Here is a 245,840-nt window from a genome sequence, read left to right as displayed (position 1 = left end):
GGCCACAGGAGCTGCCGCGTGGGGTGTGGAGGACAGCAAGCTGGCGTGTGAACCATTTAGGGAGTAGGAGGTTTATCATGGCCATGGACCCCGAGTCAGAAGGACCTCCGATATTACTGAGACCGGTGTATGTGTCGGAAAGATGCTCGGGGGGCATCTTTTTTTAGGATTTGAAGGTGAAGTAGATATGAGAAGTGCTGGTGTAAGCATCAGGAAGCAAGTTTATTTGCTGAAAGGCCTCTCGGAGACTTGAACTTGCTACTATTCTGTGTGCTGCTCCAAGAGGGAGACACAGAGAGCCCCATTTCCCAAGGGTATTTGACCGCAGAATCCTTCTTAAGGGACATTTATTAACACATCCCAGATGCAGTGTTCTTAGGAATGTCCTTTGAGAAATGTCAACCAAGCCCATCTTTATCTACAGAAGAGGAAATGGAAACTCAGAAGGGAAAGTGACTGGTACAAAGTCCCCACAGTTGCCCTAGTGACAGAACCCAGGTCTCCCATCTCTTTTCAGGCTCTGCATCTAGCATATTCTCCTGACATTTTCCCGGTATGCCAGGCACAGCTCCTGCCCTGTTCATGGAGCTACCTTTGAATGTTGGTGGCCAACTCACAGATGGCTGATTTTCTTGTGGGGTTGCCAGCTCCCCTCGTGGCACTGAGTTCATTCATTCATTCATTCCTCCAACTAGTATGTTTGGACCTCTTCCGATGTGATTTGTGATTTCTACGCTTGCCTCAGAGCAGAGATAATACTCCGTGAACTGTGGACAGTAAATTAATGGAGATGGAGCGCAAGGGTCAGATACGAGAGATATTAACGATTTTCATCAGGAGAGCAATATGATTAAGGATAGATTACAATTTTGACATGTATGACGCAATGCAGGGCATTCTGGCTGAGATCCTTTCAGGCAATGATATTTACCACAAGTAAACGTTAGGCCTCTATTCTCTGGATCTTTTCTTTAAAATAATACATCTGTTAAAAACAATCAACTCTAGAGAACTGTATAAAAAATATCCGATAATCGCAGCTCCCAGAGACAAACTCTGTTAAAACTGTGTATATCGTGTCCTATCTTTTTCTGTGCATAAACAGACGTGGCCTTTTCATTTTTAAGAAAACAGCATCGTCATTTCCGTGCCATTCTGCAAATGGCCTTTTTCACTCCCTGTGTCACGACTATCTTTCCACACTCATAGTTAGAGACAGTCATTTGCTGCTGAGGGTTCCACTGTGGCTGTCTGCTAATTAGCCCACCCTCTGTTGAATGGCATTTGTCTCCAAGTTTTTGTAACTACAGAGAAGCTACACTGAATATCCTTGTACATATCACTGTGGCCTTGTGTGAGAACATCCCAAGTGACATTCTTCTAAGTGGCATTGCTGGGCCCAAAGACATGCATTTCAAAAATACTGGTAGGCGCTGCCCTCTGTGAAAGCAGTCTCAATGTCCCCTCCCTTGAGCTGTGTGTTGAGGTGCCGTTTACCTCACTTGATGGGACACCCCCCCCAGAGCTTTTCCCTTCTGCCTCAACCCACTCTAAGTCTATCTTGTTTCTTTTTACCTCCTGTATCCAGGCAGACACCTCCCCCAGAGTTGGGTCAACTGTTTTGACTTAAGTCTTGTGTTTCTTTTTAAAGCTTTCACTCCATAAATTCTGTGGTATTTCCTCCATGTTGCCTGTGTTTAAAAGCGGCTTGTGCACATGTCTAAGTGGTGCTTTCCCCCTCGGCCGAAGGTTCCCAGCTGGCCACGCTAAGCCGCCTGATGTCTCTGATGAGGTTTGAGGCACCCGGGCGCGTTCTCTCTGCCATGCAGGACCCCGAGTGAAAGGACAAAGGGGCTTACTCAGCACCGTGCAAGTCCAAAGAATGTTTACATATCACCTCATTTCAGCATCAGAGCAAGCCTGGAAAGTAGGTGAGCAGGGCTGTTCACTCCTGGGTTCTAAGCAGAAGAAACTGGAGCTCAGAGATGTTACAAGACTGTCCGAACTCGTACATTTAGTATATTCTAGAGGCCAGGCTCAAGCCCCAGTCTTCTGGCTTTCAACCCACTGTTTTTTCCACTAAATCTAAAGTCACATCCTGGTTTAAATAATCATAGTTCATCAAGCCAGCCCCCAGTTGTGATATAGTTTGTTCTTATGTTCACCTCGTGGGGTGCAGGATTACTGCAGTTAAGGAAGAGAGAGGGATGGTGTGTGTCTGTGGGCGGCATTATCTCCTTGCAGAAGATACTTGGGTCCCTTTTGGAAGGCTGAAAACCTCAGCTGGCCCCAAGTCAGCCCAATCTCTTCAACACCGTCCACGATTTTAGGGACACTGTCCAATTTCTGAGAACATGGAGTCAGATCAGGAGGGCTCATCCACTCCTTCAGTCAACAAACAATTATTGAACAACTACTGGGCACCAGGAATACAATCCCAATATATTAAGACCTGGGTCTTACCACCAAGGAACTCAGCTTCTAGACTAGGGAAGCAGACATGTGAATACCTAAATGCCATTAGTGTTAGAAGTACTGTGACCCAAATATGTACAGGGCACAGAATGGGCAAGAGTAGGAGGAAGGAGATTGGTAAAAGGTTTGAACAAATACTACCTGAGCTTATACTGGAAAGATGACTTCACCCAGCAGAGGAGGGTAGGCAGGTGTGCTGGGCAAAGGGAGCACAGTTAATGCTTGCTCAAAGGCGTCAGAAACTTGGGGTGAGTGGGGAGGACGGCGAGATGCTCAGAAGCCAGGTCATGTAAGGTTTACATTTTATTGTGGGGTCAGTGGGAAGCCAGAGTAGGATGTAGAATTGAACAGCAACATTGTTAGATTTGCTTTTAGAACTATCCCTCAGGAGGCAGATGATGGGTTACACGTGAGATGGGAACACCAGCGAAGAGGCCACTGGTCATCCAGTAAGAGATGATGGCCTGAATAAAGCAGTAAACCTGGACATGGGGACGAGAGGACGGGGAAGGCATGATCAGCAGTATTGGGTCACGGACTGAGTGTGGGGGTGAAAGAGAGTTGTTGAGAACAACTTGCCAGTTTTTGGCTCCATGGATCGAGTCCACATGGTGCCATATACAACAATCAGGACCTGGAAAAGGAACAATGGAGGGAAATTAGTGTGGCTTTAGTGGTGAGCAAGCTGAACTCGAGGCCCCAGGTGGTCACACAGGTAAAGGTGCTCAGGAGGCAACCTGGAGAGATCAGGAGAGAAATCTGAAGTAGAGAAGTAGTTTTAGTTTCGAGAGCCATCTGCGTATGGATGGAGCAAAGCCATAAGGATAAAATGGGCCACAGAGAACAGTGAGTGCTGAGAAGTGGGCCATGCAGGGGAGAAGCAAAGAGGACCCTGAAGAAACTGAGGAGGGGTGACGTGAGAGAGTACACAGGAAAACCATCAGAGGGACCCTATTTTAGTGCTTACAGGTGTAACATTTTGTTTTCAAACGAACTGGGTTCAAATCCAGCCACTGCAACTCTCTAGCTTGGATGGTCTGGTCTTAAGAAGCAGTTTAACTTCTCTGTGCCTCAGTTTGTCACCTGGAAAGTGGGGATACTTGAACATACTTCGCAGGGTTGTTGTGAAGAAAACAAGGTGCCTGTGTGGCATGCTTAGCAGAGCCCTGACGTGTAGTAAGCACTGTGGTCTGTGATTGTTTCTCATGAACTCCAGAGGAGGACAGTTGTAAGAGGCAGGAAATGCCCAGGGTGTCGAAATTTACAGAAAGGCCAAGTGAAGTGGTTACTGAAGCATCTTTGGCTTTGGCAATTAGGTCATTTCCGCCCTCCCCAGAATAGGGTATGGAGAGTCAGAACTAGAGAAAAGGAAGTTTGGAAAGGACTGATTCAACCTTCTCTGTCCATCTCTTTGGGCCCATGGTAGAGACATGGGAGAAGACAGAGATTGGGACCAGCTGAAATAGAATTTCCAGGTGGCACTATTTGTGGGACCCATGTGAAACGAGACCGTCTCCTGTGTGAACAGACCTATGGGAGACGGCAGCCATCTGTGTGTCCCCCTGCCCCTCCCCTGCCACTGTGATAATGCAGAACTATCTCTTCTCTTCAAAGTTGCTATGGAGACGTGGATGGGTTTGTAAACAGTTACAAGGTCTATGTCGCATCTTTATTTGGTATTGGTTGTGAGGGCAGGGACCATATTTTATATGTCATGGTACAGCCACACCACCTGTCACATTGCAATCTTATATACTCGCTTGGCTTTCATTATTAATAACGTCCACAGGCTGATCACTCCCCAATCTATTCTCTCCAGCCCTGTTGGCATTCTGGAGTTCAGAGTAACATGTCCAGCTGCCCACTGGACTTGTTCTCACCAATAGCCCACAATGCTGCAGACTCGAAATGTCTAAAACTAGACTCATCATCGCATCCTCCTTTCCCCGTGAACCTCATTGATCTCACCCCATGTTCCCCATCTCCGTAAATGGTACCTCCTTCCACTTGGATCCCAAGTCAGAAAGTTGGGCTCCTTCGTGGTTCTTCCTTCTCTCCCAGCCCCCCACTGCCACCTCCAGTTCAGCACCAAGCCCTATTGGTTCTGCCTACTAAGTCTCTCATTCTGGCCACTTCTCCCTTTATCCACTCATTCTCTCATTCATTCCACTTCATTTCATTGGCTCAATAAATGTATTGGCATCTACTCAATGTTAGATACTATTCTAGGTAATGGGAATATATTGGGGCAGCAAACAAGCTAGATTTCTCATAGAGCTTGTATCTAGAGAGATCCACCCAAATCGCCGCTCTGTGGCAGCTCGTTAGATTGAAACAGGCCCCTGAATACCTCCCTGTCTCTCACTCACTGTTAACATGTATTTGTTGAGGGTTGTGCTTGGTGGCTGCCCTGTGCTGGCTGAGCCTGAAGAATGCAGAGAAGACCAGCATGGCTGGGAGGCATTGAGCAAGGGGGGGGGGTGTAAGAATGGATAACGCAGGAGGATCAGTAAGGGTCAGAACACCTGAGACCCAGTGGACCCTGTGAAAAATGTACCATTTCCTTCCAAAAGGATGGGAAGCCACTGAAGACAGAAAAGGCTTCAGGAGGGGAGTGACATGACATAGCGAGGCCAACTCTATCTATCACCCCTGGTGTCATTATTACAGTGAGTACGGAGCTCATTAAATGATAGTCTAATATCTGGACATGAACACTGTCCAGGTGCCCCAGTCACACAGTGGGGGTGCCGGGCTGCCGTTCAGACCTTGGCTGGCTGTTCCATCGGAAGGCGGGAGATGGCTTGTCGACGACAGGCGGCTCTTGATATAGCTAATGAGGCATGGCCCATCCCATGTCCTTCCCATTTCAGCGCCTCTGTCCATTTATGTCACTCACGATCTCAGCTTGTCAGATGTTAGCACTTTCAAAATTGTCATGCAGTCTCTCCTGGCACACCTCATGGCTGAATGTGGCTACATGTTGATCATTAGGCGGAGTTCTGCTTGTGAACTGGACAGTCAGCAGATGGCTTGACTGCCTTCAGGCATGTCTTGGAGCTTCCAGGCAAGCGCGGGCCTCGAACAGCCCTTTTTCACCCCCTAGTCCCGGGGTGGGGCCGAGACTGTGGAGACTGACTGCATGCCCAGAAAACAGAATTCGGAGTCCACAGAGTTTGGCAGAAGAGTGCAGTAGTATACCAGGCAAGTAAGCACCCCTCAGTCCTGAGACAGAGTAAAGAGGGCCCTGTGACATGTCCCTGGGGCCCGTAATGGGCAATCCCAAAGCAGAAGATAACCAGAAGTTGCAGCAGCAAGACATTCATACGTGAGCGGGTTGTAGGATCCCGGTCTGTAGCCAGCAATATAGAAATAAGAATTGAGTCCTGGGGGAAGAGCAGATAGAATAAATGTTCTAACAAGGAGCCGCCACATCTCAGGGGCTTGACGCTATGGAAGTATGTTTCTCACTCGCCTACCAGTCCACATGTTCCGTGGGCAGCCTGCCACACAGCGCTTCGGGAACACAGGCTCCTTTAGTGTTGTGACCCCACCATCACCTAACTCTCAGTTACCTCTGCTGGATCCCCTGGGCAAATGGGGAAAAGGAAAAATGCGATGGAGGTTTTTACAGGTCAGGCCTGGAAGTGATATAAACACTTCCACCTTTATTTCCATGGCCAGAATTCAGACACTGGCTGCACCTACCTGAAAGGAGGCTGGGAAATGGAGTGGGCCCCGGAGGAAAAAGAAAGAAGTTGTTTTTCTTGGGAAACTTGTTTAGTTTCTGGGAAACACATAGCATTCCTCCCACAGGTAGGTCCCATCCTGGATATGTTCCCAATCTAACGACTCCTGCATAAACAACAAGCGACTAGATCAGGGGCAACTGAAGCCCCCTGTCCCCAAAAGCCAAAGCCCCAGAGTTAGTTCAGGGATCAGGGAGAGAGAGGAGCTAGCCTTTACGATGATGGAGTGCTGACATCTGACCCAGTTTCCCCAACTCTCTCCCAGAGGCTGAGCCTACATCCCATAGCCCCAGCTGCCAGCAGGGGTTCTGCCCCAAGGTCACCAGCAGGATCCTGCCCACAGCTCCATGAAGCCATTGGAGCCACCCACGTATGACGCTCATCTAGACCCAACTAGATGAGACTAGTCCACCCAACCAGATTCTCTCAGATTGTAGTGCGGCTTGAATCAAGCGTCCGTTCTCCACCACCCAGTGGACAACGGGAATCAGAAATATTTGCTCTAACAAAATCAGCCTTGTACCTTGAACATTTTGTCAAGCCCCTGTCTTTCGTGGTCCTAGCTCCCTCCCCATCTTCATTGGTCCTGAGGTCTTTGAGTTAAATAGTACCATACCGAGATCCCACAGCGAGTATGTAGGAAGGTCCCGGCCTGCCTGTACCTGTGCCCACCTGAGTTACACAACTCTGTGTCAACCTTTAACTTCACCCTCTCCCAACAGGCCAGATTCCTTTCTGTGCATTTTCAGGACTCAGACTAGATGTCACCTCTTCAAGGAAGGCTCCACGACCACCCGTGATGATAAATTGTACCTCTGTGTCCTGCCATAGCGCCCCAAGCTTTCTCCATTGTCATTGCCTGATTAATTGGATGTCTACATCCTAGATGTAAGCTTTTTAAGAACACAAACTGTGTCTGATTCAACAGCATATCTCCAGTGGCTAGGAGAAAGTCTGCCTGTCACTCAGTAGGTGTTCATGTAATGTTTGTTGAATGAATGAATGCACTTCTGCCTGTGTTTCAGGTAGCAGCCACCAGATGGCAGTAGTGCTCTTTGGGTTAGGAAGGTAGGTCGCAATGCGCTTTCTGCAAGACACTTGAAAGAAACTGCGATCTGTTCCTATAATCCAAGCATTTGATTAATCTCCTAAAAAATATATCAATTTATTGAAATAACCAGAATATCATTCCTCAAACTAGATCTTCTCAGAAAAGTATAACAAATGAAATATTGTAAAGAAAGGAAGAGATAAGAGGAAACCGTCGAGTCCTACGGGTCATTCTCCACGTGGTCTCAATAGGGTACCATTTACCTCCAAGACCTGAGAGTATCCATTCGGATTCCAGGCATTTACAGTTTCTGAAGCTGCCCCAGCCTGACACCCCTGTGGCTGCCTGTACCTGGTCCGAGTTCACTGGCTCTAATTTTACCTGCCTATCTTATCAGGGTTTTTCCAGTAGACCAGTTTGGCTGGAGTAGAGGGTTCATAAATAAGGCTAGTGAGAGATAAGGTAGGAGCAATAAAGACGGGCCGGCGGGAGGCGGCCTCTGGACCCCAGAGTGTGTGGACTTCCTCTGACACACAGCAGAGTCCTGGCAAAGATGCTTGTGGCACACACACGTGAACATGCGTGTGCAAGCAGGCACGTGTGTGCGTGAGTGAAAGGGAAGTGGAATGGGTAGTGAGGGACAGATACCAAATGGTGCTGAAAAGGAGACCCGCTGGAAGATTTCTGCAGCAATGTAGGAGGTAGGGCTGGGGCATGAGACAAGTGGAGGACAAGGACGGTGGACATCTGGGTGGCTTCAGGTGATGCTCCTATAGGTAGGGCAACTGGAGGACCTGAGGACCGATCGGAAGACGAGGGAGAGAAGAGAGCCTAGAAAGGAGGTCCACCGCTGGGCTAAATCCTGACTTTGTGCCAATTAGAAAACGGCACCTTGCCCAGGTCACTTTACTTCCACCTGTTGGAAAACTGTCTTGTCTACACAGTTCCTAGGTGATTAGTGCCCCTGGGGTTATTCCATGCCCACCCTAATCCACAGCAGCCCTGGGAGGAAGACGGCAAGGTAGCAAGTCCAGGTGAGGGGGACAGGGAGGGTAACCCTGAGGGGACTGGGGAAGATGGCGGGAGAACTGTCGTTGAGAGAAGCAGCATCCCAAGTTTCATATATCTCTAATGCAGCGGTTCTCAGGCATTCGTGGGCATCAGACACACACGGGAGGGCTTGTTTTTGCTGGGCCCCACTGTCTGCATTTCTGAATTGGTCGTTGTGGGCCTGAGGGTCTGCATTTCTACCAAATTCCCAATGAGGCTCATGCTGCTGGTCCAGGACCACTTTTCTCTCTGAGAACGACAACGGATACTTCTCAACCCCACCTGTGCATTCCAAGCACCGCAGGAGATTTTTTTAAATGCTAAAGTCACAGCCCTTCCCAAACCATCTGAATCAGAATCCAGGTGAAAGAATTTCTTGGAGGGGTTTCCTTCCACCTACTCGTTAGATTCAAAGACACCTCAGGTTAGATCTGCTCTGTGTGAGTTGCAGCGTATCAGCAATTTCTCTGGTTTCTGTTCATGAATTTCCCCCCTTTTGTCTCCCACAATCGCCCCTTTCCCCCCAAAGAGGCCCCAGCTCCCCCCTCTTTCCCTGAGAGATGTTCCAAACTGGCCAGAAGTGTCCAGTCCTGCCTCAGGGTTAATGGAAATTATTTCACATTTGGTTCCTTCGCCGTAAACCCTCATCACTTGGCTTTTTCTAGCTCTGATTCCAGAACTGTCTATTCTGCATTTCCTGTAGGTGAGGCATGCTGCTGTCTGTAGACCCCTCCCCTTCCTCCCTTCTCCAAGGTGACCTCCCGCCACAGCCCTGGCCTCACCTCTACACTCACAGACTGGCAACCCAACTATTTTGAGCCATTGTGTCTTACTTCCCAATAGGATTATTTGAGCTTCTGCAGGAATGGAGAGAAGCATGTCCTCTCTCACAATATGGTAGTGAAAAGATGAGGTAACATAAGGTGTGTGGGGGATAGAAGTAAATATGGGCCTGAAATCCCACATAATTACATAATGGAGAGGTGTTGCCAAGGTAAATTAATAAGAAACTGTTGGGTGATGTTTACCAACAGAATCATTTTGGGGTATGTTAGTCCCTGCTTTTGCTTTCTTGAATGAGCCATGAATTAAAATACACTAGGTCCCCCTCTTATCCACGATTTCGCTCTCTGCATTTTCAGTTACCTGAGGTCAACCGTGGTCCAAAAATAGTAAATGGAAAATTCCAGAAATAAACAATTCATACGTTTTAAATTGCACACTGTTCTGAGTAGCATGATGAAATCTTAGGCCGCCCTGCTCTGTCCTGCCGGGATGTGAATCATCCCTTTGTCCAGTGTTTCCACGCTGTATAAACTGCCCCCACCCATTAGTCACTTAGCTGTCTTGGTTATCAGATCGATTGTCACAGTACCGTGGTGCTTGCGCTCAAGTCACCCTGATTTTACTTAGTAACGGCCACAAAGAGCAAGAGTAGGGAAGCTGGCAACTCGGGTCTGCCAAAGAGACGCCATAACGTGCACCATTTAAGTGAAAAGGCATGTACTCGTATGTAACATATTCACACACACACACACACACAGACACAGAGGGTGCCAAAAAAAATGTATGCACATTTTAAGAAAGGAAAAAACTGTATTAAAATTACACTGATGGTAACCACTTTAAGCACCTCTTGTAATTGCGGAAGTCAAATGTGACTTGTATTCATCTTTTGTTATCGGCATATATTGAGTAGTACAATTTTAATACAGTTTTTTCCTTTCTTAAAATGTGTACACCAAAAAAAAAAATGTGTACACCTTTTTTTGGCACCGTGTGTGTGTGTGTGTGTGTGTGTGTGTGTGTGTAGTCTGGTACTCTCCATGGTTTCAGACATCCACTGGGGGCCTTGGAATGTGTCCCCCGCGAAGAAGAGGGGAATTACTGTACCCTGTTTCCCCGAAAATAAGACCTAGCCAGACAATCAACTCTAATGCGTCTTTTGGAGCAAAAATTAATATAAGATCTGTTCTTATTTTATATATAATATAAGACCCGGTCTTATATAACATAATATAATATGATATATAATATAAAACCGGGTCTTATATTAATTTTTGCTCCAAACGACACATTAGAGCTGATTGAACGACTAGGTCTTATTTTTGGGGAAACGGGGTAATACATCTCAAAAGTGGTGACATCGTCATGGAAGTGACCAAATTATTCTGTCTCCTCTGTTAGGCTATCTAGAAACTAGGAAAATTGCCAAGGTAATGCCAGGGAGTTACATGGGGGCTCCTCTGCCCACTGGCTGCTTTGCTGAATATCTCGCTGTCTGTCTCTCTGCCTGTCTCTCCCATGTCTGTCTTATCTTTCCATCTGTCCCACTCCCTATGCTCTTCTTACAGCACTGGGAGAGCAAGGCCAGGGTTCTCATCTCAAACTCACATTCTCAATGTCTGCCTTAAATTTGCATTCTCTTACATCAAAGGCCCTGGATGGCAGAATTGACATCCAAATCACATTCACTGTCAGTACCAGGTAGGCCCCTCTCCTCCCAACAGGTCTTGTCAATGGGCCGAGCCAGTTTGGGTTTGCGACAGGACTGGGGCTCATAGCCTGGTTGGAGGAGCCAGCACACAGTGTCACCCATTTAGGAAGTACTCTGGAATAGCAGCAGTTAAGTGACAGGCTCAGGGACAGGGGCTAGAAAAGGAGGATGGATAAGTGCCCTGTGCTCAGGGAGCTCGCCACTCTGTGACTCAGGACAGCAGATCCAGTCAAGACGATAGGATGAGAGTCTGGTGAGAACTCAAGGTCCGTGTCAAGAATTGATGTCTTTGGAAAAGTCTGGAAAATCACAGTCTTTGGAAAACCAAGCAGAGACTCCAGACACCTAAGTCAAAACTGGTCTCTGCTTCAATCCCTCCAATTCTGGGACGCTCACTTCCTCATAAAGCAGCCCTTCTCTTGCTGCACAGTTCCAGAACCTGCGTCAGATTTCCCCAAGGCCGCATTTTCCCAGGCCCTCGGCTCCCACATCTGTCCTTTCATCTGAGAGTGACAACCACCCTGTGATGTAGGCAGGGCCGCAGAGTGCCCACTTAGCCAAGCAGAGACACTCCGGCTCAGCCAGTTTCAGTGAACCTTGGCAAAGACGAGACTAGAACTCAGCCCACTCAATGCCTGGCCTGACGGTGTTTTCATCAAACAGCTCTGCTGTCATGTTGAGAGCAGTCCAGAGTCCAGCTTTCTGAGTCTGAAATGTACCAACCAGCTAACTTTCCCAGAAAACCTGGGTGAAAAGCTGAGGGTTGGAACCGTGTGTGTGCCCCAGACCTCCCACCATCGTGAGGAACGAGACAATCGCCCAGCCCATGGGCTGAGTTGATGTAGAATTGAGCTGAGGATCAAAGGGAAGGAAGCCTGCCCTTCACAACCCTGGGTGGAGATACGGCTTTGGAGGTGATTTCTTTGTAATTCGACGGTTTTTCTGTCCTGAAGGGATGACACCATGTTGTCCTGCTTTATCCAAGAGAGACACATGCAAAGGCTGGTGAAGCACAGTCACACAAATAGTCCAGAAGAAGCACCCATCCAAAGGAGGCTGGGCACAGAGATGAAAACCAGGTCCAGACCAGCGGATGGGCTTCACTTATGTAGAGACTTCACTTATGTAGAGTAGAGAGGAGGGAGGACCTGGGAGGGGGCCCATTCTGCCTTCACCTCATTCAGCCGGGCTGGCTTGGAGACTGGGTCCCAAGTGTCGTAAGTCTAATTTAGACCTGCTTTGGGAAGCAGAGAACAGTATACATTCTTTGTCATCACTGAACCTCGTATTTGTTAATATTCAACACAGTTACAAAGAAGATCTGGAAAATGCATCGTCTTAAGTTCTAGGGTTCCTGATACAGGTAAGGTGGCTTCAGTTACGCAATTAGAGGAAAATGGTTATGTGGGATTCAGGGACCCAATCCAGGGCCTGACGATAGTTTGGGTGGCCGTAGTCCATAAGTCTGTGATCAGTGCTACTATTCAAAAGAAACAGGATATAGAATAACTAAATATTTGGACAAACCTAAGGAATGCTAGACTTATTCTTCCATCTCAAAGACTTTCCTGGAAACTGTAAACAGGCCAGAGGGCAACACATTTTCCTCGGGTCCTTCACCAGAGGCATGTTTTCTTGGCCAGTGGGTATAGCCAGTCCTTCGGAGGTGATATGGAATCACTTACACATGAAGGGAATGTGACTGCCTTCCAAGGTGGGGGGAACTCAAACTTTTCCCAGAAGGACATCATTGACCGAACGCTGGGAGGTTTCTGGATCTCTGAAGATTTGAAGGACTGGATATGAAAGGTCCATGCCTTCCCGGGACGTTCTTTTCCACTTGTTGTCCTCAAACAAATTGGCACTTCCTCCAAAGATGAACTAAGTGACCTGTCTGATTCTTTGCAGCCATTCAACGCACTATGGATGGCGTAGAATTAACTGTCCGTTTTTCATGAGAAATTGATCTGATACCAGCATTGATCATGCAGAAACATTGGGGCTCTCTGTCCTTTCCCCCTCAAATGGGGATGGCATGTGGATAAATGATACATTCTACTTCCAACCCTTCTCTTGTCCTGCCTACTTAATTTGAAACCAGTCTCTAAGAAGGGTGCTGTCTTTATTTAGACCTAATCCACAAAATGCAGTACAGGGCAGAAGGTGTGCTTTTGCCTGTACGCATGGAGAAAGCAAAGGAAATTTACTTCCTGATGTTTGTCTGAACTTCCTAAAATCTAGAATGACATGTATTACTATTGTAACGGGGGGAAAAGTTCTGGAAAATCTTCTGGTTTGGGCTGCAGGCATCTGATACAAGGATAAATATACATGAAGATGTTTGTTCCCTCCATCTCAGTCTCCCTGAGATGCTCACCCCAACAATGTAGGGTTAATATCATGTCCCTGTGCTTGTGCATTTTCGCTCAGTAGGAATTCAGCCTTGGCCACAACCTGTGGAACATTTCAGCCTCATTATCTTTGCTGCAGAAAGAGCTTCCATCTAGCCTTTTATGGCAAGCTGGGAAAAGAGAGCTCTTTTAACATCATCTACACTGCTGCTTTTCAAGGATGGCGATAAGCAATAAACATAAGATATTGAATTTCCACCTGTGGGAGACTGTTCTGTGGCATGTATTCTAGTTGTGCCAAGGCCAGCACTTGAGAGCCTTGACTTTGGATGCTAGAAACCCTTGAGCCCGAGATTTATGACTGTTCCCATGTCTCAACCACCTGCTCTAGGCATGTTCCTGAAATTTATGAAATGTAATTGTTCTAAAGGGTACAGGCCAGGAAGTGCAGGGTTGAAATATTCCACCTGGCCAGAGACACTGTCATGTGGACTAATTTAAGGCCCTCTTCATTTTAAGTAGCGTATTTCTCATTCACGACAGAGTACTTTCCACGTGATCTGAAGTGGTATGCATAAAGCAGTCAGATCCTGCTCAGAAAATATCCCTCACCAAAAGTCATTTGCTATTTCCATTTTTCGGGTTAATTACTGCTGTAGCTCTTGTCTGAGTGAAAAAGTTCTTTTCCTTTTTTTTCTTCTTTCCCTTCTATTTTTCTCTTCACAATTAGCCCGTAGACCATGTCTAGATTTTTTTTTTTCTTTCTGAGAAGTAACTTCCACAGTGTCCCTTTCAAGAGCCCCAATCAGGCCAGGGAATAATTTCTAGTTCAGAATCATCAAGAAGAGACAAAATCAATCCTCCTGAGATGTTGAACTTTTCACAGACAGGAAAAGAAGAATATGTTCTCACCATTCTGTCCTTCTCCAGTGGGGATAATTTAGCGTTCAGATTAATTGTGAGACACAATTCTCTTCTGAAACATCTTCTGAGAACAGTTCACCGCTCTCACCCATACCACACCTTTGATCATGAATCTTAGACCCTTGGGAAACATCTGTTCACCACAGATGTGACCCATCATCCAGTGTGACAAAGAGTGACTGTGTGTGCAGAGTATATAGAGATTTGTCCCCACACAGGCAAGAAATAATGTTTCCCCTGTAAACAGACATTTTTAAGAAATCTCAATATCTTTCTGGTTGAATCCAGTCAAAAATAAGGTATTTCAAATTCTGCTTACTCAACTGAGGATTAAATTACAGTGACCTCAGTCTTTTGATTTTGCTTTTCAGACCCATATGTGGTGTGTAGAGAGAATCTTAAAGACACCCAACTTTTCTTTAGGGAGAGAGTAAAATCGGCATAGGTTTCAGAATCACATAATTCCCATGAAAAATGGACCCAAGCTAACGGGCATAGTTTGAGTCTGTGCAATAGTGTTAGCTCTCACTCTGTTATGGTTTGCTTTTAAATATTTATTTGTGAAATATAAATCTTGCTAAGATTGGAGCCTATTCCAGAGAGGTGACTACTGCACTTTCTGTAGCTTAATGGAACTATTGCATCTTCTTGGAAAACAGAAAGATTCAGTTATATAAATATATTATCCTAGTGAAGATAAATATATTCATCCTTGGGAAGTAAAACATAACAATTCCAGAGAATTCACTGCTGCCACTTCTCAGTGAGACTGGAGCTGCATTCTGCAGATGGGTGGTAAGTTAGGCGACTTGAGATAACATTCTACGTGGTTAATCAGCTCCCAAAAATATGAGTGACTCTAAAAATGCTGAGGAATTAGAGTCTATGTCATTATCATGGCAGGCGTTCGGTTGAAAAACAAAACATAGACACAGACAATAGTTTAGTGGTTACCAGAGGGTAAGGGGGGTGGGGGGAGGGAGATGAGGGTAAGGGGGATCAAATATACGGTGATGGAAGGAGAACTGACTCTGGGTGGTGAGCACACAAGGGGATTTATAGATGATGTAATACAGAATTGTACACCTGAGATCTATGCAATTTTACTAACAATTGTCACCCCAATAAATTAAAAAAATATATCATCAGTACTGTCAGTATATTTACGGATTCTTTTCCCGTCGATCCATCCCATGGCCAAGACAACACTTGTTACATAAGAGATGTAAGCGCTATTCTGTTCAGTACAACTGGTAACACTTCCTGGTGGACTGTTTGGATTGTCTGCCAGTCAAAATGATGATTGAGAATACTAGTTTTCTTCCAGTGAAAAAGACTAGGTCTGAGCGTAGAAGGCTGAAGGATGTCAAATGTACCACTTCTTTAAATGATCACTTTCCCACAAGGGATGAATTTGTATCCTATTGGCTATTAGCAGGAGCCATGACAGTCATGGGCAGGGGGATCCCACGTCTGGGGTCTAGTTGGGGAGCACAACCCCTCCTACCTAGAATACATGTGCGTGAACTATTCATACCTGCAAATGCTCTACTCCACTTGGTCAGTGCATCCGATCCACAAGCATTGTTTTCATCGGGACCTGGAACACGGTTCCATCACGCAGCCGTCATCCCTCCCCAGAGTGAATGGGAAGGGAGATGGATGAAGAAAGATCCGAAAGAAAAGGCATCATCGCTTCTTCAAACCATAATTTATTGAGTGACTACTATGTACCAGGCACTGGGTTTACAAAGATGAATGAGACACAGCCTCTGTCCTCAAGAAGCTCATGGAACAGGAGGGAGACAGGTGCATAAATAGATAATTGCAACTTGGGAAGAGCAACGATGGAGACATTCCCAGCTGAGCAGAGCAGGCTCTTAAAGGAAGAATAAGCATTGGCCAGATATTGGTGGAAAGGAAGGATCACTGGGAAAGAGATCAGGAGTGTCATGGACCTGGCTCGAACGGGCTCACAAACACCAATCCTTAAATGTTCATGAATCTTGCAAGATGGCTGTTCAACATGGTCATTATTAAAAATTTAATTATGTATGTTTGCAATTCAATAAATTATATTAAAACAAAGATAACAAATATTAAAAATGTATCACTCCCTAATCATGATACTACATTTTACCATTACCCTTGAGGGGTTTTTAGGTCTATTGTATCTATATGATGGAAATATTGTCTAATAGTGGCTACTGCCCATCTCTTCCCAGCTCCACGTGCAATGATGTCATGTTTGTTTGAAACTGGCCATGATAGGAATATTTACTCCAGTGGGCAAACAGACAAAACAGAAGTAAACAAAGAAAATAATTGCAAATTGTGATACAGGGATTTGGAGGAAATAAACATGGTAATAGGAATAATGGTGGGAAGTGGGAATGCCAGTACTTAGGGAGGTCCAGAAGGTCTTTTCTGAAGATGTCATATTGAAGCCAAGACCGCAGAGGTAAGGAGGAGCCTGCTGTTTAAGAGGTACCAAGGAGGATGGTCAGTACTTGCCATGGGCAGAGGACCTGATTGAGGTGGAGAAGGGGCTGCAGGATGAGTGTGGTAGATGAAGTGAGGTCTGGGGGAAGGAGGCAGGGAGGAAGTCATGCCGGACCTTGGAGCCAACACAACAAGGATTTTGGATTTTTATGCTAAGAGCACTGAGAAGCCACTGGAGGGATGGCATGCCCTGATTTGCATTTTTTAAAGATTACGTCCAGGCCACTGTGTGGAGAATGAATTGAGGGTCAAAGCGGAGCAGGGGGGAGAATGAGGCAGTTGTTACAGGAGCTTCAGAGGCGGCACTGGCCCAAACTAAGGTGGTAACTATGGAGATAAAAATTGGGGTGTGGGGGTGGGCAAAGGTGCTGGGTGGGGTGAAATCTACAGGCCTTGTTGATGGATGGTTGAAGGAAGAGGGAGGAGGATGGGATGATCCACAGGTCCCTGGCTTGGAAGGTGGATGTGGGAGCTCCCCGCTGGAGAAGGAGATGTAGTTAGAGGGTGACAGGAAATTAGACGATGGGTCAGGTGGTGCAGGCTAGGCTGGCTGCCAGGGAAACCTGGAGATGTCCATGCCTCCGAGACTGATCCAAAAGAAGAAGAAAGTTGTTCTAGGACGTGTGTGCCAGCTGAATAGAAGGAATGGAGAGGGAGGCCAGTAAATGAGGACATTGCCTTAATTCAGGGCAGTGAGAATGGTGAGGAGCTCAAGATATTTTGCAGAAAGAAATGGGCAGCCCATGGAGATAAAGAAGGGAGAATCAAAGGTGAGATGAGAAATGAATAATGCCAGTGTCTGCGAAGAGGACAGGTGGAGGTCTGAAGCTATGTCTGATAACGTTTTAAAATAGTGACAGGGCTTCCAGACAATAAACATAGAGTCAGAATAAAGATCTGAGGTCTAGACTGCTTGCCAGATGACCCACATCCTAGGCAACTGAGAGTGATTCTGTCTTTCACCCATGAATTCCCAGTCTTCCCAAAATCAGAATACAGCAACATACACTTAGCCTTTAAACTGCTTTCCCTAGTCAGACCACGCTCAACATAACTCATCGCTCTTTGGAAATTCACAACTTTCCTTTAGGTTCTTGTCATGCTTCAGGGTCACCACGAGGAACATAAATTATCATTGGTATAAAACAACCTTATCTGAAACAGAACTACCATGGTTGGGAGCCTTGATGTGTGAAAGGTACAAAGACTGATCTCCTGGCTGGAAGGTTTCTGGTTGCACACTTCTTGAAATTTACACAGATTTTTTTTTTTTCCAGTGATAGCGCAACTAACATCTGCCTTTGCTTTCCCCACGTTATCTTGGAAGCCATATGGTAGGCAGCTAATAATGTGGTTTGCAGAACAATGTACCTGGCTTCCCCTGATCAAAGCACAGTGAACACGTGGCTCCACCAGTCAGTCTCCCTCTCCTGTCCCTCCTCGGCTTCCCTGCTGACAGTCTCCTTCCCCCCCTCCATTGGCTTCCACTTCTTGTCTTCCTCCCCTTTAATGCTGTCTTCTCTTCCTGCTTCACCAACTTCTTTCTTTCCCTGCTGGCCTGTCTTCTTTCTCAGTTTGCCTGCTTCATCCATCTTCTCCCTTCCAGAGCTCATAGATTCACAACAGCACGTGCTTGAATATCATTGTCTGAGCAAGGACTGCCCTCCCTGACTTCTGTCTGTTAAAGGCAAAATTCTTGTCATCTAAGCTTCATGGCTGCCTGGATTCCAGATAAACTAAGATTTATTGTGTGTGTGCAATGGTGACCCCCCCCCCAGGCTACACACTCTGAATACATGTCATGAGTGTTGCAAAGAGAAGGGTTGAGGCAAGCAGTCACTTTGTTTTAACCGGAAGACATTATTTTTATAATTATTGAAGGAAGAAATAAATGAACTCCAATGAATACTTCACACGGCCAGATCAGTGGTCAAGGTCAAAGGAGTCACTCAGAGGGCAGCATAGCACTTTGTAGGAGGTTTAAATACTGTATCCTCACTTGTGAGTGTACACAAGGGTTCCGAGCAACCCACATGCTACCTGGGGGCCTTCAGTTGTTGACCCTTTTCTTTTTTTTTAAAGATTTTATTGGGGAAGGAGAACAGGACTTTATTGGGGAACAGTGTGTACTTCCAGGCCTTTTTTCCAAGTCAAGTTGTTGTCCTTTCAATCTTAGTTGTGGAGCCTGCCATTCAGCTTCAAGTTGTCCTTTCAGTCTTAGTTGTGGAGGGCGCAGCTCAGCTCCAGGTCCAGTTGCCATTTTCTAGTTGCAGGACGCGCAGCCCACCATCCCTTAAGGGAGTCGAACGAGCAACCTTGTGGTTCAGAGCCTGTGCTCCAACCAACTGAGCCATTCGGGAGGCAGCTCAGCTCAAGGTGCCGTGTTCAATCTTAGTTGCAGGGGGTGGAGCCCATCATCCCTTGCAGGACTCGAGGAGTTGAACCGGCTACTTTGTGGTTGAGAGCCTACTGGCCCATGTGGGAATCGAACCGGCAACCTTCGGAGTTAGGAGCATGGAGCTCTAATCACCTGAGCCAGCAGGTCGGCCCTTCATATTTTTTTTTTCTTTTTTTTCAGAGTAGTTTTTGAGTAGTTTTAGTAGTTTAGGTATACAGAAAAAGGAGCAAAAAATAAATATAGTTCCCATATACTTATTCCCACTCCCCTAGTTTTCTCTATTATTGACATCTTACACTTATGTGGTACATTAGTTACAACTGAACCAATATTGATACATTATTATTAACTAAAGTCCATAGTTGACACCAGGGTTCCCTCTTTGTGTTGTACATTCATTCTATGGGTTTTGACAAATATATAATGACGTGTGTCCACCATTGTGGTATCAAACAGCGTAGTTTCACCACCCTAAAAATCCCCTGTGCTCTACCTGTCCCACCTCCTTCCCCTGAATCACTGGAAATCTCTGACCTTTTTAATTCTCTATAGCCTTGCCTATTCTAAATTGGAATCATACAGCATGTAGCCTTTCCAGACTTGCTTCTTTCATTTAGCAAGACACATTTAAGGTTCCTCCATATCTCTTTGTGGTTTGATAGCTCACTGATTTTTATCACTGAATGATATCCCATTGTATGGATGTACCACAGTTTATTTATTTTTTAAAAAAATTAAATACCTACCATGTGCTCCAAATTCTACCCAGTTCTATGAGGGCTACTCCCAAAATTCTAAAATAGCTTTATTTTCAAGGTTAGTCTAATTATGGAAGTGAGACATATGTTAGACAGAATGATATAAAAGGATATTATAAAGCATTGAAGTATATAGTTTGCACAAAATAAATGTGATCTAGAAAAGTGATGTTTTCAGGGAAACATACATCCCCTGAAATTAGACACATATTTTTGTATATGTGTCCAGGGTCCAAGGCATTCATCAGATTCTTGAGGGGATGTGTTACACCTCCCCCCCAATATTACGAACCACTGTAGAGATGAGGAGAGGTGGCATTTCTAACTGGAAAAGAGCTGATGAAGGTAGTGAAGCTTGATCTGAAGACCAAAGGATGGTGGTAGGACCTGTTAGGTGCAGCAAAGAGCAAACAGCAAGAGAAGAGGTAGGAAAGTTAGGTGGTGGTGTGAAATAGGGAGGAAGAACAGATTTAATCTGAATTGGGGAAGGGAAGAGAAGTAAGGCGGGCCAAGAAAGGGAAGTCCTTCAAAGTCAAGGAGATATTTAATTTGGGTTTAAAACCTACAAAATGTCATCTTCACCCCAAATGAAAAGTGTCTCATGCCAGCTGTTGGTTGGCATACACACACACACACACACACACACACACACACACGCACACACACGCGTGCGCACGCACGCATGATTTACAGAAATAATACTGCCCCTTGGTTTAAGAAATACAGCTTTTTGTTTATCTTTTGCCACTCTTGTGTGGAACAATTCCCCTGCAAAGAGGCTTTAGATTAGGAAGTCAAGATAAAACCATGAATCCTGATCAGGAAAGAGAAGAAAGGGCAGAGGGGAAAGGAGGCATGGCTACCTTCTGTGAAGTCAGGTTGATCTCAAGACTCGGCCCTGAAAAGCTTTGCTCATTTTTACCTCTGCTGCATGCATGACAAAATGCTCTGCAAACTGTAGAACACTTTGTAAATGTTCTCGTTATTATGCTGTCCCATCTCCTGTGAAATATGTTGCCTTTTCTTCTCTGCTTTTCTAAATCAAATTCTTCCCTAAATGTCTGGCTCAAAATTTAAGCTTTCCTTGACTATTTCTGAAGACTGTGATCTTTCCATTCCCTAAAAGTCAATAGAATTTATAATAAGAATCTTTCACTTAGCTAGTATCACATACCGTCCTTCTATTATTTGTGTGTTCATTTTTTTTCTGGGTCTCTATTTTATCTTTTGCTACAAGATTGTGAGACAGGTGTTCACTGAATTGTACCATGCATGGAACCAGTGTCTGGCACATAGTAGGTGTTCAATAAATACTTTAAAAATGTACTGATGACTAATAGGATTCCTGCAGGGATGTTTTATGCTATTTTTCTTCCTCACAAAGTTGTAGTGAATGCCATTCAGATAACTATGTAATAGGTAACCATTTAATTGTATATCTAGAAACTAGTGATCTGATCTGAACATCTTACCTTTTTAGCCATGAATTAGGCAGGCTGCAAACAACCCAATGATGCTTCTTTGTGTAGGTCAGATAATGTTGAACGAAGCTTTCCTATCACTCTTCTTTTCCTTTATTATATTGCTTTGTTTCCTATTGATATTCTCTTTTCTGGGCCTCAAATGATACTAAAGGATGTTTACAACTTAAAAAGTGCATTTTCCAAGGCATCTCTTTTGGAGGAAAGGAGTGAAAGTAATCCCCTTTCACCTTCCTCCTTCCTCCTTTGCAGCAGCGTTGACTTAGTAGCCGCAGCCCTTGGTAAGAGCAAATTCATTTTCCTATGACCAGCTAAACAGACAAGGCTTCTGATCTCTGTCATTGCCCCAGAGCCCTGGTGACTGAAGGGAACTGGTAACCAACCACTCACCCAACTCACTTCATGGAATTCCTAAAGAATAACCACCTATACTCCGTTGATCACTGTTTTGCTTGTTTGTTCTTATTGTCAATAAGATATGCAGATTCTGGGCCCAGTTCTAGAGTAAATTTTACTTCAAAGACAGGGTCTTCAACCACTGAGACCTGCCGAAAGAATATAGACAAGAGAGGGGTGATAACACAGGTAACTCAGCAAGCGGATTATAGGTGAGGCTCATTGACTTTCAGCCTCAGGGATTTATCTCTGAAGAATCTTGTGAAGCCAGAGGGCGGGCCAGGTCTCAGCCTTGTGGTTTTGGTGACTTGATTTTATCAGTTTACCTATGAGTTTTCAGGATCTGATGAGTTGATCCATTCTAACCAAACAACAGACTAGTTCCCCTCCCCCAACTCCACCTCACCCCCACCAAAATCAGAATACCAATGTATTAATTTAGAGTGAGAGATATATATCCTTCTAAGGCCCAAATATTTACGTCTAGGACGCTTACCTTCTGATATGCATGAAACTGATAAATTACATTTCTAAGGAAGAGACAGCTTTCAAAGCATGGAATTAGTGTCTTGGGACTCACTCTCTTTGGAGAATAGCGTAGCTTGATACCCACACAAGCCCTCCACTGCTTTAGAAAATATCTTCCTGGGAGAAAGAATATTATGGTGGAGACATACAGACCCATTCTTCCACTTTGCTCCCTTTTTCCTAAATTTTATAAGGACTGCCTCCCATTTTCATGTGTCATTATAAAACGCTTCTTTGTTTCAATACTTAAAAGTCATACTTAAAAATTAGTTTAATTCCAAAGTATGGGATCATTGCAAGAAATGAACAAACACTCCAAAGATTTATAAAGGAAAAGTTCATAAACTCACGTCTCTGCCGTGGTCTCCATTCCCAGCCCTTGTAGAGTAACAGATGTGGAGAGACGCCATGCAGCCTTCTGCCCCTCTCACCAGGATCATCCAATGGATTGCAGCACAGTTGGGGATTTTCAGGTTTCTTTTACAAATACGGGATTATATGACACACCTTATTCTTCTCACATAGTGCCTCAGGGACCCTCCTCCTGGTGAATGGATAGAATTCAAGTTCCGTACCTTTCATAGCTGCCTCATACTCCAGGGTATGAGTGGATGTGCCTACCTAAGTCCCTTCTAGCCTTTGGCCACCACCACCAACAAAGCGTTAAACATTTCTGTGCATATTTTGTTAGATATTGATATTTTTGTTTCTATAAACTAGATTTCCCAAAGTGGGTCAGTGCCTTTCTAAAAGAAATGGTAGTTCCAGGTCTATAAGCTGGGTTTTTGTTTGTTTGTTATGAATTACAAGGAATTTCTTTGACCATTTCTTAATGACACAAAGATAAGGACCTTATGTTTATCAGAAAAATATATCCCCCATTCACCAAAAGGGACTGTTAAACCCATGGGGTGTAGATTGTTTTAAACCTCCAGCCACGGTGGGAGAAAGTCCCTGATTTGAGCATTGCACCCTTTCAACAGCATTTGAGAACGTGTGAGCTGGCCTAGCCCAGTGGGCACTTAATAAATATTCGTAAAGTGTTCAATACACGAAGGTCATCTGGTTCGAGTTTCTCATTTCACAGATGGGGAAATTGAAGTCCAGAGGGTTAAATGAGGCACAATTAGGGGGGAAAGGAGGAAAAAGCCTGAGCACTCTAAGTTGCAAAGAGATTTGGGAGCTTGGACTAGGGAGGGGAGGCAGCTGCCATGTATAGAGGCTACACACAGCGAGGGAGACGTGAGAAGATTTACACAGTTTGCCTGTGCCTTAAGAAGATGATTCTTCCTTGAAACTTTCTCGAGTGACTGCAGCTAGGATTTAAATTTAATTTTCTTATTTTAATTCTTTCTTGAGGCTGAAGCTATGTGTCTTTGACCCCGTGCAGGAACGGGACTATTGGCAGCACAGCCTTGCACAGCAGCTGGAAACTAAGGGCTCCCAGGTCCCCCACACAGCTGAGGGAAGCCTGGGTCCCTGAATCACTGTGTGGAAGGCCGCCTGATAAACACCCTCTCTGGGCTGTTTTAAGAGTGAGACCTCAGTTTCCACTGTTAGGCCACTGTTACCTCTTATCTGTTACAGCAGCTTGTGTTACTTCACTGAGGCACGGGCTTCCACTGTATTCGTGTTTCTGTTTTTTTTTAAATAAATAACCAGACATAAAACCCAGAACCTGTATCAACCAATAGAGTGGTCATTGTTACACATCCTCTTAAAATCCACTAATTAATGCAAATTTAACATGGAGTTCTAAGCCACCTACTTTATCCATGAAAATGAATACATAAGAGCAAGAAAAATAAAATGGTCTGACATTAAAATTTTTCCTTACTGCCATGTAACTTAATTTAGGTTGATTGCAGGGCAAACTTGATTTCCTTTCTCCAAGAGTTTCAGGAATCATTTTTCTTTTTGAGCACTGTCCTTTTTATCCATTGTTCTTGCTTAATCACTCACATGCTACTGGGTTTATTGTCTTGACAGGAGTGGAAACTTTCTAAATAGTTATTTCAGTTTTTCTGGCTTTAAAGTTAGGATAAAGGATGAATAGAAAACAGTTGGGGGAGTGGAGGAAAGGAGGATTCCAGGAAATTAGCAGGACTTGCATTGTTCTAGTTCTTCAAAGTCATCACAATCCTGTTAATAGTAATCGTAGTAAGAGTAGGAGAGGTTTGAAAGTTTCATTCAAACATGACACCCGGAGAATCCTCTTGGTCCCGACTTGCATTTGAAAATAAAGCTAAGAAGTTGTAGCTAAGACAAATTATTTAGTAAGCCTCAGCACTTGGGGTCGCAGTTTGGGATAGAATGATGGCCACTTGGTCACAGGTAGGTGGGATACAAGGATATTATTGTAGAGAGATGTGTGTACGTTGTGGTGAACAGGAAACGATGGAACATATGAACGGATGACTTGGGCATGTTATCCATGTGCCTAACTAATCATGGGGCCCAGACTGCGAAGCAGCAGTTAGGGCTCAGTATGGGTTGATGGAGAAATTGACCTGGAACTATTAATACATGTACAGACCTAAAAATACTCTCGAAAAAAATACAGGATACAGGGAGTTGAGACCGTCATGAAAAGATGCTCAAATGCTAGCCCCTGAGCCAGACATTTCACTAATAAGGATACTAAGCATATTCAAAGTGTAGGCATTTCTACAAAGTATTATAAAACAAAAAGGTGAATATGTATGTCTGGTGGGGCGCTAAACCAGGTGGAAATGACACACCATCACACCAAGGAGGCCTAATGCAGCGCATAGGTGGGTGTCACAGACACAGAACTGGAGGAAGGCGTTATATCCTGCTTTCGATAACAATCTGTAAAATGGTCACTTACCCCGCCTCAAACCCTTACAGCTTTTGTTTCCCAGTCTTTCCATTTCTCATCCTCTGCCTACTTGGACTCCTGCTCAAAAATGCTCAGTGCTTCTCTGTTGCTTACAGAAATAGGGTCACACACCTCTGCTTGGCACCAAAGGCCTTCCCCTATCCAGGCCCACCTAACTGTCTAAACATCCTTCGTATTCACTATCGCCTAACACCTGTCCCCGTTGGGACGGGGCCATCTCCGTGCAGTGCACCTTTCATTCTCAGCTCTGAGCCTCTCCTCTTCCTTCCAGCTTCCCTTCATGTGTCCAATGCTCCGTTCTCTGGATTCTAAGATCACCACACAGGTCGGGCTCCTGGCTCCCAAAAGGACAGGGTGGCTTCCTGAGTGCAGGCGCCCAGGGCTCTGTGTGTGGCTTCATGCTCTGCTGTCACTGTCTTGAAACGCTTAACAATTTCTGAACAAGGGGCCCCACAGTTTCATTTTGCACTGAGCTCCACAAATTATGTCTCCAGGCCTGTGGGTGGGAACTATTTGTGTGGGCAACTGCAACATAGGGCCCTGTGTTTTTATTTAATTAAAACAGAGATAAAGCTTTAACATACCTAGGGCACTTTATGTGTGCAAAGCAACTTCGCACACATCACCTCACCCAAACCATACAGCCGACCTGGGGAGTGAGGGTGCTGAATCCCAGCAGCAGTTGGGGTCTTTAGTCATTTTTGAATCCATTTAAAGCGTGGTCTGGTCTCCTTTTTAATTTTTGTTCATATTTTCTAGCTCCTCATGCTCTTTAATGTTTATAATAATAAAAGGTATTAAGAAACTGTGGTACATTTATAAAATGGAGTATTACGCAGCCATAAAGAAAAAAGAAATCTTACCATTTGCAGCAACAGGGATGGATCTAGAGAACATTATGTTAAGCAAAATAAGTCAGAAAGAGAAAGACAAGTACCATATGATCTCACTTATATGCGGAACCTAAAGAAAAGAATAAGTGAATGAACTAATCAGAAATAGTTTTGGGGACAAAGAGGAAAAACTGAGGGTTATTAGATGGGTGGGGGAGGTGGGGATAAGGGGAAAGGTGAGGAGATTAGAAAACAGTCGGTAACCACAAAATGGCCTCAGGGTTCTTGAAAAATAATTTGGGGAATGTAATCAATAATGTTGTAAAGATTTTGTAGGGTATCTGATGGACACGTGTCCCATTAGGGAGACCACCTCAGGGAAGATGTAGATGCCTGATCACTGCACTGTACACCTGAAGCTGAACAATAATGAATGCCAACTATAATTTTATATATATAATGTGACGGCTCGGTGCGATGTCGGAGGGATAGTGGATGGGGGGGTGGGGGATGGGGGTCCACAGTGTGAGGGATATAAATGATGAATGTCTAAATATTACCTTGTCTGTGCACCTGAAACTAATAATAAATAAATAAATAAATAAATAAATAAATAAATAAATAAATAAATAATAACCCCCCCCCCTCCAAAAAAAATAATAATAGGTTAGAGTAGCCTAAATGTTCACTGAACAGGTGTGGCTAAACTCCCCCTATATTCGTTTTCTTTGAGCTACTAAACCCATGTACCACATGCTGAGTGTGTTAAACACCAGAAATTTATTGTCTCACAGTTCTGGAGTCTTGAAGTCTGAAATCTTGGTGTCTGCAGGGCTGCGTTCCCTCTGAAACCAGGAGAGGAATCCTTTCTTGCCTCTTGCTAGCTTCTGGTGGTTTCGGGCAATTTGTGGTGTTCCTTGGTGTATAGATACATCTCTCCAATTCTGTCTTCACACACTCATCCTCTTATAAGTACACCAGTTAGACTGGATTAGGACCCACCCTCTTCCAGTGTGACCTCATCTTAATTTAACTAATTCCATCTGCAATGGCCCACTTTCCAAATAAGGTCCCATGCCGAGGTTCTGGGGATTAGGACTTCAGTATATTTGCAGTTGGCAGGGAGGACACAATTTAATCCGTAACACACCCCCTGTCCTTCACACTATTAGTCATTAAGTCCTATAGATTCCAACTCTGGAATGTCTCTTGAAACTAGTCATTTCTCCTAACCTTTGACATCCCCATGATCCAGGTCTGGTTCATCCTTTGCCTCGTAATCTTGTAGCCCTCTGATCTATTCCCACTCCGCAGTCAATAAGGGCTTCTAAACCCTCTGTGTGGTCTTGTCACTCCTAACTTCCCGTTATCTCTGGACAACCCCATCTCTGATGAGCTTTATAAGGCCTTGCATGACTTGGCCCCACTTACCCCTCTGACCTCCTCCATTGCCACCTTCCCCGTCACTCTTTCTCTTGCTAGCCTCCTACTCATCCCGTATGTTCCAGGCAGACTGAATTTCCCCCAGTGAAGGGCCGTGATCTCTTGTTCTCCAGACCTCCATGCTGCCAGGAGCACCCCCCTTTCCTCCTCATCCTTCAGGTTTGGCTTACACGTCACTTCTTTCAGGATGTCTCCCATCCCATGTGCCCCTGTGTCTGAGCAAAGTTAGCACTAAGAGGGCGTCCACAGAACTTTCTTCTCCACTGTCTACCAAAGAGAACCCTGAAATCACCAGCCTTGAAATGAGTGCCCTGCCCCTCCCTTTAACCCCAAAAGGGAGGTGAGTTTAAGTCAGTCCACACAATGAAATGTTGGGGTGCTTGGGAAAAGGAAATAAAGTCGGGCGTGGAATGAAGAGAGATCTAATAATTCTTGTCATGCATGATGACCTTAAATTCCCCTCAGTGTTGTTCCAGAAATGCCAAAAACCAATGGAATTTACTTGAAATTACTTGGAGCTCCTGGACTGTCCTGACTATGGCAGTGCTCTGAGATCGAATTTCATGGGATTGCAAGAGTTACCCTCCTGTAACACTTGCCCTTTGTCCATCACAACCGTTGTCACACCATATCATTGTGTTTCGTCGTCTCTCTCCCCTCTAGACCACAAGTGTCTAGCACAGGGCCACGCACTAAGCCCTCTTATGACCGGCTAAATGATGTAAAAGAAGCCAAGTCACAGAGAAGTTAAGAGATTTGCCCTTGGTCAGATGGAAAGGATGATGGAGAGGCAGACATTGAACCTTGGGTTGACTTTTAGGCCATGTCCTTCGCCACTGCTCAGTGTGAGTGACGAGCTAGGAGCTCCAGGTCTGTCTTGTCACAATTGTATTGTCAGTACCTACTTGTTGAATGAGAGAGAAACAAAAAGAGGTAATAAAAGAGAAAGGAATGAAGAGAAATTGTTAAGGTCAAAGAAAGAGGATAGAAAACAGAGAGGGAAGAAAGAAAAAAGAGAGAAGACATGAGAACTCCTTGCCACCCTGCCTAGATTCAGATGCTGCTGCATTCTGTTCTCATTCATGCGACCAGTATTCATAGAAATGCCCAAAACTGTGCTAGACGTTCAGATCACATCAGTGAACAAAATAAACTAAGACTCCTGACTTTGTGGAACTTACATTTTAGTGAGGAAAATCAGACAGTAAAAAATGAACTGAAAAGATAAGTATTAATAAATAACATATGATGTGAGAAGATGATCAATTCTATGCGAAAGTAGCACAGTAGGATAAGGGCAAGGATTCTTATGCTGGATGCCCAGGTCCAGAAGGGGTTCGTGGATAGAATTTGGGGGTCTGTGAACTTGGATAGGGAAATTTCTGTGAACTTTCATTAACTTTAAATCTTCAAATCTGACTGTAGGCAACCAACCTACAGGAGTAATCGCAGTACCTGTGATTCCGTTACCAGTGAAAGTCACAGATATTTTTATATCATGTTGCCAGTTGTTACAGGTATCCTGAACTATTGTTTATACTCGTCGCTACCTTGTTGCGATTGGGCCTGCAGTTACAGTTTGTTACTTAATGTATCAAGGAAGACACATATATTTGGCAACTGTATCTCTGTATAAATAGTTTCTTTTGTAACATTGTACATTTTGGAAACATTATTCTGTGAAGTGGTCCCCAGGCTCCACAAGACTGCTAAAGAGTTCATGGAACAAAAAAAGTTAAGAACACTGGATAAGGGAATGGGGGGGTGCAGTGGAGGACAGTTTGGGTGGACGGACGAGTTGCAAGACAGTCACACACCACCTGACGTTTCAATCTACGACAGTCGGCCCATAAGATTATAATGGAGCTGAAAAATTCCTGTCACTTAGCTGTCATACGTCATAGTGCAATGCATTACTTATTACTTACATGTTTGTGGTGATGCTGGGGTAAACAAACTTATTGCACCACCAATCATATAAAAGTATAGCACATGCAATTATATACAGTACATAATACTTGATGGTGATAATAAACAACTATGGTAATGTATTTACTATACTATTTATCGTTATTTAAGAGTGTACTGTTTCTACTTCTAACAAAAAAGTTTGCTATAAAACAGTATGCCGAGTATGCCGGCAGCAGCGTCATACATCTCGTGTTTACTGCATCTCTTGATTAAATCATTTTCTCTTGTGCTTGATTTAATCTCGTGTTGTTTTATACAGTAACATGATGTACAGGCTTGCAGCCTAGGAGCGGGCGGCTTTGCCATGGGTGGGCAGCGGGCAGCAGGCTATACCATCCAGGTGTGTAAGTACAATCTACGATGGGCATTAATTGCCTCGTGATACATCTCAGAATGTATCCCGATGGTTACTGGAGTGGGCAGCATTGATCTCATGCTGAATGCCCATTTGAACCTGTTTCTAGCACACGCTCTCCGCGGCCACCCCCCAAAGCTCAGACTCAGATGCCTAGTGAGGCCATCTTGTTGTTTACCAGCCTGTTTCACTGGTGAAAGAACTCTGACGCCTCCCTGCCACTCCTCTCAGTGGCTATTTTACACAGGATTTAACATTCAGAAGTTCCGAATCAACAAAATAATGTGGGAAGAACACAGGGAAATTCAAGGCTATTTTTAAAATCTTCCTTTCTGTATTTGTTTTGTCTTCTAGTTAAATGTCCAACTCAACCAGACAAACTAGCTCTAATCAGCCAGGCAGTATATAGTCTTCTAAAGAAAAGATAAGCAAATCAGCAGTCTCTGAATGCTGATTAAGTGTATCACCTAGGGCAAATAGAATGAGCTGAAGATACTGCCCTGTTTCAAAAGAAATTCTTTAAAAATTCAAATTCATCTCACACATACAGTGAACATCCTCAGAATTCTGTGACAAAAGAGCCTTTGTTTTTCAAAAATGACACTTTGAGGCTGTTGAAATATTTTAAGAAGATCTCCACATGGATTATGATAAAATACTATCTGAAAAAATCACAAAATTGAATTCTTCCTTGTGTTAATTAAGATGCTGTTGGCGCTGAGTAGTGGGATACCCAGCCAAAGGTGGCTTAAGACCTGGCTGCCCTCACTCAACAAGAAGCCTGACGTCGGTGCTTCCGAGGTTCCTTCGTTTCCAGAATGTCAGGACTCTCGGTTGGCCCCTCTAGCCCTAGAGAAAACCATACAGCTTCTCCCATCATTGAGCCTCCCTCTTCCCCGTTCATCCTTAAACCTCTTAGCTTCTCACACCAGTGGGTGTTCCATACCAGAACCTGATGAAATTCTCGGTTATAACTATATCTCCGAGAGAGTACATTTAAAATGCAGATTCCCAGGAGCCATCCCCAGAGACTCCTGAGTCAGTGGGTTTGGGGTTCTGCCTGAGGAATCGGCATCTTTAGGAGGCCTCTGTGGGGTTTGGACACAGGTGACCCAAGGGCCACAGTTTGGGAAGTACCACCATGTAACCTCTCCCTGTGTGATCTTGCAACTCCTTTGGATGAGCCACGCATTGTATACTGATGATTCAAAAGCATGTCTGAGCTCCAGCCCTCTACACCCACTTGGCAACTGGGCGTCTCTACCTGAATATCTCATAGGAACCTTAAATTCAACAGGTTCAAAATGGAGCTCACTTGCTCCCCACACCTGGTACATATAGAACAGAGTATAAATTCTTTGGCTTAGCATACAAGACCCTGCCTGTATCTCTAGCCTCATTGCTGACCACTGCCTGTCCCTTATTCTTGGTGTTTAGCAATATGGTGGTGTCTTACAGATACGCCTTTCTCCTTGCCGTCTCCTCCTGCCAGAATTCATGCTGCTGGGCACAAACGTGCCGTCTTCTTCATCCCATAAACACACTCCTTGCCGTTTGTGCCTCTGGGCTAGCTTTCGACCATGTGTACATATCCTTCTGTTGCTGCACTCATCATATTGTATTGCGCTCTTTACCTCGTGATTTTGAACTGGATGCTTGAAAGTAGGGGCTGTGGCTGATTCCTTTTTGTACTCTCAGCTCCTGCTGTAGAATCTAACCCATAATAAGCAGTCACTGCACATTTGATGGATTGAATTTCTTGGTGAAAGAAAAAGAAAGAGAGAAGGAATGACCAGGAGTGCTGAAGGGAAATTTAAATAGTGCATCTTTATGAAGTCGAGGGAGGGAACTGATTCAAGAAGGGATGAAGGGATTAACAGTCTCTAACTAGTGTTTGTTTAGAGGTCAAGCAGGGGAGGGGCTGAAAAGGGCACTGGATTTGGCACGGAAAAGTTCATTGGCAGCGCGAGAGCAGTCAGTCCTAACAGTGCTCTGCCATGACGTTCAACCTTGCTCTAAGGGTTGCCACAGAGGGGCAAGCTCTTTCATGCTGGTGGGAGGAAACTTAGAGACACAAACTGTGCACAGCCCACTGGTTAATCACTGAGCTCGGCTTAACTTGGTTTAACAGGACTCTCGGGCTTTGAAAAGAGCTCTCCTGGGTCTACCTTCCTTTCTGCATCTACTCTCTGTGCCATTTCTGCCTAGTTTGTCCACGTTCAGCCTGGACAACATGTCAGGCAAAGCAAGCGATTACCCATCTCCCCTCATCACATTAATTTCTCTGCTGGGCTGGTTTGCTTTTCAAGAGAAAATGTGTCCTAATCTGCCATTCCTGCCACCTCCAACAACATTGCCCTGTCTTCAGTACACCTACATTACAGCTTCTTTCACACTCAGAGGGCGATGGCATTTTAATTTTTTAAAAAATTTGTTGCCGTGATTGCTTTCTGCTGAATGCCATTCTGGTCTCTCTTTGCCATTTCTGTATCCCTGTTCAGATGTGGGATCATTTTTCTTCTAGGAGCAGAAACAGAAACTGAATGATGTTTTCCCATTCCCCTGATTTTGCCAGTGTAATCTCTCCAAGACTGCCGCTTCCACAATCAGATTCCCTGCACCCTGCCAAGCTCTCTCTACCCTCTGCCCTTGAAACCGATTGTTCCCTCATTTGAATGCAATGTGTTCTCTTTCACATGCTCTGTCAGTGTAACACCCTATCCTGGCAGCTTTTATGTAAGGGGTCCTGTAGTTATTGAATACCAGTCTATTAAAAACAATGTATCTTTTAAGCTGTTCCAAGGTTTAAAGCAGAAATATGAAGTAATTTCTTAGGAATAACTAAAACAATATAGGTGTATATTATGACTTGTTAGGAAACAAGCATAAAAAAGAGGAAAGGACAGAGAGGAGAAATAATGTGGAAGAGATAGAAAGCTACAGAGTAAAAGAAAATGAGACAGATACATTGTCAAAAAGAGAAAAACAGATACATGGATGGAGAGACCAAAAGAGAGATGTGATCTGGAAAGGCATATCCTGAAAAGTGAGCTGCGTCCTCTGAGACACGTCCTCCAAAGACAAAAACCACAGGCCCCAACACGGAAATAAGGACCAGGCAGGATAATGAGAGCAATACACACCAAGTCCGATGAGATACGAGCTGCCCAGACATGGTACTGTGAACCCCCTGAGAAGAATTACAAGACATGCACACCTGAATATGTCCACCCCAAGGAAATCTCTCCATCGTGTGGCCTTGAAGACATCATGGTGTTGTGCATTTTTACAACTATAGGCATAAATGAAGACCCTCTGTTGCTTGTCCTGTAAGCAAAATGAACGTGAAACGAGGTCAAAACTCCTCTATGTTGGCTCTGCCAACCACTGAGAAAGATGTTACTTGTGCCATTTTGTAGAAAGGCATATTAAGAAGAGGTCACAGGCGTAGAAGACTACTAAATCCTTCCTAGCTCTTTTGCCTTTGTTATTGTTTTTCACAACATGTTGAAGTTAAATGTTTTTTGGCAATCTAGAGTCCCATTTGGGCAAAAAATCAGGTTTATTAAATGAGTTGATATTTGTAAACTTCTTAGAACACTAATGTGTGCTAATGTGTTTATTAAATAACTAAGGCACAATGCGTACTATCTCTAGCCAAATGGGATCGCTCCTGGACCCATCTCATTGGCTCACCCCTGGGGTGACTTCAGTTCTGCTCTCTACCTGGAATATTCTCTAGTGCCCTCTTCTGGCGCCTCCCTAACCCTCCTCACACTCTTCCCATCTCCCCCTACCAAACACTACACATTCTTTGCGGGCTGAATTTCAGAACCCTACATTTCCCCCATCATCAGTGTCACCAAAATCACGGATGTAACTCTTGTTGCTCGATCCAGTGGATTCCTCTCCACTTGCATCTGAAGTGACCTCTCCTGAGCCCTGCTGACCATGCCTCTCTCTGCGGTCTTTGCCCGAGGATGTTCAGGTACCATTCTGTCCAGGTTGTCCACCTCCTTCCCCATCCTCTCCTCCACAAGGAGTCCTTTTTCCTCCTCCCATCTTTTAAATGCTGGTGCTCCCTGGACTCTGTCTGAGATTCTCTCCCCTTCCTGCTCTCACAGTGGCATTTCACTGTTAGGTTTACGTCCTGTTCCCACTTGACTACAGTCCCTAGAGGGAAGGGAGATGGGCATACTCAGTCTGCCAATTCATGAAAAACCAACAACTCCGAATTCATTTAAGTAACATTTTCCATCTATATGATGCCAAGTATGAGAGCTCAACCAAATGTTTTTTACTGCAGTGGTGCATTGCGTAGGTATAGCTTTCGTCACGGTGTAGTGAAGAAGAGACGGAGAGCTTATCTGTCTGGCTCCATCCAGTTCTCCTTTCGTGGGACTCATTTCCATGCTCAAGATGGTTCTTTTCCTGTGGGAAGGAGAACTACTCTTGAGATGTTTTCAGTTCACACATGTGATCGTTCGTCATTTTCATTCACCTTCTGTGGGGGAATGTATTAGTTTGCTAGGGCTGCCATAATATAGTATCCCAGACTGTGGTTTGAACAACCAAAATTTATTTTCTCACAATTCTGGAAGCCAGAAGTCTGAGATCAAAGTGTTGGCAGGTTTGGTTTTTTCTGAGGCCTTCCCCCTTCTCCTGCAAATACCTGCCTTCTCCCTGTCTTCACATGGTCTTTTTTCTATGTGTCTCTGTGTTCTGATTCTGTTCTTATTAGGAGAGATGCTGGATTAGCCCCAGCTCCATGACCTCACTGGAACTTAATTACCTCTTTACAGAACTTACCACCAAATACAGTCACATTCTGAGGTACTGGGGGTTAGGATTTTAATGTGAATTTTGGGGGACAGAGGTATTCCAGAGAGTGAGGCTGTCTAGAATTACTCATGGCTAGACAGCAAGTGGGACAAAGTGGGAGATAGTTACTAAATACTAATCAGTGTAAACCCTGAGCTGAGCGCTATTTAGACAAGTATGCCATGGCCTACGCCCCCAATTGCTGTCAATCCCGTTGTGGAGACAGGGTATCTGTATAGATGAGGAGAGTCAGCCGTCTAGGGTGGGTTGTGCCATGGACAGCAGAGCAGGAACTGCTCTGTAAGCCCAGAGGAAGAAGAGAGAAAAACCAGCTGGCTAGATCACGGAGAGGTCTTAATAATGACAACAACCACCTTCTATTAAACCTCTCCTATCTGCTAGCACTCTACACAAACTCTTAGCTCTATTCTAATCCCACATCAGGTGCTCGGGGGCGGGGGGGACTATAAGGAGATAACTTGATATAAGGAAATAACTTACATCAAGTTCTTAGTGGTGCACTTGACACAAGTGAGCATGTGCTAAATCGCAGCTATCATTCATTCAACAAATATTTGTGCCAGGTGTGTGCTCATTGCTGGGGATATGACGTCAAGCAAGATCAACGTGGTTTCTGCCCTCACTGAGTGTATAGTGTAGAAATGCATTCTCCAATACGGTAACCGTGAGCCACACGTGGCTATTAAAAGTAATTTAAATGAAAGATTTTAGGTCCTCAGTCACAGTAAGCCACATTTCATGTGCTCAACAGCCGCAAATCATTACATTTCCATCATGGGAGAAAGTTCTGGCATGCACTGGAACAAGGAAGAGAGGTAATACCTGTATGGTAAAGGTCATGGTAGAGACTTATAGGTGCAATGGAAGAACATTATTTTATTATTATTATTATTATTATTATTATTATTATTATTATTATCACTATCTTATTACAATCGAGATGCAGAAATGGAAGGTCTGAGAGGTTAAGCAATTGGACCAAATTCACACAGCTACTAAGCAGAAGAGCTGGGATCTGAGTGCAGGTCTGTCTTAACCTCATGCTACCTCAGGCTATTTTGTGGAGGAAGTGAGTCAGGCACAGGTAGAATCTGGTGAAAGAGAAAAGATGGAGAAGGTACCCTCCGTGGGAAAGTGGCAGTTTGGGCAAAGACACAGAAGCACAGAGGGCAAAGCTGGTGAAGAACCGTGAGAAAACCAGTCTGACGGGAGAGGCAGTGACTCGCTGAACTTAAGTGCTTGGAAAGGTAAGTCAGGGCCGGTCTGCCTTGATTGTCCCAAAGAGTGAGGAAGCTCAGACCTGTGTGCACAGGTTGGGTCCCCGAGGGATGTGAGCAGGACCCTGGCATGGGCAGAATTGTGTGTTATAAAGGTTGTAGTGCTGAGGTGAACAGGGCTGAGACCAGTAAAGGATGACAAGGAGGGCAGGAAAGGAAGGGATGAATGCATGAGGTGAAGCAAAGAACACCAGAGTGGGAGCCAAGAGCTGTGACCCTAAGATTCAATACTGTGTAACACTGGGCAACAGACTTCATTTCTTTGATTCTAAAAGGCTGGCTCAGCTGATCTCTGAGGCCCATTTTAGCAGTGGCATCTAGAAACCTGTAAATGTGAATGACAGACTGACATGCAGTAGGAGGTGTAGCACTGAATGTGGGGGTGAGGAGGAAGGCAGAGTCAAAGGTCATCCTGACATGAAGGGGGAGTGGTGCACCACTAACAAAATGAGCAAAATGTATGAAAGGGTGTATCTTCTGGGGAGCAGGATCATGAGGTATGGAGGTTGGGAATGATAAGTGGCAGTGGAGATATAATGGGTTTGTTTAAAGAAAGTTGTGCGATATTAGAGATTTTACACCCCCAAACAGAGTTAAACTTTTTTTCAATCCTTGACTTTCGGTATTAGGAAATACAATGTACATCATGGTACAGTACAGTTGTCCAGTACATATAACTGAAACAAAAGGTTTATGAAACATAGTGTCGGTTACTAAGTGCAAGGGCTTCTAATGTTTTCTATTCTGTTACATTTCAGTTTTTAAGCTGATTGCCATCCCCTGACTTTATTTTATTTTTTTTATGATGAATTAATGTGTCACGACCCACAGTTTTCAAAACACTGCCTAGGAGGAGACTCCAGCCTTCTTAAGTTGCAGGCGATGGCAGGGATTCCAGGAGGGGGCTGCAGAAGTGAATCTGGAGAGGCTCCGGGCTGAGGAGAATTTGGAGGTTTAGTTGAAGCCCTGATCGGAGAGAGGGTGGAGAGGAGCAGAGGCCTGGGACCGAGTCGGCGGGAACCACCCGTCCTGGTGATGGAAGAGGAGCCCCTGCAGACACTGTGGGCGTGAGGACAGCGTGGGAATCAGGTTCTCACCGTAATTCAGCGACCACCGGGTGCTGCATTTCCCAAGTGTGCGCGGAATGCCTTGTGCATCTCTGACCTGATACGGATGTCCAGCTCCTCGACTCACTCATCCTCCCTCCGAGGACGGCGTGCACCCGCCCACTCCTTCACCCATTCTTCCCACCCCGCCGTCAGGGATCGCCAAGCAGGTGCGACTGGGGGAGACACGCTGCCGCCGGTGCCCCCTTGTAAGTCTGTTCCCCCTCCCCCCCGAGCACGCGCGCACACGCACAAAGTTATGGTTGCTGCCTCTGCGGACCGGCTCTCCTTTGCTTATCAGAATTGATCTGGGCGCACCCCTTGCCCTCCCTCGCCTCCCTCGCTCCCTTTAACATCGACTCCCAGGCCCCGCCCCGCCGCAGGCCCCGCCCCGCCGCAGGCCCCGCCCCGCCGCAGGCCCCGCCCTCCCCGGCCAGCCCCGCCCCCCGCCGGCCCGCCGCTCTGCCCTCGGCTCGGCCTTCTCCGCCTCGCATCCGTGCCATCGGCGCTCGATTGCGCGCGGACTCCGCTCTCCGCGGCTCCCTCGCTCGCGCGCGCCCGGCCCGCCGCTCCCCGCCCCCCGGCCCCCGCCCCCCGCCCCTCCTCCCGGCTCCTCCCGCCCCTCCTCCGCCTCCCGTGCAACTTTTGCCGAAGCCCCCACACACAGCCATGCTGAGCTGAGCTGCGGCCGGGGACTGGCCGCGCGCTGCCCGCCCCGGCTCCCGCCCCACCGCGGACCCGCTCGGGGGCCGCGGCCGCTCGGCCCCTCGGCCTCGGCCGCTGCGCCCGCCCGGCCGCCCCGGAGCCCCCGCGCAGGGCCCGGGCCGCGGCGGCGGCGGCGCCCGGCCCCCTCCTCCGGCGCCGGCCAAGTGAGGCGGTGATGCGGGCGCTGGCGGCCCCGGCTGCGCCGAGAGCGGAGACACAGGCTCAAGATGGCAGATTCCGACTGAGGCTGGGGGGGCCGAGCTCGCGCGCCGCGTTCCCTTCTCCGTTGCCATGAATCGCGGACACCCCGGCCCCGATGGCCCCCGTGTACGAAGGTAAGGGTGCCCGGCCCGCGGCCCCGCGCGCCCCGCGCCCCGCGGCCCCCGCAGCTTTGTTCTGCGCGCGGCCCCTCGCGGGGCAGCCCCCGGCCCGCAGCCCCCGGGCGCCCGGCCCCCGCGCCCCCCCCCCGGCGCCCCCCCTCCGCCGCCCCCTCGCCCGCCCGGAAAACACCCGGGATCCGGAATTTCACAGGATCTTGTTTCCAGGGTGGAGAAGGGGGTGGGGGTGGAGGGGGGGCTGCCGCCCGGAGGGCGCACTCGGGGCGGGGGCGCCTGGGGGAAGCCCGACCGTGACGGTGCCGCTGTGCTTTGGTGACAAATAAAGGTGATGCGGCTCGGCGCGTGCTCACCCCCACCCCGGCGGAGCTTACCTTCAGGATTACCTCCCTTCCACTCCGTGCTCACCGCTCCCACCCCACGCTCCTTTATTCCTCGCGAGCCCCTGGTTTCGGGGGGCTGTGGAAGCGGAACGCGCGGGGCCAGGTGGGGAGCGAGGGGACGGAGGAAAAGTCCATTTCAGACCCGGGCAGAACAATGAAATAGGCGGAAATCTCCCCGCATCAGCGGGTGCGAGGCAACACGTACTTTGGGTTTTCCAGGCGAGGAGGTGGCCAAGGCGTTTTCCTGGGTCGGTTCGGGCAAACCTGCGTGGCGCCCCTTCACCTGGCGTGGGGTCGTCCTTTTTTTTTTTCTTCTTTTTTTTTTCTGATTTGACTGTCTTGAGGAAGAAAGAAAAGAACGTGAGGCAAAAGCACTACGTTTCTCTTGCACTCCCTCTCCCTCTTTCGTTTCTCTCGAGTCAGTTCTGTCAGCTTCCAGCCAGAAATCCAACCAGAATCAACTAAGTTTTTTACACTTCGGGGTTTTTTTTTGTGTGTGTGTGTGTGTGTGGTTTTTTTTTTTTTTTTTTTTTTTTTGGTGCGTGTGTGTATGTCTGTGTGCTTGTAGTAGGAGGGATGTTAAACCTAAGTGTGCCTAATTTTTCAGTCATTGCATCGTGAAAATGTTTTTCTCATGAAATCATTGGAATAGCAGCCTTTACATACTTTTAGCGTCAGTCCATCTGGCTCTCTTTCGGTTTTGTTCAGAGAGTCTGTGGATGAAATAGCAAATGAGAGAGAGGGGGAAAGGGTTTGTGTGGAGCAGAGAGGAGGGGCGAGGAAAGATGTTAATCCTTCTATAAACCCGGAGAGCAGTGGTGGCGAGTGAAACAGGGAACGCATTAATAGTTTTATCTCTGTTGTAAGAGGCAGATTAAAAAAAAAAAAAAAACTTATCTGAAAAGAAAATCTGTTATTAGTTCCAGGGCTCCAAATGAATTAGGTTTCTGGGTGGAATAAAGTTACCAGTCAGGCCTTGGATAACGAGGCTGTAAATAACCTATGGACTGTAAATATTTTTTTTCAGACTCTCTTGGAAACAAAGGGGCTGTTTAGAAGGCAACAGAGAGATGTTATTCCAGGGGCTTTCCTCTTTGATTCTGAAGAACACAAGGTCCATTTAACCATTCGACAAAAACAAAACGAAATTTCTGATCACTCCACCATGCAGAATAGAACGAGCCCGTGGCTCTGTGAACATGCGAGGAGAACCCATGATGGGCATTCATTGTTCGCCTGTGTCTATGGGGGGGGGGCTACAGTCAGTGCTCCCACTGTCTATGGAGTGTTAAAATGAAACAATTTTCTCTTTATTAAGTACCTCCTTGAGACTCCCTCTGCTGGACACTCCGGGTGCACGTTAGAGAAGGAACTTGGCATTGAATTCAGAACTATAGTAACCGGCTGCTTTCCCTTTCACAAGGGGCTGGGTATGCGGGTTGGGATGTATTTTGTCAACTTTGTAGAAAGCCATCTCGGGAACTGCGCTGGTCCTCTCCTGTTCCTTTCATTCTAAATCCACGTGGAATGTAAGCCATACCCCTGAGGCGAAGACTGGGCACTCCTGTTCTTACCACAGTGTTCTTTCAGGGCTTTACACCGGATAAAGGACTGCGGGTGTGTAAGGTGTCATGGTTGAAGTATAATCAGGGATCTCAGAGGTCTCAGGAGCACTGTTTTTATTTGCAAGCCTCCCGCCCTGTCCCAGGTGACCTTCCTGGTCCCCTCCTTGAAGCCTGGCTATCACTCTATCTCGTCTCTGTGCTCTCTTAATCATTCCTATATGCTTTGTACCCTTGGAGTCTGCAGAGTTTCTCTGCGCATCTCTATAATTCTTTGCCTAGTCTGACTCCTCTCCCCTCCTCAACCAGTTCAGCATCACCCTGCACTAGCCCAGGCCTGGGCCTTACTGGAAGAGACTGTTGGTCGTGCTCGAGAATAGACAGGTGACCTCTATAATCAAGGATTGTATTGCTGGGACCTCCATTCACTTACTGTGGTGAGTGCTTTTGAGACTCCAGTGACCTCCTTTTTCCCTCCTTGGTGACACCCTCTGGATTCAGTAGACCTGATTTTTACCATATCCCAATCAGAGCACGTGCATTCCCTGTGTGTGTCCTGAAGGAGCAGGGCTTCTCCTGTGGAATTCTCCAAGAAGAGTGATTTCTTATAGTTTCTGAGTTACTAAAAAAAATCAAACATGGGGTTCTTCTTAGGAGACATCTGAGAGGTGAGGCATTTCATCCGAAATTCAAGAGTGTACTCATTTGTTTAAATGGGGTGGAGTTGCCTCAGGTGGGGATATTGGGTGAAGGCCTGAATGCATTAGGGGAGCATTCTGAACTGCCAGATATTTAGGGAGAAATGCTGTCTTTGCAACAGGGTATGTTTGATAATACGAATTAATGGGTAGCAAAGTGTAGTCAGTCTACCACAATATGTTTCTAAGGATAGGTTTATAAATACCACATTCGTTTTCAGTGGCTTGATACTGTTTAAGTTAAACTTCTTTAATAAGGTTTATTTTCTTTAGAAGGTTAAACATTCGCCTTTCGATTGTTGTTTACCCCATCAACTTGCTCAGCAAGGCTTTTTTTCAATATGTAGTGCAAAGGGCAACCACAGAGTTCTCTATTGCCACGGGTTCTGAATGAGAGGATCCTAAATTCCAAGTTAATTATGTTCTGCGTTACCTGAGATGAGCCATGGACTTACACAGTCAGATTTCCCAAAACTGCAGAGCCCAAATCTATCATCAGATGGGCTTGAATATACCTACCAAGATACCTACCTACCAAGATGTGGATTCTGAATCATCTTCCATGAAAAGAATTTGATGACACATGTTCCAAAATATCTTTTCCTGTGTTTATGTTTTATATTTTTAAAATGAGTAAGTATAAATATTGTTTTCAGTCTCACCACATTTGAGCAGTGAATCAAGCCTCGTTAATTTTATCCTCAATTCCAGATAGTGTGGGTACAATACTTGAATCAGAGAAACCTGTGTTTGAATCTGGCTGTATGACTTTGGGCATGTTACTTAACTTCTCTGAGCTTTTTCTTTTTAAGCCTTATTGGATTATGTAAGGACTCGGCTAGAAACCAGTATATGTAAAGTGCCTGGCTATAGTAGGCATTTTCTCAGTGCGTGTTAAATCTATCTTTTGAGCTGCTTGCAGGCGTGATGACTCCAGGGAAAGAATAACCCACAAATAGTTTAGAAAACCAATAATAGCAACATTTCAATTATTAATCTCCTGCTATTCCTTTTCCAGTTTGGGCACCAGCAACAATAAACCCCCTCTGGCCACAGAAGAAAGAGCATTTTTTGACCCCCTCTGTGACCTTTCCAGAGTCTTGATTCCCACTGAGCTGCTGCTGATTTCAGGTAGAGAATTTCTCTTCTGTAGTGGCACATTCTATACCACTTTAAAAATGAGGAAACAAACTGTTAGAACAGAGTTTCAGAAGCTGCAGCTGTGCCTCTGGGAAAGTATCCCAAAGAATGAAAGCTACAACCTTTGCCCTAAACCAGGATCTACTATCTCAGATGGTAGACCTGGAAAGGGAGCACCCAGGGCTGGCTCCCCGAGGGTGTCCTTGGGGAGGCCCCCAGCTGCCCGTGAGCTCATCATGCACTAAACATAATCTTCCTACAAAAGAAATTTGGTGCTTTATGCAAATCACAGCTGCTCATATTCTTCATATTTCATTTGGTCTGTTTTTTCATTTCTCCCTTCCTCCCATAGAAACCAATCTTGGGGAACCACCTTTGAGGTTTAGATGGAACAAAGTAGTGATGATCAAGAGGGTATTGCCAGTGCTTTGTGGTAGTCTTAAGATGACAATTCAGTCACTTCAGGTTGCTATCAAAGGCAGGATTCAGAATACTGCCAGCAGACTTTATATAACCATGCCAGAGTGTGCGCTTGAAAGGCCCGAGCTCATAGTAGTCCATTTCACGTGGCAGTACTTTATAGGGGAGAAAAAGGAAAGGGAAGTTGAAAACCTGGAGTATAGGAAGGTCTTTAGGTTTCATCTAAAAGAAAATGAGGCGCCTGCCGTTTGTCGTGATGATTGTGACGCAGACCCCCCCCTCAGTTTGCGCGACACTCTACCCACATGAACTCACTTCTCCTAACAGACCCACAAGGTAGGCACTGTCCAGAGAGGGCACATCCTTAGTGTGTTCATTTAACAGCCATTTATACATTTATGTCGGTCCCTGTCCTGGAGGAGTTCAGGGGGGATGGGAAGTGAAAGTCAAAACTAAACATGTACTCGCCAGCCCGCTGTGTGGCTCAAGATGGAAGGCTGTTTTTGTGTGCACGTATTATGTGCCAGCTCTTAATTTTTACACGCTAATGTTTCTTAAGGTGTAAAGGGAAGATCCCATTTCTTTGTTTTCTCTTGAAATATTTTCTTGGCATCAAAAAGTATTTCTGATTATAGAAAATAGCTACTACAAATTTCCTTAGAAATTTCCTTAGAAATTACCACCTAATTTGCAGAAGATTCCGTCTTCCTCTTTCATGACTTAGATTGTATGCCCTTGTCAATGCACATACATTTCTGATTTGCACATGGTGCTTGGAAACTTGGGTTTTGGTATTTAGCATTACAGGCTGTTTTGCGAATGGATCCTTGCATCATATGTGTCTGTTGGAAGATTAATTCCTGGTTTTGCTGCCTGACTGAGATCTTGAACTCCAGTAGTTTTGTGGCACTCGTTGGCAGGGATGTAGATTGGGTGGTCCTTCAGCGGATCAGTCAGGGTAGGGAGTTGAAGAAGAAAACCCAGCTCTGCCTGCCTCTTGGGAGCATGGAGCCCAGAGCAGGAGAGGACCTTGGGAGAAATATAGTTCACCCTCCTGCCTTCAGGAAGGCAACTTGAAATTGTCAGTTTATCAAAAAAAGTTTTTTTCCAGGGAAAGGCCACACTAGGAATTCCCTCAGTGACCAATTCCAGTATTCTATTAGCCTGATTGTCAAGAAATTCCTGGGCCGGCTGGAACCTCTCCTGCTGTCATTCAAACCTGTTTTCTTTTACTCGGTTCCTTTCTCTAAAACCTTTCATATACTTGAAGATAATAACTGGGTCTCTGTTGCTTATTCCTCACAGAGCCTGTTCTGTGTCCTCCCTCCTCTGAACTCTCTCTGGTTTCTCCACATTAAAAACAAATGGTGGTGATCAAAACTGAATCCAGTTCTTTAATAATGGTCTCATTAGTACAGCTCCTACAAGAAAAACGACTTCAGGGTTGTTGCCTCATTGTGAACCCCTGGAGGGCAAGAACCAACTCTGATTCATCTTTGTATCCCCCACAGCAGCTGTGCAGTTCCTTAAACTAGTAAGCACTTCATAAATATTTGTTGCATTGACTCCTCCTTTTAATATATCTAAGTAATAACTGACATTATACGAGCCCTGGGTTGATGGCTCTTGGTTACCTTGCTTTTACCTCCATTCTGAGTAGTTTTCTTGTTTTCACGTCTCGGTTGCCCTCACCCCAACAGTGCCACCTTCTGCTCGACTCTTTGAATCTAGTCTTCGTCACTTTGAATTTCACCCCTCTACTTCCAGCTCTCTTAGAACCTTGTTTAATTTTCTCCTGCACATCCAACAAACAAAATGCAGAGGACATAAACATAAAAAAGTTGAACTACTCTTGAAAGAAGAGGTGAGAGCACACAGAACAATCTTGATGATTCAGTGTAACCTTAGTTCATCCAGGTTTAGAAAGGACAGTTTGTCAAAATCTTTACAGATTCTGAGTCAGCTAAAGCCATACCTGTTTTACCAGGTTCTCTGCAGCGAGTGAGCTAGGTGTCATGAGAGTGGTTGTCAGTAGACTTGCAGTGGGAATTCCTCCCTCTCTTTGGTCTAAAGCCGATGGAAAAGGCAAAAGACATGATGGACAAAGCCATTCAGCTTGTGATTCTCTAAAGGCTGACTTTGCCATTAGAAAGTAAGCTGGTGAAATAGTTACCAATGGAACAAAAAGGAGCAAGCCTCTAAAATTGCAAAATAGTTTTGTGGGTTTTCAGCCACTCATTTCCAAACACGGCATTGAACAGATTTGTATTGTTTGGGAAAGTAGTCCGTTTTAGCAATTCTTTTGCTCTATAGGATCTGATTAATTAAATGCCACTGTGTTTAAGCAGAATGAAGATTGACTCCCCCTTGCATGTGCTAATGCTGTAGACTTTATAAACCCTTCGTTGTCACAATAAGAATTCAGTCTGATATATGGGTGGATAAGGGCATTTTCCCCAGTTCGCGCTGTCCCTCCTCAGTGAAGGATTGCTACAGAACCTGCCGGAACATTGGGTACAAAAAAGCACTTTTGATTCATGCAGTTACAGATTGCATCCTGATGAAATAAAGTTTGTTCCTCTATTTTTACCGTTTTCCTCCCTATCAATCAATATTACCTCATTGATTCAACCTATGGAATTGTTATTCACAATGTAAAATGATTTTTCCAAGGGCTTATCATAAGAAAAGTGATCCATCATCCAGTTCAACATGGAACTTCTCATTTCATAGCACTAAAGAGGCCCATTCGAATGGTATGTGTTCCCGGAATCCTGTCGAAAGTCACATGGTAAGGAAATTTGGAAAGCTCTGGCTCGTTGCTGGTAGTGGAAGTGTGTTCTTTTTTGATTTTATTTTTTTCTCTAATGAGGAACTTGTAGGCTCTGACAGAAGCCAGCCTGTAAACTCTTGAAATTGTGCAGAAAAGCAGTAAGTTCCACCGTCCTGATTTCTGTGTAACTGTACCTATTCACCAGACTCCAGGCTGATAGCAGGAGCTTCTGCAGGGGAATACATTTCAGGGGAACTCATAATGGGGGGTGGGGTGGGGAGAGAGAGAACACGTGCACTTGGCGTTACCCCTGAACCACTTCCGTCTCCAGCTCCAGCGTGATTACTGCTATTCATTAAGCGTGACGTGCGCCATCAGGAAGAGGTTAATCGATATTCATTATGTTCTGTTAACGGAGACGGGGAGGGTCTCTAATGTATTAGAGAAATGTTTCCATTAGAAAATGGTTAAAATAAAGAAACTCTTTCATTGGATTACACCATGACTTACTCTGAAAAGGATTTAAGGCTGCTTTAAAGGGTTCCATTTCTGGAGAAGGGGGAGTTTATGTAGATCAGTTTTGTGGAGCCGCTGATTTCCAAGGCTGTCGGATAAATGGGGGTCTTCCTATATGAAGAGGCCACAGAACCAGTTAGAGCTCTTGTTCTGGCTTAATAAGGTGAATAAGCAGAGTGTATAACGGAATTTATTTGGAGTGGGAAGCACGAAGTAGAGGAGCAGATGAGAACGGAGTGTTTGAGATCAGTTGTTAAAAGGTTTAGAAGGGGTTCTAATTCAAGAGACATTTTATGGTGTGCAGGGAGAAGGGGACTGATATAATCCACGTGATACTTGAACAAGGTAATTGTTCCTGGCCTGGACATACTGGAAGGAATGAGGCAGCCAGGGGTGAGCCATGCTGGGAGGCCGTGTGGTGTGGTGGGAGGTGTGAGCACCGTGGCGATGGGGTCACACAGGAGAACACATGGAGAGCACTTAGCACGCCTGACCCAGGGCTTCAATACATGTGTGTTCCTTTTCGCTCCCCTCCCCACACCTCGTGGATTTAGGATCAGGAAAGGTTGCTGGTGTTAGCAATACCATGATATTCTGCTTTTCTAAAGAATTTCTTCTTTTTATAGGCTTTCTCACATTCCACATTGGGATCACACTCTCTCAGGATCTTACTGAGCCACAGTATAACCCAAGTGGGGTCCTCACACATTAGTATTAACCTTTGGGAACCCAGAGCAGTGAGGGGGCTGCCCCAGTGCCGCCAGGAGAGTTGGGGGGAGGCAGAGCCGGGCCTCTGGCCCCCGAGAGTGCGCATGAAGCCCAGAGCACGCATAGGGCTTCCCTGGGCTGCGTTACCAGAGGGAGCTGCGGGGGTGATGGTTCCCACAGGCCGTCAGAGCCAGCAGGCTTTTTCCCCAGACCCAGGAGGGAGCTACTGGTGGTGGTTCTCCTGGGTCCCCTTGCAGTCCACCGTGCCTTACCGAGCCCAGCGAGAGGGTGGAAGTCCCCCTTTCCCAAGAAAAACAAGGCCGCATGCTCTCAGCTCCAGTGTCTAAAGAGTCTTCTGTCAGGAAGTTGTCCCTTATGTTTCCCTGAGAAAGTTCGCAGCTTGTCACCACGAGCTACTTATTAATAACAAAAATCACAGAACAGAGACCAGTACAATCGTAATGAATCTCACAGAATCTCAGAGCACCTTGTAGTCAAGTTTGGTTTTTTAAAACAACTGACTTCCCAAGGAACATATTAGAGTCATTTTTTTTTTCCCATTGACATGACCAAAACTAGAGACCCATCTCTGTTTTCACGCGTGACATTCTGGCCCCACATTGGATCCTGTTACCGAGCTCTCTGTCCTGTGTTGTTCCTGACCTGCCTTGGAAGATTCCCATCCAGAATGGTAACCTAACCCATCAAAGTGTTTGAACACGCAAACTTGCCTTGACATTGGTGAATCCTGGGACGACAGTGCCAACCAAAGCTCCCAGCCTACGAAGCACCAGTTCTCTCTCTGCCCCTGGTCTGTGTGTCCATACTAAACTACCTCCACCTCCCCTTGGACCTAGGGGTGCGTCCTGGCCACCTGCTGAGGTGTCTCCACGTGTGTAGCCACAAGCCCTGGAGAAGGACTGGAAGTAGGCATGAGGCCTTTTGGACAGGGATTCCCAGGGACCCAGAGCATGGTCTGGGAGTGGGCACACCTCGTAACCCTGGGACTTCTCTTGCCTTGAAGAGGGGTGTGGCTGGCACCTTGAAAGTATGGGGTCCAGGGTGGTGCCCCTGTTGCCCTGTTCGAAGGGCAGTGCTGATAAGATAAAGGGACTTGTTGCTGTAAAACCTTGGGCAACAAAGGCAGCTTGAAATGTTTCCTATTTATATAAGCCATGGCTGGTGGTTGCTTCACTGGATACTCTGCCCCTTTCTTTTTCCCTCCTCAGCCTTGATCTGACACTTAGGGCTGCTCCATGAAGCATAATTGGTGAAACTGACCCCTTTCCTGTTGCTTCCTTGGGAAAGGTCAATAACCAGTATGTTCCTTCCACAGTGAAACTGAACAGAGAGCCTAGTAAATTGGACAGCTTTCCTGTTTGTCTGTTTCAGCCACTGACAAAGGTGACCTCTCCTACTACTGCCCTTCATTGATGTCTTCTCACCTCTGCTTCTACCTGCTTATTATTATTATTATTATGTCCCACTTGTCTACCACAGCCAGATTCCTCTCCCTACCTATTTATTTGGTTTTGTATATCGTGGCTGGACATCTGCCTTGTTATTCTTGTGAGAGGGTCTAAGCGGGGAGGTACACGGAGTTCTCTCTTGGGTATTTTTGTGTAGGGAACTGTTTTGGAGAAGTGGTTCTCCAACTTTGGCGATCAAAAGTCACCTGGAGGGCTTGTTAAAACAGATCACTGGGCCCGCCTTCAGAGTTTCTGTTTCAGTAGGTCTGGGGTGGGGCTCGAGAATTTGCATTTCTAATTGAGAACCCCTGTTTTGGAGGATTGCATTCAGAATGAAAAAATGAAATATTTAAAATCAGATTTTAAAAATTAAATGTATTGGGGGTGACATTGGTTAATAAAATTAGATAGGTTTTGTTTTGATTAAAACTTTCCTTGGATCTGTAAGAGTCGGAGACCTGGCTTGAGCATTATTTGCAGTTCAGCTGCCTTGTGTGGCCATGACGTCTGGAAGCCATAGGACACTGTGCAGATCCAGCCTCCAGCCTTCCTGCCTCTGGTGCCAGGAGACACGAGGCCCCGTAAGTGTGGGAGCTGCATTCTCTCATTCTTCCAGAGACACTCCATCTGTGGTTCATCCAGTTTGGCCCTGGGGTCCCAGAATAGAAGGGGCAGATATCATGCAATAATAATATATTATTATTAACTAACAGAAAGAGCTCTACGATTTTCTCTTTACAAAAGAGGCGATTGAGGCTTAGAGGTATTAAATAATATGTCTAAGGTCTCATCAGCAGTAACTGGTAGAGCCAGGGCTTGAGCCCCACACCATGCCAAAGCATGCCCTTGTCTTGACTGGCAGGCTGCCCTGCTCCTCACAGGAGTGAGTGGTCCATGCAACACAGAGCAGTTGGGATCGTGGTTGGGGAAGGGGCAACCACGGTGGGGCTGGTGGTGCTCGAGTGTTACGGTCACTTTTCCCAAGGCTCTGCTGTCCCATTTGCCTCCTCTTCATCGAACAGGGTCACAGGAGAGTGGGTGTAAAGCACTTGGCCCAGAGGCTGGCACATAGGAGGGGTACAGTAAAGGGCAGCCAAGCCACGAGCCCCCTTTGAGCAGCAAAACATAAAATATCTGCGAGTACTGTCGCTGAGACCTCTAAGATAGAGGTGTTATGAAAAGATGTTCGTGACAGCTAATAATTCTCAAGCCCTAGGTATTGGCAGTTCTGTTCCACGGTTTCATGTACGTTCATTGAATCCTGTAGTAAAGCTCTGAGGTAGGTTCTGCTACCGTTGTGTTTTACTGAAGCACGGGAAGGTTCTGCAGCCTGAAAGTGGCCAGAATTGAGACTGACCCCAGGCAGCCTGGATTCAGAGCTTGTACCTGGCGGGTTTGTACCCCTGCCCGCCAGGTTATAGCTGTAAAGTGGAGAGTTTTCCCAAGCCCTTCCTAGATAAGGGAGTGCAGTTTGTAAATGTGTTCTTCTCCAAATGTAAGTCTTCTTTGTTTCGATCAAAATCTGAATAAATGTTTCAAAATTTGAGAAACTTCTTTCTGTTGGTTTTCTTGAAAGATGAGGTGGGCAGAGAGAGTCGTCAGGTGTGAAAGATGAAGAGTAGTGAAGGGCCTGGCTCTCTCATGTGTTAAACCTTAAAGCTTCCAATGGGCACAAACGTGGACAGACCCATCAGTGGGGCAGCATAGGTGAGCCAGGCTCACGGCCCTGTGATCTGAGCACTTAGTGGGTGGTGAGGGAGGTGCCACAGAGCAGTGGGAAGTGGAGGGCCGATTGAACAAATAGGGATGGGGCCATGGGATAGCAGTGTGAAACACCTCACTGGGTCTTATCACTTCACATCACTGTACCAACAAAAATTGTGTGTGATTAAAATGTTACAGCCAACAGAAGCCTGTTGGGCACGTGCAGTACGCCAGAGGCTGCTCTAGGTGTTGGGTGGACAGCAGTGAACCAAACAGGAAAACCCCTCAGCTGAAGCAGTGCGCATTTTAGTAGATAAAGGTAAAGCACCCATTTTTTTGTTGTTTTTTAAAGCTTGAAATAAATAGAGGTGGGTATTAAATGTCTGGAGGGGTTGCAATTTCTAAGCTTAGAATCTGTAGAAGAAATCACAGAGGAAAATATCAATAGTTTCTCGGTGTAACATTTCCAAATGTTAAGGTTATTTCTGGTTTTCCTCTCATGAATTATTTCTCATTGTTATTCAATGTAACATTAAGGGGTGTCCGAATTTTAGGATAAGTTCTCCAAAGTAGAATTACTAGGTCAGGGGGTGTGAACGTTGATTGGGTTCTAGATGGATACCACCAGATGACATTCCTCCCCAAAGTATTTCTATATTCAACAAATCAAAGCACCGAGATAAAGGTTTAAATTCACCCACCTGTTAACTCAGGAAGGAACAGAGTTCCTCACTGCTCTTAGGGGTTCCTGGGCCCTCTCTTCTTACAGGACACGTCATTTCAAAGAAAGGCTTTTAACACCATCTCTATATGTCAGTGACTGCCAGAGTTATTTTTTTACTTAGACTTCTTTTTTGAGCTCATAAAGCCATCAATCTACGTGACATCTCTGTTTGGAGATCTCCCGGGCATCTCAAGCTTAACGTACAAAGAGAAAAGTCTTGTTTGACCCTCTGAACTCTGTACCTTCTAGAATTCTTGATTTCCATAAAGGGCATATTCTTTCACCTACCAGTTCACATCAGAAACCAGAGTCCTCCTTGACTTTGTTTTATTTCACATTAAATCCACCCCCAAATTTTATCGATTTTTGCCTCCTAAATGTAACCATTCTTGGTTTTCGCTGAGGTTCGGGTCTATAAAGTCGCCCACACTGAATTAGCGAATGTAAACCATTGCTCTTAGATTAGCTTCCTGTGAGCCTTTGGCCATAGTTTCGCCAACTGGTCAATATGTAACTTTGTATTGTGTGTGCTTCTGTTTAAAGACACCTTACTTAATATGTCGGTGATTTATTAACATTGAACTCACGGCCTATCCCACTAAGCTTCTCTACTATGACACTATTTCTCTGTTGGGCCTATCACAGCCTTTTTGTGCTTGGAAACACCAGACGGCGCATCAGCACGGTGCTTGGGGGGTCATTTTTTAACCCTCAACAAGAAACACAAATGTGAAAAATGGGGTACTTAAACAGACTGTGGAAAGCACACTTGACTTACAGGGTAGGAGCTGACACAGGAAGACCGAGCACAACCCTGTTTGACCTCAGCTGGGAACGTGTGCGTCAGGCAGCCTAAATTCTGCGCTGCGGCTTGTGCAGGCCAGGGCGGGCCTGAAAGCGCTCTCTGAGTACTGATTTTGAGGTTACAAATACATTTTCAGGGCGTCTGAATTCATAACAACGGAATCCGTGAATAACGCAGATCGACTGGAGATGGTGAACGGGTCTGTCTGTCTGTCTCTCTCGACCACCCTCTGGTCCAGTGGTCAGCAAACCCAATATGTCAAGGGCCAGATAGTTACGCTGGGCTCTGGGGCCAAAGGACTCTTGCAGTGACTCAGCTCTGCAGTTGTGGTGAAAGCAGCTGCAGATACATAAGTGAGTAGGCGGGTCTGTGTTCCAGTAAAACTTAATTTACAAAAACGGGTTGGGCTGGCTTCACCCTCAGGTTGTAGTTGAGACGCTCGGAGCCTAGTCGAACCCACCCTAAGGTCTCCTCTGGACTGCCTTCCTGACCTGTCCCCCCCATCTGTTCCTGAGCCTCCAGCCGATTTCCGTGGTGATTCTAAGTGCAAATTAGATCTGATCTCTCCCACTTCAGATGTCCAACTGCTCCCCATCACACTTCCAATAAAGCCCCCAGTCCAGAAGGTCATGGATGCAGCAGGGTCTCTGCTTCCGTCTCCAGTCACATTCCAGGCCGGCCTTCTTGCCCATCCTGGCCTCTTCCATGGCCGTGACTGTTCCCAGCTGTTTCCTGCCTCGTTGCCTTTACACTCTCTCTGCCTGGCTAACGGTTACTCACTCTAGTCATAACTGAAATGTCGCTTCCTCCAGCGTATAAATTAGACACCCCTCTTCTGAGCACCCTGTTTGCCTTCATAACACTAGAACTGTCAGGTACCATTTATTAGGGTGCATTTGTTTTCCACCTGTCTCCCCCATTAGACCACAAACTCTGATGATGGGAGTATGTCTGTATTCTCTACCAGTGTTGCCTTCAGACACATTGTAGACACTTCCTACGACTTGTTAAATCAGCAAATGATTGTGCAATATAGTTTCATTTATACAGATTTTTGTATGAAGCTACAATAGAGAAACCTGAAAAAGTCACCCATTTAGAGCATATAGTAGTATATCTTCTAAAGAGAGATGGTTAAAGAGAAAAGACATCCCGATAAGAGAGTTTGTAAACAGCTGAGAATGTATCTTTATTGTCAAAGTTGTCTGCCAATAACTCTATCTAGTCTGGTGTTTTCTCCCTGCACCTTGAGTGCTCTGTTAAATCCCGTTAGTCTGCCTTTTCTCTCCTACAGATTTTTTGAACATTGATGGTAATGTTTTCACGCAGGGAAGTGGGGTAAAGTGTGCTTAGGAGGTATTTTGGTACGTTTAAAAATTGGCATTAATTTCTTCTCTCACCGTCACCCCACTCTTCTGAGCCTTAACTAGTACTTTATTAGTTTTTGTCTACAGCACTGGCATAGTCTGGGGGAGAAATCTTTGATTTGTCAGAATTATTTTGGCAATTAAGTCCAAATCAGAGATCATTCCCAAGTTATTCCAAGAATCCTGCATGCTATAGATGGAAAGACCACGTATCATCTTTTAGGAAACATTGTTTCCTAGGTGGCCTTTTGTAGATTAGCAGTGGTAACATTTAAAGTCTTAACTTAAAAATGAATTGTTATAGAAACACTACTTGTGCGTTATAAAGTTAGAAAATAAAGGCCACACACACACACACACACACTCATACTTTTTTCTCTCCAGAGATTACCACTGTTACGCCTCACAGGCATTTTTCTATGCATCTATATGTACACATACTTTTTTTTTTTTTAACCAAAATGATACGTTACTGTTCTGCAATCTGCATTTTCCAATGAACAATTTCCAACTTTGTATTTCACTAGAGTTCATTTCCTTTAATAATTCCTTGTCCATATTTGGCCCCCAAATGTCCTTTGAAGCCAGTTTGTTCAAATTAGTATCTAATTGAGGACGATGAACTGCATCTGGTGGTAACTTCCGTTTAGTCTCAGCCTGGCACAGCCTCTCACTGAAGAAATGGGCCAGCTGCCGGTACAAATCCTCACCTTCTGGCTGTGTGCTGAGCCTCCGTCTCATCCCCTGGGTTTCCTGTAGGTGTCTACAGGCTTGACAGATTCAAGTTCTTCATTTTTGGCTAGAATATCCCAGAGGCGATTGTGTACACTTCACTTACCTCTCAGTGACTCACTGTTACCGAAGCTGAAATTTACCCCCTGGATTAGGGTTGTGGCAGCCTGGACGAGCCTTCCATCATCGCCCAGTTCCATCTTCCCCCTTGAGACCAAAAAGTGACCTGTGTGGTGTAACATGGCATATAGACCGTTTGCTGAATGATTTTAGCATTGAATATTAATTCTTGCCTGAACTCATACGTTCATTAGGTTTTGTGAAATGGTGTTTTTTCAATCATTAATCTTTTTGTTACAACTTCAGGCAGTGAGAGCCCTTTAGCTAGCTCCTTGCACAAGACCCCCCTATTCTTGAAAAGCTTTCTTGCTAATGGTGCAAGATGCCCCAGGCTCATCTCGGACTTGTCAGTGGAATTAGAGACTGTACCCTAGGCATTAGGGTGGTCATTGCAGCAGAAGTGACTTGTTTCTAGGCAATTTCAGTGGGCAAAGCTAGAAAATACATATCGTTAAAAATTAAGCGTTCAGATTGACATCTTCAATTTCGTTTTAATTTCCCTGTGCTTTCACTTAGTTTCATCAGTTTTGTCATTATAACTCCTTTCTCTTCTACAGAAAAATCTTTATTTTTTCTTTAACCTGTAAATATAAGAATAAAGTTTCAAAATACCAGCATGTATATTATTACAAATATGGAAAGTACAGAGAAAGTATAACACTTCTTTATTATTTTTGTCTTGTCCTTAGAATGCATCCGGCTAAGGATATGTAATTAAAACCTGGGTTCTAACGTCCCTAAAAATGCTTTTGTGGAGTCACTGTCACCCGTTTGACATATGGTTAGGTTTGAATCTTTCAGTTTCTTTCCAGTTTAAGAAACTAGCTTTTTGGAGATAGGTAATGCATTTACATGACTGAAAGTTCAAAACTATGTCAATGTTAAATCTAGATGGGAATTTGTTAAATTCTCTCTACATTTCTTTGTTTTAAAGTTAAAATAATTAAATTTAATATAGAAAGACATACACAATGAAGTCTTGCCCTTTTTACTTTGTTCCCTCATGATAATCATTTTTATTTGTATCTTGCTTAACCCTTTGAGTCTTTCATTTTGCTGATTCAAATTGTGTGTGTGTGTGTATGCACATACTCTTATTCTCCTTTACTTACACAAATGGTAACATACCATATCTGATTCTACATCTTAACTTTTTCTCTCATCAATATGTTCTAGAGCTCTTTTCAAATTAGTTCACAGAGGTTATCTTCAGTCTTTCTTATGGCCACAAAGTACTCCATTTTGTTGACATATAGTTTATGAAACATTAACATAATCTTGGATTATATCCAATCCTCTGCTATTTAGGAACAATCTTTAATGGATAACCTCATATACATGTCATTTCCTACTCATGCAGGTGCACCTATGGGGTAGGATTCTATAGGTAGGATTGTATGGTCAAAGGGTGAGTACATCTGTAATTTTTTAAAGGTATTGACAAATGCCTCCTGTTAGGAAGTGTACCGTACTTGACTCACACAAGCTGTCTGTAAATGTGCGAGTTTCCTTAGAGCATTGCCCTCAGAATCTATTGTCAAACTTTCAGCTTTTTGCTGGTAGGTGAGAAATGGTATTTTGATGTATGTAGTTTTAATATATATGTTTTTTATTATGTTTTATTATAAGTTCATTTGTTTAAATGTCCTTTTATATTTATTTTTATGTGAACTTTATTTTGAACTTTATACATCTTCCAACTATGCTATGGGTCTTTTCTTTGTTTCTAAGAGCTCTTTATATATTGTCTTCAATAGGAGTTGCAAATATTTTTTCCCAGTCAGTTGCGTATGTTTTGATTCACTTATGGTGGGTTGTTTTCCCCCCTTTGAAAATCTTTAATTTTCTGTAATCAAATTTGTTTTTGTTTATGGCGTCTATATTTTGAGTCAGAGTTAGAAAGACATTTCCTATTTAAGTTCCTTCTGGTACTTTTATAATTTCATTTTTTTCCATTTATATCTTGGTTCATTTGGTGTTTACACTAAAGTATGTTCTGAGGTTTGTTCTGAGGTTCAAAGCCAATTTTACATGTTTCAAATTCTCAATTGTCTCTACCCCATTTATGAAAAGGTTTGTATTTTTCCAGCAGTGTTGTAATGTCTACTTTGTCATATATTAAATTCCTATAGGCTTGAGAGTCTATTTTTGGACTCTCTATATTTTTCCATTGGTCAGTCTGTTGTTAATTACTGAAGTTTATATTATCTTTTAATATCTTAAAGGACTAACTCTCCCTCATTACTCTTCCTTTTCATAGTTTTCTTGGCTATTCTTTGTTTGTTTTTCCATATGAACTTTGGAATCAGCATGTCTATTTCAGAAAATACCTGTTCGTATTTCCATTGGGATCACATTAAATTTATAAATTACTTATGGAGAATTAAAATCTTTATGTGGTTGAGTCTTCTTATCTAAGATCATGTTTTCTTTCCAAGTTTTCTTTTTATAATGTTTAAAGTTTTCTGTATATAGTTACACATATCTTAAGTTTATGCTTATAAAGTCTTTCATTGTCTTCTATTGGTTGTGGTGATTTCCATATGTATTTTAAAATAACTGTTAAAAATAACAGTGTTATTGAGATATAATTCGCCTATTTAAAGTGTACAGTTCAGTGGTTTACAGGATATTTACAGAATTATGCAGTCAGCACGAATCTCTAATTTTATAACATTTTCATCACCCCAAAAAGAAACTCTGTACCTATTAGTAGTCTTTACCCAGTCCCACCCTTCCCACAGTCCCTGGAAACCACTATTTTTTTTTTTAATTCTGGAATTTAATATAAATAGAACCATACAAAACGTTCTTTTGTACGTGTCTCCTTTTACTTAGCACGGTGTTTCCAAGGTGTATCCATGAGCAGTTGTCTTTTTTATCATGGCCATCCTTGTGGATGTGAAGTGGTATCTCGCTGTGGCTTCGATTCACTGACTTCTAAGCGTATTTAGTTTCCTTTTGCCACCCACACTAGTGAGATATCATGCATGAGGGTAAGGAGTGGGCTTTTGATTCTAAATCCCCAGTGCCTACCATGGTTTCTGCAAATATTTGGTATTCAGTAAATGGTTAATGAATAAATGGTTGGATCTATTATATTTCTAGGCCACCTCTACTTTTTAAAGTTAAAATGTGGTTTAGTACACATAAATTAATTTTTATTTTACCCTAGGCAAAATAACATAATTAGAGGGTGTTTCCCCCTCCTCTGGGAAATTCATGTGTTAATCCAACAGCGCAATAAAAGCATTTCGTATGCTACATGGTATGCGGTGACCAGCATTACTTTTTCTTACATTAGAATGAATGAGAGTTGCTGGTACATGTGTCTAAGAGACACGTTATCTTTTCAGGAGGATGATTTTATTAAACCCTAGATTGTATTACTATTGAGACTACTTGGTAACATATATAAGATAGAGATGAAAAATGAGGTAAAGGTGTTCTCGGCCTGGGAATGGGAATTTTGAATGAGATTGACCAGCTCATGCATATGTAAGAAGTCCTAAGTTTACCAAGGGCTGTGTTCCAAAATTTCTTTTTAATATGGTTGAGTGGACATGGATCACATTTAACAAAAGGGAAAAAAAAGTGGTATCAGGTAAGATTAGGGCCTCAAGCTAGCGTTAAAGAATATTTAAGACAGCATAACTGTTGCATGTGGGAGAGCAAAGGGGTACATGGGAAATCTCTGTACCTTCTGCTCAATTTTGTGTGAACCTAAAACTGCTTTAAAAAATGAAGTCTAATGAAAAATTTTTAAAGAGAGCATAGCTGAAATAAATATATTTTATAGGAAAAGGGAAATAATTACATGCCAAAAAATAATACTGCATAAGAAATGATTATTTCTCTTTAAAGCCAGTGTATGAAAGAAGAAATTTCAATTTTAGAAATAGGTGAGATATGTGTGTGTGTGTGTTTGCAGGAGACTTTTGGGCACTGTCCAAGTATTTAGAGGCTGACAGTACTGGATTTCTATATTGCCACTATTTTGTCTAAAATATGTGACTTTTAACATGATTCTTAGCCTTCTGTTACGATGCACTTTTGGGGTCGGGGTAGGAGAAAGAGTGAGAGAGATTGATTTGTTCACTGATTCACTCCTTCATTGGCTGATGGAAACAGATTGATTTCTCTGAAGTGTCTGGCCTGGAGAGATGGGGGAAGGGAGAGCACGATTCAAAGAATATGTATTGGCTGTGAGGAAATATTTGTCTGAAAGGAATTAATTAAGAATTAAACTGTGTGAAATAGAAGCACTATCTGAAGGGCAGGTGGATAGAAAAAGGTAGCTGTGGATCCATCTTGAAGCAATGATTTGTCGGCCACAGGGAACCGAATTAATCAGACTGTAGAGGAAGAACGTGAAGCAATCTCCACAGCAAGGGGCAGTACCGGGAAACGCGATTCCCCTCGCCCTGGAGGGATTCAAGATGAGCACCTTTTGATGGGACTGCTGGAGAGGAGGATCCAGATGGATGGTTGGCCAAGCTGACCTTTACAGTTCCTTCTGAGAGAGAAGGGAATAGGCCTGGTCCCACAGGATGCGTCTGAAGTCCGTGGTCCCAGCTCTGTTCCTCATCACCTGTACAAAGCCGTCCTGATACACCCAAGTCTGTTCTCCGTCAATGCAAAATGAAGCTTCAGTTGGGTGTTTCCTTGACCCAGAGCTAGATGACAATGTTCATCGAGCATCCACCATTTGTGCTCCTTGTGTTATGGGAGACTTAGATAAAATCACTATTGTTCTTAACTGGTCCTGAAGTTAAAGGACAAGGGCCCGATGGACGTACCATATCTCCTTTTTCTAGCCCTTCAGTTCAGGCCTGTATGGGCAGCGTTTCTCCCACTTTCTGTGAGTGTCTCTCAGGGAGAAGTGGACTCCGAGAGAACCAGGATTCGATCCTAAGCTGGAGCAGACAGCGGCCTGGGGCTGTGAGCGGTTCATCCTTTCCCCCTCGTCTTTCTACGTCTGCCTCCGAGCTGGTGCCTCTTTGAAGTCAGGTTGAAGCCCAACAGGCAGGGCCGCTGCCCTCCTGTTCCTTGGTTGTTCGGTGCAACCTTTAGTCTAGGAAAAGTGCCAGTGTTCATTTCCAAGAATCATATCTCCCTAAATGGGGCAATTTGCTTTAAATGCCTTCCCACCTGGCGCCTTCCCCATCTCACTATTGGTATAATTAAAGGAACAGGCTCACCTTTTCAACTGCTTGTACTGTGCTCGATCAGGGTGGGTTGTTGGGGGCCGTGCTGGGGTGTGTGTCGCACACACGCACGAATCCCACCCCTCAGCCCACTTCATTTTCAGAAGTGTGAAGAGTCATAGGTATGCATAAGCCTTCTGCGTTTTCCCTATTGTGCTCCACCTAAAAAGAATTCTTTATTTTTTTAAAGCAGGCTGGTTACCATGATGCACAGGGCTTTTTGGGTCTTGCTGGAGAAAATTGCATGCTGAACCGAGAGATAGTCTTCTTTCTGCATGATCCCCAGATGGACTTTGCTTTATCACTCCTGACATTGCTGTCTTTCTCCACTGATTCCCCCCCTTTCTCCTCTTGCACCCCCAGTCTCAGGTGAGTGCCATGGTGTTCTCCATTCACACAGTCTGGGCTGGTCAGCAAACAGTGTGACATGCGGGGCTGGTCAGCAGAGTGTCTGCCGTGGTGGCTCATCCTCTGATTTCCAGGTCAGCTGACACGCCAGCCCCATTCAATTGAGCTCCTTTGGAACCTGGGTTTTTATTACGACCCGCCACTCGGCTTAAACCAGCGGCTTCTCTAAGGGCACGTCTGTGACCGCTGCTACCCTCTGTTTCATGAAGGCAGCTGCTGTTTCTGAGCACTTGACTCTCAGAAGTCAGTGTTTCTGGATCAGTCGAGACCCACTGTGTGTGTGTAAAGCCCTGCGCTAGCTGGTTGAGCAGAAAAGAGAACAGAAGAGAAAACTGGAGCCCTTGAAGGAGGGTCAGGAGAACCTTGGCACAGACGCCCCCCTGTGCTCTCCGGAGCACAGACAGGGAACCCCTCCTGTGGGATGTGCACTTGCAGTTGGTTTCCTGGCACTGGGGACAAGCCCGTGTTCCTGTCTGCGTCATTTGTCACCCAGGTCCCCTTTGTGATGAAATCTGACCTGCAAAAGTTTAGCCTACAATGGTGGCGTTAGGCTCATGTTGGAAGTTCAGGAACTTTCGGCCTGGAAAGTCTGAGGAAAGCCCCTCGCATTTCAGCAGAGCAGTTGCGGCTGGTTCCCCACATGCTTGGCAGAGTTTATTGTGTTTGTGTGTTTTTGTGCTGTAAGGAAATACAGCTCAGTGAGAACTAGGATTTGCTTTACAGAAGATGACTTTGGAGAATCAGGTCCTCAAAAGCAAAAGAAACCTAAAGGTATGAGTCCTGAGAGAATTTTGGGTGTAGTGGTCCTAACCCCAATAAGTTAACTTTGGGTGCTTTCAGCATTTAAGAAGCAAAGTGGACGTGATCGGGTGCAGAAGGAAGAGAGGTGAGAGTGGAAGTGAGTGAATCACATGCAGACACCTGGAGAAATGAGGTGTAAGGCAGACTTCACACACCGGGGAGGGCATGCAGACTCTGGCAGTTGAGGGGTTACTAGAACCTGAAAGAACATCATTTCATTTTGTCGTGTACAGAATTGATTGGAGAGTAAAGAGCTCTGATGCATTACATTTTAGGTGTCTCTGGAACATCTGTGTAAGTGTCCTCAGGATGCAAGGCAGCGGGCTCAGAGTAGGAAATGACTGACAGCGGGCAGTGGGAGCAGGAGCCGGCAAGGGAGGGACTCAGCCACCGCTTGCTTTTCCATCCCTGTTCAGCCAAAGGAAGATGTGTTTGTGTGGGAGGGGGTGGCGGGGTGAGTGGGCTGAGAACATTTAAAATAGTTTCTGAGCCTGTGCAGATATGCCCATGTGGGTCTGGTGCCTCTAAGAGAAAAAGGCAGAAAAGGCAACATTGTTGGTGATTTGAGAACAGTTGCAATTCAATGTGGAAACAGTTTTACCTGGTCCAGAGATTATACAAAGTATACTTTTGAATGGACTTAGTAAACTCCTGCTTCCCTCCCTCCCTCCCTTCTTCTCTTCTGTGTTCTTTTGCAGAAGAGCAGGAGCTGTTGTATATAGTGGTAGAAAACTTGGTAGTTAATAGAGTTTCTAATCGCGTTTATCAGAGATGAACATTTTAGCCCTCCTATGGTTCAGGAGAGAATCTGGATAGCTGCATTTTTGAAGAATGTTTTCGGGAGTGTTTTAGTTATGGCATCTACCTCTTCCAGCCCTTTGTTATTTCTCATTTCTTCTTCTCTCTCTCTAAGTGTGCAGTTCAGTGCCTAGCACTTAGTAGTGGTAAAAATTAGTATGTGTGGTTGGCCCAACAGAAACCCATGTTTATCCATCCATCCATCCATCCATCCACCCGTCTGTCCAAACCATTCATCAAACAAGGAAATCTTCAGTGAAGACCCCTAGCTGTTCTCCTCTCCTTTTGGACAGAACTGGTAACATGCCCAGCTCAGATCAGTTACTCCCAGGCACAGGAAGTGATTGGATTAGGCTAATCAGAATTGGTTCCTGACTCACGTGGGGGAAGGTGGGAGCTTGGAGGAGGTGTTGGGGTGACTTCTGAACCAAATCGGGGTTCTGCCAGAGGAGAAAGCAGGAAGGGCTGTTAGGAAGGCAGCTTGTATTGTCTGCTTCAACATGTTGATTTTTTACATTTTACCCTGTATCATTTTTTAAAACACTACAGTGTTCTCTAAATGTGGCTATATTTACTGTGGTAACTATCTTAATTGAGTTGTAGTCAATTAATTATTTATACCTCACCTTATTCTACAAAATATTTGTTTTACAGTATAAATACACGTAATAACCAATACACTACAAAAAGAATTTAACAACAGGACCATGAAAATACAAATAAATGTAGAAGTTCAAAGCCAGGAGGAGAAGAGGCACGGACAGTGAGGCCCCTCCACTACCTTAGTCTCTGAGCTTCATAGTATCAAAGAGAAGAGGACAAAGTGGTCGCTTCAGTAATTCTTGCTGCCAGAGCTGGAGGGCATACCAAGTCCTCAAAAGAAGCAGAGTTTTAGTTCTTTAGTTCTTAATTCTGCATGTGAACTTTTACTGAGGAAGAACTGAGTGGTATTGCGAATGAGTTGCTGACCATCCCCAGGGCAAATGTAAACGGGGTTCCTACGCCCCTTTTCACAGCAGTCCTCCCTGGAACCTCAAGGCAGGACCTCTGAATATGATTCAGCAAATGCAATTCTGCACGGCTGAAATAACAAATCTCAGGACTTAACCTACTACTAGTAAGGTTTGATGTAGCGCTAGAACCCCGAATACCAGTACTGCTGATCTCCTTTTCCATCAGTCTTTCTAACCATTATTTCTTTGGACTGGTGCGTGCGTGCGTGCGTGCGTGTGTGTGTGTGTGCGTGTGTGTGTGTGTGTGTGTTCACACACCCCCTCATATCCTTGTGCCATACTATAGGTCTAGCAGAGACAGTTGGCGGTTCCGTTGCCCACTGCGCAGTGTTCTCGTATTCTAGCCCACTGACCGAGGTGCTAGGAACTGACCTGGTATGGTTGACATCGTCTGGAGAAATTAAGGGCTCTATTTGAAACACTCACAGAGGAGAGTTCTATTTCTGTAAATAGGATAATTGGGTGGAAAACTGTGCTAATATCTGTCTTTATTTAACCACTCCCAGGGACGAAGCCTCACTGTTCAAACCACGAGGCCATAACCAAGAAACCACCATTTACCCAGAGACAGTGTCATCTATATGCAGGCTAAGCAATGAGAAAGAGTGGGGGAGATGACAGCAGCCTATTCGGGTCCACATTGCTGTCCCCAGTGTGTGGGTGGAGGTGGGACAGCCACAGGGAAGAAGGGAGAGGGGTCAGTGCAGGAACCTCAGCTACCAGGAGTGTTATGTAGGGAGAGGGTATGGAAGCGAGTTTGTGGGAGCGTCAGACGAGATCGGTGTGTCCTCCCAAGTGGTATTTATCCTAAATGACTTTTTTTTTTTTTTTTTATCCTAAATGACTTTTGGTGGTCTTCCATCTTTGTGCAGATTGGAAGACTGGTTAATGGCAGTCCGGCGTGGATTATTAGAGTGCAATAGCAGAGGAACGAACATTTATAGAGCTCCTACTGTGTCGTGTCAGGAAATGGTGACGAGTGTGGCTTTGCGCTCAGACAGACCTAGTTCTAGGCTCTCAGCCCAAGTTTCCTCACTGAGAAAATGGGGATAACGAGGGTCCCTTACCCCACACGCTCCCTGTGGGGTGTCGTGAACACAGTGTCAGTAAATGTTAGTTATTAGAATGATGCTGATGAATAGGTCTTTTCAGAACATGTGAGGTGGATCTCACGCTTCCCATTTTACAGATAGGTAAGCTGAGGCTTAAGGAGGTTCATTACCTTGTCTAAGATCTTTCATCTCGTTAACATCAAAGCTGGAGTTCCAGCCAGGTTTTCTAGCGCTGGAGTCTGTGGGCTTCTCTCTGTTCCGTGCTGCCTGAACTTGTAGATGACTCTCTAGTGTCTTGTAAGTCAGGGGTGTGGGCCATGGCACCCTTCTGGGTGCACTGTGCTGGGGGGAGACTTTCTGTTCGATGAGCTCGGGCAGTGACCTGTATGATGATGTGCCCAAGCACTCTGTGAAGGAGACTTTCCGTTTGGGTTTGCCGCACCACAGGGAGCCGAGGCCGTCGACTGGGCACACCCCGTGGAGGGACTTCCCAGGCTGCATACTGTGAGCGTGCCAGTCGTGACAGTGTTCCTTTTGCACTTCCTTCAATGCCCATCCAGCTTTGAGTTTTGGTTTTTGCACCTTGTTGAATCTAGTACAGAGGGCTTGACTTGGCTTGATGTATAATGGAAATAGCCTTCTGTGGAATGAGCTTCTGCCTGGGGTCTCCTGCTCCCACACAGCTGAGTAGCCGGTGGCTTCTTACACATCTTCTCCTGTTCATTGAATATGGAGGACAGATTGTGTGCCCGGATGAGTGCTTCTACTTGGAGGCTTTGAGGGCTGTAATGGGGTGAATGGTGACCCCCATACACACACCCGCCAGACTCATGTTGAAGTCCTAACCCCAGGTACCTCAGAATGTGACCTTATTTGGATACACAGTTAAAATGAGTTCAGACTGGAATGGGAGGACCCTAGCCCTGTATGAGTGGTGTCCTTGAGGGGGAGATTTGGACACAGACGTACACACAGGGAGAACCTCATGTGGACATGAAGGCAGAGATCGGGCAATGCATCTACCATCCAGGGAACACCAAAGATGGCCAGAAAGCACCAGAAGCCAAGGAGAGGGGCCTGGGGCAGATTCTCCCTCAGAACCTCCAGAAGGAACCAACCCTGCCAACACCTTGACCTTGGACTTCCAGCCTCCATAGCTGTGAGACATACATTTCTGTTGAAGTCACCCAGTTTCTGGCTCTGTCACAGCAGCCCCAGCAAACTAATACAAGGCTCCTGGAGAAACAGTGACTTACGAACTCTCGAAGAGAAGTAAGAACCACTGAGAAGCCTTGGTGCAAGTTCCCCCTGGAGCGTGGGAGTTGGGTGTAAGGCCGAGGCCTCAGGAAGTAGAGGAGAGAAGCGGCAGATCCACTTCTGCAGAGCTTGTTTGTGGTGTCAGGGGGACATTGCTCTGAGGTCGTGACCTTTACCTCACTGTCTTTCTTAGGGAAAGCAGTTTGTCCTTTAGGGCGGGACATCTGTTCTGCAAGACCACTAGGTGACTTTTTTTTTTTCCAATTAGCTGTTTACAAATGTAAATTTCTCTATGGAGAACAGTTTTGTCTAACAGAACCTTTGGTACTGATCCTAATGTTGTACACGTCTCAGAGCCCAAATTATCTTAGACTCTTTGAACTCAGTAGAGAGATGGGACAAATGAGCGAACGTGAGGAGGAAGTGGGGAAGCTGGGTCTGTGAGTCCAGGTGGAGTGAGAAGTTCACACTCAGGTCGTGTGTGCTGGCTGCGGTGTGCCCTTGGGTGGGGGTTGGGGGCTGCCTTCCCAAGGTCAGGAAGGCAGGGACGCCCAGACTAGGCCGCCTTCTCTGAAGGCAAGAGGGTCAGTCACCCAGGTGTGTTTTCTCTCAGCTTTGTTGTGTGCAGAAGTCTGGTACATGCTACTAGAGCTCAGCACCCCCACACCCCACCCCTGTTCCCGCCCCCTGCACTGACAGTGTGGCCAGAGGACGCTGTTTTGGAGACAGAGCACGTGGGATTTTCAGAATCTAAGATGCACCAACAGCCGGGCACTGTTAGCTGCGGTTTCACACGGGAAAAGAGCAGTTCCCTGTGAATGTTGTGGCCAGCCCAGGACAGATGACCGTTGTCATTGTATCACCGCTGGCTTTGACTTGGTGCCCAGTACAGTTTAGAATTTGCTTCTTTTTCCCACTCTGCTTAGTTATCATTTTAATTTCACAGAGAAGTTCAGTGGTTCATCAAATCTTATGATTTTTCTAAACCCTGAGACAAACGAGGGGTGTTATGCAGAGACGCTTTATGTCAGAAGGGTGCCTGCCCCTCCATGCTCCCTTCACTCTGCAGACTGGACTCTACCCAGTGTGGGCTGTCGTGGAAGGAAGGGGCGGTAAACTCATGGGTGTTTAGCAGCAGGTCCTGGGTCCCGGAGGGCAGGGGTTTCACACTGAGAGGAGCTTCGGGTGAGAACAGAGGTGGACGGAGCCCTGCTTGTCAGCCTTCATTCAGCACATCTGGTAGCTTGTGCAGTGCAGGGCCTTGCACTCAGGGCCTGGGGGACGTCGATAAGCAGTGCTAACTAACAGTAACTAACGCTCATAGAGGTAGTATTGCAGTGCATTAACCCACTGAAGCACAAGCTTCCCGTTCTCCAAGAACTTGGAAACCCACTGCAGATGAGATGAAGGAAAGCAACAAAGATGACAAGTGACGCAAGGTAATATGTGATGAGCACCATGAAAGAGGCACAGAGAGAAAACCCTGAGGCCCCTAACAACCAGTGGTGCCCTATCCGATCTGGTCTTTGAAGGGTGGCCTTGATTTGGACGGGCAGCCAGAGAGTCGGAGGGTGCTCCAGGCATGGGGACAGTGGGTATCTAACTCGGTATGACGGAATAAGTTACAGGTCACAGGTTTTTCCATTTGACTGTAATTATTTGACTGTAGTAGCCATCAGCAGATGGGGAGTTCAGAGGGACTGCACTGAAATAATTAATAATTTGCCGAGGCAGTCAGTCGCCCAGTGTCAGCGCGCCTTCCGTTCCAGCAGAATACACGCAAAGAGCAGCTCGCAGCCCCATCTGCTCTGCTCTTCCTGGCTCGGACTTTTACTTAGTGACCTCTCTGCGACCCGTTCATATGACCTATTCATCCATCTCCTCTTTTCCCCTTTTTCCGTGTTTAAATAGCCTTGGCTGCTACTTGCAGTGAAGGGCTTAACTAGTAGCGGGTAGGCTTGACCTCTTGGTTCAGTAAACATGGAGTCTAGGGCAGCACTCGTGGTGAGCACACACAGGAAGAGGTGGACTCCAGCCCTCCAGCAGACGAGGAGTTAGAGCCAGCAGGCCCCAGCCCCTGCGCCGGGTGGGCAGAGGGGGAAAGGGTGTGCCAGGTCAGCAGGGCCACGGGGACCTTGTGGGACCATGTGGGAAAAAGGGAAAGGAGGAGTAGGTTTGTGGGGTGCAGAGCAGGGTAGTGACCTTGACTTGGGACATTTTAAGTTTGAGATAGGACATCCCAGAGGAGACATCCGGTGGGCATTTAAAAGACCCCGATGAAGAGTACTCATAGTTAGAGCGGGAATTCATTTGGCTTCAGGGTTCCTTCCCTTCCCTGAGCAAGCAGTTCCCCATGGAGCCCCTTCTGATGAGGGGGGAGGAAAGAGTCTTCAGTCCCCCCAGCCTTTATCCTCACACTCGATTGCTAAATCCAGAACTCCCTGTTTCTGCTAAGTAGTTCAAAAGCTCTGAGGGCTCCTTGGAACAGTCGCACCCTGGTGGGACTTTTCAGAGCACTCCTGGGGTTGGGAGAGAAATTTCCGGGTAACCGCAGAGTAACGTGAGCTATAACCAGCTGGAGTGATCTTCCAGCTGGATCTGGATGTGAGGCTGACATGTTGGAAGGCTGGTGGGTACCTGTTGACCTGAATGCCCCAACTGGCTGCACTCCATCTGCCTTTTGATTCCTTCCTAATCGCAGGGAACAGCACGCCCGCTCGTCTTCTTTAAAACGACAGGGTGAGCGTTCCCTCCAGCCTCGCCGCGTTGCTTGGACAGGTCAGTTGACTGCCTTGAAGCTCTACTTATTCATCTGTAAATTAAGGGATTTGGCGCGATGCCCTTTAACACGACTTCCAACATCAGCATTTTATGTCAATCAGTGACTCTTTGTCCGGGGAGTGCTATTTTTTCCATAGGAACAATTCTGCAGTTGCTAGTGAGCTTATCATCTTGGTGAGAAGCAGCCAGGTGAGGTGGGCAGAACCCGGCCTTTGGAATCAGCAACCCGAGCTGAAATCCTCTCTCTGGGACGTGGCTTCACTGTGCGACTCTTGGCAATTATCTCTTCCTCGCCAACCCTGAAGAACTTTCACCGGTAAAGGGGTGATGATGATCTATGCATTTCAGATTCATTGGGTGATCGTATGTATCAAACATCTACCCACCATTGTGTCTTGTTTTTTAAGACTACGTTGTTGAGATATAACTCACACACCATGAAGTTCACCCTTTCGAAGTGTACAACTCATTTGGGTTTCAGTATGTTCTCAGAGTTGTGCGTCGGTTACTGCTGTATGATTCCAGACCATTTTCCTCACCCCATAAAGAAATCCCATCCTCATTAGCAGTTAGTCCTCATCCTCCCCTCCCCTCAGTCCCTGGAAACCATTAATCTACTTCCTGTCTCTATGGATTTGCCTGTCCTGGCCATTTCATATAAATAAAGTCATGTGGTCTTTTGTGTCTTAGCATAGCGTAATGTTTTCACAATTCATGTTGTAGCATGTATCAGCACTTTGTTTCTCTCTATTGCCAAGTAATATTCCATTGTATCGATGTACCTACCACTTCTTGTGTATCCTTTAATCTCTTCACGGACATTTGGGTTGTTTCCACTTTCTGGTTGTTTTGAATAATGTGATAAACTTTTTTTTTTTTTTTTTGCCAGACAGTAGTTTTATTGGATAATATTTTACAAAATATGCTCTCTCTTCAGAGACATATACAAGTATTGTCTAAATTACAAAATGTGATAAACATTTGTGGGCAAGTTTTTGTGTGGACCTGTGTTTTCAGTTCTCTTGGTATCTCATCCAGGTTTTTGTTTGTTTGTTTGTTTGTTTTTAAGGTTTGATTGGGGAAGGGGAACAGGACTTTATTGGGAAACAGTTTGTGCTTCCAGGACTTTTCCAAGTCGAGTTGTCCTTTCAGTCTTAGTTGTGGAGGGCGCAGCTCAGCTCCAGGTCCAGTTGCCGTTTCTAGCTGCAGGGGGCGCAGCCCACCATCCCTTGGGGAGTCAAACCGGCAACCTTGTGGTTGAGAGGACGCGGTCCAACCAACTGAGCCATCCGGGAGCTCAGTGGCAGCTCAACTCAAGGTGCCATGTTCAAGCTTAGTTGGAGGGGGCAGAGCCCACCATCCCTTGCGGGACTTGAGGAATCCAACTGGCAACCCTGTGGTTGAGAGCCCACTGGCCCATGTGGGAATCGAACCGGCAGCCTTCGGAGTTAGGAGCACGGAGCTCTAACCACCTGAGCCACCGGGCCGGCCCCTCATTCAGGTTTTGATTTGCATTTCTCTAATGCCTAATGATGAGCATTTTTCATGAGCCTTTTTGGCATTTGTATATCTCCTTTGGAGAAATGTCTATTCAAATTCTTTGCTCACTTTAAAAATTGGGTTATTTGTCTTTTTATCATTGAGTTGTAAGAGTTCTTAATATATTCTGAATATTGTGGCCTGGCTTTGACATAGGCATGCAATCAGCGTTAGTTCCCCTTCCCAGGTTTCTCACAGAAGTGTGTCACCTTTGAGGGGGCCTCTAGATGCTGACTCCCCAGTATCCTGGACCGCAAGCCCTTACATCTTGTCCAGACCTCTTCTTAGGACAGAGGCCTGAGCCGTTGTGATCCTGGAGCCCACAGCAGGGGAGGAAGAGCTGTGGTTTGGAAGGGAGATCTGGCAGAATCTTTGGGGCAGTGGCCATTTCTAAGTCTTGTTTTTTCTGGAGGGAGGACTTTAGGGTTAATTGTACAGCTTGTTTGTTTTTTTCTTTCCTGCCTCTACACCAGGATGTCCTCCATCCTGTGCTGCGGGCTTCTGGGTGTTGGGGCTGAAGACACTAGCTTCTTTCTAGGGTGCCACTGCCAAGATGAGTGAGATATGTTCCAAGAGTGACCTGGCCATTTTAAGTCACATATAAAAATGCCCTGAGGAAAACCACGGGTCTGTTTTAAAGAGAAGAAAGTTTTACGGGAAACCCTCAAAGCTCCTTAGAAGACCTAGAAATTATTCTCTGTTCTGAGAACGGTGCTCAGTGTCCCCAAGATCCATTCCTTACGTTGCTGCCCCTTTGTCTTTGCAGCTGTCATCCTCTTTCTCCATCCCTGCCACCTGGCGTGTGTAACCTCTCAGGGCTCAGCAGGGTCTCCCCCACCTCCCAGAAGCCTCTCAGGATCTCTGTAGTGAGGGCCTCTTCCTCCCAGGGAAAAGGTGCCCACGGACAAGTGAAGGCCTGGGCAGTCCAGCCTGGACCGCCCCACCAGGGAGCCATCTCCATGCGTTTGTGAAAGAGCCGAGCCACAGGTCTGCCCTAAGACACGGCCTTTCCTTAGATGTGAGTTTGAAGGGTTGTGGACAGATGCTGTTGATTCCTGCTCTGAAGTCAGTCAAAGCAGTTTAAAATCTCTAATGCCCAGGGAAATTTGCTTTGGAGGACAAAGCCTGTCCAGTTGCCTCTGCATGATGCTTACTTATTCTAAAAGGGCAGCAGGCACCGCTCAGTGTTCTAATCCCATAGGAGTGGCTGTCCGGAGTGGAGCTCTCTCCATGTTCTGCTTCGAACATTCGGACCTGCCTCTCTCTGGCTGCCATCTTCTTGATTTCATACATGAGCAATGGGTTCCCTTGGGCTGTGAGGGAGTGGTGGTTTCCCAGTGCTTTGAAGGTGCTGAATACAGAACCAGCCATTAGAGGCCTTCTCTCTCCTCGGCAGAGATCCGTCCTCACCTCACCAATCCATTGCCCCATCTTTAAAACGTGCTTGTGTAGCTTTGGGATTGGTACCTCTGCCTGGGAGATTAGTCTGGTGCCCAAACACGAAGCTCAGACATTTGTTCAGTGCCCGCTTGGAAGGGCCACATGCCTGATCCTGAATCACCAGTTGCGTCGGCGGTGGCCTGGCTGCTTTCCTGGGCTTCCGTCCATGCGTGCTCCTGTCTCAGCCCTATCTCTGGAAGATGTCAGGACTCGCAGGTGACAGGCCCCCCAAGACCAGTCTCTCTGACACCTTCCCGTCTGATTGCTTTCTGGGTTTCTCCTGGCCCTCACCCTCTGCCGGTTTCTCAGCAGGCATGCTGAGGAGCCCAATCTGTGGGCAGCAGTAAACGACTGCCCTTGGCGCTTTGACCAGGAGCGCAAGCAGCTTTGCCGTGGTGAGGGGACAGTTGGAGAGAGTGCCAGCCTGCACCCTGTCCAGCTGCACTGCGCACAGAGGGCCTCTTCATCTGGCCCCAGTGTGCGCTGTGCCAGACCTTGTCTGCCAGGCCAGGTGCTGGCTCGTTCTGCAGGCAGGGACAAGGCTAAGCACGCTGCTGGCACCGAGCGAGTCACAGCTTCTCTAATTTATTTACCTCGTCTCAAACAAACCCTGACTTCTGCTTCGAATGTAGACTGTGGTGTTTCACAGAATGACAGAAGGGCAGTCGTTTCTCCAGAATTGTCTTCTGTGGGCTGTAACTGGGACCCCATAATGGCATGACTCTTGGGGACTTCAGGAGGCCACTTTAGAAAACAGTGCGACAGTTCCTCAAAGGGTTAAACCTGGAGTTACCACATGAACCCAGCAGTTCCAATCCTAGGTCTGCACCCAACAGAAATGCAAACATTTGTGCACAAATGCATGGCAGCATTGTTCACGACAGCCAAAAAGTAGAAGCTATGCTAATGCCCATCAGCTGATGAAAGGATAAACTCATGTGCTCTGTACGTTCCATGGAATATTATTCAGCCATAAAAAGGAATGAAATGCTGACACATGCTCCAACATGGATGAACTTTGAAAAAATTATGTTAAGGGAAAGAAACCAGACACAAAGGGCCACATATTGTATGATACCATCTATATGAAATGTCCAGAATAGGCCAATCCATGGAAACAGAAAGTAGATTATTGATTGCCAGGGACCAGGGGAGGGAGAATGAATGGGGAGTGACTGCTAAGGGGTGTGGGATTTCTGTTCAGAGGGATGAATGCCTTTTGTGATGGTGATCACACAACTCTGAATATACCGTGTTTCCCCGAAAGTAAGAAAGTAAGACCGAGCCGGACAGTCAGCTCTAATACGTCTTTTGGAGCAAAAATTAATGTAAGACCCGGTCTTATATGTAAGACCGGGTCTTATAGTAAAAATAACACCAGGTCTTATATTAATTTTTGCTCCAAAAGACGCATTAGAGCTGACTGTCCGGCTAGGTCTTACTTTCGGGGAAACAGTATATGTCAATAAAGCTGTGATCTAAAAAGCTGCCCTGAGGTCGCCATTGCAGTCACCTCCTTTGTGGACCTGTACAGGCTCTAGGGGTCAGTGAAAAGAGGTGGGAAGGCCCCTTGTGAGAGAGAAGCTGTGAAACTGCCACAGGAGAGAAGCACCAAGTGGGGGGCGGGAGGGGTTTGGACAAGCAACGCTTTGGGGACACATGGCATGTTCTGTGGAATCCAGGGTGTTTGTTCAAATTTTTGGAATGCCTTGAACTTCCTAGTTCCAACCCCCTACCTGCATATAAGTTCTAGGAGGACCCTGTTAGATTTCATTGATTAGCAAATATTCATCCACATACATTTAGAAAACATTTTATATACAAATAAGTTTAAACTTACTGAAAGTTTGCAGAAATGAAAATAATACAAAGAATAGCTTCAGGTAATAGCTACATGCAGTGTCAGAGGGAAGTAGGTTGGGGGAGGTGATTTATCACTGTGTGAGGGGTGTAAATGTCTATTACATTGTTTTGTACACCTGAAACTGAAAACAAAAACAGAAAACCAGGCAAACAAAACAAAAGCGTAGCTCCAGACCTTTCACCCAGATTCATGGATTAGCATTTGACTCTCTTTGCTTTCTCATTTGCATGCACGAGCCCAATGCTCTGTTTGACTCTTTGCCCTCACACGTGTACATACCTATACGTGTGTATATATAAGTGCTGCTTTTTCTGAGTGGCTTGCAGGTCAGTTATAAACGCCATGGCCTTTGACTTCTGCACCATCCAATACAGCAGCCAGTAGCCACAAGGGGCCATTTAAATTAAAGTTCCCTAAAATGTAAATGTCAGTGCCTCAGTCACACCAACCCCATTTTCAAGCGCTCTGTAGCCACCTGTGCGTAGTGGCTGCTGCGCTGGACAGAAGAGGTTACAGCGCCTTTCTTTCCAGTGTGCCCGGAGTTCTCGGGACAGCTCGCTTGACCTCTGAATACTTCACTGTGTTTCCTGAGAATGGGGTCCTCTGCTCCACCCCACAGTACAGTTACTCATGTTAGAGACTCTCACACTGAAACAGTCCTTTTTATCTAACCCACAGTTCACACGCCAGTGTTGTCAGTCGACCCAGTAATGTTCTCAGTGCTTCTGGAACTGAGTCTTGTTTGTGGCCCAAATCAGCCTGGCTTGTGCCCAGGGAAGCGTCTGGACTCCACACTGCTAAGCGTTGCGGGTGTTCCTTTAGGACGGCTGTGCTTTGCACAGATCCAGGTCCTTTCTCTGACTCGTGTGCTGGCAGCTCGCTGCTCAGGAGTGTCCACACATCTGTCACTAGTCGAATAGCTCAAGGTGTGGCTCCCCCTCCTGCACTGACGTGGTCTCTGAGCAAGTGTGGCTGTGCTCTTAAATCAACAGGGAAGATTTCCTGGGAGAAAAAGAAACCGCCTCCCCAGCAACCGCACTGTTTTTCTTTGTTGTGATAACTTCTCCAGATTTTAGCCTCAGCTGAAACAAGGCTTATCTTGTTCCTCATTGGTTTCTGTTTTATGGCTGCGTTGTGGTCCCGGAGCTCTGAATCACCTCCTGTGGCCCAGGACAAGGGCACAGAGCAGCTTCCTGCCCTGGTTGTGTCTGGGGGCCAGATCTGCCTGGCCCTGGGCCGCCTGTCTCTCATTCCAGGTGCTACCGACCCTGCCCATCCTCAGCTCACTTTCTTCTAGTCCAGGGGAAACACAGACTCCTGGCAATTTTCAACCAGGCTTTGAATGAAGAGGGATGGTTGGTGGTGGGTGAGGAAACTACTGGTGTTAGAGCTTATCCTCCAGGGGTTCCTGGGGGGATTAATGGGATTTTATGGCATGAGTAAGTATGGAAAACAGATTCCTGACTTCACTTCCATGGAGCCACCCCCTCCCCCCTCCCAATAATTCATAGCATTTTATGGGAGTAAAAACCAGGAAACAAGAAATCAACAGGCGTATTCTTTTACCTTCCTTATATTTCCATTTGCCCCTTAGAATGTATTCTCACACTTTCTCCCACCTTTTGTTTTGACTTGGCATTTCTCGGAATAGAAAAATATTTAGCAAGGTGAGCCACGGAGCCTCGGTGGAAATCCTATATGAGCCACAGCGTTTGCGCCAAGAAAGAAAGGGGAAATGGATTCATGCAGAGAGAGTGGAAATGGAGCTGATAGCTTCATTTTCTGCTTAACTAAAAAAGAATGAAAAGGGCTTGGCTGGCAGGGTCAAGGCCACCAGGAGAGCCGCTGAGAGCTCTGTGTACAGGACAGGCAGTGAGGTTCGCCCTTCACCACCTCTCGAGAACTGCTGTAGAGATGCCTTTCAGTGCTGGGTCCGCTCGGCTCATTTGGAGGAGTACATTGAGGTATCTGATGCTGGTGACAGAACCTGAGTGCGTGCACTGTATCCCGCCCTCAGAACAGCATCAATAGGGATGTTCTCTGTGAACATCTCATGTGTAACAAGAGGTACCCTCATTGGCTAAATTGCTTTGATTGACGCTGTGCTTCTGTAAGGGTCGTCACGTGTTTTAACAGGTTGTAGGTCTCTGTCTCTCCCGGACCGCCCCCCCAAGGATGAAAGTTTTATATCCCAGCTTCTGCTCGTCGCAAGTCTGCAAACTCAGAACCAGCCTGAGGGCTGATTGAGTTTCAGATCAACTCTGGCCACGGTGCCTTCTGCGTTCCACTTCCTCAGTTCCCTCGGGGAAGCTCTGTGGCCTCTGATCCCGGGCGTGTCCGAGCTCTTTCCAGCGGCACTTCCACGCCCCTGGGATCACCTTGTTCAGAGGGCCCAGTGCCGACTGGGTCTGGCCGTGAACACCAGGCATGCCTCCCTCTGTTGCTCCCAGTCAGTGAGGCCACTGAAAAGGACCAGGCGCTAAAGGCCCTTTACTTCAGACTCCAGGTGGTTTTTCCAGATTCCGTTGCCACTCCCTCAGCAGCCCGCCCTCAGCCTCAGTCAGGTGCCTCTATTTTTCCTTGCTTCCCTTTAGGTGGATTTGGTCCCATTTTATCTTAAATTGTTTTATTTTGATATTGTATCTGCAAACTACTCCAGGTCCTATGGAAAGCAGATGTCGTATAAACCTTACGTAAAATGGGTCCAATGTTGTTCCCTAACCCTGATGTGTGTCCCTCGGCCTCTGTGCCTCAGTTTATCCCCTCCTTCCTCTTGGGGTGCTCTCTCTGTGCCCCCTCCTCCCTCTGAACCGTGCAACATACAGTCAGTGAAGGTTACTTACAACTACCTTATGTGCTCTGTAATCTTTTCTCCTATCACCCACCTCGTCGTGTTGGTCTCTTGAAAAGCAAACAGTGCTGTTTTTCATGGTGCCCATAGCCTTCCCACGACGGTCCGGTGGCATGTGAACATAGTAGGGGCTCAGCACATATCCCGGAAGCTCACCAGGGCCTGGCAGATCTGGACATTTGACTTGATAAATTTATCAGGAATCGTTAGGTTCAGAAGGACTGATTGATTCATAACTAACCTTATAGAAACCGACTGACCACTCCGAATAGTTTAAGGAGGGACCATCCTAGCATTCCAGGGAGGTTAGGCCCGCGTATACAAGGGCATTTCTCCTTAGTCAGAAGTTCCTCTCTGGAATCCCAGTAAGAGATCAGAGATTGAGCACAGAATTTGAGCAAAAGGCATTACGTGCTTTTCAGGATACCTGTAAATTATGCCAACATTTTCTGCTCTAGGGGTTGTTCCTTCTAAAGAACCTGAAGCAGGTGTCTAGAGTGAACTTCCCTCTTAACGACGAAAAATCTCCCACTCTTGTTTGTATATGTGCTGCCGAAGCGAGCACCACACTCTGGTTAAGACAACTGTAACCTCATCCCTGTTTATTTTGGTATGTTCGGCATTCTATAGTGCCCAAGTTGGTAGTTCTTATTAATCACATTTTAGATGGACCATTTTTTAGTCACACATAAGAGGGCATCTTAAATCCTGGTTTTGTCATTTTGAGGATTCCTTCTTTTAGGATCTGCAGATCTCTATTTATAAATTAGTACAACATAACACCCCTACTAGGGGAATGACCAGTGCTGTGCCTCAGTTCTAGGAGTCTCAGTCTAAAACCCCGTATGAGCAAGGAGTCCAGAACAGTGTTTGTTCGGTCGTTAATATTAGTGGTACCCTGGGTGTGTGAGCCGTGCTGTTTTTAAACCCATTGCTGACTTCAGTGATAAACAGGGTACAGAATGTGCCAGGCTTATAAGCTTACCCTGAGTAATACCCATGGTTATGATGATGTCAGAACTTGAATATTCTTTACCAAGAACATAGCCATTACATCATGCAACTGGGGGGCAGGGTGTGAAACGCTTATTTTCCCAGAGAAAACAGCATCACAGGGCATAAGCCGATTCTCCCATTAGGGTCCTCACGCCTGAATTCAGCAGTGCCAAACCCCTCTGGTCAGTTTGAAGAGCAGCTTCCCATTTTAAAGTCACCAGAAAGTCATTTGTCTCAAAGTTTCCAAACCAAATGAGTGGCATTTGTGATGGATGATCCTATACCTTCCACTTGTTAAGGGAAGTTATTGGCGGCGATTAGTGTGGGCACACTTGAAATCACGAACAGCTGTGAGGATCAGAGCTATTCCATCACTTGTCACATTGATATGGTGAAGCATTTTCACAGGGCCCAGAAGGGATGCCTGACTATGGAAGACAGGGATTGAACTGTTTAGAATTTTAAAAGGCATCTCTGGTTTTGATAGGTGACCATCAAAATGCAGTTACACTCGGCCTCATTCATTCAGACTCATTCGGGATCTCAGTCCTAAGGGACGTGACAGTGCGAGTTAGGGTGGGTTAGGTTACACTGCAGCAACAAACAGCCCCCCGTACCTGAGGGATTTACGGCAACCAAGGCGGGTTTCACATCCACACTCCCTGTCCGCCGTGGGGCAGCTGGGCTCTCTGCTCCTTGTTATGCTCATGTAGTCCCAGGCTAAGGAGCCTCTGCCTCCCTCCACCTCCCTCATCGCTGTTTCCCACAGCAACGGGAAGAGGGAGGACCAAATACTGTGTTTCCCCGAAAATAAGACCTCGCCGGACCATCAGCTCTAATGCGTCTTTTGGAGCAAAAATTAATATAAGACCAGGTATTTTATATTATATTATATTATATTATATTATATTATATTATATTATATTATATTATATTATATTATATTACATTATATTACATTACACCTGGTATTTATTATGTTATGTTATATTTATTACATTATATTATATTATATTACCCGGTCTTATATGAGACCAGGTCTTATATTAATTTTTGCTCCAAAAGACGATGAGCTGATGGTCCGGCTAGGTCTTATTTTCAGGGAAACACAGTACACAAATTGCACACTGGCTCTGAAAAGCTTCTGCCCAGAAATGACACTTCCCACTCACTTTTTACTGGCTGAGTTTTTCAGAGGGCCAAGACTAGCCCTTAAGTTACTTGGCTTGGGTTACCTAAGTCATAGCAGGGGTTTTCAAAGTGAAGGGCTCAGGACAATTTATTGGGATACAGAAGAGAATATTAGAATATGTACATTTTATCTCATGCTTTAAAATTTTCTGTTTTTGTGTTTTTAGCAAACATAGTAGGAAGGAAAACATACATAATTTATTAAAAATAAACATAGCATGTATTAGGAGGGTTCAGTTTGTTTTGGTGGTTTTTTTCTGATGAAGAATTCAGTCAAAAAAGTTTAGATCATATATCATAGACACAAATCTGCAGTGAGCATGTTGTACATAGAAACTGGGTCCCAATTATGACCAAGGGTAGTCCTTTTGGTTAAAATGGCACATGGAAAAAGAAATGTTTTTTATGCTTAAGTAGGTAAAATGTAGTCTGTATCTGAGTCTTCTGCAGCCCTTCAAGTTTCCCAGGCAGCCTCTTCAGAATTGTTGGAAGTGGCTTTCTTCCTGACCAAACCTGCCTTTCCTTGAAGGAATAGCATTGAGATAAGTAACAAACAAGCTTTTGTCCCGTTTCATTGTTTTCCGGTTTCCTTTGTCCAATCATTCAGAAATGGCGTGCTGAATCCCATGTATGTGCCAGGCCGACTTAGCATCACGCTTCGTGCCATGAGCATGAGCTTCCATCTCAGACAGCCGGTGTGTCGGCCACATGACATGTTAGATAGGCCTCGCTGAGCTAGCTGGCCTGGTCTCATCGTTCACTGAACATTTATTTAGGGCTTACTCCATGCCAGGCACCGTTTCAAGTGCTTTGTAAATACTAACTCATTTCATCCTCACCGCGACCCTATGAGATACTATTACTGTCTCCATTTTATAGATGAGGAAACTGAGGTACAGGGAGGCCATGTAACTTGCTGAGACCATGCAACCAGCCAGGGACGGCGCCCGCATCCGTAACATAGTTGCTGGGAACTCAGGAACTATGAGTTCAATCTGAAATGGACCCTTGGAACTCAGACTGTCCGTGTCACCGGATGCCTTCCTATGTGTTAGAAAGCAGGACACATGAGAACCATCTGATGTTTTAGCTGTGCCCCCCGAGTGGGCACTTCCCCTCCACCGAGTGTGAGGGGCCCACCACTGAGGAGTCCTTGGGTAATAATCACACCAGAACTGGTTTGATGACAGACTCACAGCACAAAAATTTGTCCTTACAACAGATCATTGAACGCACTTTAATATACACCGCTTAGAATAGACTGTGGGTTGCACTGCCAAGGGATCCTGTTGCCACCTGATTCTCACACCCACACACAAATACCTGCTGAAATACCGTAAATAAGACTGTGTTGCATTTGTGTTGTGCTTTATAGTTTACAAAGCGCTCACAGTGGTGCTTTATTATCCTGAGTGTGCTCCCGATACAATTCCACTTGAGTCTGTTTTCTCACTTTTATTTCTTTTTCCTTTTCTTCTTCCTCTCCCTTACTCCCTCCCAGCATTCCTGCCTGCCTTTCCCCCAGTTCCTCCAGCTTTTCTTCCTTTGTGCCTTCCCACCCTTCCTTCTTCCCTTCGCCCTGTGGGGGTGGCGCTTCCTGTGCCTTTCCCAAGGTGACCTCTAATTAAGTTTCATCAGATGTCAGTTAAAGGCAAGTGAGAGTAATGAAAAAATTCTCTGGGGACCAAAGGAGCTGTAATGTAGAGTTACTGTCGTAAACAGCAGTTGCCATTTAAATCAAGAAAGGATATATGACTGTGCTTTCAGAGGAGGATGGAATGAGTCCTGCATTTGAAGAGAACCCAGGGGACAGGGTTCTGTGCACTTGATGTCCCAGGCATCGCTGGGCCTGCATGACATTTCTCCAAGTTTTCTTTGCAGGCAGGGAACAGCCTAGGGGAGAAATGCTGAACTACGTAAACATGAGTACAGGAGGCAGTGAACAGGTGTTGCACTGACAGCAGCTGGCAGGCCGGGTCCTTTGTCCTGCTTTCTTTGTATCTCACAGCAAAAAGTTTCCTTATAGAAAGGGCAGGTCTGAGGAAATGCCATCCTGGGACTCCTTAACCTTAACTGTTGGCGCAGCTACTGAGCATAGACTCAACTTTCAGATGCCTGCCTTAGAAACTTTGTTGTGTTGCAGTCATATGTCGGTCATGATGAACTAATATATTTGCATAAAGAAAGGCGGTGTTGGCACCATAGCAGGAAGGGAGCTGAGCCATGGGAGTAAGGCTGAGGATGCGGCTATGGCTTTTCAACCAAGAGGCTGCAAGGCAGGCTAGACTCTAAGGGCAGTCAGCCAGCGTGACTCCACAATTGTTAGAAATACTGCAGCACAGCCTGAGCACAAACGTGTTTTTTCAATGAAATACATCCTGAATTATATTACAGAGTGTACTAGTTTCCCAGGACTACTGTAACAGTGTACCACAAACTGGGTGGCTTAAAACCACAGAAATGTATTCTCTCGTAGTTCTGGAGGCCGGAAGTCCAAAACCAAATTGGCCACGGTCCCACTGACACTTCAGTAGAATCCTTCACTGCCTCTTCTTAGCTTCTGGGGGCTCCTGGCACTTGTTGGTGTCCCTTTGCTTCCAGCTGCATCACTTCAATCTCTGCCTGTGTCGTTATGTGTCTGTGTCTTTTCTCCCCTTATAAGGACACTGCTCATCTTAGATTAAGACTCACCTTAACTGCCTCATCTTATCTTGATAACATCTGCAAAGACCTGATTTTCAAATAAAGTCACATTCACAGGTACTGGCAGGTACTGGGGGTCAGGACTCCAACGTGTGAGTATCTTGAAGGGACACATCGTAATAGAATTTACACAGAGTAATAGAATATCATAAAGTAGTAGAATTTACACTGTTTGGGTATAAAAGAGAGTTGGCAGTGGCACAATAATAAGAACACCAAAAAGTGAAAGAGTGTACTAGGTTTCTGAGTGTGCAAGACATTTCCGAAGGAGAAACTTGAGTAAGCTCAACAAGATGAATCAGTGTGGGCTGGGCTGGGGATGGGGAAGGGTTAAGTAAAACACATATTTTCATTTTAGCAATGTAGTTCCAGGCATTTGTGAATAGCTAATTCTTTTCTGCAGAAAAGAGAAAAAAGGCCTACCAGACTTTTTATCATGATTTAGACTTTACAAATCATTTCCAAAGGATGGAAAAATTCATTCAGAGGCTTGGAGCATTCAATCTGAACATTGGCCGACACACACCTACCTCCCGAGTACCTGCCCAGCTCCACCTTACTACTTTCTGTGGGTGCTCAGTAATGATTTTGAAACAATACTGAGTGGAGGGGAATTGGTATGCCAATAATAGGGGGTGGTGGAAAGATTCAGGGGACAATGCTTGTATAAAAATTTGTGACTCAAACACCTGAAAATTAACACTGTTGAAACTTTAACCACCTTCTTTAGAACATTTGAGGGACAAAGTGAATGGCTTTCTAGATCTTTGAAAACTGTGTATTTTAAATGGAGTTCTCTGGCTTGAGATGAGAAGTGTAGCTACTTTTACAGTTTTGGGGTGTTTGCCTTACCATCTACCAAGTTTGTTTGAAAGGTTATCTTCTTGAGATCCTCAGTTAGCAGGAAAATGCCAAGTTGAAAAACATAACAGTCTCTACAGTCTTTGGACTAAAAGGACAATGTGGGTAACAGAAGAGAATTAGAATGAGAAGAGAGACCTGAGCCCCTTTATTAACCCCAAAGGGGACCTGAGGAACAAAACCTCCTAACCCTTACCCACCCTGTGCCAGCCCACAGCTCATCTGTCTTTTGATCTTCCTCATGTTCTACTTGAGAAATGTTTGACACACTCAGAATCGGAAATATGCCACTGAAATATGCCACTGTCAGTTCTCTTTTATACCAAAGTGACAATTACTCCTTGATATATATTAGATACATTCTTGCATGGCCTTTCCAGAAGCACTGTAACATAAACTTATGCAGAATTCAATTTAAAATAATCATTTTGCTTTTGGTTGTTTCCATCTTTGACTCATTGAAATGCTCCCATAGGTCCCATAAGGTAAGATATAGGGAAAACACAAAATGAAATGTCTTATCTCCAAGGAGGGAAAAACAGAATTCTTTGGAATGTCATGACTATCTATCCTGAGAAAATTACACTTTAGTAAATGCTTTTGGTTTCCTGAAACTTGTTTTAATGGGTTGAACTGTGTCCCTAAAAAACTTATATATAAAATTCCTAAGCCCCAGAATGTGACTTTATTTGGAGGTATGGTCTTTACAGAGGCAATCCAGTTCCAGTGAGGTGGTTAGGGTGGGTCCTAATTCAATATGGTTGGTGTCCTTATACAAAGGGGAAATTTAGACACAGACACACATAGAGGCAAGATGATGTGAAGAGACGCAGGGAGCAGATGGTCACCTACAAACCACAGAGAAGCCTGGAATGGACCCTTTCTTCATAGTCCTCAGAAGGAACCTGCTGGCACCTAGATTTTGGACTTCCAGCCTCCAGAACTGCAAGACAACACATTTCCGTTGTTCAAGCTGCCCAATCTGTAGTTTTGTGCCACCTTTGCAAACTAATACACTTATGTTTAGAAAGTGTTTTTTTTTTTAGTAATTAAGATTCTTAATTAATGCAATTGTTGTTTTAAAAAGGAGTCTTTGAGTCATTTTGTTTTCATTGGTTCCACCAATTTCCTGCAGAAAAGAAATCGAAAAGCGTGTGTGTGGTATCAGCACCATTCTCTCATTCACCAGAATTATATGGGGGTGGTAATTTTCAGAATGCATCTGAACACTTGGTAACATGGCCTCTAGATAATCAATTTATGGACTATGTGTCCTTACTCACTGCGATGAAAGGCTGGCTCATCCATAGAGATTTATGGCTTAGTCCAAGACAGTATGGCCGAATCAGAAAGGTGAATTAAAGAGAGGCTTGAAGCTGTTATGGGTGAGGTTAGCCACTTTCAGGAGAAGTAAATCTGAACATGGAGAAGGGCTGATTTCGACAAATAACGAGCCAGTCGGTAGGGACTATGTGGAGAATTTGCAAATGGTAGGAAAAGGAAGTTTTCTCAATTGAAGAAATATAGCGTATGGTAGCATTTGCCGATTCAAGGAAGAAGACATAAAAGATTTTGAAAGTCCTAAGAGAATCCCATTTGTTGGAAAAGCAAGGGGCATAACGTGATACATTTGTTTCTCTTCCCCAGAGCACCCCTTCTTTCTCTTATCCTGATCCTCTGGGAAAGGGGGGCTAGTGCCTTATTCCCAGCCATGCCCAATAGCTCTTTCTCTGTTGTCATTCTCCTGGGTCAATCCCTTAATTGCGTTTATTATCATTTTATCCTTGACTTTTCCCTGTGACTCATACTGTCCTTCTGATACTATTTGACAATGTCTGTGTCTCCAAGGATTACTTTATTTGCCATCTGCTCTACTTTCTACACCATTTCTCCTGGGAAACAGATAACCCATATGGATTCCACTTTCATCTAGGAGTTGATGACAGCCCTTAGGTCAACATCTTCAGCCATGACCTCTCGCCCATTCTCCTGTCCTGGTTTTCTTCCATTTTGGTACATATAGAACATTTCCTCCATGTTGTTAGTAATGCCTAAAATGAAATCTATCCAAAATAGAGCTCTTCCAGCTGGACAGCTGGACTCTGCTCTCACAATCGGCAACTCCATTCCTCTCTGTTTCTGGGATGTGAACCTTTGATTTCTGTCTCACCCCTACCCCACCTTTTTTTGGGGGGGTCCATCTGTCCTGCTCATCTTTGTTTAGCAGTATTTTTGGCTCCATCCTTTGTCTTTGGCCTTATGCACGAACTGGTGCAGGGTCACCTTGCCCTCTTCCCCCACTGATTAATCCTGTGCAAGCTTAGCCCATCCTATTGATTTTCATTCTCTTTTCAACACGGTTTATCTTCATTCAAGATTCAACTTAGCAAGTGGGAACTAGATGCTGATTGTCAATGACCAGCAGCTCCTGACACTGTAACTGTGATAAATCAAGCAATTCCTTGCATCAGTTTTTACTATGAATAGTTGAACACTGAATATTTCAACTTGGATATCCTGCCAGTGCTTATAGTTCAACTTACTAAAAAACCTGCTCTGTGATCACGTGCCCCCTGACATGAACAAGACATCAATACCACTTCCCGTCATCCCTATCACCATCCTTGGAAGCCCACCCCTTTTCGTCCCCCAGACGTATTTGATTCCTCTCTTGCCTTCACCCCTGCATCCCATCTGTCAGCGTGTCTTGCCTTTTCTTCTCTGCAAAGTCTTATGTTTCTGCTGCTTCCTTTCTATTTCCTCAGGCAGTTCCTTAGTCCAGACCCTCCTTACCTCACCCCTGCACTGCTGTGACAGCCCATGTCATCTTACTCAAGACCAGTCTGTCCACTGTGCCACTATGCCTCAGATAAGTGAAGTTTACCTCTTTAAGGGGGAACATTTATTTTATTTGAACAATTTTAAATGGTTATATGTCTCAAATGTCATCATAACCAGAGGATACAGAAATGATAGCTGACAGGATCATTGTTGGTAGGTGTCCATTGTTTTACTAAGTGGTGTATAGTCGGCGATGCCCCATACTTTAGATCTGCTTCTTCTCACATATCAACTTTCATTTTCCCTTGGCTGTTACTGTACCCGTCTCCCTGTTTGGTGCTTCTAGTCTAAGAACCTAAAGAGTGAAGAAGAAGAATGGTTAACAGCATGGATTTGGGAGTCAGGCAGACCTTAGTTCAAATCCCAGCCCTGCTAGTAGTAACAAAGTGACCTTGGACAAACTATGTTATCTCCCAAAACTGCATTTGTTCGTCTGTAAAACAGGGAAAATGCACGTCTCCCTACAGTTGTGGGTTGTTAGCACCTGGAGTCTTACCACAGAGAGCAAACTCAGTAATGACAGTCCGTCTACAACTTGTTCATTGCATGTTAAATGACAGTCAGTAAGATCGAGTGAAGCTAAAAGAGTAAAGCGAGTGGCTTTGGTGGTAGAGCTTCACACCAGCTTTTATGAGTAATTTAATAATACAGCTAAAAGATTGAAGTTATCAAAAGATGACAGTTCTGGATAAGTAGGCTGTTGGTGCCCAGTGTAGAGTAGTGGTTAATTACTGCTGTAGCATTTGTGGTTGCATTACTACTACCTAAATGCTCCTAATTTGTCCCCAAGCAAAGGCTTAGGTTCCTGAGGGCAGAGGCCATCGTGGTGGCTGTTCACCCTCCACTTGCTTACACCCGGTTAGCAGGGTCGGGAACATTGTCCTTCTGCCTTTCCAATGATACCCAATCTTTCTAATCGCAGCTCAAGTCTTAGCTCCTCTGTGAACCCTTGCCTAACCACAACCATAGTGATTCCTGCCTCCCAAATCCTCTCGTGTTGACTTTGGCAACTTGCTTCTGTTGCCTAGAATTGCTGGTTGTCTCTTTATTTGCAATGAACTTGGCAATCCCATGAGATTTTAAGCTCTTTCAAGGCAGTGTGATGTCTTAGATGTCTTTGCATTTCCTTTGGCGCCCAACCCGTCTTTTATATCGAGGACAATACAATCAGCAGTATTGTTATCATCATTATTGACAAACGAATTCTGCAAAGCTTATAGTTGATCCTAAACTGTGCCCTGGTGGGATATGCTAGACGTTTAACACTACGCAACTAGTGGATGAACAGACTTGGACTGAAAATGGTATAAGAGACCCATAGACATTTAGTGCACACTATTTTGGAAGTGTATCGTTTAGAAATGGGGTGAATCTGAACTTATCCTTTTACTTCTTGTGAAATATAAACTTGACATGCAAGATGAGTATCATTCAAATTTTGTGAATATTGTTTTGCGTGTCAATGAAGATTTTTTTCTAGTACCTTTCAATCCCCAGGGGCATCAAATTATCATGTGATATAGGATAATCAAGGGTTATACAGATTTACCCTTTTCTAGCTGTTTTAAAATGTCCATTCAGATGCATATTTCTAACAATCATAGTTTTTGACATTTCTTTGGACATATTCTATAATTTTATTGTATTTTATGTGTATAACGTGACATATAACACAGGAGGCATTCCGTTAGGTTTGGGAGTTAATCCCTCCTTTGAGTTTTTGATTATAAAGAAAAAGATCTGTAGTATTTATCAAATACTGATTATTCAGCAGAAGTGTGTGTCCACAGGAGTTCAGGAAGTGGGAAAGTAGGTACCTCTTTAAGGTGTTGTTGATTATGTTCCTTTTAATGATGGATTCCGACTGGTAATTTATTTCATGTCTGCCAAAGCCAAATTAAATGTTATACACTGATAAAAATGGTGCCACTATTTTATTTATAATTCCTTCTCTCAAGCTTTGGTAGAATTCAATGAAATCGAATTTCAGGGTTTTTTTTGTGTTTTTTTCTTAAACCATAGTTGAACCCTCACTCATCCCTGTGGTTTCACCAGAGTCTGATCTTCCAGTAGATAATTTTGGGGTGGTGAAATAGAAAGGAAATGTACTCAGATATGAAGCAACTTTTCAGTTCATCTAATTGTGAAATACAAAATTATGAAGAAACTAAGTAAGTAAGTGGGGGAATAAAAGAGCTAAATGAGCCAATCCTTTAACAAATGACATTTTAAAAAATCTTGTAAGACCTCAGGAAAATCATGAAAATTTTTAGCTCTTCTTCTCTGTCCTTCTCCTTCTCCTCCTCCTCCACCTCTTTCTCCTTCTACTTCTTCTCCCTCTTCTTCTTCTTCTTCATGGAAAACAATGATCCTCAACCCAAAGGAATGAATTTCTCACTAAACCATTAAGACAAAGAAGCACATAGAATTACTCAGGATTGAACTTCTAGGTGAGAATCTGTTGTGTTTTTTTCACATATCATAGGAGCCTAAATAAACCCATCATTTGACTTTCTAGACTTCAAGCTAGGACCCTTGTGAGAATGAAAGTGGAGAGGGTACTCTTACTAATTGAACTGGCTTACCCAGGTAATTCTGGAGTGTCCCAAAGTCAGACGTACGCTTACTCTGTCCATAAAACATGCGGCCCCGAGCCTGCGATGTACCAGATGCTCCAGATGTTAAAATCTGGAGAATCATGAGACTCCTGAGGAATTGGGTTTGAAATCAAGTGTGACAGCATCACATGGACATCAGTGGCATCCATGATAAAGGGTAGGAGACAAATGTTTTTAAAATAGTATTTTGAAATGCAGACTTACTTGCACATTTTTTTTTAAATGCAAAATATGCATGGAATAAAGTAGCCAAAAGAGGTCCGGATGCCTTCATCACCTTTAGTATATATGCTATCAAAATGCACCCTAAAGTAACTGGGGAGCCGGGATTTGTTGGGGGCATGAAAGAGGCAGTCTTTTCTCTTTGTGGTAGTAAGAAATGACTTCTTACAAATAATGGACTTTAATTCTACTAACTAAAAGATATATTTTAGTGTCGATTTTATAAGAGCTATTTTTCATTTGCCGTATGCTAGGAGGAATATATTACATACGGTTATATAAGTTGTTTTAAATTTTAAGAAATTTGTTTTTAAATGCTTTTTACTGATCATTTTTATAACAACTTGTATTGGTATCATTAAAAAGCACATAAGGCCCCAATGTGTATCTCATATCCAGTGTTTATGATTTTGACCTGCTTCTGAGCCAGAGCTGCGTGGTAATAAGGATACCTATTGCCTTTTAGAAGCTTTAGCTCTAGATCTTGGTCACTTGCTATGCTGTCATGAGTGAAAACATGGACATCTTGTCAGGTGTTAACCTTGGCAGGCTGCTTAAGCTTTTGTGGAATGGTCTAGGTCGAATGACCGCTCTAGGAAGCAGGTGTGATTATGGCAGGTTTATTCTGCTCAGTGATTTCCTGGGTCCCTCACACCACTCGCTCCCCATGGGCTCAAAACCCACCGTCACAGTCGGAGTGTAGAGCTTCCCCGTCTCCCAACAGAGGAAGAGCAAAACCCACTTTGTCTTTCAAGAGCCAAATTGGAAGGGCAGAGATGACTTACGAAACAGTTGAGATTTTGCCACAGGATCAAATGTGAAATGTCCATTTAGCCCCTATCTTTTCTGAAAAGAAAATGGACAAAGAAGGAGGGACATAGTCCTTGAAGAGAACAGAGATCAATACAAAAAGAGATGAGAGTGGAAAACATATTCTCCCTTTCCTCGTCCCCAGCCTTAGGGATCTGAATAAATAGGATGTAAAAGGCGTGGAGCTAAACTGATCAGAGAATTTGTTCCAGAAAAATACTCTCAAGGAGAAATATTTGGAAATAAGTTTGGGTGTTGCCGTAAGATTATTTTAAGATTAAACTGCACAACCACCAGCAGTGTTAACTCCTTATGAGATATTTTAGAGATTTTAAAATGGTAATAGTATTAATTTATGATTATTAACATTAAAGACTTTCTTTATCTATATTTTCTTTGAGCATTTTGCTTCCCAGAGCAAAATGGCCTCTGCTACAGAATAAAGGCTGTATTTGCAAACTTCCACTTATAAGTAAGTTCTGAGATTTAATATACAGCATGGTGACTATAATTACCAATACTGTACTATATACTTGAAAGTGGCTAAAAGAGTAGATCTTAAGTGTTCTTACCACACACACAAAAGGTAACTATGAGATGTGATGGACGTGTTGACTCACCTTATTGCAGTAATCATTTCATAATATATACGTGTATCAAATTATCGCATTGTACACCTTCAGCTTACACAATGTTACATGTCAATTATCTCTCAATAAAGCTGAGGAAAAAATAAGGCTGTATTGGAAATTGTATCTAGTTCTTAGAATGGTAGCTGGTAACCTTATACAAGAGCAGCAGTGCCCACACCACGCCAGGCCAGAGTCTGAGGCAACTGGCGTGGTGAAGGGCATTTCTAGTCATGCAGGTCCCCTCTGATCCTGGGCATCTGTGACCAGAGGTAGCCAACGATGATTTCCACAATTTGATGACTCTTGGCTGTCTTCCCAATAAGTCATAAGCCATCCTCTTCCCCTCTGTAAAATTCCACTTCTGCAACCCTGGCCTTTCCACCAAAAATTTTTTTGAAACAGTGAAAACAGAGCCACATCTCTTTTATGTAACATCAGCATATTTCTTCCACTGCCAGCCCTGACCTGATGCCTCCCCCACCCCAAGTACTTGAGGATTGAGGAGTAAGGGGCAAGCTAGATACCAAAGGAAGACGGAAATGCTTCCTCGCTTTGCCTCTTCAGTGGATAAGTTACTGAAGATAATCCGGTGGCTGAATATGGGCAAATTAGAGGGATTGTATACAACATGTAGAACACTAAGGATATTCAATACTGATAAATATAGAAAAACCATTTTCTGTGTTATTATAGAATTAGTAGGAAGTTGACTTGAACAAAAAGAGCAGTAGGAAGAAACAGGGAAAGTACAGATTCTGAATAAGCAAGCCAAAATAGTCTTGTCAGGCAGAAGGACGTATGTAGAAGCATAGTTCTGTTACACAGGTAGATGCTGGAGGTTAGGATTCAAACAAGGAAGGAAGCCTCTGTCTGCTCTGTGGGTTCAGGCTCAAGATGGGATTCACAACAGGTATTGGGAAGTCAGCATGACCAGGCTGAAGTACAGACAGAGCATGAATGCTGACCCCAGGACAGGAGCTGCCAAGCCTGTGCCTTGGAGTTGTTTTCTTTTTTTTTTTTTTTTTTTTTTAAGTCTTAGTTTGGATAGAAAAGTATTGGCAGGTAGTTCTTTACTTTCCAGAGTGAAGCCAGGTTCCATAAGTGTCCTGTGACTAGTAGTTGCTCTAAAGCCAGAGAACTAAGCCATCCCGGAGGCCTGGCCACTTAGAGTGCTTTATTCCATCAACTGAGTGCCTACCATGTATAATAAACTTGGTTTATTATAAAGTATAATAAGAAGTATAAGGTATAAACTACAGTTCTTGCCCCAGGAATATAGCCTAGTTATGGAAACATGACCTAAATGTGTAAAAAGTTAAATAGCACAAAATATAAGTGATTCAGTTCAACAAGATAAAAGATTTTGCAAGGCAGAAATGCAATTTCTGGCCAAATGGAGGGTAAATATGGAAGCGCCATAGGAACAGAGTGTTGGAAGCTGCCACTGTGGGTTGGAGGTCTGGGAAGGAAAAGGATGCGGATTGTCTTATCTTTGGATAAGTTGAGAAAAATGGTGAAGGCATGGCAGATGGAGGACTGGTGTAAGAATGTGGACGTAGCAAGTATAAGAGATGGTCGAAAAACAGTGAGTAGAACAGCTTAATTAGAGTTGAGGGTTGAGGAAGGATAATAGTTGCAGATGAAGCCAACGGTAGTTGAAATAAAATGTGATGGTTCTAAGTTAGAGTCTTCAACCTTATCTTCTAGACGCTAAGAAGTCATTGACAGTTTTTGGACAGAGGAGTGACATGCTTAGAAATATTTTAGGAAGGTTAATCGGGTGACTGAATATGGGCAAATTAGAGGAAGAAAGGGTGCTCGGGTAGACCAGATGTTTGCGTTTGCTTTAGTCCCGCTAGAAAGTGATAACTAATTTAACTATAGAAATGGCAGCAAGAACAGAAATAAAGAGATGAATATAAGAGATATTTTGAAGAGAGATTAATAAGATTTAGCACCTTCTTGTCCATGGAGGCAAAGAGGAATCATCAAAGGTAAATCCAGAGTTTTGGAACCAAGTGACTAGAAGAATATTTTATGAACAGAAATGCGAACGTTAGGATGGACGCGTCAGATGGCTAAATTTTTAGGAAAAGATACAGAGTTAAGCTTTGGAGATAGTCTTTGATGTAGCTGGAGGCAGAAATATATTACAGGAAGGTGCAAGGGAGAGCCTAGCCTATGATAAACCTGTGGGAATCGCCTGCATGGAGATGACAGCTTAAACTGTTTGAATGGATGATATCTTCGAGAGAGAACAGAGTCAAACGTTGGAAATGCCAACATTTTAAAGGAGGAAGAGGAAAAGTAACCACCAGGGCACAAAGTGTGCAGTCAGACCCTGGAGGAGGAGGTTACAGATTCACAGAAGCACAGATAAGAACATCAAGACGGAAGTTGTGGTCAGCAGTATCAGATGCTGCAGAGAAGTCAAGGAGTATAGGGGCTGAAAAAAGGCTATTGGATTAGGCAATTAGGAAGTCATTTACCTTTAAGAACAGTCTTCTAGTATGTGTGTGTACATGTGAGGGGCGATGGATGAATGTGTGCGCCTTGCAGAAAGGGGAGCGTAAACCATGGATTACAGGTGAGAAGAAAGAAAGAGTTAAAGGAGGAGAATATAGTTGTTACTCCTCTTGCCTTCCAAGTTGGGAGTGTGTGTGTGTACACATGCGTGAATCAGAAGACAAAGATTAAGTCATTGATTTGTTTGGCAAAACTTTACGAAGTACCTGCTAAGGAGTTAGGTCTAATTCACAGGGAGAAATTGAAAGCTGTAAGAGAAAGAGAGGAGAGTGGAGGGAACGGGGTTCAAGAGAAAATGGAGAGGATGAATCATGAGAACGGGGAACTTTTAGTATTGGAAAAGAGACCCCTCTTTCTCTGTGACCGGAGAGAAGGAAGAAAGGATGGAGGATGGATGTAGATTCAGGAATGTTTTGAAATAAAGAGAAGAAAGATGGAAGGCGAGGCTACTAACCTCAGGCGTCTGGACAAAGTGGAAGGTGGGTGGCCTGCTGAGAGAGGACGGACTGGGGTGACCAGGAAAATGTCCGATGACCACCGTAGATCATGCTAGGGGGTCAGAGAGGTACAAACACTCGGGAGGGTGGCTAAACACCAACGGTGCTGGATGGAAACCCCACTTGCCTCGTGCCTCTAAGAAATGTTTCTGTATTGCAGCTTAGAAGATGGACGGTGTCGGTTTCTACTTTCACCTTTAAGAAATTATTCTTCCCCATTGTCTTATTATTTTTCCTTCGTACATTTTCTATGAATTTTTGTTCTCTGGATCACCATAATTATAAACTGGACAACTATTCCAGAGTTATGCTCTCATAGATTTCTGAGATTATCTAAATGGTGGGTGAAATGGATGAAATCATAGTACTTTCTAGACAAATTTATTGACATATGAACTTAGAAGAAAAAATGAGTGACTAGAGCCCATGAATTGTGCTACCCACTCCCCTGCCCCCCAAAAAGCTGATAGAATGTTTTAGACTATGTAAATGAAAACATCAGACCAACTGCTGATCTTCTCTGCCCTGCAGAATTCATTTAAGATGACTGAGATCCAGAAGTAATTATACTTCATCCAAAAGCTATCAGATCGTGAGTGGCTCCGTGGTTGGACCTTATGTGGGAAGATGTTTCTTCAAACAGTGAACTAGACAGTGAGGGTGTGTGACCAGGGGTAGCTGACCATGTAGGACATACATAGCAGTCACATAGCGGTTAACTGGGCCACCTGGTACAGTCTTCAGTTTTAGTAGGATTGCAACCCAGTGAGAACTGAGGAAAAATTTGTTTCTATCACCAAAATACGTGTAAAAAAACAAGTAACGAACAAAGTCCTGACGTTCGAATTCTGTGTCTCGGTCCTGATTGTATTCCTGGCTCTGCTCTACAATCTCTCGCCCTCTTAACAGTGGCAGGTAGGACACGGGAACTACGTGGCCTCACAAACTGAGTGACCGGAATGTGCTTCTGGGTGGAATAGATCCACTTTTCCAACCTTGCTTTGAAGTGGAAGGAAAATACTCTGTAGGATCCAAGCCACCAGTCAGAACGGGAATGCATGTGTTGAGTTTATTCATGCCACGGTGACCACAGGATTTATTTTTCCCTTTCTTTGTCTTGTAGGTATGGCCTCACATGTGCAAGTTTTCTCCCCTCACACCCTTCAATCAAGTGCCTTCTGTAGTGTGAAGAAACTGAAAGTAGAGCCGAGTTCCAACTGGGACATGACTGGGTACGGCTCCCACAGCAAAGTGTATAGCCAGAGCAAGAACGTACCACCTTGTCAGCCAGCCACCACAACCGTTAGCACCTCCTTGCCCATCCCGAACCCAAGCCTACCTTACGAGCAGACCATCATCTTCCCAGGAAGCACCGGGCACATAGTCGTAACATCAGCAAGCAGCACTTCTGCCACTGGGCAGGTCCTCGGTGGACCCCATAACCTAATGCGTCGAAGCACTGTGAGCCTTCTTGATACCTACCAAAAATGTGGACTCAAGCGGAAGAGTGAGGAGATTGAGAACACAAGCAGCGTGCAGATCATCGAAGAGCATCCACCCATGATTCAGAACAATGCCAGTGGGGCCACTGTAGCCACCGCCACTACATCAACTGCCACCTCCAAAAACAGTGGCTCCAACAGTGAGGGCGATTACCAGCTAGTCCAGCATGAGGTGCTGTGCTCCATGACCAACACGTATGAAGTGTTAGAGTTCTTGGGCCGAGGGACGTTTGGGCAAGTGGTCAAGTGCTGGAAACGGGGCACCAACGAGATCGTGGCCATCAAGATCCTGAAGAACCACCCGTCCTATGCCCGGCAAGGTCAGATCGAGGTGAGCATTCTGGCGCGCCTGAGCACCGAGAGTGCCGACGACTACAACTTCGTCCGGGCCTACGAGTGCTTCCAGCACAAGAATCACACGTGCTTGGTCTTTGAGATGCTGGAGCAGAACCTCTATGACTTCCTGAAGCAGAACAAGTTCAGCCCCTTGCCCCTCAAGTACATCCGCCCAGTCCTGCAGCAGGTAGCCACAGCCCTGATGAAACTCAAGAGCCTGGGTCTGATCCATGCCGACCTCAAACCGGAAAACATCATGCTGGTGGATCCATCTAGACAACCGTACAGAGTAAAGGTCATCGACTTCGGTTCGGCCAGTCACGTGTCCAAGGCGGTGTGTTCCACCTACTTGCAGTCCAGATACTACAGGTAAGACCGACCGATCGCACCAGGACAGGAGACGCTGAGTGCCCAGTGGCATTCGCAGCAAATGTGCAGTGTCCGTCCCTGTTGAAGCTGCTAAAATTCTGCGCCGGCAGTTGCTGCCCTTGAGTGATCCTAATTTAGTTGGGAAGTTAGGACGTGTGCACGTGGCAATGATGGTTAGAAGCCATGTCAGAATGGAGCCAAGTAAGATTCTTGGCGTAGATTTCAGAGTTGCAAGGGCCTCGTGGGAACGGGGGGGAAGCAAAGAACAGAGGCAAAGCAGGAGTTGGGTCCTCCTGGATGGTAGGATCCAGACATGGGTGGAAGAGAGGGGGCAACGTGCAGTATTGACGTTGCTCCAGCAGAAATGCAAGACTCGCAGAGGAGACAAGGGCACCCAGCTGGCCAGAACAGAGAATCTGTGGGTGGTGCGAGCTGTGATTGCAAGGACAGGTTGGGACCAGGTGGTCGGGGTCTTCAATACCAGACTAAGGGGTCGCAACTGTATCCTTAAACATGGAGCAAGCACTGAGGCACTTGAACACAAAGTGCCAGGATGAAAGATGCTCTGAGAAGATGGCATTTACAGCCTGTGGAGAAGGGATCAGAGAGCAGAGTCTAGCCGAGGGCCCGTCGGCGTGCTCTGTGCTGAGAGAATGCCAGGTCTGGGGGCCGGATGCTGGGCAGGTGATGGGCATGGGAAGTTCAAAGCTTTCCTTCCTCCACTCGTTCAGCAGGATGTATTTCACTTCCAACGTGAGCCAGGCCCAGTGCTGCTGCCAGAATATAGCCCCAACAGCAGACGGAAGGCCCTCGCCGTCCGGGAGCCTCTAGCATGCTGCTTCCCACCCTGGCTACACGTGGAAATCACCTGGGGGCTTTGAAAACTCACCTCCCTTGGCTCTCAGTCCCCACAAACTGAATCACCATCTCAAGGGGAGGAGGGGAGAGGCCGCCTAGGTGTTTTTAACAGCTTTTTCTGAGAACCAGTGCTCTGGTGGGGCCCAGCTGAGAGCACTGGCTTTGGAGGCAGGAAAACCTGGGTTTGACCCTGCTCCCCATACTCGCTAAGCTGAGCAGCTTGGGCTTGTTGCCTGATTTCTCTCCACCTCCATTTCCTCACCCGTAAACTGGGAAAGTCGGGTCACCGGCAGCCTGTGGGGTTGTTGGGGTGCTGGCATGCTGTGACACAGCTTAAGTGCTTTGCTCTGTGCCCTGCACAGGGCAGGCACACTGACGGAGTGGATAGAATGGGAAGCAAGAGAGTCCGTTCTGCGCAGACAGCGATGGGCTGTGTTTGAGGTGATGTTGAACAGTCCAGTGAAAATGGAAGTTGGCAAGAAATGAAACCAAACTCTCATGAGAAGATGGGGCTAATGACACATGTAAGAGGCTGACATGTAGGCAGTAAGACCAGAACTGCAGTATGCCTGACACAGCGGTCGTGGCTATGCTCTCTCCATACCTCCTTCCAGGCCCCGGAGGAAAGGCTGGGAAATGTGCTAGAGCTGGGTGGGCACAGCTGGCCCGACCCCCGGACCGCTACAACCAGCTCCCCTTGTTTACTGACTCCTCACCCTGGGGCCCGGCCTGGCCCCAGACAGGACTTCAGAGGTCTCCTCCCACCCCAGCTCTCAACCTGTGGCCTTGGTAGACAACCTACAAGACGTGACCCCCAAAGGCCTCTCTCACCTTCCTCGTCCTAATCCTGACCCACTGGTCTCTGGCCTCTCCACCTGTGCTGTTCTCTCCCTGCGTTGGCCCACCCTCTCTTTGGGAGGCATTTCCTAAAGAGCTACAGCTGCTCTGTCCTAGGCTCTTGCATCCGCTCTTCCCCAGCCAGTCCTTTCGCTCTAAGTTCAGGTGCCCCTGTGGGTCCGAGGAGGAGCCTCCTGATTGCTCACGCCCCCCATGCACTCGTTTCTTAAGCGTTTGTGGTCTGCTGCCATCCCTGTGCTCCAGGAGTTTCTGGGGGAGGGGTGGAAGAAGGGGAATGGGCGGTGGGAGAACAGCACAGGTTCTCCTTAGAAAGTGTCTGAAAGCCCTCTCTGGGGCGTCATCACAGGTCACCAGCCTGTTGGAGGGGTAGCCAGTGCCTACTCTCCGCTGCTATTGTCACCTTCTATTTAGGTGCTCTGATTGAGCATGGCAAAGACTGCTTTGTCCTAGGTCTTGGGTGAATTTAGGGTGAACTGCAGCAAAGGTGGTCTGGTCAGACTTTTATAATTTAGTTATCCTGAATTGTTTCATGAACAGATACCGGCATTATTCAAGTTACTAAAAATTGAGCGTGGTGCCTTGTCAAATGGCTTTTTAAAACTCCGTTTAAAAGGCAATGTCTACTTAGAGAAAACTTGATGAGTCAAGTGGACTTCGGGATTCTTAAGCGCTCTCATCTTCTCACCGCCTACCTCTGACACACCCCACTCCTGCCCCAACAGACGGACTCTCTAGTTTTACTTTGCTTTCAGCTCTGTCCTTAGTGCCCTGGTGCCGGGGACCCTCATCAGGAAGTCTGGGGGGCAGAAGGAACACCTCTGGAGGGTGGTGAAGGCTTGTTTGCTGACACACCCGGGGTTCACATTGGCTCTCATCTCCCACCTTCCATTTTCCACTTCCGCCCTGCCACCCCACTGCCCTCCCAAGGCCCTTTCTTTAGGTGCGATATTATCCCCTGCCTTTAACCCTTAAGTGACTGTTGCCTAACATTCTGAGGATCACTTCTTTCTCTTCACGGTTGCTTTGGCCAAAAAAGGCAAGTGTTCATTCCGGCCTTCAGGTCTCATGGAGGTCCCCGGGGCCCAGCACTGGTTGCTAGGGCACAGTCAACATGAAATCCAGCCTAGTTTTTCTGCCTGAAATGACGCTTCGTCTCGAAATTGGTTACCACGTCCTGTTTCTCCCCCGGGCCTGGTCTGAACCCAGTAGCTTGTGGCCATACAGAGCACACCGAATGTTTGAGGGTGGTCTCCAGCTCTGGTGCGTTAGCCCTAGTGTGTGGGACAGCCAACTCCAGGTCACATTTATCAATTTGGTTTTCCCGATGGCTTTGCGTCTCATTTGGGGGGGATGGGGGTGGCTGTTCAATTGCCCATTGTTAATCTGAGAAGGAAGGTGTTTCCAGCTGCATCTTGAGAGAATGTGTCTTTCTGTGCTGCCTGTGGAGAGGCAGCCTCACTGTGTACCTGACGCAGGCAGAGCCCGGTCCCCCCACCCCCACCCCGGGGCCCCCTGTGTCTCAGCTCCATGCATCCCAGGACCTCTCCCTTTCAAAGGGGAGAGCACTTACATGCCCCTCCCTGTTTTAAATGGGACAGTAATAAATGTGTCATCCCACCCTCGGTCCTGCCTAGCGACATGGAAACTGGGATATAAAGAGAAGTTCCTGTCCCCAGCCTGGGGCACCTGGAAAGGTAGGTGGTGCTGCCGGCAGTGAACTGCTTCCCCAGCTGTTAGGCATTTGTGTGGCTGAGGTTGGGGCACTGGCTGTAGGTATTCTGTGAGGCAAGTCTGATTGTGTGTTTTTCAGGAAGCAAAGGGTGTATTTTTAGTTTTTTAGGTCTGAGGCGTGGGAAGGTCAGGTACATAGTTAAGTGTCACATTGCCTTGGTCTCAGGCTCTATTATGCATACGAGTCACCTGGAGATCTTGTTAAAAACAAATTACTGCCAGGGTCCTGCCCCAGACCCACTGCACCGGAATCTCCACCCGCCCCCATCCGGTTCCCCCCCCACACCCCACCCCCACCCCGCAAAAGAAAGAAAACCACCACCACACACGGAACTGGAGGTGTGGTGGAGCTTTAGGTAATCCTGTTTACTCAGCTCACCTTGGAAGTCGCAGCCGTTTCCCTGTTTGATTCTGCACTGATGCCAGTTACTTTTTGGAGCAAACAATACGTTAATGCGGGTGTATTTCCACACTCAGTGTGACCAGCAAACTGGAAACAAAACCGACGTTAAACTCCGACTCGCAGGAAAAGCAAACGAAAGGCATGCCTTTCAGGCAAAAGAGAGAGATTAAAACATGTAGATTTTTTTTGTTTCTGCTCTGGGCCATTCAAAATACTTTTGTCTATAAGACTTAATTTGAAATGCTTAAGACCATTACTAGGACCCCCGAAAAAATAAAGGGGCATAAAAATTTAGGACATAAAAAAACGGCCAGTAATTACTTTTTCAGAACAATCTAACCTTTTTTGTCTGATTATTTTGGTTACAGACACTACAAGTTGATTCCGTGGTCATTTTAGGTGAGGGTAGAGGTATATTTTAGTTCAGCTCAACTCATCAGACATTCATTGGGTACCTCTGGTGTCCTTATCACCTCATTGTCGGGGGTACATGATAAGGCATGAGCTCTATTCTTGAGTTTAGGGTCTCTCTTTGGAGGTTAAAAGACACAGATGGCCCAAAGTGTCATTCCGATGCTTTGATGTCGCAAATGTTTTCTCAATCAGCGAACACTCATTGAGACTCTGGAGAACAAATGATGAGAAAAACCAGTTAAAGAAATTCAAGTCAAGGACAGATTTTGTAAATGGGTTAATAGAGATGGTTTATAGATCAAGAGCTACAGTGAAGGAACCTTGAGGTAGGTCTAAAAGGAAATGAGAAATGGAAGTAGGGGGAACCTGGGAGCCATGGAGATTGTAATAAGTAAGGGAAGATGAGGGAAATGACAGTGTCACCTGGAAGGAGTTGAAGACCTCGGCTGGAAAATGCGTTAGGTGAGGGAAGTCTGACAATGGCAATTTTGATGTAGGCTTGAGGGGCTTGGATTTAACAAGGAGTAATTTAATGAAGTTAAGGATATTAATGAGATTAATCCATTAAAAGGCAAAAAAAAACCATTTTTTTTTTTCATTTGGGGAGAATCCCAGAGGCTAGGAGACAATAGTAGTTATTCAGGAGTAAAGGGAAAAGGCCGTAGATTATGATGGGGGATTCTTTCCCCTCCACCCCTCCACCAGTGTAAGTGAGCACTTACAGTGCTTTTAACTTTTCTGGTACTATGGTTACAGAATGGGCGTAGAGGGAATTGTTGTTTGCTTGTTGACTTTGCTTTCTCTGAGGCACAGTTCTGAAGCTCTGGTCTCTTCAGGACCTGGTTTCAAATCCCACCACTGCTATCCAGTAATAGATTTTGGAAGAGAATTGAGACACCTTAGCTCAATTAGCCATGTGTGTCCCCAGCTAACCGTGTTCCACTGAGTCATTACTGGTAGGATGTCAACTGTGAGCCATCCACACTCCTGAATCTGGAACCCGTTACGGCCAGGGCCTGTGTGAATGAGACCGTTTTGTCCTCTGGCCAGAGTTTTAGTCTGTGGCCAGAGGACAATTTTATGTCCTGTGGGCTGGCCTTGGCCACATTAGTCCAAACTGGGACCCCTCCATGATCTCCTCCCCATCAACAGGGAACATGGCATATTCCAAAGTGCCATACAGGCAGACCTCATTTTATTTCACTTTGCTTTATTGCGCTTCACAGATGTGTGTTTTATGAATTGAAGCCAAGACCCTCCACCAGCAAAAAGATTACGACTCTCGTTAGTGCGAAACTCCCTTTATTGCGGTGGTCTGGAACCAAAACCGCAATATTTCAGAGGCGTACCTACGCCTTGTAGTCTACGTCACTTCAGAAAAGGGCCATAGCTCTGTAAAGCCATAAACATGAGTCGTTTCAAAAATGGCACAGCTTCTGCAGACTCTAAAGTATGAAAGGTGCCTGACTAGAAGTTAGGTCTTATTGAAGAGCTGAAAGTGAGATAATGCATTGCAGGCGTTAACTTTTTAAATTAATTTCTCTTGTGTTACTAATACAAACAACAGGAAAAGTTGCTATTTTACACTTGAGGATATTAAATGAAATACTCAACCCACTGCCAATCTCATTCACCCAGAGAGATGGTTATAAAGACCTGAAAGATTTCAGGGTTGCAGCTATTTTCTAGGGAGAAGTAATGAGTTACTGTCTTCAGTTTTCCCTGACTCATCTCTTGGACCTTGCGTTGTACAGCGAAATAATTTACAATTAAAATTTTCCCTACTGTGAAATAACTGAAGTTGAGAGCTCTGTGTATTTGAGTGTGTGTCTGCAGCTCCCCCTACACGCACGTGTGTTCACACTCAGGTAACACAGTAGAAACCCACGTGTGACAGGCAGGCATAGGTGTGCTGTGAGCATATTGGTGACAGGAGCTAACTCTCAGCTGTACCAGATGCCAACATGCACAGATGCCCACCACGCGGAGGGAGACACACAGACACACGCAACAAACACGCAAGGACACACTCTCACACCTTCAAAGACGTTGAAATATCTCACACCTTTACAGGTCGCCTGAGCCAACCCGAGGGCCCAGGTACAAAAGTGTGTGAGTGCCCCAGAAACTTGGCCCAATTTTCTGCCTTGGTGCAGAGCTCCAACTCCGTGTCCCCAGACCTGAGGATGGTAGGGCCGGCCCCACTCGTGGGCTCGAGGTATAAACCAGTCCTTTTCAAAGTGAGCCAAGGACCCTCCTGCCCCAGTATCACCCAGGTACTTGTTACGGAGATTCCTCGCTTGTAAAACAGATGTAAGGAACAGGCCCCTGGGTGGGGCCAGGGGACAGACATTCAAACAAGCTCCGCAGCTAGTTCTTCTTCTTCACTTCATTGAGATATGATTGACATACAAAAAGCTGTAGTATTGAATATGCACAACTTGGTGAGTTTGAAGATAAGTGTATATCCATGAAAGCATCACCACCATCTATGCCTTAACCAGTTCCTTCACCTCCAGAAGTTTCCTCCTGCTGGTATTGTTATTATTATTGTTATTATGATTCCTTTGAGAACCGGTGCTCCAGACAGCTTGGATTCCAGAGGCCATCGCCCGCAGGGGATGTCCTAAGTGCCCTGTTAAGGTGGGAGCTGCGGGGCCCCTGGTGGCAGGCTGGCATCGCGCTCTTCTCTTTCATGCCAGTGGTTGACGGTCCCTCCGTGGGGCCCAGTTGTTACGTTGCTGTGGTCAAACCCTTGCAGCCCAGCGGTGGTAACAGTGAAGGTCCAAAAATAGTTGGTGAGCGTGACAGGAGCGGCCCCGTGGGTTGGTGACCTGGCGAGTGGGTCGTTTGGAGGAGAACGATAGGAGCTGGGTGTCAGTGGGGGAGCAGACGAACAGCCGGGGAGACACGAGGGTATGTTACTTTCTGCCTGACTGGCCGTAGATGTAGCACTTACGCAGCTATCGAACTCTCCCTGTAGCCTCCGCGGGGTTTGGAGCTTTAAGCCTCATTCATGCATCGACCAAGTAATTTTTTGAATTCCGGAGATGTGCCAGACAACTGTGCTTTGTGCTGAGGCTCCAAGAAACGAGTAGGAGTGCCCTCAGCTATGCAGTTCTGCCCCAAATCTGTACTAGAATGAGCTGCCCCTGGGGAGCCAGCGCTTGGGTGTGCCAGTCGCCGCCGCTGTCCTCGTCGCCCGGCATAGCAGCGAGCATTAAACCGAGAAGGCACCGCGTGGCACCCTGGAATGGCTGCTCATTCTCCCTGGCTCTTTGGGCCTTGCGTATGTTCCAAGTCCTGAGTGCTGTCCCCAGTGAATGGCCCCTCTCCCTCCTGCCCTTGGCCTCCCCATGACACTGGGTCTCTGCATCACAGCTGGCACAGTTTGGGTCGTCCTTTCCCCCTCCCTCCTTTACCAGCTCTCCAGAGAAGAAGGGGTGAGCTCCCAGCCACAGGCTTGCTGAGCTGTGAAGTTTCCTTTATCTCTCGTCCCCCGGGGTCTTAAAGGCGATGGAGGATCAGGGCTGTTGGTTCCTGGGCAGAGATGGTGATGGCGATGTTATGGAAGCGATCGTCTTAGATGGGTGTCCCCAAAAGCAGAGCCTGAGATAGTGCTTGGGTGCAGGGAGTCTGTTTGGGAGAAGGTCTCAGGAAGCAGGAGTAAGAGAATGGGGGACGGTAATGCCAGAAGGTATTAGGGAGCTGCTCCATTCTACCTCCAAGGGCATCAGAAGGGCGGAAGGTGGGGCTCTGATTCCCCCGGGGCCGAGGGCCATCGGTGTTAGCTCCCCTGTGTCTTTGTGTGGGCAGAGCTTGTGCGAGATCTGGGTTGGCTTGAGCAGACTCAGGAGCCCGTGAAGCACAAAGCAAGGTGATATGGTGCCCAGAACAGACCCTGCAGTCAGAGGGAGTGCAGCATGCATCCCGGGAGACCCCACAGTGTCAGCTTCATCACTGAGCCCAGGACATCCATCTTTGTCCTCCCCACCAGTCACACGTGTGGCATCTTTAAACGGAAAGAGAATAAAGGGGAAATGCCTTCTTAGACAAACTTAAGGACTATCGGCTCAGAATTCAGAGTTGAACTCTAAACTTTGGGTTTTTTTTAGGAGTTGGGGATCTGACATAAAAGCTAAAAATAATGAATCTTGCCTCTACCCCACCCTCCTTTTTTATTTGGCTAGCCTGCAGTGACAGGTGGGAGACAGGCTCGGCTTTGAAAGAGAACACCTGAGCAGGGGAGGTACCTGAGGGCCTGAAATAAGAGTTTGTCAGAAACAGTGGAGGGAGGTGGAGGTAAACTTCTCTTCCATGTTTTCTCTGTTCGTGCTCAATAGTTGTTGTAGATACCATTCCCCAAGGCTCCTTTGTAGAATGAGTAAATGACTGATTGGCTGAGTGAGTGAGTGAGTGAGTGAATGAATGAATGGACGAATGAATGAATGAATGGTACTAGTGGCCTCCTATGTTTCTAGCTCAGCTCACACTGTCACACAGCAGAAACCCTTACATGCTTGGTTTCCTGTAGTCTTTCATACAAGTCCTTTCACAGTTTACGTAAACCTTGGGCACACAGCATCCGGCGTTTCCAAGCCCTGGATCATACAGGCCCCCGACATCTGCCTCTTGGGGAGCATAAACATCTCACCAACAATGTTCATTCCCATCATGCCTTTCCACCTGTGAGATTTCAATTTAAAACCTGAAGACAGCGGAGTCAGCATTTAACAGATTAGTTCCCTGAAATCAGCCAACATCTGTCATGTCCCATTCTCCCTGTACAGACGATTAGAAGTGGCTTCTGCAGCATGAAGCCCTGGCTGGAGAACCTTGAGTCTGTGAAGACAGCGCCATCCCCCGGGCCTCTCACCTCGGGTCTGCTTTTCTGTTTTCGAGCCTTCGTGGACATGCCAGACGTGTGCCCTGTAACTCTGTGTTCATACTTATGAGCCGAATGAACCGAGATGTCCTGTAGAGAAGAAGGCTAGCTGTACACCACTCAACATGTGCCTGGCACATGGCAAGCACTCAATAAATCTTAGCTGCTATTACTGTTCTTGCTCCCCACTGTTATCATCGTTCTTACTTTCATGGCTTCATGTGGCAGACACACCTGGGTTTGAATGCTAGCTCTGCTAGTTTATAGCTGTGTGACTTCAGGCAAGGTCCCAAACCCCTCTGAGGCTCACTGTCCTGTTCTTGTATAAGAGACGTAACAACAGTTCCTGGGGTGGTTATAGGACGAAATGACAGCCGCACGTGTGTGACTCACCTGTGTGCGCCTTGCCTGGCACTCAGCCTGTATATCGTTAACAACCGCCACACTTTCCCCTGCGCTCCCTTCACAGTCCACGTGCCTCTGGTATGGCGTTCCTTTTGTTTGGCCTGTATGGTTATTAGCTGTCCACATTGGCGGCGTTCCCAAGCTTCTTGGGATCCTGCTTCACTTCTTTCTCATCTCTGTAGACACCTGGGGCCCAGCACTGCACTTCCCATTCAGTGCGTCGTCACTGATGGGGGCCTGCCTGTGTGGTGGGAGTGTTTCCTGGGTTTCCTCCGGTGTCAGGAGGGAGCTGACCAGAGCAACAGTGAAAGGGTTAACATTTGAGGAGAGGAGCCACCTCTCTTGACGTCTCTTCCCTGAGTCAGGAGGGAGACCTGGCGAGAAAGGTGGGTGCACCACTCTTGACTTGAGGACATGGCCCAACACCTTCCTGCTGCCAGCCGGTAACATGAAGCTGAGCTGTGAAGCCCCCGCTCTTTGGGCTGGGAGAGGGAGCGGGGCACTGCAAGCTCCTGAAGTTATATTGTAGTGCATTGGACACCTGCTGTGGTTCCTGCGTCCACTCCATCTCCACGGACCTCAGAGGGTCGAGGAGCCGAGACTGGCGTGATGCAAGACTCACTACCTAGATACCACTGAAGGCAGCGCATGTGTGGGTGTGGGTGTGGGTGTGGCTGTGTGTTGAGTGTGCATGTTGAGTGGCAGCAAGTAGACTGGTCCCCGTGTTTGGAACCCCTTCTCGTCCTGATTCATGTGACTGGGGAGGTGTACTTTCCAGTCACGACATGTAAACGTTGACCATAAAACAAAAGATTTTGGTGCAGCTTCTTTGTCATCCAGTGACCTCCAGGGAAGGAGTTCTAGTCCTCTTGTCTTTGTAAATTAGAACTTACATTGGCAAATAGAAATGTGCAAAGTGTGAACCCCCAGAATACAAATAGATCTGGCACCGAGAGTCAGATGTTCTCACTTGTGAAAGCTGACTATTCACCCGGAGCAGCAGCCAGGAGACCTTGGGGAGGGGGGACTGCTCTGTGTCCTGATTGTGGTGGTGGTACCCCAAATCTATACATCACCTAAACCTCATAGAATTTACATCAAAAAGTTAAATTTACAAAAAAGTTTTAATTTAAAATCTGTTTACTCCTAAAGACCTCTAAGGAAATTGTTGATAATATTAAGCCCTTAAACCTTATCTTGCCTAGTTTTTCTTCCTGTTTTTGTTTTGTTGTGTTGCGCTTGGGTAAAAGAGATATCTTTGTCCATCCTGTAACAGGATGGCCAGCAGAGTAACAGTCATTTCTGGAAACAGCCAGACAGGAGACCCTATGAAAACAAGTCTGGGAAATAAACAGCTGCTGATGACGGAAGCATTGCTATCAGGCAGTTTCTTTATTTTATATGCTGTTTCATGTGTAGTAGGTTATGGACTTGTCCTGTAAAAGTTAAGGACAGTGACTGCCAGAAACGGAGAAATGATGAACTATTAACCTCTGAATGCCAAGCCTTTGGAAGTCCAGAAAGCAGACTAAATCTTGGTGGAGTTTGGTTATCCAAATTACTGTGCCTTCCGGGTCCTGCCCTTGACTCTGGTACCATAAACCAAGGTAATTACTACAGCCAGCACAGCCACTTGTGAAACAGCATAGCTTTCCTGAAAATCGTTTTCCCAAAACCAGCTTTGTCCTACAGCAAGCCTCCCAGCTGAGGGGACTTGCATGGTTCTTACAGAGAAGTGGCTGGCTTTTGCAGGAATGGATTATTCCTGGTTTTGTAGGAATGGATTACCTTAGATGCAGTGGGTTATCTTGTCTATGTTCTAAGTGACGGGGCTTGGAGAGGGATCCCCCCCGCATCCTCCGCAGTGATCCCAGGCTTGATGAGGCCAGTTCCCAGCAGCGTGACCTGGGCCATGCACCCCAATAATTGGGCCGTGGCCCACGGCCGCATGATGGGCGCAGAGCCACGTTCCTTCCCTTCCCTCTGCACTGACAGCTTTTCATTTGTTTCCTTGGAAGAAGCAAGAGGGTCAACAGCACATGAATGTCATTTCACGGTGTCCTCTGAAACTCAGAGCAGCCAGTTTAAGACACGTGTTTTCTGTGTCTCTCCCGGTAGTGAGACGTCTGTTTGCAGAGTGAGCTCATGTCCACCCCACCCTCTGGCCTTGCCACTGAACCCACCCATCACGCTATTCCGGCTGCACTCTACATTAGTTGCAAGGAGCATTGAGACTGTCCTTCCTTGCTCTTAAATATTCCCTCTTCTTTCTCAGAAGACACTTGCTAAAGCCCCTGCCTTGATTCTGTGCACTTTCTGTTCCCTGCTCTGGCTCTCACATCCTGGTTCCTAACCTGGAATTGAAAGTCCTGCACCTTGGGGCCCCAGCCTTCCCTTCCCCCCATGTGGCCTCAGTACCCAGCCTCCTGTGAGCCCACACTGCTCCCTGGGCTTTGGATGCCTCACCCACCCGACCCCTAAATCCAGCCCTGTCCCCACTTCCTTTGTGAAACTCATGCCAAATTTGCCACAATCGGAAGTGATTTCTTCTTCGTTGAAACATTTGGACTTAGTGTAATCTGCATTGTTAGTCATTCATCCATCTATTTGATCTCCAAGAAATGTCTACACTTCCTGGGACCAGGGTCTGGTGCGTAGTCCCTGTGAAAGAACCTTTTTACAGCGAGCTGAAGTGACCAGCCACCACCAGCTTCGTCTCGGGAAGTGACAGGCGACAGAGACTTGGGTCTCGGTGCCTAGCAAGCTGGGTAACAGGATGAGTCTCAGGTGCCCTTTCCTCAGCTTGCCGGGTCAGATGACCATCCACACCAGCACCATGGGAATTGTGAGGGTCTCTAAGTGTGAAGCATGTGTTTGGCATCACATAGCCCCTCTGTATCTTTGCATGGAGCAGACTGTAAGTATGTTTTTCCTAACCATGAACTGCCCACCTCCTCCTCTCTATTTCTGGCTTTTCCGTTTTCTGTTCTTCCCTCCACCTGTTTGCCTTCCAGAAGTTCTCCCATGCTAAGCCAGGTGGACACAGCAGCAGTAGATGAGAAGTCTCCAGACACTGGGGGACACAGTGAAGGGAAATCGCAGTTTTGAGAATGTTGCCAGTTAATTGCTTTACTGTCGAATGTCAGGGCTGTCCCTGCAAGAAATGTGTTCGTGTGGTACTCCCAGTGTGGAGCCATGCAGACCCAAATGAGGCTTCTACCGGCACTGACAGACACAGTAAGGCTGAAGATAGATTTTTCTCTGAGAAATGTGCCATTAAAATTTTTTCCAACTTCTTGTTATATTTTGTGTGTGGCTTGTACAGAAAGATCGCGTCTTCACCTCATTGCTCTGCTTTATGCGCTGTACGCAGCAGGTGATATCACACGCTTCCTGTACATGAGCGGCACCGCAGACACCAAGGGGACCTTACCCCGGCTTTGGGGGCGTGTGCAGCTTCTTTGGAAAGAACAGCTCTTATGAGCATCACTCATTGGGGTGAAAGCCTCAGGAATGTGAAGGCACCAAAGAAATTAGCAGAGGGACCAAGTGGGCCAGACCCCCTTCCCATGGGGGTTGGGGATGAATTCTGTGGAGAAAGTCTCACGTGAGAAACGAACTGAGAAGAAAGATCATTTATAGGCTGGCATGTGTGGGCGGTTTAACTATAAAATGCAGATTTCAGAGAATGAAGTGCATACTTACCCACAGGCAATAAACATTTAGAAAGTGGGGAGCATAGCTCTCTATGTGAACTAAGCCTAAGTTTGTATTTGCCCAGGGCCTTTGGTGATGATGGTGACACGTTTTCTGTGTGTTCTAGGAACGTGGCTTTATGTGACTTTCATTATAACTCTGAGGCAGATCCTACAGCATCTCACTGTGTGGTCAGTGCCTTGCTTTGGGGTCACCGGCGTGCTAGTGACCAAGCTATGAGTGCATCCTGTGTGTCCCGCTCTGCCCAGGCGACTTCTGCCTCCCTCCGGAAAGCCAGGGATGTTGAGAACCCTGGGCGGAGAAATCTCATGGATGCACAAGGACAACCTCAAGCTCCTCTGGACAGGCCCCGGAATGTGTTTGAGCTAAGCAGTTAGTTACCTCGCCCTCCCGCCCCGCCCTGCCCTCCCGCCCCGCCCTGCCCTCCCGCCCCGCCCTCCCCTGCCCTCCCGCCCCGCCCTCCCCTGCCCTCCCGCCCCGCCCTCCCCTGCCCTCCCGCCCCGCCCTCCCCTGCCCTCCCGCCCCGCCCTCCCTGCCCTCCCGCCCCGCCCCCCCTGCCCTCCCGCCCCGCCCTCCCCTGCCCTCCCGCCCCGCCCTCCCCTGCCCTCCCGCCCCGCCCCCCCTGCCCTCCCGCCCCGCCCTCCCCTGCCCTCCCGCCCCGCCCTCCCCTGCCCTCCCGCCCCGCCCTCCCCTGCCCTCCCGCCCCGCCCCCCCTGCCCTCCCGCCCCGCCCTCATACAGGTGGGTGTCCTGTCCTCTAGGACGACTACGCTGAGCGATGATTGGTTTTCCCCTCGCGTTAGGAGTCCCATGCTGGGGTCTGCATGGACACTGGACTTGCATACTGCACAGTTTTGCATGTTGTTCCCTCTCTGTCCTGATGGAAGTGAAACGTGGTGTCCTTGACATGCCGGACAGGGCTACCTCTGTGCCGACTCTGCAATGAACGAGGCTGTGGGCTGTGGCAGAGACCCAGCGGCGTGGGTGCGACGCCTCAGTGCGCACATGGCTGTGCGGCACCTCCGTGCTTCGCCCTGCAGACTGGGGTCGCGGTGGTTCAGGCACGGCTCGGCCTTGAGCCCAAAAGCTTACCCCTAAAACATAAACAAGATGGACGCAGATAACTGCGATGCCAGGCTGGGAGCAGTCAGTTCCTGTGCTCAGTCAAGTTCAAGAGCTGCGGCCTGTGCGCTGGGACCCCTGCGGGCGCAGCCTCCCCACGTCCTCCCCACGCAGGCCCCGGCCTGCCCTCTGACAGCAGGCTGTGCCGGGCCCACCCGCCCTTTGATAAAGGTCCTCTGCACAAAGTCTGACTTCTGACTGAGGAAGGAGGGCGCGCACAGCGTAAGCTTGGACCCAGTCCCCAGGTACTAAAGAGGAAGCAGGGAGGGACCTCGTGCATATTCATATTATCATCCCTCTTTGCACGAGCTAGACTCACCCCACTTAAATACTCTCCATTTTGCCTGCACAGCATGAGAATTGCTAGGTGTGTTTTGCCACAGAAATTGAACATTTCTAAGGCAACAAGATAGCTTTGCCTTTGGTAGCAGGAAAGAGGAGAGCTCTTCTGCAGGAGATGTGCTCCCTGAGGCCCTCGGGAAATGAGATGGTGCCCTGGGCTGGAGAGAGAGTGGAGGGTTCCAGCTCCTCACGTCTCCCTGTCAGGGTGCTTGCTGCCCAGCGACCCCGCTGCATTATCAGGCAGGGCACCCCCATCCGGAAGGCAGGCCATTGGGTAGGGTCCAAGCGGGCTGTCGTGCTAAGTGCTCTGCGTGCTTATTTTTATTTATTAAACACATCTTTCAGGGTCTTACTCAGGTTTCATTTCTCTATTCATCATTCTTTGGCCACTCTGTTCTCCATGCATGTCTCTCTCTCTTTCTCTCTCTCTCTCTGTCTCTCTCTGTCTCTCTGTCTCTCTCTCTCTCTCTCTCTCTCTCTCTCTCTCTCTCTCTCTCTCTCTCGCTCTCTCTCTCTGCTGTGAATTCTTGTTGTATTTAAAATCTGTGTTTTATGCCTCCTCGCAATTGATGGAACTTTTGGACTTACATTTGTTTTGTAATTGTGTGCTGGGTTTTAGTCCTGGGCAACCAGCTAGATTGTAAATGTCCTCAGTGTCGTTCTGGGGATTAACACATTCTCCATGCTTGACAGTGGGGTTTGAGCATTAGAGATTTCACAAGGCCTGTGAGACGAAAGCTGTTACGTAAATCCCATAAGCTTTTCATGTGCCACAAAGGTCAGTATTCATGAAAATCATGTCAGGAATTTTTTTCCCCCTAAATTAGATATGTTTAAAACAACTTTTTTAGGAACCTTCATACGTTACTAGTGGGATGTGAAATGGTACAGTCACTATGGGAAACAGTTGGGTGATTCCTCAAAAGGTTCAACACAAAATTACCATATGATCCCCACAATTCTATTCCTAGGTATTTACCCAAAAGAACTGAAAACGGGGACTCAGACAGATACTTGGACATTCATAGCAACGGTGATCACAACAGCCCAAAGATGAAAACAGCCTAAATGTCCATCAGTGGAGGAATGTTTAACCAACTGTGGTACAGTCACACAATGGAATATTAGGCAGCTATGATACCTCCTACAGAATGGAGGTACATCCAAAACATCGTGGCGAGGGAAAGAAGCCAGACACGAAAGGTCACACGTTGTGTGATGCTCTTTGTACGGAATGTCCAGAACAGGTGACTCCATAAAGATACAACACAGAGTTGGTGGTTAACAGGAGCAGAGAGCAGGAAGAAAGGGGGTGAAACTGGGGGATGGGGGAAGGGTTTTGCTTCAGAGTGATGGAAATGTTTTGGAAGTAGATAGAAGTCGTGGTTGCATAGCGTTGTGAATATACTAAATGCCACAGCGTAGTTCACTTTAAAATGGTTCATTTTGTCTTATGTGAATTTCAGCCCAACAAATTAATTATTCAAAAGAAAAAAAGCCTTTTCAGGCTGAGAAGTTGGCATGGGATGAGATTATACTGGACTCTGAGATTTAGGCCCTTTTTTCTTTGTTTGTCCGTGGGACCTAGAACTGTTTAAAAATGCCAGCCAGAATATGAGTTGCTTTGAGAGCCATATTTGTGTAGTGGCTCTACGAACTGATTTTTAAAAATCCTCACAAAAGCAAATATTTTAGGATGATTTATACTTTTCTGGTACTAGGCTAAAACACTAAAGTAAATTTTGGTTTGTTTTTTTCCCCCCTGGGCTTGGGAAGAAAAGGAACAGCGTTATGCTAACTTTCTTTGAGGCCCCCGGGCAGGCCAGCAGGTAAAAGTGAAGGCCAGTGTTGCTCAGGTGAACGTAATGTTACCTGAAGAACAGGTGCACAGTGCCCAGTGAGCCAGGAGTACCAAGAGCCGGCTTAGCTGCCTCTGGCCCACTTGTGAGCTCTCCCTTCCTCCCTCCCTCCCTCCGTCTCTCAGGACTAATCTTTTTCTGGGGAAGAAAAAAAAAGATTTTGTTTATGATATTTTAGTATCTCTAAAGTGTATGGTATAGTTGATTTTAGAGTTGGCAAACCTGAGAGAGAACTCCAGTTCTGCAAGTTACTGGCCATGTGTTCTCAGGAAGGTTACTAAGCTGCCCTGTGCCTCAGCTTTCTGGTCCCTGCATTGGGACCAGATAATCACGCTGTCTTATAAAAGCGTGAGGATTAAATGGAATCCACACATGCAGTGCCCGGCCCCTGGAAATGCACAGAAACATTAACCTCTCTGAAGAAAAGCATGCTGTGAAACTGTCACCCATAGCGTGTCACCTCCAGGGAGATGCCATTTGTTCCCTTCAGTCTCGTTCTTGACTCCCCTCACCCTTTTCACCCTTCCCTACACCTGTGCCCCTCTGTGTCATACCCTTTCTTGGTACTACTGTTTAGAGGAAGTACAAAGTACCTGGGTTTTGTTGGGTGTTTTCATCGACTATCTTCTCTAATCAGTAAAGACTCCGTTTCCCCTTTCCAACTCTGGATTGCCACATAGATAATTATACTTTATTCTCACAGGCCTTTACATGAGGAAAAAAACGTTGCATATTGCCACATGTGTATTTACATATTGGCTTTTTCCCTCCTCCTGTCAACACAGCCAACCAGAGTTCAGCAAACATTACATGAGCCTTGCTTTCCAGGCACCCATCCTGCCCTGGTGTCCATGAGTCTGCAGGATACTTCTGTCCTCTGGCCAGTCCTCCCAAGTCTTAAACATTCATAATATGTCTGCTCTTCTCCACATCTTGATTTGTTCCTACTTTTCTTCCTCCCACTTCATTCAGGAAACATTTATAGGACACCTGTCCAAGCCAGGCAGTGAGCCACGGTAAATCTGAAGTGGGCCCCCCCCCTTGGGGAGAATCCATTAAGGAAAATTAGAAACAAGTGGGATCCAAGTCAGGTTGTGTTCAGTGGGATAAGGTTTCATTAAACTCTGTTTTTTGGTAGCCATTTTATTCCCCGGACACGATTTGGGGTAATTTGTCCAAACCATGTTTTGCAGGATGTGTTTCGTGACCATTTGTGATCTCCCTTCCCTAAATTTTTCTCTCAAGTGGTTTTTCTTTGGCCACCTGGAACTTTGTAACAAACCGTCCTGCAAATCGTCCCATAGAACAGCTCTTATTTGTTCTGGTCCTTTGCTTTCCTCTGGCCTCTTGGAAAATTTTTAATGTCCTCAAGCTCAGCTAGATCCCTTTCTGTACCGTGAATGAGTACAGGAGTTTTTCTCCCTGGAGCACTGACAATCACGTCATGGGGTTGGCATTATCAGCCCCATTTCTGGTTGCGGGGCCCCAGCAGGTGATGTGGTGAATCCCCCAAGGCCCCCCAAGGGGACAAAACGTGGCTCTGGACCTCTTAACGGCCGTGCAGTTATATTTAGGCTCGCCCCTGCGCTCTGGAGCTGCCCGCTGTGCTGGTCACTTTGAGGACGCTCTTCTCTGAGAACCCAGCTGCAAGCAGCCTTCTCCTCCGATGATGAACACATGGGGCTGCTGCCACTGGGAGAACAGTATGAATATTAATACACTATATTTCACTTTTATTACTTTTTTATTAGGTTTTCATGGAGATGGTGTTTGTGAGCGAAGTCCATGCACTGAGCTCTAGACAGGCGTTTTGTTTTCTTGACAAAATGGTGAGCCTTGCAGCCAGAGGCAGGGGTGTGCTTAGGAGCAGCCAGCTAGGAGTGCCGGTCAGCATGGCAGGCCATATACAATGGGGTGAACCCGTGGAGTTTTACATCGTTACTGTCACCTGAGGCCCCATCGGTGGTGCCCAGCCCTCCCTCTCCACTCACTGCGCCTCCGAGCCCTGATTCTCCACCTCCTGCGCTCACTGAACATCTTTGCACCAAACGGCGGCAGACACTCCTCCCCCATTCTCCTGTCTTACCATCTGTCTCTATTCTTGCGTGACCATGGGCAGCCCTGCAACGTGCAGGAATGATTGGGCCAGCAGGTACCGGAGGCTTCTCCAGACCACTGAACGTGGCATGTGGCCCTTTACACCCAGAGAGACCAGAGCAGGCTCCCTGCCTGGCTCCAGAGACAGGATGTGGTCCCTCACTGGGGCAAGTATGACCCTTCTGCGTGCGCCTTTGGTCCTGCCCTCAGGAGGGCACTGTGTGGAGCTCTGAGCTGAGTGTGGTGGGATGTGTCACGGTCACATTCTCTTTGTGGTGGAGATGGGTGTTCGTCACTGGACCAGGTGACAGAACCTCACTCTTGCCACCCAGCTGGTGTCTTGTGGAGCGTGGCAGTGCGTGTGTCTCTGGGAGAGCAGAGCACGGCTGACTGTGAGAGTTGTAGGGGGGGATGGATTTATAATAACGGAATCGGTTCGATTCATGAGTCAGGAAGATCAAATGAATTTCTGCTAACTCGAAATTAAATAGTCTATTTTAGCCAGATCAAAACAGAAACGCGAGAAGCCAAAGTACTGAGTAACGCACAACACTTAGACTTAACCATTCTTGACTATTTATTGAATAGGGAAAGAAAGTATGTTGCCGCTTTTTTAATTCCAGATTTTTTTTCTCAGTTTAGAATCAATTGCTCAAGGGAAGACTGAGCTCCTTATGCACGTAGAAGTTGCTCGTTAGAGTTGGATTATCGCTCTTTTCATGTGTGCGGCATGCAGCAAGCAGGTGCTGTGTGCATACTGTGTGCTAGATACTGTGCCTTAGTACTCTGATGAATACAGGTGTTTTCTGAAATGTTTGCAAGAGTCACGCAGTATTAGAGAATAAGGAATATCCCGTGTGTGTAAGTTTTCCAAGTGATGAAACATATCCATTTCAACACCATACTTAACGTGTTTTCTCTCTAACAAGAAGACACCATCGCACCCACTGCCTTCTGATACAAAGTAGAGGACAAAGGGAAAGATGGCTCTGACATTTAATAATATAAGCTCCTGCTAAAGGCCATGGGCCCACATTTAATCCTCGTGGCAGCCATCATCATCCCCACTTAGTAGATGAGAAAATCAAGTATCAGAAAACCAGTTGAGCGACACAAGCACTGCTGGGATTGGAACCCAATGTGTCTGTCTTCCACACACACCATCTTCCCACTGAAGTGTGCTCTTTCTGCAACAGAACCTTTTCTTCATTCCTCAGGGTTATCATGAGTGTGATGAAATGTGCTCAAATACAGAGATGCGTTCGATTTAGATGTTTAATTCTCTTTGCTCCAAAGTTAAAAGGCTTCTGTTATCTGTATTCATTGAGTTCTTAAAATAATAACTAGAGCTGCCATTTATTAAGTACCTGTTATGTGCCAGGAACTTACATCAGTTCTGGCAACTAGATACCACCCCCGTTTAATAGCTGAGGAAACGGGCTCAAAGAGGTTAAGGAAACTGCCCATGATCGTATAACCACTAAGCGATAAGCCAGATCTTTCCGCCTCCAGAGCTTTCACGTTTTCTCATACTGGTTGGTCTCTGGTTCTCTCGGGGTTCGGCCACCTCTGCTCACTGCTGTCTGTGTGCCAGCCCCCTCCCCCCTTCCAGTGTGATGTTCTAATGTGTTCATGACTGCAGAGTCAAGTAACCAAACTTGTTAGAGGTAATGAAAAAATGCTGGCACAGGAGCCAAAGGACCTGCATGCTAGCCACGGGCTGGACATGTGACCTTGAGCAAGTCATTAACTCCTGGAATGTTAGAACTGTGAGTCCCTGGTCCCTGCTCCCCTGCCCGGGCTGGGCAGTCATCACAAATGTAGGAAAATATATGTTCCATCCACATAGTGTGTGTAGACTGAATTATGTTCGGTACATATGGACACAACTTGTATTTTTCCCGATGCCTATCGATGTTCTTGTGATTAATATATTAAAAACATTGCTTGGCAGTGTTTTAGCTTGTTAGCATTTTTTCTCAGTTGGAAGATAATTATAAAAGTCCAGTTCCTATCATGTGGCTTCCCCACACCACACCATTTTACAGATAGGACAGAGTTCCACCTGATGTCGGGGCCACCGTCCCCACCGGGGAGTGTGCAGGGAGACCACCCACCCTGCACACCTGAGCAGGGTGGCTCTGCAGGGGCACAGAGCCAGCCCCACGCTCTGCCCTTGCAGGGTGGTGTCTGCGTGAAGCAGGCTGTGCAGAGGGTCCGGCGCTCTGTCCATACCCACGTTCATGAACTTGGTGCGTGGACTCTGGGACATCTATTTGTGGTGCTCAAAGGCTTTAGGAGTTCACCTCCAGACTCTGAATTATATTCTAGGGGGTTGTTGATGCCAAAGAAATGAGCTCCAAATGTTATTAAACTTATATATCTCTTCTGAAAAGAAAATACCGTTTCTGATACTTTATAATTGAAATTACATCAGATTGGTCTTTTCTCTGAGCACTGGTTTATTTAAAAAAAAAAGATTGTCTGTATATAGGAATGCATCTTGGTACTTTAAAAATCTTTCACCTTTCTTAAATCTAATTTTTGAATATACGAATTTTTTTTAAAACTTCTCTTTTTATACAGCCTGGTTATGACAGATTCAATAACTTCCCTGAAAGGAGAAATAAGCATACCACATAGTGTATTTGTATTTCAAAGACTATCTAGAGTTGTTTCATAGAACACAGTTCTTAATTCGTTATTTGTTTTTAATATATAAATATAATTTTATACTTTACAGAGCACGGTCATGTATACTATATCGTTTAATCATCAGAACAGCTCCGTTTCATCCCCACTTTCATATGTGGAAACTGAGAAACTGCCTTGCCCAGGACTCAGACCCAGGAAGGAGTCGAGCCAGCTGGTCCCCTGCCCTAGCCAGCCAGCTCTCCCGACGTCCAGGCTTTCACTTAAGTCCTGTTTCTCATACATTACTTGTGTTCCATACAGTAGTGCCAGATCAGAGTTTAAGTAATTCCAAGTAATATATTCCTACTAGGCGGGGGGAGGGGGCTCCAAGTACAAGGCCCGATTCCATGGGCTCTAGCTCGCGTTGCGGTCGTATTGCGTTAAAAGAGAACAAGCTTATTGTCACCCCCTGCACAGAGAAGCACCCCGAACCTTATTAATCATAACGGTGACGGGCTCATCTGAGTGCTGAATTACCAGCCACTGCCATGTCATTGGATGTTTAGTTTTATCAGCGGCAGGGCCAGATGTTTGCACAATAGAAACTATCGAGCTACAGGGACATAGAAACCAGGCTCGGCAGCTAACCACCTATATTGCTCATCCTGGCCTGTGACAGCAAGGAAGGCGCTTCTCCTTTTGTCTGCAGGGAACCTTTCCCACGGAATCCCAGCACTGTGGCGCCGAAAGCGACCTTGGCCATGATCTGATCCCACCTCCTTCACAGTAGAGCCTGTCCAAAGCATTTATGTCCAGCACACACTAGTCCAGGCCCTCAGCCCGGTGCTGGACGTAGTTTGCCGGCCTGCGGTGCCGAGACTGGCCAGGTTCAGACCTGGCTGGTAGGGGCCCGGCATTCACCGAGAGCCTCTGTGTTGTGTGTCCCGCTCTCGCCCCTTCGCCCTCTGCTGCGCAGTCCAGCACTGCGACCAGGCTGCGCTGATGTGTGTCCGGTGCTCGTGATGCTAAGCAGCGGCAGACGTGCTCTAGCAGGTGGACCTTGGGTTGATGTGGTCTCTGTTCCTTTAGACTGGCCAACAAGCATTCTGCAGTCTCTGTGGCTCCTCTGGGCACAGCTCCTTCCCAGCACTCACCCTGCTGTCCCTTTAAAATCTGTCGTCTCTGCTGCTCCCTGGTCCTCAGGTACCTGGCATTGCGCCCCATGTTCCTGTCAGGGAAGCTCTGTGTCTCCCAGGGTTATTTACTCATTTCTCCCAACTCTTTCCTCCTCCTCTTTTCCTAATGTCGGAGTTAGAACTCTCTAGACCCCAATTAGTTCTGACTCCTCTCTAGCACCGTTCAAGCCATACCTTTGGAGTTCTGAGCCACATGATTACATGGGATGTCCGAGATTGCCCTCGGACCAGTGGCAAGCTGGCGAGAGGCAGTGGTGGGCACGTCTGTACGGGGCTCGTTAGGTGATAAACATTTCTGATCAGCTCTCCTGTAGCAGGCCGAGTACGAGGCACCTAGCTGGTACGTGTAAATGTTTTCTGAAAATAATTCTGGGCTATTTCACGGGAAATATTTATTTTAATTCCAACATGGGTAGCAAACCGATTCTTTCTCATGAGAGAGTAGATAACGTAAATAACTTTCAGATGATGCACTTGGACTGGATAACCCTTAACCCTTCAAAGGAGAGAACCCTTAACCCTTCAAGGGGGAGATTCAAGGTTCTTTTTGTGTGTGAACTTGTGGTGATTGAATTAGGGCGCCCCATTAACCAACAAAGGGTGACCACTTTTCTCTGGTGCATGTGCCCCATACTTGGGGAGTTTTCCCCCGTAGCAGAGCAGGCCTCCCTGGCAGAAGCCCAGTATTTCCCCAGTTCTTGGGGAGGAAACCACTGGGTCCGTGGCTGCATTTACACCCCAGGCAAACGCAGTGCTCAGCGGGCATTTCCAGGCCGTAGCAGCAAGATGGATCCTCACCAGGTTAGTGCTCTAGGTCGCCAGCTGGCAATTAGGGATATTTTCATTTTGAGACTGTCTCATCATTTGCCTTGTAAATATTGGGGTTTGACTTGCAGTGATACCATAAGACATGAACTGAAAATAAAATTGCAGCGTATTTTAATTTACAAAGCTCCTGAAAGTACCCGCCAAGTCTTTTATGAGTTAATGGTCCTTTTCACTAACTGATTTTTTCACATTCTGTACTGGTAACATGAAATATACACATAGGCAGACTGCTCCTTGCAATGAACCTTAGTATTTTTAAGTTTGCTGTCAGGATGTTGGTTGGGTGGGAGGGCAGGAAAAGGGAAAGTGATTTTGCATGGGAATTCATCTCTGATATTAAAAATAGTAATCAACAGAGACATACGATTGATACACAAATATTATCCCATGCCGTGTTATTCCGGGAAGCATTTCATGCTAAAATTGTTGTCTGTAGTGGAAAAACAGGAGACCAGCCCTCTGAAGTATTCCCCCCACCCCCACCCATAGGTGGGATCAGGACTCCCCCACCCCAACTAGCTCCTGGGAGAGAACCAGACAGCAGCCATCAGCTCCCACCTTCTGACCCTTCACATTTGACCTAGACTCTGGGGGTGAGAGAGTAGGGAACCAGTTCTTCTAGACTTTCGTGTGTCTTCCAGTCTCCGGCTGCCCTTAACTGCTTCTGATATTCTGCGGTCAAGTTATCATTTACTTGACAATCACCACAAGATAGCAGTGCCATAAGGAGAGGAGCTGGGAAGAGTAAGTATGGAGACGCCAAGGAGCCTGCAAAGCCAAGAGAATGAGAGTGGGGGTGGGAGGGGGGAGCATCCCAAGATGAAAGGGTCGTCAATGCCAGACTCACACGGTCAGAAAGGAGCAGGACCTCACCCAGGCTGGATCTGGCAACAAGAAGGGCGGAGCGTGTGTGTACACACATGTGTGTGCGTGCGCCATTGTGCATGCACACATGGTGTCCCCCTGGACTTGTCCCTGCAGGCCCACGGGGCCATCTGTGTTTGCTGACCTTGGCAGCATGTCACAGTGGGTTGGGATGACAAGAACGTGTGTTGCTTGAGAACAAGGGCAGACCTACACCTGGCTATGCTCAAACTCAGCTTTCAGAGCTTGGCTAGGAAGGAGCTGAGATCTGGTTCTTCCCAGAGATCTTTGCCCTCTCTGGGAAATTTTATTTCATCTCGTGTTTGGATTCTTTTCCTACCCATCCATCCACCCGCCTGCCCAAAACTGCCTGAAAACATTATTGATCACAAAGCTGAGCTGTCTGAGCCAGAATTTTGTTTCGTTTAAGGTTAATTACTAGACCCACCATGTACTACTGATTGAGGTTTGCAAGTTTAGGAATCCAGGGGACTAGTATTTCCTCCCAGGTGTGGGCACACTGGTCCTGATGGGGGTGTCTGGTGGTGGACTCCACACATGGATGAGATGGATTGAGACCAAGATTGGAGGTGACTTATCACCCATACCCTTTGTTAAAATTAAAACTGAAATTCTTAAGTAACATTAAATGTTCTGTGTTGGGCACATTTGTCCGTTTTCTTTACCAATGCATCTGGCACCATAGAACCTAACTATGCCAGGCATATTATAAGTAATAAATATGTTGTTGAATGTTGCTAATTAATTTTTTAGGCATTTAGAGTTTTGAACAATATCTAAAATTTTGCCACTGATCACTTACCTTTAGTCCTTAGCGTTGACAGCTTGGTTAAACCAAGATGAGTAGAGTACTTCTTTATACACTTCCTCCATCTTCTATGCAATGGCCCCAGGGCTTTGGGTGGTTTGGCTTTAGGAGCTCTTTCAGGCAGGGACCCTTCACCTCTCCTTTGTACATCTCCTTGTGTCACCTCAGTGAGGGTAACTACAGCCTACTAAAGGGATAGTTTCATAAGCCCTCCTGTTGGAGAGAAGGGAAGAACTTTTATCTTTATATGCTTATCAATTTTTTTTTAATTTCCTACCCCCAGCTGTTTAGACTTATTACCTGAGTTTTATAAGAGCTAAAGTTTTGTTATAAGTATTTCTTTTGCAGCTGCTCTAACTTGGAATCTGTCATACACTGTCTCTCAATAGAGCTGTTTGTTTGGACTTTGAAAACATGCATGTTTTACTGTAGGACATTATTTTTTAAAGAGTTAACCAAAATGGAACTTTTTAAAGTAGTGTTACCTGGAACCAGGTGGAGGACAGTCTAGTGTTAGAGGGTCTGGAGAAGATCTACCCTCATTCCTTAAACTTTCCCAACCCTGGCATAAATTCAAAAGCAAGAATGTTTCCTGCTAAGGTCTTGAAACAATATTATATCAGTGACATGAATTGTTGAAATGTTTAAAATATTTACATATATAACATGTTTAAAAATAATATTTGTACACCCATGTTCATAGCAGTATTATCCACAATAGCCAAAAGGTAGAAGCAACCCAAGCATTCATCAACAATGAATGAATAAACAAAATGTGGTGTGCACATACAATGGGATATTATTCAGCCTTAAAAAGGAAAGAAATTTTGACACCTGCTCTAACAGGGATGAACCTTGAGTACATTATACTAAGAGTAAAAAAAAGTCACAAAAGGACAAATATTGTGTGATTCCTCTTATATGAGGAGTAGTCAAATATTTAAAGACAGAAAGAAACATGGTTGCCAGAGGCAGTGGGGAGGGGGAATGAGGAGTTATTGTTTAATTGGTACCCAGCTGTGCACCTGCCCAAAAGGACCCAGAGGTGGGGCAGGTGCGCAGCTGGTGGTAATTAGGGAAAGCTTCCTGTTGGAGGTGGCATCCAAACTGGGCCTTGAGGAAAGTAGAATTGTCATCTCCCTTCTCAGTGCCCCAACAGAACCCTTCTTTCCAACACCTCATTGCACATACGTGTTTATAGGTCTGCCCCTACTTGAGTATAAGTTTCTTGAGGAAACTGCTCTAGAGATGGGTGTCATTTAGAGTTTCTGGTGCCAAGCACCATGCTTGACTCACTGTAGGTCCTCAGGGGAGAATGAATGAATGAATGATTGGATGAATATAGTGATTGATGAGACTAGAGATGTAAACTGAGCTGAATTATAAGGGCCTGGAGTGCCATGAGCTAGTTGGCTGTAAAGGGTTATTTCCTTCTAGGATGGAAGCATGTGGCCTGTAGTCTGCACCAAGTAAAGGGTGGAAGCTGGGGGAGGAGCCACATCAGTTGGTGCCTTACCGTGAGCCCCACATTTCCACGATCTGTGCCCAAAATGGTGTAAGGTGCGTGCCAGTAACAGAGGTGACAAATTAGGGGAAGGAACCAGACCTGAAGGATGCAGTTGTGATTCCTGGGCTCGAAAGAGCAGGGCCCGCTTAGGCCAAACCACTGTGGTCTGAGAGGCAGCTCCAATTCCTGGAAGAGGGGCCCCAGGCCACCAGACGAAGAAATACAGGGAGACTCCAGCTCAGAGAACTACAGGCTTTCCAGTCCCAGGAGCAGTGGATGCTGCAGTGGATTTGGCTGGGCCAGTGGAGAGTCCAAGCTGTATTCCTAGAATTTCCTTGGAGAGAACCTTTTCTCCATGGAGACCCAGGACGTGACATGTAAGGATCTTTACATGTGCTCCTTAACTTTTATATGAAGCAAACAAGCTTAACTAGGACTCACGGAAAGCGAGCCGTTTTTTCTTAGTGGTATTTAGCAATCACTGGAGATCGTTTTTTGTTGTTGTTGTTTTTTTTTTTTTTGCACAGTCACCTCTTGACTGTCCACGATAATGGGTGGAGCATTGGAACTCAGTATGTAAAACAGCAGGTAATCCGGAAATCTTTTGGCTCTGGAAGTGGATTCGTGCTTCTGTTTATGTTGAGAGGTGCCTGGTGTTCCGAAAATTCACCATAGCATTTCGAAATCAGCTTTTAATTAAGACAGCTCAGAAGGACCTGAAAGGTGGGATGCTTCCTCTCCTCCCCCATTCACCTCCATCCTGTCCCAGTGCCACTGGAGATGGCAGCCTGCTTCCATGATCAAAACAAGCCGAGGAGGAGAGGGTTAAAAGCTAAGCCAGAGAAAATTTTGCAAGTTGTCGATGTATGTGGTATGGCAGTTAATACATTGACCCAATTAAAACTTATAGGCTCCGTCGAGAGCTGCCTTTCATGGCCTTTCCTGTACATTTTATATTAGGAAAGGTGTATTACCAGCTCCCCCAAAGTGCAAAGTCTGCCCAAAATAGAGATTGAAGAGTGGCTTTATCATATAGTGACTCAGTGCGGCTTATCATATAGTGAGTCAGCGACAGCCAAGAGGAAGGGTGAATATGGCATCATGGTATTCTCCACGGGAAAGTCATGGGCAGGCACCCGGGATGGGGCAGGTGCTGTATAATGCAGCAGTCCTGGGGTCTAACCAGGGTCCTGGGTCCCGTGACAGATGTGACACACAGCTTGTAGGGGTGTGCTTAAAAGAAGACTCGATCAGGTGGCCCTGTTCCAAAATGGGAGGGCTGGCTGTGCCCTTCTCGTCCTCGTTGGGAAGTTCAGGAAGCACATTTAAACATACACGTGCCCACAAACGTGAAAAAGATTGTCTTCTGAGGACTCTTGGCCGATCTTAACATGAAGTTAAAAGACGATTTGCCACATTTGAGGCATTCCTTCCAGCCAGTTTTGGATACAGTCCCTGATTATTCTGTTTCTCGGGACATTCGATACCCACGTCTGTCATGGTGTATACTTTTCAAAACATCTCTTGCCCCCACAAACGCCCTCATAACACAGCATCCCCTCCACGCCCAAGGCATCTTGTGGGGCAGGATTTCTAAGTCCCAACATCGGTTTAATATTAAGTACCTAAGCCTGAGTTCGCTTCGGCCCAGGGGAGGGCTCTCTTTTCTAAGGTCCCAGCCTGCCAAGCTGTTTGGGCACCGGCTAAACTGGGGTATAAATCAGGACTCCCCTTGGGGAGGAGGCCCCCTGGAGGTGTGTCCTCAGGAAGAGTGAGAGCAGGGAGCCAGCTGGAATCCAACACAAACGTTCCTGGGGCAGAGGGGAACTTCTTTGTCCAGAGTGGTTTGAAAATGCTAAGCTTATACTAAATTCTGCTTAAAGAGCCTTTGGGGAAACCCAGGGCATTCTTCTGAGCTCGATTTACCTTAGAAAATTCCATGTTCACCCTTACTTTTCCACCTTCTCATACCCCATACACACTCTGCCTTGGCATAATCTGCAGAAAGCTTTGTTCCCCAGGGTTCTGGCTTAGGGAATGGAGAAAGACTAATGGCTAGTGCCACAGTGAGTCCTGATAAAGGTGTCCTAGGTGTTAAATATTTATTTTAAGCTAAGCGTTCTACTTCTGAGAGGTCAAAAAACAAATTATTTTCATGCACAGCCTTTTCCTAGTTGGCTTGTGAGGGTCTTGGGGCTTTTTTATTTGACTCTGCAGCAGCCAGCTAACAAAGTGCGTTCCTGAGATGAGCTGACAAGCATGCAGAAATGAAGAAATAAACAAAAAGCCATGTTAATTTCAAGCTTCAGTAGGAATACAAAAAGAAATATTAATATTTGCTGAATGACAAATAATGAAATGGCTAGGAATTTTTAATGCTTCTAACAAGGTTTTGTGAGCTCTACTGGAATTTCCTCCCAGCAGGTATGGCACATTTATAACTAGCAGTGCCCCATGAAGGTGGTTTGATCGGTGGTTTAATTTAAAGATTGGTACCTCCGAGCATATGGCGTTTCTAAACTGATTCCACGGCCCCATTTACATGGCTCTAATCTACTCAGAGTAGCCGCGTCTCCTTAGCAGTATCTTTACAATAGCTCGTCCACTAAGTAAAAGTCACTTCACCTCACAAGAGGGATGGTCCCAGAGTTGTTGTTTTGTTGATTAATATTTACGTAAAACATATGTATGTATGCCAGCCTCTGGCTCCTATTTATTTTCTGTTTCTTTTATGGTCATGTTCTTTAGAAGTCTGTCCTCTCACCTTAACATAGTATTTTACACATTGAGAAATATAAAGGTTCTAAAATTTATATTCATGTGTCAGATAGATGTAAGGCGCTGTTAATTTAAATTTACATTAATTCAATGTAGTACATGTTTTTGAGCACCCACTGCGTGCAAGGAATGGGGTGAAGCATGGTGTAAATGTAGAAGCATGTGGAGTTTCATTGCACGTCAGGCCAGGGAACTTCAGCTGGTTCCGTTCTTCTGTTGAAATTACCATCTGCCTGTCCGTCTACAATGCTGACACACAGGAGCCTGTCTTCTGCTTTGTCTACCCAGCACTTAGCAGGTGCTTGGCACACAGTGGGGACAAAGGTGTGCTCAGGAGCTGGTTGGGAGAGCAGAGAAGGTATAATGGTGGAGGAGTCTGTGAGGTGGGTGGGCAGAAGAAAGTGTAGGACTTTGACAGTCAGTAATGAGTGCGAGGATACTCCAGGTAAGGAGACCACTCTTTGGCTGGAAGACCTGAAGGGGGGCAGCTGAAAGTTCACCCCGGAATTCCTGCGAAGGGGTCAGCACACCATGGCCCATGGGCCAGCCACATCCACGCTTTTCCCAGGGGTCTGGCTACTTTTGTGCAATGGCAGCAGAAATGAGTAGTTGCAACGTATGGCCTGCTAAGCTGAAAGGACGAGTGGTTATTATCTGTCCCTTTACAACAAGAGTTTGCTGACCTCTGCTCCAGAGGGATAAACCTTAGGACCACATTGTAAAGCAAAGGTACACACTTGATTCTTTTGCTCAGGGGACTGACCTGATCAGAGGTTATGGTTTAGGAAAGTGAATGTGGGAGTGATTTGTGTTGGGGAAGGAGCTGGCTGTCGGAAAACCAGTCAGGAGCTTATTCCAGCCCTTTGCTCAGGCATCACTGAGGAAAGCACATCACTTGGTGTCTTCTCTGAGAGTTGGCTTGGCACACGTTGTCCTTTGGGCTAGAAACCCTCACCCTTCTGCTACTTCATGTCACTAGCTTGGGTGTCCATCTCAAAGTTCCTTCCAGAAAACTCAAGTCACAGCCTTACTTCTAGTGTTGTTTGTGTGTAGGTGAGTGTCCTGTCTCACAACCAGTCAGTACCCTGAGGACAGGGACTTGGCCACACCTCTCTCAGTGGTTAGAGTAGTATTTTGAACATAACTAGTCTTTTCGAAATGTTCGGTGATGATACAGTCACTGAGCAAGATGTGTTGTTGGAGAAAACATACCCTACCTTGTTCCATAAATTAGTCAGAATACATCGGGCTAATAATTGAAAGAGCCAGAATCTGTCTGTCTTATGTACCATCATCCCTCAGATAAAGCAGTTAAACCCGCGTCAGTCATTTTGGTACAATAAAACTAAAATTAGACACAGCACACATACAGTCAAGATGAGCATTTATCTAAATGTTTGTTTGAAGACCGATAGAGGCAAATGCTAAAGCCTTTGGACGTTAAGAACAGTTCAGTTAGGTGGCTCTTTGCAGAGAAGAGCCTGGGCTGAGGGAGGGAAGGTTACGGCTTGGGGCTGGAGCCTCAAGTTCCCATCGAGCACCTCCTTCTCGTCTTGACCCTCAGCCCTACCAAGGGTATGAAATGCAAGTGTTTTGGAAATATTTAGTCAAGATTTACTTAGTAATATTCATTAATGACCTAAATCAAGGGAGAATCTCCTACTTAATGAAGTAATTAATTTGCTCTGGGAATTGACGTTGAAAACAGAACTAATTGATTAATATGATTACCGTGTTCATTTTTCTTCCTTTCGTGGGAAGGAGCCACTGTTTGGTCCATGCCAGGTTTGATACTTGGGGCTAGACGAGATCTTTCTGCCTGGAGTCAGTTTTTACTCTTCTCCACACAGCTTGTCTGATTCCCATCTCCGTGCTTTTTTCCCCCCTATTCTGCCGACAAACAAAGGCCCTCTCTTTAGCACTTTCTCTCTAAAACCTCGTTTTTTCAGGCTCAGCTCACATCTCACCCTCTAGATGGACCCAGGCTGTCTCACCCGTAGGGATGGATCTTTCCTTCCTTAGATTAGGTCACCATTTTAACTTAATCAGTACCATATAGCTTAGCATTTCATTTTTCTTTTTGCTTTATGTGTGGGATAATGGAAAAGGATTAAAAGACCAAAACCAAAAATCTCCCTTCACTTTGCCTAGTGTGAAATCTGACCTCACTGAGCTGATAAGCAGCAGGCTTATGCAGCCCAGCTCTGAGGAGCAGATGGAGAGTGTAGGGAAGACTCCTCATAAAGGGAAGACATGCCACACGACTTTTAATGCCATCATTCCTGTTGGCTCTCTATACCCTAGCCTCTCTGCTACATTTAATAGTTAAGAGCTCCAAACCAAAAGTCAACAAGTTTTTGAATATCCTCTATGTGAATGGGCTGTACCCTGTGCCAGACAGTTTGCTGGAAATAAAAAATTTTAGAACAGACTCCTTCAGGTTCCCTACTTCCGTTGTAGGTGGAAGGAGAGAGAAGACCCACGTGAAACAGTGTGAGAATTCAAATGGTAAACACCTGGGGCCAGCTCTCCCTCCCCCAGGGCCTGAGAAGGGGCCTCCCCAGCTGCCAGCCCCCGGAGCCCTCACACAGATGGCCTGACAGACCCGTCCCCGGGGACTTCCCCAACCCTCATCTTCCTCCATGGAGTCTTACAAAAAGCAGCAGAAGACGTCAGGGCTTCTGCTCAGAGAGAGGGGGGATTTGGCAATGTGTTCAGAAGCACTGGTGGCTGACCGACTTTCCCTCTATGTGAGAGAGAGAAAACTGACAGAATGTGAATGAGAACGAGAGTACATCGCTGGCAAGGTCAGAAGCCTGCCACTACCATCTTCATTTGTGGTTACCTGACGTACTCCTGTGTGTTTCCATCTGACAGTCTTTCAGTCTTCTGCGTTCTCAGTTCACTGTCTGCCCACTCTTCTCTCCTGCAGAGCACGTGGGGTAGCTCTTCAGGTTTTTAATATAATTTAGTGGCCATCCGCTTCCCTTCCCCCCCCTTTTTTCATTAAAAAAAATGTTCTAACCACTGCTTGTCTAATCACCACTGTTCTAACCACTAGAACTTTCTGTTCTAGGCAGACTTATTGCTATTAAAATATTTGTCTTCATTGTTGCAGGTGGAAAAAGTTTGCCTTATGGGCTTTGTTCCAATTTGCATTATTTTTTGCAAGGAGGATACTGAGTAAGACATAAAATATTGAATCTGACCATGTCTGAGAATAGTAAAAGTGTACATTCGTTATAAATATAATAGGAGTTAAAGATGAGTTAAGTATGTAGAAGACAGTGATTAAATAAATTGTGATTCTAGTTCAATGAGCTTAATTAATCCCCAGGATTAATAAAAATGTTGCTTTTAATTATTGTTTTGAAGTCCTCATGTTCTGAAGTCAGAAGTTGAACTGACCTTTTTACAGTAGTTAATAGTTAGTTGATATGATATATTTAGAACTTTCCCAGTTCTTACAAACTTGACTGGTCTTCCATATCAAAGATATTTTATCATTTCATAGCAAGTTAAATAAATGCAACATTTCATTTTCAAATCACTAAGTCAGAAGCTAATCAGTTCTATTAATATTCAAGCATTATGAGATAGAATGTAAATTCCATTAGGGGAGGGATATTGGAGGGCTGCATCTATATTATTCACTACGTTATCTCTAGCACCTAAAACAATGCCCAGCATACATGGTGGTCACTAGATAAATATTGAATGAGTGAATGAATGAATGAGCTATAGACATAAGCTATAAGAAATCAATAAAAAATATTTTTATAAAAATCCAGGAAATATAAGAAATGTATTATAATATTAAAATTGAAATGTGTCATTTTAAGCTAGTACTGCAAATAGTGACCAAATGGGACTAATTCAATTTTGTTTTCATTGCCCATCTAAAACATTCAACACCCACAAGTTTGGTAATGCCCATTTCTGATAAATGCATTGAAGTCACTTCATTCAAACTTTATTCTCAACTAAAAGAACTTATAAGAGAGTCTAATCCATTTTGGCATACATCATATAAATATTTCTGAATCTGCTTTAATTTTCTGATCTGCATTCGGCAGTGTTTACAGAGACTGGTGTAAAGATAGTTGCCAAGAAATCACAATATTAGAGAAAATGTCGCGTTAGCAGTTCTGTTCACGTAAGTCTATAAAATACAAAGTTCATCAGTGTTGTTTTCTATAAACCTATCTTTGGCATAATTACTATTTCTTTTAATTATTTTACCTTTTACTTTTATAATCTCCTATTATTGTTTGATGTGCCAATTTTTACTTCACTGAATTCCAGTTCTAATACCTTGTTTTCAAGTATTATAAAACTATCTTAATGTTCTTTCGGTCGCAAATCACTCTTTGGGTTCACTGTTTCAAATGGTGGGTTTTAAGTGTTATTTTTCAAGCTGTAGTCAAAACTGGAAGATGTTTAAACTTGGCTGGAAAAAAAAAATCCATTTGAATATTGGGATGCAGACTCCTTCCTTTACTGCAGTCAGCAGGAATGATCAGTAATTACATGAGTTCCTTCTTGCCTTGCAAAGAACCAAGCAGAGGGCGTCCAGAATCTTAATTCAGGGTGCCGACCGAGGACGGGGGTACCCAGCCTTGTGGGGAAAGGTGTGCACTGGTGGGGAGATCAGCCTTCTTGTACGACTTCTGATCCCTCTCAGGCTGGCCTCTAACCAATAATGAGAGTTGGAAATGTTTAGTTTCTGTTGTATCACTTCCCACTTGCCAAATGTCTGAAAGCAATTTGAGGGTAATTTAAACCAAATCTTTTAGACAATCTAGTGAAAAATAAATGTAACCTGTTAATTGTGCTATGTTTTGCTCTGTCTTGGCATCTCCATAGGTAAAAGGTTAAAATGATGGGTGTCACAAGAAGTACATAAAGCTTGGTTATCCCAGGTTACATTCAGGCCCGGGTATGCCTGTGCCTGGCCACGGAGTTGACCTCATTGCCATGTGACTGCCATCAATAGCTCTTTATATTTCATCCATGCCCTCTAAAAGCCATACTAACACGTTTACGTTTGTAGTTTTTTCCCCCATCATAATTGTAATGTAGTTTAGATTACTGAAGTGTTTTGTGAGATACGATCTATTTGATGATTCAAGGCTTGAACACTTTTTACTTTGCCGAATGTTTTTGTGACCGCGATAATATTGTTACTTGTGAAACAGTTCAGTGAGACCTGTGAATTGCACATGTCATTTATGTGGTCTCCTGGTCATCTGTCCATTTGCTAAATTTCGTCCGTGCAAGATCCGTACTCCACAGATACTTTGTGGAGAACCTGTTCCAGTCTGGTCTTATTCACAAATGAGTTTTGAAAGGCTGAATTTAAGAAGACAATTTTTAAGATCTTTCCCAGTCTACAAAAGAAAAACGGGCTTATTAATGTTACCTCTGTCTTTAATTATGTGGAATCACAGTATGTATAGCTGTCTCCCTTCCCAGCTTTTATCTCCCCTGCCAGATCACCAACTCCTCAAAGTGAGAGATCATGGCTTCTGTTTATGGTTCATCCTTTTAAATGTCTTCAAAGCCGGCTGAGTACACAGTGACCCACGGCCTGGAGGATAGACTGTGGCTCCTGGATGGGAGGAGGGCTCTGTGATTCTTCTGGAAAGGTCACTCCCTATCCAGAATGATAAGCCCTCCATTTTTGAGTGTACTTGTTAGCTAAAGGGATTAACTCAAAGAAAAGGATTTTAAGGCTGAGTCCTTGGTTTTGTTGTTTTTGATAAGAAAATTGGATTGACCCTTCTGGAAATTCAGCAGCAGGCACAGGTTGAAATGATCCTGCCACTTGAATTCTTCCATGGTTATTTGATTATTTTTAAAATATCTTGACATTTGAAAGGCATATCGACAAAAGCTAATCAATGTAAATAGTTACATTTAGAAGAATAAAAGACAGTCATCAGCCATTTTTTACTTCATTTTGAACCACGTGAATTCAAAGCTGGATTTTGTCTCAACTAACAGCTATTACCCAATCTAATGCACATTTTTAACATTAACCAGCAATCCCGGAAAATCTGAATAACATTTGTAACTTTTAATCACAAAAACTAATGGCATTCAACTCTAAGAGCATTGATTTCATTTGTTAATTTCTTCTAATCAATTGAGAAGAAATAAATGTGATACAGCACACTTACCAGTGCACGAATGAGAGATGTCCTACCAGACACCCCGTTAAATAAAAAGTAAATCGTGTCTGTTGTCCACAGCATTTGGCATTACTCAGAGTTATTTAGTTAGTATTGAGATTACCTGACTATTGTTTGCATAAAATATTGTTGATTTTAATTGATGGGTATCATATGTAAATAAATACTCTCTTCCCTCTTATCTAAAAAGTAACCCGAAGTAAAATAGAATGCAGTCATTGCTTTTACATATGAAACCAGATTGTCTAATGTGTAAAGGAAATTAACCGTTATGTTTTGTATGTTCCACAAATGTACGCATTGTTTTCCTGGGACTATGGCAAGTTTTTTTCAAGATCTCATTCTTTGTTGTTGTTTTCTTACTATCGAAGCCAGCAAGTCAATGCCATTTCAGAAATGGCAGTCACTATTTTAAGATCCTGCAGCAAGTGACTCAGCACAAAAGACAGATCAAAATTATAAAATTGAATTTTAAACTATGTGTTTGTGTAATCCTTCTAAAGATTAATTTTGCATTTATGCCAGCAGCCATAAATATTCTTATTCCTTTTAACTTGATAATCTCATTCCTTAAAATTATAAGTAATTACTTTTTAAAAATACTGTGTGTATATATATATATATATATATATATATATATATATATATATATATGATTATTCAACTATTGCTTTTAGAAACTAAATATTAGAGCAAACCAAAATCAGGAAATCAGTGTTAAAGAATAAAAGTTTGAAAGAGAATATTCATAGCTGTTGGACTCTGGATTATAAGTAGGAAGACCAAAAGTAGACAAGAGAAATTATAAACTGTCAAGTAACAAAGGAGACAAAATTTAAGTGAATAACTATTATGTTAGAGTAAGAATATGAATTTTTATTTAGTTTTTTATATTACTACAAAGTTGTTCAATATAGTTTCAAACATGTTTTCGTTATGTAGCGTTATAAGGAGGAATAGAAGGGATTAGTTAATGACATGTCATGTCACCCAAAAGAAGGAGTCTCATGGTATCGTGGTGCCATTTAACAAATGACTACATCCCTCTGCGGCATCCTGAAAGAATGACTGCTTTTCCTAAGAGTGCTTTACTGACACCCAGAAAGTCGTTTACACAGTGGGATAATTCCTTCTCTAGTGTTTTATCTGTCTAGTTAAAAACCTCATGGAAAAAGATAACATTTGCCAGGACATAAACTGACCTTTGGCCACCTGACCTTTGACTTTTAAGAAATGTCAGAGGGTCCTTAATGGTTCCAGCGAGTCTTGGGTTTTCCGTGTTATCATAGGGACTGTCCTTCTTGTGGCCACCGCCTTATCCTCAGGTCTCAGAAGGACCCGAATCCACAGTTGCTGGGTTGAGGTCAAGAATAGCTTGACATTCCCACGCCTTTTAAGACTGATTTAACTGGTACCCTTCTTGACTTTTTATTAAAGGAGGGAGGTTTCAAATAGGTAAAATATTTGCTCTTTGTGTATGCCGATGAATTATTTTGAAAAATTGCAGTCTCCAGAAACATGCTTACCATGTATGTCATCTCTATCCTTTCCTACTATGTTTTTGATTGGGTGTTATTGCTGCCCTTATAGAAATTGGCTTCTGGCCACTAACAATCACTGCCCATCAGCACGGCCTATCAAGTAACTATGCTATTGAAAGTGCCATCTGGACATTTCAGTGTTTTAAAAAAAAAAAAAGATCTGCTTACTGATTTTTAAAGAGCTTACAGTCTAGTTGGAAACAACTGAAGAACGCTCTCAAAGCTCAAGAAGAGCAGGTCACATCATAAGTATTTGCTGGGTGATCTTGAACACATGAGTGACAGGGTCAGATTAACTCAGCAGATGGCACAGGGTGTCCCAGGTGGAGGGACTGTGCTTGTCAGAGAAAGGTAAGTACCAGGACCTAATTTAAAGGGGATGAGATTGGTAATGTGAGGAGAATAAAGAGTACTTGTAGATTTTTGGTAAGTGGGTAATGGAATAAAAATTGTGACTAAGCGATGGGTTGATTGATTAACGGAGCTGGGTGGCTGGAGACAAGAGCCCAGCTTGAAGTGAGTCAGTCCTACATACAATGTTTCCCCAAAAATAAGACCTAGCTGGGCCATCAGCTCTAATGCATCTTTTGGAGCAAAAATTAATGTAAGACCTGGTCTTATATAAGACCCCATATTGTATTGCTTTGTATTGTATTGTATTGTACTGTACTATATTATAGTAAAATAACACCATCTCTTATATTAATTTTTGCTCCAAAAGACGCATTAGAGCTGACGGTCCGGCTAGGTCTTATTTTCAGGGAAACATGGTAGCTAGAGCATCTGCTGAGAAAATGGGGAAGGCACAGCAAAGTTAGATCTTCTACAGGGAAGGAATCTGCTGGGTTTTATAAAGTACTGGATGTGAGATAAGGAGGAGGAAGGGCAACTAAGGGAAAGAGCCAAAAAGAATTTTAAGCGTTTGGAAACTGTTGTTAAGGTGGTGTTGATGATAAGCTGGGGACAGGGTACCTATATTAAGATCAGAGGAGGGATTCTGAGCTGCTTGTGTGGTAAATATCCAGTGTCAGTAGGATGTTCCTGCAGACAATTAAGGTATAGAATTCGGAATTAGGACCTTTGTGTGCTTTGGATGAGTTAATATGCAGAAGGAAAGTACTTGAAAGTCAATGGGAGGATGAAATGAATGGTGGAGGGGGCAAAGGGAGAGTAGAGAAACCTAGGGCCACAGCGTGGCCTCAGACCCACTTCACAACCCACAGAGGTGACTCTCAGTGTCTTCCAAAAGGGACGTTCTAACATGGCAGTGAGGATAGAAACCAACTTGTAGGAATGAAGAAGAGAGTTTGCAGGAGAGAGTTTGCTGATTAGAGTAGTTGAGAAAGAAGGTGGGAAAAAGCAAGTGACGGGAAAAATGAAAGATGAAAGTTGTGTGATAAACGGGAAGATTTTTTTCAGTTCCAGAGAAGTCTGGGTGGTTAGGCATGAGAGAGGGGCGGCACTGAGGCAAGTGACAGCTGTGAAGAGAGAGAGTCCTCGTGGAAACAAGGCCACTTGGAGGCCTGGCATTGCTTCAGCCTGCCTGTGCCATTTGCTTGACGGAGGACCATGGAAAGAAAAAGTTCCCAGCTTGCCCTGGGCGTGAGCGAAACCAGGACTTAGTATTTAGAAGGTTTCTGGGTTAGTGGCTTTTTATCAATTACTTTGTCTCTAGGCTTCAAAGGGTGGGAATGTGGAAAGTGCTATCTCTTAAGGTTAGATTTCCCCCCAGAGTCTAATTGAATTTAACTTTTACAGGGTGTTTGTTTGTTTCTAATGTCTCTGTGTTAACCTGAAGCTAATACTTAGTGTGGTTCCTAATGCATATTAATAGCGTGAAGATGGCCCTGCCTGAAACCCCTCCTCACCCATCTGTTAGTTTATGGTTTATGCCCTTTAGCGGAGGGGTACCAGTCGTAATACCAGAAGCCTACAACTCTGTGGGTCTTTTCAATTTCTAAAGAACGTTCAGTGTAGTCTCATAGCTGAACCTCGGGCAGTTGGGGAGTCCTGGAGGTCATCCAGCTCCTAAGTGGCAGAACCATCATTCAGACTCAGGTCCCGTGGCTCTGTGGCTACACTGCTGCCACCACCTCTGTGAGGGTAAATTCCCTTCAGAGCTAGAAAGAGAGCTCAACCTGGTTGTAAAGGCCATCATTATATGAATCTGCAACTAGAAGCATTTGAGTGAATAGTGTATAAAGAAGGCAAAGGTCAGTGGGGACCAAAATGGAGAGGAAAAGCTGCACGGAGGAGAGGGCTTCCGGTGAACCTTGAAGATGAGGTAGGACTTAGCAAGGCCGAAAGCAGGGAGATAGTTTATGGGCTGAGGGAGGAGTTGCAGGAATTCGCAGAGCTGGTAGTGGACAGAAAGGCTGCCCGAAATAGAGCAGAAGGGGGATGGCAGCCAGGTGGATAGTGGGGCCAGGTGACAGAAGACCCTGAGAGGGAGAAGGCATAGGATGTATGCAGAGGAGAGAGCTAGAGAACCCTGGTAAGGGCCTGAGTGGTAAAACTTGTCACTGATGTCCAGAAAGTGTCTAGTAAGGATGATTTCGCAAGTGGTTTATGAGAAACTACAATCATCAAGTGTCCCTGTGACTTGATTGAGAACAAAGCATGCCAAGTGAATCCCATTTATTTTCTTCATAACGTTCCAGGAGGGATAGATCTGCAGGGGGAGGGGCAGATAATAGGCAAATCCTTACCTTTATGTAGTGCTTTTCTGCTAAAAGTACATTCTAAATTTCAGAATTTGACAAATGTTTGAAATTCCAGGAGCAAGATGGAGAAATACAGACTGGACAGTGGTAGAGTTGGGTGGATTTTAGCTGGTAGGAAGACCACACTCAAAAAGCACAGATTAAAGAATTGTGCTCCCTCGAGGGAAATCTCTAGCACATCTCAGGATTCTGTCTGTGTGAGTGTATTCAATGAAGACATCGAAGGCTTGTTTACCATGTTCGTGGGTAACACAAACTTTGGAAGAATAAAAAAGTTCCTGGATGATAGAATCGATAGGACAGAAGCATGGGCCAAGCTAACCATATAACATTTAGTAAGAAGAATCTACTTAGCATGGATTTTTTTAAAAATCAGTTAATAGGAGAAACCCAAATTAATTGTAGAGCCTATTAAAAGACTTTGAAATGGGGGGAAAGTCTTTGGGAGAGAGAGATGTAATGATGAGTGGTCAGTATCAGATGGCTGTCAAAAGGGTAAATGCAATCTTAGGACAGGGTAAGAAAAACAGTGTTTAGAACAAAGGAGGTAATAGTCTTGTTTCATCATGTTTTGGTTATGTTACCTACGAAACATTTTATGTTCATTTTATTGGGGGGCACAGATTTACTTTTGATGTGAAGAGTGGCGATTGAATAATCTGGGGATGTTTGCTTAGCATGGAGAAGAAACACCTCAAGTTTCGTGATGACTGTCTTCAAATATGTAGAGGTTCCCATGTTCAAGACCCCACGGATGGGTAAGTTTATCCTCCAGTGGACACACTTAGGGAGTCTCGAGTAAACAGATTTTGACTCGCAAGCTCGTCAGCGGAGGATTAAGCAGACGTTCAATGAAGTTGTCAGAGATTCTGTAGAAAGGCCTGTTATACTGGGTCCTGGGTTGTAGTTCATGTGTTCTACTGTGTATTTTTCAGTGTTGTGCTGGAGCTGATTTGTACCAGCTTACAGGAGCCGATTGTTAAGTGATCAGGGACTTGGCAAGCTAGTAGTTAAACTGTTGGTGGCTTGAACTTGGCCAGGGGTGCAGTATTTATGCCACAGAAGTTCTGTGGTATAATGTTCTGGACCAGACCCGCCCCACCCTGCCCCCACCCAGCGCCACGGCACCACCAGTTCTGTCCAGGATAAAGAGTGTCTGTTAGAAGCTGCGATCCTCTGGAATGTGAAAGAGCAGATCGGGGAAGGGAACGTCCACATTTATGTTCTTGTTTTCAGATTCTGTTTCCCTTCATTGTGTGCAGCTCCGCTTGTTGGTGCTCAAACCACTTCCTATCTCCTGCCAAGATCTGGGGCCTGTGAATTTCTCTGTCACCGGATCTGCCAGGGAAACTCGGATGTCTTCTGTTTCTTGGAATAATTCTTTCCTTGTTATGTATCTAGATTGGCCAGCCCTATGGAATAGATGGCTCCCACTCCATTCTCAGCACTAGCCAAAAGAACTGTGAATCACTAATGAATTCAGACATTGAAATAGGATTTAGAAACACCTGGGCTGTTGAGAACATGTGCTTACAGGTGCAAGGTCCAGCTCATGAAAATGACAAAGCCCTCGGGGCCCTATGGCGACAACAGCCGATGGTGGGGCCGAACGATGGGGACGGGACCGGCTGTGTGTGCTGACCTCAGACCAGCCTCTGTCCTGACGCCTGATGGGCAGGGAGCAAACAATGATTTTAATTCTGTTGTTTATCACTGCCTTTCAAAGAGAGGATTTGAATAAAGTGTGAATCCTGATGTGTAAGGGGAAAGCCGGTGTCCTGTGGTAGACACGATAGGCAAATGCAGCCTGTGGTTGTGCAAATTCTACTTATTCTGTTCTGAGACTCTAAGGCAAAAATTGATTGTTTTTACTTTTCTGATGTCTTCTATCTTCTAGGTCACATTTGAAACCCAAAGGCTTTTGTTTTCCCCAGTCCTGCCTTGTCCCCACTCCCTCCCCTTATTGGTTTCCTAGGAGACAGACTACAGCATAAATGGTTAGAAGCCAGATGTGAGCTCCTGTAAGTGTGGAAGGCCCTTCCAATAGTTTGTATTGCCAGCCAGTGAACTGGTTGTATTTAATGAAAAGTTTTCTTATCAAAACAACCCATCCAAAGGTGATTTTTGCACTGTGGAGCAAACAACTCTGAATCTCAATATTCAAATTATAAGCAAGGGAGTTGAATGATAAGTGCCAACACTTTCAATACGCAGTAATGTATTGTGAAGCTACAAATGAGTCTGTTTTACAAGAGACTAAACCAAGTAGAGATGAGCCATATGCTTGTATGATGATGACCTATGAAGAAGGGTCAGAAAGAATTGAATGAAGGAATGAAGGCAAGGCAGGAAAAAAGGACAGAAAAGAGACAGAATGCAGTTCTAGCCAGCCCAGTTCACAGGCTGGAGACACCCCCTTTGAAGGAAGGCCAAAGACAGGGAATAAAGAGAAAATGGGCTTCCTACTGCAGAAGCTATACGATGACAGGAGGTGACATGATGGTCATTTTAACCAGAGGCCTGACCTGGGGCAAAGGATCTCAGGGAAGACTCTCACTCTAGATTTGTGAAAGCTACAGGTGCAGCCTGGGGTCCAAGCTGGGTTTACTGACCAGAGCTCTGCCCCCTGGGCTCAGGGCCTGGAGAACCTTGCAAAAGGACGGACGTGGATACGATTGCTTCTGACTTGAACCGAGTCCGACTGCTGTTCCTCTGTGCCTGTTATATCTTCAGCTGCATGAAAGGCATACCTGAGCGTGCTTACTGAGTAGAGTTTGGTTTGAATGGCCTGATTGTGATGCACAGCAGGGAAAATGTTAGGAAAAGGGATACTCCCCGGAAAGAAGTAGGGCAGTGAGGGAAATGTGGATACAAGGGGCATAGAAAAGCCACTGAGCTCACTAAGGTAGTGCTCTTCAGTAAAGAAAATCACTGCCCCCCGCCCCCGCCCCTTTGCCCTTGGTGGCAGCAAAGAAACAGGGCACCTATTGTTTCGGTCAGCCACATGCAGTTGGCCTTAGTAAGAAATATGTCCACTGGTCTGCAGCTAACCTTCCCCTATCACGGGTCCAGGGGAGAAATAGCACTCCTGCCCTAAGATGTGTGTAACAAATCTACTTCTCTCCTGGATGCCTGGGGTGCTGCTCAAGAAGATGACAGGTAATTTTCTGTGTTCTGTGGTTCAGATGAAGAACCTCCTTGAGAAAGGATGGCAGTGCCATGACCTGAGACCGGCCTTCCAATATGAAATCAGCAAGCATTTTAGCAACCTACTGGGGTTCTGCCTGAAGAAGGTTGCAGAAAGCAGCTGGAGTCATAGACACTCGAAATTAGGAATGTACGGAGCAAGATCTTATCCCACTTTAGAAGCACCTCCCATCAGAACTCTCGTTGTCTCCTATCTCTACCCAGGATGAAATCCTTTATCAATAAGCCTAATCTATGCTTCCAAAGTCTCTCCCCCGTCAAAACTTCTAGTCTTGGGTTTAGAAAATAGGTATGTTCCAGAATGTTAGCATTGTTAGTGTCTATGAAGAAAATTTTGTTTTTGCTTTTCCATTTCTCATAGAAATTATTCCGTGAAAATAATTCAGTGGCATAGAAAACCCTTGGTTTATCATCACTTAGTAGCCTGGTCATTTGTAGAGCATACATTGCATAACTGAGTGAATTAAGCTTATAATTAACAGTCTTTCACATAGGTTTACAGAATTGATCTTTACCCCAACATATAAGGTTATCAGGTAGGAATTATTCTTACCGTCTAACAGTTGAGTAAACTTAGGCGCATAACATTTAAGCGACTCAACCAGAAACACAAAGTAGGTACGTGGCAAAGTCAGGTATAGAGCCCAGGTCTCTTGGGTCACTGATCCAGAGCGCTTGGCCAGTCACATGGTATGAGACAAAACATTAATAAGTCCACCAGCTGTGTTTTGGTGAGCACCTGTTACATAACACTGTGTTTGGTGATACGGGTGTCCACAAAAAGAAGATGCTATAGTTTTTCGTCAAGAAGTTTACAGTTGAATGGAGATATTAAACTGTCACAACCTAGAAAAAATTAAGTGTAATGGAAGGTGCGTGAAGGAAAAGAAGAACGTTCTTGAATGCACCAAAGAGGTTCCTGAGAGAAGAACTGAAACAGAATTTTGTGCAGAGATAAGACTGTGTAACCAGAGGCCAGCAAGAGTGAGGGTCCAGCAAGCAGGGGATTGTGGCCAGAGGTCATTTGGCTGAAGGTCAGACGTGCAGCTCCAGTCTGTACCTAGCAGTCTGAAGGTGAGGTCTGAAAGCTCAGCATAGGTGAGGCCTGGGGCTTTGGACCAGTAGAGGGAAATATCAAATAGAAACAGTCTGAAGGGACATTTGGGTAAACCCAAGCATGATAGTGAGCTGCGGTGCTAAGCCAAACATGGTCAAAGAGAGCACCCTGGCTGGTATAATACAGTGGCAGCGGGCAAGGTGGGCAGAGCACGGACTGGGGCTCGTGATTCGAGCAGAAGCCCGGGGTGAGGTGTGGAAGGACTGCTGCCAGAGGTGCAAGTGGAACTGAAGTCTGAGGATGTTTGGAATTTGAACAGAAGAGGGAGAAGCCATTCCAGATGGAGAAAGCAAGAAGGATGGAGTAAGAAGTAAAGATTCTGACCTGAAAGAAGAGGAAGTTACTAATTGAACAGAGAGACCCACGATGAGATAAAGAGATGGGAATGGCTACTCGGGGGCCTGGGAAGCAATTAGAATTTGGATGGCATGCAATAAGCACATTGGTTCTGGAGAAAGGACGTGGTGTGATGAAAGCAGTTTTAGGAAACTAAGTCCAGCAGCAGCAGTCTGTCGATGGCATTGGAAAGGGGGGGTGAATGAGAGGCAGAGAAACCAGTGGGGAGAAACCAGCGGGGAGACTGTCGGTAATCTGGGTGAGACCGTGGGGGAAAGGTGACTATGAGGTACATTCCAAAATGAAAGCAGAAACTTGAGAGCTAAGGGAAGATGTGATGGGTAAAGATGACTCTTGAGGGTCCTCATTTTGGAGATGAAAAAATAATGGTTCTGCTGGATAACGGGTAGCTTGGAAAGGAACCCCGCCCGTTTTGGAGGGGGAAGTTCACAGTCAATTTGAGGCATCCAAATAGAGGTACTTCAACCTTTGAGAATCCGGACCTGGAACTCAGGAAGAGATTGGGGCCAGCGATGCAGCTGGCTGTTGATACCTGACAGTGAACAAGACCCACGGGAGAGGGAGAGGGCACAGCGTAAGGAAGTGAGAGAAGGAAGAGGAGCCAGCATAGGGAAGAGAATGATGGGAGAAATCAGGAGAGAACCAGCAAAACACATTATAGGCCTAAGAGGATTTTGCAAGTGAGTTGGACATCAACAGGGTTATCAAAGCGAGAGAAAGTGGAGGTTGGGAGCTGAGGAGAAGGCCAGTGGATCCCCTAGGAAGGAAGGGGGTCAGTGGTGGTATGCGGGAGCAGTGTCTCTGTCCGTGGGGTGGGCGCCTCCTCCAGCATTAAATTACCTGCTGGCCTGTCGCCCTGCCCCCAGCCTGCTCAGCGTCTCCTCCTTGGTCCTCCAGGGGCCTGCTAGGAGAGAGCTCTTTCTCCAAAATCATAATCAATGAATAGTTATGTTTCTGAAGTACAAATCTAATCATAGGTTTTAAATTGGATTTGTGAAGTACGTTGGAAATGAAGGAAGCTTGTGTAGCTCTACATGTGAACATCTGTCAGTGGAGAGAAAGAGAGGGAATTAAAGAGGGGAGAGCTGGGACGAGCAGCTCTGTTTCAAAAGGAAGAAAGGGAGCAGGGGCAAGGGGAAGAGTAAAAGGAAGTGAGCGTGTTTGAAGCAAAAGCACAGAAGCCCTTGCAGTGTGGGATAAGGTGTAAGGTGAAGGCCCGCTCCTCCCTGGTCTTCAGTGACCTGGGGCACCAAAGGCAGACAGATGCCGCCTTGAGCACAAAGCTCCCCGCCCATGAACTCTACAACCCCCTCTGCTCGCCACTTACAGCTCCGTAGGTGACAAATCTTTCCTTCATTCCAAATGAAGGTACATATTTGCTTATTTATCATAAATTGCTTCATTTGCTCATGATTTGTTTGCCTTCTCAGTACTTCCCTCCACTGTTTACCTGTTTTGCATTTATTGTGACTGTGGCCCCTTAACTGCGTGTGGTGATTGCCGTTAACTCTGCACCTTCTGGCCTCTTCGAATTCAGTGACTGGCTCATCACTGTATCAGCTCCAGGCATAGGACCTCATTCCTGGAGCCACTTTCTCACGTAAGTGAGCTCCTCCACCATCATAACAGCCCCTCATGCAGAGAAATGGCTTGTATTGCTCTCTGTTGCCTGTGACTCTAATTCCGTGTGACCAGAAGGAAAACATTCACAGAATCCTAGAATCATGGTGTTGGGCAGGAACTTTAGAAATCCCCCATCTCAACCTCCCACCCACAGGGACCCCTTCTGTTTAACTTTTTTGTTTCATGTTGATAGCTTTTCTCTTGATTTAAACTGTGCCCCAAATAAATATTGGGTGAGAGACCTGATGGGTGAGTTGATATTAGCAAGCTTTTCAAAACTTCGGAATTTTGTTGGACTTACAATCCACACCGTACCTGTCCTCCCTGCCGAGCTTTTGCTTTCTTGCTAACCACTGTCCCCGTCCACGGGGACAGCCCTGGGTGCTCTTGTAGGGGAGGTGCAGCAGAACCAGATGACAGGCCCTGCGAAGCCTCAGGCTGTGACTCCAAGGGCCCCACCCCTTCCTAAATGCGTTCAGCAGTTCCAGAGATGCGCTTTGAATGATGGTGAGCCTTGTTCATGGAACAGCAATTTGGACATGGCGTCCATGCATTTAGCCTGTGTGAACCCATGTGGCCCGTCAGGTCTCTGTGCCATAGGGACCCTGTTTTGTTTCTTTGTCATTCAGCACGCCAGGCCGCACATGCCCAGTAAAGTCTGGGGGGGCGGCGGGGGAGCTTGGTTTGCCTTCCCCCCACCTTTGGGAAGGAAAAAACATTGCACAGGTGGGAAAGTCTTGCTAATGCAACATAAGACTTGGAGACCTCCGTCATATCAGGTCAGGTAATCCGGGCTGTGCTTCTTGGGGCAGTAGTAGCGCATTTCCCTTGTTCCCTTACTGCCTCTCAGTGGCCATCTCCATAGGTATGTGTGTCACACCCTTCCAGTATGGTGGCAGCGAGAAAGGTGTGACTTGTCCCGTAAAATCTCTAAACCCACTGGCCATCTCACAACATCTAACAATCCCCAAGTACCGTCTTTTCCAGTTACTCATATTTAAAGACAAACGCCCTTGTGTCTGCACTTTCTGAGTAAAGGGATCAAAGAATAGCTTATTGTCTTACCCCAGGGCTGGGCACAGGAAGTGGAGTTAGTCTTTGTGCCCTGGTAGCATTTGCCCCTTACTTACACTGCCCTAGCCCATCGTGTCCCTTCCTGGTTCTCTTGCACATTCCTTGTGTTCTGCCTCTGCACGTACTGTTTTCTGACCTGCAGGCCCTCTTCCTTCTCTGGACTCCCTAATGGTCATATTAAACCCTACCTTTTTGAATTCTCCCCTGTTCTTCCCAGACTGGACTGAGCAGAGACTGTCTTTTTTGTTCATTGCCAAATACTCGGTGCCCAGCACATAGTAGGTGCTCAGTAAACATTTGTTGGCTGAAAGACAGTGATTCTCCTTGTAAACTTAGCTGGCACCTGATATACCGGGGGTGCTCAAAAAATGCATACACGTGACTTGTATTCATCTTTTGTTATTGGTATATATTGAGTATTACAATGTTAGTATAGGTTTTTCCTTTCTTAAAATGTATATACATATTTTTTGGCACCCCCCAGTATATGAGTACAGACTTCTGTCTGTACTCATCTTTCCATACATGCACATCAGACACTAAGCTTCTTGAGAACAGAGACCAAGACTTTGTATCCCCCTCTAGCAGAGTCTTGAACACACAAGGAGCGCAATAAATACTGGTGATTGTGTTTATTACATGATCACTCAGTAATGTTCCCTGCGCATGGGGTGGGGGCGGGGATGCAGGAGAGTGTCTTTCTCCCACTCTCTTCTCCCGCTCTCTTACATAAAACCACCTTGAGTAGCATTTTAAGGGCCCCCCTCCTCCCACCCAGCACTTGACTATTTAGAAAGAATATTCTTAAAAGCACGATGCTGTTAACATTACATTCCTCTTCTAAAAATCTGCAAAGGACTGTATAGAATTGTCCAAGAGTCAGTTATGCAGCGGTTGGCTAGTTAATTCCTGAGTAAGCCTCTCTGAAAACTGATTATAATCCTGCTTCAAATGGAGAGTTGGGAGAAGGCCAAAAGCGGGTATATTATTGTATCTTGTAGGAGGGAAGAATCCAGCAGATATTCACTGAGTTATGGCGCCAGAGCCTTCCTTTCTTCTGTTATTGTAAATTATTGTTATAGTAGAAAGCCAAATCAGCAAAGTGGGACTCCAGCATTGCACTTCCTCTCAGCTGAGGTCTTATATAATGAAGACCTTCATAAACAAACATCGCATAAACTTAACATGGCATCTCCGATTAAAGTTCATGCTGTTTAATGTAAAGTGGAATAATTGTTTTACAGTCCTGATTAGTTCTAAGGTGTCCCTTGCTTCTGGGGTAGCTGTTGACTAAACCTATTTAATAAAAGAAAAGTAGTCTTACACCCCTCAAAAGTCCCCAATACACAGCTAAAAACAGTAATTTTGCTTAGCTACGGCCACTTGTCTTCCTTCCTCTGACCTCTCTCCTATGGATTGCAAACTCAAATGCTCTAGGGCCAGGCAGGTAGTCGGTGAGCTAGTGAAGACGTAGCAGATGGCACACAGGTCAGCCATTTAAGGGGCAGCGACTCAGCCTGACAGAATTGCTGCCAAGAACAAATGTGTAGTTGCCAGAGCTTTAGATTTTCAAGAAAAGCTGGAAATCCAAACTTTTAGGAAATATCACCTGATTTCTAAATGTTAATAATTCAAAAAATTTTTTAATCCTCTGCAGGCCAAACAGTTTGTGTCTCTGTGTTGGATGCTTCCAGTAGGATGGCACTTTCAACCTTTGTTCCATTCCCTCCGGCCTTTCTGCCTTTGGGTGCTAGAAAATTCTCAGGTATCATTCATTGTACCACCTACCTTTTCCTTTTTTTCCCTTTCTTGTGCTGCGCGCCCGCCACCCCAAGCCATTGTTTCTCAGTCCAGTTGTGTAGGACACAGCTCCCTGACCCATGCTGGTATTTATGAGCCTTGCGTTCCCCGCGGCTGAGGCAGTGGGTCGCCCAGTCAAGGGTCCTGTCGGCGGCTAATCGGCTGCTCACGACAGCTCAGGCCAGCCTCCAGCTGTCCAGGGAGAGCTGTTGTTCACAATCTTAGCTGTAGATGGCACAGCTCACTGGCCCATGTGGGAATCAAACGGGCAACCTCGGCGTTAGGAGCACTGAGCTCCAACCACCTGAGCCATCAGACAGGCCCGCCACCTACCTTTTCAAGGGGGTGTTTAATTGATTCCCTTCCAGGGTGTCTGCCCCTGTACGGAAGGGACCAGATGGACAATGCTTGTACAATGCTGGGTACCAGGCAGAGACTTGTCGAAAGAACGAGTCTTCAACTTATATTGCATGATCCCTCCTCTCTTAGAAATACGCCCACACGTGGGTATGAGTTATCTGTCACTGCGTAACAAATGTCCTCAAAACTCGGTGGCTTAAAACCTGATAAGCATGTATTGTCTCACATTTTCTGTGGGCCGGGAATCTGGGAACAACCTGGCTGCACAGTTCTACTTGAGTTCTCTAGTGAGCTGCCCATCAAGCTCTCGGCCAGGGCTACAGTCATCTAAGGGCCTGGCTGGGCCGGCCAGCTGGTGTTGGGGTTGGCAGGAGGCCGCAGTTCTTTGTCATGTGGGTTGTTCCATAGGACAACTTGAGTGTCCTCACAACGTGGCCACTGGCCTCTCCCAGAGCGAGTGATCTGAAAGAGAGCGAGACACAGCTGCAATGTCTTTTATAACCTAATCTCAGAAGCCCTATGTCATCATTTCTGCAATATCCTATTGGTTACGCAGGTTTGCCCATTCAGTGTGGGAGGAGAGCATCGTGGAGGCTGGCTGTCACAGCTGCGCTTACAATAGACCCTCAGTCAATCCTATTTCAACAAATGATCCAATACTCAGAGTAGTTTTTCAAAAAACCTAAGGGAATGATATTTATGTCACAGTACCTAATATTCATGCCATTTACTATTGTGTACTTTAGAAATTAAATATCCTGTTTTTATAGCCCGTCTTAGACCTGTCTTCCCTACAGGGGCCAAAGCATTTTTAAAAAATAAATTTTAAAATGCTAACCTGTATCACCTCTTAGAGTGATGGATTTAGGTGTACCACCTGCTTTCAAGGGATCTGTCCATTATTGCTTACCTCCATTTGCTTCATGGGTATTCCCTTATTCTCACATTCTCTCAGTTGCTTGAAATGACACTTCTCTACTGAACCTAATATTTTTTAAAGATTTGAAAGAAATCCCCAAGAAGTAGCATCTGGAACAAAGAGTAGTACCCCCTTTCATATAATAATAGCACTTGTGAAAACAGATAGCCCCCGGCGATTCCCTGGGGCCCTCTGGGTTGGTAAGAGAGGGGTGCCAGTTAATCAGAGGCATCAGGGATTCCTGCCGCAGGATCCATTTCTGGTAGCTCCTTTCCAGACTCCCCACCCCAACTCACAGAGCAGGACTGAGTGGGGTGCTGCTGGTGTTCTGAACACACACACACACACCCTCAAGCTGCATGTTGCCTTTGCTTTCTTCAGGATCACCCTTCATACTCATTTTAACCAGACTTCGCCTTAATAAAAATGTTAAGGGGAAGGCAAGGTGCCCCAGTGTGATTTCCCTTAGGAAAATTCCCACTGGTAGCTAGTTCTTATTTGTTCGATAAACAAAACCTTAGACTGGGAATTGAAGGTCAAACAAGCAGAATCCACGTGGCACATTTGCCTGTGCACCTGGGGGAGGGGGCCGGCATCGCCCCACCCTCCACCCCGCCCTCTCTGCCATTGGCAGTGGTCACCAGGCGGGTGTTGGTAAATGGAAATGAAATGTATAATTCATAAGGCCAAGGTGGCGTGCGATCTGTGGAAGGGGGTGCTGATTACAGAATTGAGAAATGAGGCTGCAGTGCATAAGTAACCTTTCTAGGTTAGAGGCTGCTGTGATAGATGGCCTGCATTGTTCTCTTTCTGACCCTTTTCTGAACTTCCCCTTAGAAGAACAGAGGAAATACAGTTCTGTCTTTTCCCGTATTGTTTTTGAATAATACCTTCAGATTCCAGCTTTTTGCATTTCTGTTCTTCCGTTTGGGGTTTTGCTTCCCCCCTGAGCTTTGCTGCTTCCCATAGTAAAATGTTGCCGCTAATTACTTTATCCCAGTATTAATGGCAAATACAGAGGCTACACAAATATTTGTCTTTATTGAACATAGTATGCACGGGAAAGAAACTACCCCTGCAGTATCCTTTCCTCCTCTCTGCCCCACCTTACCCCGGCCGAACAAGACAGTCCTGAGAATGGTCCTCGGGAATGATGCAGGCGGGCCGATGAGAAATGTGTGGGACGTGGCTGTTCAGTAGGAACAATGATGGACCCTGAGGTCCGGCTTGCAGACCAGAGTCATCTGAACCAGATGTTAAGGTGAGCGCAGGAAGAACACTCACTCACATTTAAGCTATTGCTGCAATCCTAGAGAAAAACAAAATAACAAGGCTGGGGAATGTGTGCCTTGTGTCTTCCATCAACCTTTCCTCTGTGTAACCCAAAATACTCAGTGTTACACCCTCCACACGTCCCTCCACCAGCATTGGTTTCCTGGTCTGAACTGTGAGTCCCCAGTGATGGTCCCCAACTTTTGGCTCTGTGGTCATCTGAAGTCTGTCAGCCTCTGTAAAGTGAGGCCACCCGAGAGGAGGGAAGAAGGAAGACTTCTGTTTGATTTTTCACATAAGCAAGCACCACTAAAGAGTCAGGCTGAATTGTTTCAGCCTCAAAACTGAAATCTCGACTTGAATTATGGGGCTGTTTAGGGTTGTTTTGTTTCTTGAAAAACGGTCTTTTTTGAGGCCAAGTGAAAAGGAACTACACAGTTGTCTCAGAGCCTTTCCAGCTGGGGACAGAATTTGGGTATCTTCATTTGGTTGGTTAATGCTGATTGAGCACCTGCTGTATGCAGAGTAACCACACTGAGGCCGCTGAGCACTTCCTTAGGAAGCAAATATAGCTTCTTTCTCCCCAGGGAACTTTGATCTCATGGGGGAACCCGGGGCAAGCCTAAATACATACATGCAAAAACCAAATTATGCAGCCGACACTCTGTCGAGGCAGCCTGACAAGCAGCCACTCGGTTACTTTAAATGATATTTCAAAACCTTTATTCTTTGGCAGAAGAGAAAACTGAGCTCTTCACACCAATCATCACTGCCATTCTTTCAAACATCCATTTAATTGCTTGTGGGGTTTTTTTAGTTGAATTTTTTTTTTTTAAATCTCCCTAGCTGCCTCCTCTCTACCACACTCCACTTGTTATTTCTTTCTTTATCCCCAGATAGTTTCTCCTTTTTCACCCACCAAGCCTCAGCTTATATATATTTTAAAGATACACTTCCTGTGTCAAGCTTCTCCCATTAAATATAAATGGAGCTTTATCAGTTTCTATTCAGATTTCTCCATGGAAATCCCCGTTGCAAGAGAAGAACTAGGAAGTGCTTACTTGCACCCCTTCTCTTTCCTTAAAAATAAATATATACATACATAAAGGAATAAGCAAATAGTAAGAATTCCCTGTTTACTTCTTCCTCAGGTAATCCCTTCAGTCCAGCGAACACCTGGGGATTGAGCAGTATGTCCTTGCAGTGTTTGGTGGTAGGGAAAACGATAAAGAATCCGTAGCCCCTTCCAGCTCATGAGTGTAAAGCATGACAAACGATATCTGGAGGACCCCCACCCCGCGAGGTGTGCAGAGAGACATAACACACCGTCCAGCACCTCAAGATGCTTCCAGTCTCGGTGAGAAGCTAACTATAGGCTGTTCTCATTTTTAAAAATACTAACTGTCAGTGGAAGGATGAATGAGTAGATATATGGTGGGAACACAGAATAGGAGAGCCTCAGTCTGGGAGGAGGCAGGATAAGAGGTGAAAGCCTTGAAGGCTTCAGTCGCCAGCCAGAGAGGTGCTTTCCACAGAGCTGACCAGCAGGGGATGGAGGGGATGCCTGGGGTTGTCCAGGGGCCTCCCCTGACCACTCAGTCCCCCACTCCATTTCCTTCTTGCTCCCCTCAAGTGAGGCCCTCCCTCCTTTCTTCCTTTCTTTTTCCTCTCCCTCTTTCAGCTGGTACGTGGCAGCTCCCTCATTCCATAGTCTGGTTAGCTCACTTGGCTAAGTGGTATTCAGTGTTCAGGAGACAAAGTGGACTTTTAATCTCTGTTACTGAAGGCTGCTCCATTCCAGAGGCATGTGCAAGGGTCCCAGCTCCTGGGTTATGAAGAGGCTCCATTGTCAGGAAGAGAAAAACAGTTTAGGAATATGGGGCAGCGGTGCCCTCATCTGGGGCACAAGTGACGTCCCTTCCACTGACAGAAGCACCTCCTGGGTGCTCCACAGTTTGCTGTGGATTTCCCACAGTGCACTTCAGCCACTGTCCCCAGTGGGTTCCATCCCTTCGCCCGCTGGGAGTTGAAGGTTCAGGTGCCTTTCGGATGGTGCGTGTCTGCTGCACTTCAGCGCCCCCTAGTGTGAGCTGTGAAGAGCCAGCTTACTTTTCCCTCTGTGGCCTAAGCATGAGAAAGCAAACTTGGGCTTTGTTGGGTTTTCTCAGCTCCTTTAGGAAAAGTTGAATGTTGGAAGGTTTTCCCTAAATAAGCTGCCCTTGGCTGAAGATCTGGAATTTATGCCCACTTCATTTGGCAAACCTGTCCCGTTCCTAACTCCTGCTGGAACAAACAAGCCGCCGCCACGGAAGCTCCGTCCTTGTCCTGACCGTGGCCGCAGTTGAGGCCACTCTGCAATGTCTCCTGCTGTAGAATTGGGAGAAGGCTGTGTCCTCGGTCCCCTTCTGCGGGTTTGGTCTCCTGGCAAAGCCAGAATGATGTGCACTTTCCCAGCCTCGTGCACCTGGCTCCTCTCGCCCTGCTCACACCTGCCGGCTTGGAGACGGCACATCCTGTCCTTCCTGTGTCACCGCCAACTTCATGGTCCAGGGTGGCTCCGGGCTTTATTTGAAGACTGGCTTAGGGGGCGTATTAGAAGGCTTCAGCCCTCCTTTCTCAGTAATTCTCTACCAACAGCGCAGTACAGGAAGGAGGCTCCTGAGGGTCTGGGAACATGCCTGTGGCTGCAACGGAAATTCACCCTCCAATGTGTGTTTGCATCTTTACTCAATGGATTCTTTTTCATAGTGCAGGCTTCTGGCTTCTGCTCTCTTAGTTGTAGGTCTCCAGTCAGCGACCCTGAATGCATGTCGCCTTCAGAGAAAGGGCAGGTTCCCATCGTCAGTCCCAGACGATCAGCCATGAACGGTGCCTCATGCTTTAGCCCTGTAGACCACATGGGCAGATGGGGCGGTCGGGAAAGGAAGTGTCCAAGGATGAGCCTTGTTTCTGTTACAGTTCACTTGCTAAGAGTTCAGAACTCCGGGTCCTCTCCAGTGTGGCCATAGGGGCCTCTGGAAGAGAGGCGTTGTGATTCTTCAGCTTTGTGTTTGTTCGTTCTTTCCTCCCACAGAAATTCTGAGTACTTGCTGTGAACCAGTCAAAGCTAAATGTTAACCAATGAGAAGTTTTACATTTAAATCAATGAAGTTGCATATTAGTAAGTGATATTACCTGCTTAGTATGCTTTTATCTGGGGTAGAGGGTGAGCTTTGAATTAATTGATTAGTGTGAAAGAGGCCAGCCTTTTTTCCCGGCCTGATATCTCATTTTCACTCTACGGGTGGGTAACATGTCACCATTCTGAATAAATTGAAGATGCTGCATTTGCAATTGATCCACAGGAACCGAAATAACCAAATTCCCTCCCAGTGCACAGAAAAGAGGAGTGGATGGGGAAGCTAAAAAGTGACAGCAGGTGACTGTGTCGTGGACCAGGCCTTCCGGTGTCAGCAGCTTCCCGGGGAAACTCTAAATGCAGTTTCAACCCTCACCTCCAGTCAACAGGCGAACAACAAAGCAGAAGGGAAACAATCAACAAGAGGAACTGAAATGAATGTCAGAGGCTTTGTCTCCTTCCTTGCTCAGCCAGCTGTGCCATTTTCCCTGTTCCGGGCCTTTGGGCTGAGCCCCTCTTGGTTTGAGCTGGAGCTCCCATCCAGCCCCACCTGTTCAGATGCCAGTATCCGGGCACAGTGGCAGGGTCGACCTGAGGCTCGGCGTCTACATCACTGATGTACACATACACCTGTGAGGGCTGCATTTGGCCACTGCATGTAGGTGGGAGAGCGGATCGTGTCGGGAGGGGGTCGGAGAGGCTCTCTGTGACGGTGGCCACGTTCTGTTTCTCCACCTGGCCGGCAGTGACGCTGCTCATTGTTTCCTGATAAGTCACTGAGCTACAATAGGTTTTTGCTTTGCGCGTATCTTTGTGTGTGTGGTATCTTTCACTGTTAAAAAAGATTGAAAAAAATCTTTAAAAAAGAACTTGGAGCAGTACATGTGTAAAAAGAATCGCTATATGTAGATACATGCAGAAACGTGTGATTCCATGTTCCTGGCTGGCAGGTGCTTCTACAGACATTTATTGAGCATGTATTTTGGCAAAAAGTACGTGCATTAAACCTGGTAAAAGTCAAGTCCTGTGGGGTGTTGGGAAGCAAGAGCAGGCTTGGTCCAGGAGCCCTTGGTTTCCTGGTAAACAGACCAGAGACCAGACTGGGAGATAATGGGGCGCCTGGGCTGGACACAGGCTCAGTTGGCACCAGGCACCTCAAAAGGAAAAGGGATTTGACAAGGCAGCGTGAGCATCTCTGAAATGCCCCGTTGTGGGGTCCAAGCTGGTTCTAGGAACATTTCCTCATTGAGATTTACAAGGAATTTAGAGGCTAACGTCAGAATATACTCCGGACATCTGAGAACTGGTTTCTGACTTATACCGACACCATCAGAAGCCTTTGGAGATTATAGTCAGTAAAGTTTCAGATCCAAACGTTTCTTCTGGTATATAAACAAGAAAGTTAGATTTGGGCACGGCACTTTGCAGAGGCGAACTCCTGCTGGGAATCACAGATCAGCATGGGGTGGGGATATTATATACATTTAGTGCACACCAGGAAAGAAGGTCTCATTCGGAGCCAAGATGAAAAACAAAAACAAAAAAAAAACCACTGCTTCTCTTGAGTTTAACATTATACTGGAAATGGTCAGTTGAACCAAGGAGGCCAGCTTCCTTTGGGAGACGGTCCAAATGTGACAGGACAGTGATGTCAACATCTAGACCAAACTGTGACTACACATAATCAACCTCCCCTGTGGATGTGATATCAGTTCCAAAGTCCTGAGCATTTCTGTTGGTGATAGCTGCAGATATTCAGTGAAGACAGAATCACCGGTGAGGGGCTAAAAGTGATCCTCATCAGCACGCAGCTTTATGGTTGTCAGTAATGGCCCCTAAGGTAGAACTTCCGGAGCACCTGCGGCAATTTTACAGCGTGTGTCCCACCAAGCTGGGACCACTCACAGGCCCGAGTGGGGCATCTCTCCTAGCTCTCCATCTGGAGTCTGAGCCTTGCTCCTTTGCTGCCGCTCTCTGCATCACAAGGCCATCTTCAGCTTATTACAGGGCCGTATACTCTCCTGGGGGGTTGGGGTTTCTAGAGATCTTAGGGTCCGTAGTGTTTGGCAAGGCCATTACAAGGACAGCCTCCTTGTCAGCTGGGCTCAGTGCAGGCTCACACAATGGATGGGCTCCTCGTCAACCTCACCCGGTTTCATTCCTGGAGCTCCACCCGTGGGTCACTTTGTCTTTCTCATCTACCCAGCACCCCAGTCACAGACAAAGCTATTTCTCTCCTCGCTCCTCCTTGCCAAGGCAGCTGTGTCTTTTTCCAAATCAAATCCCAGGCTGGCCGTGAATTAGCCAGGCCTCGGTCAATATGTAGATAGATCTCTACTGGGACCTTCCTGGATCCCCCAGACATGGTGCATAAGTCCACCTTTTAGGGGTGCTGCTCCCCATTTTCCTGGCAGCCTGCCTGTCCAGCTCCTTCAAGCTTTAGATCCAGTTTCTCTCAAATAGCCTCCTTCTAGTCCTCAGATGTCTGTCCTGTGTTTCTCGGGTCCTGTGTTGCTTTGATGTAATCCCTTGCCTGCCACTCTGGGTCACCAGATCAAACAGTGGCTCAGCGCTCATGTCAGCATTTCCAAATCTCCCGATTTTTGCAGTGGAAACATAAGATTTAACAACCCCTCTGAAATACAATTTTACATTTTGATTGCTTCTGCCCCAGCCATACCGAGGTTACTTTCAATCTACATATATTTGTGGGAACGGGCTTCTCCACTGCAGTTCAATTCGAGTCCACCTTATAATATCAGTGATTATAAAATACCATGGGCTAATAGAGTGTCTTGCTTTCAGGGAGTTCAAACCGCTTTATAATTCTACCGACCATAATTTATCTTCATAAGCTGCTGTAGAGACAAGAAAAAAAGCAAGATTAATAATCGCATTTTGTAGATGGTGAAATAAAAACTCAGAAAAATTGAGTAACATTTTTCCAGAAATGCACAGTTCTTCCCGTGCTCTCTGATTGGTGTTGCAGCTGGATTGCCTGAGTTGGGAGTGGCTGTGACCCTTGTACTTGTTTTATTGGTGTACTGTGTGGATGATCGAGGCAGTGACCCTGGTCTTACACTTGACCGGGGAGGTTGGGCGAGCAGGAGCTTGTACCATGAAAGGAAATGCAGAGTTGGGACTGTGCTTCCCTCTGCCAGGAGGGAATGGGGCCATGGGCAAGCAGCTTTCTTTCTAAATCCAGGTGGTAGGTCCTTGGTTGTTGGCTGTATTAATCGTCATCTTTTTTACATAAATAAATAAAACAAAAAGTGTTTCATGTATATGTTTTAATATATTTAAAGAGTTGTCCTAATGTTTCAATTTATAAGGAGGAAAACAGGCTTTAAAAATGAGGAAAAGGGACGCTCTCCATTTGTTTGCTGTCACATGACCATAGACCTGTTATAGATAAGGGATTTAATCTTTGTTGACTGCCTCCTCTCTGCCAGGCCTGTGGTGGGTGCTTCCTAGCACACTGCTTAATTTCACCCTCGTACCAGCGTCAGGAAGCGTGTGCACAGCTGGACCCTTACAGAGCTGAGTGTCCCTGGGAGCACGGGGCGCCCAGCATGTGTTGTCTGTCCCCACTCAGCCTCTGCCGGTATCCCCACCGCTATTGGGGGTCACTGCCCCATAGGGTCACATGACCTGCACGTGATCTGGGAATAGCCTAGCAGCTGTGTGCGCCCTCAGGAGAGCTGGTGGAGCGAAATATCAAAACTTCAATAATTGATGAGTTGAAAATGCCAGTTGTTGATTCTCTTTTTACAGGAAAATAGAATTTTCAGTGGTTTGCTGTGGGAATATGAGAAAGGAGCAACCCCTCTCTCACTTACGTGCAAATTTTTTCTGATACTTCGTGTGTGTTTAAAGTATTTTTGATGTCCCAAAATAGCAATGAGGAGAGTCTGTTAGATGATCCCGCTGGGGGGAGGGTGGCAAATGAAGGATGAGTCATTAAAAGAACCCGGGTGATCTGAGCCCAATGGGAAAGGTCATTTCTCAAGTCAGCGGTCCTACCTGCTGTGGAACTGAACTGAGAACAGAAACAGCCCTCATGGAAAAAACAGAAATGTGATTTATTTTTTTTTTCTATAAGCAGGCAAACTTTGAAAGGCCAAGTAGTCTACCTCTTATCATACGAGCTGTTGCCAAGGAGATGGTGCCAGCTTCAGGAAAAGATGATACCTGTTGCGGGTATGGGGTTGAAACAGAAAGAGTCATTCCTTGTGCAAATGTATAGTCAGCACCTACCATGCTCAAGCACTGTGCTCGGCCTGGAGCTACAGCAGTGACATGGGGAGGGCGCAGAAGGGGACAGGCACTCGCCCTGCCCCGTGCCTGGAGGCCACCCCACATGTCCGCTTCCCAAGCCTCAGCTCAGACCGTTCCCGGAAGCCCTCCCTGCTTTGCCCGTCGCCCCCAGTGAGTCCCTCCTTTGTGTACTGGGCACACACTCGGCACACGGTGTGTTAGCTGTTGGCAAGCTTGGCCTCTGACTAGACAGAGAACTCCTGGAGGAGCTGTGAGGTCTGGTTTGGTTTTCGGTCTTCGCACCCAGCACAGTGCCTGGCATATAGCAGGCATATTGGAAATGGAGGCTGACTATTCGAATATGTGAACAAATAAGTGGAGCTTGAGCCAAATTCTGGCTTAGAATCACCATTGGCAAGTCTGGGTTCTTCTTCACTGAAGAGTAAATAAGCCTTAGAACCACTGAACGTGCTTCAGGTGTGCTAAACACAAAGAAACAGATTTTAGACTTGGCTTTGAACTTTCAGGAGCGAAGAGCCTTATGGGAAGAGCCTTCTGGGTTAGCGAGCAGGGGACACGGCATCTGGCAGATCACAGCAGAATGGCCTCCAGTCAGTCCCCCACGGGGGCTGGGGGGCAATGGAGAAGTGCCTTCCTTACCTCAGGGCTCCTGGCCTGGGTGCTGAGCACATATTTGGGGAGCTCCTGCTGGGTGGATCAAAGAGTAGCACAGCCTGCCCCTGCCCCTCAGAAGGCCTCGAAGGGGGCGATATGCGGACATGCACATAGAACAGGAAGTGCTCGATGAATATGTATTGGACCAATCTGGTTATTCATGTGTGTATCTCCAGCACCTGGTATACCAGCACAGAGGAAGTGGGCAGTGTGTGTCTGAGGGAGGGAGGGGAGCGGGGAGCAGGCAGGCTGTATCAGAAACATGATCCATGTATCATGTGTGCAAACGAAAGGACACGTCCGTAGGGATGAGGCAGAATTTCAGGGTAGATTGGAAAAGGTTGAACCCAAAGGCAAGAGACCAGTAGGAGCTTTCGAGACAGTAGGATTGAAGATGGCTCAGTTAAGATGGTAGCAGTAGGAGCTCGTGGAGAACTGACTTCAAGGAGTTAAGAAGAAATAGGCTCTAAAGGACTAGATCTCGGAGGCCTTTTCAGCCCTAATGTCCCAACCTCACCCTGCATTATCCTGGTTCCACCCCCGGCCCCCCTGCCACTCCCTCTAGCTTTTGTGCTGTGACCCTTTGGTGAGCCACTTACAGATAGGCATCTCCAGCCCTCAGGGCCAGCCCTGTTGCAGGTGCCTTGCACAGGTGAGCCTAGGCTGCACGGTCACGCCCTCCTCTGGGCCTGTGGTTCCCGCCTGCACGCAGGTCTGCTCTTCGCAGGCTAAACCCTGCCCCTCGTGCCCGAGCTTTCATCCCTTCATGAAGAGTCAGCCCTTCTGCTCCCCTTTCTTTGCGCTGCCTTACAACTTTTAATCTGAATCACATATTGTGGCACTTTCTTCTATTTATTAATGGTTTATTCAATCAACAAAGCATTATTGATTGGGTGGCTACTAACTGCCAGGCACTGTGCTGCCCTCGTGGACGTAGCGGGGGAAGGACAGTAAGCAGGTGATTGGGAAAGTGCTGTAAAGTGACGTTTACGGCACTGTAGATGGAAACTAACTGGTGTCCAGGGAGGCCTTTCTGTGGCGGTGACAATTAAGCTGAGGTTTGAAGAATGCGAAGGAGGCAGCCATCTGAGAGCCCACAGAGAGAGAGCATTTGAGGCAGAAACATAAGTTTGCATAAGGGCTCTAGGTCCAGAAGTAGCTTAGGGATTCTAGAAATTGAAAGGAAATGGATTGGGCTGGAGCTTATTGAACTAGGAGAGTGGATTTCAATGGCAGTGGAGAGCTGGGCAGGGTCCCCATCTAGGAGAACACTGTGGGCTATGGAGGGATTTAGATTTCATTCTAAGTGCAGTGGGGAGCTTCTGAAAGGCTTACAGCCAAGGGAGATGTGACCTGTTCACTTTGGCAGCTACGCAGAGAGTGGATTGGAGGAAAAACAGACCGCAAAGGAGGCTCCAGGTGTGACGAGAGACCCAGGGCCAGAGTGGTGGCAGCAGAGGTAGAAAATCAGGAAATATACTTTGAAATATACTTTGGAGCTGGCCATGTTGGTGGATTGCGTGGTGAGGTTGAAGGGAGAGAGAGAGGCATCAGAGATTATTCGCAGGTTTCTAGCATGAGAGGTGGGGCAGGAGAGGGGGTAATTTCGTTTTGTGAAACAAGGGGGACAGAGGGAGGAATATGTTGGGTGGGGAAGGGGGCAGAGGGGAAGAGTTCCTTCTTAAACATACTCAGTTTTTAGCTGATTGTGAGACATTCCAGTGGAGATGTCAGGCTGCCAGAACATAGTAAATCGGGAGCTGAGAAAGGTCCATGATGGAGATAGACATTTGGAAGTAACGAATGGAATTTAAACCTGTGGCAATGGATACGATTACTGTGTCAGTTTCTTAGGCCTGTAGAAACATGCACCACAAAATGCATGACTTAGAACAACAGATACTTATTCTCTCACAGTTCTAGAAGTCCAAAATCAAGGTGTCAGAAGGGTCCGGCTCCCTCTGAAACCACTGGGAGAGGATCCTTTCTTGCCTTTCTCCAGTGTCCAGTGGCCCCAGGTGTCCCTCGGCGTGTGACAGCATCACTCCAATCGCTGCTTCCGTCTTCACCTCATCTTCCCTCAGCATCTGTGTCCAAATCTCTCTCTTTTAAGGACACCAGTCCTACTGGATCAAGGGCCCAACCTACTCCAGGATGACATCATCTGAACTAAATTACATCTGCAGTAACCCCACTCTCAAATATGGTCACGTTCTGAGATACCAGGATTAGCACTTCAACGTGTATTTTGGGGGGGCATAGTTTAACCCATAACGATGACCTAGAACAAGGATGAAAAGAGAGAAGAGAAGAGGTCCTAGGACTTTGTCATTATCTTGCAGTTGGATGGAGGACAAACCAGCAAAAGAAACGGACAAGCCACATGCAGAGAGACGGGACAAATATGGGTGCGTGTGGCATCCTGAAACCCCAAACTGTTTCAAAGCAGAAGGGAATGGTCAACAGTGCGAAAGAAATGTGGCTCTTGGGTCACAGAGCTGAGAAGTTGACCAGTGGATGTGACAACGTGGTCACTGGTGATCTTGACCAACGCAGCACTGGAGTGGAGCATAGGGTGGAAGTCGAGTTAGAGGAGATGAGAAAACGATGTGAGGCAAAGCCGGGGAAACGGCAGGAGATAACACTTTAGAGATTTGGCTCTGGCAGGAGAACAGAGAAATAGGGCAACAGCTGCAGGGAGAAGAAGGGATTAAGGAAAGGCTTGGTTTGGGTTTTGGTGTGTTTTGTTCTTGTGTTTTGCTTTATTTTTTAAAATGGGAGATGCTGGAGCATGTTTGTATGCTTGGATTAGCTCTATTTTTGTATCTGTGTGTTTATATTGTGTATGTTTTGTATTCAACTTTAGTTGTTATGTGTGGGTTTTGGGGTTGCCTTCCCAGCATCGGGGCCCCTTGGGGACAGGACTGTGCCTTCTATTTCTTTTGTCTTGCAACCATCTAGCCTGACACCGAGCATTTGTTCATTGTAGTCACAGCAAGAAAAACATTCTGCTGTACATATCATGTCACCATGCACGGCTGTCATTTCATTCTCTAATGGAAAATAACTACGAGCGATTTTCACAGGCCCTGTTCATGTAACATCAGCCGACGAAATCCACGTCTGGTGTTTCTTCCCAAAGACACCTCTGCGGTGCCCTCTGCGTGACAGCCTCATTTGTTAGATTCTGCCTGGCACGTCATCGGGGAATAGAAACTGGGAAATGGGTTTCCTGAGGTTCCAAATGGCCCGCTCAGGGGCGTGAGAACCAGTTAATTAACCCGAAAGGAAGGGCAGACCCACAGTCACGTCCAGAGACATTCTCATGGAACCAGACCCGCCTGTTCCTAAGACCCAACCTGGAGACTAGAGTGTCCAGGCGGCCAAGTGCAAGGGTACAGGTCACAGGAAGAGGAGGACAGAGGTCCAGGCATGAGTGACCTGGAGCCAGCAGCCTGCCAACGGAGGGGCTCCTCAGGAATCGGCCCCAGAACTCTTCTCCCGGGAAAAAGCCTGAGGCTGCACGGGGGTCGCGACTGGGGACACCCCTGACCCTAGAACAGAGAGGGCAGAAAAAGAAGCAGCTTCTCACACATGTGCACATGTGTAATAAAAGCGTGCTGTTTTCTCTGTACTGTTCTTTTCAGAGATTGCCTTTTCTAAGGGGTTTGTTTTTTCTAAATAAACCAAAACCATCTCTAAAGAGATTGCATTGCTAGAGGCAGCCTGCCATGATGTCACCAATTACACACGATGACCAGGTGACTCTGGAAACCCTGGTGTGGGGTGGGGGGCTGGACACAGTAAGCTAGGCAGGCCATGGGATCGGAGGCCCTGTGATACAGGACAGTCCAGCACTGACGGGCCATCAACCACCACAGGCAACCCAGTGCATCAGTGCCAGGGGGCCAGAGTGGCCTCCTGTGTTTACGCAAATGACCAGCAACCAGAACTGGAGGAGACATAGACCAGAGAGAGGGCCATGTGCCCGGCAGGACACTGACAGCTGAAGGTGCCTGGCAGTGAAGGGACAGGGACACGGCAGGCCCATTAAGTAGCGCCAAGGTACTCTCCCCACCCTCCACAGTAACTCCATCCTGGGAAGGCCCAGTCGTGGGCTGCAGGAAAAGCATGTCTTGCTACCCAGACCAATGACTGTGGCATTCCAGAAGCACCCAGCAGCAGTGCTGAATCTCCACCTCAAAGGAAGTGAAGAAACTCTTTTTTACATCCGAAAAATCAGAAGACTTTGTAACAAGACATATAGTTTTGGGTTTGTTTTTTTCATATTATGATATGGAGAAGAAAGGTGAGCAATGAGAGCGAGTTTATAGGAACAAGGTGGGGAGATGCTTTTTAAGTGGGGGAATTTCAGCTCGAAGCTTCGAGGCAAGTGGAGGTGTTTTTCATCACACCCTGCTTCCCTCCTCTCAAGCTAAATGGGTGAAGATAACCTAAATAGAAAAGGCTCCCCAGCTCGCTTCACTCCCACGACAGGCTGCTGAAAGGGTGGGGGAGGGGCGTCTTCTGACGTTGCTTAATCAAGTGGGAAATTTTTAGAGGAAACAGAAGTTGGACTAATGCATTTCATGATCAGTAGAGTGCCCTGAACCACGCCGTTTAAAAAACATAAACTGTCCTCCCATCTCAGACTTTGAACTTGGTTTTCTCCAAAATGTACCCCTCCCTACTCGGGACAGATGCTCAGAAAAGAAGATGCCCTCTGTGGTCTCTTTGGTTTTGATTACTAACTACATGTGAAATGTGCTCTGCGTTGAGCTTATTTCTTTCAGAAGCTCCAGGACGTAAGTCCTACAGTCGGGAACGAGTTTATAGTGGAATTCTGATTGACACTCCGACTATGTGTTCATGAACAGGGTTCTATAATTGTAATATTAGAGAACTTTTTAGGAGATTAACTTGTTAGAAGCTAATGAAAAAACTAGTGTTTCCGTGGGAAAGTGTGATACGAACTCCGAAGAAAGGGACACCGGCATGAACCGCTATTGGATTTAATCCCATTATGCTGGGTGGAGGCAACTTGTTTTGTATAGATTACTGAAAACAGAATACCTGTGTTGGGGAATTCCTTTGGAAAACCTAGGCGTTGTCTAAAGATTGCTTTCCCGAGTTTTCAGCTACAAAAGAGAACGCCTGAATATCTAAAGTGGTTCTTAGCTCATCTGGTTGGAGTGGAACAGTAATGGAGTCAATAGTTGTGGTGGTTCCCTGTAGGTCTGTTCCAGAGCCACAGACCAGCCATCGGCCCCAGCTCCCCACTAATGGGGAGGAGCAGGCCAAGGAATGGGGGGATCACTGCCACACAGCTGAGCACACAGGCCCTTTAGAGGGGGTCAGTGATGGCATCCTGGGTTTGAAACAGGATTTTATGTAGAATTCATACAGAAATAGCTGCCTGCATTTCCAAATAGCTAATGCTTTCTTCCATTCTTCCTTCTCAGGGCCCCTGAGATCATCCTTGGTTTACCATTTTGTGAGGCCATTGACATGTGGTCCCTGGGCTGTGTCATAGCAGAGCTGTTCCTGGGCTGGCCGCTGTACCCGGGCGCTTCGGAGTATGATCAGGTGGGTCCAAGCTGCACAGGTATTCACATCAAGCGCTCGGTTTTCCCTGGGATTAGCACTTTGTGTTTATAACATGAATGTGGGTGGGGTTATGGGGTTATGTCATCTCCCGAACCTTGCTTCCCCCAACCTTGCTTTTCTTTCTTTATTCCTCTTTCTTTTTTTACTTCTTTCTTTCCCTATAGCATTGTTGATTTTCCGCAAAGGCACTAGGACCCGTAGTATACCATATGTACGATGACAGGAAAAGCCCTGACCTCATTCTCATCTTTTCTTGCAGATTCGGTATATTTCACAAACACAAGGTTTGCCAGCTGAATATTTATTAAGCGCAGGGACAAAGACAACCAGGTTTTTCAACCGTGACACAGACTCGCCGTATCCTTTGTGGAGGCTGAAGGTAGGAAGAGCATCCCCTCCATTGCTCACCAACACCCGACGCTCAGGGAAGAAGTGGGGAGCTTTTGACAGCAGCTCGTTGATTCTGGATCTCACTCTGATTGGGCCGGCGTCATGGGGGAAGGCCGGCTATTGTCAATACGGGCTTTGGATGAATGGAAATGTTCAAAAGCACCCCTTTGCTTGGCTTGCAGAGCTTGAGTCCCAAGCTCTGATTTGCTAAGCTCCCGGGATTTAATTGATGACCTGTCTGGTTTGTGTAGAGAGAGAAATGAATGACCCCCAGCCCTCAAGGAGCTCCCAGTCCAGAGGGAGGCCAAACACGAGCAGCAAACCCTAGCCCCCCCGTAACCTGTGGCAGAGGGCCGGGGAGCAGCATTCGAGCCGGGCTCGGAAGGATGAAGAGTGCCTTCCAGGCAAAGGAAACAGCTTAGGCAACCACGGCATCCTGAGGCCCGGGCAGGGATCTGTTTGTCCAGCTGGCAGGTGATGCAATGCACCGTTGCACACCAGAAACTCGGGTGGCTTCGCTTTCCCAGAAACATATTTTGCTTTCACTTTGATCTACACCTAGTAATTAAAATTAATGTATTTTCCTGGGAAGGAGAAAATAATGGAAGCTTTAAGTAAGTTTTATGTTCATTTTAGGTTCTTCGTTTTTTGGGTTTTTTTTTTACCAGAGAGTAGGTGGGTGTTTTCTGCTTATGTTTTTGTTTTTTTGACAAAAACCAAAGCCAAAATCGGATACGATTGAAAGATGTGAGGCCAGTCAGTTACGAAAGACTTACTAGAGATATTTGGGAGCTAAGCAAGCTCTCTTGGGCTGTTGGTGGCAGGACTGGCATCCAGCAACTCTGAGGGTGAGTGACTCAAGGTCAGGGCCAGTACAAAAGAGTCCTGGGACAGTGGAGGCTGAGGCCAGGCAGGGGCCTCTTCTGTCTTAGTTAAGAGCCTTGGTCCTTCTTGTCCAGCTGTTCCTGGGACCGAAGCCTAGAGCTTAGCAGTTCCAGGTGTGCTTTTCTTAGTGAGATGTTGAGGATTAATTACTTGTGATCCAGGGGTGAGTCCAAAAACCCATAGTAAATGAAAACAGCACTTTCCTAGACGAAGGGTATTGGGGAAACCGGATGTGTGTGCCCCAGCCCCAGGCGGAGGGGCGGTGCAAAACACAGACTCCTGAGCCAGCTGCCACATACCGGCCACGTGACCCGGCAAGCTCCTTAAGCTTTCTATTCCTGTTTCTCCCTCTGGAAATGGGTTGGTAATCGTCCTACCTACGATTGTAGTGAAGAGTCTTAAATGAGTTCATGTGCTTTAGAATTAGTGCCTGGCACGTAGTGATAGCTATATGTGTAAGAGTTGGATGCATACAATTAAATTAAAATTTTAAAACGTGTGGGAAAGGGCTTCTGTTTTTCCACATGTGAAATTTTACCTTATCCCTTAAATTAGGGAAGAATGTAAAGTTATCATGGATATGGCACATCTTGCTTTTCCAGAACCCTCCAGACCTGACTCAGAACAGGCCCCAGCAGGAGTTCATGGGAGAGAGGGAGGAAGGGAGGGACGGAGGGAAGGAAGAAGGAAAGAAGGGAAGAAGGAAGGAAGGAAGAGGGATGCGTTAGTGTGGAAGATAAAGAGAGAAAGTAATTAGTTTGCTGGTCACTTTGAGAAAAATCAAAGTCTCCTCTAAAAAGTGGGGAAAAGACCCTCCATGAGAAGCAGAAGCTCGGGGGTTTAAGTCACAGTGACCAGAAAACAATTCACATGACTCATCAGGTTTTGCCTCTCTTGACCAGACACCAGATGACCATGAAGCAGAGACGGGGATTAAGTCAAAAGAAGCCAGGAAGTACATTTTCAACTGTTTGGATGACATGGCCCAGGTAAGCTCCGTGGGGGAGTATGCCATGTTAGCCCTTTAAAACCCAGCACAGCAAGACTTCTGCAAGAATAATGTAACAAGGCGTGTAGAAATCCACATTACTCAACTGCAGTGGTTGACCTTGACCTTAAACAATGATACGCCAGCCTTAGTAAGAATACCACTGGGTTTGTGGGACATTTGAAAAACCTTACACCAGCTCCTTACAAATAGCTTCAGGTTATTGGTTCCCATTTGTGAAGTAGTACTGGCCAGTCTTACTGATGTTTTCCTGAGAAGAATTCAAGCCCAGTACCACGTTTGAGTGCGTTGCCCGGGGTTCAGCATTACTTCCCTTGTGTAACAAGGTACCACAGTTCTGGGGGCTTGAAGTTAGCAATCAAAGTATCCACAGGAAGATGTTCCCTCTGAAGACTCTAGGAAGAAACTGCCCCATGCCTCTTCTAGCTTCTAGCCCCTAACGGTCCTCAGTGTCCCGTCATCCCCATGCTCTGCTTCCTTCTTCGTGTGGCCTTCATCCTGTTTCCTCTTATTTCTGTGTCCAAATATCCCTCTTTTTTTCCCTCTTATAAAGACAGCAGTTATTGGATTTAGGGCCCAGCCTATTCCAGTTTGACCTCATTTTAACTTGATGACACCTGCAAAGACCCTATTTCCAAATCAGGCCACATTCACAGGACCCAGGGGTTAGGACGTACACATATCTTTTACAGGGACACAATTCCACACACTACACTCCGTCTCTGTCTTGGCTCACTGGAGAGACCACAGGCTCTCACCTTTGTGCTACAACTTCAGCTATTTTTAACATAAGGACTAGTCTAAAATCAGGGCAACCCAAAGTGAATTTTTCTTAAAAGCAATGAGAAATAAAGCTAGAGACCCATAAACACTTAGCACACCTCATACTGAAGATTAGTGTAACCAAAAACCGTGATAGTGAGTCAAGTATACTTGTCAGTTGATTGGAAGCTTAGATTGTCTGAGGAAAGTGAAATTGCTTTCCAGAGCATGCCTTGGAAAACACAGACAGCGCCACACAACTAGTCTTTTCAAAGGCTATCCTAGTATAGACTTGCTCTGGGAAGAAAAATTCTGTGTTCAGACATCCTGCTTGTCATGGTCAGAAGTAACCCCAATGAACACAAGGACTAAAATGATTCTGACCCTAACTCGGGGAGCTACAAGAAGACTGATACACGGTAGATGTAGGAGGGCTCACTCGGGCCCCTACATTTCCCTCTGAAGGTTAAATAAAGAAACCTTTTTGCATTTCATTTTGTACTGCTTGGTTGTAGTTATTGTTTTTTAATTGTAAAATACAGCTAGCATAAAATTTACCGTCTCACCATTTTTAATTGTACAATTCAGTCGTAGTAAGTACATTCACATTATTATGCAACTTATGACAGTGCCTCCAACAGGGCAGACACAGCCCCTTGGGAACTGGGAGGGAGTGACTGAGAGATTGGGGTACAGCTGCAGGAGAATAAGGGAAGTCGGGGAGGGGGGAGGCACAGCAGGGTCTCTCTAACCTATCCCCACTTACAGGTGAACATGACCACAGATTTGGAAGGCAGCGACATGTTGGTGGAAAAGGCAGACCGGCGGGAGTTCATCGACCTGTTAAAGAAGATGCTGACCATAGATGCTGATAAGAGAATCACTCCGATCGAAACCCTGAACCACCCCTTTGTCACCATGACACACTTACTCGACTTTCCCCATAGCACACAGTAGGTGTCCTGCTCGGGGCTTTATACCGGGGCTCAGCAAACTTTTTCTTTAAAGCCCGAGATAGTAAATATTTTTAGGTTTAATGGTCATACAGTCTCTGTCACAATCACTCAGCTCTGCTGTTCTGGCTGAAAGCAGCTGTAGACAATTCATAAATGAGTGAGGCTGTGATCCAATAAAACATTTCTAAAAACAGGTGGCCAGATTGGGACCCTGGGCCCCAGTTTGCTTTACCCCAATAAAGGAGGGGACGGTGGAGCATAGGAAAGTTCAGGGTTGCATGGACCAGACTCTGGGTGTCTGTGCATGAAGGGAGATGTTCAAAATGACTGGATACAGAGACAGAGCCACTTCTAATGCCAGAGGTCACCCCCAGGACCATTCCAGGGAGGACTCAGTCTAATTTGCATTGGGGTTTGTTCATTCATTCATTCATTCATTCATCCATCCATCCATCCATCCATTCAGCGTGCTGTGTGCTATGCCAGGTGCTGGGGGAACACTGGGGGGCTGAGGCAGAGATGGAGCCCCTGCCCACTGGAGCTTGCAGTCTGCAGGATAGAGAAAGGTATAAAACTAATGATACCCAAACAGCCAGGCTGATATCAGGGAAAGTAGAGGGTATGATGAGAGCGTGTGACGCAGGAGACGCTCTTGGGGCAGGACCAGCAAGATCCTGGGGAAGTGATGGCTGAAAGATGAGTGAGAGGGAACAGGTGGAAAGGCCCACGAAAGCAGAAAGGGCATGGCCTGTGCAGAGACGCCCCCACTGGCAGGGCCAACCCTGAGAGCTGGGGGACAGTGGGAGAGATGAGGCCCCAGGATGAGCCGAGCGTGAGCCTTCCGTGGTCAGGATTTGGGTCTTGGTCCTAAGAGTGATATGGCGTCGCTGCAGGACTTGTAAGCGGGAACTGGCTGGTCAGAGTGTGGTTACCAAGGGTCTTTCCGCTGCTGCTTGGTCATGTCAGTGAGCCAGGAAGACATGCCCATCACATTTGGCAATTTGGAAGCTGTCGGTAACTTAGTGGGAGCTGTTTCAGGGGATGGCAGAAGCAGAAACCCGCTTAGCAGGTTGAAAGACTGAGAGAGAGGTGAAGAAATAGGAACCTTTCAAGAAGGAAGGCTATGAAAGGGGAGGGAGGAAATAGAGGGGAGACTGAGGAGGGCCCAAGGGGGCTTTCTTTTAATATGGAAGAGACTTGAGCAATTTTAAATGCTGATGGGAGTGTCTGGTAGCACGTGAGAGAGTAAAGATAAAGGTTGCTCAGAAGAGAAGTTTCCTGAGACAGTGGATGGGGCTGGGATTCAGAGCACGGGTAGAGGAATAAGCCTCTGTCACTGGAAGGGTCGTGGATGTTGGCAGGTGTGCTGGTTTAGCGGAGCAGAGCTGAAGGAGTTCTTCAGCAGCTCTGTCTTCTCTTGTTGAGAGCAAGGTGGTTGGTGGTTTAAGAAGGGTAGGAAAGTTTAGGTAGTTGGAACAGAATACAGAGCAAATTGAACAGAGACATACAGTAGAATTGAGCATGGAGGTTGGACACGAATCATGTGGGGTGTAACTGAACTCCCCAGGTGAAGGCACAGAGAAAACAGGTAATTGGGTTCATCCAGGTTGGAGGTTTGCCAGGCGGCTAAGAGAAAAAGACAGATTGACAGACTTACGTTGTTGGCAATAGAGTAATATATAGGAAATGGGGTGGGTGCACAGTTCAGCTCATAACTGGATAATGAGAAATTTCACTTCAGCCTCTCAACCCCGAGGCACTTGGGATTTGAAATTCACATCCCTGGATGTCTGCAGGGAGCAGCAGTGTACTCAGGAGAGCACCAGATTTTAGTTAGGGTCAGGAGGAAAAGGGAATATGTGAGAAGAGGCTGGGGATAAGAGACCTTTGCAGAGTACAGTTGGCCCTGCCATGGCCAGACTCAAATAAGGCCGAGTCTCCAGGCTGGACTTGACCTTAACCAGCCTACAAGAAATGAATGGGTGGCGTCCACCACAGACTGTGCTTCCTCTAATTTCAGTTCTGTTCCTTATCAGTTAATGTTAAGCAAGTCAAATCATATTACAACAACCAGACACTGAGTCTTTAATTTAGAACCATGTTTGAAACAAGCAAACTGCAGTACAAAGAAGGAACTTGAACCCGTTTCTTGCAAACTCTTTTTGTTATGGGATTTGTCCTGTTTCTTGGTGTGGTAGGGGTAAGTCAAGGGGATGTCAGTTCAGCACCACAGAACAGTCTTTTTACATTCAGGGCTGAAGTGGGATGATTGAGGAACAGCTATGGGTAGGAGAAAGAAGGAGGGGTGCTCTCCAGAGGCTCCTGTTAGCCATCTGCACTAAGTTGATGAGACAGTCACCCACATAAAGTCACTGTCACGGTTGAATGACCTCAGGGTTCTATCCGTCCCTGGGTTCTATGAGGAAGCCGCAGTAGAATGCTTCACTGTCCTTGGTGAAGACTGAGCATGGAGGCCATGAGTGTCAGCTTCAAATTCAGAACTTGGTGAGGGTCCCAAGAGGACCACTGACCACTTATAACTCAGAAAAAAGGGCCTCAGAAGGAAAAACGGGTCTTTGAGCACACCTGGGCTTACCTGGCAGTCGGCCTAATCCCTAAAGTTCCCCAGAACTTGCTGGGAAGACTATGAGAAGTCCGGGCGAGAAGAAGCCTCCTGGCCCACCTGCTGTAGGCCCCACCCTTGGGGCTGGACCACAGCTGCCCCAACATCTAGATTAATAGTTGAAAGAGACCCCACCCATCCCTCCAAACCAGGACTCTAGTGCCCAAATTCCTTAAAAACCACTCTCCATAGGATTAACCCAACGTGAAAGTGTTTGCCTCTTCCTGAAACTCAAAACTCAAACTGTTTCATAATATTCTGAGTCTAAAAGCTTTGGGTTGAATTGTCACAAAATCAGTGAATCCGTTAACATATTCCAAAAAGACTACAAAATCCATCGTTTTATTGCTTAAGGTTCCATGTGAAAGCACTTAGCAGTGTGCTTGGTACTTAGAAGGTGCTCAAAACGTGTTGGCTTTACCAGCATTATTAGTTTTGGGTTTTTTTAGCTATTGGTTACCGTAGAGTCTGTTTTCCTTTCTCTCCAGGGTCAACAGTCAATAAACACTTATTTCATGGGTATTGTATGGCCAATGTAAGTCATCATCAACTCAGAAAGAAAGGATTCTCTGAGCATATCTAAGTCAGTTCGGAACATCTTTCATGGAAAGAGTGTTTTAGGATAGCCCGCTAGCCCCTGTTCGGCCCAAAATACGGCTTACCTCTGTGATATGCAGAAATAGTACATATTTGTAATCTTAGAATGGTAGAAAATTATTTATTTATATTCAGTTATTACATATAATTAAAATAAGTTTAACATTGAACTTTAAATGCTGTTTTATTATCTTGAATTTTGGCATTTAAGGTAAACTCAGTTTAGTTAGAAGAAGACACAGACGTCAGTGAGAAACCACGTATAAATTCTGAAGGACACTTCATGGTGGGTTATGATCCTGGTGTCAGCAACACATTTGTACTTTACTTTCATAATGAGGGTTTTGTTTTGATTCACAAATGCAGCAGAGGGTAGGGGCAAAGAGGGAGAGGGTTTTATTTCTTGTAACTGGGCAAGAATTAGAAAATAAAAAGGAAGGATGAAGGAAGTTCAAGAGGATGTCTATGTATGTGCATACATAAAGATTGCCAGGAATCAACTCTTGACCTTGGCAAATGACCTCTCCTCTCTAAATTTCATCCTTACTTGTAAAATAGGGGCAACAATGGTCTCACCACAGTGGTCGTGATTGTTGTAGGACTGAGTGAAAGCATCTGCACACAACAACCATACTTTCAATCAATGTTAGCTGCTATTATTAATTATTGCTATTATTGTTCTCATTACATCCACAATTCTGGTGGGAAGAGTGGCAATAGGGCCATAATAGGTTGGCTAGTTCCCTGGCTGTCCCCTAGATGGCGCTGGTGCCCCAGAATAGCTGGGAAAGATCAGACCAAGGAGCCCTCTTTGGGGAAGGTGGAGGCAGATCATAAGTTGCTGTTTAATGTTCTAAATCAAAGAACTTATATATTTGTTTATGGGCCAGAAAGTACTCTGAAAGCTGAGAATGAGCAGTGAAGTTGGAGGGAGATCAGCGATATGAGGAAATTGCGGTGAGAGCCATCAGATCTGTTGTGCCGTGGAGAACCTTTACCCATCCAGGGTGGGGAGAAGAGGTAGAAAGACAGTGGGGGAAACTCATCTAAATAACACTGACTGTTACACACACAGACTTTACATGAGAAATCCAGGAAATGTAGACTTAAAGTTAAGTTCCCCCAGTTTTGTTTCCTGTATAGATTAACTGTTCTCTCCTCTTGCCTCTCCATTTTCTCCCCCTTTATCCCACATTCCTCTTTTCTTTCCCTTATACCTCTGTCTCTGCCTTTTGCATGAACAGCGTCAAATCATGTTTCCAGAACATGGAGATTTGCAAACGTCGGGTGAATATGTACGACACAGTGAACCAGAGCAAAACCCCATTCATCACACACGTGGCCCCCAGCACATCCACCAACCTGACCATGACCTTCAACAACCAGCTGAACACTGTCCACAACCAGGTAAGTGGGGAGCAGAGGAAAAAGGCGGGGCTGACAGCATCAGGAATTGTATTTTCCCACCAAACCCAGTCAGGAGACAGAATTCCTTCCGTATCATATACAAGAGACAAAATTCCGCTAGTGTCATATTCAGTTCCATAAAAAGGTATTTGTTTCCAAGGTTATTTCCTCTGAGAGCCCCAGGCACTCTTTGTATCAACTGCTGGCCCCACTGAAAGATCCCTTACTAAAGATCCCTTAGTAAGGAAGTTGTTTCTGAGATGGTACCTCTTACCGCTTCCCTCTGTCCTGAAGCGGAAATAAGGTAAAGGAGATGCTATGATCCTTGTATATCGCGCATCAGCCTGGTAAAGAATTCTAGAACTGGGACACTAGCAATCATCCAGTCAGGCCCTCGTCCCTTGTCCCCACTCTGCTGGCTCCCCATGATCTCCTTTCAGATAGAATATGTTCTCTCTCCAAGTCGTGGGGAAATGCAGTTCATCAGTCTGTCACCAGAATCCCAGCATCTGGAACTGAAAGGGACCGAGAAACTAAGTTTTCTTCCCACAGATTTCCAGCCTTTTGCAGAAAATTAGCAGAATCTAGCACCTAACATGCTGCTTGCAATATAGATGGCACCCAGGGAATCTTGAATAAATACTCTCTAGGTCCTAGCTCAGGGGGTCTCTGTTATCTAAGACTTTTACTCCCATCTTACAATCTTACCACATCCCCCAAAGACATGTCCCTAGACTTTTTCAGTCTTAATGTCAATCTGTAATGACACCACTCCTCTTCGCATGTGCGTGCGCATGTACACACACACACACACACACCACACATACACACCCCTCCAGAGGAGAGGAGTGTGTACGTTCTAATCCTGAAGTATGAATGAATACCTCCGCCTGACCATCCACTCTTTTGGACAAGTCCCCTACTGTCACTGACCCTGTTTTCCTAGGTCATTCCTGTAGCACGTTGGGTTGCCAGTGCCTACTTTTACCTCCCAGTCTATCCTCTCTCTCTCTGCCTAAACTCTAAGAGAGGCCCCCTGAGGTCACTGGTGTTCTTAAAGCTCTCCTGAGAGAAAGAGCTCGTACTCTTTAAGGCCTAGAGTCCAGAAACAGCCCCTCCCAGCAGCTAGCCCAGCCCTCAGACTAAAGCATCGCAGCCAGACATGTGAGCTCCTGGACAGATCTCTCCATGGTTTTGTTCTTTATCACCAGAACCGCGTCACAATGAGTAGACTGGTGTGGCTGGTGCCAAGAGCTCGGGGAGCAGAGGGAGATCCATTTAGAAGGGAAGGTTGGCCAAACCGTGGGTAGGGAGTGCCAGACCAAAGGGCATAGGCAGTGTCCATTAGGCAGTGACTGGAGATTTTTGAGCAGGGCTGGTGACATGCACAAAGTAGTCTTTTAGAAAGAATTTTCTCGCCTCTGTGCCCAAGGACTGGAAGAGAAAGGGTACAGGCCAAAACATCACGAGTCAGAGCCTCACAGGTCCCAGGCACCGGGGGGGAGGGTCTCTGCTGAGGAAGTAGCCACTGAAAAGAGATGGGGCGGGGGGGACATTGCGAAGGGAGAAGCAGCAGGACCTGTGATTCATCAGAGGGTGAGACAGTCGAGGATATTGGTGCCCCAAAGAGGGAAGATTGGAGGACCCAAACCCGAGGGGAGTCTGGACTTTGGCGTGTGAGTCTGAGCAGGTCGTGGGAACTGTGTGTGTGGCCTTCGGGAGAGACGGGGCCACGGAGAGAACAGACAGGAAATACTAGACATGTCATCAGTAACAAAACACGGACACTGGGCCACACGTGTCGCCCACGCGTTCCCAGTCACATGAGCTGGAGGCTAGCTGTGTGATGTTACAGAGACGCTTAGCGTTACAATATGTATCTTAAAATGCACGCGTACTCCATGTGGTTAGTCATCACCTTCAAACAAATGAATTTGCTTTGCACCGAAATTCAGCATAAAAGCTAAGTATAAAAAATGTAAAGTGAAATTTCATCCTCTTATCAAATTTGGCACGCCTACATACCCTTCCTATAATTCTATGTTTGTGTGTGTCCAAGGTGTCCTTGTGGTTCCGTCTTCCTTATTCTTCAGTCCTCATAACCTCTAATGACCAGACCTCTTGTAAGCAATGGTGAATTTGAGCCACTGGTGACCTCCACCTGCGGTGATGGAGGATCCGTGTGGAGAAAGCTAAGGTGGAGTGAAAATGGACAACTCCCAGTTTAGAAGTTCTTTTCCTTCTGCCACACATGCTTGCTTCACATGGAAGTCCAGTCTCAGATGATGTTTCTTTCTGAAAGAGGAAAGAGAGAGGACATGATTTCCACATTTGTCTAACCCATCTGCTTTTCAAGTTTCTTGACCCACCAGCGTCTTTCTCTCTGCCTTCCAGCCTTAGCAGCTGAACACCAGTATAAGAGTGTACCAAGCTCAAAGAAGAAACACCCTCTACTCCATGTCTGTTTCTATAGCATATTTCTTTCCAGTAACTGCTGTGTAGCCACCAAGAGTATCTAAACAGTGCTCCCTTAGACCTGAACAAGACAGCCTCCTTGTGGGCCCCACCTCCAGATATGTGTGCTTCCACGTCACACTCTGGGTACCTGGGACCCTGGGCCTGGATTCAGCCTCCCAAGTATGGACCACACCCCCAGGTCCACATATGTGCGCCCAGAGCCCGTCACCTGTGGGATGGAGCCGGGGCCAGGAGAGAAGAAAGGCAGGACTTCAGCAACCCCCCCACTATGTTCCAGTACACAACCCAAGGACTCCCGGAGTCCTACACTCAAACCTGGCCTTCCAGATGAAGGCATATCTGTCAGAGTGGAAGGGCAGAACGTTCCTCGTTTCTAGCCTAATTTTTAACGTCACAATATTTAGACATACGAGTATGGTACGCGGGCATCAGTTTGCACTTTTGTCCAGGCCCCACACAACTTAGAACAGGCCTGAATATAAGCACCGAAGGTGATTCTGTGTCATGTGGCTGCAGGTGCCTGATTTTTCTCTTGACACTTCTCAACTGTATTTCCACTCCCCTCTGTTTTTGCTTCTTTGCTCTTGATTTTTGTTTGTTCTTCTTTGAGTTCATTTGTTTGATTTAGATTCGTGTCTCCCAACCTGCCACCACCCTCATTTTTTATTTTTGTTTATTTTTGTTTAATCCCCATCATTCCTTTAGGCTCCCACCTCCACCAGTGCCACTCTTTCCTTAGCCAATCCCGAAGTCTCCATACTAAACTACCACTCTGCACTCTACCAGCCCTCAGCGGCATCCATGGCTGCAGTGGCCCAGCGGAGCATGCCCCTGCAGACGGGAACAGCCCAGATTTGTGCCCGGCCCGACCCCTTCCAGCAAGCTCTAATCGTGTGTCCGCCCGGCTTCCAAGGTAAGCATGAGCAGACACAGCGTCTCCCCTGCTCCCGGCTGGACAGCCTCTGAGCTGCTGGCCCCACAGTGTTCCGTCATGGCAACTTCCTGGGGGAAAGCCCTCTTCCTTTCCTTTGGTGAGAGCACTGGCATCACTGAACTTGAGGCCCCTAGCCTACTATGGCCTCGAAACAATGGGAATTTGTTATTCCATCACCTGCCCATGATTTTATCCCTGGCCAGCTGTCTGTAAATAAGCACAGTGTTTGTGTGCTCCCATTGTTATGTTGATAGCAGCTCACATGCGATGCCCTCTGGGTGGCTTATCTACAGAAAAGTGCCAATCCCTGACAGCCCACCTGGTCCCAGTTCTCATCGAGAATGTAAATCTCTCTGAAAAGTCCCTCCCAGGCCACCCCCAAATGATTCTGTGGCCATGCAACCCCACACTCTTCTCCTGAGAGCACTAAGAAGCTGGCGTTGACCGGGTACTTGGTCACAGTTTACACGGAAAGTTCGAGAATTTGTTTTTGCAAACCCAGGAGGTAAGCATGTGCGGTTGCCCAGTTTCAGAGTCAGTGCAATTCCTAACGGACTCGTGTTCTCTCCCCAACACCCCAGGCTTTGACGTACATGATTTTTCTTCCTGTCAGAAGCAGTTGTTTTCCTGTCATAATTTGTCAGTGTAACTGTTCCACTTTTGGTTTTATAGACTTCTTAAATTGACCTTCTAGTGTTTGAACACATTCATAGTTTTTTTTTGTGGGGTTCTTTTCTTTTTGGTGTTTTAAAAAAATTTAAGTTAGAAACGAAAGGGGAGATTTCCACAGGACCGGGCAATACTGGTGGGATCTGATGCAAAGGGGAGTTGAGCGCTGACACGTTAGGAAGGCTGCATTCATCCAGCCAGTTCCGATCGCTCAGCTAACCCCTCTCTCCCTTGCCCATTGTCTGAAGCAGGATTGCAGCCCTCTCCCTCGAAGCATGCTGGCTATTCCGTGCGAATGGAAAATGCTGTTCCCATCGTCACCCAAGCCCCAGGAGCTCAGCCTCTTCAGATCCAACCAGGTCTGCTTGCCCAGGTAATTTTTTCGTTCTTATTCCTGGTATTGCCATTTATCCATGTCAGTGTTCCCAGAAGAGACGTCGCTCCCCCTATTGCCTCCCTGGCGGTGAGTTAGGTGCTTCGAATCATTAGAATACCTCCGTCATATTCTGGGTGACCCCAGGTGAATTACCTTCCTAAGTGTCTGGCTTACAATTCCAAGAAGAAATTTAGACACAGGGAGAGTCTGGGGAAATTATTACTATTATTGTATCTTTCTAATGCAAATTAATATGGGAGACCTCAGTTTTCATCCTAACTCTACTAATAACTCTCTGTAACCTACAGCAAGTGAGTTAACATTTGTTTGCCTTGATTTTCTTCCTGGTAAAATAGAAATTATTTTCTTAGCGCCAAAGAAGACTTGGAGGTGAATCTCCTTATTTTATAGTTGAAAAGCCAGGATCACAGAAGCTGTGAGCTGGAACCTTCCTTATCTGTTTACATTGGTACTCTGATGGTAGAATAAGAGGGGAGAGTGGTTAAAAATGTGTCAAGTGCTGCGGAAATTTAAGGTAACACGCGATGCGATGACAATGGCCGTGATACTTGAACCTTAACGTATACATCATCATTAGGCCGGGCACTTCAGAAATCATTACTGATGTCCTCCCCAGAAACACACTAAGGTATTTGTCTTCTTTTGACAAATAGGGAAAATGAGGCACAATCACCGGCCTAAAATCACACAGCAATTTGGTGACAGAACCAGGACACAAACCCAACAAGTCTGACGTCAGCATCTGTGTTTTAACCACCGAGCTAAACTGCTTCCAAATAATCATTTCTGTTGTTGGTACCAAGGACACTTTGACCTAAATGTTGGTAGTTTAGAAGCACGTTTATTTTTATTTTCTTTTATGTATTTTTTATTTTTTTAAAGATTTTATTGGGGAAGGGGAACAGGACTTTATTGGGGAACAGTGTGCACTTCCAGGACTTTTTTCCAAGTCGAGTTGTCCTTTCAGTCTTAGTTGTGGAGGGCGCAGCTCAGCTCCAGGTCCAGTTGCTGTTTCTAGTTGCAGGGGGCGCAGCCCACCATCCCTTGGGGAGTCAAACCGGCAACCTTGTGGTTGAGAGGACAGACTCCAACCAACTGAGCCATCCGGGAGCTCAGTGGCTGGCTGCTCAGCTCAAGGTGCCGTGTTCAATCTTAGTTGCAGGGGGCGCTGCCCACCATCCCTTGCGGGAGTCGAGGAATCGAACTGGCAACCTGTGGTTGAGAGCCCACTGGCCCATGTGGGAATCGAACCGGCAGCTTTCAGAGTTAGGAGGATGGAGCTCTAACCACCTGAGCCACCGGGCAGGCCTCTTTATTTTTATTTTTCATTTTATTTTATTTTATTTTATTTTATTTTATTTTATTTTATTTTATTTTATTTTATTTTTAAGGTTTTATTGGGGAACAGTGTGCATCTTTATTTTTAAATAAGATAGGTTCCCAAAAGCTTTTCTCGAAGTGTTTTCAAAGACATTTTATTTGTGGTGTCTTTTGTTGAATAGAAGTTTTGGTTTTCATATTAATGTAGTCAAATTACATACGTCTGTTTTGGGCCTTCTATTTCATTCCATTGGCCTCTCTAATATCCTATTGTCTTAACTATTATAACTTCAATGTGTGTATTGGTATCTGGTAGGGAAAGCCCTGCTCCCACAGCGTTCTTCAAAATTTCCTTGTCTGTTCTTTTCCTTTCACGTTTCCATGTAAATTTAAATATCACTCTTACATAAAAATTTTAGTTCCAAAAAAAAAAATTCTGGTTTGTATTTATTGGACTTGCCCTAAATTTATATTTACTTCAGAACTACTGACATTTCATCCCTGAACATGATACGACTGTTATTCCTCTCATAAAAGTTTCCTTTTGTTGGAATAATTCTTAAATATTAACTTATTTCTAATTATTTGTCTTTGGTTTATAGCAATATACTGACTTTGGTCTATTGAGTTTGTTATCTAGCAATCCTTCTAAACTCTGTTTATTTCTGATTGTTTCTGTGAATTCTCTTTGATTTTCTATGTGGACAATCCTTTTATTTGCCAATAATAGTTTTGTTTCTTCCTTCCTAATCCTTATACTTTATCGTTCTGATATCACTGTGCTGACAGCACCTCCAAAACAATGTTTAATAACAGTATTGATATTGGGCATCTTTAACTTGTACCTAATTTTAAAGGAAATTCTAGCTGTTTGCCATTAGGTATTTTGTTTACTAACAATATTGATAGAGACACTTTGTCAAGTTTGCTAAATTTTTTTGATGAATGAATACTAAATTGCATCAAATGTTCTTTCTGCATCTATTGAAGTACTCATAAGTTTTTGTTCCTTAATCTGTTAATGTAGCAAGTTACTTAATAGATTTTGTCATGTTAAACTATTCTTGTATTGCCGAGATCAACTTTATTTGATCATGTTGCGTTTGATATGTTTGCATTGCTTTTCAATACCAGATTGTTTGTAAATACTGTAGTTAGTGTTTTGTGTTTGCAAGTGAAAATGGCATATAATTTCTCTTTCTTATAGAATCCTTATCTGATTTGGGCATCAAGGTTATACCAGTCTCATAAAATATGTTGGATATTATTATCTCTTCTTCTGTTTTCTGGAACAGCTTGTTTAAGATTGATATTAACCGCTGTTCATCTCTTTGTTCGTACGTCCAAATTGACACTGCAAGTCACCACTAACACCAGCTTCCGGTGACACACAGTTTTGTCTTCCTGGAAGTGTGTAAACAGAGAACCTTCTGTATTTAAAGCCGACCCTCTACTCCTACCTTTTGCACTGGTCCTCACAGCTTTCTTTTGTTTGCCCAGTTTGGTAGGAGGGAGTTCAGAGAAGGCCAAGACAGAGCATGAGAAAGAACTACAGCTCACTCCAGGCCAAAGTAGCTAGTTCATATTTTATCCGAGTGGCAGAAATCCAGGCCAGTCTCCCAGCGCTCCTCCTCTGTGGGCTAAAACCTAAAGAATCACATATACCTTAAAGGGTACTTTTAAAACCATTTTTGTGTTTGCACATTTAACCTTAGTAACCCCAGAACCACCTCTGAAAGAAATAATAATTAGCACCTCTTATCAGCTAAAACAGACATTCTTCATTGTTCAGTTGGGTGGAAACCAATAGGCTCAGTGTTTCTGAATGTGTTATCAGTCCTTTAATCATAGCAGGGAAGAGCTTTTACCTGTTGCTGACTTGAAAAACAGTCTCTAGGATGCTGTAAATTTCCTAACCTAAAGCTGTAACTGGGAAAGTGAACAAAAAATATATATATACAGGATTTTAATTACTACAGTGTTTATAACAAGGAACTGCTGGGAGCACGTTGAATGTTTGTCAGCAGGAGATTTGTTAAATTGATATGTGCATGAAATGGAACCCCATGTAGCAATTAAGAAGCACATGGGAGACCAGTGTGTCTTCACACGCAATGATTTCTAAGCTCTACTAAGTAAGAAATTCCTAACCTATCCAGTGTCATGTTGTGTCTTTTGTTTGTTGCTTGCTTTCTTTTTCTCTCTGCTTGTCACGTAACCCATGCCAATATGTCAGCTTGGTATGAGGGAGCTCTCTCCTAGAAATTTTTAAATGGTCCCTTCAAAGGACAAAAATAAGCTAACCTATAGAAACTAGTATGGTAGCTATTTAAAAAAATAGCAATCACTAAACATTTAAACAGATGCCTTCATTTTTCTCTGGATAAGTTTCTAGGTTTTAAGTTTCTAGTATTTATGTTAAATATATCCAAAACGTTGGCATCATTCTTTTTAGCTAAATATTTAAACCTTTTCAAGTATTTTATTAGTGAAAGTTTAGACACGGAGTCTTTTGAATCCATTGCTCCCGTTAGTTTTGTTTGCTTTGCCCTTCCTCTCCACACCTCCCAGCAGTGTCTCGTGTCCCTCAGAGGGGAACAGTCTCTCTGGGGCATCCTAAGGATGTGTGCCTGGAAGGAGAAGGTGTCATCACACCCTCTTGTTTCAGTGACATGAAATGGCCTTTGTGGATCGCCTTAGAGTAATGCTGTTTTGATACTGCCTGAAAGCTGCTGTCACCTCTTTCCTCCCAAGCCCAAAGCCAGAGCTAGCATCTTGACCACCATTAGAAATCGTGAAGGACTCGGGAAAGGTGAGACATGGGAAGTACAGTTCTTGGTTGAGATGGTATTGAATTTCTGTCACTCTTCACATGGCAGGATTCATAACCCACTTTGATGAGCAAGGCTGGAACAGACTCACAGTCCCCCAAGATGTAGAGATGTCTGTTTGCCAGCTCCTTGTAGACCCCATTCTTCTGTGAAGACGTTTTTTACATTCTTGTAGCCAATCAGCTCATCACCTGAACCCCATTAAATATTTCCCTGAAGGACAAACTGTTGGCTTGAACTCTTTGAACTGTCCAGAATACAACACTCAAACCTCCTTTAGTAACATTTTCAGCAGCTGGTCTTCCCTACCATTCTCTCTTGCTTGGTGCCTGATAATTGTTAATGAACAAGACCTTTTCATACCACTTTTACGCAGTTACCTCCATGGCTCATTCTGAATAGGGACGTGCATTTTGGGTAGCATCTCCAGAAAGAGCTCCCGGGAGTATACTGGCTGAGAGCATGGGCTCTGGAATTCCTGTGTTCGGATGCCAGCCCCACCACTTCCTGGTTATATGACTTAGGGGGAGTTTTTGTTTTAATATTCTTTTTCAAAGTAATACGTATACACAATTTTTAAAGTTAAATGCCACCACAAGCTTAAACAAAAATAATAGTCTCCTGCTGTATCCCATCCCCAATATCCACTCCCCCAAAATAATAATTTTTAACTGTTTTATTTTATTTAGCTCCATGTTTCTAAAGAACATGATTAAAATGCTTTTTTACTGATTTTTCCATGTTCGGCACCGATTGACTTCCTACTCTGGAAGACAAAGGCTTAGCTCTCTAACCCCCCATCCCCATAACACACACGCATGCTCATGTGCTCACTCTCTTCCTCTCTCTTTCACCCACTCACTCATCCCTTTTCTCATTCCTCCCGTATCATTTTTTATTCACCCACCTTGCATTATTTACATAATTATTGTCATCAATATTGTATAATATTATTCTCAGCTGAGCCTCATATTATAGTGAGTCTATTTCCTTTCCTGTACAACTTGTTTTTCCTGGAGTTTTGGATGTCTCATTTTTTCGTGGGATTAGTTTCCTCCATGTATATCTATTATTATGCAGCCCAAAACTCTTCCAGAGCTGCAAAAGGTCTGTGTTTGATGTGTTTGACCATATTAAGAAGTTCAGTGTGTTGTTACTTTTTTCTCTTTCTGATGATGATGTTTTGGTATCTTTCTGAAGCTTTTAGAAGACTCCCTTTGTCCATGGTGGTCTGAAATATGACTACATGCTTTCTTATAGATCTTTCTTCATACATTGTCCTGCACACCCTATTTACCTTTTTAATCTGGAAATTCTTCTTCTATTTTTCCTTTGTTAATTTCTTCCCCTCAATTTTCTGTTTTTCTTTGTGGAATTCTTATTAATTGGGTGTTGATACTTCTGAATTGAGCTTCTGATTTTTGTTATCTTCCCCCCCCCCTTATTTTCTCATATATATATTCTATCTGTGACTGATTTTTCTCACCTTTTTTTAAAACTTCGATGGAATTGTTAATCTCTGTCATCATTTCCAAGAGTTCTTTCTTGTTCTCTAAATACAGATATGGATAGATATATGTTCCTATATATGGTCTTGTTTCATGGAGAGAGAGAGAGAGCAAGAGAGAGAGAGGATATCTATATCTCTATATAGATATAGAAATATATTAACTCTGTGAGGACATTAATTACAAATTTTTGGAAATTTTCTCTTCTGTTTTGATTTCCTCTGAGTTTCTTTTTTTGTTTTAGTCCCTTTCATGTTAGAAGCTTCCTTTAATATCTGGTGAACCTTGGCTGTTCATTCATATTTTGGACTAAAGCACTAAAAAACTAACTGGGAAGATTGGGGGGAGGTGGCAGGACTACTGAACGTGGGCTTCTCTGCAGGCTGATAAGGAGTGAGCCCAGCGTTTTCATCGGCAGATCCCCTGATCTTCCAATGCGATCTGTCATTTTTTTCTAGTGAACTAGTCAGTTCACTAGAGAGAATTCCTCCAGCCTTCTGCTTTGGGATGGAGCCTACATTCCAGAGATCTGGAAACCAACAGGTGAAGGAATCTCCTGGTTTAATATGCAGACTTGACCTTAGATTCCTTCAGTCTGCTAACTCCGTTAGTAATTACCCTTCTGTTTTACAGTTTCTAAAATTTTGTTAACTGTTTTCGTCTCTCCCTGTTCTTTGTCCTTGTGGATCTATATATATATATATATGTATTTTATTCCTTTGCTATCATTTTAGTTGGGTTGAGAGCAACAAATATATGTTTAATTTACCATATTTCTGGACAAGCTAAGTTCTGTGTGTTTCAGTTTATTAATCTGAGAAATGGGAGAAAATAATAGTCTCCCAGGATAGATGTTAGTTAAGATGAAGTCAGAAAATCCATTGATGGTCTTTGCTGTGCTTAGCACACAATATGCATCAAGAAATATTAGCTCTAATTTTATAAATTATAAAGTAGTAATAAGTTATAAATTGTAGCAATGTCGGATGAAGTGTCATCGCAAATGAGTTGAACATACCAATCAATGTGAAAGAGGTTAAAAAAAAAAGAGCCATTTACCTCATCTCTTTGAGGTAAAATGTTAATATCCACTTTAGGGAGAGAGGGGGAAATGATGTTCTTAGCTTAGTATCAACATTTATTATTTTAAAATGTTAGTCAAAACACATGCTTTTCATGAGATCTGAAATGAGTTTCAGACAAAGTCAGTAGCAGCCTTACTGCCAACAAAGTTATTATTTATTTAACATTTTGAGCTTGTAACTCTTTTAATCAATTAAATTGTTTTTCTGCTTATTTTGTTTGAATTCAATAAAACTGAAATACAATTAACAATAATTAACTACCTTGCTAGAATTGTTCCTTTATCAATATTTATTAAGCCCTTGCTGTATAATCTGTGATCCCTGAGTTTTCTGCCGATATCAGAAGAGATCAATGAGTTAACAGGTACTATCAAAATAACAAATAAGAAATCTCACTGAGCCTCTTCTGTTACATGAGATCAATGGACCAGGTGAACTGTCCATTCAGATCTAAAATGTGATCATATCATTTTTACACCCATTGCTGTTGATTAAGCCTTGATTCAAATTTGTAACCCATTTCCAGAAGTGCTTATGTGTTCATATGAGCCCAAATACACCTAGAAGACACATGCACACTTTGTGGAACACTACATTGTATAAATTACCCAACGTTGGTTGTGTCCAGCCTGATAGAAAAAGAGAGATAACTGAGATCCCAAATCTTTAAATTCTTGACCTGCCGAAGATTTTACTTTAGTGGTGTTCCTTTAAGTGTCCAACTTTGGACAGCTGTGTCCAGTCTGAATCATTTAATGACCAGAGACAAGCAGAATAGTGATTTGAGGATACAGAGATCTTAAAACACACACACACACACACACACACACACACACACACACACACACAGTAAGTCTATTCAAGGAGCAATCAGGAAAATTCATTTTAGATGTCTTAGAAAAATTTTAATAAGAAGAATCAAGCTGTAGCTTTCTAGCTTTCATTTTTGCTTTGAGAGATCAAGGTAATTCTCAATTAAGCTTAAAGACCTAGCTAAGAATTTTATTTCACATTTGCTTGCTCTCAGATGCAGGCAAGTACCAGATATTTGGTGATGTCAGAATTATGTTAATGAATCCCTTCCATACAACTCTTTGCCCATGTACACATTGTCTTCTGTGTAGTTCACATATGTTCATTGTAGCTCCCCTTAACTTCGGTTTTGAGGCCAAAGAGCAGGTCTTTCACACCCATCATAAAGACTAGCACAGACTAAGTACTTGACTCATGCAAATTGATCACGTGATCAACAAACATGGTGATTGCAAACGTCCTCTGTTCTACAGCAGGCCTGGCCAAGCGGGACCCAGCAGATCCTACTTCCCCCGGCGTGGCAGCAGCTGACTGGAGTGGCCACCCACACATCAGTGCAGCACGCAACTGTGATTCCCGAGACCATGGCAGGCACCCAGCAGTTGGCCGACTGGAGGTAAGCAGGAGAGCAGGCATGTCTAGGCTGGGAGGGAGGTCTGCCGCTGACCTACAGAGCTGCCAGGCTGGCCTGTACCCGAATTCCCCGATTTGTAGAAAGCTTTTTAAATTAAAAAGAATATTGTGTAGAATATGACTTCAGTGTGAGGAGAGGTAATTTTTAAATGAATGTACCAGAAGAAAATCAGCTTCATTACTTTATGGTCAGTTGTCACTTTCACCCCAAAATTCAGCTACATCATTAAATCACCACTGTAATTCACTGAACTTGGCTCTAGATGATTTTTGATTATTGCTCAGAATTAAATTCCACTCCCAAAAAACAACGATTTGTCACCAGTGTAAGAATGCAGGAGAGAGTCCCCGAGGCTCCTCAGCAATTCTAGAAAGTGTTCTCAAGGTGTTTGAGATGCGGGCACACTGGGGGCTTCTCAGCTCTCCCAGGAAAAGGCTTGACAGATGGGGTTCGTTTCGAATGGCAGACTCTGATTCGTTTGCTGAGTGTGGCTCTTCAGTTAATACGTGGTCATAACTTACAGACTGAAGTCCACTTTCCACAGTCCCCAGAAGCATCCAGCTGACAGCCACCAGCACGTCCTACCCCCTGCATCTGTTTCCAGAACCCATCTATCCCCTTGGCTGACTTTCTTACCCGTCCTTTGCTCTGTTGTTTTACAGCCCCTTTCCACTTTGCCTTGTACCTCCGCCCACCCCATCCCAGCACCACCACCAGTGCAGAGCCAAACGGCAACCCCCCCAAGTTGTCCCCAGCTTCCCATTCCCCATGAGAGGCAGTTTGGGCTCTCATTCCGTGCAAACATTAGGGCAGGTCATACCCCTCACCCTCTGACAGGCTCCATGCCAACTAGGGGCCTCCCCCGCAGTTCCTTTTCTGCCCTAAAAGCCGATTATGAATGAAGAGCTCTCAGTAACACGCAGAAGGGTAGAGCTATAAGCCCCCAGTCAAGCCTCAGCTGCAGCTTCCTCCATTCCTCCATTTAATTTTCTGACCAGTGAAGAGAGCATATAGGCTCTTTCCCACACCCCCCCTCACCTCTCACTGGCAGCCCCTCATGTCCAGCCCCACTCACTGGTAAAACCGGGTTCAATCCTGGCTCTGCATGGCCTGGGCGAGTGACTTGACCTTTATGAGCTTCGGTTTCTTCTTCCGTAGAATGGGGATAATAAGGGTGGGGATCATCCTACCTCATAGGATTGTCGGGGGCTTAAATAAGATAAAATAGAAAGCACTTGACCTGAATTTAACACGTACCATCCAGTGCCTGGTACACGACAGGGAACACACAAATCTCTTTCTTCCTTTCCCCTGCTGGCATCGGTTCATGCTCAAGACCACGTCCCCTCTCCAGCTTATTAGGAAAACAATCAAGTGGAAAACATTTGCCCAGTTTTTCTTTTGTTCTCACCCCTTTTTCTCCTAAAAGACCACATGTATGCTGTACTTCTTTCCTGTGTCTTCGAGCATTTATACCTCATTTCATTTCAGCAACATTCACATACTCATTCACACATATTTTCTTATTCCTCATCCCTCCTCATCTCTTACCCTGGTTACCTCAGAAAACACTTAAAGCCTACACACGTTCTTTCTCCATTTCATGTGTGGACCAAAGAACATCCATAACCAGGCTAATAAACAAAAGAAAGACCAATGCTAGACCTGTATCAAAGGGGAAAGACAGTGCTGTCTGCAGAACAGCAGCAACAAAATAAAGAAGCCATAGCATCCGTTTCTGAAGCTATGTAGATGTCCAAGACTATCAAAATCCCTACAAAAGTGTCCTGCTCTTTCTTTTTATCCTATTCATCCTGTTCCCCAAGTTGCAGAGATAAATTGTATAATATTTTGAAAATTCCAATACATTCTCCTACAGCTTTCTTAAATGAATGGAGTGGGCTTTTATGGGCAAGTCTCTGAATGAATCACGGTTTCTAATATGTCTGTGGGAAAACAAGCTTTGAGTTCTGAACCACCCAGATCGTACATGTGAATGCTGCTGAAATTAAATGAGGTACAAATGCTCGAACACACAGGAAAGAGGGTAAGGACTTTGGAAACCGCCCACCTCCAGGACAGTGGCTGCCCGCATGCCTACCGCGTCGGATGTTGTTAGTTTTGATTTAACGCCAGCTCTGTACTATCGTGTCCAGCCAACAACCTTCAGGTCTGAGCGTGGCTTCCGCAGCCTGCGATTAACTGACCAGATTAACTGCCCAGCGGCCCCGACGCGCGAGCACCGCGTCGGCCCCGCAGAATTCAGCCCAACGCTAACCCCGCCCAACCCCGAAGCCGTACCGTCTTCACAGGGCGTTTCTCCCACGTAAACTTCCTCCTTTACAAAACGGTATCCCTAAGACACCCCGCCTGCCCCACCGACTGGCACGACCTGTCGAAGCCACTCTGCAAACTCTGTAATAAAGGACGCAGTGCAAGCCCCGCTTCCGGGGCTCTAAACGCTGCGGGAACATTTATTTCTCTGCTCCCCCCGAAACGTAAGCGAAGCCCGCGTCCTGGGCGTCTCCCCACCCGGAATGTGCTCGGTCTCACTGCGTGCAAGCTGCGTGGCTGCCCCCCACCCCCCGCAGAACAGCACCGACCTCACTGCACCTGGGAAACGCTCCCGACGCGCTCACCTGGCGAGGCGAGGCTCGTGCGCAACCCCACGAGCCACTGACATCACCAGCCTTGGGGGTTAATTTGGCTTTTAACTCGGGTGGGGGAAGCCTTTATCTTCAAAGGAAGCCGTGTGTTTAGACAACCAATAAAGAGCCTTTCCCCACTTCCCTTTCAGGAACACGCATGCTCACGGCAGCCACTACAATCCCATCATGCAGCAGCCTGCGCTACTGACTGGTCACGTGACCCTCCCGGCCGCGCAGCCTTTAAATGTGGGCGTGGCCCACGTGATGCGGCAGCAGCCAACCAGCACCACGTCCTCCCGGAAGAGTAAGCAGCATCCGTCCTCTGCGAGGTAGGTGGCGAGTCTGGCTGCACGTGCGGAGCCGCTGCAGATCCCAGGTCCGCGAGGCCTTGCGGTGTCAGGGAGCCCCCGCGTGTGCGCCGCGTCGCGGGAACGGCAGCTGAGTGAAGGGGGCGGTCGTCCTGAGGTGTGTGCAGGGGTCGCCTGCCTCTAGCCTCCTGTCCTCGCGGCCATCAGCTCCCTAAGGTGGCGCCGGATCCCAGTGCCAGTGCCGGGCCGCGCGCCGCTGTCCCCTGCCGCTTCCCTGCACACTCGGGCTCTCCCGTGACGCTGCGCTGGGGAAACCGTAATAGCTTTTCTTTAAAGATAGTCGTCGTGTGCTTTTTTTGAAATCTAAAGTCAGAAATTTAGGTCCTGTCGCTGCCCCCTTAAGTATAAGCAGTAACTTTCGTTAATCCTGGACGCAGAGCAGGAGCACGGTCGTGCCGGTTCCCTCTCAGTCCAGGCCCATCTCAGTGACTATTGAAAACCGGCACCGCGCAAGGGCCACGGGCTGTGTGAGTCCGCGCATGTGGCGGGTGGGAAAAGGCGAAGCTGGGGACAGAGACCCGCCCGGGAGTCGCGGGGACGAGGGTGGCAGAGGACGCGGTTGGCAGGAGCGTTAGGGACCTTCCAGGGGTGAGGACGCTCAGTGTCGGGGTTGTGGGGAGGTCACGGGACCATGTCGTGCAGGGCGGCAGGCGCGTCTCTGCTCCCGCTCCCCACAGAAGAACACCCACGGAGCCATAGGTAGGGGACTCATACCACTATGTTCTCGCTGGCGGCTGGGCTGCAGACACAGGGAGCAGGAGCCACATCATCTGCCTACCGCAGTCGGCGCGCGCCAGCCGCCATCTCCTTGCTAGCCCCCATTCCTTCTGCCAGCGTCGCCACGGCAGTTATATTAGTGGCCAATGGCTCACGGGTTACAGCTGACGGCCAACTAGCCACAGCTGCTGGCCATCTGATCACAGTTGATGGCCGTTTACTACCCGAGCCAGCACCTTTCCACGTGAGGCCGAGAGCCTGGAAACTGCTTTTTGGGGCTTTGTCCCCACACACACATTCGTCAAAACTTAGCAAACTCTTCAAAAGGGTGACTTTTCCTGCACCACAATAAACCTGAATTTAAAAAAAAAAAATAGAGATTTCCAAACCAAATAAAACCAAAAAAATGAAGGTCAAGACTGTGCAGTGGCAGAATTACCCGGCATTTCTGTCCAGTGGAGAGAACCCCTGACGTGGAGGAAGCCAATCGCTTGTTAGGTTAGTTACCAGGTTAATTAAGAAAAGTCCAGTATATACAGTGCCTAGCAAGGTTGGGTTTTCTCCTTCCTCGTGTAGCCAGGCACCGGAAATGAAGCCTGGCTTTTTTCATTCTCATTCGGAAATTAATACAAGAGCTGACTCCCTCAAGTTATCATCCTTCAAGAGTCCTTATTTGGGTGCTGCTGACAACTCAGGGAAATTCACCTTCGATCAGTGGCAGTCCTCCAAACTGCTTTCATTTGGCAGCCCTGTGACAACACCCCCATGTCACTATTAGACTGGGCAGCAGCATAGGCCACCATCTCGGTCCTCTGGCTCTGTCGTGCCCAGCGAAGTGGGCCGTCTCAGAACACTGGTCTGACCCAGGGCTGATGCTGGCATCCTTGTGGCTCACCTGGGCCAGGTAGGAGCCTCCACATTGTTGACAAGTCCTTCCCTGTTGCCTGCTCGCCATGCAGCTAGCTTTTTGAGGCTCGTTGCCAGTGCATTTCAAGATCAGTGTAATTCTAGTGAATGATGTATTTGCCTGTCTTTAAGACCAAGGCCTTAGGCAAACAGCCTGAAGACCAGAATGTTCTCCCTGTTAGGTGGTGCAGCCAAGCGTACTTTTCTTTAATAATGCCAGTGGAGATATTTTAACTGCTGGAGTGGTGAAAACATAATTCCAAAATTGTAACAATAACAAATACATAGTTTTATGGTAAACAATGATATAGTCTTATCAGTAAAACTTATTACCAGCCTCCCAAAAGGAACAAGTAACATATCTGACACCAACTAAATAGAAAATTAAATAAATTCACGTTTATGGAATTATTTTCATCTTACTGCCATCCCTGTAGCTAGAAGGTGGAAGAGTCTCTAAGGACATATCAGGTTGGCTTTGGTCTCACTGTATAGATACGACCCAGTCAGCAAGGGTCGATGGGAAGGGAAAAAGGTCAGGTGTTTTTCCCTAAAGTTACTGGAAATTACGTTGACTTATTTGATGAGGAATCTTGAGTTGATCAAAATCAAGATTAAAGGGTCCCTTTTTAAGCACACCTTTTCCTCATCCACTTTTCCCAGTTTTTCATTACAATTGAAAGAGACTTGTAAGCTTCCTATGAGACTCAGGTGTCAAAATCGAGGCAAATTTTTTTTTTAATTACACACGCACAGATACTTTTATGGTCATGTCCTGTTCCCAGAGGAGGAGGGAGGAAAAGCTAAACTTTCACCAACGTTAGATCTTTGAGATCTAGACACTCTTAAGAAATGAGAGCTTTAATTTATTAAATGGTAAACCAGCCATTAGCAAGGAAATGAAAGCTTTATGTGGTCAATACCATTTCTTCCACCAAATAAGACCTAAGGGCGTTTGGGAGGATGACCAGACGGAGCTCAGGAAATCAGGCCTCGACCCTGGAGATGAGGCTGCTTTGGGGCAGTCACACTTAAATCCCGGGCATTCACATCTACCCCCACAAGACCAGCCCATCTTGCGCACAACTCTTCCCCTTCGTAGAGCCCTGGCTGTTCTCTTTGTCCTGCTTGGAGCTGGCACCCGGCACCACGCCAGAGCCCTGAGAAGGCCAGGCTGCTGTCCCATCTGTGTAGGGACTACCTGAAAGAAAGCCCTCTAGAGGCAGCCACTTACCTGGTTACAGGTGAAGCCTGAGTGCCCTGACCCTCTAACTTCTTTATGGAGATTTGGCAAAGCTGGGGTTTCTAGACAGAGGCTCCTTAGAAGGCGCTGCTGGGCTGACCTTCTTCTGTGTGTCTGTGTGACTTGGTTGTTACAGAAACGTCTCCACCTGTGAGGTGTCCTCCTCTCAGGCCATCAGCTCCCCTCAGCGGTCCAAGCGTGTCAAGGAGAACACACCACCCCGCTGTGCCCTGGTGCACAGCAGCCCGGCCTGCAGTTCCTCCGTCACATGCGGCTGGGGCGACGGGGCCTCCAGCACCACCAGAGAGCGGCAGCGGCAGACGATTGTCATTCCCGACACCCCCAGCCCCACGGTCAGCGTCATCACCATCAGCAGCGACACAGACGAGGAGGAGGAACAGAAGCACGCCCCCACCAGGTGAGGCCTTGCCACCTTCAGGCTCCAGGGAGGGCCAGGACAGGTGTGCACAGTGCCACAGTGCGTGGCGGCTCACACAGAGATAGTTATCTGTGGAGCTGGGCCACTTTCCATCGTCACTCGCTCCTTGTCCCTAAATTATAGTTTTGCCACATCCTGGAGTCCTAAAGTGATTTCAAGGGAACGTCAGGCAGATTTTCCATAATTGTTCAAAGCCAAAATAATTTTGAATCACTTTGGTCTTAAAAAAATAGTTATAGGCTCTATACATTTGGAGCATTTGAGACCATAAAAATCAGACACACGATGCCAGTGTGTTTCAAACCCCGTAAGCTTAAGAAGCTCTGCCTCAGGCTATTGAATTTATTCCCAGTTGGTCAGACTATTTCTCTAATATCACCTTGGCTCTCACAGAATTCAAAATAATTGTCCAATTAATCAGAAATTTCCCTGTGTCTGATTAACCCAATCTTTCAAACTGCCAGTTGGCTCTTCACCCAGAGAGCATTATTGTTTATTCCAAAGTAGTAAGAACTCATTTACTCTCTGTGCTTCCTGGGAAGAGGGAAGAAATATTATTATATTTGTGAGACTGTTATCTCTGGCACCAGAGCCTCTTCCTATGTTTTCCCGCTGGACTTGTGCAGAATGCAGTTTGTGCTTGGGACGCCTGGTGAGCCCCTGGAATTGCCCCCTCCTGAAGGGTGTGTCCCCTGGCCTTCTGCACCTCCAGGGGCCCCGGGACTTTATAGATCCAAAGCCTCATGACCCCAACCTGCTGTCTCCTCACATTGGGACCAAGGGCCAGGGAAGGGAGGCCTGCCAGCCCTGTCCCAGTGCTGCCAGTCAGCACACACCCCAGGACCCGATGCAATTAGGCCCGAATTACTAATTCCTGATTGGATGCAATGTCACTAATTAGGCATCAGAAGTCCTTTTGATTAGATAATAAATTTCCATGCTTGAAATCATTATGAAATATTCAGATAGAGTGACTAAAACATTTTCACTATGGCTGCTCCTCCGTGGGCGTCCCTCTTCCCATCTTTATCATGCATGAACTCATGTTTTGTTTAGTTTTCATGGTAGGCCTATGCCTCATTGGGGTGTCCTCTATCCCCGTTTAATGGCTCAACCTCCAGTGGGTCTCAGTAAAGAATATAATTGGAGCACTGCTGGTCCTAGCATTGCACCAGGGGCCAGAGGGGCCACCGGGTCTGGGAGACCAGGCATAGTGCTTCTCTCCCCACCTACCTACGCCAGGACTGGCCTCAGTTTCCTTTTTAGTAACAGCCCTAGGTGGAGCCAATACTCCATCCTCCCCGGTGCCTCATACCCCCAGCCCAGGAATATTATGGGTTCAGGCAGCCCCTTCACAAACACAAAGGCTTTGCCCAGCCCTGGACCGGCCTCCAGCCTGGAGAGGCCCATCGACACGTGTGTACAATTGAGTATCAGGCGGGCCCAACAGCCTCACACAGCCCTTTGCCACAACTAGAAAAAAGCAGAAGCCATTTAAAAATATGACAGTTGACTAGGTTGGAATATCATTTTTGAAGTATGAGAGTTGAATGGTACAGACTCTCCACACATGTGCTCAGGAGAGAATTGAGTAGCATGTCTGAGGAAAGAGAGGACGAGGCCACCATCTCTCCAATCCGAGCTGCCGGCTCTGAGAGTACCAGGCGCAGCCAAAGCACAACCTGCTCCCGCAGCAGCCCCCAAGGGTCCGGGAAGAGACAGAACGCAAGTGCTGGCCAGCACGTGAGGACCGTGATGTGAATGGCTCGAGACGTAGGGGAGAGCAGGGAAGGAGCCGATGGGCAGGTACATGTGTGAGGAGCAGCCACCAGCAGTGACAGTGGGCCACCGAGTCCAAATGTAGGGGACTGCCCAGGATAATGAAATGTACCGGAGACGGAACAGCAAATGCGGGGAGCTGCAGGTAGAGACCAGAGTGTCATCGCCAAGGGTTTCAGCTCTCCACAGTTGTGACAGGAGAATGAGATGTAGTGTTTTCTGGAAAGATCAAATGACTGTTGCCTTTAAAAAGTGTTCTCGGGCCCAAGAAGACAGGAACATGTGTTGGAGTCTGAGTGGGGTAAAATGGAAACCAGTAGCTGTTTTATTTATAGAGAAACGACTGTGTGTAATGTGATCCCATTATTGCGATTACATTTTGGAATAAGAGAAAAATGGGGATGTGATTATTCATCCTTAGAAATCAAAATTATCATAAACCCTAGCATAGTAAATATTTATTGGCCTCACCAGCGTAAGATATTTGCTAGGAACTGCAGGTGTTGTATTAATAAAGTGGGCAGTCTCTCCTCAGGAGGATTGCAGGGCAATAAGCAAGATAAGACACCTACAAATCATTATAACACAAAACAGCATCAGTCCCGTAAAAGCTAGCAGAGCACTATGAGGGTGCAAAGGGAAAATAGTTTGCGGAGATAGCAGGGGACAGGGCACTTTTTAAGGCCCCTTTGGGGCTGGGCAGGGGTGGACAAACAGCAGAGGAAGTAAGATTGCCCCAGTGAGATAAAGTGGGGGGCAGAGCCTCAGAGGTGAGCTGGGGACAAGAGCACGTGGGGCGGCCGATCAGAGAGAACGCTGGAGGCAAGGAAGAGGGGCTTCTCAGAACAGAAAGGGGGCCTTCAGGGTCCCCCCTTGGACAGGGGTGGTCAGCTTCGTCAGAAGTACTGGGGAGCTCACGGGAAAGCATCAGTTCTGTACCCCGAGATGCAACCCTCTGGGGGCCACTCGGCTCCTCTCCACTGGAAGCTTCTCTAGCCCGTCAGTGTTCAGTTTGAACAGTGGCAACGTCCCTCCTCGCCTCTGATCACTCCTTCTCCCAAAGCTGGCTTCTCCTGTGCCCTGAGCATCTAGATTTCCAGTCTCCTGAGTTCCTGACCTCATGGCCTGTTAGGTACTCACCCAAGTCTAGCATCTTTCAATTTCCAGGGCTAGCCCCATAACTGCCTGAAATGCTGATTACTCCCCTGTGGGTCTCAGCCTCCACGCCAGCTAGAGAGTCAGGGGGGCGATGATACTCTCGAGGTGGTGAGTGGAGGGTCAGATGGCAGCCCGTCCACCCCCAAGCACCTTTTAGAGCCAACGTGAGGCCAAGAATGGTAAACCCACATTTTTAGACCTCATTGCAGGTGTCATGAAATCTCCAGGAGCACATGACGTTGCTTAGAATTTTTAAAGGCATGCCAAGGCACAGGTAACATTCCTAACCCTCAGTATGTGACTGGTAGTTGCCAGAGCAGATGAATGGTCAGCAGCTCCCACTTGAAGGGAGGACTCCAGAGCATGGGTGCAGGCTGGGAGCGAGCGAGTGAAAGGGGAGGAGGGATCGTAGCAAACATTCACCAGGTAGTTTCACCTGCACAATATCGTGCATCGTCTGATGGGGTGCACAAGGCCTGTAGTTCTAGTCTCACACCCCCACGCTTAGAGAAGACCACTGCCACCAAATATGCCCCCGAAGGAACCAGCAGGAATTTCGGTTAGCTTACATTCTCAGCGTTTGTGGTACTGTATTGTACACTTAAATATTTAGGAAGATAGATCTCGTGTTAAATATTCTCATCACAATAAAATTACAATTTTAAAAAATAAATAAAGCTAAGATTGTGCTTAGTCACACACACACACGCAGAAATGCTAGCTCTTAGTTCAAATCTGACTCTGCCCCTATGTGACCTTGAACAGGCAAGTGACCCAAGCTGTCCACACCTGAAGTTTGTTCTTACACTGAGAGTTGTAATATTCTTTCCTGCAGAAGCTTGCCGTGAGGATTAGAGGAGATAACACATATAAAGCCCTTCGAGCAGTGGTTGTTGTGCATCTGATAAAGGTTACCGAGATTTAGTAATCAGCGTCGTAATAATAGGAGAGTAGTATTTTTCACAAATAGCACTGACTATGGAATCAGAGGAGTGAAGTAAGTTATGGGAAGTTTATTGGTGAAGATGAGTTTTGACCCTGGGCTTGAAGGATGGAATTGACTGAGACTGGCAAATAGAAATCAGAAACGCATTCCAGATGGGGCCGCACAGGGAAGGGGTCGTGGGTTTGTATGAGCTTGTGGCAGTGTTTTCTTCATTGGGGCTGATTTTTTTACTTTTATTGCCTTATTTCTAGTCATCATTTTAAAATTATGAAAATCATCTATTGCCATGACAACGCAATGCAGTCGTGAACTCTGGCAGCTTTGTTCTTTATTCAGAAGTGGTGTTCCATCAAGGCCATTTAAGCAAATATTTCTCACTCTACTCCTGTCACTTTCTCACTTCCATTAACCAATTCATAATGGGATTGATAAGCGATCGATAATAATTAGACACTATAGTGGAATGAATCCCAGTTGAATTTGATGTATTTGAGCCTAAAGAATCCATAGTAATAATGTCAGATGTGTGCTCTTTTTTCAAATGACTCGTTTAGCAGTTTTCCATTTGTTCTCTAACCTGCATAGTGTATTCAGATAGAGCACAGAAATTTCTAACAACAGAAGAGATTAAAAACAGAGCTGTCAAATTAATTCACCTTTTTCAAACGTATCACATGCAGATCCAAAAAGGTAGGTAAATCAGCATTGGACTGGGTGGTACCTCTTTGCTCATTAGGTGTAGGGGTGTCCCAGCTCCAATCAAAGGGAGGGGACCCATGAAGAGTGGAACCCACTGCCTGTTAGGTTTCCACCAGGAGATGGCCCTAAATTCCTACAGTTCATCGAGACCAAGCTTTCAGCTGTTACAAGACTTGCCAGAAAGCCATTGTTCGGTGACAGGAAGCTCCCTGGTACGTGAAGTGGCCCATTGTATGTTCAGATAGTTCCCATTGTCAGAAAATTCTTACATTGAGCTGAAGCTTCTCCACAGTTTCCAAATTTGAGTGAAGAATTCAAAATATGTCCAATTTGAATTTTATTAGTGCTTGGCCAAAATTAATGTTGTGTGTGTGTGATTTTAATTTGCTTGTTTTGAAAAATACTCAGAAATTAAGGAAGCTATGGTCAGCAGGAATTGGCCGTGTGTGGGCCTACATGTAGGGAATTTAAGTGTCTTAATAATAAATCTTTAGGGACCCTCACAACAGATTCTTTAATACCATTCTCCCTAATGGATTTCATAGCATGTCGGATGGAGCTGGAGGCATGTCCAGGGTCACACCAGTAAAGGGACAGCAGAGCCAGGACCAGAACACCAGCTCCCAGGACACATTTGAGAGCCAGCCTCTGTTCTTCGTGTGGGGTCCACCACCCCCAGGCCACACACCTGCAACAGAAGTGTCTGCATTTTGTGAGATGACCAGACCCGCTACTGTGGGTTCGTGTTAGTCCCCCAGCACCGGCTGTGACCGAAGCTGAGCGTGAAGGGCAGGGCAGTGCCGTCTCCTTGCATCCCCTCGGGAGCTGGGAGCTGCATGGTCATGCCTCCCAGGCCTCTTCCCTGGTCCTGGGACCACTTTGTACCCTGCGGGAGGAAGGCAGGGTTCCCTCTAATAGCATCTTGCTACACGGCAGACTGGGCAGGACAGTCGTTTCCCTTTGTCCGGCCCCTGCCCCGTAGGAGACAGCGGCAGGTCGCACTGTCTTTGCCTCCCCGGGGCAGGTCTCTCTCCTTCCCTCCCATGCGCCCTCCTAATTCCACAGCTCTCCACAGTGTCTTGCTGCTCTTGGATTCCTTCTCCCAACTTTATAGCCTCAGGGATCTTTTCCTGGTGCCCCACTTTCTAATTCTTGGGCCAAATCTCGTGTGCCCCCCGCCTCCACCTCCTCACCCCACACCTACCCGCTAATCCCATTTGCTTTTTTGTTTCTGAATAAGCATGTGGACTTTTTAAAAATTGAGATATAATTCACATGCCAAACAATTCACTCATGTGAAGTGTGTAATTCAGTGGTTTTGTTACATTACATTAATTTTTTACATTGTGGTAACATACATAACACCAAATTTGCCATTTAACTTTTTAAGTGTACAATTCATTGATATTAAGCATGTTCACAATGTGTGCAACCCATCACCACTATCTACTTCCAGAACTTTTCCATCCCCCCAGCAAACTGTACCCATTAAGCAGCACCGCCTTGTTCTTCCCTCCCCCAGCCCTGGTCACCTCTAACCTACTTACTGTCTCAATGAATTGGCTTATTCTAGGTACCTCTAGGCCCTTTTCTGTCTGGCTTATTTCACTTAGCATAATATTTCCAAGGTTCATCCATATTGCGGCATGTGTCAGTACTTACTCACTTTTAGGGCTGAGGAATACTCCACTGTGTGGACACACCACATTCTGTTTATCCATTCAGCCATTGATGGACACTGGGGTTATTTCCACCTTTTGGCTGTTGTGAGTAAGGCTGCTGTGAACACTGGCGTACAAGTATCTGTTTGAGTCCCTGCTTTCAATTCCTTTGCAAAGTATATGCCCAGGAGCGGACCTGCTGGGTCCTATGGAAACGCTCTGTTTAGCTTTCTGAGGAACAAGCATATGGATTTTTTGCATTTATAATTGTCATAGGCGGGAAGTGGAGGTCTTTATTAATTAAAATGTGTCTATTTTATCAAAGTTAATGTGAAGAGATATAAATATATGCTCATTTCTCACCTTTTGCGTTCTTGACAATTATCTATTCAAATCATTTGACAGTTCATTGCAGAAGGCTTTGTGACATCCATTATTCTCTTTAACTATTACTTCAAAACTTTCACTGTTTAACTTGTCATGTTTTTATACAGTTCCCCCACTGAGATTTTAATCTCCTTCCAGGCAGAGCAGAGACATGTATTGTATTTCTTTGTGCAGGAATTCCCTGTGGCACCTAGCATAGACCTCCAAGACATCTAACTGACGGGTTTTAATTTCTTTCATATCAATCTTCTGGTTTATTCATAAAGTAGCAACTTTTCCAGCAAATCCATGTCTTGATGTAATTTACTTTGCCTAGTTACATTTTTTGTAAACCTATTTTCACGTTAAATAAGGTAAATACAATAATAATACTAATAACTAATTTTTATAGAATGCTTACACTATTCAAAACACTTTTCATGTATTTTCTAACTTAATTCTCAAAACAAGCCTATGATATAGCTACTATTACTATCCACATTTTACTGATGAGGAGACTGAGCCACTCAGGTTGAATAGCTTCCCAAGGCCACATCACCAGCAAATGCTGACGTTTGACATCTGGCTGCAGGGCCATGTTCTTATCCAGACACAGTTAGGGAGGGGCCTTTCTGCCCTGAGCCAGGGGGACAGAATGTGCAGCCTCTAGAGGAATTATCCAGCCCCGATGTCAGTGGAGCAGGAGGCCTGACCTGTGGACTCGCCGCTCAGCCCCCCCAGCCTCCCGTCAGGGAGCAGCTCTGCCGTCCTTCCACTCACCTTCTGCCCGGCTGCCTGGGGCTCCTGAGTTTGCGCACTTTTCTGCTGCCCTTAGGAGGCAAAGATCGACCTTGGAGAGAATCTGGCCTGTGACTGGCCGTGTGACCTTGGCCGAGACACCTCGGGGATTGTCGTGTCCCCATTAGGCCTCTATAAATACCGCCTCCTTCTCTTAGCAAATTAGATGGAAACTGACCATCTCACTTAGGCAATCAATGTTTCTTAAAAATAGATGATCAATATACAAAAATAGATGAAAATCCATTTTTTAAACCCTCACAATAAGTAACACATTTCATATCCATCATCCTATCAGCCTCTCACGGAGCTTGGAGGCAGACAGAATTGGTTCTCAAAGTAACCACACAAACATAAATATCTCCAGGGGGAAAAAATGTCCTGTGGCCAAGAGCATGCAGAGCTCGTTCCTCCCTGTGGGCACATTAAGTTTCAGACACAGGGTGAAACAGACCAGGGTCCAGAGCAGCTGTCTCCTAGGCAACCTCTGGGTGGTACCTCAGACCCATCCACATGCAATTCTGTCGCCTCCCTGATCCGAGGGGTCTCCCCTCCCCTCCCTTCAGAAGGGACCTTTCAGAGGTCCTGGGTGGCCTGTGCCACAGTCACCCCACACGGCACCTTCACAGCAAAAAGGTTGCCGAGGGTGTCGAGTCCAGCTCTGATTTCTCTTTCTCAGCGTGCCTGAACTGCACTGTGGGAATCAGTCTTCTCAGAACCTCACTTTGCTTCCATCCCCATCTCTGTGTCCTGCTTCCTCTTGGATGTTCCATTCCATCCTGCCTAAGTTTGCTCAGTCTCCCAGGCCCCAAGCCTAAGCGTGTGCTGTTCCCTTCCCAGCAGTAGTGGTCTCCTAAACCAGGAGCTCAGGTGGCCTGGGTCTTGCTGGGCTCTCTGTTTGCTCAGATGCATTGCCACCCCGCTCTGGGCTACAGGTGCTTGCCCTGCAGTTCTGAGCTCTGCTGTCGCGGGGGAGAGGCCAGGCCCACCCAGAAATATCTCACTCCCCGGTTTCCAGAAGTGCGTGTAGGCCCAACTCCAGCCCTTTCTCATGTCTTCATGTATCCCCTTCGACCCGTTAGGTAGGTGACGCGTATGTGCCCTGCCTCCCTGTTAGGGTAACAGAATGAGGGCAGAAGTTACATTCCTGCTCCCTTTCTCGCTCTGCTTCCCTCCCCTGCCCCACACGACTGCTCCGAGCAGCTGCTGTCTCACTTCTCACGGTTGTGTCTTCTGTCCGTTTTCAGCACTGTCTCCAAGCAGAGGAAAAACGTCATTAGCTGTGTCACAGTCCACGACTCTCCGTACTCCGACTCCTCCAGCACCACCAGCCCGTACGCCGTGCAGCATCGCACCGGTCACGCCATCACCACCTTTGACACCAAGGGGGGCCTGGAGAATCACTGCACGGGGAACCCCCGAACCATCATCGTGCCACCCCTGAAAACCCAGGCCAGCGAAGTGTTGGTGGAATGTGACAGCCTGGTGCCAGGTAATTCGGGACCTGGACAGGCCAGGAACGTGTCTGGAGACTGGTTTTCTTGCATTCTGCTGTTACCGGTTGTGTTACATGAGAGCTAAGAGCCAGATTATGACAGGTTCTCACCAAGGATCCTGTTCGGGTAGCCAAGGTAGGATTCTGCTTAGCATCACATTGTATGAGCAGCGTTTTCATAGTTTAATTCTGTGACGAATACCTCACTGCCTTTACAGTGGCTCTCCCTCTGACCTGGTTGACTATATAAAATAAAAGCCACCCAGGTCCTTATCCACTGATCTGGAAAGACACCTAATGTGGGGAGTTCCTGGCCAACTTCTGGCCTCACTCCTTCCAAGAGGCCCGGGGGAAGTGGGGACGCTGCCTGTGTAGGAAGAACCTTCTTCGAGTCTCCGTCAGTGATGGTGAAATAGGCTCTTCTTGCGTCTCCTTGGAAGTCACTGTTGGGAGGACGGGTTATGGCAAGCATGCTTCTCCCTCATACGTTGCTTGATTAGGACTCCTTCCATCCTGTGTAAGGCTTGTCCTGAAAACTGGGCCCTAGAAGAAAGGCTGAGAACTTAACCTTTCAGATACACTTAGCGCCTCACCCTAGATTTAGTAGCATCTATTCAGTGACTCCCTTGCTCAGTCTCGCCGGTGGAAGAATTTGGGGAATGAACCAGAAGAAATTTGCGCATCTGTTTTTCTGCCCCAAACTGTCACCAGCCAATCCCAGCTAGTCATTGCCCTCACGGGCACCATTTAGAAGGAAAGGGATAGAGACGGCCGAAAAGATTTTGCTTTGATGTGAGAAGTCATTATTCATGAGCTATTACTCATTCATCCCGTCTGTGTCACCTAAGGTTGCTCCAGGAGACCTTGGAACCTTCTTGGGGTAACCACCCCACTAGGGTAAGGCCCAGTAGGCCTAGGTGAGTCAGGTAGTCAGTCCCCTGAGGACGATTTAAGGTAGAGAGTGGAATTCAGGATGGGCTCTTTGGGGACTTGTCCAGCCCATAGGCCATCCTGCATAGTGTGGGACGTGAGGATTTCTCTTTCCCAGGTAAGTATTTTAGTGGAAGCCTTCCAGGAAGCAGCAGTCTCTAGCAGTGACCAAAGGAACCTGAAGACAAACAGAGGTGTTCCCCAGGGGACGGGATGCCCCAGAACAGTGGCCCTCAATACTTGTCTGCTCAAGTATCCCACAAATAACTTAAAAACTACATCCATCACACAGTTGTAAGTTCAAGTATTTGCAAAGGATGTAATTTCTGTCATGTTGTATATTGTGTCATTATTTAAGTGCTTTAAATACGTTTGTCATAATCTGGAAGCTGCATGTTCAGCCCATTTAACACATCGATGTGCTTACTGCCTAATGAGCAGTCACTCCTGGTTGTCAGCCCGGTGGCCCAAGTTGTCTTTACCTCCATCAGAGAAAGTCTTCCCTGCGACAGCCACCTCTCTGCTAAATTTTATCTCATGAATGGATGGATAAGGTAGGGAGTTTGCAAAGGGTTTGTAGCCTGGATACAATAAGCCTGCACAGCCTTCCATGTTTCTTACTGAAAAGATGGCTTTGCTCTTAAGGGACTATCCCTCGGGAGCTATCCATTCTAGAATTATCCCATCTGGCAGTCAGTACACCATATTAACATGCAGGAGAGTGACACTGGAAGCCTCTCTTGTAAAATGAGAGAAGTGTGAATGTGAGAGAGAAGGTGGGAAAGGGAAGGGATGGAACCCAGTGCTAGTGAATCAGTTTAGGAAAAGATGCATTTGAAAGTTAAGAATCTGGAAATTGACCTCTTAACTCTTTACTTGCCACTCCATCAGCCCTACTCATCCCCCAGTTTAAATTGCAGCCTTAAATGCATACTGCTTGGCTTAGATAACACTAACGTTCTCAAAACTGTGTTAAAATCCTTAAGGAAAACCAGCCCTTTTACTGAGCCAGAAGAGAAGGAAATATTCCTCCCTTGTCTGCAATCCAAAATCAAAAAAGTTCTGAAAACCAAATTTTAAGTTTACGGTATACTCAGTTGGTGGTTAAAAAAACAACAACAACAAAAAAAAACAAACCTGGCCTGAACTAGCAAGAGGCTATTCATAGTGCCTTTGTCGTAATCATATTGGTGACAGAGTTATATTTGTGTCTTTGAAGACAGGGTGGTACTGAGGTCCCGCTGGGGGTAACCTAATATATTGACTAGGTACCAAATTACCTTTCTAAAATCTGAAATTCTGAATTTCAAAAATGTCTGACCCCAGGAATTTCTGATCAGCGATTATAGACCCACAGGATGCGACAATGAGTTTTGTAAATCAAGGGTTCCTGGTTCTAAGACATCTCTGGGAAATTCTGTAACAATAATTATCCCTTAAAAATGCATGATAGTGGTATATAAGAATTGGTTTATGACAGACCTTCTGCAGGTCCCCTAGGAATTGATTTTTGTTTTCAAAAAGTGGCCAATGCTAAATTTCTCTTGGCCTTTTAAACCAAGATGGAGGATGCCTGAGAGAGTGGCCAGGTTTCCTGGTAGGAATCTTCCGTCTTGGAGCTTTGTCGGCCATACTGCTGGCGCCACTCTGTGGGAGGCAACAACGTTGTGGCAAGAGTTTCTGAAATTTTTAAGACCACCTAGTTCAGCCTCCCTAGTTTAAGACAGGTGAGGAAGCTGAAGACCAGCCATGCCCGTCTGAGCACAGCAGTTTCCTGTCTTCAAAAACCACAAAGGTGAGCACTGAGAGAAGACAACTTTATGGAGCCCATGTTTTACACATTACTCTCCAACAATTAATCAGCATTCTCCCTTGCTGTCCCCAGACTCAGGCGTCTCCTCTTTGGCTTTGATTTTGTCTCCCTGGGATTTGTGGTGGAATCGATCCAACTCAGTGTTGTCAAGGCCTGATCCTTATTCTGTGAGCTGCATATTAATACTTAGCATCCTCTACCCCCCAAGAATGACCAGATTCACCCATTTTATACTAGCGATCATGGGTACCTAACTGAGACTATGTTAGGCTTCTGTTTTCCGAAGATGCTCAGGCCCAGGAAATCCGAATTGTTCCTGCTGAACAGCATGAGAAGTAGACCTGTTTTCTGACGTCTGTGCCTGTCCTTGCCATTAGACTCTGTATGGTTCTTCTCTTGAACACCCCTGCTCTGGGCAGCTCCCCCGAGTGTGGACAGTCTAAGAGTTGGGAGTCTGTGGAAGACAGCGCAGGTTTTGGCGGGTGACTGGATTCCCTGTGCCAAACGCCTTTTTCATGTTGACTGTGGATGGTTTCATCTTGGTTTTCATTTATCTGTACTAGGCAGAGCTTTAGGAGAGAGATGATTGATCTAGAGAGGTAGCAGCGCCCAATTCTGCCACATCCCACATGGTATATGGCAGTCCTGTGACTTGGCCCCTAGAGGCATAGGTCCCACTCAGCTGGGAGCTGGTATTCACAGATCACAAACACCAAAATTGACTCATATGGCTTATTTAATATAAACTTCTTACCGTATTCATTTTATTCCAGTTGTTTTTTTCCTCCAAGACATATGTGGCCTTTTTTTTTTCTTTCTTTTTTTTTTTTTTTTGAGAGGCGGTCATCTTTATCCTGCTGTATCTGTCACTGTGTCTCTGTATCTCAACGAATAGCCCCCAACTACAACCCTAGGTGGGATGCTGAAAAGCTGCAGAGATCTCTCCTGCCTTCCTCTGTTAGGCTCTCCTTGTGCTTTTCAGTGTCACCAGACTGTAATTCTAAAGGCCCACAAGGTTTGCTCCCAACCAGTGGAACAATCCAGAGCTCAGTGGCCAATCCAGGGTCAAGGCAGAATCTTAACTGGGTCTGGGGGCGATGAGGCTGATTTGTGATTGGCCAGTCTCAGGAATGGGTTCCTTCCTGGAAGACCCCCTAGAGGGGTAGTGTCTTCTGGGCAGCTGAGGACCTGTGACGGATCGTGACCTGTTTCTCCTCTGCACACAGTCACCACCAGTCACCACTCGTCCTCGTACAAGTCCAAGTCCTCCAGCAACGTGACCTCCACCAGCGGTCACTCTTCAGGGAGCTCGTCTGGAGCCATCGCCTACCGGCAGCAGCGGCCAGGACCACATTTCCAGCAGCAGCAGCCTCTCAACCTCAGCCAGGTAGGCCCCACCCAATGGCTGTCTCACCTCGTCCCCCCCATTTCCAGCTTCAGAGAAGGTCACTGTGGCAGACCCACCCCCTCAGAGCTGCAGTCTCTCTAGCGGTGGCAGGAAGTGCCCTGAGTGATCTCTGCTGTTTTCTTTTCCTTTGTGGTTCACCCTTGGGGAAGTTGGTATCACTGGTTCACGGAGAGCTGTCCCAAAGCAGAATGACAGAGCACTGAGTGATAAGGTGCCAGAGCTTAAAAATAGAATGGCCCCCACCTTGCTTTCTCAACCCAGTCAGGCCAGGACGCCAGGGACAGGCGTGCAGCACAACACAGGCTTCCTGACTCCTACAGTGAGGGAGGCCACACACCCGAAGCCCCAAACCAAGGGCAGGAGTCGGGGATTTGGAGAAAGAAGGTGACGTTCAGGAGGAATGTAAATGAAGCAGAGTCTCTGAGGGCAGAGCTGGCCTGTATGTAAAGGGTCAACTCAGGTCTGGAAACAGGGGCCTGTTTCCTTAGAAGCCACGGAGATGACATAAATGGGAAGTTTGTACTCAGAAACCCCTGATGTGAAGTGCTGCACTTGGGTTGTAAACTGAGACTGTGTCTCTGTGTCACTGTGACTTAGATTCTCCAGGTAAGAGAGGACTCATATATGTGTACCAATTCAAACAGCTCAGTCTCTGAGGGCATCGATTTTAGAGACAAAGATTTCACGGTGAGAGAGAAACCAGTCATCACTTAAAGAGGGGCTCCTAGACGATGTAATACAGAATTGTACACCTGAAATCTATGTAAATTTACTAACAATTGTCACCCCAATAAAATTAATTAAAAAAAAAAAAAAGAGGGGCTCCTTTGCCCCTTTGCCGCTGCAGTGTGTCCTGGAGAGACACGCCGTCTCCTATTAACTTGCAGCTGGCTTTCTCTGTGTGTCATCCGCCGGGGGGGTGCTGGGCGCGGCGCACACTGTTCCCTTCTCAGTGCAGGCTAATTTTTACTTCCCAGCATTACTGGGAAGGCATCTTGTGTCACTCCCACTGCTTCTGGCACCCTCTCCCTCCTCCCTCCCGTCCTCCTGCTTTTCCTCTCCCTCCTCCCCCGTCCGCCCTCCTCCTTGCTCCTCGCTGCCCCCTCCTTCGTGTGTCCAGCCCCCAGTGCAGCCCTGTCCTGGTGCCTCTCCTTCTCCAGGCTCAGCAGCACATCACCGCGGACCGCACCGGGAGCCACCGACGGCAGCAGGCCTACATCACGCCCACAATGGCCCAGGCTCCGTACTCCTTCCCACACAACAGCCCCAGCCACGGCACTGTGCACCCCCACCTGGCTGCCGCTGCCGCCCACCTCCCCACCCAGCCCCACCTTTACACCTACACGGCGCCCGCGGCCCTGGGCTCCACCGGCACCGTGGCCCACCTGGTGGCCTCCCAAGGCTCGGCGCGTCACACCGTGCAGCACACTGCCTACCCGGCCAGCATCGTCCACCAGGTCCCCGTGAGCATGGGCCCCCGGGTGCTGGCCTCGCCCACCATCCACCCGAGTCAGTATCCAGCCCAGTTTGCCCACCAGACCTACATCAGCGCCTCTCCGGCCTCCACTGTCTACACTGGATACCCACTGAGCCCCGCCAAGGTCAACCAGTACCCTTACATATAAACACTGGAACGGGAGGGGAGGGGGGGAGAGGGACCTCGTGGGAGCTGGGCTTTTTATACTGAAGGTGCCGCACAGAAACAATGCAAACGGGGCAGGGGAGGGGGAACGGGGCAGGGACGGGACGCAAACGAAACTTGAACGAGGAAGTGGGAGGACTTAGAGCAGAGAACATTTTAAAAAGGAAGGGGATGGGGGGGAATCTATGCTTTTTATTTTTAAAAAGAAAAAGAAAAAAAAGAAAACGTCAGTAACAAAAAAACACAGCTCACGAACCCATTCTGCACCAAACTGGAAAGGAGAAGAAGAGAGCAACGGAAGATTCTGGAAGTGAGGGGGCCCCAGTTTTTGAAGAACTTTATGAACTTTTCAAAGATTATTTTCATATGGCAGCAAGTGACATTTAAGAATTTGCTGTCAGGGGACACCTGATATGAAATCCAATAGATTTTTAATTATTGAACATAAGAATTAGGGATTTTTCCAGAACTCAAAAGGGTCAGCAGCTCTCTAGAAGCTCAGGCCGTGACCTGAGGGGTCTGATATTTGGGGGTTGGTCTGGGGTCGGCAAAGCCCAGTTCTGGCTCATTCACCAGGACTGATGGGGGGTGGCCAGGCTGAAGGAAGACTTTTCCCCTCCACCCCAGCCCCCCAAGAGGGCACATTTTCTCTTTCTGAGTTCTCTGGATAAATCCCTAAGCAATGTTATGCCTCAAATGTCGTTAATAATGTGTGTTGCAAACTTGAGGGTTTTTTTTTCTTTTCTGAAGGTTTATTTTCTCTTGGAACCAATCCCTAGTCACATAGCGTAGGGCTCACGGTCATTGCTGACACCCTAGTGGAATGTAGCACTCTGCACCCTTGTTTTCTGCTTTGTGTTCAACTCCAGTGATACCAATAGACTATTCCTCAGTGTAATTGCACAAAAAAAAAGTGATATAACATAGGCAAGTAACCAATGTGGTGGTCCAGGCGTGTGCGCGTGAGCGAGCGCGTGTGGGGGTGCGTGCGGCCGCCGCCTTCCCCGTGTCCCTGGGCGCGCTGCCGCACTCTTGACTCTACACCATTCCCTCCTAGTGCCTTACCGACGACAGACGCGCGTGAGGGTTTACTTCCATGGTACTCCAAGAAGCTGATTGGAAGCAAGTCAGAGCCTCTCGGCTCTTCCTTTGTGCTGTTGTAACATTTTACTCTGGTCTTTCCTGTTTTCTTTTTCTTTTTTTAATTTTAAGTTCATTTTGTTTCAATCCCTGTTGTCTTTCTTGGGCCGTTTGCTACAGAAGGATATCAGGGAGCTGGCAGGGCTAGGAGAGCCCACGGGTCTTGAGAGGGACGTGACAGATGGATGGTCGGGGTTGAACCTGATGGCAATGATGGTTTCAGTTGACTTTTATTTGGAGACAAAGCAAGAGAGACTCCCCACCCCGCACCCTCACCACACTGTGCCCCCAGTTCTACCAGTGCGGTCGGCTCTGCCAATTGTGGAACCAGAGGTCCCTTCTCAGTTTTAGGAACGCTGGCCTTGCCAGGTGGCTGCCTCCTTCCTGGTGTGGAAGGGACAAAGGAGTCAAGGCTGCCTCCAGGCCGGGCACACCCTTCCTGTCGCTGTCCAGGGACTGGAGAGGAGGCCTGGTCGCCAGCCCCATGTTCTCAGACTCGCCCCCTGTGTCACTGTCAGCCCTGCCCCTCTCTCCTCTGGTTCCCTGGCTGTGTTTCGCTCTCGCGGTCTTGCTGGACCCTTCCCTCTGTATATACCATCAACCCTTGGTCACTGCAGAGTCTTTCCTCACATTACCCATGTCTACTCACGACATGACTTTGTTTTGGTTTTCAAGGGCTCTTTTGGGCAGAAGGTTGGAGGGACACTTATGAGGGTGATCAGGGGTCTTACACTGCACCTTGGAAAACTCCCACCACCAGTTACATTTCCAAAGAAATACGCCCTTTGCCCTCTCGCACCATTGAAACATTCTGGGAGTTTTCTCGGGCTTTGAACCTGCTGGGTGGAGGGTCTCTCCATTCACAGTAAATTGCGCTTAACACACATGAAGGTTGGGAGACTATCTGATCATAGAAGGGGCTTTAAAAGGTGGTCCTAATTGTTTGACTCTCAATGCTGAGTACTTAACTAACCCCAAAGCCAAGTTTCCAGAGTGCAAAGAGGTGGCTCCCAATTTCAGCACTCCACCTCATCTCCCCGCTCCCTTCTTCACTGGACAGCCTCCCTTAATGATTTACTGTGAAAGGTGTTTTTATAGCTATACCCGATCTAATTCAGTGAGGAAGTCAAACCGTTTCCTTAGCTCTTAGCTGTGAAATGTGAAATAACTCTGGAAATTTCCCCTCCCTGACCCTAAGTTCTACTTATACAAAGAAATCGGCCCCCAAACTGGAACCAGCTTAGTCCAGGCCTTGGGCTGGAGGGAAGGACACCATGACCCGCTCGAGGCGGTCCCCCAGTACCCAGTGGGATGCAATGGGACGAGATGCCCTTCTCGTAGTGCCACGATCCATATATAGTCTGTATCCAGAGGTGGGGAAGTGCCATCGTTCTGAGACAGCAGGAAGATGGCCAGTCCAGAGAGGGTGGGGGGTCAAGTGGAGGACGCAGGAGCCAGAGTCCTCCTGGGGCCACACCAGCCTAGAAAACCCGTCCGCCCGGACTTTGGGTAGCCAGATGGCAGCAGAGCGCAACAGACCTTCTCGTGCCCAGTTACACACGTCTTGGCTGCAAATGAACCTCTGTTTGCCTTAGTGGCTGGCATCCTGGCTCTGCTGGCACACAGCTCACTTCTGGCCCTTTCTCCATCTGCTCTTTCACGGGGAAAGACAACAAACATAGCCTTCCATTTTAAAGAAAATAATTGTGTCTACTAAGTTGGAAGTCTCACTCTTTTACCTGACATTTTCTTTCCTTCCCTTCCAGATCAGGAATGAAAGTTCCATGCTGCTCATAAAGATAATATTATTGGACTAATTATTTTGGTTCGTAGTATTGTGATTATTTTCATTGGCATCATGTGGATATTTTAGTTGGGGTTTGAAATGCACATTTATTCTGTGTATCTTTGTGTTTTCTCTTTAATATTTAAACTTATATCTGTGAGTCTGTGAGTAGGCAAAAGGGACATACGGATGTCCAGTTTTGTCAGACAGAAAAAAGGAAAGACCCAGGAATTAGGAAAATTGTTTCTGTCATCTCTATTCCACTAAGAGCTGTCAAGAAAGATCCAACACAGAGCAAACGTTGGGAAAATCAAGGCCTTTGTCTGTACAGACAACACGAGCACGACCAATATTGTACGTTTCTAGATTCTCAGTGGCCTGGAAAGAGGTCGGAGGAGGCATCTCACGGGCTGCCATGCTTTTCTCCCACATTCCCTGTGCTCTCCTTGCTTCTGAAATCTGCTAACTAGACCCTTGGCCTGCCTCACATCTGCTATTCATGTGGCAAGCAAAACAAAAACAAAAACCCTCTCCCCAGAGCTGACCCAGCCCGTTTCCCAAATGTCCTCCTATTTCCCATAATGCACCAGGAGTGTGGCTTACATCCTTCAGTGTAGAGACAGTTGTCCCTTCCTAGAAACCACTGGGTGTAATGAGCTGATGTAAGGGTACCAGGCAGGTGGTACTGTTCCCTGAGAAATTTCAGCCTCACTTGGCCTCCTTCCTCTCACTAACCACACTTCTTCTGTCTCTCCCTTGCCCCCAGTGCATCTTCTTGGCACACAATTCTAGGGACAAACTAAAGAGCCTGAAAAAGGCGAACTGACGGTAGGAGGCCAGAGGACACTGACAAAGTCTAGCAGCTCCCCAGACACTGCGGGCCACAGCCCCCCCTGAAATCATTGGCCAGAAAGGGGCACAGCAGGGCCCTCATGGCCATCCCCACTGGGCTCCGACTGTACCCCTCGGTGCACTGCACTGTGTGTGATGGACTTTAAACCAGCTTGAGGTATCCACACGCTGCCCACCGAACCCAGAAACTATGGGCCTGGATGAAGACAGGCTTGAAATGGCTGGCTCCGCTGAAAGGGAGGCAGCAGCTTACAGAGGGAGATGTCACGCGGTAGCCAGTCCGCAGACACTCAGCCAACATTAGTGCACCCTCCCCTCGTCCCCACCTGCCTCCCTCTTCCAGTCCCAAGCACAGCGCTGTGGGATCCGAAGCCCCCAGTGAGACAGGCCGGCCCCCGCTTGTGCTCGTTAGCCCTTGCCCGAATCTGCCATCCTGTCCTCTCCCTTGGAATAAAAGGCTGCCCGTCCCTAGAACCAAGCTCTCAAATAGAGGGATGCCATCCGAATCCTTATTTAGCCCTCAAGTAACCTAGAGCATCATCTGTTCTTTAATTGGCTCCATCCTTCTTTGCTGAAGAAACATCGTTAGAGTAAGAGGGGAAGATTTCCAAGGACAGGTCAAGGAGAACCATGCAGTTTGGAGCCTGAGGAACCACAGGCTGATATGCTTCTGCTCGCTGGGTCGGTGCTGACCCATCTGGGTGTTTGCACCCGTGTCTCTGCGCTCAGGGCCTCTTTCATGACGTTTTAGCTGTTTCCAAGGGAAGGGGTGAGCAGGCCGATGGGTGGGAGAGTCTGAGGCTTGATGCCAGTTATTACTGTGAAGTGGGGCATGTGGCTGATCGAATTCAGAGGGAAAAGAAGGGTTGAGGCAAACCGACGGTTGTCTCCTGGACTGTATTTGCATTCTGGCCTTACTGGCGGCTGAGTGGCTTGCAGGCTGTGGGAGCCAGCTGGCCTTGTCCTCTTCACCCTGGAAGACTCAACCCGCCCAGACACCAGATTGTTGGATGTGAGGAAGGGAAGGCGAGAGTAGACAGCTGCTAACAGGCTGATTTGCCTTGACCAGACCTTTAGAATTGCAAACACTCATTTTTGAACAAGCTTGTGGTGGAGGATTTGGAGTTGTGTGAGTGTGTGTGAGTGAGTGGAGCAGACTTTCTTGGAAACCGGAGGAAGGACGTGAGGAGGCTGAAGGCGCTGTAACTGATAGGCTGTGGTTGATGAGACGAGATGTATCCACAGGCAGACTCCGCTTTCATTCCAGATTCTCTGTCTAGTGCCGGGGCCAAGGTGGGCTGTGGGGCCCTTGCTGGCCTGCCCAGTAGCTGCTAGGACAGAAGAAAATAACCAGGAGCCCTCAAGCAGCAGAGAGAATTCAACAGAGAGGCAAGGATTCCTTCTGCAGGCCTCATCTGGGACTTCACAAGGCCCGCGTAAGCGATTTTGCCATGACACATTCCAGCCCCAGGGCCTTTGCATGCTTCTCGCCTATCTCTGTCTTTTCTTTCTGGTGAATCTTACAGAGTTCCGATGGGGAACCCTCCAAATTGAGCAGGCCAGAGATGTCCTTACCAAAGGAAAGGAAGGTGAAAGCTGTTCCTTTCTTTAGCCAAAGAACCCTTCTCAAAAACATCTCCAAATATGGACAAAATGGCATTCATTCCTCTCTCCTTTCTGGGCAACAATGACATTGTCAGTGATGCAGTTCCAGTTATCCTCTCCTCTTTATCCTGACTTGTATTTTTTTTTATTGCATTTATTTCAAAACTGTACTCATCTTTTAAGAGAAGTGGAGACCGGTCACCCTAGCACTGCTGCTATTGGGAGAGTGGGCACACTGTGTGAGCTTAACAGGTCTGGTGTCACCCCTGGTGTGACCGAAGCAGACCCGCCATGAAGTTTGGCTGTGTCGCATTCAGGTGCATGCTGGAGCTGGGCTGGGGTGTCAGTGCTTTTCCACTTTGCTGCCTTCTCATCTCCATCCACTAGACGCTGTAAAATCTTTGTCGGGCTACTAGAGAATTGAAGGTGGTGAAATGACATTTACATGCAACAGAAATCTTTCAAAGGCTTTTGGTGCCACTGCTCAGTAGAGTAACCCAACCTGTGGAGGCTTCTCAACATCTTGCTTGCAGCTTCCAGAAGTTCAAGAGAGCCAGCTCCAAGCCAGTCTTTCCCTTCAGACTCTGAGAGCTTGCAAAGAAGTGACCCTCGGCAGGGCACACTTTCTCAGGATGCCTGTACCAGCAGGATCTCGCTGAGGCCCCCAGCTCGACTCCCACAAGCCTTTGAGTGCCCCTTAGCTCAGACCCTGTATTCAAACATGTTGACTGTCTCTTATTTGGTGAAACTTGCAGAGTCCCTCAAGTAAGTGACAGCTAACATTTGTTGAATGCTTTTGATACACCAAGCCCCATACCAAGCCCTGTGTGAAGGTGATTTCATGGGGCCCTCAGAGTCACCCCATTTATGATGAGGCAGCTGACGCCCTAAGAGAGTAGCATGTGTTCAAGGAAAGAAAACATAATGGCGGTTCGAAATCTCCACATTTCCAGTGAACTTTTTGTTAATGAGGCCTTCACTGAGATATGCTTTTGTTTCTCTTTTAATTAGCAATGCATGGCCTCATGTTTCTGACAAACCATTTAACGATACTCCCTTGACTGTGTACCAAACACGGTGCTAAAAGTTGTCCACTGACGATCTTGTTTAATTTAGTCTTCATAATAACCCTGTGAACTCAGCAATATTAGTCTCTTGCAGATGAGGCAGCTGGCTTGGAGAGCTGGTGACCTGCCCAGGGGCACGCCGCTAGTAAGGGAGCCAGGCCTCGAAGCTGGGTCTGCCCAGCTTCAGAACGGAGCTCACAGCCGCGGCTGTCTCCTGTGCGTGGATACAAAGAGAGGCCTTGGAGGAATGTGACCCCGCACCATCCCTGCCCACGCGTGGAACTTGCCACAAGGTGTGTGAGCAGAGGGAGTCCTGAATTGGGTGCAAGCAGAAGGGGCAGAATTAGTTTGACTTGTTAGAGAAAATCGTAGGAGTTTCTTCTGGTTCATAGTAGAAATCATTTTAGATTCCTTTCCAGTGTACCAACTAGCTTTAGTAGTGCTGCTAACAGACTCTTACGAGAGTGAAGAAAAAAAAGTGTTTTCTTCTTTAAAAAAAAAAATAATTTTTTTCTTGCTTACAGTTAATTCTAGAAAAGGCAATACTAAAGGTATATATTTTTTTCTAAATGCTATTTTTTACTGCACTGATAAATATCATAACAACTCTGGTCTCTGTAATTGATCCACTCTTCGGCTCTGGGTAGAACCAGGTGCAGGATTCACACCAAATTTGTAAATACCGTGTGTGGGTATGGTGTCCAGGAACCTTTTTCTTTGTGTTAAAAAAAAAAAAAAAGGAGGAGAAAGACAAGATGACTTTTAGAAAGAGGAACAAAACAAAGTTTTCTCTTAAGACAGCCTTCTCAAAGAAATAGAAAGCAATAGTTGTGTAAACTGAGGAAACCAGCCAACTTAAGGAAGGAGAGTCTCTTGCTGAAGTATGGGATTGATAGTAATTAATAGTAACAGCACCTTTATTATGGTTGAAAGGTGACAGAATTTAGAAATGCTTAGGACTAGATTTTTAATTTTTTAGAAAACTCTTATTTGTTATAAAGCATCTCCTTGGTTGTTTTGGATGGTTTTTTTGTTTTGTTTTTTGGTTTCTATTTTATTTTTAAAATGTCTTTAGTGACTGGCTCTAGGCTTGTTTACCTAAATTCTTAGGTAGTTTACACAAGTTCTAGAACCTTCTAGAACTTGAACTCCATTGGAAGCAAACCCAACTAATCAGAATTTGAGATCCTGGTTGGTTTCGGTAGATGTTCTGGAATTCTGACAGAACACCTACAGATTTTTTTAAAGAAGGTTTTAGATACATTATCTTACACAAACTGTGACCTAATGGCAATAATTACCTCAAATGTGGGCATTCATCCTGGTTTTAGCCTTTTTTGAAATCATGTAGCCAGCTTGATCTTGGGATTTAACAGACTATGAAGTCCGTGTGGGCTGAAAATGATTAATGCACACTCTGGTCACTGTTGCTTAAGCGAATTCTGAAATAGCTAATCTTACAACAAACATTAAACCAAGGCAGAGATTATACTTTGTATGTTATAATCAAATGTGATATTCAAATGTACATGTTAAGTATATATGTTTTTAGCTACTGTAAAATGCTGTTAGCCTTCGAAAATACCGAGAGTCACATTTTAAATGTGTAAACTAAATAATTGACTGTGGATACTTAAGCATATTTCTGGCTACATTTTATAGTTAAAGTGTTTTATAGTTTACATTTAAACTGGTACTTTTTGAAGAAAATTTCTGTTTATAGCTGACATCTTCAAACCCCAGCGATTGCCTCTTTAGTTGGAGGCCATGTCCCCCCAAGGCAGGTATGTTCTACCCATACTGTTGTGTTGTGTAGCCCAACACCAGCATTTCCCGCCATGTCATTGGTTTCCATGTGAACTCGAGAGAATGTGAAAGGATTTCCAGGTTAAGTCCACAGCCTGGGCCAGATGCGAAGACCTCATGCCATGTTGTATCGACACTTGTCTTCAAAGCCTTCTCTTTGAAATCTTGGAAGAGGCAGAGAGAACAGATACCTGGTTCGTTGATTTTGTCCTGATTTGAATGTTTAACTTATTAACTGATCCACTGACTTCCAATCACTAGGCAGTAGGAGACACTGGGATTTAGGTGGCCCGGAGTGTTTCTGGGCCCCCTGGTGGCTGTTTTTGGGCCCCTTGGCAGTATTCTGATCGGTGTTTTGCAGGAGAGAGTCACACACCCCTACGCCCATATTCATTGGCTAGGTTTTCCATACATCTGCTGTCATTTATTCCTTTGCTCCTTTAAAACAAAATAAATGCAAAAGGATGTGTTTACTTTCTACACTGTGTCAAACTTAGATTTGAAGCCTAGGTCAGTGGGGGAGGGGGCGCCATTCCTTCCTAGAGATTGTAAGTGCTGCTGAGGAGGGGGTGCTGGGGAACTGAGAGGCAGCCCGGGGCCTTTGAGACCCATCAAAGTGAAGACCGTAATTGTAATGGCAAGAGAGACGTTTCAGAGGGAGGGCCCCACTGTCATGCAGGAACAGCCTGGAAAATGCGGGTTCCCCTAAGAGTTTTGGTTCATTTTTTGTTTTGTGAGGAGGACCTGCTAAAGGGCAGCCCTTTAGCAGATAAGACCTTGAAAACTGCAAAATACCTGGGACCAGGGAACTGTTTGTGCATTGTTGGTTTTGTTTTGTTTTGTTTTCAAATGCGTTTCGTTTTTCCCTGTGAACTCTTGTTGGTAGTCTGTTTTTATTACATTTTTTTGTTAGAAATGTTACTGTAAAATATTTTTCATCTCGCCCCTCCTAATTCCCGCTTTCCTCTGATTGGTTTTCTCCTTTGCTGTAATTAACCAAATGAATTTTATGTCCTCATCTTTGGGACTTAACCATATTTTTAAAAACTAGAGGTATAGAAATTGGCTTAAAAAAAAAAAAAAACATAACTAAATATACTGTATCCGGAAAAGGGCTTCACCATTGCTCTCTAGTTTCCTTTCAACCAGTCCCGGAGCTGCCTCCCCTCCTTATGTTGGGTCACTGTCCCTGTGGCCACCTCAGCCTCTGCCCTGCTGTCACCACAGCCCCATGCCCAGGTACCCAAGCTTCCCAGGTAGCTCTCAAGAGCCAGGAAGCAGGTCCCACTTAGCCTTGTGAGTGGTGGTCTTACTTCCCTGTTAGATATTCTCCTGCTTGTTTGAAGGGGCAATGGACTTATTATTATTATTATCATATTATTATTATTTTAATAGTTTGGCTCAGGTTATAAGGAAGAACTTGGGAAGTGAAAAGTGACTTGACCATGCCCATCCTTTGTAGCTTCCTGTGACTTCTGAATGGAACAGAAAGCGTCCCCCACCCCGCCCACCCCTGCTCCCTTCCAGGCAAGTACTCCTGTTGGCGCTGTCTCCACGTCATGTGGTTTCTCCCCATCACGCCCCTCACTTGTGTTACTGCTCATTGAAACTTTCTTCCATGGCTTTGCCAGGGCACAATCATTTCTGGCCCCCAGAGCATGTACTCATCCTCTTTGTGTCCTCATCCTCTTTTTAACCAAATGAAGTAGACCAGGAAGTCACACTTTGGGGCAGCAGAATGTCTAGTTTAGTAGAATCACTGTATAGAGATAGATGTTGATATATATGTTTGTGTATATATATCAAACCAAATTCCGGATAGGAGAAGTATAGCTTTATGGATGAGGAGGAAGTTGGAGTCAGAGTGGGCCGAGCAGAGGAGCCGGGGCGGCCCCAGGCCGCACCTTCCAGACCCGGCCTGAGGCGGGGCTCCATGCACCTTGTCATTCACCTCACCACAGTGGAGGCAGGTGGCCCTGAAGGTGCCACTGCGCTCTCTGGGTCCCCAGCGTCAAGGGCATAGATGAGGGCGGGAGGGAGGCAACAAATCAGAATGACTGGAATTTTCCACCCTGTTTTGCTTTGACCACATGTATCTAGCTGCCACCTCTGATATTATATCACGTTTCCAAAAATGGAATCCATTAGGATGGAAAGGGAACGGATCTGTAGAAATGTTTACCTTTCAACTGCCCATGAATTTAGTCCACTCTGGATAGAAAGACTCACTCCCCGGAATGAGAACAGGGAAGAGGAGACCTGGTGACGCTTACTCACCAGTGCAAGGGACGTGGCTCCCTCCCCAAGGTCATCTCGTTCTAGATCTTTCTACCAGGTCATCTCAGCTCAATAACCCTATGAAAGCCCTGGTCTGTTGTGTTCCTTCACTGTACGGTTTCTGTAATAAAAAGTGTTAATCCACGTTAATCTTTGTGAAAATTATTGCGTGCAACAGTATTTTCTCGTGTACCTCTTTTTCCTATGTGAATTGTCCCTCTTTTCTTTTTTATTTATAAATGTCTACTTTTTTTTTTTTTAAGACAAACCAATGTGTCGTAGACCTCTATGTAACCTACTCCTTAGTCTCATATTATAGGTATGTTATAAGAATGGATATTTTACTTGGCTTTAGAATGTTTTACAAGAAAAATAATTCTTAACTGATCAAGTTCTTGCTACTAAAATGCTTGTGTTTTTCATCATGACGTCGTGTGCTTCTAAATTAATAATCATTTTCGTTGTAGAAAAATGGAGTGAATTTATATTAGTCTTGGAAACTAATAATAGCATTGTAAATTTATGAGATGATTTTAACAGAAAAAAATTATAGAAGAATATAGTTATTTTAATTGTAATATTACTAACTGTAGGGTGAGAAAGGGGGGTCCCGTTGTGGTGAACTATGTTATAGCTTGTTACTCACAGTTTCTTTTTGATCATTTTTTCGGTCTCTGAGGTGAAACGAGTTATTAATTAAAATTTGTAAACTCACATATGCATATTGTATATGTGTAGAAATGTAATCACACTTTGTCTTGAAATTACATTAAACTGTTTGGAGTCACTGTACACTCGGCCTGGCACACTTATTTATTCTAGAACCAGACTAGTTATAAGACCTAAGAGGTTATTGTTGCCAGTGACGTCTTTCGAAAATTATTTACTACATCAGAAAATGTTCATAACCTGCAACTGCATTGAAACTTTGCCAAGATGACCATGTGTGGCCATAGAGAGGGGGCGTAGAGATCATTTCACTGCCAACTCCTGTGCAGTTGGGCAGCGGAGCGCCTCCTCATTCCCTTTGCCTCTTCTGAACCATTTCACCCTGTCCATTTCCAAACTCCTTCCCTGAGGCCTGCATCCTCGCTGTCATCTGCTGCCCGAAGAGCTTTGCAACGTTCCCAGGTCCAGGTGCAGTGTGTGGCTTTCCTTGGCATCCGGCCCTGCCCTCACCAGACCAGGTAAGACGGCCTCTCCCCGGGACCCTCCCTGGGCCTCCCCACTTGAGCCGTGAGCTCCACAACCCACCCACATCCTGGCCCCCACACCACAGCCGTGCCACCTCAGGAAGCATAAGAAACTCCACATCCTGTCACTGCAGCTTCCAGCATTTTCTTATGGTAAACTATACATAAAATTTACCATTTTAACCATTTTAAAGTATAATTAGTGGCGTTAAATACAGTCACAGTGTTGTGCAGCCATCACCACTAGCTATTTCTAGCTATTTCTATCACCACCAGAAGCTCTGTACCCATTAAACGATCCCCGCTCCCAGCCCTTGGCAAACGCCCCTCTACTTTCTGTCTCTGAGTTTGCCTACTCTGGCTACCTCATGTGAGTAGAATCACACAATATTTGCCCCTTTTTTGGCTTATTTCACTTAACAATGTTTTCAAGTTTTCCTCTATGTTATAGCATGAATCAGGATTTCCTCCCGTGTTAAGACGGAATGACGTTCCATTGTACGTATGTATGTATCACATTTGATCTTCATCTGTTGGTGGGTGAGCTGTTTCCACCTTCTGGCTTTTGTGAATAATGCTACACTGGTGTGCGAGCATCTGACTCCCTGCTTTCAGGTCTTTTGGATATATGCTTAGGAGTGGGATTGCCGGATTAGATGGTAATTCTTAACTTTTTAGGGAACTGCCAAACTTTTCCCCAATGGCTGCACCATTTGACTTTCACCAACAATGCTCAAGGGGCCCGATTTCCTCACCTGGCACTCTTACCGTAGCTTACACTGCCAGTGTCCTCGGATCTCAGACCACCAGCCTCCCGACCCTGTATCTTCTGTGCCTCCTGGTCTCACAGGCTTAAACCACACCCACCACCAAGCAGCGTAAACCACACCCACCTTCTCACCTGCACCCTCAGCTCCCTGCCGCATGTACCTGCTGTGGATGGGATGGATTCAACCACCTACACCTCTGCTCCCACAGCTGCTGGAGACCTCCCAACTCTGGCTTTCCTCCTGCTTTCCTCCTGCTTTCCTTGCTTATCAGCTCCCTCCTGTGGCTAACTGGAAATCACCAGGCTCTCCAAGCTCCTACCTCCTCACTGTCGCCAGACCCTCTCCTACCCAAAGTGACCCAGAGAAATCCAGGCAGCTCCAGAGCTCCCACAATCCCCCCCCTTCCACAAACCTGTCTGCCTCACATGTCTCTCCCTTCAGCCTCAGGAAGAAGGGCCTTGCGCCTACCTCTTGTCCCTCACTCTCCAGGGCTCTTTCTTGTCAAGCTTTCCCACCCTATTTTGGACCTTTGTGCTTTCTCATACCTGTGCCCTTCAGGAACCAGCCGGAGTCATCTCTCCGGGAGGCTTGCCCTCACGCTCCTGATGAGATAGGAGTCCCCGTCTAGGTTCCCAACCCCTCATGTGTAATTCTCATTATGCCACAGTGTCAGCGTTTTCTTCCTGATCTTTGTTCCCCACAAAACTACAAAATCCTCGCAGGTAAGGATTTATCTCTCATCTCTTTCTAGGGCATCTGTTACAATGCCAGGCACAGAGTTGGTGGTCAACAAATATTTGGATATGTGCGTGGCCCATTTTCATCGCCCAATCAACCCACCTTTCCACTCTCCAAATTCTGTGTCTCCCAGAATTCAGGTAATAATACCAATAAAACCCTAAGTGCAGGCAACTCTTGAACTTGGGATTAATTCAACTCAGCCAAACTTCAAGTTACTAAAATCCATGCAAAAGATTGGGACAAAGCTCTTCCGTCATACCTTTTTTTTTTTAAATCAGAAATGCACCGCTGGGGATCACAACCTGTGGAAATGGAGAGGAAAGCAGACCCCATACACCAGTGGGATAAGAGCACGTCTATAGAAACACAATGCAGCTGTGTATAAGGGTCTCGCCACCAGTATCTCTGGAAAGTTATTTAAATCTAAAGTGAAAAGACATATTCCTGACAATATGTTCCTTCAAGTATACCCGATACTGTGGTCAGAACTAATTTTAAATTGCCTTAGTTGCTCACTCAAACTGACCATGAATCCCGCAACAGGTACTACGGGTATTTCCCACTGAGCCAAGGAACCCCTACAAGAGGACTGAACCAATCATTAGATGGCGCTGTCACCCAGCGGCCAGCTCAGGACTCTGCCCACGGGTGGGTGGGTCGGGCAGGGAGTGTTGGGGGGCATGTGACTGGGTGGTGGAGGTCATTCCCAGGAGCCAATTCCAAACAGCCAGGTGTACATTTTTTGTGAGAGCCTGACTTGCATGTTTTCTAGCTCTTCCCTAGAAGCTAAGCATAAGCAAACAGTAACTGAGTATAAAAGCGAACAGCTACCAGGCCGGCCCGGTGGCTCAGGTGGTTGGTGCACCGTTCTCCTAATGCTGAGGTCCTGGGATCGGTTCCTGCCTGGGCCAGGCAAACAGCCAGGTGTACATTTTTCGTGAGAGCCTGACTTACATGTTTTCTAACTCTTCCCTAGAATCCCTTAGCTTGAGGAAACACTGAGTATAAAAGCAGAGAACCCCTGGATTTATGTGTTTTCTAACTCTTCCCTAGACTCCCTAAGTTTAAGCAAACACTAAGGGAGTATAAAAGCAGAGCCCTGCCAGGCCGGCCCGGTGGCTCAGGTGGTTGGTGCGCTGTGCTCCTAAGGCCGAGGGCCGAGGTCTCAGGTTCGATTCACAGCCCGGTATACGTTTTTGTGAAAGCCTGATTTACATGTTTTCTAACTCTTCCCTAGAATCCCTAAGCTTAAGGAAACACTCACTGAGTATAAAAGCAGAGAACCCCTGGATTTATGTGTTTTCTAACTCTTCCCTAGACTCCCTAAGCTTAAGCAAACACTAAGGGAGTATAAAAGCAGAGAACCCCTGGATTTATGTGTTTTCTAACTCTTCCCTGGAATCCCTAAGCTTAAGCAAACACTAAGGGAGTATAAAAGCAGAGCCCCACCAGGCCGGCCCGGTGGCTCAGGTGGTTGGTGCGCTGTGCTCCTAAGGCCGAGGTCTCGGGTTCGGTTCCCACACAGGCCAAACATGCATGTGTATGTTTTTCCTGAGAGCCTGATTTACATGTTTTCTAACTCTTCCCTACAATCCCTAAACTTAAGCAAACACTAACTGAGTATAAAAGCAGAGAACCCCAAGATTTACGTGTTTTCTAACTCTTCCCTGGAATCTCTAAGCTTAAGCAAACACTAAGTGAGTATAAAAGCAGAGAACCCCAAGATTTACGTGTTTTCTAACTCTTCCCTAGAATCCCTAAGCTTAAGCAAACACTGAGTATAAAAGCAGAAACCCGCCGGGCACAAACACTAAGTGAATATAAGGCGCAAACACTAAGTCAGTATAAGTGAGTATAAAAGCAGGCACCCGCCAGGGCCGGCCCTGTGGCTCAGGTGGTTAGAGCACCATGCTCCGAGATCCGAGGTCTCGGGTTCGATCCACCGCATGGGCCCAGTGAGCCGTGCCCTCTACAGCTAAGGCTGTGAACAACAGCTCCCCAGCCAGCCGGGGGCCAAGTGAGTGGCCGGCAGTCAGCGGCCTAAGTGCCGCCGTGTTGTGTGTGTGGCTGCCTTGTGCTACCGCTGTGTGCTGCCCGTGCTGTGCTGTGCTGTTTGTTCTCATGTGCTTGCTGTTCTGGGCGGCCGGTGGCCGCGTTGGCCACTGGGGCTGCCTCCTCCCCCTTCCTCCTCCCCCTTCCTCCTCCCCCTTCCCTCCCCTTCCTCCTCCCCTTTCCTCCTAAACTGCACTGGATTGAAACCATCTGCTGAAACCATCTGCTGGCAATGGCTTTCTTTGGATTTTTAGTATATTACCACAGGGGGGAGCTAGGATGGCTAAGAGAGGCAAGAAGGAAATGGTCAGGCAGAAGACAGGAGGGAAAATGACCCCTGGCAGAAGGCAAGAGGCAGAAGGGAAAATGGCCCGAGGCAGAAGGCAAAGAAGGCAAGAGGGGAAAATGGCCCGAGGCAGAAGGCAAAGAAGGCAAGAGGGAAAATGGCCCGAGGCAGAAGGCAAAGAAGGCAAGAGGGAAAATGGCCCGAGGCAGAAGGCAAAGAAGGCAAGAGGGAAAATGGCCCGAGGCAGAAGGCAAAGAAGGCAAGAGGGAAAATGGCCCGAGGCAGAAGGCAAAGAAGGCAAGAGGGGAAAATGGCCCGAGGCAGAAGGCAAAGAAGGCAGGAGGGAAAATGGCCCGAGGCAGAAGGCAAAGAAGGCAGGAGGGAAAATGGCCCGAGGCAGAAGGCAAAGAAGGCAGGAGGGAAAATGACCCCTGGCAGAAGGCAAAGAAGGCAAGAGGCAGAAGGCAGGAGGGAAAATGGCCCGAGGCAAGAGGCAGAAGGCAAAGAAGGCAGGAGGGAAAATGGCCCGAGGCAGAAGGCAAAGAAGGCAGGAGCGAAAATGGCCCGAGGCAGAAGGCAAAGAAGGCAGGAGGGGAAAATGGCCCGAGGCAGAAGGCAAAGAAGGCAGGAGGGGAAAATGGCCCGAGGCAGAAGGCAAAGAAGGCAGGAGGGGAAAATGGCCCGAGGCAGAAGGCAAAGAAGGCAGGAGCGAAAATGGCCCGAGGCAGAAGGGAAAGAAGGCAGGAGCGAAAATGGCCCGAGGCAGAAGGCAAAGAAGGCAGGAGGGGAAAATGGCCCGAGGCAGAAGGCAAGAGGGGAAAATGGCCCGAGGCAGAAGGGAAAGAAGGCAGGAGCGAAAATGGCCCGAGGCAGAAGGCAAAGAAGGCAGGAGCGAAAATGGCCCGAGGCAGAAGGCAAAGAAGGCAGGAGGGGAAAATGGCCCGAGGCAGAAGGCAAGAGGGGAAAATGGCCCGAGGCAGAAGGGAAAGAAGGCAGGAGGGAAAATGACCCCTGAAGGCAAAGAAGGCAGGAGGGGAAAATGGCCCGAGGCAGAAGGCAAAGAAGGCAGGAGGCAAGAGGGGAAAATGGCCCGAGGCAGAAGGCAAAGAAGGCAGGAGGGAAAATGGCCCGAGGCAGAAGGCAAAGAAGGCAGGAGCGAAAATGGCCCGAGGCAGAAGGCAAAGAAGGCAGGAGGGAAAATGGCCCGAGGCAGAAGGGAAAGAAGGCAGGAGCGAAAATGGCCCGAGGCAGAAGGCAAAGAAGGCAGGAGCGAAAATGGCCCGAGGCAGAAGGCAAAGAAGGCAGGAGGGGAAAATGGCCCGAGGCAGAAGGCAAGAGGGGAAAATGGCCCGAGGCAGAAGGCAAAGAAGGCAGGAGCGAAAATGGCCCGAGGCAGAAGGCAAAGAAGGCAGGAGGGGAAAATGGCCCGAGGCAGAAGGCAAAGAAGGCGGGAGGGAAAATGGCCCGAGGCAGAAGGGAAAGAAGGCAGGAGCGAAAATGGCCCGAGGCAGAAGGCAAAGAAGGCAGGAGGGAAAATGGCCCGAGGCAGAAGGGAAAGAAGGCAGGAGCGAAAATGGCCCGAGGCAGAAGGCAAAGAAGACAGGAGGGGAAAATGGCCCGAGGCAGAAGGCAAGAGGGGGAAATGGCCCGAGGCAGAAGGGAAAGAAGGCAGGAGGGGAAAATGGCCCGAGGCAGAAGGCAAAGAAGGCAGGAGGGAAAATGGCCCGAGGCAGAAGGCAAGAGGGGAAAATGGCCCGAGGCAGAAGGGAAAGAAGGCAGGAGGGAAAATGGCCCGAGGCAGAAGGGAAAGAAGGCAGGAGGGGGAAATGACCCGAGGCAGAAGGCAAGAGGGGAAAATGGCCCGAGGCAGAAGGCAAAGAAGGAAGGAGGCAAGAGGGGAAAATGGCCCGAGGCAGAAGGCAAAGAAGGCAGGAGGGAAAATGGCCCGAGGCAGAAGGCAAAGAAGGCAGGAGGCAAGAGGGGAAAATGGCCCGAGGCAGAAGGCAAAGAAGGCAGGAGGGAAAATGGCCCGAGGCAGAAGGGAAAGAAGGCAGGAGCGAAAATGGCCCGAGGCAGAAGGCAAAGAAGGCAGGAGGGGAAAATGGCTCGAGGCAGAAGGCAAAGAAGGCAGGAGGGAAAATGGCCCGAGGCAGAAGGCAAAGAAGGCAAGAGGGAAAATGGCCCGAGGCAGAAGGCAAAGAACGCAGGAGGGAAAATGGCCCGAGGCAGAAGGCAAAGAAGGCAGGAGCGAAAATGGCCCGAGGCAGAAGGCAAAGAAGGCAGGAGGGAAAATGGCCCGAGGCAGAAGGCAAGAGGGGAAAATGGCCCGAGGCAGAAGGCAAAGAAGGCAGGAGGGAAAATGGCCCGAGGCAGAAGGCAAAGAAGGCAGGAGGGGAAAATGGCCCGAGGCAGAAGGCAAAGAAGGCAGGAGCGAAAATGGCCCGAGGCAGAAGGCAAGAGGGGAAAATGGCCCGAGGCAGAAGGGAAAGAAGGCAGGAGGGGAAAATGGCCCGAGGCAGAAGGCAAAGAAGGCAGGAGGGGAAAATGGCCCGAGGCAGAAGGCAAAGAAGGCAGGAGCGAAAATGGCCCGAGGCAGAAGGCAAGAGGGGAAAATGGCCCGAGGCAGAAGGGAAAGAAGGCAGGAGGGGAAAATGGCCCGAGGCAGAAGGCAAAGAAGGCAGGAGGGAAAATGGCCCGAGGCAGAAGGGAAAGAAGGCAGGAGGGGAAAATGGCCCGAGGCAGAAGGCAAAGAAGGCAGGAGGGAAAATGGCCCGAGGCAGAAGGCAAAGAAGGCAAGAGGGAAAATGGCCCGAGGCAGAAGGGAAAGAAGGCAAGAGGGAAAATGGCCCGAGGCAGAAGGCATAGGGGGGAAAATGGCCTGAGGCAGAAGGCATAGGGGGGTGCTGGGAGGAAGTCTTCCTGAGGCAAGGGTCAGGGAGGTATTAGGGGAGAAGACAGTATTGGTGGCAGGGTAATTCCAAGCATGGCTTTGAAGTCAGCCGTAAAGCTGAGATACCACTTAACCTCACCTCTCAAGCTTCAGTTTTCTCAGCAGTAAAATAGGGATAATACTACCCGTGGCAAAGACTGGCTGGATATTCCCAAAAGGCATTTCTAGATTACATTTCCTAGTTTTCTTTGCAGATAAATGTGGCCAGAGATGAACCCTAAAAAAACTCACACATTTATCCACACTCTCTTCCCTGGATATCTGGCCAGATGTGGAAAATCTGATGACAGGACTCTGAGGGCCTAGAGAATGGTGGGGTCACCAGAAGCCCAGGTCACTGAATGGCTTCCTTGTCTCCTAATAAAACCGCACTGGACAAAAGCCACAAAAGAGTAAGAAATAAGTCTATTTTATTTGAGCCACTGAAATTTTAGGTTTGTTTTATTATACCAGTTAACCTATCTTATTATCTTCTTTAACTATAATGTAGGCTGAGTAGGGTATTAGATTACGCTAACTTCTGGAACAAAGCCCACATTTCAGAGGTTTAACAAAGTAAGGATCTCTTCCTGATCACACCACAGACTAATGCAGGTCAGTGACGGTGAACGGCTCTGCTCCATCCAGGGATCTGAATGGAGAGGTTCACATAGGACGTGTTCCAGGGAATGTGGTGGAGCAGGCCTGTCACGCACCAAGAGTTTTTCAGTTTCCTTCCCGCACATGGAAGGATTGTATTTCCTGGTTCATCTGAAGTGAGCTGTCTTGCTTTAAACCAAGGAAAAGTGACACGAGTCTTTTCCAGGTAGAAGCATGTATGAACCGGTACACATTTCTCCGTGTCTGCCCTCCCCCCAGTCATGATTGGAGATTTCATAAGACGGAAACATTTTGAAACACTAAGTCAAGATGTGGCAGACAGCTTTACTTGAGTGTTCTCTGAATCAGCAGTGCACTATGTGAGAAATGAAGACTCTGAGAAGCTAAACTTTTATTAAGCACCTACTATGGGCCCGGCTAAGTAAGAAATGCTTAACACAGTGGCCCTGATAAGCTCTCAATCAGTAGTGTTAATTGTTATTGTCATTCCAATTCTGTCGTAGACGTACGTGTCTGTATTTGCTCAAATGGATCCTGTGCTCTAGATTACAGGACACTCATGGACGTTGCAGGGCAGCCGAACATCTTTCTTCTCTCTTCCTCTAAAACATCTGAACATTTTCATAGGTGGTGGGCAGCTGAACTGGAAGTGCAGAGTTCCGGGATCAAAGACAGTATGGTGTAGAGGCAAGAGCACTTGAACTAGGAGTCAAGATCAAATAAGTTCAACACACATTTATTGAGCACCTTGTGTATGTACCAGGCGCTAGAGAAACAAAAAAGTGTGAGTGAATCCCTACCCTCTAGGAGCTTACATTTCTGCATGGATGGCAAACAAGTAAACAAATTAACAAAGCATGATCCATGCAATAATAAGAGTATAAACAGGAAATAAGAGCCACGAGACCTGACTAGTTCTGCCACATGCTGTGTGACCTTGGACATGTTACTTAACCTCTCTGGGCCTCGCGGATAATGAGAATGGGGTGGATCATTTCTAACCCCTGAAATTCTAACATCTACAGTTCTCAAAACCCTGTGAGGTCGGCAGGGCAGGCGTGATTTCTACTTTATAGACCTGGGGTCAGAGAGCCTGGGGTCAGAGAGGTTTAGCACAGTGGCCTGAGCTACACAACTGCTAGTTGATACAGCTAGAGCCCAACTAGTCTTCCGAGCCAGGCCTCGTGTATCCACTCCAGGCTGCCTTGGCAGAGAGGCGGGCATGGCAAAAGGCTTCCTGGATGCCCCCGCTCCCAGTCTGGAGCTGGCTACAGACCAAGAGGAGGAAAGAGGCAGTTACCTCCCCCACCTCCATCCCTCCTGCTGTAAGTACTCGGCAAATAGTGGGCATTTTTGAAAACCAGGTCTTGTCCTTTGAGGAACAACACAGTGATATTAGCATGACATCCTGGGGATCCCAGGAACCTTCAGCAGCCAGCCCCATCACCCTCCCTGAGCCTGGTTCCCACTCACAGCCATCTCCTCACCCACTGGGATCTACGTACCCTGCAAAGGACATTTTATCTTATCTTCTTTAACTATAATGTAGGCTGAGTAGGGGATTAGATTAGATTAGATTAGATTAGATTAGATTAGATTAGATTAGATTAGATTAGATTAGATGAGGGGTGCTCTCCCTCACCCCCACCCCACCCCATACTTCCAGACCACCCTTACTGAGCCCACCCAGGACGTATGTGCATGCTTTAGGGAATGCTGTGAGCTCACTTAATTGAAGCAAAACAAATTATAGAGTTCATCTTTGTGTGCCTCTGAAATCATGCCATGCCCACCGAAGCCAGAAAGACAAATCTGACTATGGCGGCCACTGCTGTCGCCCACCATTAACTGGCAGACAGTGAGGGACGCTGTGGGCTACCTTACATCGGGTACCACAGCCAGCACACGCTGTGTGTGCCACACCGAGACCAACAACACACAGTACTTGCTCTCCAGGGGTTTGTCATCTGATGACAGGAGCAGTCGGACACATGAAGAGACAAGTCATCAATGGCGAGGCGACAGATGGGCCGTGGGAGAGGCTCAGTCTTAAGTGCTGGAGGTGCTGGGGAAAGGGAGTGGCACTGAGGGCTGCTGCTGTCCTGGAAGGTGTCCCAGGGAGGCTCCAGCTGGGCCCTGGAGGGAGAGAAGGACAGAAGTCACTGTTTGCATTACCCACTCTCTCACGGCAATTCATACGGAAATCATACCAAGAAGATAAAAGTGTCCAGAAAAAGAAGCGCCTGCAGGCACGTGGACGTCCTTCCCAGGGTGGCCCCTTCTCCATCACCGGCACCCCCCCTCCGAGCTGGCCTTAGAGCTGGGGGGCTGGGTGGGGGACACGCCGGCCACACACTGGCTTCCCAAAAGCCCTGTGGGTGTGGGTCTGCGTTCAAATACTGCCTCCCCCACCTCCGAGCTGGGTCATATGGAGCAAGTCCCTTAACTTCTCTGAGCCTGTTTCCTCCTCTGTAAAGACAAACAGATGAGAAATACACGGTGATGGAAGAAATGACTCTGGGTGGTGAGCACACAATGTGATTTACAGATGATATGGTACGGAAATGTACACTTGAAACCTTGTAATTTCACTAACCATTGTCATCCCAATAAATTTAATAAAAAGTGAAATCCTTTGGGGGAAAAAAACAAGCCAATTCACTAAGCAAACACTAGTCAACCCTAGCACCGCCGCGGAACAGCTACCACCCTAGTGAGTCTTCCTGAAAAAGTCCTGCCTGTCACCCTCCATCTTCACAAAAGACATCTGAAGGTGGCCGGGGGTGCGAGCCCCAGCCTTCCCTGCCCCCTGCCCGCTCCAGAGGTCGGACGAGGACGGCGCTGGAGTTTGGGTTCAAACGCGCCCAGGGAGCAGCAGCCCTCGCTCGAGCTCCGCGTGCTCAGTGCTTCCCCCGTGTGGCCGCTGGAGAGCACAGCACCGGGCTCCGCAGCCCTGCAAACACCGCAAACCTGGGGAGCTCTGTCCACGTGGGAGGGCGGGGCGCTCGGCTGCTTTATAACCGTGGGAAGGATTTTCTGTATTTCCCAAGACTGGCGTGCCAGCTTTTTTAGTTTTGTGCTTCTTTCTCGGTAAGAACCAGACGGGAAAACTCTTAAAACATTGGTGACCCTGAGTCAGGTTTCCTCTCGCTTTACTAAACTGATTAGAATTGTCTTGTGGTCCCAGGACAAACCCAAGGTTAGGAGAGCTTACTTGCCAATGTGCCTTAAAAGCTTCAGGCAACACGCTTTGGAGAATCGAATGAGAAATAAGACCCAAATGGCACGGGTTCTCGACGCCCTGTCCTTTCACACGGCTCCTTCCCAGCCCACCTTGTCGCTGGTCCCTTCCCTCTGAACCCCCCAGAGCACAGCTCAATTGCTTCTCCTGGCCTTTGTCCCCTGTGGAGCATTACCTGCCTTGGGGCACTTCTGTTAGAATTAAATGAGGTGACACGACCCCCAAGTAGCAGCAGCAGCTAACCACTTCCTTAACACTCAGCCCCTCAACATACATCCGGCAGGCGCTGGGAGGGTGGTGGGCTTCCTGCCACCGCCACAGGCCCACCACCACCGCACTGAGTTCCCTTAACTTATTGTCCACCCGGGTTCCCCACTCGCTTCCCAATAAAGACAAAATATGAAACCGCAAAGTACCCATATTTTGCTAAAAATCTGGAAAGCATGTGAAAAGGTCAACCAAACCAAGTTGATGGCTTTGTCTGAAAACTGACAAAAGATCTGAGCAGAGCAGAGCTGGACCTGCTTTCCCTGAGCTATTTTCTGAAAATGGGCCAAGACCCAAATTCACACAGTCAGCTACCAGTCAGGCCGCCCACATCTCACCCGGCCAGGGGCACCAAGAAGAGGTTGGGGAGGCCTGGGTGCCCCCCACCCCCCAGCAGCTTGCTCTGGGGCTCCAAGTGTGTGTGTGTGTTGGAGGAGGGGGCATGCGGAGCCTCCCCAGGCCCAGGGGAACTGCCAGTCCCCCTTTCCTCCCCAGGCAGACCACGGGGGACAGGAAGGGGGACCCAGGTGAGAGGAAGCCTGCCCTCCCTGCCTCCCCAGGAACCAGGAGTGAATGGCTTGGAGGCTGTAGGGAGGTGCTGTGTGTGTGTGGACAGTGACGCACTGTCAGCACCAGGGGAATGCGCTCTTGCATGTGTGTGTGTCTGTGTGTCTGTGTGTGTGTCTGTGTGTCTGTGTCTGTGTGTGTGTGTGTGTGTGTGTGTGTGTGTGTGTGTGTGTGTGTGTGTGTGTGTGTGTTGGGGGCCAGGTGCCTACACTACTAAGCATGGGGCATTGCTGAGCCACAGGACCTGCCTGGGGCCAAGGAGACCAGGAACCAGGGCCCATGGGCCTTGCAGCCGGGCCAGGGCGGAGGCCACGCTCCTCACTGCTTTGCCTCACGGAGGAGACTGGGGCAGCAGGGGCAGTAAGTCTGGCTGCGCTGGAGGGCGCCACTGGCCTGACCCACCTCATGTGTAGGCCATCTTGCTGCACACCCAGGGCCGGGTCATCAGACACTCCGTCGACACCAGCCTGGTGGGCTCCACGAAGACACACTCCCCCAGGCCCGCGACGGGGAATCTATGGCCGGGAGAGAAGAGACCAGGTTCTCACGACCTGGCACACAGCCCAGCCACCGCCGGGCCCTGTGGTGTCTGCCCCTCTCTCTACAGTCACCTTCCAGAACATTCAGCCCAAGACCTTTCTAGCACGCACTGCATTGTCTCCCTACTCTGTGCACCACGGCCCCAGCCACCCTGCCAATGCCCCAGTTTCCTGGGCACCTGCCCTTCTGCATCTGCTTAACATCCTCCCAGGGTCAGCTCGCTCGTCCCTGAGCAGCAGTCACTGAGGACCCCCTCTCTGCCCCCCCTGCCTCCCCCAGCAGCCTGCCTGCTCTGGGGGCACCACATCACAGCCTCTCAGGGGCCTGTGTCTGTCTGTCCCCAGCAGCCCCAGACGGTCAGCTCCTGGACAGCGGGCTCCCCTACGGCACAGCGTAGCACAGGAAGAGCTCAGTAGAGAGGAGCAGAATTAAATTACCTGGCAGGTTAGGGGTGGACCCAAAGAACCCCAATGTTTAACACCCGGCACTGTGTTGCCCGGGAAATCACTGACATCGCTCGTGGACCTGGGGGTGAGAAGCTCTCCCTGCCTGAAATGTCCCAAGGTTTCTTCTGCACCTCATTGGTTTATCCTGATCTGAGCCCCCAGCCAGGGCCGGAGCTGGGGCCTCACAAGAGAGGACGTCAGAATGACACCAAGAGGGAGTGGGCGGCGAGCAGGACCCCTCAGTGTCAGGGAAACGTGACCCGAGGCCCTTGGTTGCCATGTGCTCGGCACTGAGCAGACCTCAGCCTCCAGGGCTCTCCCTGGTTCTGGGAGTAGGAAGCTTCCGGAAGGGGGAAAAAAAAGGCAGCAAGAGCATAGAGAATAGGCTCCTGGGGCCTATTCCTCCAGCTGCAGGGTCTGGACCGGAAGCTTATTCCCCTAATCCCTGCATTTCCCTAACCTAGACTGCCCCCCACACTATCAGCAGCCCCACTGCCACAGCCATACACCCCCCCACCCATGACAGCTGCCACCATCACCCACACCACAAACCAGTCCCTGGCCTCACACACCTGCCACCCCCATCACACGCTCACTTCCACACCTCTTGTGCCACAAATAACACCCCACTGCACACAGCCCTAGCTCCCTCAGAGCTGTTTTCTCTAAGAGGATGCTCGTGGTGCCCGGGACTCAGATCCCTTTTTCTTCCCCAGTAACAGCGTTTAGGTGGCACATGGCTGCCCAGAATAGAGGCCCCGCCTCCCACCCTCCCTGGCAGCCAGGTGTAGCCACGTGGCTCAGTTCTGGCCAACACAGAGGGACGTGCAAGGCCACAGACTCTAGTTAGCACAAAACCAAGTGGTTCTCCCTTGGGAGGTGTCCAGGGGGCTGGGCCCTGCCCGGTCTGCGCTCGGTGGCCAGAAGATGAAGCCTCAGCTCACGTGTCCGGCTCAAACGGGTCCCCGTTGACCCAGTGGAATTCATCCCCCACTCTGCGCAGGCCAATCCAGGGTTCCCTCCGCGTGAACTTGAACATAAATTCCTGCACCAAGGAAAGAGGGAAAGCACAGTCAGGTGCAGTCTGCTGGATGCTCACACTTCCCAAGACTAACCTCAGCTTGAACACCGACTGCCAGCTTGTACAGGCCAAGAGGAAGGTGCCTCAGTGTACCCCAAAAGTGAGGCACTGGGGTTACAGAGAGCCCTGCGCTCACACTCATCACCCAGCAGTTACCTGCAACGGCCTCCAAGGGACCTGGCTCTGGGAGCCTGCCCACTGGGCCAGGAAGCCTGGAACAGGGTTTGTCCCTCTGGCTCAGCGGCCCAGGGTGACAGCATTCCTAATTTGCAGGAAGCTGAGACTGCCCACTTGATGGGTTACCTGGGACAAATCTCCACACTCAGCTTGGCTATCCTTCTACCTGCCTACTTCTGGGCTTCCTCTGCAGCAGGGGGCCATTATACTGTGTATCGGAGACAAACTGAAGTGAGTTTTAGATTACGTGCAATCTTGGATTGCCACACCACTGCTACCCTCCAAAAACAGAAGGGCCAACAGACTCACTGACTGTGTTTCTTTCACATTTCTATGGGTAAAACTCTGGGGTGTTCCATGAGAGCTCGTGTCCTGATATGGCCCAGTAGGACAGGCCAGTGTGTTTTTCTGTTTCACAGGTGCATTTGCAATGGGCAATCCTTACATGTTACAATACTGAGTTGAGCTCAGCAAACCAGCCTGGAATGACCTCGTTGGCCTTCACAAGAGCAGGTGAAAACAAAGGCCACCGTGGACCTGCTCAGACCCTGAGGGGCCCACGTGCACACGCGGGCTGTGTGGTGGCTGGCTGTGCTCTGGAGACACGTCACAGGGGCGACACCTCCCGAAGGTTCCCCTTTCCCCTGGCACTCACCAGCTCCTTCTGGCTCTGAACCACAGCCAGCGCGGCCTCGTGGGTGTGGCAGTACTGTCTGCCCGTGTTCCAGTCTCTCGGTTCCTCAGAGAAGAAGTAGCATTTTCTTCCATAGAGCAGCCAGTCCTCTGGGCAGGGCGCTTCACACTTGATACAGCCCTTGGAAGCTACAGGGAAGAGAGAGGGGCTCAGCATGCAACAGTGCCCCTGTCCGCCCCCCCAGCCCTGCCTGGTCCCGCCTGGCCCCACCTGGCCCCGAAAAACCCACCTCTGCTCCCTGCAGGTCCCTCCACCTGCCTCAGCTTTGGTACCCTTCATTGACATGACTCATGTGGACGCCTTCTTAGGTGGCACCTCTCACAGGGCCTGGCAGGTAGAAGGGTGGTGGCTAAGGCATAAGGAAGAGGAATTTGGGGGACTGGCCAGGACACCACTACGAGGGGCTGTGACAGCAGGTTAGCCCCTTGGTAAGTCTCCCTCTCTCTCTCTCTCTCTCTCTCAACTCTTCAAGGCATGGAACCCCAGAAACTCAGACCTGGGCGGGCCCTAGAGGCCACTGGTCCTCCCTCTCCAGCCACGGTGGGAACCACTCACAGGCTCGGTGGGCCCGCTCTCACTGGCCTCGCCCTCATTAGCTAACAAGGCAGCCCATCCCACCACGGACCTGCTGGACAATTCTTTTCAGTTCTGAGTTCCAATCTGCCATCCTGTGACAGTGTGACCCAGGGCAAACCCTTCTAGTGCCTACTGTTAGGACACCAGCCTCACCACCTCCAGGCTTAATCAGACACCGTCTCCTCTGCAATTCTTGGCAGGGCTTGCCCTCCAGACCCTTCTCCATCCTGCCTGGCTCACTGCAGGGTGCCCCCATTGCCACTAAAACGCTGCCAGAACAGACAGGGAGCAACAGAAGTGGCCCTATCACCAGCAAGTGATCACCACACCACTACTTTCCAGCCTGCAGACCGCTTTCGTGAGGAGAATCTGTGGGTATGTGCACACGTGCACTTTTCTGGGAAGGAAGCCCAGAGCTTCCAACAGCTTCTCAAAGGGCCTCCTTGCCCAAACGAAATAAACCATACTCTTCGATTGTTTTCATGTGATCTGTTTCCAAGTCGGGTCTCCCCAGTGGCCCGAACATGGCGTAAATCGCTTTTTTATAACCAAATGAAGGATCTTCTATTTCTTTCTTCCACATTTATCTCACTCGCATTGGCTCATTTGTGTTTTTAAAGATACATTTTAATCTTGATTTTTTTTTCACCTGTCATATTAAACATACCTCTTTGGATCGTATATCCTACACATTCTATAAGCATCTTTTGTGTTTGTTTTCATACCAGTGATTGATTAAATGTAGACCAGGACACGGCTCTCCAGCCCCTCGGGTCTCCAGCCCCACGGGACCTCCGGCCGCCCTGACACCAGCTAATCGGCGGGCACTCTGCGTATCCGCTCGGTGAGCTACAGGTCCACTTTGGAGTACTGACCATGGTGTGGCCACATTCCAACTGCTTTTCCACAAGGAGCTCTGAGGAGACTCTGTGATGCTTTACTGACATCACATTCTGCTGCGATTACACATGGCACTGACCTCCCAACCCAGCAAAAGACAAAAGGAAACCAATTTCACTTGTAGGCATTACTCTAGGTGAACCCAAGCTGGCGCCAGTGGTCACCAGATCCTTTTCTAAACACTTACAAACGCCCTGCTTATCGTGCACGCCCTGTAGGTGAGGATTTAATAGGGAGTGATAATGTCACTGGACTTTTCACCCATTTGGAGGTGCCCACCTCTGGTCCTGCGGCGCTTCTCAAACATTAAAGACAGAGGCACAGAAATCACTTTGCAAACCCTTCAGAACCCATGACAGCCTTTGACTTGAATGCATTTGAAACAGCCGAGTTCCTTGGTCATCTAGCCTCACCGCTCTTAGTGACCGTGTCCTCCACTTTCATTCCTCTGCCCTTTCCGTCCCACATACCACTCGGTGCTGCTCAGGTGCCTGCCCTTGGATTGGTCTCTTCCCTCTACCTCCTGGTCTCCTGGAAACCCCTATTCATTCTTCAGGGTTTGGCACACGTTTCCCCATCAGGGAAGCCCCCAGCAGTAACAGCCCTATACTTCACATGTCATCCTCGTCTTTTTTTAAATCCCTAGCACGTAGCCCAGGGCGTAACTAACCACTGCAGGGCTCAAGAAATGTTTGTTGCATGAATGAATGTGATCTTATCCCAAACCCATCTCCTCCAAGACGCATAAGCATTGCCTGTCTAACCCACCCCAGTCGGTTCTGAGTTCTTGTGGCATTTACCTTCTAGGACGAAAGTCACATCTCCACTTTCCCTGCAGGGCTTAGTAAAAGGGACATGTGGAGTCGATGTGTGAATAAATTATCACAGACTAAAATCTCCTCTGGAACCAATACTCGGACTTCTATCTACTTTGTCTCCCACAGAATTCATGATACATCTGGAACTTTCCTTGACCTAAATAGATGTGCTTTTGACAAGGTGATCTACACAGAATTGCGTATGTGCTCCAACATCCATGCTCACCCAAGACGCTCATCACCACCAGGATGGCGAACAGAAGGATGGCGATGGCTCCCAGCAGGAGACGGGTGGTGGTGTCTGAGGAGAAGAGAAAGGGTTCAATTCCTGGCCACTCACTCACCCTCCCACCACCAGTCCCCACAGCCAGGCCCACGTCCTAATACCGAGAAACTCTGGGGATAGGAACCAGCCACAAGCCCTTCAGGTACTGAGGACTGAGAGTCACATTCCAGAGCACAGTCCTGAGTCTGTGATTCCCAGCTTGATAACCCTCCCTCCAGGGCTTTGCACTCGAACTCCTTCTGTGGCCATCAGAGCTTTCCAACCTCTCATCTCCTGCCGCTTCTCTACCCGGGCCCTGGTTTCAGCCACACAGACTCCTTGAAATAATGCAGTCCATCCTCCCAGCCCTGCAGCTGGCTCTTTGTCCCCAATGTTCTGACCTCCACTGCTACCTCTTGAAATCCCACCCAGCCCTACACCACCCACCCTCTTACCAAAACCTTTCCTGATCTTCTGGCTGCTCCCTTTTTATATTTCCTTGTTACCATTTAAAGTTTTTATTCTACATTTAATGAAAGAATCATGCTAGACTTTAGACGTAGGGTCTTTGAATGGTCTTTTTATTGTGGTAAAATGTACATAACATAAAAATTGTCATTTTAACCATTTTCAAATGTACAATTAGTGGCATTAATTACATTCACGATATTGTGCAACCATCCCCACTGTTCGTTTGCAAACAGAAATTCTGTTCCAGTTAAGCATTAACTGCCCTGTCCCCCCTTCCCCCAATCCCGGGCAACCTCTAATATTATACTTTGCATCTCTATGAATTTGCCTCTTCTCATATTTCACGTAAGTGAAAACGCAATATTTGTCCTTTGGTGTCTGACTGGTTCATCCATGTTATAGCATATATCAGAATTTTATTCCTTTTTATGACTGAATGATATTCCATTGTATGAATATATACATTTTATATATCCATTCATCTGTTGATGGACATGTGGGTTGTTTCCAGCTTTTGGCTATTGTGAATAACGCTGCTATGAACATTGGAACATGTTCATACATTTGAGTATCTGCTTGAGTCCCTCTTTTCAGTTCTCCTTCCATACTTAGGAGTGGAATTGCTGGATCATATTCTAATTCTATGTTTAACTCTTTGAGGAATCACCATGCTGTTTTCCACACTGGCTACACCATGTTACATCCCACCAGCAATGTCAATCCACAAGAGTTCTAATTTCTCCACCACCTCACCAACATTTTTTAGTTTCCTTTTTTTACATTTTTATTAAAGCCTTCCTAGTAGTGAGAACTCCCTTTTTTTAAAGTCCTTTTTAAAAAGCAAAGTTATGCATGAGCATAGATGAAAGCAGTACCTCTAGTGCTTGTCTGTATACTGTTACTCATCCATGATGACGTGAGTAACAGAAGTGAGAGGAAGTATCTAGAAACTTTCATAGCACTTTAACATGCTGTGCCATCCACATGCATGATATTTCGAGTTATTCATTTGTATTGTACTTCACAAAAGATTGGGAAATGTTAAACCTCTTAGATTGGTCCTCTGAGTTTTCTTTTATTTTTTTTCTCTCTCTCTCTTTCTCCCTTATCTACTACTGTCCCTTTGCCATTTTGCTCTATTTCCTGGAAGACTTTTTCCAACTTTATTTTCCTGCCCTTAGGCTGAATTTTTCATTTCTGAGATTATTTTTAATCTCCAAAGCTTTTGTGGCTTTGTTGTGGCTGTTCTCTGAAAACTTCCTCTTAAAGCATTCTGTTCTTATTTTAATGATGCAATCCTTTCTCTCATCTCTTTGGGGAATATTACTGATAGGGTTTTATTGGGGGGCGCAGAAAGTTTATTCCTCCTGGTATAGTCTGTTTCCTCAAACTTGCTTTTCTTCTGTTCATTAGTTCTTGGATGTCTGGAGGTCCTTAGTTATTTGTTCATGATTAAGGCAGGAGGATTAGCGTTCACTGGAGTCTCTGAGACCATGGAGAGGTTTATTCACTGTGGAGGGTCACGGCAGATTGATCCAGGTGGGCTCTCTGTAGGTGGACCTCCTTGGGTTTTTCCTTTTGGGTGGGTCAGCCCTGGAGAGGGCTCTTCTGGTTTCCCTCCTGGAAGGTGTTGGCTGGGCCAGGAGAAGCGCTGGGAGGCCCTCCTTGGCATTCCATATGTAAATGTCGCCTTAATTGCTTGCTCTCAAATGTGTTGGCCTCTAGAGACTCTCTCTCAGGAGACTCACCCTCAGGGCTGGGAAGAAGTTGTACAGAATGGGAAGAGGATCTGGGGATCTAAAGCCTTCCTAACGAAGTGTTGATCCAGTCCTGTATTCAGCTCCATCTTCACGCACTGCCATGGTGACTGGTGGCGCCATCCCTGTGCTTTGGGGGTCCAGCGTGCGACTCCGGTGTTTCCTGTGCCGGTGAAGTCAGTTACCACTCATTCTTTACTGCCTAGGTCTCTAGGTCCAAATTTTGTTGCTCTTGTCCTCTCTCCTGTGCCTGTGGTCCTTGTGGCCTTTTACAAGGCCCCTAACTGCTGTATTAGTGGGCTTTGGAAGAGAAAGGGAATAAATGCATGTGTTCCATCTGCCATCTTTACCTGCAAGTCCAACCAACATTTTGGAGTCTTCCCTAAGAGCAAGGTGGACCAGGAAATCCAGAGGCGGGTGGCTTCAGGTATACGGTAAGAGCAGTGGCCCATGCCTGCCCTCGAGGGCCGCGCTTTTCCTGCAGCTGCTCTGCTGTCCTCAGGGGCAATCTGTCGTTAGGTGGGTCCCCCCTGAGTTGCATGACGGCTGCCTGTGGCAAGTGCACTGTAGGTATCCCTTCTTTTCTGCTCACACCTCTCAATCCTCTCCTAGAATACCGGCTCTTTATACTGCCCTTTGTGCGGAGGATAAGAGCATAGTGTCGTACAGCTTCTCAACTGGGTTCAAATCCCAGCTCTGTCACATTCCAAATGACTTAGTTACTGAGCTTCTATTTTATTTCATTTTCCTCCTCTTCAGAATGAAATACTAGTAGTATCTGCCTCTTAGGATTTTATGGAAATTCAGTGGACAGTAGCTGGTAACTCAGTGTTAGGAGTTACCATGCTGCTGACAAAGAGGATGAGCCCACGGGCTCCTGTAGGGTAAGAGCTGTGCTCAGCTCCCCTTTCAATTTCCTATACTAGGTCTAAGCCACAGCCACAGCCTTGCATGTAACAGAATACCCACTGGCACTAAAAACACAGGGGACTCAGCTACGCTGAATGGCAATGGCCTTGGTCAGCCTAAAACTCCACTGAGTTTGTTGGAAAGGGCCCCCTGCGCAGACAGACACCTGCTCTCTGGAGAAGGGGGTCTGTGCATGCGTCTCCAGCATCACCGGAACTGAGAAGCCTCTTCATCCTCGCATGGGGGTAGCTGCTCTGGACGCTGCACTGCGGACAGAGAGAGGACACTCTAGGACACCCGACTCACTGTTCACTGTCTGTCCTCCCAGAGGACGACTGTGGGGCTGGACAATCCAAAACAATGTTGTACTAGTTTCCTACGGTGGATGGAACAAAGTTCCACAAATGAGGTGGCTTAAAACACCAGCCATTTCTTGTCTCACGGTTCTGGAGGTCAGAAGCTCACGGTCAAGGTATCAGCGGGGCCAGGCTCCCTCGGAAACCTGTACAGAGTCCTTCCTTGCCTCGTCTTAGCTTCTGGTGGTTTGCTGGCGCTCTTTGGCATTCCTTGGCTTATACCTGCATGACTCCCATCTCTGCCTTCACTGCCACATGGCCTTCTCCTTGTAAGCCTCGGTCTTCATGTGACCGTCTTCTTAGAAGGACACCGGTCATATTGGATTAGGAGCCCACCCTACTCCAGTATGGCCCATAACTATTACATTTGCAACGACCATATTTCCAAATAAGGTCATATTCTGAGGTCCTGGCGGTTAGGACTTCAACATATCTCTTTGGAGGAGACACAATTCAAGCCGTAACAAATGTCTAACTCAGCAATCCTTCCTTCTAGGCAAGGCCCTTATTATGTTTATAAATGGATATAATTTAGCCTAATGTTAGAAGGAACAATTGAAAAAAGGCTGGCTCACAAGCCCAGACAAAACCCTGATTCCCACAGTGTACATCTCTAAGTCGTCAGGGCCACAGCTTGGCGAGCACAGTCTTGATTGCTCAAAATTATCCAATGTAGAGATTGGTAATTTTTAAATTTTAAGAGGCTTTGCTAAATATATGTGTGTGGTTTTGATCAGGAAGTCGTGGGTTTATGCCTAATCAAGAAACTTTCAGCATTAAAAATTCAGAATTGGTGAGCACGGGGGAAAAATCTATAGCTTGAGATATGCAGAGTCACTCTGCCCCCACCACCATGCCCCCATGCCACTTTTCCCTACTCCCACCCCAATGCCAGAAATATCTGCATCTCAAAACACCTCCAGTCTTTCCAGAACCTGGCGGGAGCTCTGGGTCACCTTTTCCAGCCTCTCCCCAAAGGCTGGGGGTAGAAGGAAAGGTTAATATCCACAGATATTAACAGAGAACTTCTGACTGGCTTTCTATTTATAAAGCTAATTGCTCATCTAAGGAAGGTCTTAATGACCTGAGCTCTATTCCCAACCTTATGATTTAAGAAGCTCTCCGTTTCACTTAACCTGTGAGGAGGAAAAATTGTCTGAGTTGGAGGTGGTGGGATTGTCTGAGGAGCAGGAAAGCAACTTGCATCTGAAGTACAATTTGAGTCTCTCCAATTAGCCCCACCAAGCCCGACGTCCTTGGTTAGCTCAGGACAGTGTAAGAGCTTTCCCGTCAGAGGGCCCTGTGGGAAACCCAGCGGGGTTTCATGTGTTAGCAACCAACATGCGTCCTTGGGCACAGCACATGGCTTCTCTGAGTGTCAGTTTCCTCTTTTATAAAATAGGTAGAACACTTGCCAACTCCCCACGACGGTAGATGTGAGAGACAGCTGTTGTGAAAGCCTCCAGCACATAGTAGGTGCTTGATAAATGTTCAGCTCATGGTAATAAAGGAGCACAGGTCCCCTGAGTATTCAGCTTGGACAAGTCAAGAGGTCTCTTGCTTCTCTCAAGACAGCAGTTTGGCTAAACAAAGTCCCCATGGCCCCCAAATGTGGTAGACCTTTAGTCCATCACGGGTATCCTCAGTGTTCGTGGACCAGGTTCATGACATGAACTCCAGTTTGGGGTGGGGAGTGCACTCAAGGTAGGCAGAGCAGCAGTCAAAGGATTTTAGCTGAGCTCCCCCATCAGGGCTGCAGGAGACCACGTCTAGGTCACCGGGGAAAGAGTCACCTATGTACAGCCACCCCCAGCACCTTGGTCTGTGTAGCCTTGAGAGGCAGAAATGATTATCTAGCTTGGCAGATGAGGAAACTGAGGCTCAAATAAGTTTTAAAAACCTGGGCAGGGGGAGGGTCTGACTTGGGTTCACCTGACTCCAGAATCTACGCTCTCTGCCCCTCAGCAGGCTGTCTCCACCCCGTCCTGTGATTTGTCCGAAGGCAGGGATGTTCCTTGTGCCCTGAGCTGTGCCTGGGCAGTGTTGGCATTCCATAAATGTTTGTGGAAGGAAAGGAAGAATAAATAGATGTGGGAGAGCCGTGCACAGACTGGCCCTGGGCCCACACACCAGCACCCTGGGGAGCACCAGTCCTGCTCCACAAGCTCCTCCCTCTGACAGGAGATGGCGGTGCCCAGCAAACACCCAGGAGACTCTCAGGGGATGGGCAGATGGGAGGCCCCTCACAGGGACTCAGATTCCAGAACCTAAAACACCTGGGGAAGAAGTCCATGGGCCCCAGATGCTGAGCCCCCAAGGACCACAGGTATCAAGCGTGGAGCTGATCTTGGGTGGACCACTTGGAGGAGGCGGGACCAGAGGGTGCATGAGACACAGAGGCAGGCCAGGCAGGGAGCCACTCCAAGGTATCCAAGACAAGGCCGGACCACAGGTAGGCACTAAACAGGGAGTGGGCCAGACTCCCCAGCAGAGAGAAGACCTGGCATCCCAAGACAGCCCCTGGGCCATTTCCTGCCTCGCTCACAGGTGGTCAGCCCAGCCAAGGTCAGGGCCAGAGATACTGAAAGAGGCCACACCACCCTGACGTGGCCCAAATCATCGGGGGTTAGAGTTAGATTAGGGCAGACCCTGCCGAAATCTTACAAATGAACGAATGAAGAAATACAGGCAACAGGAGTGAGCAACTTCCAGGAATCAGTTGGACAGGACGGAGGCAGGAGGTCACAGGCAATTCCAACAATGCGCCTGGAGATACGTGTCAGAGAGAGGGGTTTGTCCACCTTTACTCAACTCAACTCTTCTCAGCCTGAGGCTCCTCTGCCCCAAGATCCCACATCTTTGCCTCTTTAGTCCCAATCACCCCCCAGGCACCGATTCCCCTCCAGAGTCCGCAGAGCTCCTTCTCAGGCAATCCACATCACCTGGCCCACCAGCCGATGGGCCAGACACTGGCATGACGAACGCCCACCTCTCCCTCCGCAGCAAGGCACCGGCCCTGGCAGGTGCTGCTTATATCCCTCCCCGGAGCACTGCCCCACCTTCCTCACTGATGTTGCTTTGATCTGACCCCTCTAGGCCACCAGCACTCTTCCCAGGGCAAACCCAAGGTCTCATTCTGTGCTTTAAATCTCTCAATGGCTCCTTCTAAGTCCAAACTTTCTGGCAAGGCCTTGGTGACCATTCGCCATCTGGGCCCTTCAGACTCATCTCTTCTCACCCCTCCCTGCCATCCTGGTATCCTGAAGTTCAGTGCCTCCCAAGGGACTGGCTGGCCCTAGTCATCTGGTCCCTGAACAAGTCATTGCTTGAACCCAGTTCACCTCTTTCTCTCCACACGTCCTAAGAGATCACCAACCCCAGGAAGCCCTCCTTTTCTGATACTTCCTCCCTAAGGGTTGGGTGCTCCAGACTTTGGGCTTTCCTAGGTAACGCTACCCAGGGCCTCAGCCTTTGGATGGGGGTGTCAGGAGCACCGAGGAGCCTCCAGAGGACCCTCCCTCTCTTGCCAACTCTAGCATGTCCCACACCACACACCACGAGTGGCCAACACAAGTTTCCTAAAAGAACTCATGAACTTGAAATTTATTTTCCACTTTGCTTACTGCCTCCTTGGTCAGCCAGGAGTCACCGCTCCGACTGGAAGGGGTAGGGGGGACCCATGAACTTACAAGGAAGAGCCTGCGTGTATTCTCCATCTCTCCCCTCCCTACCTGGCCCCATCACCACGAGGTGCCCCCCAACTCCCTTCTCACACAGCACCGGCCCCTTCCCTGGGGTCTACAGCTTTTGTCACTTTGCCCAAAACGTCTCCACTGCTACAGCGTCAAGCCATCCCCTCAACAGGCCCACTAGGTGAGTGCCTGACAGTAACTGTCCCCTTTACTCATGAGGAAACTGAGGCTCAGAGCATGAAACCTGCTCCCAAGGTCAGAGAGCGAGTGAGGTGCACAGAGTCAAGGCTGTAACGATAGGTGGTCCCCGCGCCCCCGGGACGGCATCTAACTGCCCTGAAATCACTCCTCCGGGTTCCAGAGTCGCGCTCCCCGCCCTCCCCTCCCGGGGCCCCGCCAAGGTGATTGTCACCCGCCTTCCCGGGCCCCCAGGCCGGCGCACGGAGGGCCGCGCAGCTCTTACCCTCCAAGGCCGCCTTCCAGCTGGTGCTGCCTTCGTAGCCGGAGCCCGACCGCCGCAGCCGCCCCTCGGGGCCGCGCGCCTCCGCCTCTGCGGGCGAGCGCGGCCTGGGCGCGGCCGGGGCGGGCGCGGGGCGGGCGGCGGGCGGCGGCGGCGGGCGGGCCCGCGCGGGGGGCTGGCGGGCCGGCTCCATGCCCGCTGCTCCGACGGCCGCGCGCGCGCTCCTGCGCCCGGTGCGGGGCCCCGCTGCACGCGCTCTCGGCGCTCCGGGCCCCGGGGGCGCCCCAGGCCGGCCTCCGGGTGGCGCCGCCGCGCGCGCCGCGCAGCAGCCTCCGCGCAGGGCCCGGCGCCGGAAGAACCCGCGAGCGGCGGGGCAGGCGCGTGGGAGTGGGGGAGGGCGGGCCGGGAGGGGGGAGGCGCCGCGACGCAGTGACACCCCCGCTGTCCCCGGCCCCCGCCGGCCCCCGATCCTCGGCGGGAGGCCAGATGCGCAGCGCGAGGAGCGCGGACCCTGGAGCCAGGACACCTGGCTTCTAAAGCAGCTCCACCTGCCAGCCTCCTACTCCACCTCCTCTGTTAATATCGGGGGAGCGTTGACGGGCACGACGCCGTGAAGTTCAGGAAGACGGGGGGCTTTCCTCTGGGCAGAGGGGTGGGAGCTGTGACTCGGCCCAGACTCCTGACAGATGACGGGGACAGGACAGGCTCGGTGAGCAGGGGTCCGAGGGGACACGTGGAGCAACATTTCGAATTCAATTAACATTGAGCATCTACTAAGCGCCAGGGACTTTTACATATATATTAGCTGACAGCATGCTCAGTTTAGGCTGAGAATTGGAATTTCAGAGGTCAAGGGCACTTTTGTTTGTTTGTTTGTTTGTTTGTTTCAAGGGCACTTTGGAAGGAGGCAGCATCAACTGTGTGGATGGCAGGTTTTCTGACTCCCAGGCCAGAGCTCTTTCCTTCGGTCTTTACAAGCAGCTGAGCCAGACTCACCTCAGACTACACGCCTCCAACCCTGCGCTTGTTTTCTTCCCAGACCCACTCCCACCTGTTCCCTGTCTCACCGGAGGTTCATCACCCTCAGCTGCTCCTGCTCTCTCCCCCCACAGCCAATTACCCACCAACCCTCCGGAATCCTCCCGGTTAAGTCTCAGTCCGCCCATTTCTCTCCGTCCTACAGCTACTTGCCAAGTACAACTCAATGTCACGTCTTGTCTGACCACAGTGCTAGCCTCATAATGGTCCCATCAACTCTTCTTCCCTCAAATCCAGCCCCTCTGTCTCAGCACCAGAGGGGTCTTCCCCAAGTGAAAACCTCAGCCATCATTCAGGGCTCCCTCTGCCTGTGGGTTACGTCCAACTTTTTACCAGGCTACAAAGTCTTATTTCAGGCTTCATCTCCTCTACCCCTTCTCTGCTCGCCTCAGACACACCCAACTCTGTTCTCTTTCCTCCAGGACTTCGAACATTCTCTCCCCTCTGCCTGACACACATTTCCTCCTTGCAGCCCCCTCAAATACCAGTTTGCCGATCTAATTTATGCTAATGCTTCAGATTGCACATCCTCTAGGACACTGCAGATTAGGTTCAGATTAGGTTTAGCAGACAACAAGAGAAAACCCCAATAACAGTGGCTTAAACTAGAAAGAAGTTTACTTTTTCTCCCGTAAAAGAAGTCTGGAGGTCAATACAGGAATGGATTGAGATCTCCAGGTAATCAGAGACCTAGGTCCCTTCAATCTTTCTGCTCATCATCCCTCTTCAAGAGGGATCCGTCTTCAGGATTCCATCATAATCGCAATACGGGCCACTACAGTTCAGCCATCACACCTGGTACCAGGGTGTAGGAAGTAGGAAAGATGAAAGGGGAAAAGTGTGTGTCTTATTTAATCAGGCTCCTTTAAAGGGCTTTTCTGGAAACCCAATGACTTCTACTCATCTCTCACTGGCACTTCTACCTGCCAGGAAGTCTGGGGAATGTGGTGATGTGCAGCTGGAGCCATTGCCACTGCCCAAAATGCAGATCTGTTAGGAAGAAGAGGCCAATGGATCACATGCCCAACCAGCAGTGTCCGCATCACAAGCCTCCTGGGACCCAAGGCTGTGTTTGGCACATCTCCTAGAACACCCTCTTCCTCTCTCATCACAGCCCTTACCACACCCTATTGTCACTGCTTGTCTCCTCAGCCAGAGGGCCAGCTGCGTGGGGCTAGGCACTGCTATATCCCCTGCTCCTCGCACAGTGCCTGGCTGGAATACAAGGCCCCAAAGCGTCAGACTTCGTCTCATAGGCACGAGGGGGCATCAAAGACATTTGAGCAGAAAAATACCATGATCAACGTGCTTCGGGAAAATGAACTCTGGTATCAGGTGCAAGGTGGTTTGGGAGCAGGGAGATCAGTGAGGAAGCTCTTGCAATAAATAGTGGAGACAAAGCCATAAAACCACAACACTTCCAGTGGAGCTGACCTTAGAAGCATTCCAATGGCCAATCGAGAGTCATTAGGACCTGATCAGAGGTAAGAACTAAGACTCCCAGAGTCCCCAACACATCCTTACTGGCTTCCCTGCTTCCCTCCCAAGGCTTCCCGAGATCACTTCCCCAATAAACAACTTGCATTCAAATCTTTATGTCGGGGTGTGCTCTGGGGAAACCCAAACTAAGACAATGACAATTGGGGCTGTCTAAATTAGAGTCCTTTGTAGGGGCTGCTGCAGTCACCACCAGAGGCTCATGAGAATGGACACTACAACTGAGATAAAACCCATCCAGACCGCCTACCCCTCGCTCTGCGAGAGCACGGGGGTTTTGAGATGGCTCTCCTCGGGGACATGGGTGGCCAAGGCTGCAGCAGCTATGCTGCCACGAGCAAGCAGCCTGTGTGCTACCTCCCTCGAGGGGGACCCAGTTTTGTATGACAAGGCTGGAGCAGGAACTCAACCCTCTGCTAGCCAATCCCCTTCGGTCCTTACACTGGACACATGGGTCAAGCGCCTATCCCCGAACCAATCACTGTGGTAAGGTCTGGGTCATATGTCCAAGCCTGGAGCTGTGGTCAGGGTCACTCCCTCGCAAATCACAGGACTGAGAGTGGGGAAGAGACAAAGGAAATGCAGGCTACTGTTACAGGGGAAGGGCTGCTGCTAGTGAAGGGAAAACAGCAAATGTTTGCCGTATATACAGAGGAATAGTAAGCAACCATTTAAAAAGAAGTGGGTAAATCTGTGTCTGCTGACTTGGAACAATCTCCAAGATAAGTTGCAAGAAAGCAAGGTGCAGAAGACTGTGTACCAAAAGGTGTGGACGGAAGCTGAGCCTCTTGGTAGTCTCTTTCTCCTTAGAAATTCCTGAGTGAGAGACCACCAGGCCCCACTCACCCACCACAAGATGAGTGCCTGGGTACCAGCTCTGACAGAGAGCAGGCAACCATGTTTAGCATTTCCTGATGGAACGAAAAGCTGCAGTCAAGAAAAAGCTGGTCCTGGCCAAAAGACTGACTTTTGGATAAGAATGATGTCTTCAGTAATCATCCTGCCAAAACACCACTGTCTCTTGCATTAGCTCTCTCCCTGAAGGGTAATAGGAACCTGACGGAAAATTCAACTCCCACCAGCTGAGGAAAAAACCCAAACCCGATTTTGTATTTTTTTTCCTCAACCGACAAAAATAAACACATATTTTCTTATTACGAAATTAATTCATGGGCTGTTTTCACGCAAACAGTACATACATTTTTAACAGTTAAGTTGTCTTTAGAGTTTGCTACACCCAGTGGGTTTCTAAGTACTTTTTAACGTATGTAAAATAAATACTTACTTTTTTTTTACAAAGGTGAAGTTACTTACATGCATTCAATAGGTATCCAAGGTTGTCAGAATAAGCACTGTTCCCTGTCGAACTAAAACTGTTTTTCATTTTGAATGGGGTAAAAATACAGCCCTGACGCATCCTTGCTTTCCCAGGTTTTGGCTTTGGAAACGTAGAAAGCTTCTCTGAAGTTCTGCCCCATCCCTTGTTTTCTCTGTTGATAACCCACAGGTAACACCAATCCCTGCAGTGCCTCCACCCGGAAGTTCTGGGCAGACGCTAAGGCACCTGAGCCCAGTGTATTGGCAGGACATGAGTGAACTGGCGCCCATCGTGCACTGTACTCCGGCAGCAGAAAACTCGCTTAGTGGCGGTTTCTTGTGTCTTAACACACTTATCCATTCTCAGACCCTTTGGTTTTGGAGCGGTGAACGTGCAGGAATGAGCTTCCAAACACAGTCAGAGCTCTGTTCCTGTTGATACATTGTACAAGCTGTGACCCCACAGAGACGCTGGTTTTCCGAGAAAGCTTCTGCGGTGCGATGGTGCGTGCGGCGCCCGCGCTGCTCCCCGCGCGCGGACGCCACCTCGGCGGTGGCCCTGAGTCCCAGGTGTGTTTCGCGGAGGCTCCTGGTCCCTCCGTGTGTGTTCTCTCCTCCTGTTCTTAAGGCTCACGTCCTTGCGTTGAGATAATACTTCACCTAAAAACACCATTTGGGGGGCAACACGGGTGCCCAACCCCGTGGCGAAGTGCCACTTGTCGTCTGCGCACAGCCGGGGGCCGCGGGGAGCTGGGCGGGCGGCCGGGTCCTCCGCCCGGAGCCGGGGAGGAACTGCCTTCCGCACGCGCACCTGCTGAGCCCGGGGCCAACAGGACAGCCGCGGCTCCTCCATCCAGCCTTGCTCGTCTGGATTCCCTCGAGGGACCCCGCCCGGGGGAAAACCCTGGTCCCCTTTCTGCCTCGGGCGGCCTGGTGGTGAGCGGTTCCCACGGCGCGCTGCTTTCCCTTTACACACGGTTGCCATCTAGTGACAACAAGGGTACACTACTACTTCCTGACGGGAAGGCATACCACGCGGCAACTTTGGAACGTTCTGGCTTGTGCAGTGGGGAGTGCACCCAATTACAGACCCTGCTGGGGGAGGGTGTTCGGTGGCCCTTCGCTCCCCTGCAACACGCGGCGTGGGGCCATTTCTGCAGAGGAAGAAGTGTCAGGTCCAAATACTGAGTCAGACCTCCTGTGGACATTACCCTAGTTCTTTGAAAAAGTGAGGCCTGTAGTCCTACTGAGGTTGGCGCTGGAAGCCCCAGGGCGGCATAAGGCCTGTCTGGGAGTAGTTCTGGCTTAGGAAACCCCACCCCTGGTTGGCAGTGGGAAAGGCGTTCAGGGAGTCAAAGGTACCAGAGGGAGCTCCATCAGTGGGAGTGCAGAACAGGTCTGCCTCTTGGCCTCGCTGAGTCCCCCTCGGGTTAGAGACCTGAACACAGGGGAGGAGGAGGGCAGAACTCCCAGGTTCCTGGAAGTCTCCCCAAGAGCTAACTCTCCCCCACCCCCCCAACACATACTCCCACTTACTCCAGGCACAGACCCGAGCTCAGTAAACATTCAGGCCTGGTGAGACTCCACTCTCGATTTATTTAGACTCCCCTAATATTTACTAGGGGTTTTCTTGCAGCCCAGAGCCTGGCTTCTTGGAGGGAAAACACCCACCCCCTCTAAAGGATAGTGCGTCCTCACAAGCACTGTGCTCCCAAAGGTTGATGACCTCTCTTCCTTCTAGTGATCTGATATTGAGGGCATCAGGGAGAGGGAAAGCAAGTGGCACCACTGAATATGCCCCACTCAATATGCCCGGTGGATAGGCTTGGCCCGACTGCTCAGGTTCCTTGTACTTAGAATGTGGGGCACTTAGCACCTCTTATCTACAGCTTCGGGCCTTCATCGCCATTCTCCGGCAACAGGACAAATCCCCCACGCAAATGGGGTCAGTGCATTAATAGAAGCAGATGCAAACAGAGAATGCAAAGAGCAATCAGTGCTGCCATGTACTTTTGTGCAATTTGCTCAGTGCACAAGGGTGCCTGTCCTGGGGGGACCATTGGGATCTGGAATTCATCCCTTAGCCCATCACAGAGCAGTGCCACCTGGTAAGGTATTGTCTGCCTGGAGCAAGGAGTGCACTTTTGAATTCAGCTGCTCTCTGTGAGTAGGCCCACCAGCTCTACCGGCTCTGCCCTCCCTCAGAGGCCCCCTTTGCCTAAGGCTCACAAAGGCACTCACAAAAGCTGCAGCCTGTGGGGCATTAGCAGACTCTCTTAGAGAAAGGGCTCCTGCACAGAGACCCCAGCCCAGGACTTCTTGGCTTCTGTGGACTGTGACTCATTTCTGTATTTACTTGCAAGGCTTGCTGTAACAAACTAGGTAGCTTAAACAACACAGATGTACTGCCTCATAGTTCTGGAGTCTGAAGTCCAAGATGAAGGCCTCAGCAGAATTGGTTCCTTCTGAGGACTGTCAGGGAGAACCTGCTCCAGGCCTCTCCCAGAGCATCTGCTGGTTTGCTGGCCGTCTTTGGTGGCCCTTGGCTTGTAGATATATCACTCCAATCTGCCTTCATCTTCACACGGCGTTCTCCCTCTGTGGGTGTCTGTGTCCAAATCTCCTTTTATAAGGGCCCAGTTATATTGGATTAGAGCCCACCTTAACTAATTACATCTGTAATGACCCTGTCTCCAAATAAGATATTGGGGGTTAGGACCTCAACATCTCAGTGTGTATGTGTGTGCGTGTGTGGGTGGGGGGGTACACAGTTCAACCTATACAGTAAAATCCCCAAACAAGACAGCACTAAAACCCTCATCTTCTACCCATCACCATGGTGACAGAAGGAGACATTGGAGGAACAGGAAGTTCAGCTCGTAAATGCTATAAGAAAGCTTTTCTTTCTGTGTCAGGTTTGTCTCAGGATTGTGTGTGATCACCAGGTAACCAATAAAATTTCTAAGACAGATAATCTCTTATTTATGTATTCCCAGCCCACAAAGGAGAGGGAGGTTTCGATAGCCCAAACAGACCCTGAAATATCTCAGTGACAATATCTCAGTTCTGTAGAAGGCCTGGAAAGGCTGGTCCGCATGAGCCATCATAAACCTTTGCAGGAGGCTGTCCCTTCAGCTTTTGAAATCATAAGCTTTCTTAACCATCACAGTGAAGGTCTCCTTAAAATTAACGATAGCTCAAATGTCTGTTTTAGCCCATGTATTTTGCTTGCAGAAATCTCATAGTTGCAGCTGAAAATCAAAGTATTGAATTCTCAACCATCGGGGCCATACTGGTTCTCATGCTATCTGAGTCATGGTACTTCAATGTGTTGCATATAAAAGTCACCCATAATCCCAGTTTGGGGCCCAGATGAGACAGGTGGAAAAGTGCCCTCAAATGGCCTATGAAAGCTTCATGGGCAAAAATGCGTGGAATCAATAAGCCAGCTAATTAGAGCTTCACCCTGTAGACCAGGTCTCCTTACATTGCTGCTCATGGGTGGGCTTCATGAAATCTGTGACCCCCTAAAACAGAAAGCTGCAAAATGTATTTTACTAGAGAGAGCGTTCCCAGCTTTCATTGGAGTCTCAAAGGGATCCATATACTAATCATTTAAGGACTACTGCTCTGAAAACACCCATCTCCTCACACATCTATATGATAGAACAATACATTCAATTTTCTTCTAAAGTGTAGAAACTCGTCATGAAATTTAGAATTGTTAGCAATGGGAGCAAGACCTTTCAACTTGACAGGGCTAATCTCCCAACCTGGACCATGAAGTTCCTGTTAAGGTTATGAATGTGGATTTCTAATTGGGAACGTGCAGGCTAGGTGCTGTGGTTACACAAGGACATATGATGTGATCCCCTGTGGCCTGGGGTCTCTGATGGGTACCCAGGAATGGAAGTGTCTATTCCTTTAGAGAGAAGGGTGGACCTTGATGCAGTCCATGAAAGTAATTGGCACAAAATGTCCATGGGCGAGCAATCCCAGGCTGTGGTCACCCCCTGCCAATGCCAGCCTTGGGTCTTTGGGGCCACTGAGGTGTGGCTGGATCGGTGGGTGGGAGATGGGCTCAGGCCTCTGAACTCCTAGAGAAAAGGGACAGGCTTGGTTTGGATTCAGGCCTGAGGGAAGACCTGGCCGTGGGATGTGCTGGCATCAGACTAGCAGGGCTGTGACGTGGTGGCAACGTGTGGACAATCCCTGGATTCAAGGACTGCTCCCTTGTGAGGGGTGAAGGTGTCCTCGGGGAGTCACAGTGTTCATGCAAGACCCCTCCAGAATCTGAGACAGGTCTGTCAGGAAGCAGGTCCACCTATCTTAAGGTGGGCCAAGACGACTGAGGGGACAGGTGGAAGACGATGAGAGGAGCTGTCCCAGAAGCGGAAAAGGATGAAAGTGGACCAAGGCCTGGGAGGGCAGGAGAAGCCATGTTTTTAACAGACAGAGGCAGCTAGGTCAGCTCGGTCCCAATAGAGCCAAGTCCAAGGCCTGAGAGAGCCAGGGAAAATTGACCCCTGTTGGCTGTGGGGTTGCTGAGGTCTTACATCTGCCCTTTGTACCTGAGCAGTCCAGGGCTGCCTGCTGGCCTCAGCAATGCCTAGCACCCAGCAGCCCAACTTCCTTGGGAGGACCAATCTGTTAGATCCAAGTGGACCCAGAATCTGGTGAGTTTGAAATTACCTCAGGCTCTTTGTCCTCACTGAGCTCTGCACAGTCCAAGCTAGAGTAGGTGGGTAGCCAGGGTCTTGCAAGGACTCACTAGCAAACCACATGTTTCTCTGCAGCCCAGTCCACCACTGGGGCTCAGGCACAGGGCCCAGCAGAAGGGCTCTTGACCAGGCTGTGCATTCATCAGTGCAGGCTGTGAACTGCTGAACCCAGGGCGTGCCACTCAACCAAATTCTGAGGTGAGTGAGGGCTGAGCCTCACTGGAGCTGAGGCAGTAAAGAAACCACCATCTTACTTTCCTATAGACTCACTATCAAAAAAGATAGTGAGTCTATTTTCTGCTTTTTCCCCCTTCAGCAGACAGTTGGACTTTTTGTCCTGAAAATTAGTGTTCCTAGCTCCAGGGGAGAGTTGAGTGTTTCATTTTTAAAAGCCTAGACTCATAAAATAATCATACAAAAAATAAAATACGATAATCATACACAGGAGATTGGGCAGAGAAGAAGACTCCATGCTCTGGGTCCAAAGAATGTCCCAAGGACGGAGGAGTCTGCGTGGCGACAGAAGAAGAAACTAAGAGGGTGGATTCCAAGCCTGCTGCCTACATGCTCCAAGACACAGAACTCAGGCAGACATTAATCAATGATCCAGAGCAATCTCTCCGGAAGACTAGAGATTCCACTAGGACCATCCCTGTAATTAAGCCCACAGCAAACTAAACACAGGTTTTGCTTTACAAGAGTTAAAAACCAACCTGCTCCTATTCTTCCTGCATCCTACTGAGGTCAAAGATAAATTTACCATTGTTCTATTTTCCTTTCCCCCCACACCAACAAATTTTCCATGAAAGCAGAAAACACATACCAACCCTAGCCTGGGGGATGGAGGGAGTCTGTCTTCCACTAGCGATAAGAGACCGCCACTCTGTCTATGAGATGGCCTTTCTTTTCTCACTCTCTGCTAAATAAACTTACTTTTACTTTAAACTCTATATCAGCTCACATTTGAATTCTTTCCTTTGTGAAGCCAAGGACTCTCTTTTCCTGCAACACTCTAAGCCCTTTCATTAGATTTTCACAAAGCCTGATTTGATTTGGGAGATGCCCTATGCCTAAGGACTCGCTAGCAAACCTCATTTGCAGTGGACTGATTTGGCTCAGAGGGGAAGAGGGTAATAACTTTACCCCCAATTTTGGGGTGTCCCTACTGAGGTGCTCCTGGGTACTTGTGTCTTCTCCTTTTGCAGCAATGGGGGTCCCCACCAGCCTTATGAAAAGAGTTTTTCACACACCTGTGATGTGAGGTGGTGGGTGCTGCTTCTTCTGGTCCCCTTGCAGCCCTTGTCAGTTTCGGTGC

General features: G+C 46.8%; 2 protein-coding genes across 8 annotated transcripts; one reads left to right on the top strand and one right to left on the bottom strand.

The window, feature by feature from the left end:
* The first annotated feature begins 37,718 nt into the window (after positions 1 to 37,718).
* On the top strand, positions 37,719 to 200,547 carry HIPK2 (homeodomain interacting protein kinase 2). Of its 2 annotated transcripts, none has more exons than XM_081038404.1 (15): positions 37,719 to 37,890; positions 91,043 to 92,126; positions 157,152 to 157,275; positions 157,556 to 157,675; positions 159,474 to 159,560; positions 161,111 to 161,295; positions 165,763 to 165,925; positions 169,190 to 169,316; positions 170,258 to 170,379; positions 178,434 to 178,576; positions 181,392 to 181,571; positions 184,613 to 184,894; positions 193,570 to 193,814; positions 197,787 to 197,947; positions 199,129 to 200,547. In XM_081038404.1, the coding sequence occupies exons 1-15, from the start codon at positions 37,872 to 37,874 to the stop codon at positions 199,591 to 199,593; spliced, it is 3,507 nt and encodes a 1,168-aa protein (XP_080894530.1). In that variant the 5' UTR covers positions 37,719 to 37,871; the 3' UTR covers positions 199,594 to 200,547. The 2 variants fall into 2 exon arrangements, with proteins under 2 accessions (XP_080894530.1, XP_080894529.1); XM_081038403.1 differs by having other exon boundaries at positions 37,736 to 37,890; positions 169,109 to 169,316.
* Positions 200,548 to 219,039: 18,492 nt separating this feature from the next.
* On the bottom strand, positions 219,040 to 236,145 carry CLEC2L (C-type lectin domain family 2 member L; the record flags this gene model as incomplete). 6 transcript variants are annotated; one of them, XR_013992606.1, is made up of 7 exons in its annotated part: positions 219,040 to 219,437; positions 220,036 to 220,871; positions 223,213 to 223,325; positions 224,741 to 224,841; positions 225,710 to 225,876; positions 228,269 to 228,343; positions 235,956 to 236,145. XR_013992606.1 is itself a non-coding variant. In XM_081038712.1 (6 exons), 5 exons carry the CDS (start codon positions 236,143 to 236,145, stop codon positions 223,214 to 223,216), a joined length of 645 nt encoding a protein of 214 aa, XP_080894838.1. In that variant the 3' UTR covers positions 219,040 to 221,204; position 223,213. The 6 variants fall into 6 exon arrangements, 2 of the variants coding, with proteins under 2 accessions (XP_080894838.1, XP_080894837.1); XR_013992607.1 differs by having other exon boundaries at positions 220,681 to 220,871; XR_013992608.1 differs by having other exon boundaries at positions 219,040 to 219,378; positions 220,681 to 220,871.
* Between the last annotated feature and the right edge of the window lie 9,695 nt (positions 236,146 to 245,840).

The sequence above is a fragment of the Rhinolophus hipposideros genome (genome assembly GCF_964194185.1).
Source record: "Rhinolophus hipposideros genome assembly, chromosome: 25".
Classification (NCBI taxonomy): Eukaryota; Metazoa; Chordata; class Mammalia; order Chiroptera; family Rhinolophidae; genus Rhinolophus; species Rhinolophus hipposideros.
This window is presented reverse-complemented; position numbering and strand designations above follow the sequence as displayed.

Bases quoted from the DNA above. Each gene is read 5' to 3' on its own strand.
- HIPK2 (XM_081038403.1), top strand. The intron at 161,296-165,762 runs GTAGGTGTCCTG...TTGCATGAACAG, and splicing joins GACTTTCCCCATAGCACACA to CGTCAAATCATGTTTCCAGA. The intron at 169,317-170,257 runs GTAAGCATGAGC...TGTCTGAAGCAG, and splicing joins GTGTCCGCCCGGCTTCCAAG to GATTGCAGCCCTCTCCCTCG.